Raw genomic sequence first — 286,344 nt, forward strand, 5'->3', positions numbered from 1 at the left:
TACATTTTTCTGACCAAACCAAGATCTCAATAGATCTGACACTCCACATGGGTGTTTAGCCATCAGCTTAAGCTCAGCATCGACTAAATACAACTCACCATCCTAAACCCTTTTCTCCATTTATAGAAAATACCATTTTCTGCCATCATCCCCTTACTGCAGTGTTCCTTTTTATTCAGGCAGATGTGAGGGACCTAGAGAAGTGACACAATTTAAAGCCTGAAAATGTTACCTGCATAGCACTTGCAAGATTCATCCTCTTCCCTCTGTGCACAGAACTGATACTCCTGTCCAGTTCATCCTCATCACTGTGTTCTGACTACTGCTCCGTCTCCAGCCTTGGCATGTTCCATCTCAATTCACCAATTTCCTTTTAAAATATAACACTAGAGATCACTTTAGTAGGATGTTTCAAAGACATGACCATTTTTCTGTTTATTCACTTATCTTTCCCCCCACTCCCTAGACAAACTGCTTGTCTTCACCTTCAAGGCCTTTTTGGTTTATTTCTGTCTTCATGTTAAATCAAAATATTGACTTTATTTCACATATCACACCGAGAGATTTTTCAAAATTCCTTTGTAAGCTCACTCAAAATGCCTGTTATGCATAGAAAAGCATAGTTTTTATTCAAAATTCCTCTTGAAGTTTTTGTTGAGAACAATGATTTGAGAAGTAGTTTGTTACGATGATTATTTTACAATTCTGACCAGTAATGTGCCATTATTTCTTTGCTGTCTTGTTCATGTGATGCCTACATTTTTAGTATGGCCTCAATAGACTTCACCTACCTAAATACTACTGTAATACAAATAATACATAATGGAAAAATATTAAATCTGATACACATAGAAATGGTTCTAAATCAGTGACCACAACAAAGTTGAATTACATATATTTACACACATGCATACATACAATGATCAAGTCATACCAAACTGAAATTGTTACGTACAGCAACATTTGTATTTTTCCTTTAGACACTCCATTACTACATACAATGAAATTCACATAAAATGAGAGAAAGGCATTTGTAGGTGTGCTTTAATTACTACTCTAGCTGTATCTTCAGCAGCACTATTGCAGCATTTTCCAGTACATGACACCTTGTAACAAAGCATCCCTCAAGCATAGCTGAACACTAATTAGTGTCTACGTGCAGGGCAAGTGTTTCCAGGACAGTAACAGGAAAGCTAGAGTTAGAGAAACAATGGATGGGAGGATGCCACCAAGCATGTACTTCACAAGAATACAGAATCAAAACTCATTCTTCTCTCTCAAAAATACACACATTTAATGTTGGTCTTTTAATTCTAAGAAAAAAGCAATTCCAAAAATACAAACTGAACATCAGAGTCAAGTCAACCACCTTAATAAAATGAAATAACATTCACAATAGTTAAGTCTATGGACAGCTTAAGTTTGACAAATATTTTCTCCACACACCCCCCCCCCCCCCCCAAGTACATTCCAATATTTATCTTTAAATGAAACTTTATGAAAAATACTGCTGGTGTTCAGTTAGAATTAAAGGACTTGGATAAAGTGAAACAATAAAGACAGATACAGATGGTACGAGTAAGGTTACAAAGGCTTTACATTTTGCATTATCCCAAGATATAAACATTCAAAAATTAACATGAAGTTGCTGTGTTATCAAAATATTGCAGCTATAGGCAAGGCAACATTAAATTAATAGCTGAGGGTGTGAGAAAAAAAAAACCCACACATTTTAGTGAAGGTAAACAGAAGTGGCAGTTTTTAATTAGCATTTTTATAAAGCTAATGTTACCCGGCCAGCCATAAACCAAGCACAGGATTAAAAAGCTTTCTCTGCTTCCTTTGGCTATAAGGTGACAGAAAAAAAAAAATAATTTTAAAAAAAAAAAAAATCACCTTTTCAAGTTGTTCAAGATGAGCAGAAAAAGTCAAATAATCAAGTAATGGAATAAATAAGTACTAACCCAGGCAGTACACTTTAAACCACTCTGTAATTTGTAAGTGTTACATAATTTTATTTTGGTGGTAAACTATAAGCATATAAGAAAACTAACCTTATGCAGTACAGTGAATAACCACCAAAGTAAAAATATTCTTCTGTTTACTCTTTGGCTAAAATCCCCTCAAAAGTAGCAGACAAAGAAAAAACGTCTAATACTGGCAAGAGACTTTTTTGACTTTTTTTTTTTTTAAAAAACAAGTAAAATAAACTTATCAATTTAAAAGTTGGTACATTTTATAAAAACAAAAGAGGTAATGTTGTAATAAAATCAGTAATGTTACTTCAAATGGCAACAAACCGTTTGTTGACCCTGTGCAATAATACACTTTGTTCATACTACATTTAACAAAATATGACTGTTTCTACAGATATGTAGGAATCCTGTGTGTGACTCCTGTCAACTTAGTTTATAACTGGGACACAAAATTTACAATCACTGTGCCACAATAACTTTCATATTGTTATTTCTAGTAGAGTTAACTTCCAAATGTTCAGATCCTGCATTAAATTTTAACAGTTAATTCACATGGAAAATAATGGAATATATTACCTAGAACATATGAACATCAATGACTGCACCCATTGCCAGAACACGCTGCACTGGTTTGACACTTTTCCTTAGTACACAGAAAGCAACAGCACCCAATAAGCCTGAGAAGAAATGCTGCTGTGTAAATACTGGCAACTATTCCTGAAAAAAGAATTATGGGATGTATTCTCAGAAGCTGCCCGATCCCATAATTTGTATTGCATAGGTCACAATCACACATATATACACACACAAGTATGTGTATGCATATATACATATGTATATACACACACACATGCGCACACACACACACACAAAGAATATATTAAGAAGACAATGAAGTCTGGTCACAGAGCAATTTACAGGCTCAATATATTTTTTTCCTTTTTTTTTTTTTTTTTTACACTTTGAAAGAAAACTTCAGTATTTTACAGTCTTCAGTAGGCATTATATACACTGCACTTATGAAATCTAGAAAGTATTGAAATAGAAATACATTTCTGCAAACATTTGGGTAAGAAAACAAACCAAAATTTTTCAAATATTTGTGCTATCTACATAATATTTTCTCTAAATCACAATAACTGTATCCATGGAATGTTCTCTAGAAAATGTCTTTTTTTTTTTTTTAAAACACCATGCACATTTTTAAGCAATTGTAACCCAAAATATCCCAACCTAAAACAATCTAACAACGTTCAGATTAAAAAATTTAAGTTTCAGATCAGGTTTTAAAAAGATAAGTCTTTATCACAAGAACTGTAATGATAACAATACATGTTAAGGCTAAACTGGTTTTGTTTTGTTTTTAGAAACACACTTAAAGACACATTTCTGTCGTGGCTCTGCATTATGAACTGTACTTACAGATGACAGTGCAGTGAACATAATGTTCAGTCCTACAGTCAGGATGCAGTTGCTCCTTCCCACTCCACAAGATACTGCACCTTTCCATCAAGTGTCACCCGACGAGCCAAAACACGGTATTTTTCCCCACAAGCTATTCTACCTGCTGCACCAAAATAACTAGTAATAGAGTTCTTTAGATGATTGAGCTGTAACTCCTGATCTGCTAAGTTGTTAAGTATCTCTGTATTGAGTTCATCATACTGGTAATCTTCTTTGCTCTCATCATCTTTTACAATTTCTGAATTTTGAGTCTGGAGTGCTTTTCGTGGAAAGCGACCTCTTCTTCTCAAATGTGGTATTGCAGCAGGCCAAGTTCTTCCTGTACGAGTCCTTTTTCTTGAGTCGGATAAACTATTAAAAAAAAAAAAAAAAAGCGGTAACTCCAAGAAACTTATTCAAAACATATGCTTTATCACCAGTTATTTCCTATCGTAACTTCTTTGTTCTGTTTTTCACTGAAAAATATTTGTTGCCTATAGATGACGATAAATATGGCACTTGCAAAATAAAGATTATTTACATAAGGAAAATTGTACTAATTTAACAAAATGTCAGAAAGGTTAGCTAAGTGATATTAACTTATGCCTAGATCTATTAAGAATACTATTTTGATACAGCTTAATCCCATTCTTCAGCAAATTAAAAAAAAATTGTTCAGAGAAGTCTGCCCCAAATGTACTTAAATTTGCAAATTAAAAATACAGCTTTATCGCACAGGTAGACCTCAATTACAAAAGCTATACTATAAAAGAGTTTGAGACTTGATGTTTGTTAAGACTGTAAATAAAAAATTAATTTATGCACAGTTATTTTTGTCAAGCTGAATTTATGTCAGTAAGTGAAAACTCTGAAATATGAAAAAAGATATTGCAAAAATCTATTCTACATCACCTCTTTCTACAGTAATACACATGACTTTATAAAGATTTATTGTATGTGGCCAGAAAAATACATATATCCAAAACTCACACAGATTTTTATCTAGTAATGAAAAAAGAAGCTTCTGACATTATCCAAGAATAAACCATCATCCAAATACGAAAAATGTCCAAGATACAATCCTTATGTAAAAACCTACATCTATAATTTGCACATACTAAAAAGTGTTTGATAAAGTCCTTAATTAAATGGTATGCAAAGTTCGATGTTCAAGACTCCTATGTAACATACCAAGGAAAAAAGCACATCTTTTTAACTTAAAAAAAAAAAAAAAAAAAAAAAAAAAAAGGAACAAAGGTCAGAAATACAAAACAGTGACTTAAGTGCTTAGGTAACAATTTCAGAAGTCTGTAAGTTAAATATGAGTTTTTGAAGACAGACTATTTGTAGCAGTAATGCACACAAAAATGACTCATGAAAGCACTTGATAGCATGAACCAGAAAGAGAGGAGACAAAATAAGTAGATTGAGGATCCATGTACTTCAATAAAAGAGAAATTTATGTTTGCTGAACTTGAGAGACAGAAAAGTTCAAACAACAATTTATCTGCAGAAAAGTCAACTGTAGTTAATAATTTATTAATGAAGACTGTGCCAAAAATTTTTTATGCTCTATTACCTGTAGAAAATCACCACATACTTAACTATTCTTTAACATGAATACAGAAACCTACAAAAACAAAAGCTGCTAAGATTAATTCAGGGTGCACATCAGCTCTTTTATGGCCTTTATTAGAAAACTAAGTTCAGGAAGTGTTTATGGAGTTTAATTCCCTCCAGTAAACGTAATTTAACTACATATTTTGCATCAACAAAGAACAGTAGTTAGTGAGCACAAAAAACTCTCACCCTGTCTGTTGTAAGCAGGACTAAGACATACTAGTTTTCTTTTGTCCTATTTCTTCAGATTTCCGCATGCAATTTATAGCTCTACGCTGAGTCTCAGTTGCTCATCACTCCAAATCCCAGTGAATTACTGTATCCTCAATGTTATACCCCTTCACAATATCCTCAGTTCTTCTCTATTTATTCTCCCACCAGTTCTGCAATACCCTTACCTCCATTTCACTTACCCTATGGCTGCCTAATAACTTAAGTCAACCTCCTACCTTATCCTCTACCTTTGTTTTGCCAAAGCTTCAACTGAAAAAATTAAAAAAAAAAAAAAAAAAAAAAAAAAAAAAAAAAAAAAAAAACACCAAAAAACACAAACCGAACAACAAAACAGCACTGGCAATGGACTAGGCCACAGATGATCACAGATGATTAGAAAATTGTCTGCCTTTCTGTAAGTGTGGGTTTCTGGTTTGGGTCTCTCTCATCCAAGCATTTATATTCATGAATCTTGTTAGACTAACTTCTTTGGAACTACCAGGATCAGATTTCATGGAAGTTAGCCAAAAGGTTCAGAACCAACTGGAAGTACAACAGAAACTCAGGTTTTCAGAGACTCCGAACATTACGTGTCATGCTTTGGCAAGATACCTCTTGTCAGATCCCTGCAACATCTGTTTATTAAGGGTGAATTATTGTTGAACCAATTGTTTCCTGTCCCCTCCCTTTCAGAAAATTTTATTAAAATGAGTATATTGCAAATCTTTATAGCAGATAGAGTAATTGAATAATTACCTATAATGTCTGGAAATGCTAGATGAGGTAGTTTCTTTCATACCGGCAGCACCTGTGGATTCCACATCTGAGGTATTGGATGAATGTGCAGTTCCATCAGATTTCCTGATATGCAAGGTAACAGGGTTGCCATGTAATGAAAATAATTTTATATTAAAAACAGAGCTGACATTTCAGAAGCAAACAGATAAATGACATAGTATTATAATGTTTTACAGGGTTTGGGGTTTTGGGGGTTTTTGGGGGTTTGTTGTTTTTTTTTTTTTTTTTTTTTTTTTTTAATTTACCCAACAGTGCAGGGTAATTCCAAGGCTGGGTTCTCTATCACTGGAACTGGTTCATTATCCTAAGAAGATAGGGAAAAAAAAGAAAAAAGAAAAAAAAAAAAAAAAGAGTACTTCAAATTAAGTTTTAATTGCTATATCAATTTTGTTTAAGGATGAATGGGGGAATATCACGATTCAGATTAACTGGTTATATTTTTCTTCAAAAATGATAATCCAGTTAGAGGGAAAAGGGTAGGGGAGTGGCAGGGAATATCAAAAACCTTACCAGAGGCGGCGACTCTGGAGTTTTGTGAATCATTTTTCTTGTATAGGGACCAGGTGGACGACCTACTGATTTTTTTTTCCCCTTTCTTTCTATACCATTACTTAATTCCCTAGAAAAAAATTTATATTTTGTTCTGTATTATTGAAGATAATTTTCATTGAATACATGTTTTCCTTTGACAACGAATACACAATTAGATGTGTATTGCTAAAACATTGTGCTAAATGAGGTTATTCTGGTAAATCAAAATTGTCAGATACAAAGCTACATATTTTTGCCTCTAGAATAACAGACACAATATCTTTCTAGTGACATTACCGATTCCCTAACATTGAAGAGGAATGAACAAGTGTTAAATGTTGTTTATTCATACGATCACACTGGTAAAAAACATGGCACATTTACTAATGTAAGTTACAACTTCACATCATGCTTCCTATTTAGAATTCTAGTTAGATTATTGCATAAGAGCTCCAGAAACGCAAGATTGTTTCCTAAATGGCAGCAAAGTTGGGATATTTTCCTGTTGTTCTTACTGCTAAATTTCATGTTGGGTTGGTTTGTTTTTTTTAGAAGGATCCTAATAGAAAGCCAATTAAATTCATTCAAAGACCTTGTTCTCACCAACAGTCCATCTTTACAGTTATTTAAAAAATACATTCTACAACGAAAATACCTTTTTTGTAGGTACCAAAAATATACCCAAAGTAGCCCCGATTCACCACAACATTGCTCGAATGACTGGGTTATTTTACCTCACATCAGGGATTGGTTTAGATGATTTTCTGCCTTTAATTTTGAACTCATGAGAAGTTCCTTCTGGTTCTTTCTCAGCCTTTAAAGCAGCATTTGGTGGCACAGGAGGAACACGAATTCTCAAGCCAAACAAATGCTTCTTTTTCTTTATTTCTTTTCCAGACATAAACCTAGATGATTTTAAATTAATTGTTAAAATTCTGATCCCAGGGAAAGCAACTTTTAAAATAGCAGTGTACATGCAAAACAAAACTATGCAAATTAGGATAGTCTAGTGGTATTTTATTCCCCTCTTTCCCCTAATGCAATCCTCACTCTCAAATACAGAATGCGAAGTGGAAAGAAGATGGAAATTCAAACAAATTTTTTCTCGTTATTTGGGTTCCACTCCAACAGTTATGTAATCTTATAGTTTGAAATAGTATTTAAAATTTAAATGTTATCTGCAGCCAAAGTGATTATCAGATAGACTGAGCAAAGGAGACTGAAGACTGTAACCTACAACAGATTAAACAGGCAAACAACATTTAAAACAAAAAGTACCAATAACTTACATGGTCTTGTAATCATTTAATGCCTCCAGTACATGCTCATATCTTTCAGATTTTGGTGTATCTGCCAGCTGTGAAGTATTAAGAAATCATTTAACCCGTCGAATTCTTTAGTAATAGAAAGATTCTAGTTACTTTGAGTCACTGTAACTACAGGTTTGGATGTGAAGTACATTTATGAAGTATTAGCTGTGGAAACTACCTAACCCCAAAGGACCTCAATCATTATCCCATATATTCTGTGATTTACATCAACAGAATTCATGCCAGGATCAAGCCCAGGCCAAAGAATTTGAGTTTCACTTGTAATAAGTGCAAGAAAAATATCTCAAAGAATTAATATACTCAAAGAACATAATACTAGCTTGCCCTCCCAAGACTGCTGAGAAGAATTCTTCTGCAGCATTATGTCCTCCCAGTAACTGAGATTGCAAGCGGGAAATAACTATATTGACACAAGAACTTAGTTATTTTATTGGTGATCATTTTAACCAAACAAAAACCTGCTGCAGGACCCAATTCCCATTTTTGCCAACATTACTCAACATGATACAAAAACTGGAAGAGGCCCAGAAAAGTTAAGAGTAAAAAAGGGGAAGGGGGTGGGGAAGTAAATCCATTTTCATGTCCCTTTTGCTAAGACCCAGTCTAACCTCCCTTCTTGCACCAAAGCCTGAAGCAGCTAGTCCCTATCAAGCTACCAAAACATGGAATCTTCTCTCTAAAAAATTTGCATACTTATGAATTAGAGACATAAAGCAGAATAAGTATGGTGGTGACTATAAAGAAGTGGACACTACATTTATATAATAGAATTTAGAATAAGATTATTTATTTTTATATTTAGACAGCTATTTTTAAATTCCAGTGAAGCTAGTATATTTCCAGTTGCCATGCCAAAATGATCCAGAATTTATATCCAATTGGCTCTGCAGAAAATTTATCTTTAATTATAGAGTTCACAAACAGTATAAGACTATTAGTATGAATACTACAGAGCAGACTGTACAACATTTGCATCTCAAAAAAACCCCACCAACCCCAAAAACCCAACCTTCAAATACTTTCTAAAGAATACAATTTTGACCAAACAGGACAGATAGAAATGATCAAAAGATTAAATGTGCTAACAGCTAAATAAATGAGCGAATATACTCAAAACCCAACCTTTTAACACAATTTTGGGCAAGCTTCACAGTCAGTCTACCTGACTACTAAAGTTCAGGGAGATATTCAAGCCATTTTAGCCAAAGAAAGTAACAACTGTTTTTATACATCTTTACCATACACATTCAGCACAGTTCATTGCTATCCAGAGGTCTTGCAACTCTGCAGCACTTAACTACAGAAAACTGCCATATATTTATTACATCCTAAATAATAACATGCTAAAAATTACTGGCTTGGGAGGTCTGATAATTCCACCATTTACTCCTACCTTACCTATGGCTAAAAAACTTTTCCTCTCATTCAGTTAAAAGCAGCTAGAGAAAGAAACCAAAGTGTCATTTCTAATAGTGGCCTTGTTCAGGCAGTGAACAGTGGCAAGCTAAGAATATTACAAAAACCCTAAAAACATTATATTGTAGATGTTATTCTTTCTGTGACTAATTTCTGTTTAATTAAGAAACCAGATTAACCAAAGTAGTAAAATACATTTGCCTCAAATTTTTCAAGACACAATTTTTCCCAGCTTAGTGAGAGACATTTAGAATCTTTTCAGAATAAAGTCTTGAAGACTTCCTCAACACAGCTTTTCGGCATTTATTCAAAATCTACCCCTTCAAAAACATAGTCTTCAGACTTATAAAAAGTAGCTTTCTTGAAGGTGTACAAATATTGATTAAGGAATTGAAAGTACCACTTAACAAAGAGGTGAGTTTCCTTATTTGGATCTCCCGACTCCTTCCTCCCCCTTAGTTACATGTTTATCACATAGATTGAGCAGGGATGGATTGAAAGTGGAAAGGGGGAAGAGCACAGTGAGGACTGTAGCCTTTCAGCTGCTTCAAAATGGTATGTGTGCTCCAAGTCAATGGCAGCTAGATAGCTCCACTCTTCTCATCCACACCACGGCTGCTCTGACCAGCCATTCTGACATGAAATTATGTTAAATCTAAAAGAAAGTTTTCTTTTGTGAAATAAACAATTTCCTCTATATTTCCCTCAATACCAAGAGAAGCAAAAGTCAAAATTAAACACCACTTATCTATTTGTTAAACTGCGCAGTAAGACAGCCAGAACATTTCATTCTATGGAAAAGATTGTGTGAGAATTACCACATTTTGTGCAGCATTTTTTTTTTTTTTTTAAATTAAAGCTTAAGACTTGATATGACAGAATTACTGACTTGGTATGACTTAGCTAAGAGATGCCATACATCCCAAAGTAAACCAGATATCTATTCATAACAACACTAATTGTAATTTTTTAGTAATGCTTGAGTGTTTGCTTGTCTTTCTAAGAAACTATCGATGCTCATAGCCTAAACATATGTATTTTAAACTGTTTTCCATTATTCATGAAAAGTGGTTACTCATTTAAACCAAGAACATACATTTGATTCTCAAATTGTGTCTGCTAGTAAAAATGGATTACACATGTAAGAATTTACTGAAAAGAAGTATGAAATTAGGATGTACTCATGATCAGAATATTTCAAAACAGTTATATGCCACCTGCATTAAAAAACTTCAAAACTCTAAACAATTTTCATGCATGAAAAAAGTGCATACTCTCTTACCAGTATGCCAATTTGAATTTAGACATAAATTTTACATCCAACCTTATGTGCGGAAACAAGTATTTACACTGCTCCTCTTAGTTAAATATGAAGTCAGTCTGCTTGGGGAAATGGATTTCCTTTAATGCTAAGATGACTGCCCAATAAATCAAATAGCTGGAAAAATAACTAGTATAGTAGTGAACTAAAAACAAGATGCCTTGACAAGTAGTAGAATCAGACTAGAAAAGGATCAAAACAATCTTTAGACCTGGACATGAACTGATCATCACCCATGTTTGCAAGAGGGAGGAAAGAGGAAATGTTTGTGTATAATAATTTGTTATATGTTACACCTTAGAGACTTTGCAGATGCCTTCATATGTAATAGACTCTGCATTCAGTTCTACATTTAGATTTTCTGGTCTGTGCACATGAATATATCCAAGTAGTATGAGAATTATAAAATTAAAAGAAAGGAAAAAAATATATATGCAACAGAATAAACAGCTGAATATAAAGAAAATTGCCATGCAAATAATAAAATAACAGATACATGGATCACTGGAAAAATTTTACAGCTCAGAACTTACACCACAAAAACCATTCTATTTCTGCAAGGAAATTAAATGATTTCATTATTTGGGATTACCAGATTTTAAGGTAATAAAGGATTTAACATCCAGAATAGAACAGTTCATAGGTCACTAACTTTCAGGACGTATGTACGCACTGTGAGGGAAAACAAGAAAGAGTATTTCAATTACTTACCTCACCAGGATGCAATCTATCCCAGTTTTCATTAATGTAGGCCATGAGTTCAAGCTCTGAATCAAAGTATTTCTTCTTATGAATAACACTTAGGTTGTAAAGGCATAGATGTGCTATATCTACCCTAGAATTCAGAAATATTTGAATAAAAAACAGAGGAAAAAAAAGTCATCTTTGTCTTCCAATTGCTTTTATTTGAAATTTTAGTAGGAAAGATATTAGCACGGTATAGTTAGAGGAACACAAAGCACAACTTAAAACACTCAATCCAGGGAACAACATTATGAAGTCTCCTGTCATTTCTTTTCCTCAAGATTCCTTCTGCTTTGAATCTTACTTTCATCTCTGCCTCATCTCATTGTCATGATGTTCTTTTAAATGCCAAAACTGGTCTAAACCATGGAATATTTAAGTAAGTCCAAATTCATACTTGAATGTATCAATTCGAATTCATGCAAGTATTTTGATGAATTAACATTTCACAAGATAATTTCCACCACATATTTGTTAGCACATATCCACTAAATTAGATATAATTTCTAATATGGGTTAGTTCAAAGATTTCAAACTACAACTAACCATTAAATCTCATCGGAAGCTGTTATAAAATGTGTCAAGATGCATACACTAGTACTCACTCCATTTGGCTTATCTAAAGGCTTCGTTTGAATATCTCAGTCTTCACATACACAAGTGAGTAGTTGCTTGCTACTGCACTGAACAAACCCAGGAATAAATTCTGAGAGCACATAGTTGCAATATATCTCTACATTTAAGGATAAACTTTGAAGGAAAAGTTGTCCCTGTTCATACAAGCAGTAAGAACAGCTCAGAAAACAAGACAGCAAGTAGATTTCCTTTTTTGCAAGGAGAATCAAAATACCAAAAAGAAAAGCAGAGCATGTATTCAACTCACCCCCTTTTTTTTTTTTTTTTTTAAATTCATACTTACCATCTCAAGGGTAAACGTTTGAGGTATTCTGGTCCAGAACTGCAAACTGAGCAAATGAACGTATAAAACCTAAAAATATATACATATGTATATGTACATGTGTCTGGGTGGTGGGTGTCTGTACACACACACACTCTCTTAATGTTTTAACACCCTAGTTATGAAAAAATGAAAGTTAAGCAGGCTAGAAAGCCAGCCATATGATATTTGAGAGTCCCTTTGTCCTTCACCTTCCTTTATCAGCCTCCACAGTCTGTGCTGGTACCTACCAGGTCAGATACAAGGTAATTCCTCAATTTTATCCTGGTACCATTTTTTCATACTGCTTGAGAAAGTCCCTCAACCTGTGACTGTATCAGTGATGGTGCTCTGTAATGTCCCCACTCCACTCTCTCCAATGCAGAAACCTGTGCACCAGTGTAAGCATGCATTTAAAAGACCCGTGCATTCCTGGGTCTTAACTCAGTTCCTTCATACAAACATTCCAACACAACCAACAGCTAAAAGAAAGTATAATAGATAACGAATGAGATAATACTTGATTCTCCTCCAGTTTTCTCTCTCATCTGCTCCAACTGCTCCAAGTTCCTCTTAACATGAAAACACAGACTAGCGCTCAAAATTTTTCATTTCCTTTTGTCCCGATTCATCACACATGAACAGAGGATGTACATAGTTCCCCCCAAACTATCCTTCCAGCTCTCTCCAGTTCCCTATATTGTTAGTACAGGCAACTACCACTGCATACACACACTGACAACCAACCTTGAAGCATGGTGCCTGTTGCATACCAGAGATTAGTCACCTACACAATGTGAACTTGAAAGCCCTTATCTAACTTACAGGCCCACTAAAGTGGTCTGCTTTAAAACTTCCAACCTCCCAATAGCCAGCACCTATAGTATAATGGACTTCCACACAAAGTGAAGTCAGTAACACTTTGAATTCAAATATCCATTGGTTACCCCACCACCACCCACCACCCCACCCTCCTTCATTAAACTGAGATGAAGAACTGTATTTTCCTGGCACCTGAACACATGCTTTATTTCATATAATCTACATAAAACTCACCCCATTTTTGGAAAATACTGTTGTATTACAGGTGCCTTAATAAAAGCTCATATGTGAGATTCCCTCCACATTTTAAATAAAGAGAACCATAAAGTACAGCTTCAGTTTCTTACCTGTCACCAAAAAGCATTGGCTTTTGGAGGCACTGCACGCAAGCCTCATGAAACCACTGCTTACATTTGCAGCACTGCAACATCTTTAGATACCAGCTTCACCAACAGAAAGAAAAACAAGATGTGTTAAAGTAGTATTGAATATTGTTCTTCATTACGTTTAAATTAACTAGCAAGGGATCTTCTGACCCAAACTTATTTTCATAGTTTATAAAACAGTCATCTGTATGGATATTCCAGTAATATTTAGTTCCATAATGAATCATTACTAGAAAAGAGTGACTAAGAACAATAAAAGATAGTCTAGTAAAAGGATGAATTAAATTTTTATTTTCTTCATTTAGTAATTTCCTCTGACAACCACCTTTTAATTCTTGATAATAAGTATTCAGTAACTCCATATAAGCTCCTTCTCACACAGATTAGCTCACACACCGGATTAGCTTCCTTGTTATTTTCCAAAGCACAACCCAGCCGCATTAAGTCACAAACAGTTGTTCTGAGGATTCAACTACTTGAATCCTCAAAATGAACCTCATAGTTTATACTTTTTTTTTTTCCTTTTCCTTTTTCAGCTTCTCCCTTGAGAAAAGGAACCATGCAAAATTGAAGGCAATGCTTGTCCAAGTCTGCAAAATTCTCAAACCAGAGCTCTGTCTGTGAATTTAAACTCAAAAGCTTCGCTTCTTTGTTGGACTCTTGACTTGCCTTGACTTCAAATCTTCAATGCTATTTTAGTCATTTACTCATTCATGCAGACACCAGAGTACTTATCTCTACCTGCTTAAGAAGTCCTCTTCTTGCCTTTCTTGTAAGAAAGAACCAGCAGAGGACTCTGTAATGCCATAAGAGGAAAAAAAGTCTTTACCCTGCCAATAATTGCAATCCAGGGTATGACACTATGGTAGAATCAGACAGCTGTCTATTCCAACAAAATTTAATGAACTAATCTCTAGATACATCCATATTTGTGACTAATAACAGAGCTGAGTTAACATCAGAAAAACACTGCCTAGAATTGCAAGAAGATCAACAAACAACTCCAATCTCAACACATTAACAGTAGCAATGCAAAAAAAAAAAAATTCTTGCTTGTTGTAGAATGGACTGTGATGTTATGTCATGGTCACATGACAATATTAGAACAAACCAAAAGATCTGATGGGAGAAAGAAAGCCATTAAAAATGTATTTCCCATGAGACATTTAAAAAAAAGTATATATAAATCAAAATTCCACTTTGCATTGAGTTTAATACCTACACACAATAGAAATAGAAACTAACAAGTTCACAAGTAAAAGTCTACAGGATCAGGGCCAAAGTCTGCAGCTGCATTATGGAGAAAAGTTCTTATATATTATCTGTTTACTTACTCTCCAGGTCCTCCACAATAGCAGTAACACTGCTGGACATTGGTTTTATGACCTGCATCCCACTCAAGGTCTGTTGCATTATACGGTAATGTTTGTTTCATGACTTGCAGTGCTTTGGCATTTGGTCCTTTCTTAAGCGCACCACCCCTCTGGGCCAGAACAAATACATTAGTTTACAAAAACAATAATATATTTTTTAAACTTTAAAATCCTTTAATTTGGAAGTTAAGAAAATTTGTCTAGAATCATGTAAAGTACTTCCACGTTTATGTTTTCATACTAACATATTTGTTTAAAAATAACTTGAAAGCCAAACCTCATCTAAATATTAATTCCCAACATATAAAACTTCCATTCAGATCAAAGTTAACAAAAAAGAAATCACTGAAAAAAAATGCTATTTCTTTTTTTTTTGTTGTTTCAACTTCAAAAACAAAGTATGCAAGCAATATGGGATGTATTAAGAAATGTTTTTCTAGAAACACACCTTTGTTGTTGTTGCAAAAACGCACTGTCGACAGAGCCATTTATCATCTGAATCAATCACGCTGGAATCAATATTTGGTGTGTGACACAGCTGATGATAACCTGTATAAAAATGATCAACCAAAGTGTTATTATAATTGCAAAAGAAGCTTACACAGAATTAACTATATATAATTTTAATGCAACTATAAGGCATTATCCATCATTAAGTGCCAAAAATATGATCAAAAAGATTGTTAACACATTCAAAACGGTATTTTAAATTTTCTTAGCAGAAAAAATAAACTTTACTTACAGAACAGGTGTTAGCCACTTTAACATGGATTATCATTATTCACTGAGCTTTTAATAGCCGCTAAGGGCTATAAAATTTAAGATCAGTTGAGCAGTCAGTCAGAGCCAGGCAAATATCCTCCTTCATAAAACAAATCAAAAAATCTTTTAAAATGCAGTAAATAGGAAAAAAAAAATCTAGTTACCTTGCCCACATTTATCACATATAACCATTTCATTCGGTGCTTCTGAATACTCTTCCTGACATATTGTACAGACCATTTCCCCACTTTCAGTGGCTCCTAAACAAAGATGAAAGTGTGATTTTTTTCAGATTACATCTGCAGTTGGAATGGTTACCACATGTATGACTTTTTTCCTAATTTCAGTTACAGATCCATGCATTGTAGAAACATTGTTACAGAGCCTAACTTCTCAACAAAAATTCAGACATTTTGTACAGACTGTATGTGTCACAAATATTTATATCACTTATCATAGGCTAACAGATATTTATAAGCTATATATTGCCTATTTACTATGCAGTCCATTGTTCCTTAATATCAACAATAAAAATTAAATAACTGAATGATGAATGTAAATGCAGGCTAAAAAATAGGTATAAACAAAACCTATCTGGACAACTGATAGATATGCTTCTTTTCCTGTAAATATATGCACAATTTGGTGCATATGTTTTTGACAGATCTGCCAAGGTGCTTTAATATCAAACTCCAACACTCTTAGGAAACATGTTATTACTTCTTACACATATCTGCAAGCATACAAAAGCACACAGTTAAAAAAAAGTTAGCTTGCAAACTGGAAACAAAACTACACCTTGCTCCAATTATACCATGTATCAATCTAAAAATCTGGATTAAAATACAAGTTTCTTAATCTACATGTTGTCATACTCATGCATTAAAGTTTGATAGTTACAATAAATGAATCAAAGATCATAACTAGTACTATATAGAAGCAGAACAGCAGTATCTTAAAAGCTTCTCAGAAATAAAGCCATTGATTTTTTGCTGTTATGAATACAAAGCTTCTCATGTTAACAGGTGAAGTGCTTAGTTTAAACATCAAAAATCAGCGACAGCCAGATCAGATTTCCATTGCCTTTATATAATGAGGAAATCAGATTTTCAGAAGACGTTGTCACTGAAATTGTCATCCTTGCTTCATTAGCATTAAATTATCAAAATACTAGCTACTCCCCAAATATCTGAAAAAAAAAAAAAAGTCAAAGCTAATATACAATAGATGTCTCACTTGATAATTGCACATTTCTTTATATCACATGAATACTCCAAAATCTGTAATGGTTTCTTATGTACAACAGTTATGGTGTTACTTTTAAATGTGAAAACTCCACTCAAATCTAGGATTTTTCCAGTCTTTGGTTTCTTTCCACGTCATGTTGTTTCAACTGAAAACAATAGGAGGACATAAACTCGGTGTAAATTAGGGCCTGGAGTTTTCTGTTAAGACAGAGTATTATACTCTATCCCCATCCAAATAAACTCAAATGGGATTATTTTTAGAAGTGTTCTCCCCTCCCTGCACATAGTTACGTGAAAACAAAACAAAACAAAAAAAGTAACTGCAATGATAGAGAGTTGTTTGAATTTTTTTTTTTTTTTTCCCTCATTTGCCTAATTCATGATCCTGGGTCACATTAAACCATATCACTCTTTAGGATGCAAGAATGTAATAATTTATTTTAACAGATATAGTAATCTAAACAAATAAAATACCAAAAATACCAAACAATGACTACTTCACTGAAGTTCTTGCCTGTTTGTATGTCCTTCCAGAGAACCCAGGATTTGGAACTGTCTTCAAATATAATGAAGCAGTTCTGTTTCAGTTTGTTTATCTGAAAAACAAAAATCCAGTGGAAGCCAGAGTAAAAGGACTAAACAGAAGAATGTATTTAATATTGAGACAATAATACTGTAATATTTAACCAACAGATGATACTGTAAGACTCCAGTGAAGTTAAAAAATTGTTTACCTTTTTGATAGTTCCAAGATAAAACAAGCCATCTGACCATCTAGCTAGGACATCCTGACCTTCTTCAAATTTACACAGTGGCTTTTTGGCTTTCTGTCCATCACGTAATGACAGCTTGGTCAGAGATGCTGAGGTCTTATGGCTTCGACGTAAAGGAGACCGCTTATGGACCAGTGAATTACCCACCGCTGTAGAGTCTCTAAAGAAAGGGAAGCAAGGGAAAAGGTAATCAGAATTAGGTTAAAGTAAGAAACCGTATATTTTAAATATTAATATGACTCACAGCTAGAACTTACTTCGCTAACTTCAGGTAATTAAAAACCTGGTTATGTTTTCAGACTCTACACACCTTTAGTAGCAGTGCCTCTGCTACTGTAAGAGTCCACAAAATTTGAAAGAGGCAAGTTTATATAAAGAAAAAATCTTCTATGAAATTAGCTAGTGTAAATGAGAATGGGGAGACACAAACTTTCCAGCTCAGAGACTCTTCATAAAGTCACCAGAAGCATCAAAGAATGCATCAAAAACATTCAATACAGGATTACTTATGACTAAAACATTAGTCACTCGAGTTGCTGACAGTTTTCTAAAATTTCAAGGTAGCTAAAAAGCCAATTCTAACTACGTTACCTTGGTAGGGAGGGTAGTAGTTGACAATTAACATGGTATTCGGCAGTTAGTTACTTAGAATTAAAATGAAAAAACAAAAGACCCAAAAGACAACACCACCAAAAACATAGGGAGGAAAAAAAAAAAGAAACAAACCAGGTTGAGCACTATGCTAACTCAAGGTCTATACTAACTCAGGTACTTCCAACACAGCATCATGCTTTGCAACTAAGCACAGCTGTAGAGGTTTCCAGCAAAAGAATTTCTACATGTTAAATTTCTAGTGTAAAGTAAGTTTCCTCTCTGTTAGAATCAGAGAGGAAAAACAAAAGATCTTGCAACCTTTCTTCACACATTAAACTCAAAATTATCAATTACTTGAATCAGTAATAATTTTTTCCTCACACAATTCCATAATATATAGCCTATTTATATATAAGTGTGAATATGCTTTTATGTCAGACTAGCTATCAAACACTAGACTCCAAGAGTAAGATACAGAAAATTCTAAAATAAGACCAGCTAATTCACAAGGAAGAATCTTCATAAGTAATAGGCAGAATTTGAGACTAATTTGAGACAAAGTTAGCATTCCTATATCCAAATGTATTTTCACTTTAGAAACTAAATGTATGTATAACTATGACAAACACAAGGGACAGATCAGGGAGTTAAATAGGATAGAGTCAATTGAAAGAGCAAAGTTTCACCTCACTCAAGATAGCTTTGGTGTATTATCAGCACCAGAAACATTTGAGTTAAATCACAAAGCACCAACAAAACCAGTAAATAAATCAGTGTCCTATATAGTTTCATGAGGATTGCTGTTCAGATATCAGAGAAGTTACTCTGAAGTTTCAAAGAGAAGGGAATCCCTTCTCCCTAAAAAGTTTACTATTTACATTCAATATGAAAATTAAACTGGAATTAGAATGGCTTAAAACATCAAAAATATGCAAAAATGCAAAAGTTAATATTCCAGAGAGCAATCAACAGGGTTTTGCATCAAACACTTTAAACCTAGAAGGTTAGACACAAGAAAATTAGACAGCTGTTTTAAGCATATTTATAATCAGTGTAAGCCTAAACAATGACATGACAGTAAAAGCAGCCATAATGGGCCAGATGAGTGTTCCAACTAGCCCAATAACTCTGGCACCCTCATGCACAACTGGGTCACCAGTTTAAGTCCTGCCTGATCCCAAATACAAAAATATTCAGACAGGTGACTAGGGAAGACCAGAGGAGCAGGGGAAAAACAAAACAAAACAAAACACACCAAACCAAAAAACTTAGAAGAGCACTCCTCTCCCAAATATTCTCTAGGTCTCTTACAGAGTGTGGATCCAAAGATCTCGAGCAGCAATATCTTTTTTTTTTTTTCTCCTTTTTCAGTCCTTAATGGAATTTTCTTCTGCAAGTTTTCCTACATGTTTTGCTGAACCTATAAAGCAGCACTTCTTTTTACTTGTTTCACAGCTGGTACCTTATCACTTCATTTGACACCTTTCATCACTGCATCAGAAAACTAAACTGTCATTTTTCCATCTTCTTGCTTTGTGCCCCAGTAACGATGTTCAGACCCACCCAGCCATATTTCCCAGCTAAAGAATCCTACCAATGCTGCTGCTTCTCACATAAAAGCTGTTTAAAGTTACCACTGCTTTTCCCCAGTTCTACTCTAACCTCTGATAAATGGGACAGGATGCATACAGCATTCGAAATAAGTTTACAATAACAGGGTAATAGCATGGCAGCCCAGGCCATTTTTCATTCTTTGCTCCTTTCCAACTAGTAACATTTGTAGCCTTTCACCCCCCTCCCCGCCACAATCCAGCATCAAGTTAAAAATGTCAAAGAATTATTAGAAACTGCAGGTTCTCATTCTAACTGCTCCCAGACTTGTTTCTCTTCCCACTGTGTGTTGATTGCTTCTGTTTGCACCAGATTTCACTTGCCACTTCATTATCCAGTCACTCAGTAGCCTGAAGTCCTTCTACACTCTCTACATTATTCTGAATAACCTCATACCCTTAGATTACTTCATCATTTAACCTTACCATCTTTTGTACATCACTGCAAGATTTTGCCCCTTATCTTGTACAGTAGCTTAAATTTTTGCAAGGGCCTCTGAAGCAGAACCACAGCCCTTAGCACTTGGTGCAACCCACGTTTGTTCTACTCTCTCTTTTGTATCTGTACAACCATTTACACAGCCAAGTACCAAACAGGCTCAGAAACAAATGAGTCTGAAGTCAGCCAGGCAAGAGAGCAAAAAAAGGTTTACCTTCATCAGTTCCCCAAACCTTTCTGACTACACACAGGTCCATCTCAGCACAAAGCAAGCAATGTTCAAAGCCTAGGCAAGGCTTGATCAAAACAGCCTAGAAATAGTTGTGAAACTATAACTTGGTCTCAGCCAATAATTCTTTCCCTGGAAAGGGCTCATCATTACAAAGTATTGTAGTATTTAGATACTTCAAATTACATCTATGAATTTGATTTAGCATATTGAACAGTTTAATAAGTTGTCATGTGTAGTCTGAAGCACTTAAATTCATTAGTGCACCTTGAAACTGTTTTACAAGTGTTTTGATGGGACTACTCACTTCTAGAGGTTCAAAGATTTTCTTTCCAGCTTTTTATCTGGTTTGATTTAAGAAACTAGAGAAAGCAGCTAAAAAGCAGGAACGGTGCTCCTCTTATCCAGTACTTGAAAAAAGGTGCGAAAGATCTTCCACAGAATAAGCAAAAAGACACAATCAATTAATTTATTATACACAATCTAGTACAGATTTACATTTGAAAATCAACAACTATTTTTGAGTTTTATATTTTAAAAAGTCTTCAAAAGCATGAGACTTTCTTTTAAATACAGCAGTTTGTCCCATAACTCCATTCAAATTCTAACAAAAATGTGTTGTGCATCATTTTCTGGCACAAAGCACTTAAATGAGTCTATACATTGACTTACACAACAGCCTAAATTCACAATAGCTACTTCAGACACTGAAGGATCTTGACACACAGTAAAGGTCTGAGCCAATAAAGCAGACACTTCTCCATTGTCCACATTGCTCTCCGTGGGAGACAGCACTGCTGAAGTGATGACTAAACAGCTCACGAAGTAGCTCCTGCTGTGGCAGTTTATGGTTTATCTAACACAGACTGAAAATAGGGTTAGTTATCACAATAGGCTGACACTAGCTTAACAGTTGCTTTCCACATGGATAAGAAGTTCCTCGAGTGAAACATTCCCTCAACGTTTTTGATGGAGATTAAGTGGGAAGAGCTACTGCTTTAACAAGATGACTTTAATTAGCAAGCCATAAGTTACTTAAAGTAGGTGTCTCTGAAGTGCCTTCTAGAAACATGGCACATATCACAAGAAATTCAGTGCAGACTGTAGTGGAGTACCAAGAAGTCACACGTACCATTAAAATAAAATTTCTGTTGGAAGTGAAAATGCAAACTGAGGTTAACTTCTTGCTTGCCAATTTTGAAATTGAAGGTTCCACATTTTCCAGAAACTTGCTTTCAAGTCCTCCATGAAGTCAGCTCCATAGCACCTTCCTGCTATACCATTTATAGTTACTAACAAAATGAGAAACCTTTAAGTAACAATTTCCCCACCATCTTAAAAACTTATTTCCAAGAACTTCTCATTGCAAAATATCCAACAGATGTCTTAAGTTTTTCTGAAACACTTATCCAATATAAAAATCTACTTGATCTCATTTCACTTGCACAGCTAAGCTACACTGCATGTCATACAGCATGTCCAACCTACCTTGGCTTTACATCCTTTACTCAATACTGGATATGTTTTTGCTGTATTCTTAGTCAAGCACTTAAAATGCAACGAAAGTACTTATGTGCCCATACAACCTTTCAGAAGTTAGTGGGGGAAGTCAGTAAAACGTCTCTGCATGTTGAAATACACTTCAAAATAGAAGTGCACTTCCACCATTTCTTGAGAAGTTGATCTCATGAACTAGCGAAAATGCTCATTGATTTTTCACCTTGGGGTCTAGGTCATAAACATAGATATTCAAGCAAGACAGGCAGAAGACCTTCTATTTATCTACTTAATGAATTAATTTATAATATGCTTCAGCAGCAGGAGATAGCCTGTCATTCTTTGTCAACAGGAATGGCAAACTCCCTCGGAAGGTAAGCTACCTAAATTAGTCTGATCTGTGAACCATGACAACTCACTATGCATAGCATTGTATTTATCCAAATTAGATTTGTTAGTTTTGACTTGTTTGTAACTCTTTCTAACCTCTTTATTAGAGGTTGGAAAACTTCAACGTTCATTTGATGCCTCTGACTTCTGTAACTCCACAGCAATGCTACAAAGGAAGAAGCAGAAAAGTTCGGGGAAAAGATGTGAAGAGGCTGGAGAATTAAAAAGGCTGAGCACTCTCCCTTTTGTTTCCAAGTGTCTTTTTCCTCAGCAGCAGTGCCAGGCTAAGGTCATTCATACTCCTGTACTCCTTCCGTTGTAACAACTGCTGTGAAACAACTCCTGTTAAGAAAAACTCCCTTGACAGAGTTATTTTTTCAGCCATCTCAGTTCACTGCTTTGTTTCACAGAATGGTTTGTCAGCACAACAGAACAAATGCAAACAAGCAACTCAGGACACACATTCCCTCAACTGGCACCTCCAGACCGCCTGACTGTACTATAGACAGTTTCATTGACAATCTATGCAATTTCGGTAAATTTCTTCCAGAAGGGCTGTATGATTCACAAATACTGCAACAGTTACAGATGATAGTTACCCTATGAGTCCAGATAGTTTTTGGAAGCCAATTTAAAGATACTAGATTTTAACAACTAAAAGCCCAAAGCATATTAAGAGAAAATTTTAATCCACTGAGACAACTCAAAAAAGTGGGACCTACAGCTAATTCATTTATTCCCAGTAAATACAAATCACACTGAAGGGAAGATGAGTTTAGAGAGCCCAGCAGATTTAGCAGAAGGGAATTCAGACCAGAAATCACACACACACACGCACACACACACACAGCGCATCCTACTAAGACAACTCACATAGATCCTAAACCTATCTCAGAACTGGAAAATGTGGTATCACATAGGAGAGGAAGATCTAGCGAAAGAACTTTAGAGATAATCAGTTTAAGTTCTGAAAGTGCGACATTACTGCTGATTAATTGCAATTGTTGTGTCTAAAGTTACAAACTAGACTTTTATTAAACTTTAAAGAAAATTTAATTATGAAGGGTTGTAAAATACCAGCAGTCTGTTCTGCTCTCCTTAAAACAGGACAGTTGACATCTCACAGGGAATGGGGGGGGGGCATGGAGGTCTAGCAAGGGCTCAGAACACACAAAACTGAGGGCCATTCACACACGGCTTATCCAATACAGCAGATTGCTCCCTTCCCACCAGCTCTGGAATGACAAGCTGACTTCTCCATAAGCTTTCTATTCAGTTTTCTTTCCCTGAATATGGATTGATTTTCTGATATTTTAAACAAATTAAGGCACCTCACAGAAAGGTCTGGTGACTAGACAAGCCAGGTAAGCAGCAAGCACTCACAGCCAGAAGGCAGCAGAAAAGGGAAACGAATCTTTTCCAAGAGCCACAATTTTAGCTGGTTTACCCAGCACCACATAACCAAGCCCAAGCCACGCTTCCAACGTAGCTGCTAACCTGTGACTGGGATCCAGTACCTCTATTAACAGCTGGAGAGGTGTTGGATCCCAGCCACATGTTTCTTCCCACCTTCCTTGCAGGTTCTCTGCCATTTATGAGATCTAATGCCAAACATTACTTGTTCACTTTGTCAACCATACCTACCTCCGCCCAAATAGCAAGATTCTGCTGGGCCAAGAAGACAGACAGACAGACTTAGCAGGATACTTCCTTTGCCCCATCCCGGGGCCCAAACTTAAGATCAGTCTGATTCAAAAAATAAAAAGGTCACTTTGGTTTTCATAACAGCAACTTTGTTGCAACAGTCACTGTTCCAGTTATACATGAACAATCTATTATATTAGTAAATTGCCATTCATTTCTTTCAAGCAGAGGATCCAGTACAAGTCTAGGTTATAGGCTATCCTTTTGTGCTACTTCACGTAGCCAAATTAATATTGAGCTTCCAGTGTGCCATGTCACAGAACATCTACAAGATACACTTTGAGCTCCTTCTCTTTACGCTATTTTGTATTCTGGTACAATCAAAAGCCTAACTTTGAGCTCCTTATCTTTAAACTATTTTGTATTCTTCTACAATCAAAAGCCTAAGCCACATCACCAACTGTACAGAATAAGGATAAAGGGACTCTAACCTGGGCATCCCTCAGTCTAGAAAAGCAAAGAGTAATGGTTGGGGGATAAGAAACACATTCTCAAAATTATTTTCAATTTTTACAGTTGTTTAGGATAATAGAATAATTCAGGTGAGAAGGGATCTCAGGAGTTCTCTCATCCTCCTCAGTGTAGCATCAGCCATGAGGCCAGACCAGCTGGCTTTATCCAGTCAGCCCTTGGCAGCCTCCAGTGTGGGGGGCCACACAACCACCCTGGGCCCCTGTTCCACTGCTGAACCCTCCTCACGGAGAGGGGCAAAAGTTCAGCCCTGGGAACCACAGGCTGGTTAGCCTCACTTTGGTCTCTAGGAAAGTCATGGAGTAAGTCCTCCTGAAGACATTTCTGGACACATGGAGAGGTGGTGACTAGAAAGTATCATCACATGTTTACCGAGGATAAATCACAGCCTGACCAACCTGAGCACCTTCTGTGTTAAAAATGGCAGGATTTGTGGACAAGGGGAGAGGAGTCGATGCCACTTAACTTCAGCAAGGCTGAAGGAAGTGCCTGACAGGAACCTAATGAAATTCAACAGAGACAAAAGCAAAGTCCTGCATCTGAAGGAAGAACCCCAGGCTAAGATTGTCTGGGGGTCTGACAGGCAGAAAGCAGAACACGACCCAGCAACATGTCCTGTGAGCAAAGGCAAATGATATCCTGGGCTATACTAACAGGAACAGAACCAGAAGATTGACAGGAAGCGATTATTTCCTTCTACACACAACTCGTTAGACAGCATCTAGAATACTGTGTTTTGGTTTTCCCAGTGCAAGAACATCAAACTAGACAAGTTTGGTGAAGAGCCACCAAGACAGTCAGGGACTGGAACACTTGCCCTATGAGAGGAGGCTGAGGGAACCAGGCTCATTCAGCCTGGAGATTAAAAGGCTTCAGGGAGGCATAACAGCAGCCTTCCAGCTCCTATGAGAAAATTAGAGAGATGGAATTATTTGCTTCACAGTTGTGTATGGCAGGAAAACAAGAGGTAACACGCATACACTGAAATAAGAGAGATTCTGATAGGTATGGGGCAGGGGGGAATGTTTCCCCCTCCTCCCCCCATGAGGAGGGTTCAGCAGTGGAACAGGGGCCCAGGGTGGTTGTGTGGCCTCCCGCACTGGAGGCTGCCAAGGGCTGACTGGATAAAGCCACCTGGTCTGGCCTCATGGCTGATGCTACGCTGAGCAGGACAAGAGAACTCCTGAGATCCCTTCTAATCCCAGTCATCTTTTGACCCTGTGAAGTATGACTGTCCTTAATAAGATTGACTCATGTTATTAAAAAGAGGTAGCCAGCAGGATAAGGGCATTCTCATGTCCACAATACTATAATCATTTGTGATTTTGGTTTTACTTTCTCACATTATCCCTCAAGAAATAATAAATAACTAGAAGTGGTTTAATTCTATTTGATATGCAAAGTGAAAGTATTAGTCTTTAAAAGATCATTACATAGTAACATATTCCCCTACATATTTAGTATGTAGGGAAATAAGGGTAGGGCAGTCCTGTACTATAAGAGCCATTTGTTTGGGATTGATCCTGTGTTTGTACACAAAGTGAAGAGGCAGAAGGTAGCATCAGGGAAAGAACAACGGTTATCAGGTAGCAACACACCTTTTCAGATCAGAACTTCCCTTAATTGCATACTTAGCACCTCCTCGAACACAGCAATTGCCTTTTGGGTTTCTACAGTATCCAAATACAGGATGTCCAGCAACGTAGGGGACATGGGAAAAGGGAATATGGTATGAGCATGCACCCAAGCAGTGAAAGAGATAACAGACAACATGCTGACTTGCACTGGGGGGAGCCAGGGGTGTTGGGGGTGGGGTGGAGAAGGATTTCAGAGGTGATCAAAACCCATAAAGATACATCTCCTTCTTTAAGGCTAGTCTCCAAGAACAGCAACCTTCATAAGCACTCCATAGAAAGAAATTAAAAATAAATCAATCTAAAAGATAAATAAAGTATTATAGTCCTCCAAGGTATTTAGTGAATGAAATATGTCCAGCTCATTAGGAATGTTCTCATCCTTGGCTCTCTTTCTCTCAAAGAAAATTAAGCCTCTTGATTTCACTCCTCCACAGAGATTATACCTTCTAGGAAGAGACCATCAGCTTGAAAGCTAGATTGTTCAAAGCGCAAATTCAACTAGTTTCAGCGCTTTCAGTAACAGGTATTGCCCTGCCCAAGGACCCTCCAGCAATACCTGTGGTTTCATAATTCTTCTCCTGTTGTGTTTTACTCAAAGACACACTTCCCCTCCATTTCCTGCAAGGAAGGCCTGTAAAGAAGGTGAAACCAACTCTGCAGCAAGCTCAGAGGTCAGTCACACAAAAAGCACTATCAATTCACAAACTAAGGGAAGATTCATGTTGAATTCTAGTCACACGTGTTTCTTCCCTCCAAGCTTTCTCCTCCACAACTAGCATGAGGAGCACAAAATATGCTTTAAAGCATTTTAGGTGCCTCTAGTACTATATTAATTCACATCTATCTCCAGAGAATACAGAAGTTCACTCTCTACTAGGAAATGAGCTGCAACTTATTTGTTACAGCTGCTCTTCTCAAAAATTTTACCTGATCTCCTAATGCAGGGAAGGACAAACGTGACTGTATCCAAGGCCACCCTTGATACTAACTACCAGTGCATATGTCTTTCACCTATTTAAAAAAAAAAAAATATATACCTCAACAACTGGTGACTAGCCATATTAAGCCAACTTTTAATAAGCATCTACATCTGATTTAAAATTCCTCCCAGAGTAGAAAAGACAAGATGTTGAGAAGCCACAGATCTCTATTTGACAGATTAAGAGTTAACTGTGGAAAACATTACTACATTATACTCTCAGTATAGATCCAACATTTTACTAGCTTGTAGCTCCTTGCAAAGATCCTTCTCGCTTTCACTACTTTATCGCGCACCTTCTTTCATATTTTTAATCTTTGCTCTCCCTTACTCTCCTTCCATTAAAAAGCTATGAACCTATTAACCTGTATTCTAGTACTACAGAAACTAAGTTTTTTTTCTTCTTTTAACCTCAAATGCTTTCAAATTAATTGTAATTTGAGCTCTCAATGAAAGGGACAAACATTAACACGTTAACTTTTACCAACCTGATTACAGACCAAAAGAAAAAACAACAGGGGAACTGTTTTCTTATTATCCTGTGCTTTTGACAGTTTAGTTATAAAGCATTGATTGATCACTTTCCCTTACACTAAGTCAGGAGAAAATCATGCTATTATCCATTACTACATTTGACCTTTTAAAGTCATGAGCAGGGCCTAACTAACAGAAAGAAATTCAAGAAACAAGCATGATGCTACACTGCTTTCCTGGCAGGCTCTTTAATTTAACTATGCAGGCCCTCTCCTTTAAATAGCACCCAGATACTTCATGGATGGATGATAAGCCCTAGTATTTCAACACTAGTGTCAGCGTCCAAAGCATCCAACACAGCACCATATTGTTCTCTTTGACTAACAAAAATATCAACCCATTCTCCCTACAGAATTCAAATACCAAAGAAAAGAAAAGACGTTATCGCGCATCCTTTCAGCCTGCAACAGTTACCATATTTTAGTGGACTAAAAAGGTAAGCTTCCAAGCACGTTCGAATAGTCTAGCTTGACAGAGACGAAAAGGTGAGGCGTTGCAAACAAAAAAAGAAACCAAAAACAAAGTTACCAGCGAACACCACCACCTCTTTTGTGCTGCTCTCTCCGCTCTCGAGCAAACGCAGCCTACTCAGACAACATCCTTCAACGAGAAGATAAAGATACAGCTGGCACAAGCCTAATCGCAGCCCCACCGCTGCGGCACCTCCACGGACCCCATTAGACGGCCTACCGCCTCCGCTCCCTTTGTTTTGGTCACTGAAGAGCACCGCTGACCCCTTACTTGCCTGCCAGCGTCCGCCGCGGAGGGAGCTTCCTCCCCCTCCCCCAAAGGCCTCCGGGCCCCCCCCCGCGCCGCAGCGGGGCCCCTCGCACCCCCCCCCCGACGGGCGGCGCGGCCGCCGCGGGGGGGGGGGGGGGGGGGGGGGGATGCGGCACCGGCGGCCCAAGCCGCGGGGCGCGCCCGCCCCCACCCCCCGTCCCCCGCGCGGGGCCCGGCCGCCACTCCCTCCACCCCCCCGCCGCCGCCGCGGCCCGCCCCCCCACCCCTCACCTCATTCGGTCTCTCCAGTGGTGCCAACCGCCTCATACAGGGAAATCAGCGAGCTCAGGAGCCTCCCCCCGGCGCCCCGGTACGGCCGGGCCCTCGGTGCGCGGAGGGACCCCCCCGAGCACGGACCCCGCGGCGCAGCGGAGGAAAGGCGGCGGGGGAGGGGTCAGACCCGCTTCACAGACAGCCCGGCTCCACCGTAGCCCCTCGCCATTTTTGTTTCCCGCGGAGGAGAAGCTGGTGCATTCTGGGAGCACAAAGGGCCTCGGCCCCGCCCCGGCGGGCCCCGCCTGCGCCGACAGGCAACTCCTGGGCCAGGGGGCGGGGAGGAAGAGCGCCGCGGCGGAAGGACACAGGTGAAGCCGAACCTTTGCCGCTGGTGAACAAAGAGGGACTACTTTAGGCGTGCTCGCCGAAGGAGAGATCCCTGCCCGCCGCCCGGGACTCGTTGTGGCAATGCTGAGGGGTGTGCGCTGCCCCGCCGGCCGCCGTCTATTGTTCCCGCCGCACCTGCGGGGAGGCGGCCCGGGCCCGGGCAGCGCCGCCCGCCCCGGCGCACCCGGCGGCCGTGGGGGTCCCCCGCCCGGGCTCGGGGCCGCGGCGCAACTCCCCGCCTCGGTGGGAGTCGCCCCTGGCATCTAGAATGATCCAGGGAGGGCAGGAGGGGACCCCGGCTTCGTGGCCGGCGAGGCCCGGCCCGGCCCGGCCCGGCCCAGGTACCGGAGGCTGCTGCCGCCAGTTCGTTGGTACCAAGGGCACGGGGCAGCGGGCTGAACAGAGTGCTCCTGTGCGGTGACAGTCACCAGGATACTGCCATTTTAGGAGATGAGCTAAACCTTGGTTTCTGTTTGTAGTGGTAGCTGTCTTAGTTAAGTGAAACAGGCTTTTCACTTTCTGTCACTGAGAATGGCTTGGTTTTGAGAATAGTTTCTTAGACTGTAGGATTGGACCAGTCCCGTAGCCCCCGTGATTAAAAGCAGCGATTGCCCAATACAGTGGTGGCATATGTTACAAAGCTTGCCCTAACCACATAAGGGCGGTTACTCGGCGCAATATTGAAATGCAAATACTTACTAGATCAGATCTCACCAACTGGTGTAACAGACAATTCAGGGAGTGGCTGAGTTCAGTGGAGTGGAGGGTGAATTTCCAATTCCCAGCTCTGTCCAGCTCGTGCTGCCCAAGGTCTCACAGACTTCTTCCCTCACAGGATAAGCCACTGAAAATAAGACGCTGGATCGGTTTGCCATCCCGGGGAGGGAAGCCTGGGCAGAGCAGCAGAGTACAGCCTTGTCTGGCCAACTCCTGGTTACATCAGAATAAAGCAATATTTATGATCAAAATCTCTTGTTCACAGTTCTTTTAAATACAAGTTTTAGGGGATAGTTCTCCCCTGTATGTGCTAACTAGACACTGTTCAGTAATCATGATGGTTTACTGCTAAAAACAGGTTTGCAAAACACAAGGGCCCCTGGCTGCTCTTGGCAGATTTTCACATACTGCGAACAGCAGTCAGGTACCGCTAGTGCTAAAGGCAAAGAAGGGTCACCAGCAGGAGGAAGAAAATGGCACTCAATCTGAGATATACCTGCATGCAGGTTTTTACTTTTTAATCACAACAGTCGTGCGAGAACCAGTGTTCAGCTAAGTTAAAAAGCAAACTTCCTAGTCAGCAACAGAATAAACATGATTGAACATCAGTAATTGGCTCCCTCACAACTTACTTTTTTTAGTGTCGTACTTGGAGGGTCTTACCAGCCTTGTCCTGCTGTATCTTTCAAACTACTTAAATCAAAACTTGTCTAAGTAGAATCACTCCCCTATAATGTAAACTTTTTCACCACCAGCACCAAAAAAAACCCACAAACCCAACACAAAAGCTCCTGACCAGCAAGACACATGCTAGCTTTACCCTCCTTGTCCTTAGAATATTGTTCCCAAAAGCAGTTTGCATAACCCCATTGCAGAATTGCAGAGCTGCGTGGCCACATCCTATCCATAAAGTACTACTTGTCACAAAGCTAGGAGTTCCTGCTGCACTAGCGTTATCTGAGGGCAGCACAAAAAGAAACTAGAAATCCCTACGTTATATAACAATAATTAGGGTTTGATAAACTGATTAGATTGCTGTTACAGGGATTGCACTAGTTAGGCCAGAATGCACCCCCCAAAGCATGTTACCATTAGCTTTATTATCACAAACAGCAGACTGTATCAGTATTATCCCACAAGCTAGATTCTACATAATATCTTTCTCCCATAATATCCGAGAAGTACAATATGACCTCATAGCCAAACAGCAAATAAAACCATTTAAAACCCTGTATCCTTTAAGGCCAGCTATTACTGATAGCTAGAAAAATTCCAAGCCATGTACCTCCCACATACACATCTCGCCCCCCACCACCTTAATTTAGTAACTGGTACTATAACATCCTTTTTTAATCAGTCTAGCAGGTAACTGAATCTCCATCTGACAGGAAGCCCCTTTCTAGAGCCATGACTGTGTGACTCCTACCCATCCGATCCATCTGCTAGACCAAGTCAGTCAAATGGCTGAGGTATATGTAGACACAGGGTGACTTAAGTTCAACAATTTGTACTCTAGGAGGAGAAATTTGCACTGGAAGAGTCACTTTCACTGTTCCTTTGCCCAACCCGACCAGATTATTACAGGATTGGGGATCTTACTGGAAATGTGCAAATGATTCTTTATAAATGGTTTTCAAGTCAAAATGCTCAAATCAGCAAACCTATATTTGCAGCAGAAGGAGGATCCTTGTTAATCACTGGCATATGTGGGGCAAAGAAATCAACAGCAATAGTAAAAAAGCTACTTTAAACACTCTTTCCATAATTCCCATTACTCTACTACGAGACATGTATGATTAATCTGATTTGGAGCAAGCTAGAGTCTTTGCTTTCTACTCAGTGCTCGTAGTAAACAACCAGTTATTTCCTCTGTTAACATATGGCAAGACTGTATGTCATGACTTTAGAATGAGCTTTCCCGCCTTACTTTCTTTTTTGTCTTCCGCTAATAACCTCAAAAGTATTTGAACATACAGTTTAACCAATCTCTCCTGTTGTGTTTTGAATTCCAGACATATTATGTATGTACTTCGAGGCACAGAGTGACCAAAGCCAAATTAAATTACTTTCCCTCCAATATCAGTAAGGGCTTTCTTGTATAGAAGTTTCAGGAAAAGAATAGTCTTTGATTATCTAACAGATTCTGCTTAATACTAGATATGTTCAGCTTTATTCCATGTCATCTCATAAATAGCTGATTTCAGAAAGGAGCTAAAGAATAACAGCCTAGCACTGTCTTTACCTCTGTTTATATTTGTCCACATAACATGAGACAAGCTCTTGCCATAAAGACATGCAAAAGCAAAGCCTTGGCTTTTTAAAATTGTATCTTGCCTTGCTGGCACAGCAGAGAAAAATTAAGTTTCATATTCAAAATATAAATTCCCTGATACCTGGTAGAGATGGATAAATTTGAAGAGTCAGAAACAGTGGCATTTCCCTTAGCCAAGGGCCCTTCTCTCAAATGTTAACATATTTTTTAAAGGCTGGTGTTATGTTTATATACTTTCCTTGCTACAATGGCCACATAAATATTAAACAAGCAAAGCAAAACACACAAAACCCAAAAGCATAAGTCAGCAGTATATGTAGACGAGAGCACCAACTGCTGCACAGTATTATTTTCCATTACCTTATTGTATCACACAACGTCAAAATGATACCCTTGAACAAGACAATACTGTAAAGCTTATCCTTGTACAGATGGTTGTCATGACCACAGTTCAGTAAGGAAGGAAAATTAGATCCCAGGCCATTTTCTGTGCATTGTTTAACCAGGGGAACAGTGAGGAAGCTCACCTGGGATCTTCCTATGTTAAATCAAGATAAATATGGTACATCTTTTTTTACATAAACATAATAATTAGTGAGACAATGCACATGTGCTGCATTTATTATGGCTCAACTTAGAAAAGAATCTTCAATTTCAAAATTTAAAAAATAGGTAAGTGGTGTTTTAAGATATAAAGAAATTTGTATTAATTGTCTTACAACTAGCTAACAGTTGTTATCATAAAATTACAGTAATTCTATCTGTATACTAAAGATATATACTAAAGATAGCACTGAAAACATTTTAAAATAGACATCTTTACATATTTTTATAGACAGACAGGAATATGAATAATTTTTCATTCTCATGTATCAACAATACCGAGGAAAATAATATTACTGGCTGTAAGGTACTCTGATACTGCTCTTCACACAGAAACCCTTTTTTTCTAGTACAAGAACTTTGCCATTCCCATCTTTTTTATCTTCTCAGAGTTCAGGAAATCCTGTAAAAACCTGTCCTGTACTCCATCATCTTCTTGTGAATGTCAGGATCTTGCTTGATGAATCTTAAACTGTAAATATCCTTTTAAATGTGTTCACTATCGTGGTCATTGTTGACCCAATTTAGCCAGTCAAATACTATTTTTTTCTGTTAAATTAAATGTACAGAAAAACAACGTATTTGCACCACTAATCCTAAGCAATTATTTCTTCATTCTTATCTCCTTAATATTAACAATCTACTGCTTGTAACTTTTGAAGATAGAATATTATGAGAGTATTGCAGTCCTATTTTTGACTGTTAAGTCTCTAAAGTGCTTCTGCAACACATGCATTAAACAGCAATTACTGAGTGGGTTAGTATATGATCTGTTTGTATCACAATCTTTATTAGCCTTTGAACTAAGCCACATTTAAACTTGAAAACCATTAGAAGGTTGTTTACCTTCTAAAAAGTAACAATTAGCAATCTAACTGTACTTTAAATCCTTCCCTGGCACTATTACTCATAGCACCAAAGACTAAAAAACCAAAAACTATGGGTGTTAGCTCTGCATCTAGTAACAGACACTTCAGATGCTTGAAAAAATGTCAAACAAGCTGCAACTTAAAAAGTCCTTAATACTTGATTCACTTAAAATTTTATTACAGATGTGTAACCTTTCTGAAATTACTTGTAAAACGTAAGTCAGGATTTTGTATGACTGAGTGGTCTTTGGTAGGTAGGTAGATAGTTCTTCAGGTGCTCTATAGTTCACAAAGCACTTACAAGCTATTAAATGTTCACATAATTCTAATATAAGACCTTAGTTATTCCTAATTCGCAGTTCATACCCTGCCATGGCTGAAATCTCTCTGTTTGCTGGAAGTGGCTGAACAAGAAGCAATCCCTCAATTCACATATGTATAACAGTGGGGAAAAAAAAACTTGTGATAGACTGAGATATTCAAGGACTTAAATAGTAAGAGCTTGAGACATAGTGTTTCTACATTATTTACAACATCTTTGAGTATGCTAGCTAGAGTGGGAAAGGCTTTTATTGTGAGAGTATGTGTCTATCTATCTCAGTTATACTAATGCTTTTTTTGTACCTGAAGACAGCGAGTGAGGTCCGAAGGAAAAAAAAAAAGTGCTTGGCTAGGTTTGGCCTTGTTCAGGATGCTTATGTATGAGTTACTGTGTTCTTACTGGGAATACTGTCTTTTCTATATTGAAGACTTATAAGCATATGTAGCATTATTTTAGCTCCAGAAAATAGCTGTGAGAGAACTGCAGCTTATTACTATTCTAGCTAGTGGGAATTTTGTGAAGGTATGCAAGTGTAGTCCTGAGTAATCTTTCTTCCTGTCTTTTTCTTGTGAGACCAGTGCATAAAAATATGAGCTTATTACTCAGAGTTGGAATTTCAGAGAGGTTTACTACTCTCTCTGCACTGTCATTGTGCTGCCATGGTCATATAATCACCTTCTTTCAGAAAACAAACAGCTGCCAAGACTTGAAATTTTGGTTAATTGCCTGGATCAGAAAGAGATTCTGGTTCCCAAACTCCCTGAGAATTCAGTCATGCACCGGTGTGATGCATTCCTTCCCCTACTCTCTAAGCACAGATCTGAAAGCAGTTACCGAAGCTCTAGTGACTAGAGTTAAAATGCATAGTCAGCATTTCAGAGTTAAAGCCTAAGCAAGCATTTTATTCGTTCATTTTAACTATGTTCTATGGATCTGCAGAACTAATTGCAGTCTCAAATATTCTACATTGTGATGGGTTGTATCATAACTGCTTGAAGGCTGTGGCACCATACAGTTTTATGGCAAGGTTTTGTCCGTCAGCATCTATGCTCCTTTGTGGACTGTAAAAATGTCTGCTAGAGCAGAATTTCCAGCTCTTGTGTGGTTAAATTTTGTAGCAGTACAGACCAGACTTACCTCTTAACTCTTAAACTGAAGTAAAGAAATGTTTAACGGCCCCTCAGGACACAGTTACATGGCGGAATATTGCCATTTCATCTGCGGTGAAAAATCTGTTCTGGACATCAGTCTGGCCGGAGGGAGAATTAGTACAGCATTCCTTCTGCTTTCCCACCACCTGGAATGCAGTATGGGCCTTCTCACAAGCTTTCAGCAGACCTGCCAAGTCCCACTCAGATGGAAAGTCCCTCACTTCTCTTATTTTTTTCCCTAATAGCATCTCTTTATCTGATGAAGATGGAGACAGAATACTTTTGAACAGTGCAGCATGACAGGATCCGGCTAACACTTACAGCAGTTTGCCGTCCGGTAAATTCTGACATTACAGTGACCTGCTTCATAACACTAAGTAGTATAGACTAACCCGACAACAGTAGTAAATGGTTTTCTGCTGGTTCAGTCCCCTGAGCCAGCTCCTCACAGAGGCAGGGGAGGCCTGGGCTGAAGGAGGGGGTGGGGAGGCGAGCCCCAGCGAGGGGCTGCGAGTCCGGCTCTTCTCTGCAGTTGTAGCCAAGGGTACAGTTTCCTGACCCAGCCAAACTTGTCCGGCAGCTGCTGCCATCTAAGGTTGCACTCACTTGTGCTCAGGGGCCTGCCGTGGTGGCTGTCTGCTATGCCAGGAGCCATGCAGATGTGGCAGGTCAGTCAACTGCTCCAGCTGAAAAACATTAATGCATAGATGTATATATAACACATACATGTACATATGAAAATGGCTTCATTTTCAGCCAGATCAGCTTGCAGTAACTTCATGAGTCTCGGAGCTGACAGTATGTATACATTGAGGAGGGTGTACAGAACCAAGGTAGCAGAAGAGGCGATAAAAATATTCATTTTAGAAAAGAGAAGAGGCTTATTTCTTCCTCTGTTCCAGTTATAGAATGAAATAGCTACAACAAGGCAACAGGGAAACATAAACTGACCTCCAGTTTGACCCCATGGACTGACATCTCTCTTTCAGACGGCCAAATGCATGTTCCATGGTCGTGGGCAGCTCATTAACTAGCAACTGAAATATTTCTGATTATGGGACAGATGAGCTGCTTTTTGAGTCGGGAAAGCAGAAGTTTGCCAGGCAGGACTGCCAAGTAGACATGCTGGCCCTGTGAATTCACTGACACTGAAAAGCGTTGTGTGATGGCCTCAGCCTGACTGGAATTGAGGACCACATGCTTTCCCAACCTGGGCAGCGCTGATGGCCGTACAGGGGTCCCAATGGCTGTGCTGTGCTCCATTACAGTGAATCAAAGTCCATTCTCCTGCCTATGAGGAATGCAAAGGGCAATAACCAGACCCACCATAAGCAGATGTGAAGACAACTTCAGGATAAGAAAGACCCCATTCAAAGGGCTTGCTCATATGAAAACACCCTAAAAAGCTGAGACAAACTAAACTTATGAAGACAATGCACAAAAGGGAAAGTGTATTAAGTATGTGTGAGGATTATCTAATTCAGAAGTCAGTTTGCTGTAGTTTAATTCTCCTTCAGGTTACAACAGTCTGTTGTCAGTTTGCCTCTCTCAGGGCCTTTACCACCGGTCTCAGATTTCTCAGGTAGGAACGATTCTAGAGCCATACTTGCCAAGGATAGGAGGAAATGCAGGCAAGCGTTAACCAGACACTGCACTAGCGTACAGGTGATTGCTAAAAGTAGAATTGGTTTTCTTTTGCGCTTCCTGGAATTCAGAAGACCAAGAGGTCAGGTAGCGATGGCCTCCAAGGACTTTTTAATTTACTGCAGGTTCTGGGATGTAAAACGTCTGTGACAGTGCTATCATACTAGTAAAGATATAATGCTGTATAAGATTACTGGTGTGATTTAATTACCAGTGGATACCCTGTGATGAAATGGGCATTCTTACTTGCTAGACCTGTAAATCGAGGTCTTATTTAAAAACATTTTTAATCAGAAACAGCAAATTTAGTACAAATTAATCACTGGCTGAATATGTAATTTTCTTCTGTTTAGAATCACTTTGAATCATACATGATGACTAGGAAGAGGGATGAGAAAAAAAAAAGAGATGGAAAAATTGTGTGGTTTCCACTTTGTTCTGATTTTAAATTAAAACAAATTGTAACCATCAGTTTCTGATGGGGAACAATAGTTGTGGTTAGAGTTTGACTTGAAGTAAAAGTGGACATAAACCTATATCCTCAGTTGTGTAAATGAGTCCAGGTTCAAACAATAGTGTACAGAAGGGGTTTTATGCGGGCAGTAGCAGGATATGAACAAGAAGCTGGGATAAAACATAGGTAAAAGAAGGTCAGCTTGGATGTCAGCACACAGTAAGTCTGTTTGTTAGTGTATATAGAGGCAGTCACAAAGTTGAATGAAAACTCTGCAAATCTCACATCAAAGTTGACCTAAACAATAACAAGTTATTTAGTACATATCAAGACAAAATAGAAAATAAATATCTGTAGTCATCTGAAATATTTTCAGAGAAATCGCACTACCTGTGCCAAATACGACTGCATTGACCAGCTACCAGTTAACCCTTATTAGAGGTGCAAAAGTCTAACAAAGACTCTCTATGTCTTCAAAGACCTGTTCAGTTTACCTCACCCACTACTAATTTTTTTTGCAGGTATAATCCCAAATCCCAAACCCAAATTGGTTTTGTAGGTTGGAAATGTGGGTTTGCAGATTAAATCTCCTTTTGTGCAACTACTTTGTAATATTAAAGATCTAGAAAGGGTCTGATTAGCTGCTTGGTCAAAAGAAAATGCTTTATCTGCTACAGCTTCTGTCCGGGTGTGATGGTGTTGTCATTTGAATACTCTGTTTGGAAAGAGTACAAAGAGAACTCAGTGCATGCACAACAGTTGCACTGTTCACCATAATAGCACTGAATATATTCAGTTTATCACAAAAGACATATTTTCAATGTGTTTCTTCTGAGCTAATAAATGCTTTAATTAACTGCAATAGTTTATTCTTTATATATTTAGACAAATTACAGCTATTTTTAATAGACTTAATGGTACATAAAATGCAGCCTTGGTTTCTTTTAAAGGAAAGGCAAAGAATCACATAGCATGATTTCTGATGTAGATTCATACAGAGCAATCTTAAAAGACATCTTTGAGGCCTATGTTCTTACAGATACCGTATTGTCAAATAACAAAATTACTTTAGCTGCAGTTCCACTATGCATTTTCTTTAGCAGTTGGGCTGGTTTAAGAAGTTCCTACAATAACATCCTTCTCAGGTGCTCTCTAAGCACCCTTAGTGCAGGCAAAAACTTTGTTCAGCTGTGCTGCGAATTTCACCACAGAAACTGTCTGGGTTAAAAATAACCTCTAATTAAAAAAAAAAATTAATAATATTGATTGTCTAGGTTATAAGACTGTCTCAAAACAGTTTTATCCAGATTGGGGGGTGTGGGAGCAGGGATGACTGTGATGCAGATATAAAATGAGCTGGGAGCAGGCAGGGGAAAAGTAACTTCTGTTCTGAACTTCAGTGTTGCTGAAAAAGCTTGTGGCAGAACCGGTCAGTGAGAGCTGCAGCACTGCACAGAGCCAGGCTTGCAGAGCATTGCAGGAACCAGGCATAAGACTAATTTGACAAGATACTTTTATAGTATATTGATATGATGTAGTCAATCCATGACTGCAGTGATACTTACCTCCCCAAAGTTAAATGAAGCTTATACATACATGTAATACTGTATGCTATATTAGCATAAGCTTGATCATTTACTTAAGGAGTTTTAAACTGTTACTGCTCCAAATTGCTTTTTGTCATTCAATTAGGGAAAAAAACACCTTTAGAAATGCTGTAACCTAGTAGTTGTTGCGTTGTCATTCATTTATTTTGTATAGATGGATCAAAAACATCTGTTGTTCAGAAATGTGTACTATTACATAGAGAAGAACTTGAAGAATATATTTTAGACTACTGAATTTATTCTGCTTGGGTATTTTTAATGATGTAAGAAAATTTGTGTGTGTATGCAGTTCCATACTTTGCCTAAAACAGCATTTTTAACTCTAAAATAATCATTCTAACTATAAAATAGTTTTACTTTATTCTAGTAATTCTAGTGAGAATTGCTGCTAAGTACTGTAGAAATTTAGAAGTTGATGAATTTAAAATAATCCAATTAATACCTTATGCCTACTGGGATATTTTCTATCAACAATCATACAGTACTTTATAGAAAGTAGGCTACAGGAATTAATTGATACACATTCAATAGACTGCCTACTCTAGGGATCAAAAAAAGGCATCTGCTCTGTGCCAGGAATATACTTAACTGTATGGCTGTTTGTTTTGTTGGTTATTTAAAGGGAAGTGAAAACTGTTTTATCTAGAAAAAACAATGGTGAATACTTCAGTAGATCAACTCTACATATAGTTAGTAAACAGCTTGGATTTTAAGCAATACATTGGTGCTTCCTTCATAAGGGGTGATAAGCTTTTTAAGAAAGTTCATTTATTACAAATTACCTCAGAATTACCAATTTTAATAAGATAATACCAAAAAGAAGAAAAAAAAAGGATTTAGACCTTACAAATTTATAATCCTTACAATTAGAGGTTTCCTAAAGGGGAATACTCATTTCCTAAAGATTTCTGCTAATTGTTACTGCTTTTCCAGGGTGCAGTCAGAATCCTCTAACAATTCAGTACAAAATTCTGCATTTCATGTATACAGGTTTTAAATGTAGCAAAACAAGTAAGACAAAGTGTTACATTTTGAGTAATTTTTTTGCCAATAACATGAAGACTGTTTGATAAGGCATGCCAGTACATTGTACTAATTCTTGCACACAGGACCGGATTCTCAGCTTCATTAAAGCCTGCAAACTGAAGCAGATTTACTTATGTATGATTTAAGGCCTGAAGGAATGATCAGTTCAAATTCCTACATAACACAATGATTCATTCACTCTGCCCAGCAAATCACTGGGCTGGAGTATATATTTTAAGAAGACATCAGTTTTAGGACAGATTTGCAGAGCTTTTCTTCTTAACCAATTTTAAGCTGTTCCTGTTTCTGCCACTTCTTCCAAATGCCAAGCTACTCCTGCATTTGTGAATGACAGTCCGCAGTGGCATGCGGAACCAAACCAGAGAACTGATGTGGCTTTTTTCTTTTTCCAGGTTATTTTTAATTTGGGTTCAGCAAACAGTTAAACATTCAGCTACACAAACAGTTGCATGGCAGAAGAGGGAGAACAGCATGAGAGTAAGTGTAAGTAGTAGAGAACAAGAGAGGGAAGGGCTTCACATAGCAGCTCCATTACCTGTAGTTGCTCTTCTGCCCATTTTCCTTCTCAGTACCATAGCTGGCAGAAGGCAGGGCATATCTGTACATCACTAGCTAAGGTTCACGGTCCAGCGTTCTAGCATGACCTGATGTACACAGGCAATTAAAGCAAATATGCTAGACTGTGAACTGAAGCAGTTCTGTTGTGGAAATGTCCTCCGGCAGAAGGGATGGCAGGACAGCTGGGGGTAGCAATGCATTAAACCATTGCAGCTGTTTTCCGCATTGCGCTTAAGTCAGAGCTCTTAATTAAGTACACCACGTGTTGAAAAACGTACTACCCTGCTAGGTAATTTGTTCCAATACTAAACTTCCTTAAGAGTTAAAAATGAACATCTTCTTTCTGAACTGAATTCTGCTGACATCTCCTCATCATTGACTTTCTTACGTCAGCACCTACTAGCTTCAGTACTGGAATCCAGTATTTAGAACCTAAGCAGGATTTTTGAAAGAGTGTGGGCTAGAACTTGGATGTTTCCTAGCTCTCTGAGCTACCTTATAAAGTAAGGAGGAAGGTGGAGGTGCTAACTAAGGGTAAGAAGTTTTGGGAAATGGCAGTAGGGCATTAAGAAAATGCCAGCTAGACTATATTTATCTTTATGGGAAAGTCCATAAGTAAGAATTAAGACTCCAACATTCCAATTATAAAAATGTTTGGGTTTTTTTAATAGATGACTACCATGAGCGTACGATAAACAGAACAAACAAGTATTTTACTCCAAGTAGTGTGAACAGAAGCTCATACTAGATTATAGCTTTATTTTGCCACTAATTCAAAGAAGGGAACAGCCTGCGTAATTTAGCAAAATAACCATGTTGAAAGCTGGGTACATTTGAAAAATCATTAGGCAAAAGTAAGTTGTCTGAAAATGATAAAATGATTTCAAAACCAGAAATAGATTAATGCTAGCAAGTGTATTTTGACCATGCATTTTAACATATAACCTCAATTAATCTTGCGTAAAATTCTTGAATCTCCTAACTCCAGCAATTAATAGAGGAAATAGAGTTGAAAGGACAAATACATACAAAGGAACTTAATTTTATTGGTTGATTGAATCTGAACTGTGTTGTCTTTGTAGACTTTGAAACAATGAGAACACAAATGTGAACTGTTGTTTAGCATTTGCTTACAATTGACCATTAATGAGGTAATAACTACCTTCAAATATTTTCTTCTGAGCAGAGTATTTTTGGAGTTTCCTCAGTCCTCTAACATATAAAGGACTGTAATATATAAAGCTTGCTATTCTGAATTTATGAAGACCTATTTACTCTCAACATGTTATGTTACTAAGACCTTTTAACTGTGATGTCTTCTAGTACATTTTGAATTTAAACAATATACCAGAAAAAACAGTAGACATTGTGTCTCTCAAAGCAAAGACTTGTACCCCAAGCATCTCTGAAGGTTTAATAATAGTTGGATCTAATCTCAGCCAAGAGCTACAAATGAGTCACATACATTTATGTCATTTATCTGACTGTATTAAAACATGATTTTTGATATAGATATGTTTAAATAAGATAAAAGTTTCAGTGGTTACAAACAGCCACTTCACTCTGGCATAAATACACGCTACTGATGAAATGAATTGGACTGCCTCTAACCTAACTCAGAGGAAAAAAGAATTAAGATTAGTTTTTAGTTCAGGTCATTGATCTAGTTCTTTATACAACAGAAATGGTTGTGCCAGCCCAAGGGAAAAGGTAGGTATCGACAGCAAGAGCAAGAGAAGAAGGTGACACCATCTGCTTCTGCAGCAGGGTGGATTTATGTGAGATTAGAGTGACCATGTAAATACAGCCTTAGAAATGAAACCTGCTGGCTGGAAGAGTCTGTTTCCTCAAATAGCTGAATGATTTGTTTATAACAAGTTAAGCCACAAGGGAATCCTTAACAGGCTTTGTCTGCTTTCTGGGTAAGAGATGGCTCCACCTATTCATGCACTACAAGCATTAGCATTTATAAGAATTTGAATGTGATAGGAAATAATCTATTAGGATAAAATTAAAGTAACATACTGATTAAATCAGAGTTCACAGAAATTTGCAGGAGGGGAAGGAAATAGAATCTCACTCTGAAGGGAACACAAGAGAAAGTTTAGGTCTAAAGGTTGGATGTGTCCCCAGATCTTCATTCTCTTCCAGAAAGACAGGCCTCCTAAGGAAGTAGGGTCTGTATAAAAACAGATTCCCAGACAGATCTCTGAGCAAGCACCTTGAGAGTGGGGTAATATTAAGAGAGAGAAACCTCTAAATATTTGTAGACTTTATTTTAGGAAATGCAGGTGGTTTTATTTTAAATCATTGCCATGTTGTATATTGTGTAAATATATTTCTTAAAAGTAGTTACAAACCACGGCAACTGGCAAATACTATGGCATTCCACTCCTACTGGTGCTGTAATACTTTAAAACTGCGGTACTGCCCAGGATCATAGAGTATTTCTTAGACACATCCAAAGAGTAAGAGCACTAATCCGGGAAGCCATGGTAGGCAGACTAGAAGTTAGTAAAGCTGCTGTGAGAAAGAGAAGTCTTGTGATTATGAACATTAGAAGTCTTGTGATTATTAACATTAGCCAGAGGCTCCCTGCATTTAATACGATGGTGGGGAGAGTGTGTGAACCCTGAAGATTTCCCATGAATTCTCTTGTGATGGCATTTGAGTTAGGTCGGTATGTGGGTGCTGCTGCTTCAGATAACTGCGTAAGAAGCAAGTCCAGCACCATTGCAATAAGTTAATGTTTAGCTTTTGTTTAATGTTAAAAAACCTGTATTACTTGCTCATGTAACACAGACTTTCCTTCAAAAGAAATTGGATAAAATTCTTTATTATATTTTTAAAGGTGCACATTATACTGAGTATCTTGAAGAATTCAGATTCTTCTCTGTAGTTTTCCATTCTCTTCATTAGTCTCATATTATCATTAATTATATGTCCAGAATTCCTGGACACTTCAGCACATGTAATCTCTCTTAGGTTTTTCTGAGTTATTCTTAGTATGCAGTAAGCTTCAAGTTGTCATAGAACTGAAGGTGAAGATAAGAAGGTATTGTAAAACCACATTTACCTTTTGACATTGTGAGTGACAAACACTGCACTTGTATAATCAGCCAGCTGATTTCTATCTTATACACAAACCCTGCACGCTAGAATAGCAACACTCAATGTTGATATAGCTGGATAGGAAGCTTAACAGGTAGTAATAAATCAACATAACTTTTACTGCTTAGGCATTAAGACATATGAAAGTTTTAGCATTGGCATACAAAAATGGATAATGTGTGAACTGCAGAATGGAAAGGCATGTGTGAATGGAAAGGCTGTACAGTAAATAATACATCAGTATGATTTATGTTTTACCTCTGTTGCTTTTCTGCATCTGCCTCCCAGTCTTTAGAATATTCCTTTGGTTTTGCACACCCACTGAATGCCAAGTCAGTGCATGTTACACCTTTTCTGTTACTGTTCTGTCTTACATGGCCTAGCTTTTCATGGGAGTTGCCTCTACTGAGGCTTAACTGGGAATTCTGTGTTTAACAGGTAGCTGAAAAGAGCTGAAATGGCCTTACTTTTTAGCATTTATCAGAGCCTGGGCACAAAAACTACTTGAAGAAGAACTAAACATTTCAGTGCTGGAATAAAGCACCTGATCTCACAGATGACAAAGATCTCATGTACTAAGTGAAAAATATATCCCCTAATGAACATATGCCAGGAACTGTTTCGATGCAGACATAACAGGAATGAAACATTTAGATCCTTGCCAGCCATGTGGGAGACCCACATTTCACAGTTATTTCCAGTCTGTTATTCCAAGGGTTGGCATAGAGCACTGGATGAAGTAATGGCTTGAGATTATTCAGCAAAACGTTTAAATGTTTGCTCTGGGGTCTCCTCTTCTGTTGCCTTTCTGTTGCGTGCCCGTAATCTAGCTAAACTTGTGCAAACCACTGAACTGTAGAGGGAGGTGATGCAGAAAGCGCAGCCATCTGGGCCTGCCTGAATAGGAAGAGAAGAAAACACCCTTACTGCGAGAGTCGTTGGCTGTTATTAAAGCCAGGATTGCTTTTACAGGAGTGCCAAATCTTACTAATTAATTTTCAGATTTATACTTCAGAGTGACTCTGGCAGTGATTATATTATTCAAAAAGCGGTCGCAGACTGTTCTTGAATCTTAAAGCACAAGTCTCTTCAAATTCTGCAGAGTTTTAATACTTTGTGAGCTCCTAACATTTGGTTTCCAGATACACATCTTTCCTTAAGAGTAAGCCCTGCCAGAAGAAGGTAACTTGTTCTTACAGCAGTATTTTTGTGACCCATGTTTTCAACAAAGCAGCCTTCCTTGTTAAGCGTACTGAATACCAAAAGCCGTAACACGCTACGTTCATCTCCTCATTATTTTTATCCGCACACTGTGGCATCATCTTTTTGCCCAAAGTCTCATAGACAAAAAGCATCTGAACAGGAGACTCCCAGCTTCTGACTTTGACTCTGCTGAACACATTGTGTTAAAAGAAGTCACATAAACACAAGAAGGCTGAACAAAAATAAAACTTTTTGTAAGAAAGGGCAATTTTACTTGAAGTTAACAGTGTTCCCACTGATTTCAATTGGACTGGAACTTCTCACAGTGTGCGAAGCGTTGAGAGATCCTCTGGTGAAGGAGCAATCAAGAATTTTTTCCCTGCTTTATGAGACTGATGCCCCCCATCTGTGTTAATATGGGGGCAGGCAAATGCTCCCTCCTTATTTTGGAGGAAATACTCTTTTTCTTAGACTGTAACAGGCCCGCAGCTGTTTTTAATACCCTGTCCAGTAAACGACAGGAGCCTGTTCGCAATCAATGAGACACGTTATTTATTAACTGACTTCTTCATAATTGTCCCCAGACAGGGCCCGAGCACTTTCTGGCAGACATGAGCGCGGAGGGGAACTCGGGGGTGGCTCTCGGCTCGACGAGCCCCACTCCTGCCCCTCACAGCCCGGGAGCGGGAAAACGCACGGTGACGGCCCCACCGGCTCGACGCGGCTGAGGGGCGAGGGGGCGGGGCCAGGGGAGGCCACGCCCCGCCGTGCCCGGCGGGCCGTGGCCTCCCCGGCCCCCGCCCCCTCGCCCCTCAGCCCCGCCCCGCTCCCTCACAGCTGCTGCCGTCCTTCCCTTTAAGCTGAGGGTGGCGGTGGGAGCGAGTTTCTGCGTCAGCAGGGGCGGCAGCTGCCCGCCCTTTTTGCCCGCTGACAGCTGCTGTCGTTCGGCGGCCGCCGGTGCCGGAGGGAGGGCGGCCGCCGCGCTCGCTGCCTCTTCCCTCGCCGCCGCGCGTGTGCCGAGCCGGCGGCGCGGCTGCAGCGGCAGGCGGGGAAGCGCTGCTCACCGCTCCGCCTCCGATCGCCGCCCGCTGCGGGGATGTGTGATTGCCATGGCGAGGCGGCTCTTCCCGGGGGCCTGGCTCAGGAAACCCCACTACGTGCAGGTAGGCCGGCAGCGGGCCGTCCCCCGCGGCGGCCGGGTCGGGCCGGCGCCAGCACCCTTCCTTCCCCGCTCCCCCCCTCGCGAAGTTACCTCAGGAGCGGGCGCCCCCCGTAGGGCTCGCCGCTTCCCCCGGCACGGCGCGGGCGCGGCCGTCGTTCCCTCCCGCCGGCGCCTGGCGGCGGACGGGGCTCGGCTGCGCGGCGCTGGTGCTCGGCGACTCGGCCGGCGGGAGGTTGCGGCGCCGGGGCTGAGGCGCTAGCCGCGGCCGGCGGGCCCCTTGGCGGCGGGTCTCGGGGCACGGGAGCAGGTGGCGGGCGGTCTCGGGGGCCGCGGTGCCTGTTGCCGCCTCTCCCGCCGGTCGGATCGGGCCTCTCTTGCCGTCTCCGGGGTGCAGCGAGCTCCGCGGAGCGCCCTCCCCGAGGGGCCCGCGCTGCTCGGCGGCACGACCTGTTACGCGGCAGCCTGCCCGCCGGCTCCCTCGGCCCCTTCGGACTCACGAGAGATTTTCAGTTGGGCAGGTACACCTGCGGCATTGGCAGGGCCCGGAGGAAGCCTTATGCTTATCTCCACATATCTCTCCTTTACACCTATCGCCGGTGCTGTGGACATTCATCCCATCAGAGGATGGACTATAGCTTGCAGACCTATTTTTTTTTTTCACGTGTCCTAAAAGAATTAATGTCGGGCACTTTTCTTTTGCTGTCCAGTAGTTAGTTGCTCCATGCGTTTGTGTATGCGTTCATAGACACACTTCTGTGTTTACATATACAGGTACACGTTTGTATTACTTGAGCTACCGGTGTAAGGATGTTTTGGTTGAAAGTACTGTAGCTATCATGTAGCGGGAATTTCTGTGAAATGTTAGTCAGTTGTGACCTTGTGTTACTTTGAGGCTTATTCTCTAGGATTCCTTTTTATCTGTTGCGTTATCTTTTAATTAAATTGTAACTAAAATGAGCATTTTTTTAGTTGGGGGGGTAAATACAACATTTACTTTTCTTACATGTTCATCATCTGTTGATACCTTATGAAATGCTTTATGATCATCGGATTAAAAAATATAAACATCCTGATGCGTTTTTAAGTCTGGAATATTTTAATTCCTCCTAGTCTGGAACCTCTTCAATCTTATTCTCATTTTGGAAGTACCTGAAATGGGATGTAACATTTAAGGAGAAGTGTACAGATACAGCTGTAATCTTACCCTCTTTAGTATTTGCTTTATGATATGTATCTGCAAATCAGGGTCAGTATCACTTGGTTTTTAGACCAGAAAAGATTACTCTTGATCTATTTACTTAAGTAGACACTTGTACAGCATTTGGATTCCCATAGGAGAAAGCCTCTGATACAAATAAAATTGAATTCATGATCTATATGCTACCTTTCAAATTAGGATTCTCCAAATTGATTGCCTCCTTTGCCTTGATGATAAGTCTCTCTGATCATTATATGGTGATGTCTGATAACATTGTTTTCCATTCTTCTCAACATTTACTTTAAGGCCTTTCAAGTAAAATATGTTATTTTAAAATCTGCTGAGAAACAGGAAGAGCGCAAAAGCTTTTATTAGAACAGCCAAAATAGTTAAATATATCTTTCTATTGCAGATTAAAAAAAAAAATTCTCACTGTGCTTTCTTATACTGGAAGCTGCATTTGAATATTCTACAGATTTGTTTTAGGAGATCTAATAGCGGCTTTGTGAACATTAACTTATTTTTCTGTGTTAAACAGTGAATGTATGTTGATATTTGGTGCATCCATAGAATGGCAGCAAGCTATTGATATATTGGCTTTTCTTGTCACTTTGGGTTACTGTTGGTACATGGCAAATGCAATCATAGTTTAACTATACTAATTGCAACTGCTTTATTGAGATTTGTCTCCAAAGAAGCCAATGCTCTCTAAGTAAATGCTAGACTGTAACTCACTGAGATGTAGCTACGAGCAGGATGGAAAGATTTGTGTAGTACTGCTATGCAATATTTCAAGTAGCATACCAGGGAAGATGGTTGTACAATGGGTGGTATTGCTGAGTGACTTCCAAATTTTGTTGGCTGGTGTTGCAGACTTTTTGAAAACTGTTGTGAAGTGAGTTGACAGAACATCACTTTCTGTGAGTCAGAACTTAATACCTGCTCTAGCTTTTCTGCTGTAATAGGTTTGCAACTGATACTCTATGACAAATGTTTTATTGTTGTTACTAATTTACATGTTCTTTATCTTTTATGCAGAATGTTAGATCCATAGGTGATCACTTCATGATCTTTCTAGCTAAGAAGGATGTACTGCCAAGTGTCAGCTCATGTAAAAGGAGCAGGGCTAACTCTTAGATATACCTCAGCCCAAAACCTAGTGGTTAGGGTCCCACAGAGGCAATGTTAAAGTTTTGTCACAAAGCAGTAACTCTGAAATACAAAATTTTCCTATTGCTTAGACTGCAAATCATGTAATTGTAAAACAAATAAACAAACAAAAAAACCTCAAACCTGACAAACTTTAAAATACTACTAAATACCACCAAAATAAGAAATATAATTGTATTTATAGGATCTTGCAGTTGGATTAATACTGTTGGGATTTTATGTTTTGCAAGGAGAGGTTAGTGTCCCAAATTTGGGAGAGACTGAGCCAACTTTACAGACTCTTTAGAGATGTCCTGTGGACTTCAGTAATGTACAAGAGACTGTCTTTGAAGGGCCAAAGAATAAACAAGTTTTAAAGCCCTACATAACAGAAATTTCCTATATCATCTCTTTCTTCTAAGATTTTAATTTTTTTGTTGTTTGGTTTTGTTTTTGTTTAACCTTTTAAGGAGAAATGTCCTGTTTTCCATCTTGGTCATTATTCTATTTTATTTCAAAAGATATCTCCAACTCTGTTTGCTCAGTTTGATTACTGAGGATACAAATAATTCGAGACACTAGCATAATCTTAAGCATGCACTGTCTGCTCTTAAAGATCTGAATGTGTCCAGTACATGGCATTCAAGGCGGTGTGGGCTAATAGTCTCAGACATCATGTCAGCCTACCTGAAATGCATCCTATGATCCATAAAGCAACCTGAACAGAGAACAAAACAGGATTTCTAACATGATCGACCTACAACTTTCTTTTAATCTGTTCTTTCCTATTGCTAGTATGTAAAACAAATGGAGTGACCAACTCAGATTTGGAGATTAGTGTGCTATGGTTATGTGGAATACTTTACAGAATTAAGCTCTCTGTACTATTAAAAAAAGAAACGCTTTCATACTCTTTAACAATAAACATGTTTTAAATAAAAAAGTACACTTACCGAAAAACTGGCAAGTTATGTTACATTTTGATCCGCTACTCTCCATGTGCTTTGGAGTGCATCCAGGCTTGAGTTTTGCCAGAAGTGGTTTTCCAGTTCTCTTCCAAGGGATGAATATCTAATTATTATTCAACGCACATGACTTTGTAGAATATACAAGTGATGGAAGAAGTCAACTCTGTAATATCCTTTTAAGCATTACAAGTGCTTTCCTTCATTCTTGCATTCCCTGTCTCATATTTAAAAGTCTTGATGGAAGAGTAGAGCAGAGAAGAGAAATTGTTTTTCCTGGTTTTGAACACTTTCTTCCTTTTTTGATAATTTTGGAACTCTCAATCCTTCTGTTGCCCTGAGTATGTTGTTATTAAAAGTTTCCTAGCAGTTTGTCATGATTCCAAATGAAGTCTGTCTATATGTATTGCTTCCTGATTTCTGTCTGGGACTTCTTGCTCGGAAATGTTCAAATGGTCTGCGTAGCATATGTGCGGTAAGTCCACTGTATTCAGGGTGCATTAGCACACATGTGACCTAACCAGGCTCAGTAAATCCATCTCCCTGCTGCATTAGTACAGCACGTGCACATCAGTTCTGACATTTCTAGATGAAGTGGGCTAAGTGTGTCTACACTCACAAGACCGATTCTGGGGAGGAAATGGAAATTTGATAGGGGGAATGTATGGGAAGAATGTATGGTTCAGCCTTTTGCTGAACATAAGGAAGTCCTTATTCAAAAAGTAATTCCCTTTGAATCAAAGAGAGTGGAACCTTGTGGTCTTCTGTAAACAGATGTATGCTCTTGTCCATGCTCTGAACTGGCAGGACTTAAGTCTTTCGCAAGTCAAAAGCTACGTGACTGGATTGGCACAGTGCTGAGACCAAAATAAATCTAGCTTCTCCGGAACTTCCTGCCAAGTATATGATGTAGTCAGATGGCATTTGGAGAGGATTTTCTGCCCAAACACATTCTCTTTCTGCCTGAGAAGGAGGACAAATTTAGATAAACCCATATATACAGTATTCTCTCCTGTACTATGAATATGGTCAATACTCTGCAGTGATCCTGAGGCCTGCAGACCACTGCTGGTCTCTGATATTGTACTAAATGGTACGCATTTAATACAAAATTGCATTAAATAGCACTTCGGTTTAAAGTTTAGTATTGTAAAGGTTGATGGAAGGGGTCAGCAAGAAACTTTGAGGAATTGAGAAGGTTTGTTGTCCCAGAAACTTTGGTTCTCAAGCAGTTTTTACACATGAAACAGCTTTGCCTAAAATTGTCAGATTTATTTCTATTTATCTTTTTCAGATTTTACCAGTACTTTTATGTGCTATATTATTAACGTTCTACAATATTAGGGTTACTAGAAATAGGTAAAAAAAACCAAAACAACAAAACCTGTCTCTAAAGTAAATAACTGTATCTTATCTTTCAAATAGATGAAAGAATCATTAGCACTTATTTGCTATGGTTCCTGATTCATAGGAGCTTCCTCTTAGGTATGTGTGGCAAAGTACTGAAGGAAGTTAATTTATTAGAGTTTTCAGACAGAAAACAGAAGACATTTTGTAGAGAAGAGTCTTGTGACAGGCTTTAGGAAGACCGTTGTCAGAATTGTCTGCAGAAATGAGGGTGTGATAAAATCATTTTTAGTTCTCCCTGTAGGTGTTCTGCAATATTTTAGTAAGGACTGGGTAATTAAATAGTAATGAAAGGTTCATGTTTAAAAACAAAAATCAAATTAAAAAAAGCAAATACTTTTTTCCTGTCTTTCCTATTCTAACTCTGCCCCAAGCATCCTGTTGTCTGCAGACTTATTTTCCAGACTGACTGCAGCTGTGGAACAGTAATCCTTCCTATATTTGCATTTAGTATCTGTAAATGACATTTGTGTCCTTCTTATGGTTGCTTGTTCATAATAATCTGCAACCTGTGGTTTTTTTGTTTTGTTTTTTTTTTTTAAAGTTTTATGAGCTTCTGTCTCACACAGATGTTGCTTGAATCGCTGAAAACTGCCTGCCGTTGTTTGGTATCCTTTCTTGTTTGTGGGTAGAATGTCACATAATAAAATAAGTTCTCATGTTACTTTGAATCTCTGGAAGTGTGTGTGATGGAGTTAGAGATCCAGGTTTTGCTTCTGTGAGCTAGAAAGCCCTGGAAGACATGCTGGTAAGTTGAAGTAAACATACCCAGAAACTCTGTACTGATGCAATTTTTGTCACGGATTGTTTTTACACATGGTGTTGGGTATCAAAGTGGAATGTATTTCAAATTGTGATAGTATCTGGCAAATCATATTTCTCTTTGGAGAAATAAAACTAAAAATTGCATTTAAGAGAAAGTACTTAAAGCTGCCAGAAGGCTTGGTGCTTATCAGAAGAAAGGAGGTATCTTGATATAGCTTCTGCCTTGATTTGATTACTTTGTTTTGGGGCAATGTCTATTTTATAGCAAAAAAAAAAAAGTATTTCCCCTTATGTTCCTTGTCTTCCAACTTGGATAATAGAACTTAAAGGAAATACTTGGAATACTATGTAGAATGCAATATGGGGTAAACTGGGACTTGGACCACATGAATAGGTCCCTTATACCCTGCCCCAAAGAAGCTAAGTAAATCTAACATTGAACGTTTATCAGCATGATTGTAAGTATTGATGTCCATGCATGTGTTTCTTTGGCACAGAATTTTAGCGTTGCTGAGATGTGAGTTAGGTTCTCTTATATTGCAAGAATAGATATTCTGGATGCAGTTTGTTTCCAGATAGCAGTCTTGAAGAGGAAAAAAGTAGGAAATGCTGTAACTGAATACACTTTGTGTTAACTTGATCCCCTCCCCCCAAGATCTACATAGTTGGTATTGCCCTTGTGTTACAGCCTGCCCTTTTGTGGCTAAAAGGAGAAAGCTGTGAACTTAAATGTTTTAAATTAATTAAATTATGCTGCTTAGATTGGTAACAGTTTTTTAGCTTATTTTTAACTGGTGCTTTTATTTACTTTCTGAAAGAAATAGTACCTAGACTTATCTGAAAAATGGGACTTGCAGAGAAAGTGTTTCCTTCAAGAATGTGCAGGGGGTATGTCAAGATATGAGATGACTTCTGGTAGGAATCAAAAAAGTTAATTTGAAGAAACATAATTAAACTTCATAAATGAAAGACACTTGAAATTTAAAGTACATGAGATGATAGAGAAAGCACCCAGCTTTGTCAATGAATTCTTAAATTATGATGCTTGTACTATAGTGTGGTTTATTAAAAAAAACCCCAAAAACAAAAAAAAACCACAAAAACCCAAACAGAAACCCTCGCAAAAACAAAACCCTAACACATTTCTGGAGAAAGCTTTTATGTGTAGGAATGTCACCTGTCAGCTTTTCCAGCTGCTGTAGGCCAAGTGCTAGATGGAGGATAGGAAACTACCATTCTTTCTTGCTCTATATAGTGTCATCTCAGCAGCTCTAGGCTGAGTAAGGAACATGGGAGGCTGGGTAGGAAAGAAGAGGATTTACCTGAAAATCCAAACAAGATCTTTTTTTTTTTTTTTTTTTTTCCTTTTTTTCTGGCAGCAAATTTGGGTAGAATACCATAAGCTGTTTAAAAACATACATCCTTTTCAGATTGGACACTCAAGAGTTTTGTTGCTCAAGTTCTGTGTGTGTGTGATGGTTGTGTTTGGGGTTTATTTACTTTATGAAATACATGATGAAATGTTGTCTGAGGTTAGGTTCACAACACTACACTGGTGGTATATATTTAGATGGAAAATAGAATTTCTTAACTCTGTGACAGTGTGCATGCAAGAAGTTAAGGATGGTTTGAGTCAGCCTTTGCCAGTGCAGCTATTCTCATTTCAGCCTGGCTCATCTTAATTGTACATAGTCAGTAAGGGGGCTAACAGCTGAGCTCTGTGGAGTTTTGTTGGAGTAGTCCAAGATGCTCCTCTGACCCCATGCTCTGTTAGTTTACTATATATACAGCTAAAGTGGCAGAGTGAGCATGCGCCCATACCTTAGCTACTCCAGCTCATTATCTGCTTGACTGCTGGAAACTTCCAGTGAAAATGTTTTTTTCATGAAGAGGATGATTCTCAAGAGTATGAGACCAAACTGTGCTTGCTTCTACAGAGTCTGCTCTGTGGTGGTAATCTTTGCCAGAGGATTTGCGCAAGGGAGTGGAAGTGGGAATAATGGGCAGCAGTTTGTTCAGTTGACTAGAAGTCAATCCTGACAAAAAGATGAGCAAAAAAACCCTAATGAACATGCCTTCATTGTGTAGTTATCAATAATTGAATATGATCTTATTTTATCAAAATACCATGCTTTAATTACAAATGGCTTTAGCACCTCTCTTCAGATGCTGCTGTATCTCATTGTGCTTGCAAAGGCAAAGAAGGTCATTCTTTCTGTTTGATGCTGTATCTAGTTACAGAAATGTTAGGCCAAAGTAAAAATAGAAGAATGACTCAACTAGTTAGATAATTTCAGGAACTATACTACAGAGCACTCATTGGTATTATTACTATGTTGAAACCAGTAAAAAAAATCAAACTCTACGTTATGAAACCATGAGTTTTTAGGTGGTATAAGAACAAATGAAAATAAGTAAATTATTACAGAAGACATTGAACCTGCATGACTATACTATAGTAGTCCTTACTTGTGAGTGCTAAAACAATTATGTATCATCTGTCCTTCAAACAGCAGAAAATATGAAGGGAGCAAAGAAAAAGCCCATTGTGTTCTCTAGATGGACTGAGAAAAATCTGGTTGTATGCTCAAAACTGATCTAGATTAGGTGATCCCTCAATCCTGAACCTTAAATGTTTTTGATCTACTGGTTTGGTTCAGCTCTCAGTTCAAAACTGTGTTTCAAGAGACCTCTGCTGGAGGGCTGCCTCAGAACTGGTAACCTGCTCTTCCTGGGACAGATCTGCTGGGGAAGAATAGATCTCTCTGGTTTTGTTTTGGTTTATTCTGTGTAGTGTGGGTGTAAGAACTAAACTATGCAAAGAATCCATCTGTCCTCCTTACACCTTTCTTTTGCTTCTGGAAGTGAGAACAGGGAGAGAGGCACTCTCCTAGTGCTTTGCCACACCACCTCTGCTGGCTTCCCAGAGCTGTGAAAGAAGGATGCTTGTGGATGATAAGCACATTTTGTACATGGGCAGTAGTTCAGGACAAGGATTCTGAAGTAGGAAAGTTGTGCTGGAGAAGTTGAAGAAGTGGATGAGGCACTGAGTAGTGATGGAAACTTACTTGAGAATGGAAGACAGTGGAGGAAGCCAGGAACTGAGGGCAGTGTTGCAGGATCAGATGGAAATAGACTGGAAGTAACTGGAAGATAAAGAATAGCAGATAATGTGTGGTTCAAGAGGGGGACACTAAGTCTGGCTGAGCAAACAGTTTGAGATGGGTACTAGAAAGAAAAAAAAAACTAGTAAGTGAACATTGTAAGTGACTAAATACAGAAAATGGTCTGGAAGAAAGAATAGATGAGGCTGAGTGCACCTGGGCTTGAGCTAAGATTTCAGTTCTCTTCTGTAGGGGGTGATGGTGGGGGAAGTATTTCTGAACCCATTGGTAAAGTATCAGTTCTCACTTACTGCTGGTTCCCATGTAGGATGACTTCTACTGCTTTTCATCAGTCTGTTAAAGTAGTGTGGTTTGCAAGAAAGTTTGTGATTATTCATGTTATAAGCATGTAGGTGTGGTATTTTTTTTTTTTTTTTTTTTTTTTTTTTTTTTTAGCTAGGAAATTGCACTGAAAGTCTTGCAATTCTGTCATTTTAGTAGTGTTCTTTCAGTGGGAAAGGCTTATGTATGGTATTTGTTTGTTTTGATGCTACCCAGCCCCTTGCTGTCAGTTTTGTTTTCTTGGCTATTCTGTCCTCCCTACCCCCAGCTTCCTCATACATTTTCTAAGCTGTTTCTAAATGTGCTGTAAACCACACAGCATTATTGTTGGTCTCCTGTTGTACTCCATCCAGTTTGTATCCATATTGTGAATACCATGCTTTAGAGGAAATTACATGTTACTCCAACTAAGGTCTTTGTGGCTCTGAGGAAAATAGCAGAAATTATTCCTGTCTTACAACACTCTCAATGAAATGTCATAAAAGAAGAGCTGGTTGAAGGAACTATCTGGTCAAGATTTATCACCAGAATAAAAGCAGTTGTATCCATCTTTTTTGACTAGGTAGTTTTAAGACCATGTCAAGTGAGTGTGTGTGAAGGAGCGAAGGAATAGGGATGCACAGCTGAGGCATGTGGCAGGACTGCAGCTGCATAGATTGGAATAACCTTTGGGTGTTTTGGAACTGAGCTTTCTTGAATTACTTCTAAGAGGAAAGGTTGTAATACATGCTGGTTGTTTGTCCTATTTTTGTAAGTACTCATAAATTATTGGAGTCTTTCAAGTTAAAAAAGCTGACTTATTTACATCTGCTGTTCTGTGTTGTCCTTCCATTTAAAAGCTAGTTAATATTGTTCATTGCGTTGCCATCTTCTGGAACCCACATCCTCTGTCCCCTCCCAGGTCTCCCTCCATAAGCTTTCCAAGCTTTCAGCTTGTGCCTGAGAGTTCACTCTGAAGTAGTATCAAGTTTTCAATTTTACTTTTCTCAGCTGAACTCTTGATTGTTCACAATAAAACATTTGCTTAGTTTCATGAAAGCTGAAAAAGATTTTGAAATTTTTAAACAGTTGAGGAGGTAGCTGTCCTGGAAACAGAAATCCTCTGCTTAAACATAGATCAGATACAAATTTATTAATTTTTCTGTTTAACACTGGCCCCTTGCTAACCTCAGCCCTGATTTGGAGGGACCAAGGGTATGAGGCATTTCAAGCTCCTGGTTACAGAAAGTTCACTTCTCCTAGGTGTGTCTGTCAGAGACTTCTAGCAGTGAAATAATGATGCACATGATGAGCTTTCAGTCACCTGTGGTTAAGAAAGCTTTTTATTTTGAAGAAAACGTGATCTGCATCAACAACTTGTGATGAAATATTTGATTATTTGGTCTCTAAATTTGCATTGATAATTCCTTGATGGGATTTTTTCTCCGCCCCCCCCCCCATTTTCTTCAAAGCATCTTTATTGGTGGACCATTAATGTAGACTAGCATGACAATCCTATGTTCCTGTACAGTGCTCTCCTACCTTTCCTTCTCTAGTTATGTATAAATAAGAGGGTACTCAAGCACTTCATTTATTAAAGTAGCCCAAATCTTTGAAAGTGTGTTTTTTTTTTTTTTTTTTTTTTAGTAAATGTGGGTTTGGGTGTTTGTATTCTATGTTCCTCTTAACCTATATGTAATATAAATATGTGTAGTTTCATTAAGCTATTAGACATCTACACTACCACGAGCCTTTCAAAATTCTGATAGTAGTTCTTAGACAGCATGAACAAACCCTTTACATTAAATAATAATAAACCCTAATATTTAGACTTATTCATGGATGTTTAAGAATTCTATAAACATGGTTTACTGTGGGTGGGTACGATGATTTGGTTTTTAAACGGCTTTTTGGTATATGAATATGCTATGTATATTACAGAAAGGAATATTCATTTTGCGCTCTCTCTTCAACAATCTAAACTATGAATGGTTAAAAAAAATTGCTTGCAGTATGTGGTGGTCTTTAAACTGGCTTCACTTGCAGCACAGACAGTGGAGGAACAAGGCTTAAAAATAAGGCAAATAGGTTTAAAATGTTAGCAAAATTACTTCAGAATATTTCTACTGGTCTTGCCAAGGTGCGCTATCCTGTGGTTGGGCTGACCCAACTATTTGCAGGCTTGTACTGTGAATCAGGTCAACTCCCTGATTTCATCTGTGGTATAGACTCACAAACAGTTCTTTGGGTGTAATTATGACAAAAATGGGCTTTGGTATAGAGATGCGAAGAAGTGGGGGCAAAGCAATTAGTACCATACTGAACAATTTGTATAGTGAAATTGCAGTCTAAGCAAGTCCAAAGATGTGATTGTTGTGTTTTGGTTCTGCTTTTGAAAATCAGAAAAACTTAGAATATGACACTAATGAGTTTTGATGATAACTACTTGCTTATCACTGAAGTTCCTGTGGCTGTATGACCAGATCATCTTGGGATATTTCAGCTGAAATACAGAAAATTATAGCTTGGTATATTGAAGAAAATAGAAATCACTTTCTTAAATCTCCAGATGCTGGGCTGTAACTACAGTATTTACTCAAAGGCAGAAGAACTGGTATTGAAGAAAGAAGTTTTGAGATGATAAAGTGGACAAGTGTAAATATATATGATCCTATGGAAAGTAAACATCCACTTTCAAGTCAGGCATCTTGTGTTAGACTTCTATACAAGCATGTTACAACTCTCATTTACTTCAATAAGATGTCTGAAGTTTAAGGTTGTTCCTAAATTAACATTAGCGATGCTCCTAATTTTTTACTGAAGCTTTTAAGTCTTGTGCTGAGCAAGGTGAAAAATGTGCAGATTCGAACAAGCTTCAGTAGATCACATAAGGACAACTTTAAAACATTTTTTTTTCTCCTGTAGAAGGAGAGAAATATGAAATTGTGGTTAGAGCAGTCGACTGACTTTTGAGATCTAGATTTAGGTATGAGTCATTACCTGTGAGGCCTTGGGTGGGTTGATCTGCTTCTGCTTGTCCTCAGGAGAAGCGTTCACCCATTTTGTATCTAAATTTATTTTCTTGGAGACTGTGGATGTGTATTTGTTAGCATCTTGGAACCACAAACACTATTTTGATACGGAATTTCATGGTACTTTGTGTTTTGAAGGGATGTAAAGCATCATGAGAAATACTTTTGCCAGAACTGTTTAAAGGCCATATCAGCATGCTCAGGCTTTTTGGTGTAACTTGTTGGGTTAACTTCTTGCATTATTCGGTTTGGGCCTTTTGGTGGTTTTGTTGGGGGGTGGGTGGAGGGTGAGGGGGTGGGGATTAAGATTTCCTTGGACTGAGGCCTTTGACTTTGGCAGCATTGTATCTTAGGATCGTCTGGGCATAAGGGGTGTCTACCCCTTCTTTCAAAATACAGCCAAAAGGCTCTCAGTCTTTCTCATAGAATGAATCACATAGCATTTGGGCCTGTTCTTTTACATTTGAAAGTGTTAAAATACCTTGTGTGCACCTTCCACTTGATTCACAATTACCCATTTATTTTTTTAAATCATTATGTTATAAAATGGAATGGTAATAGGATATAAAATTAAGGGCTGAGCCATATAGCATCATCTTTCCTAGCCGTTTTTCTGTGTTGTTTCTTGCATTCCTGCTTCTTTTTGAGACTTGCTGTTCTTTACGGACCTATATGGGGTCAAGATACACTTCTTTAGCCTTCGGATGAAGCAACAGCCTGTGTGAAAGTATACCCTGAATCACGAGATGAATCACAGTGGTAGAGTTGGAACCGCTCTAGGTTGAGAGTAGGACTCCTATACCTAGGGATTATACTTTTTTGTTAAGGTTTGAAATAGTCAGTTCTTGCAATAGGTGTTAAACCAAGCTACCATTCAACTGATTAGAACTGCTTCTTTGATCTTACTTTCCTTAAAAATAAATAAATTATATATTTAGAAGGGGAAGTGCATCTTTGAAGATCTTCCTATATCTATGGAAGATTATTTGCTTTAGTAACATTATTTTTTTCTAAAATATAAAATACTTAAAAGCTGAAGGCATGTATTCAATTTACTGTGATTTAAGATAATTACTACTGAATCGTAGTAATTTGGAATTAGTTCAGAGCTTTTTTGCCCGTGCAGGTGGAGCCATCTGACATTAGTATGTGTGTGAGAGGTTAATTTGGTATGTATGTATGTGATGGTAAAACTGCTCATCATTACTACCGTTCTTGGAACCTTTTCCAAACATATGGAATGGTTTCTTTATGAGGAACAGTTAAGTTAGGACCTGTCAATCTGGAAAAGAGATGACTTGGCCGGGAGGTGTGCGATAGAGGCTTACAAAATCATAACAGATGTGGAGAGAGTGGACAGAAATTGATAACTTAACTCTTCCAATACATGAACTAGGGGATCTCAAACAAAGCTAACATGAACCAGATTTAAGCAAAATTAAGTCCAGTCCCTGACCTCAGTACAGTGGATGGTAGACCTGTGGAATTAATTGCCAAAGGGTGTTGTGGATGCTAAAAGCTTATGTAGATTTTAAGGGAGCCTGGGTAAGTTCATAAAGGATAAATGGTTTGAGATTTACTAAATGTAGCAAATCACATCTGGCTTAGCAAGTTCTTCTAAAGGAAAATGGGAGCACATTTGGCATATACATTATATGTTCTCATTCTTTGATGGCATCCATTTATAGCTATTGCTGAAGATCAGGATACTAATAGAAATGGATCTCGTACTGACCTGATATAGCTGTTCTCATGCACTTTCCTTATATCCTGTTGCTAAAGCTGATAATGACTTTCTAATTATTTTTTAATCCTGATGTATGAAAATCAAACTGTTAGCACACCAGACTTAGAAGGGGGGAATGATCAAAATGTGCCTCCTCCCTTACAAGGCACTTAGCCCTCCCTCAACTCTTAATTATAAATACTTTTTTCCTCTGTCACTAGTGAAAAATTTAAATGTGGGGCCAAAGAAACAACAGGAAAGTCTTGCATACGGTTATGGGAATGACCACTGAAGGTGAGGCTAGTACAGAGCAATTTTACTTGCATAATTAAATGGTGTCATTTCAAGGAAGGAGTGGGAGACTTCAGCCCATGGAACCTGTCCCTGATACCCACCCTGCTCCTTGTTTATCTATCTTGCATATTTATACATTAACAGAGATTATTTTTTGACCAGATTCCTGGTCTGTTGGATTTGGTTTACCAGGAGTGGAACACAAGTGACTCGTCTCTGAGAAAAATGGAAGTAGTAGAGCTTTGACAGTTTATGATTTTGATCAAATTGGTTCTTGCAGCCTGGCTTGCCCTATGAGGGTCTGTCACCTTTTCTGCTGTTTATTTGTATCTTAATTTTTCTTCCACCTCCCCTGAAGGAAGTGAATGTTCCATGTAATGCAGTCCGCTTATTTTATCAGTGTGGAAGTCAAATTTTTAAAGGTGAAATAGTAAATCATGTTTGTTTCTATCATTCTGACTATAGCTGAATGAATTACAAAGAATATTTTCTCTTTGTGTCCTCTAGGTACGTTTCTCATACATGCGGATGAAGTATCTCTTCATTTCTTGGTTAGTAGTATTTATTGGCAGCTGGGTTATGTATGTTCAGTACTCCACCTACACAGAACTATGCAGAGGACATGACTGTAGGAAAATCATAGTAAGTATATTTACCATAGCTTTCTGAAGTGTTTGTCCTGACTAATTCCACAGCCAATTCAGTCAGTGCCACATGTAAATTAATCAAATTCTGATATTCCATCATGCTGAAGTAAGATTACATCTTCAGTTACAGATAAAACCAGTTATGTTTCTTAACATTGTTTTGGTATAGGGTTATTAAAATTATTTTCTTAAATTTTTCTTTCAAGAGTTGGGTGTTGGGAGAGATACAGTTGTTGCCTCCATTCTTGGGCAATTTGTTAAATATTTTTCTCCCTGTTTGTTTCAGTGTGATAAATACAAGACTGGAGTTATTGATGGGTCAGCATGTAGCAGTCTTTGTGCTAAAGAAACATTGTATTTTGGAAAATGTTTGTCAACAAAGCCCAGTAACCAGGTAAGGCTTTACTCATCCAACCTAGTTTTATTATTTCCCACTGAAATGTCATTGTCTGGAACATCAAGTAGACCTTAGTGTCAGCAAGCTGTATCTGTTTAATACAGATTATTTCAAACTTTTATTTGCTGTGACATGCAGAGCATGTTTTTATATATGTATATAATATACCTATATATGTAGAATATGTAGGTATAATAATATATTATTAATAATATACAATATGCACCAATATGTAATATACCTGTATATATTAATATATATCATTCCTATATGTAGAGGGGTATATTATTATTTTATAGTACATATATTTTAGAAACATATATATATGATATATACTGGATCCTTCCGTGTTTTGGCAGAATAACTATACTTTTGTACAGCGTACTACTTCTCTGCTATCCTGCTTCCCAAATAGAAGCAGCAGCCTCTTCACAACCTATGCAAAGGTGGTAGTAATGCCAATATACTATTTATCAAGCTGTCTTTGTATTTTGACAGTAGTGTCTCCTAAGTACCTGCAGTAGTGTATTGTATTTAAAGTTGCCATTGTTTGAATGTGCTCTGTGCATCGTCTGTACGCAGGACTCTGTTTTCTACTCTGTGTTTCCACCTGACTCTTGAAGTAGTGGTTGGAGTACAGGTGGTCTTTAGATGATGGACTTCTACAGTGTTTTTTACTTTTTTCCCTCTTTTCCTGCATAGATGTATTTAGGAATCTGGGGAAATCTGCAAGGTGTTATAAAATGCCAGATGGAAGAAGCTGCTCAACTTGATTTTGGTACTGACCCAGAACCAAGGAAGGAAATAGTCCTCTTTGATAAACCAACAAGAGGAACCACTGTTGAGAAATTCAAAGAAATGGTATATGGGCTTTTTAAAGTAAGTATATGCTTGCTTATTCTATTTTGACAGAAAGGCTTATTTTCCTGCAGCTGGAGAAAATGCCTTATTGTATGAGCCTTGTTCAAGTGCATGCTAGAAAAATAATCAGCACAAAACCAGTTTTTCCCGGAGATGCTTATCTCGAAGTTTGAAGTAACTAATTATCAGTTTTTTCCCTTATTTTTTAACAGAAGCTGGTATGCATCTTGCATGTCTACTGCTTTCACTTCTATTTGTATAGAAAATATGGTAAAAATATGTTTTTTTTTTTGTTGTTGCTTTTGGGGTTACTGTAACCAAGTACAAAGACTGAAAAACAACTTGAAAACTGTTCTTGCTTGGGAAGAGTTACTATGTTAACTGAGCAGCAGGAATCTCTCTAACTAGAATGACCAGCCATACTTCTCCCAGTTCTTTCTGTGTTACATTAATGGAATACTTATTTCTATTGCCTTAATGCTACCCCAGAATTTTCATAATATAATCACTTTGATGCTGTGTCAATACTGATTTTGGGTTTTCTTTCTTAAAAATCTTTTGCTATTGTCATAGCTCCTAAGTCCCCAGTGATGGAAATAATGCTGTTCTAGCTGAGTGAGCATGTGTGTGTACACACACACACACACGTAACATAATTATGTAAAGCTGGTAACAGTTGTCATGCATTACAGTAGCTTTGTCTCTAAGAATGGGTGAGCAGCAGGTGTTTTCGAGTATTTTTTAGGAGAATTTGGAGAAAGTTTATCTGACCTTCTGTGTGCATTGGTGGTCGTTGAAAATGTAACAATTCTGATACCAGCAATGGCTTCTTTCTCTGTGTTGATACAATGGAGGTGGTTATATCAAATAACAAAATCAAGTATTTCAGTACACTTGTTGTATGGGATTTGTACCCAGTGTGTCTTGGTACTTTTTATAGTTGGCCAAAATGTAGTTGTTGATATTGTAATTTCTCTACACCTGTAAGGTTTAATCAGCTGAAAACTAAACCTGATCTAAACATTTGAATTCTACATACTTTTTCTAAGAGAATTTTTACAAGCTACTTGACACGATTTTTCTAAAGACTGATCTGACCAAGAACAATGTTTGAATTTTAATATTTGCATTTTGAAATGCAAAGAACACTATTACTTTCAGAAGATCATATACTTGGTGCCTTTGTAAACAGAACAAAAAGGAAGCTCTTTGGGCATCTGATAGCAAGTCCTGTAACATCTATAACCAATGAAAACTAGAACATAACATACCCTACCATACTATCCACAGAAGGAGAATAACAGGAGGTAGAATGACAGGTGGATTGGTGGTAGTTAATGAACTAATACTTAATCGTTTTTGTTTGTTGCTTTTAGGCAAAATTGGGTGAACAAGGGAATCTTTCAGAACTGGTTAATCTCATCCTATCTTTTGCTGATGGAAACAAAGATGGTAGAGTGTCTTTGCCAGAGGCGAAATCTGCATGGGCACTTCTGCAGCTAGATGAGTTTCTGTTAATGGTGATCTTGCAGGATAAAGAACATACTCCCAAGCTAATGGGTTTTTGTGGGGATCTCTATGTGACTGAAAGAGTTGAATATACCTCTCTCTATGGAATCAGCCTTCCATGGATTATAGAACTTTTCATTCCCGCTGGCTTCAGAAGAAGCATGGACCAGTGGTTTACTCCATCATGGCCAAGAAAGGCAAAAATAGCTATAGGGCTTTTAGAATTTGTGGAAGATATTTTCCATGGACCTTATGGAAACTTTCTTATGTGTGATACAAGTGCCAAAAACTTGGGATATAATGATAAATATGATTTGAAAATGATGGACATGAGAAAAGTTGTGCCAGAAATGAATTTGAAGGAAATAATTAAAGATCGTCAGTGTGAATCGGATTTGGACTGTATTTATGGTACAGACTGTAGAACTCTATGTGACCAAAGCAAAATGAGATGTACCACAGAAGTAATTCAGCCAAACTTGGCAAAAGCCTGTCAGCTACTTAAAGACTATCTGCTTCGTGGTGCTCCTTCTGATATCCATGAAGAACTAGAAAAACAACTGTACTTGTGTATTGCCCTTAAAGTCACAGCAAGTCAGATGGAAATGGAGCATTCTTTAATACTCAATAACTTAAAAACTTTACTGTGGAAAAAAATTTCCCATACAAATGATTCTTAGCTTCTCCACCAGCAGAAGATAATATTGATGCCTGCCACAGGAGGTGGCCTACCACATTTGATAAAAATGATCTGCAGCATTTTTTAAAGATGTTTCTTTACTCAGATTTCATTAATGGCTCTAACTCTTGCCCTTCAGTCAGTACCTTATGACAGGGCTTCTCAAAGAATGAACATGCCACTGAATGATCAGGCGGAGGCCAGAAGCACTTCTGGTGTTCCAGTGCTGTTACAGAAACAAAAACCCTGCATGCTTGACAGTTCTGTGTACTTTGTCAGATCTTGAACAGGGTGAAAGTATTCACTGTGCTGCCGCATCAACTGATGGAACATCTTGCAACTCTGTGAAAATCATTGCTCACTTGTGAAATACCTGCAAGATTTTTATCCTAAGTAGTTTTATGAAGAACCACCACTACTGCAAATAATGTGTCTGAGTCCAAGCTGCTGTTGTGAATAAACTGAACTGTGAGATTGAAGTTTACTAATACCTTGGCATGGCAGAATTTGCACATTAATAATTTTTAAACTGTGGAAAATTAGAATTTTATTCTAGAACTGACAGGTTGTAATATGAGACCTAAATCAGATTCTGTTTACACCTTGTTACCTCATGCTTACATCTTGAATGTTTAAGTAGTTCAACACTTTTTAATTAAGTCCTTATACAGTGAACCATGTTGGGAGCCAAGAATTTTAGAATATGTTATTTCTTAAAATCATGTATATAGTCTAACAGCAATATCGACATCTGTTTCAAAAACTGTGGATTACTGTACTTCAGTTGAAACCTTTAACCCAAATTAAGCTGTAGCCAATATTGAAAAGTAAAGAGTTTGTGGACTAAGCTATTGTATAAGAACTGAATTACTTTTTAAAAATACTGGTAGTAGATATGTCCTAACAGTTAAAAAAGAAAGCTTGCATAGTGTAGGAATCTACTGTATGGACATGTAAAACAAGTAATAGTTGTGGATAAAGTCTTGACTCTTCACTGTCCCTCCAAATTTAGCTACAGCCTTGTACTTAAATCCTCTTGAACTACTGCAGGAAGTATGTAAGCCAGAGCTAGACCTGAACTGTAGGACAGAAGCTGGATCGTTCAGGATCATGGAATATTGCTTAAATGGGAGCCTGTGAGATCATAACAGCTAGGAATGAGGTGGAACATAAATGAGCTGTAGTGTGTTTCAATTCTTTTTTTCTAGTAGCATCTATGAGTCATTGTTAAGTCTCAAGTCATGAGTAAATAAACACCATCTGATCCTGGCACTCCACATGGCATGACCACTGTACCACCTTTAATCTGTGTCCCTGTTGTGAACATATATAAATGTGAGAAACAATTATGTGGAATTGGATGTCCACAAAACACCTTAATACTGTGCTCAACACTTATCTGTTAATGTTTAATTTACAAATGTTTTAGGAATGAAGTAGTTCAATCCATAATGATTTTAATGGCAGTCATCCATATATTTCTAAATCCTGGCCCCTTAATTAATTTTCACCATTGGTAAGAAGGACAAGCTTTATTTGAATATTTGACATTGGTAATTGCTTTAGGTATCCTGTATCAAATGCATTCCTTGAATGATTAAACCAAAATACAGATTGAGTATGAAGTAATTTCTCCATACCATATCTAATAGTATGCAGCTTGGGTTAAGAGTGTACTGTTCTGTAAACATCAGCTTTTTAGTTTAAGAATTACTATGCTAATGTGAATTATTGTCTCTAACTTGATAATGTCCTCCAACTATGAGCTAGTAAGTAGTTGTAGCTAGCACTGCATTCAGGTATGAAGTGGTCATGATCCTGATGGAAAAATCTGACTGTAATTGTTACTAGGTTTTGGGCAGAGAAGATTATTGAATCCAGAATGATGTTGGGTATTTTAAACAACTGGAAAATAAGTTTCATAGTGCAGTTTGTTGTATAGAACCTTCATTTTTATGACTGTTGCATTAAGTTGGAGTTTTCATTGGAAAAAAAAAACCCCACAGTTTTGTTTACAATAAATCACAGGCCTCCTTTTCTCTTTCATTAGCACTCCTTACCACCTGTCAGTACCTTAAAGCAAAACCTTCCTCCACGTAGCCTACTTGACTCATGTTTTAACTGTGCAAGCAACTTCAGTAAGTCTAATAGGAAATAAAGAAATTAAAAGTGCCTATGAAACCAAGATGTAGGAGAAAATAAGGGATAGGGGCAAGTCAAGGCATCTCTATGCAACTTAAGAACATTCACTTTTGTCTAATCACTAACTGTGAAGTACTCAGCTTAAGACAGTACTTGCTTCAGTACCAGCTACAGCCTAGACCTGACTGCTTACTTCAGTTACTGGGGGAAGCTTAAGTACTTCAATTAGACATGTATTCCTGTGTTAGGTACAGTTTAAATTAAGTAGTGTTGCCATTTGTGTTCCTGAAAGCCTAGGCTGCCTTTGGGCAGAGGCTTTAAAACCTACTGTGACTACTTCTGCTTTTTTCTTAAGCTCCATACAGATTTCCGCCCCCCCCCCCCCCCCCCCCCCCAACATTAAGTCTGCTAAAAAAAAAAAAGGTGAAGGACAGGTGAAGCCCTTCTTAGAAACTTGAAATCTTTTTTTAGTTAGAAGCAGCAAGTTCTTATATCTGGGGTCTGATAGTCACACCAAACATTAAAGTGATATTCCCTTATGGGAATAATTCTAATGCAGCAGCCTTGGTTTTCAAGTCTGTCACTTCTCTGTGAAGGAGGTCAAGTCATACAGTACTTTGACAGGGGAGAAAAAATCCTTAAGGCTGCAGAAGAACTGGATCATAAAAAATATTCTGCATCTTTAAGATATATTAATAAGCCAGTCTTACACAATTGCTTACTCAATAAATTTATTGCCACTTTTTCCAAAGCTTCATAGAAAATTGTGGAAGTTGTCTTAACTATCAGCTGCACGCTCCTGGGCCCTGAGAAAGCTAGCCTTCTTCTGAGCAACACGATCTTTCTTCTGGGCGAGGGACATCTTGGGACAGTTCCATCTGCAATGTAAGCACAGCGTATGTTACATCCAAGGCAGAAATAAGCAAAGAGGTGGTCAAGAAAGCTGCAGTGCACCAGAGCTGTGATTAAGAGTACTATGCTAGAACATACTCCCACTTCTGTAACATGCTTTATTTCCTCATGATTTAAGGCTGTAGTTGGGGCACCACAAAAAGACATGGTTAGACTGCAGCAGTTTAATTCCTCAAGCTCAGTATTCTTTTGTGACTGTAGACAATATTGAGCCCAATGCAATAGCTGTGCCTTAATTTCTTTTCTCTCAGACCCCTGAAAAATCAAAATAGTTTAGTCACAACAAATTAGTCAGCCTCCCCTCACATGAAGAGAAGCAGTGAAAACACTAAGACCTGATGATACACACTGAAGAGTTCCAGCTATGCAGGCCACAAGCATGTTCCACTTTTAAAATTTTAGATTCCTACTGCTAAAGTTAACTCCTCATTAAGTTATAGAGAAATGCTTGTCTCTTAATCTGATCTAAAACACAAGTGAGTTTTGAAAACTGCAAAGTGAATTACATTACTTGTTTTAATATAGCTAAACTATCTTCAACAGAAAAATCACATTCATGTTAAAGAGGATGAGAGTTTTACCTCTTTTTCTTGACTTCTCTCTTGGGCTTCTTTTCATGGACTGGATTATCCCGTATAGCAGCATGGGCTTTTTTATACATTTCTTCCATCTTAAAAAAAAAAAAAAAATTAAAAATTGTTAAATTCTCCATAGTAGTCCAGTTGTAGGATTGTATCAAAAATCCAAGATATCCTTACCAGAACATGCACTAGAAACTGGTATCATAACAATACAGCTTTTAATTTTGTGTTTACCTTTTTAAAACACTTTCTTCATACAGAAGATCACTGCCACAGTATACTGAGATTCCTATGATCACTATGATACAATTTAAATTACAAATGCAAAAAGTAATTTTATCCTTGTTTTACAGTTAGGGAACCACGGCCACAGAGCAACTACAGACTACTTACAAGTCTCATAAATACAGGCTAGCATCTTGCAGTTGAAATACTAATTTCCTCTGAAGCCTACGTCCAGTGCCATAGCTTCCCTACATTTAAATTAAAATGCAGTCTAGAAAGTTACTCTACTTCTACCTAGAATAAAATACTCATGTTTACTTATTGAACCAAAATTATTCCACACACAGTCTGTCATCAGACATGTAATCTTAACACTTACCAGACCCTACACATTACAAAGCTGCTTAGTAAGAGGGAGAAAAAGTCTAAGTTGTGAAAGCAGCTACACATTAACAAGTGTTGCAAGAACCATAACAGTCCCTGCATCATCCCCAAGGATGCAATAATGCTGCTGTCCCAAAGACAACTATGGCTCTGTAATGGAACCAATTTTAAGAATACCATTGCTGGTGGTTAATCAAGATTCCAGCTGTGAAAAATTTTCTAGATGTATAAAGAATAACTGTCTAGCTGTTGACGTAAGTCCTGGACTCGCTTCATTGCTCTACAAGCTATAAATATTGTTTAGTAAAATAGATGAAGTTGGCATTTACAATACAACATTACTTATTTTTTAGTAAAGACAAAGTTACAAAAAATTAGCAATTAGTTAAGTTTACAAAAAAAAACCCAAACCCCATAGCAATAAAGGGATAAAGGATGAAGATAAGTTTTCCACCACCTAAAAAGGGGACATGAGAACATTTGTTTCAAGCTTCACAACCAGTAAGTGGGGAAACCAAGCAAGAATATTACAGGCAGCAAGACGAGCCATCTGAAAGGAGTTCAACACTTGAAAGAAGCACCTTGGTAATCTCGCATATCTTCCAGTGTTTTGTAAGCAGTACTCTAAAAGTAGCACTACAATAAGATGTATTACACTCTCTCTAATCTCATGATATGCTAGTTTCTACAATAGAGCTATCTTGGGCTATTCTATATTCACCTGGGACCTAGAACTACCCATAGGGTCACACAAATCATGAAACAGTTTAGACATAGAGCACATCCTCACAGTTGCAGCCACCACAGCTGCAGAAATGACAGGCGTGGTGCAGGATTAGGATTGAGTGGAAAGCATGTATAGAAACTTCAAGTTAATTTCCGTATCAGGGGAAAAAAAAAAAGCAGCCCAGCTTAGAATGCAGTCCTCTAATCTTAGATTTATAGGCAGAATGTTAAGCTTCACAGCAAGAAAAAAGATCTCACTTTCAAAAGATCTACAAAGGAAAAAATACTTTCTTTGCATTGATAACATACAACATGAATCACATTATTTTACATATCAAGCTTATTTGCATTACTAGATAAGTCCCTACGCAAGACTTAGCAGCATCTCTATTAATGGACAAGAGCCAGCCAGGTAAATCTTACCCCATCGGGTGTTACGTTGTTCTTTATGTACTGGGAGAACTGTTTTTTGTAAGCATCTTCATCCTCCTCCATCAGATAACGCATATAATCTGCAACATTTTGGCCCATGATATGCTTGCGGTGAACCTCTGCATTGAATTCTTTGCTTTCCGAGTCATAACCAGGGAAACGTTTGGTACTGTGAAACAGCAGTTACAGTCAGATTAAGACATATTGCCAAACACTCTAATTCAGAGGCTAGGTTCCTCACAGAAACAACTGGTACATCAGATTTTTCTACAGATAACTGAGGGACAGGACCCTCTAATTAAAAATGAAGAGATAAAGCAAATTAAGAAATAGAAGTTTTAAGTTCATCTCAGCTGCCATCAGTCCCGTCTTGAAACAGTGCAGTACATCATATACACACCATGGACCAACTACAGAGTGTTCAGTCATTGGGAGTATCATCATGTAGCAGCCAAGTCAGAAAAACTGGACAATTAGTCAAGAACCACTAGGACAGCATGGGAGTGGGTAGGAAAATACACAACAGATTTTTTTCCCCACTGCTGCTAGCAGAAAGCAGCAGTCAACTGTAATATCAGTGAGATAACACTGCCAAAAATCTTCATTTGTTCATTCATAGCTTATGACAGGAATTGTCAAAACTTCCACATGGAAATTCTAAGTACAGGTGGACTGCTCAGACCTACCATCGTACTGACAACTGTAGCAAATGTCAATTGTTTTGTACCCGATATGTACAGATTTTCAGAATGAAATTAATACACACACAATTTGCTGAAGACTTAAAACAAGAGACTACTAACGGATATTTACTTAAATGCATTCAATCATTTGATGATTTTTAGTAAAAGAACAAGATGGCTCTTTAGTTTCTGAAGTTTAATAGCATTTCTTGATAGTTGCAAGATTCCCCAGCAGCACTATCAGAATTGCACTTGTGGATTAAAAAACAACCAACGAACCAACCAAAAAAACCCCACCCCAGAACCTAGGCTACGTAATCATTACCAGATCATAACAAAATTATTTCAACATAAAGTGACCCTGTCACATACAGAAGCATCTCAGGTTAATTCTAAAGGAATCCTTCCAAACAGACTAATTACCTATGAGGGATGGACAGACCACCATCCACTGCACCCTTCAGAGCACCAAAGACTTTGTTTCCAGTGGTAGTTCTGGCAAGACCTGCATCCAGGTAGCATGTGAAAGCGCCAGGCTTTCCATCCACGCTTTCCACATTGTATTCATCACCAGTCACTTCAACTTGGCCTTCATAGATCTTATCAAGGCCAAATTTATTCAGAAGCTGTGGGGAAGGAAAAAAAAAAAAAAGCAGCACTTCTCAAATTCATCCCATTTACTGACAAAATGAAAAATCACCACAACCTTAAAGCATGAATTTGCAGTAGAATCTTCATGTTTTTAACAAATTTCTTCACAAAAATTATGCACCCCATACTAATAACAAAGCTTTTAGCAACAACCACTGTAAGCACATCTGTTAAGTTTCAACTTTTTGTTCCAACAGGTACACCAGTGAGCTCAAGAGCTCGTATAGAAAATGGATGGATGGTGTTTACACGTTTTCAAACTCTGAAAGGTACATTTCTTACATTTTTATCCTGACTCCCTCCCTCCACTAAACTTAAGTGCTGAGACTTAAAAATGGGCTGCTGGAGTTGAAACTGCTGTCATACTTCTCACTGTGACTTGACAGTCACAAGAGGCCATCAAATCTATATGGTAAAGAGCAAAGTTATTATTTAGAGAGGCCCACAGAGTCAGGTATCTATTCTAACATGCCACTTAAGAAACTGGGCTTTCCCTTTTGTAAGAAAACCAGAAAAACAGAGCAGCAGCTTCCAGACAATCTGACAGATACCTACCCTGCGTGCCAACAGCAGACCTGTACAGTACGCTGCTGCGTAATTGGTCAGGCCAACCTTCACACCGTATTTTGGCAGCTCATGGGCATAAGCAGCACAGACAATCATGTCGCCTTCGATTCTGGCATAGGCAATCTGACAACAAAACAAATGTTAGTGTTCTCACAATAATTCTGGGCTTGATCTGTTGCTTCTTTGACATCTACTTAAGCTGATAGGAATTCTGTATAGAAATGTCCAGCAAACTACCAACCTTTGCATGTAAGCTCAAGGGGCTGTGTTAAAGGCACAATTAACTCAAGTACACACGCAAAGAATTCAAATCTGTATTAGGCCAGAGAAAGTGTATGCCAGCAACAGCTTTTATTTACCTCTCCACATACATCAAGAGGCCAGGAAACTGACTACAAAAGCAACCTTTCAAAGAATCATTATGGATGTGGATGGATTCTGTCCCACTTTCTGCACATAGTTCTCATACAACACAGTATAAAACACACCTCAGAAAAATGCAAAAAGCATCTGATACGGAGTTTGTGATAACATTGTTACTAACCTTATGGAATGATTTTATTAATGGGTCTGAGATTTTCATCATCTCAGAGGTCTCCTGTGAGACAGCAGTACTATCAGATGTGTTTCTACTGTTCCTTTCACATACAGAACCTTCTCCTTTTGACTCCCACACCTCCTTTCTACATCCAAAAGTTGTGCCCTTTTTGCAGGATTCCTACATACTGGAAAGGGACTATCAGTCAGATGGTAAGCGCCTGTCACCACTGATTTTTGAGTTTCAAAGATAAAATAACCTCGTCAAGGTCACAAAGCTTCGTCTGAACTGACTGTAAAACCAGCACTCTCCACTGTCCCCACAGATAATTACTCTATGAAAAAAGAAACGACAGTTAAACTTTCCTAGCTGCTTCTTTTTTGAGTTTAACAACACGTATTTATGATAGAACAAACATGCCTAAGTTTTTAACTTCAAAATTAGTCAAAACATGCTGAAAATGAAACAAGTGAACCACAGCGAGGAATGGCACATGATGCAACACACAACTGCATACTTAATAAGCATGAAAAAAATGCCTACTATTCTTATTTGCCAGTCTCCTTTAATCTCACAGGAAAGCCATCATAAAGCCTAGCTGCTTCATATGATCCATATAACATCATAGAAAAAAAAAAAACTCGAAAGAGATGGCACTTTTAGATACAGTGCAATAGTCAATGCAGGTTGACAGGTCACATAGTCAACTTTGTTGTCTTCAGTCAAGGAAAAAGGCCCTCTTTTCAAAGCACTTTAAATAAGGCAGAAAAAAATTGAAACATCTTCCCTCCCCTAAAATCTTCTACTTATCTCACCATCATTGAAACAGTACAATCTCACATTGTGAATAACCTTGCTGAAAAACGTCAACACTAGTAAAACTTATTCTGTATCATGAATACAGTTTATAACTGAAGTTGTGTCAACATTAAAGATTGTTCTGCTCTAAGAAACTATTTTACAATATAAAAACTGCGCAGATGAAGCCTAAAAAAACGCAGGTGCTTCCACCATCCCCCTTTCTGTTTATTTCACTCAGGGAAGGCCGGTAAGTAAGAAACAAGCACCACAGACCTTACCTGGCAAATGATGTCTCTGTTGGTAACACGCACAATCATCCTATATTTAGGGGTGTTGTACTTGTTTTTATCTTGAATTACCAAACGTTTGCGGGCATAGTAATCAGTTTTTCCCTCTGAAAAAGTGGAAAACACGTGTGAAAGAAGTAGGGATATTCACCAATGACATTTAATTATATGTTACAGGGAATTTAACACTACCTCTCCTTCTCCTGAATTTCACTTGGTATCTCTTGAAGTATGCCTTATTCTTGACAACTTTCACAAACCCCTTGAATAAGAAATATAACCAGATGTTATTAACATAAAAGCACATAAGCCAAGACCATTCTCACTAAATGTGCTATGATTAAAACCGCGGTGAAATCAGGAGCAAAACGACAGGTTTCCTTATACATGTAGATAAAAAAGCATCACAAAAAAAAAGGAAAAATCCCCAACGCATCAAACCCCAGAACTTCTATCCTTCCCGCAGGAACTAACACACGCTTCTCCTCATAACTTGACACGCTTTCAGGAAAAAAGCAGAAACCGTATTTGTTAAGCGGACGCCTCTCTGCAAGGGCCGGAGCAGTAACCGTGCTCACTCCCAGGCACTCTTCCACGGCCAGTTACTTATTTCTCCGGCGAGTTGTACCACGGAGCCGGTTTCTCCCGCAGCCCCCCCCGCCACTCGGCTCGGGCAACGAGCCCTGCTGACATCCCGACGGGACGGCCGCTGCCCAGCACCTGCCCGCGTTTCAGAGACGGAACGCCGCGGCAAGAAGGCGGGCGGGGGGTCAGGCACCCTCACGCCCCGACCCTGCCGCCAGGCGCCAGCTGCCCCCGGACAGCGGGGGCTCCGTCGGACCCGGCCCCGCCGCCCGCCGGCCCGCTCCTACGCCGGCCCGGCCGCCCACCTCCCGCTCCCTCCCACGCCGGCCCGCCGCCACGCGTCCGCGGCCCGGGCCCGACCCGGCCTGCCGGCAGGTCGCGACCCAGGGCGGCAGCGCGGACGGCGGCGGGGCCGGGCCGGGCCGAGCCGGAGCCCCGCCGAGCCGCCCCCGCGGCGCAGCCCCGGCGCTGACGGCAGCCATTGCCACGCTGGAGCCGCCGGCGGCGGCCCCCGGCCCGAGCCAATCGGGCTCCATCCGGGCGCGCAGAGCCGCGCGGCGGGCCCAAAGCGGCGGGCAGAGCTTCCCCCCCGCCGCGCGGGTCCCGCGGGGGCCGGTACTGACCATCGTGCCAGGTACTGTCCGGTCTAGGCCTAGGCCGGGGCCCGCTCCGCACAACGACTGCGCTCCGCAGCAGGGGGGGAAAAGGCCGCGCCCACCGCGCAGCCGCAGCTCCTAGGCTGGCCGGCGAGGCGGGGCGCCGCGACCGGCCTGTCCCCGGCGCCCGCCGTGCTGCCCCCTGCCGGCCTGGGGGAGCGCCTGCACGGCGCTGCCGCCGCCCCCCGGCCGGGGCGGGGCGGGGCGGGGGCGGGGGCGGGGGCGGGGCCCGGGCCGCTGTGGGGTGGGGTCGGCCGGCGCAGCGCGGGCGGGGCTTCCTTCATCCTGTCAGCAGGCAGCAGGTCGTCCCTCTGAACAGATCGGGGCAACACACTTCAGAGGGAAAATAACGCTGCCGTCATCTGATGCCTACGCGTAACGCGCCGTCGCTTCCAAGTCTTCCTTCGTTAACTGCCTAAGCAGGTATTTGCAAGGGATGTATCACGGCAGAGGGATGCTGACAACAGAAAAGTCAATAGATTTGATCCCCAAAATCACCAGCTATGGAAGTGTTATAGGATTTTAATTCCCATCGTTTTCTCAGGAAAATTCTCACGGTTGGTCGAACAGAAAATAACGAAAACATCCAACGAAACAAAACCCAGTCGAATGCTGTTCCTAAAATAAATTACAGATGCTTGGGATAGTTGATATTTGAGGAATTAAAGCAAGAATATATACTTGCACATATATATATATATATACACACACACGTATATATCCTGGGACAAACAGGTCAAGCGGCATCAGATTTCTTGACGTTGTCAGAGAAGAATGCACAAAGACAGCTTCTTTGTTCCTGACGCATTTGTCAGGTTATCCTCATTCACTTTACTTAAAAAACCCAACAACCTACGCTAATTGTTATACACATACCAGTCTTTTTTAAAGTTATTAATTTGATATAAATAACCACAAGAGAATGAAAGAAATAATAAATGTCTCCTACACCAGGCAAGTACCAGCATGGTTCCTACCAGGTAGGTACCTGCTAGCTTCAGAAATTATTTAACTAAGTCTGCATTTTAGAAAGTTCAGCATTCTACGTGCTTTTCAATTTTTACATAAAGTAACTCTAGGGGAGCACATTGTCTTAGCTACTCTCTAGCATATAAATGCGTGCTCTCCAATAAGGGCCTGCTGGCAACTGGTGGACAATTACTTTGATGAGAAATGCCTCACGGTCAATGGTATAAGCAAGACTCCATTAGTTTTGTTGTTAAACAAGAAACAATAAAATCAATTTGTTGGTCTTCTCCGTAAGAAGACTTTTTGCTCCTAAAATAGCTCACCATCCCAAAAACCAGCCTGTTATCCCCTCACACCTCCGCATGCTTTCCTGCTCGTTGTCACCCTGCAAAACAAGGAGGCTCCAGCTGAGCTTATTAGCCCCACCCCTGAATCACAAATTCAGGGCAAATCTCTCCTTTCACCTTCAGTGACAATGTTTGTGGAAAGGGTGACTGCTCTTCATAGAGCCTCTGAACTTGTTGAGGTAAAAGCTAGTATTTTCAATGCTTTAATAAAATACTTCTTACTGACAACACTTATTGATAAGAAAAAAGTATATTTGCATTTTTTTCTCTGATGCTATTTCTCAATTTCTGTTACATTGTATGTGGTGTTTTTACTTGAGTATGGTCTGGAGAGCAAGGTATCACGCAGGTCTTTTAGAGCAGTGTCTTGTATTTGGAAGAAGTCTCTTAGACTGATGAAACTGGTACTTCAGCGGCATCTCCTGTAAGCATCATTCCTTGTTTGTCTGCAGGGGACCCAAGGCAGTAAGGCTGTTGTCTGTGACTAGACTGACCTGTGTGATCACTTGTAGCAATTTTACTTTTTCTGCTGTCATTTGCAACAGTGATAGCCTTACTGAAGCAAAAAAATGTTATGCTGGAGGCCTGTCTATAACCTATTCCTGCCATTGCTGCTTGCTTCTTTTTTTAAGAGTGTGTTCTTTGCGTACTTGGCTATAAAGCAGTATGTAGAGTATTGTATGCGTTCTGGTAGCGTCTGATTTATTTTTTTTTAAGTAAGCTTTTATTAGAATCCTTAGAAATGAAAACTTCTGTGCGGTTTTGTCTAGCAGTCTCTATCCTTCATTGTAGAAGGACAATGGCAAATGGGCCCATTATTAGATGGGGAGCTGCTCCGGGCAGACAGTCTCTCAACTGTTTGTGTAACCTAACCGGCATCTGGCCGAAACGTGTCTAACACACGCTTGTCAGGAAGGGCCCGTCTGGCCTGAGGCTGTTCGGTGCTCCCGGAGAACGCGTTCTTACTTGCGACTTCCGACGCAGAGATGGCGTTGTGGCAATCCCTGGGCAGACCCTCCGTCTACGCCAAAAAAGCCTACCCTGAACGGAGCGGGTGCGACGCGCCCTCGCCTTGTGTCGAGGCGGTGCGGCGGCTTCTTCGCCCTGCCCTCGCTGTGAACGGCGAGGGCGGGGGCGCGGGGGGGCAAGGCGGGGGCTTGGCCCCCTGTTGGAGGGGGGGGGGGGGTTGTCCTTACAGTAGCGAAGACGTAACGGGGGGGACCCGCAAGAAGGCAGGACACGAGCGACCTGCGCGGCTGCGAGGGCACAGCTTGCCACCCGGCTCAACGGCACCGAGCCCGGACCCCGCCGTGAAGCAGGGGAGCCGTGGCTGCGCCCGGGAGCAGCGCCGGTACCTTCCCGCCGGCCGACCCCGCCCCCTGCTGCCCAAAGCGCTGCCGCGCCCGTTACCGGCGGCGAACCCGGTGAGGCGGAGCCGCCGCCCGCCCCTTCCCCCCCCCCCCCGTCTCGGGCCGGCGGGTCTCCCCGCGGCGGGCAGGGGGCGCGGGGCTGCCCCTCGCGGCGGCCGCGGTGGCGGCGGGCGGAGTGCGCCTGCGCGCGTCGCGGGCAGGGACGTGGCCCGCCTGCCGGGGCCGGCGGAGCGCGGCGAGCCGCCGGGGGGAGGGGGGAAGCTCCGTGGAGGCCGGCGGCGGGCGGCGGGGGACGCCGATGCTCGCACCTCCCTGCCGCGGGCAACGCTTCCAAGGTGAGGCGCGGCCGGCCCCGCGCCCCCGCCGCTGAGGGGCCGGGGGCGGCGCGCGGCCGGGCCTAGGCGGGGCGCGGCGACCCCGGCCGCGCCGTCCCGTCCCGTCCCCGCCCGTCGGGCCGCGGCGGGGCGTCGCCGCCCCGCGGCACCGCCGGCCGCCCCCGCCTAGCGCCCGCGGCCCGGGGCCCTCCCGCCGCGGTGGGCGGCGGAGCGGGCGGCGTCGTGCCGCTGCCGGGCGGGGAAAGCCCGCTCCCCTCCGGCGACCGGCGGGCTGGCGGTGACGGGAGGCCGCGGGGCCCGCGGCCCGGCCGCCGGCTCGGGGGCTGCGGGGCCGGCCTGCCTCAGCCCCTCCGTGCCCCAGGCCGCGGCGGCGGCGGTCGGGCTGCCGCGGGGACGCGGGCGGGTAGTTGGCAACTCGGTGATGGAAGTGCCGTGTGGTGCCGGCGGTGGGGAGGGGCCCTCGGCCCGCGGGAGGGAGACTTCGGCCGGCGTGTCTGCGGAGGGCGGTGTCTTCCGTGGTTGTATGGAAGTAACGTTCGGGCAGGAACCTATGGGTCTTGCGTTCTTGGGAGAGACAATTTTCAAGTGCTGCTTCGGAGATCTCATTTACTAGCACCTCCTGCTGCATCTGCACGAATGTGCTTATATAATAAGGGTAAAAAGTCGATATTGATGTTCCGCCTACTTGTTATGTATTCCAGCTTTAATTCCTGGTGTCGTTTTTCTGTAGTTCTGTATAATTCCCGCTAATTTTCAGCATTGCTCATCAGAGCAATTTTATAGCAAACGTGAAGTTGGCGTACCATTTTGAATTTCCAGCTTGAGCTAGCATTACCACTGACTGTATCAAAACATAGTCTTTCACGTCAGCCTGGGACAATTTTTTTTTTCCCCAAAGATCACATACAAAAGATGTAGAAAGGAGGCAGATTCATACAGAGAAGAACTGACAATATTCAATTATGCTTTACTTATCTCCAAAAGTATTTGTCAAAAAACTCAAAACTTTTTTCCTATTGTCTTTTAATTCACTTCACGTCATGTGCCTAAAGGAGTAGGTAACTGGATCTTGTTTGTTTTTCTGGTAGATAGTATTAAAAAGTGTTTTGCATAAGTGTGCCTGTTTATTTCTCTTCTTTCAGTGTGTGGTTTCTCCGTTGATCGTGACTGTACAGCTCTATATTTACACTTATAAAGATTTAAGGCTTACTTTGAAATCTATAGATATGAATTACTTTTTCAAGTAAGGATTAGGAGAGGAAACAGAGGTGGCCAGTGAAAGAGGGTCATGATCAGGAGGAAAGCACTCAGTATTATGAATCAGCATTGCCTGAATTTGATGAACTGGGATGAGAGCAGCTGTAGTGATTGTCACTGAATGTCTGCCCAGCCCAACTACCTCTGAGAGCAGCAGCTGTTTGGAGAAGAAAGTTTCAACGTAACAGCCCTACTTCCTCCCCATATCTCTTCCTAGCCTACTGCAGGCTGAGGCTTAGGGACTTCCTGAGCTACGGCTTGGTGGCTTGGATTTTTTTTTTATTCTTTTTTTCCATTGATCTCCATATGTTTGTCTTCTGTGGACTTGTTTGATTTTGAACAAGTAAGCAGGAGATGGTTGGAGAGTGGAATGGTTGAAATGGGCTTTGTGGAAAGATGGGAGAAAACCTTTCAAAGTTTACAAGAGAAGGGGTGGGGGAAGTGACGTGCCTAAACAGTTACTGTCAGTTTGTTCTCTGGGTAGGATTGGTAATGAATGGGGAAGTAATAAAAATTGGAAGAAAAGTCCTTTGTCAGTGAATTTTGGAAGACAAAATTGTTTATCTTGCTAATTCAGGGTTCTAATATCATGATTTAGAAGGGGGAAAACAACTAAGTTGGAGTATGCATACTTAATATTATGTTTACATTTTCTTATTCTTCCTGGTTTGTTTTCTTAACTTGTAGAAAAATAAGTAAATTTCTAATGCTTAAGGAAGAGACGTATTCTAATTTAATATTTTGGGTATTATAGGTGTCATTTTAAGTGTCGAATGCATAGTTTAAAAGAAAAATCTTTTCTGGTAGTCTGAGAAGAGGAAAAATGAAAACAAATCCTGACTTTATGAATGTTGTTTTCTCAAACAACTTATACTTGCCTTGATTACGTACTCTTAACTCACTTTTTTCTAAGACCCAATTAAAATAGTTACCGTTTAAAAAAACCCCACGCAAATAGTAAATATTATAGTAGCATGTAATTTTGAGTTGTTAGATATGTTCTCTGAAGCTCTTGAATATATGTCACTTAAGTTTGTAGATAGCATGCTGAATTAAAGCCTTGTGTCTTCCATATTTGTAACAACCAACATCATCTGTTGGTAATCGTTTGATTCCTTGAAATTGGGATTACTGTCTTGCTTTCATTGTAGTCTTGTCTGCTTAAGTGTCTGTAGTTGCCGCATGCCCTTTCCTTCTCCAGCAAGTGGCAATTGGAATAAATGGGTAGTGGGTTAGGAATAGTGCAGGGGCTCTTGTCTTGCTTTGCTCATTTTATACACAGTTGTGATGTGTTTTTGTTGTATGCGTGTACACAGGAACTATTCTCGCAAGGCAGCAGCAGAAGTGATTTAGTGAGTCGCAGCTTTTCCTTAATTACTTTTAATGTTGTTTAACTTCCTGTGAACTCTGGAAACTATTCACTTAGCCATGAAGTGGTGTTTTGGGGAGGGCCTAGGAAGTGTTGAGCCTGCTATAGGATTCAGGCAATGAAGAGTGGGATCTCCCTTCGGTCATGCTGACAGCGATCATCTTGTGGTCTTTGTGTTATTTAAGGCTGCATAACTGTCACCTTTGTTTGGTAATTGTGTGTAAAAGTAATCCTAAATCTCAGTGAGGCAGTTATTATATATTTGGGGTTGTAGTACAATCTGGGGTTGGGCTTTATTCTGCACAAAAAGTAAGGTGGTGTGACAGAATTACTGTGGACACTTAACCTTTTTTGTATTAGTTTCCAACCTGGGAAGCAGTCAAAAGCCGCTACCAAATATCTTTATTTTCTTTCATCTGAACAAATGTTACATATCTCTGATCGGTTTTGTTACCAGAATCTGTCATCTTGTCAGATCTGTATTGTTTTTACTTCCATAGTTTAATCCTTTAAAAAAAACCAAAGCCAACCCCAAACTTAATGTTTTGGTAGTAGGTTGTTATAATGTGTTCTGCTACATGGTAAGCTATTGAACTTTTCAAACTCCTGAGTTTCCTTATGCCTTACTGTCATGACTAAGTCTTAGTGATTCTTAGCATAGTATTAAATACCTGTTTGATGACATCATAACGTGTTCTTGATTTTTTTTTTAATTAAAAAAGTATAATTATATTGTGATGATACAGAATTCTGACTCACCAGTATCTTATACTGAATTAACTATGTATTTTTTTCTTTGGTTTCATCAGACTGGCAGATGGGGCCAGTCTTTTAGTAGTGGATTGTTGTTGCCACAAGTTGACCGTGCACTTGTAACTAAGACGATGTTAGAAGAGCTTACTGTTACTTTTGGTTATAGAAGGGTAAAACCATCTAATGTCACTTAAAATGGGTGTCAGAAACTAGTAGCTAGCCAAAACCTAACATTTTGGACATGTACTGTCCACATCACTATATAGAGTGACGCTGTATAGAAGTTAGTTTTACCTCTTTTGTTTTTCAGGTATTCTTGTTCATATATAGTTCAATTATAGTTCAAATGGTGAACTACTTTCAGGCATAATAAAAAATCCCAACTTCCATGCTCTCTGAAACAGCAGAGCTAAAAACCAGTATCCATTAAGCAAAGTAATTCCCCCCCCGCCTTGGAATGCATTAGTGGTGGAACTTTATGGGTCTGGCTGAAGCTTTAGTAAGTATTTCTCAGCCCTTTGGAAAAAGAATTGTGATCAGTCTTTCTAAAGACAAAATGACAAAGGCAAGTTAAAATTCTGTAATAAGACACTTACAAACCACGATAAAATGGGCTTGGGATTTTTACATAATCTTTTTGGTGTCAGACTGGCACTAAAAATCATCTGTGTTTCATTGATCTTCCTTGCAATTTTCCACTAGTAGGCTTTTTTGAAAGAAGAAAATAGGCCCTTATTTCCAAATAAAAGCATAAAAGTCAGTGGTCAACTAACCAGAAAATAACTGATTTCATTTGATGATGAGTAGTTACGTCATTTCTCTGAAGAGCCATCTCCCTTTTCTTTAGTCAATAACTGAGCAAAATTAGTTTTCTCTAAGTGCTGTGCTCAGAAAAAGCTGCAGAGGCACTGTTAAAGAATTCGATAGCATGGAGGAAGACCCTCCTACGGCCAAAAAAATATTCTTGCTTCAAGTTACACTGTAAGTGGTTGTGAAGACGTCATGGATATACTAAGTAAATTGGTGGGCAAAATTAAATATTGCTGCAAGACCACAGAGGTTGGTATGGATTGTGTTAAAAGAATTTACTATTGATGTATGCACCTGTGTTTAAATCTGCTATGTTTACTGAATAGTTTAGACAACTTTCCTGTGTGAAAATTACTAAATTGGTTACACTTCTCACTTCTAAAACTTCTATCTCTTATTTCTTGTTCTCTGTCAGCAGCTGCAGGTTGCAATGAATTTGTAGCTCGAAAGTAAAGCTGGTTATCAGTCAGTCATTTAGAAACTGGTTTACTCTTTTGAATTTGAGTGTAGTTGATAGAAAGTTGACCTTTTAGCTGGTCATTTAAAGGAAAGAAGAGTAATATCCTGAAGGTGGGATCTCACCAACTTCTGTCACCGGGTTTGTTTAAAATTCTAGTAAGTAATGAATAAAGTTTCGAGTATTACCATATTCCATAAGGCCATGCTCATGTTCTTTGGTTTCTCCATCAAGTCTTGTTTCGTACATCTATTTGGAAAGGGAACCATGCACAACTTGGTAAAAAGGAGATGAGCATTTTGTTCTAGCCTGTAGATTGTGTCTTAAGTTTATCTAATCTCTATAAACAAGGCGAATTACACCTAGAAAATACTTGGGCTGCCAGTACATAAAAACAAATGTTGCATGGAATGCTATGTTTTCATGTTGTCAGATATTGGATCCTTTTAAACTTACCAATTCAACTCCTTGCAAATTTTGTACAAACTTTTTTAATGAAGAGTTGTGTTAAAACCATTTATTTTAATTAAGGCTCAGTGAACATTTAAAAATATGACTTAGTTGTTTCTTGCTTCCAAAATATGGATCTAAGGCTTTTAGTAAATTTAACTGCATTTATATACTTTTGTTTATTTTTGCTCTAATGTAGTTCAGATGCTAGTCCTGGCTCCTTGCCAGGAGGAAGTTGGCTAAAGGCAACATTAAGGAAGCTAGGCATTGGGGAATGAGTGGGAAAGTAAAATTTGTAGAAAGGACCATTAATGATAAACATATGTGTCTTTCAATGTGTGTTATTTTTTTATAATGCCTGATGATACTTGAACTCCAGCAAAATGATTGAGTTGCATTTTATTGAAAAGAAAAAAAATAATGAAGTCTTCCCATCTAGTGCATAAACAAATTGACTTTGCAGTTGTTCTTTATTTTAGCTGATTAATCTGATTTTTCCCTCTGTTTTGTTAGCCAAGGGGATGGTCCTTCAAGTATATCTGCGTGTAACTTGGCATGCTGAACCTCAAATACAAAGATGTTTCCCAAACTGAGGTCTAAGAGAACAAAGAAACAAAGGAAGTTCCCTGTTAAAGGTTTTTACTGTAGTCCTTCAGTATTTTCTCATGCAGCTCTGAGGAGCTCTCAGCCATCTTTTGTACAAAAGCACTGTATCTAATTCTTTTCCCCTTGAAAGAAGGTCTCTATGGTTTCCTGAAGGTTGTTACATTCCTATGTCAGATTGGAAACTTGTTTGATAAAGGACCATCTTTAGACATACAGGAGATAGTGTCTGCAAAAGCACCGTGGTTTGTTTCCTCAGCTAGCATACTGGGACAATGCTTGACAGATTGTAAACCGCACTGGAGTTCAGAGGTAATTAAAAACCTGGAATTGTTCTTGGAATTAAATAGAATTCAATGCAGTTTGGTCAGTGATTGACATGTTACTCATGTGACTTTGAGCAATGTTTTCAACCTTTAGTGGATCACTACAACATTGCTAATGAAGTGTCTCCTTAAAACACCTTATGTATTAGATTGTTATGTTGTGTATGTGAACTTGCAGCTTCAAGTTTATTCTTTCACATTTTTTGGGACCATCAAAACCGCAACATGTTAGAGTCTGAAGATGACTTTTAAAGAATGTGTATTTACTAAATGATACTACAGAAAGCTTTCTGATAGCTTAGGAGTTACACAATATAAAATGTTAGACTGCTTTATTCTTTGTGTTAGGAAGACTTGGAGAGCTAGTGAATACCAAGTTAAATGGAAGCTGGTGAATGCTAGCCATGATACTCCTGACTATTGTTAGGTGATACTACAAGAAAAATCAGGACTATGGGAGTAAATTGGGACTTCTTCCTCAGACTTCAGCAGAAATAATTTATATGAATTTGTAGTGTAAAAGATTTAGATGAAGCTTATAGTGAAATCATGTTTGAGCTCTAAATCAGGATTTTATCTTGTCAGGAAGCGTGATAACAGGGTGATTCACCAGCTACCTCTCCTGCATATGTCATTGACTGAGTCAGTTTAATTTATTCTTCAGATATTAGAATGCTATTAACTTTTTGGAAGCAAGGAGGAGACTGGGTCCACGGAATGCTATATAACCGGCTTGAAAACCATGTACACAATTTCAGCCCCAAATATGTAAGACTTCTTTTTATATGTAGGATAGTATGAGGATTACTTCCTGTATTCTGGAAGTTCCCATTTCTTTCTCTTTCCAGGAAGAGAAGAAAGAGTAGAGAGCATATAATATATACAGTAGTGTTTGTGTACGGCTTGCAGTTATTTTTACTTTGTCATGTGGTAAGAATAGTTGAGACAGTATTTTGGTTAAACAGGATGTGTAACTTGGTAACTTGGAGCAGAATATAGGTATTAAGCTAATTCATTGTGTAAGTGAAATACCTTTTCTTAAAGATATCTAAATAGATTTTTTTTTTTTTTTTTTTTTTTTTTTTTTTTTTAGAAAAACAGATACTGTCTGTCTGGCAAATGCAAAAATATGTCGTGGTAACATTTTTGGGCTTACTGTAAGGTGCTACATAATACCTTGGGATTCTCAGGGAAGGGGATTTACATAATTGCATGTAATGTGGGATGCTGTGGTCTACCTTCAGCTAGCCTTACTTAAAATATTTTATATGCTGCCCCACTGCAGTATTCCTATGAGCAACTCAAAAATCTAAACACAGTATTGTACTTCCTCTTGGTAATAAAGCACTGTAATCAGCAGCTAATTAAAGATACTAAACATAAAGTTGAGTTACTGACTTTTATGTATTTTAATTGGCATATATAAATAGCACGTCATATGTATCTGTGTATAAGATCAACAGAAATATTTATTATCTTTGCAGTAGCTTAAAGTATGTAGCAGACAGGTCTGTGCCTTGTCTGATCACTGACCTGATGGGTGAGAATTGCTGGTAGTTCTGTTTTGCTCACTGGAAACTGCAGCAGAGTAGAAAGTCTTTAGTAGTTAAGTCTGGTCCCCCTTATCTTTTTAAAGATCAACATTTTCAAACTAAAAATTCACACATTTATTTAGGAGGTATCTACATGGTCTTAGGCAGGCAGGTGCAAATGAACTCTTTCTGTGCTCTTGGTCTGTTGGCAAACAGGGAGCAGTGTAGCTGTTAATATGGCTTGGAGCCTGAATGAATATACCTGATTTGGAGCTGGATGACGTCTGCTCAGTTCCCTGTGTCCTCCTGCAATGGGTAAAGAAGGTGTACCCCTGCCTACTTGTCTCCGGACCTGGCCATCTTCGGTGGAAAGTGTTGGTGTCCCTGGGAGTTGGCCGGGAGCAGCATTTTCGTTCAAAGTCTGATTAATTGGCAGGTTCTTGAGTGAGAGCCCTCTGGGGAAAAACCACATTTTTAAAATGGGTTGACTCTGGTTTTGGTCACACGTTAGTAATAATTAATAATGGCTTGATCATCCTGATGGTGCTCTGGATGATTTGGCATGCTTCCCAGGCAACATAGGTTGCCTTTTATACTCTTCAAATATAACTTGAATTTCGGCGTCTGAAAAAATGCTGGGAATAAAAAGGAAACCAAGTCTCTTTGCATAGCTGAAAAACTGGCTGAGGTGAGCTGAGCAAAGAGTACTGTTACCTGGGGGCTTCCAGCCTGAGCTGGTTAGCTGAAGGGATGGAGAGCTTGCATAGACCTGGTAAGTGTTGGGACTTCGGGAGCAGAGCCAGGGCTTGAGCTGTCTGCGTAGCTGCTGCCTGCGGTACCCGGTGTCGCACAGGAGGGCGCCAGGTAGAGCAGCTTCCCAAGTGGGAGTGCTCCAGCGGTGAGGTAAGGCAGAACGGAGTGGAAGAAGCATAGGTGTGTATATGCTTAGTGAGAGGGTGATGGCAAAGGCAAAAGTCCTATCTCGTGTGTAGTTAGATTTGTCACTGTGACTTAGCTAAGATTTTGGGATGGGCACTGTGGTGTATCTGGCTGTCCTTGTTACTGCTACAACCAGCTCAGCACGTGCCTATGATCTCTTTCCACAATAATGAAGAGTAGCAAAGGGAAGGACACTTCATAACTGAAGGGCAGAGTATCATTGCTGTAGCCAAAAGGGAGACACTGCAGCAGGCCTGCAGAAATATCACTCGTTAAATAATAACCAGTTTTTAAAAGAAACATTTTTTTAGGAAAGCCTTGAGGAGATTCCATCCAAAAATGCAAAGAAAAGACTAAAGGTTTAACAATACTGGCTTTTCTTTTAGTCTTTCCAGAATGCTGTGTTAAGCAAAATCACGTCTCTAAAGCAGGGAGGTGTTAAACCAAATGCTTATACAGATTTTTCCTGTGTTTCCTGGAGTTGGTGATACTTGGTGAAAGTGTCTGCCATCATTCATACTGAATTTATTCTCATTGGTGTAACTAAAGGCAGAAGGACTCATTTCAACAGCTTGATAGCTCTGTGATTTTTTATTGGGGGAGATCCAGTTTCTCTGAAGGGGCTAGAGTGAAACCTTTAGCTCTTTCCTTTGTGCTGTCAGTGGAAAGAGGTACGTATCTTCTGGGAGTCAGTAGGATTAATTTCTGTACTACATGTGTGTATTGCTGTAGTAGTGGGAGTCAGTAGGATTCACTTCTGTACTGTGTATGTATTGTCTTAGTAGTGGGACACAGATTTCTTGTTGGAGGGACTGTCAGTGGAAAGGCAGGAAGTAGCAGTGGTCTGTATTTAAGTGACGGCCAAGTACAACTACCCTGTTAGATGGAACGGTGTACGTAGAGTTGAAAAGCTTGTGACACATAGCAGGGATTTTCATTCTTTATTAAGAGAAGGGGGAAGAGTTTGAAGGGCAGGTGTAGGAGCACTGTGTGTGTGTTCATAGGAGTAGTGGTGTGACCTGTTTTCTGGAAGGCCTTAAGTCACTTGTCAAAGAATAACTCTGTGAAATCTTCTGTCACTGAATATAAATTTTGAAATTAACATAGGTGAAATGATGAAATATAAAAATCCTGTTACTCTATCCTATTTAGGGAAGTGGATAATGAACTGATAGCTAAATGCCTTCATGTCTAGGTCCAGGAGTCTTCACTGATGCTGACAATTTAAGAGAGCTGACTTTAGATTTTTAGGAAACCCTGGAAAAGCCTGGCAAAAGGGGTGTAGGCTTGACTATTAGTTAGCTATTAAATCAGATTTTTTTTTTTTTTTTCCTGAATTTAGCTGGGCCCTGGGTGACTGCCGGAGCTGTTTTTCCTCGGATGAATTCTTTTTGATACAAACTTCACTGTCAGCCTTCAAACATCTGCTCTTCGCAGCTGTGCATTTTGCTTGCTGTGTGTGTTAATGCTTTCAGATAGTTGACTTAAGAATATTTTTTGGGTACTAATGCTCTGAATACATTTTAATGAAACTCTGAGCTGCTTTTAGAAATAGTAGTATTGTTAGACCCATTGTTCTGACTTAACTGCTGTCTTGCATGGTTTTCTTGACCATACTTTTTCTTGGTATTCTTCACATAATTGGCTTCTACAAACCTTGGCATTAATTTTTTAATGCCTAGTGATGTGTTGGTGAATGAATGTTAGTAAGATTCTTGTTTTCTGTCCCCCACCCACCTCCTGCTTCAGTTATCTTAATGTGACATATAAGCTTCAAAATGTTTAAGCCAGACTCAGCTTGGATTTACTTTTTCACCTTAAGTCTTCCTAGTTATTTTACTTTGTAAAGAGATAAAAATTGGTTGTATACTTTCTCTTCCTGTTTCTGTCACATAGGGTATTACTCAAAATCACTGCTTTTCTAATATTTTATGTAAGATTCTTAGAATGGATGACTCTCGAAACCTGCTGCGTATGGCAGTCATGTTTGCTGTGGTGTTAAGATTGGCCCTGTTTCTGCCAGCATTTATTTTTGCAATAGTTGCATTACTTGTCATATTTTAAGCAGCTTAAAGCCTTTGAGAAAATAATCTTGTGAGATGTATGAGTTACCTTTATCATAATGCTATTTTATTCAGAGTGAAACAGCAATAATTTATCCTTTCATAGCAATAGAGAATAAAGGATATTGACTGAGTGAAATATTAATGCATGTATTAAACTTAAGATTTTGAAATCTCCAGCAATTTTTATTCATTTCTTGTGTAAGAAATGGTGTCAGTTGCTAGTATTTGAAGCAATTTATCAAAGATTATCTTTAAAAGATCATGTGTTGTTTTGTTTTATTTAAAAAAAACCCCAACATACTGATATACCTGAGCTTTCCTGTCCAACAGTGACATAAGAACCAACTGGAACCTTTTGGATGCTTACACTGGGACCTTACTATTCCCACCTGGGGTTTGTATCCCTGCATCTGAAGATTTCTAGCAAAATCTGTTACCGTTTCCAGAATGAATGTTAAGCATATGGAAATGGGAAACCTCTTCGCAGTCTTCTAGGAGAGCTCTGAAGTCTCATGTTGCTGGTGGAGAGAAAGCAGTGAGAATGAGTAGTGCTGTTTTGTATTTGGCCTGTAGTGTTCCTCTTGTTTTCTGAAGGCATTCAGTGTGTCTTGCTTTTGATACGATGTGAAAATAAAATAGTGCTGGATTTGATTCACAAAAAAGTTCATTGTAGTATTGTATCTATATAAAAGCTTCTGCTTTAGCAACCAGTCAGTCTATATACTGTGCTTCAGATAAATGCAGTGTGCTGAGATGGAGTTTTTCCAGCTGAAATTCTGCATTAATTAGATTCTATTAGAGGATCTCGGGAAGGGATTTTTTCCTGTAGCTCAGTGTCTTTAATATCTTAGCAATTATTGTATAGGCTGTACTGCAGACAGGTTGTTCGTGACAACCACTGAGCGATTCAGTGTTTTGAAGAAGTAAGCAAAGGTCAAAATAAATAGTTGCCAGTAGCACCACTTCAAAGGAAGTTCCTCCTCAACCTTGATTTTGAGAAGTTTTAACCTTTTGCTAGTTAGCTAGCTCTTCCTTTAAGGTGCATCTAGATTTTCTCCAAGCTTGGCCAGGGAAGAATTGAACTCTGTTGTCAATCACTGTAGGTCAAAGCCTCTTACATTTTCAGTTGCTGAAGGAAGCTCTAGGGAGGGGTTCATCAGAAAATACCCCCAGGGGCTGCTGTTGGTTCTTCTGTAGTGACCAGTGAATCTGTTAGGCTGCATTACCCCGTAACACTGGTCAAGAAGTAGCAGCAGAGTATGATCAGCCCCAGTTAACCTCCTCATTCCTGGACCTGCAGTTTCCCCGACTGTCTGGTTAGAGCTCCCTTCTGCTCTAGTAGCACCTCTCGCTTTTCCTCCAGGACGCTTCTCAAACCCCAGGTGCTCGTAGTGGGATAAGGGGTCAAGGACACTAGGTGTAGGGGTGACCTGAAGAGAAAGTGAGGAAGGAGAAGAGCTGGCAGCATGAGGCCTTAATGTAAGACATTCAGGAGCTGTTGTAGATTCATGGGCATAAATTCTTTGGGACTGTTTTCTGCACGCTGGCAGATGCTAGAGGATCTTTGGCTTTGGTGTGGATTAGAAATGTGGTGCCTCTGCTCCTGTGTCCTGGTCTGGAGTGTTTACACTGATATACTTGTACGGGTCCAGTGTGCATCAGTAAAATAGTTGTCTGTTTCTGTATCTATTTTTCTAGTTTCTGTGCCATTGTTAGTTTATGAAGATGTTTTAAAATAAGCTTTTATTTCTATTTATTTTTGTAATGGGATGTCTGAGCTGATCCTGGATCCTGTGGTATTTCTGTACTGCAGAAATGAGCTCTGTGAGTATACATCAGGAATTCCTTCGAGTCTTTCTCTGTGGATTAGCAGCATACTTGCATGTTACTACTTCTATAATATTGTGTTGCTATTGATGCTTGTGTTGCTTCTGACAGCCTTGGGTGTTCTGGAGAAACAAATAATCTTGATGTCACTTCGTGCATAATGTATATTTTTTTCCTTTGTTCAGTGCAGCAGGTTTACTGAAAAAAAGGTATTAAAAAAAGACAACTACTGCATCCTTTTCTCTTTGTCATCACAGGTGGCGACAGACAAGGTTGCAGGAAAGCTGAGCTCTACTCTCTCATGGGTGAAGAACACTGTATCGCACACCGTCAGTCAAATGGCCAGTCAGGTGGCAAGTCCATCTGCCTCATTACACACTACATCCTCCTCTACCACTCTGTCTACGCCTGCGTTATCACCATCCTCACCAACACAGCTGAGTCCAGACGACTTAGAATTACTCGCAAAACTTGAGGAACAGAACAGGTGGGTGGAAAACTTTTTGGTCTTCAAAGTATAGTAATGAGACTGAAATTGGCTTATTGCAATTTCATCATATAGACTGTTAAAGGGGCATTAGGTAAAACTTTGTGGCACAACATTTCAATTCCAAGGCCCCAAGGTTTAAGAACTTGTGTTCTTGTGCTATATTTTTACAAGTTTATTTTTTGTGGAACTCTACAAGGTGTTTTTCTCTCCTGGTTTTACAGGACTGTTTATAGCTGCCTCTAATCCTAAGAAATTACGCTGGACCCATGTGATTTTCAGCATCCAATTTAAAATAGAGTACCTCAGGGATGAGACTTTCATATAACCTCCTCACCTTCTTAGATCAAAACTAACCCCAACTGGCAACTAAGCACCACGCAGCCACTTGCTCACTCCTTCCCCCCGCAGTGGGATGGGGAGGAGAATTAGGAAAAACAGGTAAACTTGTGGGTTGAGATAAGAACAGTTTAATAATTGAAATAAAATAATAATAACAATTGTAATGAAAAATAATATAACAAAAAGAGAGAGAGGTAAAACCTAAGAGAAGACAAGTGATGCACAATGCAATTGCTCACCACCCACTGAGTGATGCCCGAGCAGTGATCTGCCCCTCCCAGCCAGCTCCCCCCAGTTTATATACTGAGCATGACGGTCTATGGTATGGAATATGCCTTTGGCTAGTTCGGGTCAGCTGTCCTGGCTGTGCTCCCTCCCAGCTTCTTGTGCACCTGCTTGCTGGCAGAGCATGGGAAACTTGGGAAATCCTTAACTTAGGATAAGCACTACTTAGCAACAACTAAAACATCCGTGTGTTATCAACATTGTTCTCGCGCTAAATCCAGAATACAGCACTGTACCAGCTACTAGGAGGAAAATTAACTGTCCCAGCTGAAACCAGGACAAATTTCTGTTAGCTTTTTGAAATCTTAAAGATTTCTGAATTCCATTGTCTGTATTTTTTTTCATTTTTAGCCAGTTCTTGCTTTCTACTATATAACCTGCTATGTTTAGAGATAGAACAGCCATCTTCCTGCTGTTACACTAATGGTGGCAGATGCATAATCTCTTAATTTCATGGAAAGTAAATTCCTAATCAGTCCTTTCTGTTCATCCTGGCTTTTTTTTTTTTTTCATATAGTAAGCAACATGAGTGTGTATTTATCTGCACCATCTACAGTTCAGGACACAACATTCAGTTGGATCAGTTGCTCTTGACGTGCACAGTGGTTGCAAATTGGCGATCTCACTAAGAAATAAAATTGGACTGTATGATTTCTCATTTCTAGAACCCATACTTATTTGCACTTTTGAGGTGGGACTTTTAAGTCATCTGGCCTCTTGCAAAATTTGGTTATACTTGGCAAGTATGTTTCAGTAGTTCATGAGAAATTGACTCTAAAGGAGAACTTGAGCTCCAAATAGGTTTTAGACTTAGTGGATAGCTGCAAGGCTGTGATACCTACTGAAGATTGCTATCCCTTGTGCTGTAGTTAAGTGCAGAGTTTGAAAGTTTGGCTCAATCTAGCTTCTGTTCCAGCTTCTGCTAGTGTGCTGGACTTTGCACTGAGGCAGCTGAGGTACTCCGTGGTTTTTTGGGGTTTTTTTGGTTGTTTTTGTTGGTTTTTTTTTGTTTGTTTTTTTACACTGCTGATTCAGTTATGAGGGTAGTAACTTTCAGTAGAGGAGAAGAGTAACTGGGAGAAGGAGGGGCTAATGCCATTGTGTCACCTGGCATGTCTTCTTTCATGTTTGTTTTCTGCAGCCTAATAGCAATACAGCTTGCAGGGAATTTGTTGTATCTGTCTAGTTCTTGACTGAGATGGAAGGCAGCTTTTAGAACCACCTCATCCTCTTCTCCTTGTGGTTTATGAGATTGTCTCCCTCAAAGATGATCTATATGTAATTTTTGCTGTGCAAATGAAAATTTATCAAAAGAAGAAAAAAATGAGTTAGAGTGCTTTTAAGAAAGTTAATTTGCATTTGATCTCAGGCATTCCACTCTGTTCAAGACTAAATGACTAACTTTTATTTGAAAAGCAGTTATACCTGTTCTTTGGACCGCTTATCTGTGTTGGAGCATAATGTCTTTACATCCAGAATCATCTCATTAAACCCCGCAGTTAGACTAGCTTGCTTGTTGAAAGAAGAATGAGAGCTTGGGCTTGCTAGGCTTTCTTTTTCAAGCCAGCTTTCTTAATTTAGTAAATAAGCTAGCAGATCTTGTCTGATTTTATTTAATTTTAGTCAGACCTGTTGTTCAATCCCACATTAGTCTTGTGTATGAATTATAATTAGAGGCTATCCTATCAAGTGTACCTCTTCTTGTGAGATACTACGCTTTAATACAGAAATTTGGTGCTCTTATGCTGGGTGCACTGTAGTCTCAGAACAGTTTGAATCTGCATTTTAACACAGTGGCACTTTGTTGACAAGCAATTGTACTCTGAACACAGGGAACTATTCTTGTTTCTGCTTGCTGGAAGAATTGCTGGTGATGGATGTTTTTAAAGGTTTCCTTTTCATTGTTGGCTTTTATGTCAATAAGGAGAGTATTAATTAGTTAAATAGCTAGAAAGGGAAAGAACTCAAATTGTATCAAGCTATGTCTTGTAGCATTCTGTAATCCAATTATACTGAAAGTTCCCTCAGAATAACGAGGTAGCTCGGTCCAGAGTCCTGGTGGAGCTGTTTGGCATTAGTAAATCATTTATAAAGTTTATGTGAAAGAAAACAGTGACTAAACGCGACAGAACTTGCTACTTACTGTAAAAAGAACTTCCCATTTTCAAATCTAAGGACAATGAGTTTATCCAGGTAAGGTCAAATTACAGAAACTTAGTGTAACTTTTATAGAAGGCTGTGAAAACTGAAAGTGACTAGTTAGAACCTTGTTTTTATAATTCTAATGTTTATTCTGTGCTTGGTTTTCCTCTGTGACTACTTTGAATTTGATCTTTAGGCACTATCTCAGGTGGACAGGAGGAGCTCCAAACTGTAAATTTTCATTATGGATCAGTATAGGCCAGGTTTCTAAACATTAAAAATGGATTTTTTTATTTTTTCCTCAAAAGAAGATTTTTCTGCATTCCATTAATATGGACTAACTTAAAATTGTTCTTGAAAAATATTGTGTTTTTTTTTTTTTTTTCCAAAGGCATTACTCTTTAACCCTTTTCCAGACAAAATACTACTGCAGAGACTGTATTTGTTGTCTTCATGAATTAACTTACTTTTTTCCCTAACTTCCATAAACACCAGCAGGGAAAGCTGGGAACAGGGCAGGGAGAGCTAGTATAAATATCTCTATCGTAGTAGACAGCTTAAAAACTGTAGGTGTGCTGAGATTTGTGTACATTCTCAGGTACAGTATAACTCAGGTTATAATTTATTAAATATCTAAAACCTAACCTGACCCTGCTGAAATGCTGGGGGTGTGTGTGTGGGGGGTGTGTTAGCTTTTCTGCAGGTGCATTGAAAAATTATTCAACTGGATCACTCGGATTTACAGATGTTGGAATTCTTGGAAGTTAAAGCACAAATGAAACTCTTGGTTTAGCAAAACACTTTTTCAAGTTAGTCTGAATTCTTGCTCTTACCTAACATGTCGTCTAAAAAATTTCCCCCTGCTTACGGGGCTCAATATTAGTTGAGGATAACCAAAGCATGCCTTTTTGCCCGGAGTCCCCAGCTCCTTGGAAAATTGATGACCATAGCAACAAGCTAACAGGGAAATCTCTTCAGCAGCTTGTCTAGCACTTGGCACATCTTTATGTATACCTTGCTGCCTGATAACCCCAGAAGTTCTTGCGTCTGAACTCCACACTTCAATTACGTGTTCATAGGCTATACTAACCACTTTTGTTGCCTGGTCCTCATTCTTTAGGTCTGAGATTTTTCCCATGCATTTATAAAACACCATGTTGATTTGTGAACAGTTGTCAGCAAATGTCAGGTGTTTTAAAATTGCTCCAGGTTTTAATTATTCTGTCTGCGGTTACATTGTCAGGTAGACTTTTAGGAGGCTAATTTTTTGTCTTTTCTTTAAAATTACTGTCTCCTTTGCAGTACTTTGACATTTGACACTTGACACTATTGTTGAGGACATTTAACTTCCTTATGTTCCTTTTGTCAGTCTGATCCACAACAGCTGTGGTTTTTATGTTGCTAGTAAAATCAAAGCCCTCTTGCTGGCACTTACGCCTCAAAACAAAACTTGTGCATCTTCCCTGTAGGGCTATTAATCTCCAGTTGAGGAATGTGTAAAAGAGCACTGGGCTTGCAATGCTTCTGTACTTTCTCTGATTTGGTATTATGTATTAAGATCTAGATCATGAGACCACAAAACACTTGTATTAAAATCTCACTTCCCTTAGTGTTGTTGATGCATGATGTGACATTTTTATCCATTTCTAAAAACGCTGCAATGTGAGCTGTTCTTCTGTCTGCAGAATTACTTGAGATCTCAAGAAGAAACAGTAACATTGACCAGTTCTTTTCAAATTTAGTACAAATGGATGTTGGAAAAACTGTTCCACTGAACCTTTGGGTGCATCCTTTGTAAAGAATTTGGAAGAATTGACTTCTAAACAAACAATTAATAGTGTGGTTCTGTGATTAGAACTTGAATTTGATTTTTGTGTGCTGTCTTTGCAGACTCTTGGAAACAGATAGCAAATCCTTGCGATCAGTAAATGGGTCGAGAAGAAATAGTGGATCTTCTCTTGTGTCTAGTTCATCAGCTTCTAGCAATCTGAGCCATCTTGAAGAAGACTCATGGATCCTGTGGGGGAGGATTGTGAATGAATGGGAAGATGTACGGAAAAAGAAAGAAAAGCAAGTTAAGGTAGTAGTTGGACACTATTTTTTAGGATATATTTGTAGTATGATATAAGTGATACTGTTTTATCTTCCTGTTGGTCTTTTACATATTTATTTTAAAAAATATTAGAAGCTTCCAGTTGAATCTGTTCCATCCCTAAGCCTTAGTGCTTCCTCGGTAACTGTTACCAGACCTTGGTAACAATTTTGCCCAGCAAATGTCTCTTAGTGAAAACTAGATGCATTTACTGTATCTTGAATACTAAAGCTTTCAGTCTACCTCTAATGAGAGATTCCTGTGAATATAGGGAAGATTTGCTTCATGTTTCCAAAATGGAATTACTGAAAAACCACATAAGGGCATCTGATAGCTGGATGCTGTGATTATTTTCCCACTGAGCAGCTGTCTTTTTAAAGCATTCTTATTAGAAGAGCTGATAATTCTACTGTGTGAGGCTCTGATGAGTTTAGGTTTTTTGTGCATGCCAAGTGTTTTGACCCCAGGGACGACCTTAAGCAGAAGAACACATTGTTTCTAAATTGAGTGGATCGAACAAACTTTGACCAGTGTGTGTCCAGTCTGGGTTAGTTGTGGACATGTGCAAAACTGGAATTCAGTTACACTTTAAATTCAAACTAAAAAGCATCTAGGGCATTTGAACATATCCATGTTTCAGAGGCAGCAAGTAACAGCAGCGTGGGATTTTTTGTTCGTAGGCAAGTCTGTTCTGCTTTGGTTCTTTATTGGCTCTAGTCTGTAGTTTTATGTGCAGAATACAAATTTCAGGGTCTTTTGAGCAGTTTGAAATGTGTGTCTATGAATAGGTTGTGGGAAGGCAGAACAATGGGCTAAAGTAAAGTATCTTTTATGTGAAGCAGTTGTGAAGAGAGAACATGACTTGAGAGAGGAAACAAGGGAAGAAAATGAATTCAAGACTTCCTGCTTGCATAGGGAAAACGGTTTCTGGAAAGGTGTTCCCAAAAGGCCATGAAAAGAAGACCACATGAACCTGGCAAGAGCAAGGAGAAATGAGATGTAATAAGTAGATCTGGTTGGATAGAATTAATTTGAACTGCCTCCATTTGAACATTTTGAAGTGTCACAAGTATCACTTGTTTTTACAGCTGGCCAAGTATAATTTGGGGAGTATGTGACTAACTTTCAGTAAACATTTAATTACATTGCTAGTGAGTTTTCATTTGCTGGTTAAATAAGTCTCAATATTTTTTTGTTATTGTTTTGTTTGCATAAAGTCAGCCTAAACTGTGTCACTCTGCATTTACAATGGAATACCAGAACATCCATACTTCCTGATTGCGCCAGTAGGTATGACTTAAGTAGCATAGGTATCTTTTTGTCTTGGCTGTAAAAACTGGTCTTAAGTTATTAGATATCTGGCAAGTATTTTAAGTTTTAGATGTAGGTGTGTATACCTTCCTGCAGAAGTGATATGTTCCATCCTTGTATCTTTTGATCCACTTCAGAACTTGTATCTTCTTGATCCACTTGCTAATGCTTTGCTATTAGTAGCCCTTGAGGCTTTAGATGACTGATCTACAATCTGATAGTGTGTTGTTGACAAATGATAGCTGGAGACAGATGTGGAAAGCCAATGTGTTAGGGTGGTTGTCTTGGAGTTGGAAATCTTTTAGGAAATAACACAAGGTGTCACAGTTGTGTTGTAGACAGGACAAATAGTTGGACTGACATCTCGAGGATGGTTCTGAAGCAGGCTGGAGATCTTGGGGATATTAGAAAATTGAGGTCAGTGAAGCAAAACTTCTGCAGTAGTGTTCAAGCTTAACAAAACCAAAACTTGAAAGCAAGAGTCTCTTTCAAAGTTATCACTGTTGCATTAATTAATCTTAATGTTTGGTGAAGTAGGAGAAATATTTGGAACAAACAAGAAAGAGGAAGCTTTGCAGAATAGGAGATTACTCTGGCTTCAGAATGAATACTAGTGAAAGAAACTATCCTTTAGGAGACAGAATACTTGATAGCAGTTTTTAAGGTACAAAAAATTATTAAAGGAACCCTCTTGTCTTGAAGATACAATCTTCTAGGTCAGATTGATACTAGTTGGAGAAGTACCACTAAGAAAGTCTGTAAACTTCTGAATCATACTTTTTTCTCAGTTTTCAGATCAAGCAACAAGACTACTTTCTGCTTGTGCTTTCTGAAAAGCCATGTATCAGGTTCTTAGATCTACTGATCTGGGAAGGTTTGAATTGTATACTACCTAGCCTGGTGGGGGTTTTTTTGGGGTTTTTTTTTTGTTTGTTTGTTTGTTTTTCAGGGAAGATGAAGTAAATTTAGTTAATTCAGTAGATGTAAACTTAATGTTTTCTTGGTCCAGTGTCTGAAACTACATTTAAATACTTTCTTAAAAGAACTTGGAAATACTGGCACACCAGAGAAATTAGACACAACTTGTCAAGTTTGTCAAATGACTTCTGATAGTAGTACTGTGCAATTTTTCTGTTGCAGTTGGCTGTGCTACAGTTAGTTTCACTTTTTATCATTTACCTGTCTTGGAAATAATTTTTAATTGGTGATTTCTTATATCTCAATCACTGCAAATATAAAGGGTGTTATCTTCAGTTATCATTTGTGAAATATAAAAATAACTGTATTAAATTCTGGCTAATGGGAGCTCTTGTTTAAAATTACTCGAAAATTCAGTTTTTCAAGTAGCTTACTATGAATAGGGGACTACTTTCATTAGCTAATTGAGCCACTAAAAATGATTCAGTGTCTCCTTAGTTTTGTTAGATAACAATCTATTACACTAAAATTGAGGTTTACACATTATAAACTGTATGATTGGTTTGTGACACGATGTAAACATTTTCTGAAGTTGTGAGGAGCGTAATATGTTGAAGTGTTTTGTTCTGTAGGCTTATGTTTATATTTTCAGGAAATATAAATGAATTTGTGTCTTTTTGTGCTTTAGGAGCTTGTTCGAAAAGGGATACCTCATCATTTCAGAGCAATTGTTTGGCAACTTCTATGCAGTGCTCAAAGCATGCCAATTAAGGATCAGTATTCAGAGCTTTTGAAAATGACATCTCCTTGTGAGAAATTAATAAGAAGGGACATTGCTAGAACATACCCTGAACATGATTTTTTTAAAGAAAAAGACAGCCTTGGACAGGAGGTCTTGTTCAACGTAATGAAGGTAAGTCAGTATTTCAGCCCTTGAAAATACATTAGCAAGAACGTGCACAAAAGTTTGGAAAATAATTTGCCTTGTATATAGTGAACTTGCATCAGTTTCGTGTGTTTACATTTTTTAAACTTACTCTACTTGACACTGGAATGGTTTAACAAATTACATGCCAGTTTCAAAGATAGCTTTCGAATATGGTATTCCTATAGTTGTTTTACTTTATAAGAGATTTAAAAAACTTACTAAGTTTGCATTAAAACAAAGTCACATACTAACTGCTCACAGTATAATGGAATAAAGCGTGCCGTGAAGTAGAGTAAACAATGTTGACCAAGACAAGAACACTGTAAATCAGAACTAGCATTCAGTTTTCAAGTGTTTGTGAACCTGCGAGTGGTAGCAGCAAATGGCAGGTACAAGCTAATGTGCAGTTGTTAACAGTGCCCAAGCACAAAATGAGAATGCTACCATAAAATTAAGTTTGCGTTATTTTTTCTTCATTGTATAAAGAGCTTAAATTTTTAAAGACAGACTTCTCCATGCACCATAGTTTCAACAGAAAAGTTGGCAGATTTCCAAATCATAGTGACTTCCATAACTCTAAAATGAAGATGCAATATGTATGGAAGTCACTGCATTTCCTCCCCCTGTAAATAAAACTGCAGCACATAATTTTTCTGAAAAAGAACTGTTGTTTGTCTGGTCTGTCTCCTATAAAAGTAGTAACGTTGTGCAGTTTGTATGCCAGCTGTCTCTGTTATCTTTTGGCAAATTCCTGTAGTTGAAAACTGTATGCATTTTTTTTTAGCTATGCCTTAGTTTTAGATTTGTAGGCTATCAGAGAGCAGAGTTCATACCCCTTTGTAGCAGCAGGTAGCAACTAGAATATCTGACTAAAACTTCTGAATAGAATGTCTGTCCTCACTGGATTTGGGAGAGGAAGAGTAAGTTATTAGCAAAATAACAGCATGAACTATGTTTACTTTTTATTGGTAATGAGGTTTTAATTGTTGAGAGTCTTAAAACTTTATTTCCCAGGCTTATTCTTTGGTGGATCGAGAAGTTGGATACTGTCAAGGAAGCGCTTTTATAGTTGGATTACTGCTTATGCAGGTAAACATGATACTAAAAATATGTGAACCTTTAAAATCCCTGCTTGAATGCATAATATATTGTGGTGGTTTACTGCGAATTTTTATAATAGTTTTCCTTCGTCATTTTGTTACAATGGAATTGTCAAGGGCAGCTGTTTACTCTGTGAATCAAATGAGATTTATTCTCTGTGGTTCTGTTTGCCAAGAAGATACTGTCTTTGAGTGGGAGAATACATTTATTTCTTGGAGCTAAGGTAGGACTGCAGACTTGCAAGCCATTTTGGTGAATATTGTTTCAACTGTTAACAAACTTCTCATTTCAATTCTGTTATATTGGATCTCCTCAGTTCAAATGGAATTTCACAGTTGATTTGATAATCTCGAAGCTGCCTTTGTATTACTGCCTTTTGTTTTATGACAATGTAGGGTATATTATAAGAAACTTGCAGACCTCCATTTCAGTTTTCAAATCACTTGATAGAATTGAATATATACAAAAGTTCATTATAGTAATTGTACAAAAAAACAACCAAAAAAAACCCCAGAAAAACAAAACCACAAAAACCCCACTGCATGCACAAATAACAAAAAAACCCCTAAACCTTCCCAGGCACTTACTCTGATATATCCTTACATTTGTCCAGAGTTTTTACTGTGCTTTTTTATTTTTAATATAGATGCCAGAAGAAGAGGCATTCTGTGTGTTTGTTAAATTAATGCAAGATTACAGACTACGAGAACTCTTTAAACCAAGCATGGCTGAACTGGGCCTTTGTATGTACCAGTTTGAATGCATGATACAGGTACATACAAAATCTATCAAACTTTCTATTCAGTAACTATTAATAAGGACTTGGGAATTACAGTTCAAGAGCAGGCATGTCTGTTGGCTAGTAGGCTGTTCTCTTGACAGTAGTTAGTCTCAGAACTTCAGAAATAAATGCATGTGGCTGTGTGGTCTGCTTTTTTAACCTTTGGCAGACAGTGACTGGCTTTAAACACTGAAGCATGAGGATTTGTATTGCTACTGTTTAAGCCTATGAATGTTTAATTCTGTTTGAATTGAAGATTGTGAAAGTCAATATCTTCATAGTCAATTTATAGCTATTTTAAAAGATGGAAGCTGGGAGACACCCTCATACACAGAATTAAAATTGTGTTCAGATTTGGGACACAGAACACTTTTTCTTCCTGGTCAGGCTGATAGAGACAAATAGGTTTGTGTTTTGTGATCCAGTTCCTAACACGATGATCAGCGGCGGGATCTTACGTAGCAAAATAAGATATAGGTCTCTGGCCATACCCTGGATCTTTCCAGCTCTTTTTTGTAGCCCACTCTAGACATGACTTAGGAAGTCACAAGCTTGTAAATACCTACTAAGATCGGGAAGTGTTTTTGTAATCTGTGCTTTGTGGGGTAGAAGTGCTGTAGGGCATTCTATACTGGGACTTCCGTTGCATGGTTCTTGATAATGATGAGTAGTATCTTTCCTAGTCCTGTGTTACAAAGCTGCTGTCTGTACTAAATATCAATTCTTTTCTTCTTTTATTCAAAATTTGTCAAAAACATGGACACACTAAAACTACCAGCAGTAGCTTAACATATATTTTTTTCTTCCTCTTCTTTTCCAGGAGCATCTTCCAGAGCTTTATGTGCACTTTCAGTCTCAGAGTTTCCACACTTCTATGTATGCCTCGTCATGGTTTTTAACTATATTCCTCACAACTTTTCCACTACCAATTGCAACGAGAATATTTGATATCTTTATGTCTGAGGTAACTACCCAATACTCAGATGTTCTATTTCAAGAGTAGCTGTTCAAAGTAGTTACTTAGGCAGTGGTATAAATTCTGTTATGATGAGCAAATCTCAAATAGTCTTGCTTTTTAGTCCTTATCAGATTATTTTGTAGGGGAAGATGTCTGTGTATGTAGTTTGTCAAGGAAGAGCAACTAAATCTTTGAATGTAGATCCTGTATGCAACTTTGTACTCTAAGCCTGTTGAAGAGCTACCAAATCTGGCAGTTCTGGATGCGATGCAATAGCATTGCATACAACAGGGACATCAGTTTCTCGGTATTATAGTGAGTTTGGGGTAGAAAGTAATGCTGCTTTCAGGCCAAAGTTAAAGCTCCATGGGGATAGGCAGACCAAGAAGAGGGAGTGTTGGCATCTCTTACTGTCCAGATGATGAACAGTAGCCAAAGAAATTTATGGAATTATCCAGTGTCACTGGCACGGAGACACCCAAGTTTTATTTAGGATTAGAGCTTTGCGTGGTTGTGACTGGTAACAAACCAAAGTTTATGGTCCATTTATGCTCTTTCTCTGCAATCATCTTTTAGGAAATAGTAAGTCAAAGGTGGATCCTTTCAGCTTACACTCAAGAATGTCCAAGATGTAGTGTACATGAGCAAGACATTCCCTTGTATCTGTTTAAATAGTTTAACTGATTGTACCATGTCTGAAATTAAAATGGCTTTTTTGAGAAGTACCTGGGGCTTTTTGTACTAGATACATTTAAAATGTTTGATAAAGCTGACATAGAGAACACTTGTCACTCAAGAGTTTTTACCTCAGCACTAGGCTCTCTGAGGGGAGTGTGTGGCATCAGGACAAATAGCCAGACTACTTGTCCTTGGGACAAAATAAGAAACCCAGAACCAATTTGTTGGGAGATTTTTCAGTAGCCCTTTTGCTTGTTTGGGAAACTGGGTGAGATTTCCTACATTAGTAAATAGAATCTGTCTGTACTGTTGACAATGCCGTGAATAATTGTTGGATATTTCTTAACTTCTGTTTTTAGGGTTTAGAGATAGTATTTCGAGTAGGTTTAGCAGTACTTCAGATGAACCAAGCAGAATTACTGCAACTTGACATGGAAGGAATGTTACAGGTAAATTAAGGCTACAATAAGTGTAAGAGATGTCTGAAATGTGTAATGTGCGTGTATGTGTATTTCCTTGCAGCTATTAATTATATGTAATCTTGTGCTCTGATTGCTTTTAGCACTTTCAAAAGGTCATTCCACATCAGTTTGACAGTGGTCCAGACAAATTAATCCAAGCATCTTACCAAGTCAAATACAATGCAAAAAAGATGAAAAAGTAGGTATAACATTTTGAGAAAATAGATTGTACTGTTGCTAAGAGCTACTGTTTGTTTATCTTTAAAACTAATTAATCAGTATTTAATTTTGAATTTTCCATTTTTAAATTTTTTGGTGTTTTATACTATAAACAGTTAAAACTGAAGTTCTGTCTGCAAGAAAATTCTTCCAGTGTTTGCTATTTTTCTTAAATATGATAAAGCTGTATCTCATTTACAAAAATAACCTAAAAAGCTTTTGAGGAAAGCTGCAAGTTATGGGGAATTACAGCACTTCAGTAAACAGGATCTGAATAGAAAAAGCAGTGTTTGGGGGTATGTGTGGTTTTTGGGGGTGAAGAGGGGGAGATTGTTTGGTTTTTTCAGGGTGAAGTAGGGAAAGGAGGTTAAACTTTATGATCTGGCCTAAATTCTTAAGACTAGTTCTCAGGAGCTGGAAAAGTATTCACAGTGCTAAAGAGTGCATGTATGGTCAAGATTAGTGCTGTTTAAAATATAAATTGATGAAACTTTGTAATACCGTTGATAATTTTAAAATAACTTTCATTTGGGGTTTGAAATCCTGAGCATAATACTACTATTTTTTTTTAAGGTTAGTTGCATGTCTTGTCTTTTTGCCTTTGGTAAATTATGTTTTGATAAGCCAAGCTGCACATATTGTGCTTCTCCAGGGTTAACTTTGGTGATTCCCCGGTTGGTTGTAATGTATTGTACATTCACTGTTCTTACACTGCTGATTGTGCTAGGGTCTTTCAAGTTGAATTTGCCAATCCTTCTGTCAGCAGCCTATGGTCAATGCTGTAGAGTGACCAGTCTTCTCTAAAACAGAAGTAGTAATAAAGCTCTCAGGAAAAACATTTTCTCTGAAAGCCAATATAAGTGCATGTAGTTTAAAATCCTACCATTCTGAGTCTAAACTTCCTTGGTTGCCTTCTGTAGAGGCATTGTTTATCTGAGCTTGTTTCTTCTTGTTGCTGCTGTTTTCAGTTGGGACAATTTTGTGTTTGCTGGAGAGGGGCCACAATTATTTTATATGTTTAAGATATTTGTCTCAAATCTCTTTGCATCTTTCTGTCTTCCAGGCTTTCCAAGTTCTGGTTTTTTGGCTGAATCTATTGAATTGATTATTGTATAATTACATTGAGTGGTTATTATGGAGTAGCTCCAATCATTACCACTGTAAATATATACAAGCAAGCACCTGCACTTCAGAAGTGCTGGTTCAGAGTCTGTTCATATCTATACAAGTCTTTGTGTTTAAATCTAATGTCCAGTCTAAATATATACAGGTGTGCATTTCAAGTGGCCACTTTGAGGAAATATCAATAATCTGTATCTCTGTTCTGCTGTTGTTTGTTAGGTACTACACCAACAAGTAAGTTATCTGCAACTTTTGTAATCATAATTTACTATTTCTAATTTTTAGGTTAGAAAAGGAATACACTACAATAAAGACAAAAGAAATGGAAGAACAAGTTGAAATTAAAGTAAGAGAGCCTCAAAAAATTTATGGATCAGTTTAATTCCTAGATGTGGAGTTACATATTTGATCTGTATATGTAGCCAAATATGCTGGTTTAGATGTAGGTGTCCCACACAAGAGGTTTGTAAGACACATGTTAAGGTAGAATTTATCCAAATGCTCTTCAGTGGTTTATCATTGATTTTTGAGGTCTAGATTTTTCTTATGCACTGGGCCCAAGAATCTTCTGCCTGCAGTCACTCTTTCTTCTGGAGCTTCTGCAATTGATACATAACGTGGAAAAAACCACCCTGCAAGTGCAGTTTGTTTCCCTTTTACTAACTGACCTACTTCCTGTATGTACTTAATCACGGCATCTTTTTGCTTTTGTGACATAAATAGGCTTTTGCCACTTTTCTTCCTTTTTCACATTTTTTTCACAGCATGGTGTTTGATCTGGATTTGCTTCCTTGTGTCATGTTTTTAGCCAGTTCCATGAGAAAAGGCAGTGGGAGAAATGATGGGCAAGTATAGTATATAAAGCTTAGTAGAGGGAGTGAGGTACAGCCTTCCTTCTTCCTGTCCACTGCTAGTAATTTTGCCTTTCAGTATCAGTTTCTAAGGCATCAGTTCATCAGAAAAATTCAGTGGCATGCACCTGGGAGCACAAAGGTGTTCCAAGCTTTTTTAGGCAGTTTGTTATTGTTGTAACAGGCAGCTAGGCAGTTAGCAGCATTAGGACCTGCTGTAATGGCATCTGAAACCAGAAGATTTGCAGGACTCAAATGACAGCTCTCTCCAGAATAGGATGGAATAAAATAATTTGAAAGACAACTGTATCTTTAGATTCCAGTATTTTAACTTATTTCAAATCCTTCCCTGCTCCCCCCCCCCCCCCCCCCCCAAAAAAAAACCCCAAACACCCCAACAAAAACAAACCAACAAAAATGAACAAAAACCCCCTCCAACCAAACCCAACAACCCAGAGTTGTCTGTTTCTAGGCCCTGCTTTGGGACCTTATATAAACCATTTCTGACTTACTCTCTTTTGCTAAGAAGCTCTGCTATTTTAGGGAGATGGAAAAAGCAGCACATTGAGTCTGCCTCAGCCTGGCAGGGTAAAGCATTACTGAACTGATATCCATGGCTCTATTCGTAGGGATACGGATCCCTTCATCTGAATGCTGACTGCTAAAATTTACGGGAAATGCACTGGTAAAATATGTAATTTGGTACAAGTCTTTCTCACTTCTGGGGCATCCGAGGTAAATAATTCTCAGTATAACCTTACAGATTAAATACCCTTTATTATATAATTTAACATAAACTATTGCGAGGAAAAGGAAGGAAACCTTGTAGCTATCTCATTAGCCTGCCATAGTGTAGGGAGTGCACTTTCATGTCCCTTAACCATGAAGACTGTGTCCGGCTCTGTTTATGAAGAGGAAGCTGTCAAGTCTCATGTGTGGTTAAGCCCTGTGGTTCACCTGCAGACAAACTGCTTTCATCTAATGCAACACAGATGCTTTTGTGTAACACAAGACTTCTCATCTTCACTGTATCAAGCTGTTTAAACTCATCTTTTGAGTTAGTACATCATATAAAAGGATGTTAAAGGGGTCACTAATTATTTTTGTATTTATAGTGATTTCCATACATGTGATGAGATAAAAACATTGTTAGCTTGCTTGGCTTTTATCAGACTTCTAATTCATAACTTGAGAAATACAATTCTGAACTGTTTACCTTCCAGAGGTTACGAACTGAAAATAGACTCCTAAAACAGCGCATTGAAACATTAGAAAAAGTAAGTATGTTGGTGATTAGATTTAATCTGTGTTAATTTATACTTAAATTGATGGCAATTTTATTATATGAAGTGGAAATCTCAGAATTATAGCTTACTCTTTTTCCTGCTAATCTATGGTGTTTACTAACAGTGCTTAGCCAAATAGCATGGCAATAACAAAGCAATTAGGGTCAGTGCTTGTAAGTGTGTAAGGTTGTTGTCTGGCTCTTAGGGAATATGAAATCAAACATTTTGACATACCCAACTTTTGTTGTACTGTTTTCTTTCTGAATTAGAAGCATCTGCTCAAAGTCCAGAAGACTACATGAAATAGTGGACTGCTTGGGTGGAAAAGAGGTTATTGTGAGAGATCCTCAATTTTGAAAATCTGAAGTTGCTGGGTGTTTTTACGTAGGAGCAAAATGACAGACCTACCAATGACCAGAGAGAGATGGAGATGAAAGCAGATTACTTCATCGCTAGCAAATACAGCAGTAGAGGGGTGTTGTTGCAGCATTCGTATTCAGTACAGGAAGTCTGCTGCCATTAATTTGTTTTATGTAGTTTTGAATTTTTGTAGCAATTTTGCGTACATGGTGGGAGGATATCTTTTAAGACTTATTTCTCACAGGTTTAGTCTGGAATAGAGTTTTGTTAGGCTTCTTTGTAACTGGATATAACTTTAAAATTATGCATGATAACTGTTGCTGATACACTGCCAACATGCAGGCATTGTTCTCCAATGGCCTCTCCTATATTCTGGTATCATGCTTCCTATGAGAGATTGCATCTGAGCTGGTCTGCTCTAGAATGAGAACATTCTTGTCCATCTTAACCATGAATGGCAACTATCTTTCAATAAATGCAATTGAATGCTCTTGTGAGTTGCAAACAGTTGTTTGTGTTTCACAGGGAAGAAAATGGTAACGATTCGATTTAGAGTGACATAGTTGAAAGATGTCACACTTCAGATGTTAAATCTGTTACAGTTTCTTGGAAAAACAGTCAATCTATGTCAAATTCTAATTAATTGATTTCTGAATTTAGTTTGGAAAAATGCACATAATGAGGACATATTGTGGAAGTTGTGACAAAAAATACAATTTTGTAAACATCTTTGTTTCTAATATTGAAGTGCTGATAAAATTAACCGAAAAGAGCAGACTTTTTAAGAAGTTAAAGCTGTAGTGAATCACTTCAATGCTCTTGGCAAATTTATAATAGTAAATATCCCTGTTTTATACTTAACTTGCAGAGGCTTGAAATCAGATTTTTTTTTTTTTTTTTTTTTTTTTAATTAGGAAGTCCTTGATGAACTGCCAGATGCTACTGCTTTTGCAAATTCTGTACTTAAAATTTCAGAATTCACTTTCAGAGTATCCCATTCTGACTGGAATTAGAACATTTCAAAATGGGAAAATATTACCTATTATTAAGAATTTCTGAAGATCATTATCATCACAGCATCTGAAAAACAGATCGTGAAGTGTGAACAAACACATTCAGTTTTTCTGTTGTAAACTTATTTTTATTTTAAAATATTTTTTTCTTATCCTAACCTACATGATTTAGTTGTGATTTCCTTAGTGTATCTTAAGGACAAACATCTTACCTTAACTGCTAAGTAATAGCTCTTATCAACCAGTTTGAACTTTTAATTTTGATAAATGTTCCAAGGGCAAAGATGGTCTGCAAATAGATCTGTTATCTGTTGTAGCATCTGCAAAAATTGCACTGCTTTCAAGGGTGATAGAGTAGAAATTAATTAAATGTGCAGCTGGGTGGGGGGGAATATAGTGCTTGTCAGTGTGCATAAATGAAAATTTCTTTCTTGCAAAACTTTGGCAAGGAAAGAGAATCTATGAACTGCTCAAGTGAGTTACTGCAAGAGTTCAGTAAAACAAAATATTAGCTGTCATAGTTGAAATTTTCTACTTGTGTCTGTCAGTTTGCACCATTTAACTTTCCTCTTTCATCTTTTTGGAAGCTTTAGTTCTGCATGAATGAATGCCTCAGTGCTTAGTGGAGTTTCCTTTGTGCTCAAATTATGCCTTCCTTTTGTGTTGTGGATGGACCATAGACCATGTCTTGCATCTGTCTACTAGTTTGTATCAGATAATGTCTCAGTAACTTTTGTTAATTAGGGAAGCAAGCCATTGGGATAAAAATACCTAGTCTCCTGTAGGTGAATTTTAAGTGTTATGGAAATCTGGCTTTGAGGCCTTCTTGTATCAAAGATGGACTGTGTTAAATCTATTGCAGAGAAGGCTGCTTCCTGGGACTTTCAGGCTGAGTTGCCTTAATTTATATGAAGAGTTGTTAATTTTGCAAAAAGAGTTTGTACAGAAAATGGGTAGAATTTGGGCATTTTCTTTCTCTCAGCTCTTGTCTTTTTTGTCACTATTATCACTCCTTTGTTTTTTGGTTTTTCTTTTCCTTATTCCTATCTGAATTTTTCCTTTGTAGGAAAGTGCTTCCTTGGCAGATAGATTGATACAGGTATAGTCTTTCAGTCTTTTACTGTATGACTCTCTTCCTACTCTCAAAAAACCCCAGACTGCTTTAATGCATGCATATTTGCATGCTGTACTCTGTCCCTGCTTTGCTGATTTGGAATAAATATAGAGCTAATCTCTTGCTAGAAACTTGTTTAATTTTGTTTACTAAAAATATATAAACCCAATACCTGCACGTTATAATAATTTTCCTAACCTAATGTAAAATTTTGGTACAAATTTCTGTGACAAATGGATTCTAAGACACTGTATTAACACTGAAATTGAATATTGCGAACTTAAATCTGTGCATGTACAACTGAATAATATTGCATGAAAGGAATTTTATTGAATGCAAGTACGCAATTGTGCTTGCTAAACAGATGCTAAACTTTGTAATAAAGTACTAAAGCAGCTGTTTAGTACTACCTTGTCCTAAAATTTCTACCAATTGTACTCTATGCTCTTTGCAAAACCAATCTGATGAAATAAGCAGCTAAGCATCACAAAGGCAGTCTTTCTTGGGTTTGTCCTCAACTGCTTAAAAAAAAAAAATTATGTCCTAAGGGACAAGTGACAAGGGCCCAGGAGGCTGAGGAAAACTACCTCATAAAACGGGAGCTGGCCACCATCAAACAGCAGAGTGATGAGGCCATTACTAAACTGGAGCAAGCTGAGAATACCATCAGGGAGCTCCAACAGCAGCAGCAATGGGTAAGGAGCTTGGCAGCACATCATCTCATCTTTTTCACTCACTTGTGTTTATTTTTCCTCATCATGACATGGTCTCTGTGCTGTCCTTGTCAATGCTTGTTCATTGTCATTTGCATTCTTAAAATTACACAAATTGGACTAAGTGATATTTTGGTCTCTTCTTACTGATAGATGAGATTCATAACCCTGGATAGATGTAAGTTATTAGTTTAAAATAAAAAAACACAAACCACAACAAAACGCACCGAGCCAAAAACTCAACAACAACAAAAAAACAACCCAAAACCCCACCACCACTGAAGAAATACTAACAAACCCCCCACCCCAAAACCTTTGGTAGCTCCTAATGCTAAGAATCTAGCCACTGCAAATTGCGTCCCTCTAAATACTCAAATTTGAGATTCATAATGCCTTTACCTAGCTTCTCATTTAAGTCAGTCTCTTCCATGTTAATGTTTCTTCTGTGTACCTATATTTTTTTTTCCTAGCTTGCTTAAATTTGCTGCTTGCAAAAATAGGAGGGCCTTGTCCCCGAGTTTGGAACTACAGGACTGTATTAAAAGGTGGGGGTTTATATGCATATAGAGCAGAAAATAACTTTTAGCAGCTGTATGTAGTACTATGTTTGTATGTACTATGTGTTTTAGGTAGTATTATGTGCAAGACTTCAGACTGTTACTGTAAGACTGAAGTTACTTTCTCTAAGCCACTTACAAAGTGCTCAGTATCTTCTCTTGAGAGAGGGAGGGAAAGAGTTTCAGCAGTCTTCGCTTGCTGAATAAACTGCACTAGCAGTGTTGATGTGAATATGTTCATATTGTTTTAAGTAAGTGGTATCCAAGTACTTGTCTGAAGCCCTGGGCATTTCAGGTGTATGAAATACAATTTTCTAGAACTACAGTATACTGCAGCTGCTTACCAGATCCCTTACAGGCAATGTAGCAGTTTGTTTTACACATCTTCCACCAAAGCTCTGGAAATACTTGTATCTCGTCTTGGAAGGTGGAGATGAGATTTACTGTTAGACTGAAAAGAAATCATAACTTAAATGCAACATTACAGAAATAGTTTATTATGTCTGTTTAATGCATTTCAGTGTAAAAAAGGTACCTCTTTTAGAATAGTTGCAAGTAATTATTAATGAGCTGTTACTCTGTAATGTGTAGTGCTGCTTTTTATTTAACTTCAGCAATTTCTTTAAGGAAAAAAACATGGAGAAATTATGATTAGGGAGATGGGGATGTTCTAGTGATGCTTTCCAAAATTTTAGATATGTTGTAATCTTTTAAGTGAAATAAAATGAGAAATGTTTATAGACATGGGTAGCCAGCTGTTTACTGTCTGATTACAATAGTACATGTGCTTTTGGAATGTGTTTCTGGAGCCATCCATGTTAATTATCTGTGCTCAATTGAAAGTTATTAGAAGAGACTAAAATGCTATATTTATCTATTGGTTAATTGATAGGTAATGTGACTTTTAAAGGTAATGCTTTTAATTATGCTGGGGACCTTATTAAGTAGCAATGATGGGAAAGCCTGGCAGGTTGGTTAGGCATGGGAATTGGTCCTGAGCAAAACTATAGGTAACTGTGGATTGCAAAATTGGCTGGATTGGAGCTGTGAGGGCAGAAGATTGGACAGGTACTGGAGGAGTGATGAATAAGTGAAATGCAAGAATGGGCAGTTAATTTAAGAGCCTGCATGCTTGCAGCCTTGTTTTCCTCCACTTAAATCTGAACATGACTGTAGGAAATAGTCTGACTATGCGTGGAACTGAAGCTGTAAAATCCATGTGGTTATAGAGGGATTTGCGCCTAGTAGCTGACTAATTTTGAAGTGTAAGGAATAGTACTGTGGTTTTGAGTCTGAATTAACTTAGACAACGTGGTGAAGGTGTTAATATGTTTTCAATTAGTAGTTCCCTAGATTCTGCTGCATTAGTAAGATTTGTAATCGAACGGGCTTTTAACATTGTTTCTGAGCATGGATGTAGGAGCAGCAAATGTCAATGGCTGTGTGTGCTTAGGCCACCACCTAGTGGAAATCCATGAGTTTCTTTTGAATTTTGGCATTTCACTTTGAGTACACTGATAAATCTTTTTGCCACTTCCTAGTGCTGGTAGCTTTGCTCTTGGCAATACTCTTCTTCGGTATTGTCTTACGAATATTTGCTTTAATGTGTTTTTTTTCCTCCAATTATTTCAGTTTTGAGTATGATTAGCAAAAATGATTGCACAGTGAACTTATAAATGGCTGCATAGTTTATCTGTACTTATTTAAAGGTACAGCATCTATCCTACATATTTTATAATCTACATCTTTTCAAATCTTGAGTTGTCCGTTTCGGCATGATAGAAACTGTAAAGTTTGGGTATGAATTTCTGAATAGGAATGTATGAAAAGAACTGCCTAAAGATACCTGTGGCTGCCTCTTTTGAACAACACTATGGGAATTAAAAAAAAAGAAAACAAAACACAGCCCACTTTTACTTGTAAATCATGAGGCAGGAGAAATAAGAGTAGGGTTTTTTGTTTTGTTGGTAGCAAAACAATTATCTAAACCGTATTATTTCTAAGAGGGCTAACATATCCCTTGTAAAATGGTTATGCATTTGTATTTAAGTGTTATCTAGGGTTTATTCTATCTGTTCTATGAGATTTGATGGCATAAGTTGGATGCCTTAAAGGTAAGTATTGAAAGTGCCTACAGGACGTGTGTGTGTATGAAGAGATTCTTCATTGCAGCATTTCGTTGTAAGGCTGAATGCAGAGATGGGTAGAGGAGTTTTCTTTTGACTGAAGTCCAACACCAGAAGCTCTAATTATGTGCAACTTAAATTTTTCCTGTGCTGAAGTATTTAGAGGGAGTTTTTAGTTGAACCAGAATGACTTCATTACAAAGTGTTGAGTCTGCTTAGAGAGGTGGTTCTTACCATTGTTTCTTAGTGAAAGGAAGTGAAGTTCTGCTGTAGTACTTCTCCCAGACAACCTGAAAAAGTACTAATGATCATATAATAAATCACATATTAACTGTCACACTTAATTTTACTTTGGATGCGAACTTTTACATCTTGGTAGAGAGCAACTCTGTCAGTGTAAGGTTTTTAAAAAGAGTGTATAACATGTACAATCTTTTATATTGATAACTAGGAAAAAATAACTGTAAAGCTAACAATATTCTGAAGTGCTCTTGGAGTCAGTACTTCAGCTACCTAAATATTTGCCTGACTGGTTTTGAAGAGAGTGGTACTACTCTGTCTTGGGCATGTCTAATCTTTAAATATAGAAACTTGCCAAAGACTTCTAGACGTGGTGGGTAACCAAAAGATTAAGAGGAAGGTGGTTTCTTCCTCATACTGCTAGTAAATCAAGAACTGCATAGGGGAAGTTGTGCCTGACTTCAACAGAATACAGAAGGTTTTCTTTTGAGGCATGCTAAGAACGATGGTATTTGAGGAGTTAGGGGTGAGAGTAATCAGACTGTTCTAACTTCGTCCTGATAATCATGTGCTGAAGTTTTTTTTCCTCTGTTCTTTTTCTCCTGTTGTTTCTAAATGAAAAAGGTAGCTTCTGCTGGATGTATAAAAATGAATAATCTAACAATTTCTGCCAGTTAAATACACCTCCAGAACACAAATCTCAGTCTTTCCCAGTGATACTCTAATTTTCAATGATTACTCAGTTCATCAGTCTGAATGTTTGAAAATTGAATCTGAGAAATGACAGGCAGTTCAAGCTAAAATTGCTTCACATCTTATTTTTAAATAGGCTCTTCAAGTGTATTATGTGAAGATAGAATTTTAATTGACTAAACATTCAGATGGAAGCATATGCATTTTGCAAGGTAATTTATAGCCATGTATTTGGTTATTGTTACAGCAACTCAATAATACGTAGTTTCTTTTTGGGAACTCATGCTAAAATGACTGATAATAATTAAGAGCATAATAATTGATATAGGGAATATATGCTTGTAAATGAGTGTTGCAACCTTATGGAAGGCTTCACTTTATTTTACGGTATACTTTTTTATACTACATTCTCATTTGCAACCAAAAAGCAGAAAATAAAAATACTGTAGTGAAGTACTACAGTTAGTGCTTATATGTGTAAACAAAGTTAGCTGGGCAAGCATTCTGTAATTACATGTAATAGTCTGTCATTGGCCAAGATAATATTAGGAATGGTTGTGTCAGTCTGTGAGATCTTACTATTTCTGAGATTTTAAAAGAAGTTGGGGGAAAATAAATCCAGTTGTGTGAAGCCAAGGAAGGACTTGTTTCTTTCAGAAGTAAATGGCTGTAGAACTACTTTTTTAGTGCTTTATATTACAGACATCTTTTCAACACAGCCAAGAAAAACAGTGTTACTGTGGTTAAAATGTTTGGCTGGTGCCTGGAAATCTGGATTCACATTGTAGTTTTTGTCACAAATTCTAGCGCTTAAGGCAAATATATAAAAGCAGATCTTTTGCTAAAGACGTCACTCTTAAAGTAGTTTTCAAACATTGTTTTGTCTATAAACTTGTGTTACCTCTATATACTAAATTATTGAAATTGTGTGTTGTTTTTTTTAAGGAGCAAAAATCACGACTTTGAACTTGTGAATATTGTCTTTTAAATCTGTTTTGATCTTGGCTGTATTTTTTTCCAGTCTGTCAGGACTAGATTTGAAGTTTGCTGGGGCTAAATAGATAAGTACTTCTAACATATTCCTTAAGCAGGTGAAATCTGAAGGCATGACTTGTGCCTGAAACTGGATAAGTAACTTTTCTTACACTCTCCATTGCTTATTATTTGACAAACATTAGTTAGTTTTTTGTAGTCCAAAATGATTTAGAGTACACTTGCTTATTGTTGGAAAATCAGGATGTATGCAGCTCTTCAAATCTGCTGTTTTTTCTCAATTTCTTGGAAAGTACAAGAGGACTTCTTACCTGAAGAAAGAACGCTGCATTTGTTCTTGTTCCGTATGTATCATAAGCAGAATCTGGAACAAGAACTGTAGAGTCCATTTAAGTTTCTGTGTGTATCACCTGATGAACTTGTACAAACAGCCAGGGAATAAGAAAGAGCTGTTGCCTGTTCTCTGCGTCTGCATGTTGTTACATATGCTACTCATGCTCCCATATCACATGAAGCAATTGTAGAAATGCATCAGCATTGTCCACCCATCCTCTCCTTACACTCAAATCAGGGCTACCTCCACTGCTTGCTGAGGCAAAGACACTATGTGGGTTGAAAAGAATATTAATTAAATTAGTATTGTATAAGGGAAAATTAATATTAAATATACTATGATCTTTGTACGTCGTTTCGTGTTTATTCAACTGCACAGTTAAGTAGGACGAGCGCTTAAATGGGTAGTCTCAGTGACACTAAAGACTGCCTGCATGAGCTATATTTCCCTCTTAATGCTTTGTATATATCCCCTCCATTATAGTTCCCTGTAGACATACATATATGAAATACTACAAATTGTAACACTGAGGTTAGTTAGTGTAGATTTTGAATTTGCATTGTACTTTAAGTCATGATGAAAGGCTTAGTTGGCACGCAGAAGTATAAAAATAAATGAAAACCCATTTCCTTGACCTTGTAGTTACATGTTGTAAATGTTTTTTTTTTGTCCTGTTTGCCTTTGGTTTGTGCATTAAAGGTCAGAGAATGTCATACCCTAACAGAAGCATATGGTACTGAAGACTTTTCTGTTAATTTTGTCAACTGTTTTTATATGCAGAAATCTAAATTGTTTGATGCAAACATAAAATAAAGTAAGAAATAGTTGTATCTTTAGTATACTGAAGACTATATGGATTTTAAAGTTGCATTGTTAATTGCATAAAACTTCATCTATGAATCCAAGTATAGTAGTTATTCTTCACAGTCTAGTTAATGGCACCAAAGATGTATTAAATGATTTCCCTTTAAACTTAATTTTCAGGGTAGCTATGCATACTCAGCAACTAGGCAACAGTGCTTTGGGGATTTGAACGCCCTTTTTTTTTTTTTCCCTAAACCAGAAATTTAAATGCTGATTATGGCATGGCCTGTCAAGCAAGCCTGACAATCTGTGGTGAATCTCAAGTCATTTTAAAGTGACCCAAGAAAGAAATAAAATTTATTTTGTAACTATTGACTGGAGGAAAAAGTTAAGTGGGGCTTTTGAATACAAATGCTTAGTATGACTTCAGTTGGATGCATCTGTTGAAAGATGCAGTTTCATAAAATTGTGCTTTAGCAAGTGAAAGGATAGATCTTATTTTTAATTCCAGCTAATCAACAGTCAAGAAATAAGTTAATGGTGAATTAACTTACTTGAGCAGAACTGTGGCTTTTTCCCTTCCTCCTGAAGTTTGGAAAGGGTGACCTTAAGTTCTGAACTGCTCTGTTATTACTGAGGGAATGTGTTTGGGTGTGCAAAGCTGTCTGGGGATAGTCTTGGAGTAAGTCCTGTATGGAAAGAACCAAGTTTCTTTGTAGCTTGGGCCTATGCTGTCTGTCTAGAAGGGGCTATACTGCTACTTGTGCCTGGACTTTTCTTCTAAATCCAGAGGGCTTGCTGTAGAAGAGAATCTCAGAAGGAATATGTATAGTGTGAGCAAACGAGAGCCAAGGGTTGGGGTGGAAGAAAGAGGCAAGCCAAAGTGGTTGTGCATTGAAGCATACATGGCTTTATTTTAAATCCAAGATTATGGAAGGCTTCTGTTGAACTGGAGTTTAAGTGAGTAGGTATCAAGAGAGATACTTGTATTAACTTTGTAATTAGCTGGTCTTTCCTAAGCATCTTTTTTCCGCATATCACAAAATAATCACAGATCCTTTAAGAATTTTTCAGTTTGGGTAACAGTGAGACAAAAGTGTGAGTTGCTGCTCATCAGTACTAATAGGGGTCTTGGTTTGGTCTCACACATTTGGCTGTGTGGAGGTGCAGTTGTTCGAGAGGCATAGCATTAGGGTTCTTAATGTTAGCAGTCTGGATGGACATGTTAATAGACTTGTATAAGGTAAGCGCTTTTGTTGATCTTAAGCTAGTGTTCCCAATGTTAAGCATTTGAATGTACTTTTCACTCCAAATTTGGCATATAAAACCCCTTTCAAACCATCCGTGCTTCTTACTAAACATATTTCTGCAAACTTTGTAGCATAAATGCAGTTCACGATACAGTGAAGACTTTGTGCTACAGCTGGAAAAAGAGCTGGTCCAAGCCAGGCTGAGTGAAGCAGAATCCCATTGTGCCCTGAAGGAGATGCAAGATAAAGTTCTAGAGATGGAAAAGGTAAATCAAACCAGCACCCTCTGTATAAAATAGCACTAGAAACAGAATACAGGTCCCTGTAATTCTTTGCATAACTGTGCTCTATAATCTTCTCTTCTATGTTTTCATGATTGCAAGATGCTTTTTAAACCTGAAGTTAATATAGCAAAAAAACTAAGATCTGTTTGCACTGGGAAAGGTTTGTGAAGAACAGATCACTTTTCTCCTGGTCCTGAAGCCACTGCAGTGGAAAACTTGGGATTCTGGTGGAGTCTTTACAGTAAACATCAATTGTTTCAAAATTATATTGTGCAACAAGAGCAGTAGGCTTAGGGTGAGCATTGAGGTGATTTAAAACTAAATAGTCTGGGAGGGGAGGAGGAAAGAATGTTACCATTCCAAGGTCTTGAGTTCCTGAGTGCCTCCTGCTTTGTCCCATTATGGACAGGGGAAGAATACCTCCACTGTTTAGTATCAAAATCTCTACTGTTTTTTGGGTGTCATCGCAGCTTGTAACTTACTGATGACAGAGTTCAAGCTGTACTCAAACCAACTGTCAAACATTTACCTTTCTTTGAAGAAAAACTTAACTGCACAGTAAAATAGGAAAAAAAGGAAAGAAAAAACCCACTAACTGACCTAACATAAAGCACACTTTTCAGATCCTGTTGTATTGGCTTTGGAAAATGTTTCCTCATGGAAATTTTAAAGAGCTGTATACTCAAGAATGTGGCCAAAACTTACTAGCTAATTAGATTAACCCACTGGAGTTGAGATTTTTCTTTTTTAATTATCTGAGGGGCTTGATGGAAGTCTGACAGGCTAGTAGTGTGGTAGTTTTCACAGTACTGAACATTGGTAAGAATTCAGGATCTAAGGTATTTTTCAAAGTTCAAAAAGAGACTGTTTCTTTATCTAACCTTCATCAGCATGAAGATAGCATTCACTGAAAACTTAAATGTGAAAAAACTGGAGTAGTGGGGGAAATTCCAGTGTACCAAACTCAGATGTACAGTAGTATTTCAGTCTGTCATAATGAACTTAAGCATATGAGAAAGTGACTGAAGTTAACTCCCTCAAATTCCTACAAATACACCTCTTTACTGCTGTTAGTGATGTGTCATGTAATCTGGGAAAATTCTGCTCAATAACCCAAGACTTGCATGGCTATACTGACAGTGATGTAAATGTTCAGAAACACACCCTATCATTTCCTATATTTGCCAGTAATTGGATCCCATGATTTTGAAACATGGAGATGCTAATAAATGGCTATTGTGCTCTGTTCTGTTAATGTTAATAATGTACTTTACTCTCAACTCTCAAGAAAACCTGGCAACTGTCACAGTATTACACATCTACAAAAATACTTGATTTTGCTGAAAATTACTACTGCAAAATAAAGTAGAAAGTGATGAAGCGCAGTTCAACTTCAAGTATTTGGTGACCAATGATTTGATGTAGGGATATTGTAGTTAGGCAGACTGTCCTTTTTTTTCCCATCTGTTTTTTCCCAGACTTCCATTATTATGCTTTCATCACTATTTTACTTTCCCCAGGTCACTCCTGCCATGTGTGTTCCTGTTTTCTGTTTAGCTTTCTCTAGTCTTTCTACTTTTTCTTCATGTGTTTTTGTAAACATTCATGCGCTTTCATCTGTAAGACCTTTTCTTGACTGGTTGTTGTTTATAAATATTAATGGATGGTTCCTTTATCAACATATCTTTTCTCCTTTTCCAAGGCAGATGACCTACTTCCCCAAAAATAAATTTCCATTTATTATTTCTCCTGTAAGTCTAAACAAAATTTATAATTCTAAAGGTGTAATTTCAGTTCCTTGTTTGCTTTGCTTTTATCAACTAGCTCAAAATCTTTCAGATTTATCTCCATATTTTTGATGATGTCTGCAAAACAGTGTAAACAATGCTTTGTTATGGATACCATCTGGGGAAGTCTGGAAGTCCAAATGCCTAAAACTACCTTGTAAATTTTTTTCTGTAGTTGGCAGTTGGAAGATATTTATCCACGCTTGCTATATCCAGGGACTTAGATTTTTGAGGGATTTTATTTTGCAAGGGATGTGTAATTGAGAATGTTTGCTTAGTAGTAAGAGTTATCATTCCATGTCTGTATTCTTGGAGTGGGTCTCACTAAGCACAGTTTTGTTCAAATACATATTTAAGAGGATGGTCCTTGTTGCAGAGGAACAGCTCTCTCCCTGATGAGGAAAATGTTGCTAGACTACAAGAAGAACTGATTGCGGTAAAATTAAGAGAAGCAGAAGCTCTGATGGGTCTCAAAGAACTAAGGCAACAAGTCAAAGATTTGGAGGAACACTGGCAGGTATGGGTGGCAATACACTTCTAGCAATTTTTATTTGCAATGAATGATGATAAAGCAAAAGACTAAGAAATTGTGAGATGTAGAGATCACGTGGAAACCAGTGATTGTGGATCAAGCCGCTGAGGTGAGAAAATCTGTAAATGCAGCTGCCACAAGAAATACGACTTCAAAAGTATGTTATAAATTGGTCCCTAGTTGTTATAGATGGTAGAGAGCCTGTGCTACCAGCTAACCATTCTGGTAGAAAGGAAGTACCTGATCAGTACTACTTCACTAAATGTTACTAAGAGCTAGAAACAGGCAAAAGTCTCAGGATATACTTGCAATTCACTGATTTACTGTAGTTGGGAATGGCTGTCTTCAGCTTTTTAATTGTCTGTTCTTAAAATTAGTAAGTTTCCATAGGTTTCTAGTTTTTAGGACAAACAGGACCACTATAGCAACTTGTCCCCCATATAACTCTGAGACCTTAAATGACATAAGAGAACACCAGGAAAGATCAGGCATTATCAGCAATGCCATGGTATATTTTTTTTAGCGTCATCTAGCTCGTACCACTGGAAGATGGAAAGACCCTCCCAGAAAAAACACAGTGAATGAGCTACAGGATGAGCTGATGACAGTCCGATTGAGAGAAGCGGAAACTCAGGCTGAACTGAAAGAGACCAAACAAAGAATGATGGAGATGGAAACGCAGGTATGTTATTGAACACTAGCATGTATGAATTGAGCTGAATGATGGAAAATTGGTGTCAGATGTCCGATGATGATCTCTACCATCTACAGGCATAACTTTAGTTCCAAAATGCACTTTTTTAATGTTGTTAGACTAGGAGGGAAAATCTAGTGCATACAGTCCAACTTAGTTTAACGTCTCTTCTTTAGTCTTTTTCAGGACTAAGCTTTCTGAATTTCTCATTTGGACTAACTGGTAGACTCTGAATGTGTGTGAATCTTGATTAATTAAATTGTAACTGATGTAACAACAAAAGTATGTTAAAGGTGTTTTAAATTTCATAAACCTAATTGATGATTCTGGTAATAGTAGTTCTAATTCTTTAAATGGCAGTGTTTTCTTTCTTCTGGTGAAACTGCCTATATTAGACTACCTAGTGAGGTCATGAGTCCGGTTACTGAATGGTGGACTTTCAGCAAAACAGCTGCATGTTGTCAGGTTTTTTTAGCAGAAGCTTTACCTTTCATGTGCCAGAAAAGAAAAGCATGATTCACCATTGCTGAGATTTGTGCAGAAAAGACAAAAATAACTTGTCTGCCAAGATCTTTTTTGTGTAACTAGGGAATAAGTTACTAAGCAAACAAATCTGAAATGAAAGTGCACTCAAGTTGGTGAGTTTGTATTATATTAGTGAACTTTCAACTGAACCAATAAGCACAATTTGCTGTTGATTGAGAAGTATTTGTAACAGGCTTTTGAGAAATCTTCCAATGAAATACGTGCTAAATGTAACTGTTACTTGGAGACCTGTGTCCAAAAGGCTAAACAAAAACACTTTACTTGACAAGCTTCAGCAATCCCAGAAACCAGGGGAGCATGTAAGGATGTGCTACTGAAGTGAGATGAGCTCACTGCAAGGCACATGGTGGCTTATTTCTGACAGAGGCACCACTTCTTCTATACCAACTGAATAAAAGTTTCCTCTTGCCTTAACTTTTAAAATTTTCATTGAAGTGTTAATACTGTTTCACTACAGTTAAGGTGTGCTTTTGTTTTGTCGCTTTTTCCCCATCTGTGTATTTATTTTAGTCAGTAGGGGGCATAGGTATCCTGCTGTTTGGATTACATGTATTAAAGTCACAAGATCTTTAGGTCCTTCTCATTTCAGTGTTAAGCATCTTTGTATACGCGTATGCTGTTTAGCTATCATTTGACAGAAATGCATTGGTTCTTGTGTTATGTACTGGTCTATGCACAGCTTCATATAAAAATGGTGTGACTTGTACTAATGCACTGATCTTAAGGTGCCATCTTACTTTCAGCAATTCACTGGACGGAGAAACGTGCATGTATTATTTCTGACATATCTGATGTTTCTTGGATGCATCAGCTCGTTGTTGTAGTTGGGATACAGGTTCACAAAATCTTTGCCTTACCTAAGCAAGAGATTGGGAAAAACAGATGTACTGGAGCTTTGCAATAATGTTCTTACAGTGAGTCATCTGTTGTTTAAGAACAATTTGAATATCCTGGTCATAAACCAAATGTCATGCAAACTTTTCTGATTACACTTAGAAAATTCTGAATGCTTTTTCATCAGAAGTTTTTTTTATAGTAAATGATCTATAAGTCTTTCTTGTCAGACTTTGGGGAGTTAAATTAATATGAAAGATCTTCCCTTAACATGCATTTTCTTTCCTTTTTTTTTGTCATAAATTTCAGAATCAGATCAATAGTAACCATTTACGAAGGGCAGAGCAAGAGCTTACCAACCTACAGGGGAAGGTACAGTATCTTTCTGCACAGAACAAAGGACTTCTTTCTCAGCTGAATGAAGCAAAACGTAGACAAGCAGAGATTGAATGCAAGGTAAACAACATTGTGAATAAACTATTTGTGTGCTAATGTATATGTACTTTTAGTCTTGTCTGCTATTGTTGCATAGAATTGTGTCTTAATTGAGAAGTAGAAATCACAAAACCAAAACTTTCTTTTACTGATTTGACAGTATCATCTTGAATTTCCCATCTAACAAAAATCACTTGAGGTTTTGACAGAGCTGCTTCTTTGTGGTCCCACAAAGATAAACTTTTCTTTAAAGTGTGGTTCTACTCAGAAAAGCGTCTGTGTATAATATATAAAAAAACACTCTTACACAACAGATTCTGATCACTGTGTACTCCAAGTGTCTTTAGTGACAGAAGAGGTTCATTACTTCAATACCAACTATTCCTGCAGAATTAGTTTAGGTTCAAAAAAAGGGAGTAAAAGTACTATTTGAATGGGGAGGCCTACAGAAAGGAGTTTTAGAGTAGTCATTGCCTAATAGTAATCAGACCTTAAGGGGACAGCCCAAAAACACTGGGCAGAAGAGTTGTTTTTATTACTGTTGATGCACAAAAGAGAGCCCTATCTGAAGTTTGAATCTCAGATTTAATTAGTTAATTTTGTAACTAAATCCACAACCATTTACTAATAACTTATGTCTTTAACTTGCACATGCATAATAGGGACAAGAAATAAAGGATAAGTCTTACAAGCTTTTTTTTCTATTAACTTCATGAAAATTTTCCTGAAATTGCTACTGAGATTTACTTCAAAAAAGGGCACTATTAGTTGACAAATCACTATAGTTAAGACATTATTTGCTAGAGACAGGAAAACAACTTTTTACTTAAATCTTATTTCTAGAAGATGTATGAATAGCCTTTTATGAAATCAGCTAGTGCTGAACAGTCAGTAATTTCTAAATACTTACTAGTATGTTAAAAAAAGTACTGTAATGAGATGAATAATCAGAATACTATTTATTAAACTGTGGTTGTGAATTGGCAACTTGAGAGGAGATGCTGTTACATAATTTGTTCATGATCACATCTTAGTTTTGCCTTTAATGTAACTGAACCTTTTTTATGTGCACTACTTGTTTCTATTCTCATTCATGCAGAACGCTGTTAGTGGTTGAGTGTTTGTTTTTCAATTTTATCCAATATATGTACATTTTGCTTGTAACACCATACGTACCCCAAAGACTGCATTAGCTGCAATTCCATCAAAGGCTTCCACGGACAGTATGAATCAAGAATGTAGCTTGAGTGGTTTATCATTGTCACTTAGCCTGGAGATGAAACGACATTCTTATTAATATGCATAGTTTTGCTATAATATCACACTTCCCAGTTTTTACAGATTTTCATTTCTTCTTGTAATTTCATTAACCTAGGTGATTTAGTTGTGTAGTAAACGCTAATCTTGTGTTCATTACTCAAAGGCACAGTATGTAATTTGTAATTGGCAATTTCTTGCTAGTTTTGCCTTAGTTATAGTTCTTTCAGCAAAATGAATCTGATTTTTATTGTTGTTCAGTTCCATTTTAAAGAAATTTAAAAACAGTAAATAATTGAGATGTACTCCAGGTATTTCAGGCTTTTTTAGGTTTTCATTTTACTTGCTGTCTTACCAGTTCGATTTGTTTCCAATGGAACCTGAATCTAAAGTGCAGTGAAGATGTAACTTATACTGACTCATCAACTCCATCACAAGCTTTTAGGAAACAAGAGACTGAATCTTAACTAGAAGAAATTGCTTCTGCTGACTTTTTTTTGTTCACCATAATCACTGGTTTCCTAAATGCTATTTTTTTAATGATGAGATTATTCTTATTGATTTTTTTTTTAATATTCACGATCTTGGTGACATGTCTCTTCATATAACCCATAACTTTTTTGTTTGATTGGGTTTTGATACTGAAGCTCCTCATTAATCCTTAAGAGACTGAGAGGGTGTAGTCAATATTCTGAAGTTTTTGTTGACTATAAAAAGAGTAATATGTCTATAACCTGACTAATGAGTTAATATACATGACTATTCTCACTGGGATGATGTGCTTGGAAAGTTATGTTCTAACATGGGTTAGAGAAAAGTGTGATAGTAATAGACAAAGCACCAGTCATATTTTTTAGATATTCTCTGAAAGTAGCAGTGGTCAATAGCGAGTGCAGTACTGACATACACTAACATTAGATCCTGAAGTCACTGGTAGGAAAAAGATCACAGTTTACATTGTACTATGTTTTCCAAGTTGACATTTATGATATAAAATGAAGTATTACCAATTTGATGCATATACATTCCTTGGAGTTCCACTGTTTAACTGTGAACTAGAGTGTGACCTCTTGGGATGAGGGTTAGTATAACACCATATAGGCTTCTGTACTGTTTAAATATACAAGGTTTTTTTGCTAACTGTATTGAAAGATGCTGAAATTTAACTTGTTGGAAACTACCTTTCTTTCATGTAGTTTCCCCTCATATTCCCTTTTCCCTCTGCCTCTGACATTTGTTGTGAACTGTCATTGTGACTTTAATAATTTATATAAACAATTCAGCAATGTTTTACAGATTTAATAAGAATGCTGTGTCATCAACAAAATTAAGCCATGTTAAACAATATACACAAGTTTAAGTGTTCTCCTCTCCTTAAATGGGGCATAACTTGGTATTGAACTTCCTATTGCTGTTTCAAACTTAAGAAAAACTTGGCAATTTCAAACTCTATAATATACAGCTAAGTGAAAAACGAGAGGATATAAAAAGCCATTGTCCTTTGACAATTGATTTGTAAGGATTGTCATTCTGTTTCCAGTCCCTTGCTCTCCACGCTCAAACTACTGAAAGTATGATTTTTTTAGCTTAATCTAAGATTAATGTGAAATGCTTTCACTTTTTGTTGTTACAGAAGAGACTGTATTAGGTACCTGTCTCCCCAACTCTGTACTGCAATAAATGAAGGAAATTCCTGCTTGGGATTGCTTAAGGTTATCTCACTGTGTGAGGAAAATGAGATTTTAATGTTAAAGTGAATTAAAAGAAAAAAAACAACAGCTGAAGTTTTAAGTTGAAAGAGAAACATTGTTATGCTTGTCAAACCAAAACCTTGAAACATTACTGGGGTTTTTTTATACTAACTACCTGTACAAGAAACCAGTGTGTCCTATAGCTACTATGTAAGACATATGTTACAAGTGTGAAGGGCTACCCTCCAGCAGTAACAACAGACTTGTCATAGCTATAGTCCTTCCAGAAGTAGGTTTGGTATCTGTAATTTTACCAGATAGTGTTTCTACCAACTTAGATTTGGCTTGAAATGCAGATGATAATAGGCAGGTTGAACTGAAAAGACAGTACTGCTGTGTAAATTCCTGAAATAAAGCTATTTAACATGCTACTGATATAACAACTTCGTATTCAAAACTGATGAAGAAAGTTTCAGTCATCTTTCGGGTAATGTCATGGAGCAATACAGACAAATATTACGGTGGTGTTTGGTTTTTTTTTTTCCTTCCTATTGTTCAAGTCATCTGAAATTATGGTCTAGTTTTATTTCTGTCACTACATCTTGGCTACGTAGCAATATTTCTACTTGAAGAGGTGTATCAAAAAAAGATATATTTGGATTTTCAACTCCCCAATTGTTTTTCTATGCAGAACAAACTGGCACATTGTTTCTGGAGCTTGTATTTTTCTTTAAAGGATAGCTTAAAATACGTAAGCAGAAATTAAAATTTTTGTAGCAAGTTGCATCTTGTACCACCTATACAGCAACTGTTTTCTGTCACTGGTGTGTACTGTTATGTTTTCCCCTTTTTATCTGACTATTGCTTCTACAGCAAGGACTTAATTTCAGATTATTTCTTGAACCACAGCACTGATCTTTCTAATCAGTTTTGCTAAAGAATTTACAACGTAAGATTTGTGCCCCCAACCCAATCTTGTCTTTCCTACTATATCAACTTTTGTGGTAATTATTGAGAACATGCTCTGTTTCAGAGATAAAGCATCAGTGCCATCTCGAGCAACACTACTGACTCATCTCAACTTAAACCAAGCCAGTCTGTCCTTCAGCTTTCAGTTAAATGCATGCAATCCTGTGGACTTGTGGGTTTGGCTTCATTCAAGCAATCAAGCAGCAGAATTTAGCAATAATGGCTAAACTTTGGCTAGCACATGATGGATTCCTCTGAAATGGACTCCACTGATTACAAATGCTGTTAATTGGATCCTGTAGATGATCTATCTTCATTACAGGAATCCTCTTCAAAACAAACAGCATGTTATCAAGTAGCTACTATAGATAAGCTTTGGCATGTTCAATTCAGTCTCAGCCAAACTGTCTAATGAAGAGTGGTTAAGTACTGTCAGTTTGAAGCAGACATTAAAATAACTGAAATACTGGAACTGATTTACAGTAACTACAGTTTGCAGTTATACCAGTCTGCCATAAAAGTAGGTATACCTGAGCCTACTTTGTCTCTTCCCCAGAATTACTTGCACTCCAGCTGGAAGTATTGCTCACTCACTATCTATACTTCTTTCTCTCTGTGGTTGTGCCAAGCTGCTGACGATACAATATTAATTGTTTTGTGCTGAAGTCTTGAGAACTTGCCCCATCAAACAGAAATAAGGAAATTTCCTTCTCTCTTGTCCAAACTCAAATTGCCTATCATTTATAGGCAAATTTACAGGTTATACTTACACCAGGAGTCTGATTGTAGGTTACTGGCATTAGCATTTTATTCTAAACTGTCTTGCAAATCTTTATTGTGTACTGAGACTAAGATAGCTGGACTTAAATAAGGTTGAGAATATCTGGGTTTGTGTTTGGCTTTTTTAAAATTTTTTTTTTAAAGAGAATGATGAAATAACTTTTGTGCAGCTTTGCTGTTCATACATACAGTCAAAAGTTGAAGCATGAGCTGGTTTTTTGTTGATACTCTTTCTTAATTTACAATATAACATTTCTGGAACACAAGACAGCTGTTTTCTGGACTTGGAAATTGATAACAGCATGTTTTCAAAACTACACTGATTTTTTTTAGATTATTATAGTTTAGAATTTATATTAGATGACTACACAGTTCTATGGGTTAAAATTTAATTTGTGTTCTTTAGAATATGCCTTATCAATAGGTATGATATTTCACACAGCAGTGTATTAAGTTTTCTTTACTTACATGATTTTTGGGTAAAAGCAGTGCACAGTCTTTAATCAACTGAAACTGATATTATTTGTTAGCTTCAATCTATTACTACTTTCAGAGTAAAGAAGAAGTGATGGCAGTACGGCTCCGTGAGGCAGACCGCATTGCAGCTGTGGCTGAACTCCAACAGCATATTGCTGAATTAGAAATCCAGGTAACAAGTGATGGCATTAAATGTGTAACTTGATACTGATTACTTTTTGTACTTTGTGGGTTTTTTCTTCCTCCACTTTTTTTCCCTATTAACCTACTGTGAATACAAGGCATTGCTTTGCAAAGTGGGATAATGCTATATTGCTGAATGTGCCTCCTTTATAAGCCAAGGCTTTAAATCTATCTTACGGGGTTTAAATCTATCTTATCTACTTGTGCACTGGTAATAATTGCTTCTGTACAAGCACCCAGCTACAGGCTTTTAAACTCAGACTTCTGTATTTGTTTTTTGTCCTGTAATTAGTAATTTTTACTTATTAATAGATTGAAAACATCCTCTGTCCAAAAAAATGCACACATTTTGATTCCAGCAACCATTCTTTTCTGTACTTACTGCTATGACCAGTATTGGAGGATTTGTTGTAAAACTCTTTCTCCCTTTATGTGAATCTTGAAACCAGAAAAGTTATTTACTGCTACCATGTCACTGTAGGATCTGAAGATGTATCCTTTGGCCTCTGTGTTGTTCCTTATGCTTTCAGTTCCTTTTGCAGCTTTCACAGTCCCATGAACTCACGGCTCCCTTGATGAGAGAACCAGAAATGACTGTTCTTTATATTTTCTTGGCTTTGAGAAATCATGGTGTCTTACTGTAGTCTGTCCTTTCTATACTTGTATACTTTGTCCTGTCTGAATTCTGCTGCACCTATCTGCAAAGGTTTTGTTGGTTATTATTGCTAAGTTACAAGCTAGTTACTCTCTAGTTTTTTGTTTTTTTTTTTAAACTGGTATTGCTAGTGTCTGTCTTCCCTCTGAAATCTTTCCTTCAAGGTGATGATTTTACTGTATTGTGTCAAAGCCACCTTTTCCCTGTGATTTCTCGACTACTTGCATCTTTTTCATCTCTTCATATATGGAATGTACAAATAAATTTAATGGAACTTGCATAAAGAATTTGCACGTTGAATATTTTTCTAGTGCAGCAGGTGCTAAATTTATTAAAAGATAAAGCAATCATTTATTTTAATCACATAATGCTTATATAATGCTGTGATCAGTACATTAGAAATACTTAGATAAGTATAGTAAGCATTGCATACAAATCATTTATCATCTAGTAAGATAACAAGAGAGTAGCTGAGTTTAGGTCAATCTTCTACTCGTGTTAGCATTCTACTGAAAAAAAAAAAAAACACCAAACCAAAAAACTTTAAAGGTTACTTCAAACAATGTGATTTTGTAGGTGAGGAGCCAGTACTCATTTTGCATTATTTTTACTTTAACATAGCCTTTAAATGCCATCCTGCTTCCATTGTTTGACTGGTATCGGTCTCCTAAAAAGTACTCTAGTCTTGATTTTATGAAATGAAGAAATGGTGAATCCCATAATGATCAGTTGTTTTTTCTGATAGCTTTCGCCCAATTAGTATTATGTTCATTTTTTAACATAAATATATCTGACTTGGTTTTCTGTTGTTTGATCAAATCATCAGTGCTCAATCACTTCATAGCTCTCTCCTATTCCCTTTCCATATATCTGCTTAAGCTATGAGTATCAGAATTGCATGCAGATTTTTATAATGTCTTGTCATGAGACAGGTAAAGTTAAGTGCAGGAACGTAATCTATTTCATGACTCTGGCTAATACATCCAAAGTTTACACTGTCCCTGTTTTTTCATGATATTGCACTGTCTCATGTTCGGTTGTTTATCCACATCATCTCTCCTTCCTTTTCACTATTACTACTTTGCATGATGCAATCTTTAGTTATGTTTTTCCGTTTTTCTCATATTCTATGTAGCCTTGTTTTTCTGTTTCCTACTAAAGTGCATTTCAAGTTCCAGTCTTTTTGGTGTTCTTAGATGATCACCTGTTAATGATTTCTTGGTCTGTAGTCTCTTAATAAGATTCTTCATCTTCTGAGCAAATAAGAACGGCTGTGCTTGCTTTGTATATAGTCTGGAGTATGAAGTCATTCTGTGGCTGTTGTTCATGTTTCTAATTTAACGAGTTTGCCCTGTTAGGCTTTTGGCGAACTATTGATCTCAAACTTATACTAGCTTCAAATACAACTTCTTCAGTTGTGAAATACAGGTTTTGAGTGTTAACTGTATAAAGACATTTAAAATAAAAGTGATTTAGTAGAAATAAGTTCCTCTAATGTCAGTTTACTTATTTTTGACACTGTAGATGTGATTTGAAATGCTTTTTTTGGGCTGTGACAGATTTTTTTTTTTTTTTTGTAAGATTCTGTAAGCAAATAGATATTTTTGAACAGTGTGTTTTGCCAGCAAATACGAAACTTATGATCAAAACTTCCTTTTTGGGTACTCATGCTCAAAGGCCTCTGAAACACCTGCACCAAAAAAAAGTAATAATGGAGTTGGAAAGCCTTAACTCCCAAAGCTTGTAAACTATAAAACATGCAACTGATAATAGAGCTTAAAGAAAAGCTGCTTTTTAAGGAAACTGAAAATCTAGATAACTTCTTCCTCATTGGAGAAAGAGCTGCCTCCTCTTCCATTCAGCTTGTCACTGGAATTACTGTGAACTGATGTGGGGAGCAGAGGGCCTTTTAATCTGGACTTGCCTAATGACTGGCAATGAAATATTTAATACTATAAATACAATTAGCCAGTCTTGGAGCGTAGGTGTCCATCTCAAAGTTAATTGTGCTTTTAACATGGAGCATCACAAATAGGTCTGCTTGTCATATTGTTTCAAAGCTGATAAAGATGAAGGGAGGAAGTTAACTTACCACATAACCTTTTTTTTTTGAGGGGGATGGTGCTTTTCTAAGAAGCTGTAGGGATTCAGTGCCAGGTCCACATGGTCCATAGCAATGCTTAACCTAAATTGTGCAGTTTTCTTTTAAATGTTCATGTAGGTGTAGGTGCAAGACACTGGTGTTAAATTTGTAACGCAGAGTATCGCTACTCCCACAGAAGAACTGATCTGACGTTACACACACAAATGCTAGATTTAAATCACAGTTTCTAGGTCACTCTTAGTTTTGGTTAGTAATAATGACAGAGAGGGAGAAGGAGATAGAACTCTATCATTTAATGGTAGATGTAATTCTGCAGCAAGATGTCAGTTTATTATGATGTTAGGCAGTTATTTTTTACATGTTCTGAATGTCATCTTATCTTGGTCAAGCATTCAGTTCTTGATGCTAAGCTTTTGAACTTTTCTGTAAGCATATTGAAGTGTAAGGAATAGTCCAATACATGATGGATATTCTAAAAACAAAAGAAATGTGTGAGTCGTTCCATAGCAAAAGTAACACAAAATTGAAGTGTAACTGAAGTTTATGTTGCATATACCTAAGCCCCAGAAGTGACAAAGAAATACCCTGAAGTTAGGTATAAATAAAGGCTTACTTTGTCAGCCTTTTTCTCCTCTATCCTCTCCTTATTTTTCTCTCACTTGCCAGTTTAGCTTATAAAACCCTTGGGAAGCAAACATGACTTGGAAGTATTTAGCAGGCTTCTGGGCTTTGAGCAGGACATCTGAGCAAATTATTAACAAATGATGGATGGATTTTTGGATGGCTGGGCTGCTATTTTTTTGTACCTCCACATTGGAGAGAAGCTGTTCTCTCTAATATGATATGTTCTGCTTTCTCACAAAGGTTAGAAGTTCACATCCTATAACTAAATGACTTGTTTTGGCCAAGCTACATGCACTCTCTGATCCCTTTTGTCCCATCCTTTTGTAAGATGTAGAGAGGCAGGGCTAAGGAATGGATATTGTCTCCCTCTATATCTATAGTCAATCAGCAAAACCTCAGGTTTGTTTCCTCAGGGAATGAATCTTTCTTGTTTTCAGCTGAACTGGTCTGATAGCTTCAAACTGCAACAAGCAAATGCTTTTAACTTCTTGATATCAGCCTTTAAAATGCTGTTGCTTTTAGCTTGTGTGTGGTTTCCTAAAGCTGCCAAGAAAAGTCTACCAAGCTTCGCTATGCTTCTGGCCTAATAGTAAGTGTTCCTTCTGATTGCATATGGGCAGTCCTGTTAGTCCCTTGGTGGTGTTTTTGTTTTTTTCCTTGCAGTAGTTGAAGGAAGGACAGACTAAATGAGAGAAGAGGCTACAGAGAAATTCAGGCAAGGTCAAGTCAGTTACAAGCTAGAGTCAATCAGCTGGCTAGGGTAAGGAGCACTAGGCCAGTGAAAGTGTAGGCAGACTGGGGAAGCAGAGCTGGGGCAGCTGCAGTCTCTGCTCTGTAGCTTAATCCCTCTCCCTCCATTTCTATTCAGGCTGGTGACTTGTAGCATCCTCTTAAAATTATCCATGGCTGGCTTCGGTTGCGGAGTTACAGAGCTCACTGGTAGTACAGAAAACTGGTTTTAGGTCTGAGTAATCTTAAAGCAAAAACTATCTATAAGAATTCATTCTTCTCTTTGTTAGGTTGATCTGGACAGGGGGTAACATCACTTCCTCCTGATGTGTTTCCTGGTAGATTCAGAGAATTTTGTCACATTTACCCTATCTCTAACCATGTCAAAGCTACTTTGAGAAAAAACTGTAAAGGAAATCCATGATTGTGCTAGTTCTCTCCCCCACAATTTAAACTTTCAGCACTATTTCGTTAGAATGAAGCCTTTCTATGACCTCTGTTTAATAACTTTTCCAAGTACTGACTGTTGAGTAAAGAAATTGTTTCCATCTTTTCAAATTACAGGAAACTTTTTTTTTTCACTCTTATCAATAGTGGTGTGTGATGTTAGTGATGTGTTTTTTGAAAGTCTAGAATGAGTCACTGTAAAGTCACTGAAAGGACACTAGTTACCACATTTACCCTTCTGAATAAACTTCATTTACATTTTTAATGCAGTGTCTTTTAACACAGAGTAAGAATTTTATAGCCTCCCCTGAAAAGAGGCTGAGGCAGATTGTTACCAAGTAAATATTTCTAAGTCAGAAAAGATCAAACTAAGGGTGGTAGGGAAATGTCCTACCCTCTAGACATTTTTAGTAAAGATGGTACACTGTTTTCTGAGGAACAGCAACTGGTGTGCCTGGATTTTGACTGCCTATAAAACCATTGGTTTTGTTTTTCTCTGTTTTTAAGTTTGTAGTTATTAAAGTGAAAACAACCTTAGATGCTTTCTTATTATTTAAAACGGCTTATTTTCTTGTTGATGTGTATTTCTTTCCCTGCTCTGATACGTTCATTAAGAGTGTTTTAGAAAACTTTGTGCTTGTGCTGCTCTTGGGATGAAACACCTGCAACTGAAATTTGATTACATTGATCTTCTGTATCTTAGACCTTGGTTGAGCAGCAAAAGCAGGCTTAAGGCTTCCAGTGTCTTCCAGGTGGTTTCCAGTGATTGATTTATTTATTTGTTTTTAAACTTTGTTTTATCATGACTACTATATTTGATTTTGGGGGGTACTATGCAGTAACGGTTTCAGGTATTTAAGATCAGCATGCTTTGAAGCAGTCTGTCCCTGCACTCTTGTGTTGCCAGCTGTGCATCCTGGTCCTATGCTGATTGAGTTTGGAAGGTCTCCACATGCTCAGTAGTTCTCAGTAGCCATCGGGTGTGTTTCTTGAGACTAGCTGCTACTGCTGCTTTTTAAGGTACAGAAAAGTTGTTTTTCTCTTAGAAAGCCAGACAAAGGAGGATTTAAGTATGATACTACAACCATGAATCTCAACTGATAATTTTTGGTGGGCAGAATTTTTCCTCATTCTAAGAAGCAAATTTTTGGGGAACAGATTTTTCTTCTCAGGAGCTCTCAGTGTAACTCTTGGTATGCATGCAAGTACAGTCACTCTAGTACTTCAGAGCAGGCTGAGAGAGATGAGAGCTTCCAAAACTGAAGGGGCCTAAGTGAGTTCTGTTTTCGCAGCTGATTTTCTTGATCTGTAGGGCTCATTTCCTGCTTCACTGCCCGTGCTACTCCCTTTCTATACATAACCTCTGAGGCAGTGCTTACACTGTTACAAGAACCTTTTCCTTGAGCAGAGGTGATACCTGGCCACTAGGGTGTTTGCTTCCCTGATAGAGGGTTTTCTAACCCTGCCAGTCCCGGTGGAGCTGGTCTGTTGGAAGAGATAAGACTGGGGGGAGTTACTAATCTTCAAAAGCAGTGAAATCGAAATCATGGATCTCTAATTACAATGTAACACCAACTGGCATTACTTTTCTAAAAACCCTTTCGGGAAAAGGAGGTAGGCACTGCAGTGGTGCTAATATGTAGAAGCAGTACTCCAGGGAAATGGATGTAGAGATCACTCACATATGACCGCAGGGTGCTTTTAAACAAAATTCCTAAATTCCAGAATTGGCTAGCTTTCATTATTTTGCTATTCTGATAATACTCACACTTTGCTTATTGATATGTTATCCAGCTTTTTCACTGTATGTTAATTTTAAACTTAAAATGGCTATTATTTGCCTAGAGACCAGCTATTCTTCTTTGTGTTGTGACCTCCCCTAATACCACAGATTTTCTGTAATAGTGCTCCCCCTCAAAAAAAACAAAAAAAACCCAAAAAAAACAAAACCCAAAAACCCACATCCTATGTGTATAATCTTAGATTTAAAAAAAAAAAACACGAAGAGAGAGATTACTAATTGCTTATGCTATTTCCTTCTAAAAGGTGCGATGTTCATACCTTAAAGACTTTAAATTGTAAGTGGAGTCTTAACATTCACTTTTGAACCAGTACAGTTGATCTGAGTGTTTTCTTCAGAAGTACAAAACTACTCAAGCACAGTAGGACAAAACTGTTCAAGCACAGTATAAAACCAATGCTGAGTGAAATGCCTGGTTCCTACTGAAGTAAATGCTACAATAGGAAGCATTCAATTAAATTAACTCAAGCTACATTAAAGTAATTTAATTTTTCTTATGTCAGTGGGGCTGTTCAGTAACTTATGGTGTGCTCTCACCTTGAATAGTGTGCAGTTCTGGGCCCCATGATTTAAGAATGTTAAGGTCCTTGAGGGCAACAGGGCTGGTGAAAGGGCTGGAAGGAAAGTCCTATGAGGAGGACTGAAGGACTTTGGGCTTGTCTAGTTTGGAGAAAAGAAGGCTGAGGGGTGACCTCATTGCTCTCTGAGGAGACAGAAGTGGAGAGGGTACCCTGGTACCCAGTGATAGGACGTGTGGGAATGGTTTAAAGCTGTGCCAGGGGAGGTTTAGTCTGGACATTAGGAAGCATTTCTTTACCAAGAGGGTGGTCAAACACTGGAATAGGCTTCCTAGAGAGATGGTCGATGCCCCAAGCTTGTCAGTGTTTAAGAGTCATTTGGACAATTCCCTTAATAACATGCTTTAACTTGGACAGCCCTGAATTGGTCAGGCTGTTGGCCTAGATGTTCGCTCTAGATCCCTTCCAACTGAAATAGTCTATTCTATTCTATTATGAGGAAGCTGGACAAGTTTACAGCCAGAGCATATGAAAATGTGATTTAATGGAAACAGGAACCCTTAGATTTTAGGTATTTTAAAAAATTGAAAGTTAAAGCCAGATTCAGAATATAAAAGGGCCTTGAGCAGGGCAGTCAGCTCCCTTTTTTCCTTGGTGGTTTTACAGAAGATAGTTTTTATGTCCTTTGCCCTTGAGCACCCTTACCATTTAAGAGAGTTGAGATGAATTTGGTTTAGCTGTGAAAGACTGGCCAAATCAATCCATCCTAACAGTGTGTTTTCCAGCACATCTGCATGGCTCAACATTTGAAGCAAGAAGCTGGCAATAACAATAATATTAGGATTGACAGGAAAGAAAGGTATCAAGAATGTCCTGAATGTGGGCTCCAGCCTCCCTGGCTGCTGGGGTTGGACCATGGAGAGTTCAGGCTTCTGTCCTTTGGGCAAGTAGCCCTCTGTTCGCCAGCTCAAGTTACCCTTGGAAGCTCAACTACTGAGATCAATCTGCCATAGCTGGTTCTTAGGCTTAGGTGACTGAGGCCAGACAAGACTTAATACATACATACATACTAACTTCTTCCTGCCTGAGCCTAGAAACCTTTTCAACATATACTATTGGACCTTAGGAGGAGAAATGAATTAATCTGTTCTTTAGAGGGTTATGATACCTGGAAGCAAAATGAAGGATGGCATCAATAGAACAGGAAGAATGGAAAACATGCATCTCCAGAGAAGCAAATGAATGATAGAGGGCTAGTAGTTTTTCCTGGAAGATTATTATCTTCAGTTGCCCTGCAGTACATCAACTAACTAAATAAACACAACAGCCATATCCTGCAGATAGTGGGCTGAAGATGAAATCTGCAAGAATCCATCAGTGTTATTGTCTAAGGTTCTTACCTTTGTTTCAGTTCCATTCAGTACTTGTTGTATCTTTACTTCTCAGTTTTTGTCTCACTTTCATGTCACTTGCAACCTAGCTAATTCCCTGTCCCTCTATTTCTTGGCCAAGTTTAATTCAGATTCTGAACTAAGACCTAATAGTAACTCTGATATTAATCTCAGTTGCCTCATGACTAGACATCCGTCCCAAGAGTTAGAAATTATATCTATATAATATAGTTATTATATTTGAAACAGAAAAATCCAAGCTGAAGCTGCTCAAGCTTTCTTAATTAAGGTACTAAATGAAATATGAACATAAAATCCTTTGTGCAGTTTCTATGTGTATTCATAAATGTTTGGAGCCTGAGTGTGCTTGCTGTTTCGGGCTTTCACCAATCACAGTGGCATATAGCTGTGCTTTGGCGCTGATCTACTGTCATCTGGAATTATGATGTACAAGTGGGAATCTAACCTGCATGGGGGAAGCATATAGGGTTTGTTTTGCAGTGGTGGAGGTTTTCACTATCTCAAGTTGGATGCACCCTGACAATACTCCTTAAAAGAGACTCTAAGATGATATTAAGATCACTTAATTAAAAACAGTAAGAAATAGGTTTTTAAGATAATCAGGAAGTAATAGATAAAGTGTCGTATAATATAGGGTAGGTTGAGAAGCAAATCTAGAACTACACAATTTTTGGGAGAAAGTATTCTGTCTTTGTCACAGATACCAACAGATAGTAGGGAAAGCTCTTAATACTGCTTTCTGTCATGTTAAAAGGAACTGGCAGTTGACATTTTTCCCACCAACAATTTTTCCTTGACTTCTGTCAAGCTGCCCTAATGAAAAACTAGTGTTAAAGAATATTACTACAAAATTTAAGTTGCTCACATTAAAATTTGCCTTTGATTAACAAATGCACTTCAGAAGCTGGAAATGGCAAGTAATCTGAAATTAATGCAAATATGAAATGTGACTGGAAAGTGAAACAATTTTGCAGATTATAGTAATATTTTGTACTTGTATGAAAATAAATATATGTATTGATGAGAGATACCAATCTCTTCTCACAGTTTTAAAGAATGTTGGGTAACTTAAAGATCATAATCTGACATATAAAACTACTTTTTATAAAATAAATGTTTTGGTTCATTTGAAACATGTAAACTTTCAGCTGTCTCCTCATTTTTTATTCTCTAAATTAGATTATTTTGGTAAGAATTAAAAAATATTTTAATGTTATAGTGTCTGACCCCTGCATGTTTTCCAGTGGTTTGTTACTGCACCTGCATGAGTGTCTTTTAAATAACTAAATTAATGGCATGATGCACTTAGCTTATTTAAAAAAAAAAGTAGACTATATCTTTGCTGTTGTTCAGAAAGATGAACAGCAGCTGTGAAGAAGACTCTGATACCTTGTCCTAAAATTTCTCCTATTTTGTCCTTCCAATTTACCCACTGTAGAGAGACTTTGTAGCTTAAAGAACATAGGCTTATTTAGTTAGCTAGAAATATCTGATTTCTGTTGCACCCAGTTAAAAGGATCAGCTTCTGACTTAGTGTTTTGAATGTTGCAAGAGGAAGTTACAGCATGACTTTTCTTTGAAAAGTATGTTTGTAGAAAGTGACATTGCAGGGTTCCTTTTTTGTGCTAAATACGTTTTTGTGAATTGTCAGCTCTACAAAATCTGTAGTTCTGAAAGGAAAACTGAAACTTGCCCTTCACTAATAATGAGGACCTTGCAAGCCACACTGAAGCCTGACATTCAGCTCTAACTGATTGGAGCTAGAGTCCGTTCTTCCATGAGCAAATATACATGTCAAATTATTCTGTGACATCTGCATTAACTTTACGGTGTTATTTATAGAATAAAAAGTAACAATAAAACCACTTAAATATAACGAAAGTGTGTAACTCCCAATATGGTATACTCTACATAGTATACACTAACAGCTTTCAGCTATTTGTGCAGCACCAAACTTAAGCTAGTAAATGTTATTGCTTCTGCTGTTAGTTTATACTGACTTAACTTGGGAATGCCTGTTTCATGTCCTCTTGTGCACCCAGTTTGAATGTAAGCTCAGCTATTTATTACACTTTCATTTTAAAAGGGCTATGGCACCTATCTTCTATTTATGATAAACCTTGCTTTAATCTTGCTTTTTTTATACTATACTGTATGGTTACATAGTAACCGTCTAAGGAACCCAAAGCTGCACAAGTCCATGGGACCTGATGAGATGCATCCGCAGGTCCTGAGGGAACTGGCAGATGAAGTGGCTAAGCCACTAGCCATCATATTTGAGAAGTCATGGCAGTCTGGGGAATTTCCCACTGACTGGAAAAGGGGAAATATAACCTCCATTTTTAAAAAGGGGAAAAAAGGAAGACCTGCAGAACTGCAGGCCAGTCAGTCTCACCTCTGTGCCCGGCAAGATCATGGAACAGATCCTCCTGGAAACTGTGCTAAGGCACATGGAAAATAAGGAGGTGATTGGTGACGGCCAACATGGCTTCACTAAGGGCAAATCATGCCTGACAAATTTGGTGGCCTTCTGTGATGGGGTTACACTGTTGGTGGATAAGGGATGAGCAACTGACATCATCTACCTGGACTTGTCCAAAGCATTTGACACTGTCCTGCATTACATCCTTGTCTCTAATTGGAGAGACATGGATCTGATGGATGGACTACTTGGTGGATAAGGAATTGGCTGGATGGTTGCACTCAAAGTGTTGCAGTCAACAGCTCCATGTCCAAGTGGAGAGCAGTGATGAGTGGCACCCCTCAGGGGTTGGTATTGGGACTGGTGCTGTTTAACTTCTTTGTTGGTGACGCAGACAGTGGGATTGAGGGCACCCTCAGCAAGTCTGCCGATGACATGAAGCTGTGTGGTGCGGTCAATACGCTGAAGGGAAGGGATGCCATCCAGAGGGACCTTGACAGGCTTGAGAGGTGGGCCTGTGTGAACTTCATGGAGTTCAACAAGGCCAAGTGCAAGGTCCTGCACATGGGTTGGGGCAATCCCAAGCACAGATACAGGCTGGGTGATGAGTGGATTCAGAGCAGCCCTGTGGCGAAGGACTTGGGGGTGTTGGTTGATGAGAAGCTCAGCATGACCTGACAATGTGCACTCACAGCCCAGAAAGCCAATTGTATGCTGGGATGCATCAAAAGAAGTGTGACCAGCAGGTTGAGGGAGGTGATTCTTCCCCTCTACTCCGCTCTTGCAAGACCCCACCTGGAGTACTGCGTTCAGCTCTGGGGCCCTCAGCATAAGGAGGACATGGACCTGTTGGAGCGAGTCCAGAGGGGGGCCACAAAGATGATCAGGGGGCTGGAGCACCTCTCCTATGAAGAGAGGCTGAGAGAGTTGGGGTTGTTCAGCCTGGAGAAGAGAAGGTTCCAGGGAGACATTATAGCAGCCTCCCTGTACCTAAAGGGGACCTACAAGAAAGCTGGAGAGGGACTTTTTACAAGGGCATGTAGTGATAGGAGAGGGAGTAATGGCTTTAAACTGAAAGAAGGTGAATTTAGATTAGATGTAGGGAAGAAGTTCCTCACTGTGAGGGTGGTGAGGCACTGGAACAGGTTGCCCAGAGAGGTGGTAGATGCCCATCCCTGGAAGTGTTCAAGGCCAGGTTGGATGGGGCTTTGAGCAACCTGGTGAGTGGAAAGTGTCCCTGCCCACAGCAGGGGGGTTGGAACTAGATGATCTTTAAGGTCCCTTCCAACCCAAACCATTCTATGAATTTGGAGTCCACAGAACAAGAGGCTTAAATGGAAAAGTCAGGGCTTCAAACAGAGGGAAAGGACTTAGACAAGCATTTCTCCCATATATTCCTGCTACCACGAGAGATAAGGTCATTGTCATTGACTGGAATCTTAGTTTCTGACAGCAATGAAGCGTTTTCTATATACAGATGTAAACAGCATTATTTTTAATCTGCAGGTTATGTTGCTTCTGTTTTGGTTTCTCCAATACCAGTAGTCATCATTGTAAAGAGAGATGATGGGTTTATGTTTTTGGGGGGTTTTTTAACCTATTTAGGACAGGAACAATTAGTAAGGTTGTTAATAATTTTTTTGTGAATTTGAGCCATAGGTTGCCTTGGAAACTAGGTTCAACGTGGAATTATGCATTAAAGGATCTTGTGCCTCCTTGTTGCAGATTCTGTGAATTAATAGTGAATATGACAAAGTTATTTTTCGAATAACATTGTAATGCATACCTTGTTGCAAGAAAAACAGTCTCAAATTAGAGAAATTGCTTTGAGATTGCCAACACTGTCAGTGCTCAAGGTTGTTCTCTTCATGCAGCAAAAGTATTTGGAAGGTGGTATATTGTCCCTTCCCCTAACATCCTGGTACTCGTTCTGTCCTGGTGTTGGTATTTCAGAGGGATGTTTTAAAAGAACCTCTCCATTAAAGCTTTTTGTCTTGTATTTTGAGGAATAGTTGACACCTTTCATTCTGAAAGGTATTAAATTCTGTTTGCAAATGACTTTGACCTTGCCGCTTATTGAAATTAACTGTTTGCTTTCCCAAAGTATAATTAAAACTTCAGCAAAATGAGCTACAGGTAGAAAAAACAGATATTCCTATTATATTTGTATTTCTGTAATATATTGGTTGTATGTGATTTACAGTCAAGGTAAAGATTTATATAAAATCAAGGTGCTTCTGTTCTCTAAAGCTGGTGGCTGCTTCAGAAATTACTCAGCTAGGAAAAAAACCAAAACCTGCTGCTCTTGACTTACTAGTAGCAAACTGAAGACATGGGCTGCCTTCTGCATCAAGGGTGGTTATTTATCTCGGATCTGCCAAGTTTGGTTCAGTCACATTAGGATTCCCTTCAGAGACAAGCTGAAAGTTAGTGTTGCAGGCATTCAAGTGCAGATGACACCTTCCTGAGCATCTTGAAACTTAGGAGCTGCATTTGGTTGACAAACGAGGGAAATCTCACATTCCTCTGGCTTTTTTTACTTGAGAATTTACCTCTCACAGCATTGGTGCTAGGGGATGTACCTCTTTTCACCTACACTCTCTGGAACTCCTGTACGATAAATACCACCATATTTTCTATGTTACAACTTTTTTTTTAGGGTAGAAAAAAAGCTTGTCATATGTAGTGTTTCCCAGCACATGTCCTACAATGCAAGGAAAGAACATGTTTTGTTTACTTGCCACTTGGAGGCAAAGGGAAATTCCTTGTTACTAAATGGAAGCTTTACATTAGTGAAAATAATGTACACTAAGATACATTCCATATATTGATAATATTCTGTAGGATGCTTTACTAAATTGCCCATGCAACCTCATGTACGTTGGATGTGAATTCCGCCTGTGAAGCTTTGTTAATTCTTTATGCTCCTCCATAGAATCCTGCCTGTACTATGGTTGGTATTGAGAGGGTCAACTTGGTCTGAGCTGTTGACACCCCTACATACCTGCTGTAACTTCAACCAAATGAAAATTGCTGGATGGTGTCTGTGAATAGCTTCTCTTCGTGACAAAAATATGCAGACAGTTAAAATAAGATTTTTAATATAGTATATCCCTGAATAACTTGAACAAGATTCTTTTTTTAACCAAAACAGAAAGAAGAAGGAAAAATTCAAGGGCAGCTTAATAAATCTGATTCTAACCAGTACATCAGAGAACTGAAAGATCAGATAGCTGAGCTGCATCATGAGGTAAGTGATAAAATGCTACTGTCTCTGATCACTTGCATCTTTTGTCCTATCTTTCATTTGTAGCAGGTTTTGCTTATCTAATAGTTATTACAGCTTCAGTACCTGATTTTGCCAACATACGTTGTTTTAAACGAATGCAATAAAACTAACTCTTATATGTGAATCTTGCTCTTATCCTGGGATGTAAGAGAACAAAAAATTGCTTAGTTATGTAATTTGACATTAAATGAGATCAGCATTTATGTTCCATCTTGGTTTTTTCCTTCATCTCATGAGTTGATCATATTTTACTGTTGCATTTGCTGCATTTGGGGCTACGTGCATGAAAATAAGCCCCTTTATGTCTTTATTTGCTACAACTTTAAAGGTTAATTTGGTTAGAAACTAAATTGCATTTGTGCAAGTAGAAGAGTCCATGTGTAGATTTTTCTTGGCTCTTGCTGTTGTGAGGATGAATTTTATGTGGTAGTGTACTGAGATTGCTTAAAAAGAAAAAGGATGCTTGCTTAATATCAGTTAACAGATTTTTAAGTTCTAAACTGCCAAAACCTTCAACCTATGAAATTTCTGTCTTCAAACTTCCTTGCTCTAGTAGTTGTAGTAACTTTCTGTTAGTTAAAAAGATCAGAAGGTCCTGAAACCAAAATGGCTTATGTAACTACTGTGCTCGCTGGCTCATTTCAGTTCATCCTGCATTGTGAAGAAATGTCTCTACCTAATACTACACTGTGTGCAAAATGCCCAGTCATCTTTGCATTGTAGTCTGCTTCTGTTTCCATATGCCTTCTAACGCACAGCTCTGATAGTGTTGCTTAAAACCGTAGTATCATACAGCAATACAACCCAATTTTTTTTTTGCTGGCTTTTTGCTTTTGTTAAATACACACATCCTTTCTTTATTTAAGTGTAGGTAGTGTTTTCATAACAATCTTACTGGATTCAACCTTTTAGGACCAATCCCTTGAGAGTTATAACATAGTGGAGGATCTTGGAATGCTGTCTATGGTATAGATTGAGGATAGTCTCTAGGGCCATCAGTCCAGCACCTTTACCAATCACTAAGCTTAGTTAAAAACAAATTTAAAAATCAATAACCTGGCTTTTTCCAGTAGAGGACTATGACTAGCTTGCTTTGTTTCTTATGAGAAAGTAAGTTGCTTGTAGAAATCCCAGAAAGCCAGCTATTTTACATATTTTGCATGATGAATAAATAAGGCACTGTACTGACTTTTTCCTCCACTCAGTGTAGGTTTAAAAGGTAAGAAACCACTACTTTGGAGGAAAAGTAGAATTACTGTTGGAAAACTGTTGCATAATTTTCTCTATACAAGCATTTGTCATATGCCTGGCTGGCCAACTCAGTTGTCATAAAGGCATACAATTGTGTACATGTTTAATGTCTATAAGTTAACGTAAACAGGTTGGAATGAAGATGAGTTTTGTTAGCTCACGGAACAGTGATAATTCTGAGTAGTACCAGTGATTCCTAAACAGTTAAGTCTCCACAAATCTTTATTAGCACTTCAATTTGACTGAAAGAAAATACCAGCTAGGGAGAATATGAATTTCAAAAATAGCAGAGTTTGAGTAATTCCATGTAGAAGAGCAGTCTTCTTCCAGCTGTGTGCTTTCTTGTGGCTTAATTTTTAATTTCCAAACTAGGTAAACACTATAGGAACAAAGTATCTTATTCTAGGATAAATAGAAACAGTAGGAGGAAACTCTGTATGTAGTAGACATTTTCTACCTAGGCAGCATTTCTGAATGCTTCCTTATACAAAGTTTCTTAAAGCCTGGAAGTCCTTGTTTACTAATGACTCTTTTTTTTTTTTTTTTTCCTTTTCCTTACTATTACATATCTATTTGTCTAGTTTTTATTCAAAAACTTTGGAGGGAAAGTAATACTTCATGCACAATCCTTTATTTTGAGCATAACCCACTGGGCTGATTTTGAGAAAACGTAAGGTTAAGTCTGAAATGTATGTAGTATTTATAGGTAAGTTGCTGCTAATAAATAATAATAAAGTCTTGGATTAACGTAGCTGCGAAGTAAAGAACTTTGCTTGCAGTTCTTCCTGAAACAGCAAAATCTGAATAAAATGGCAATAGAAAGAGGCAAAAATGTTTGCCCTCAATTGTTAAATGTTAGGATTAGTATAATTTAGTCAATACCAATTAAATAAACCAACTTTTTTAGATCTGCACTGAAGTGTCTTCAGGTGTCGATCCATTAATGACCGTGTTCTTTGCTTTTTGGCTAGCTGCTTTTTGATTCTACTTCTGCAAAAGCTAAAAGAAACGTTACCAATTTGCAAATTCATCTTCCTGAAGATAGGCTGATGGTATACGTGACATGCTGACCACAACCTCCCAACTGGTTAACATGTAGAAGGCACTGGTAAAGGAACAGAGTTCTTGGTGACTGCATGGTTACCACCTAATATATTGTAAACTGGACATAAATTAATGCAAAAGTTATAGTTTAAGGTCGGGGTGGGATGGGGGTGTGTGAAACAAGATTAAATGTCTTGGCACGGCAGTGTTGATTCCACTTATTGAACTTCTTTTTTCTTCTTGTCTCCATTACTGCATTTTTAGAGAAGTTTACATCAGAAGACTTGCAGGTTCTCCATCTGAAGGATGGAACAAAATAATGAACAAATCCTATATTGAATATAAGTAACTGCAAACTAAGTCCATATTCTGGCCTTCTGATAAACACTATTTCATGTCTTTGGCCAGCAATCTGAATGCATATGTCCCTGTATGAGTGGAACCTGGAGGAGCTAGATACTTCAATTCTATCTTGTGATATGATCCATCAGATGGTGGTGGTACCAAGATGTGTCAACAGCATGATCCATCCGAATTGCAGAGTTCCAGGGAAAGGTCTACTGTTCCATCAGTGTTTGCAAGCCAGGCTAGTAGCCAGGGACAGGGCAAACCTAGAATACCAGTGAGGAACACCAATAAGGAACACCAGAGAATGGCAAAGAGAGGGTTACTATTACTGCCCAGGATCTAAAGCTGAATCCTCCCCACTAAAAGAGGGCAGGGGGAAGAGGGGTTTACTACAGCACAGGTGCAACAGGCTGCTGCTGTGACCTCTCTTGACTTTGTAGTGGAGGAAAGTTTGACCCTCAGATTTCAGCTCACTCACCCGTTCCAGCATGGTAACCTAAATCAGCTACATGTGAGAATGCTGCATATAACTTCAGATTATTAATTTTATTTTTAAAAAGTTTTGTCTGTACTTTTAAAAACTTTGAACCAATTGCCCTTTGTTGTAATCTGAGTCCATTGATTAATTTTGGTCTTCCTTTTCCAAGCTCAAAATTTTGCATGCCTCTTAAATATGGTGCAGCTCGCTGCCTAAAGGATAAATTGCAGCTGCTTTTATTACTCATCTAGGAATAGTAATGCTACAGTCAGTCTTCAAATCATATTATAAGAAGACTTATTTGTAGTAAATTCAAGTAGTTGTGTTCTTGTTACTGAGTAAAACTGCATATACTGGAAATTGGTAGTATGGCATCCAAAACTGAACCAATGAGGCACACTGCTATTAAATGTACAAGGTAAATTAAATAGAAAAAGATTATGCCTTTTTTCTTACCTTTCAAATAAAGTAAAATAACTAACTATAAATGGAATTACTATATTGGATTTTTGGTTTGCTCTAACAAGATACCTGTCTGATTCCTTTTATAGTAATCAGTGGACTTCTGTAGCATGGTAAGGTGAATTGTATATTGACTACTTCACAGTAGCTCTTAAACTTGTATTTGATGAACACTTCAGGAGAGCAAACACACAAAATCTAGAGCTTTGAGAACATTGTAACAAGACTTGTGGTGTAGACTTGTACTCTATGCACACCATCTGAGATCTGCTCACATGCAGCTCTTTGCACTAACTTGAGTAACCAAATATGGGTTAGAATCAAAATACTGAACATAATTTATATTAATATGTAAAATGCTGAATTCATACTTAAATTCCTCAGTGCAGCCGTAACTTCACTCAGAGTTCACATACATGTAGATCAATTATAAACTTGCAATTTTAACTTTAGTAAATACATCAGTCATTTTTATGTTCATTCCCTAGAAAGTTACTGACAGCTATGCTTTAATCTTTTACACAACCTATCAACATTCGAAGATCAGCTGGCACATAATGAAAGGACACTCAGAGACTGCAGTATTTCTAGTTAGCCAACAGCTAATCCTGTGAAAAGTCGTGTATATTTAGTGTCATGTGCTGCACTTCCTTTCCTCCTTACTGGCTGAGTTGCTTTATTGGGCACAAAGCTGTTAGATGCTTATGCCTTAGGGCTTTGTTGTTAAAGGCTGAAACTAGTGTGAAAACCTGAAATTTTGAGGATTGTCACAAACAGGAAGTTATGATGTAAACTTCTTTCAGAGCTTTTAATATGCACTAGACTTAGGCACTTTGCTTACCTTTCCAGAAATTTGTGTCCCATTGCCATTTTTTCTTTTCATTAATTGAAGTCTTTCTACCTAGCATTTCCTTTCTTCCTCCATTTTCCTTCCATTCTTAAAGCTATCTCTACAGCATTGTTGACTTCCAACTTAGTAGGATTTTAACCTGAAAGGCTTTTCCCTTGTGTAGACCCAACAGGCTGCAGCTGCTGTGAAGCAACTTTGTTACTCTTGTCAGTAAGTACACAAGGTTGCTTGCCCTGTCTTGTGACACAAGAGAAAAAAGGTCTGCTGAGCACCATACTCTGTCACTTGACCTTACAGTTAATGTGCTTTAACTGATGTAACATAAATGGCATGAGTATACAGGCACTGTAAGATCTGTACTGTGGGTTACATACTCGGGCTGCACAAGGAGTGCTAGTACTTCACAGAAGTTGCCTTTGATTAGACACTGAAATCTTAAGTGAAAGCAGCTTTTGTGAAACATTTTTAATATTCAAGAGAGTATCCCACTTCAGTAGGTAGTACTGCAGTAAAGCAGTTACTGTATGTGGAAAAGAATATGTAGAAAGTTTGGACTGTTATGAGTTTCCATTAAGTTGAAGGCTTAAGAAAAACTGACTAAGATAAATCTTGAACTAGTTGTTATTCATTTCAACATAAATCACTGGGGAAAAAAGGAGGAGGTCCTTTCTAGTTTGCCACTTTTTACTTTTAATTCAAACTGAATGGAATTTAATGATTTATAAACTGCTGAAGTTCTGCATTTCATGCACTACCCCTCTGTACATGCAGTCACTTTATATATATTACACAGCAGCTGTCTGCTTCCTGTTGGATGTTGCAAGGCTTGTATGTGTTACCTAGATTACAGGAGTGGTACAAAAGATTAGAATTGACGTGCTTACCCACAAACTACACTGGCAGACCACAAGACACCTTTGGAGACAAAAGCAAGTGGTTTCCAGTCTTACATACATTGTGATTTAGGACTGAATTGCTTAAGTTTAAATTGTATTTCAAAAACTTTGTAAAGTTTGTGTTTGCCATACTGCTAGCTGATTTTTGTGTCTCTTGGAATGCATTAATGAGTTTGTTTTGCTGAAAAATTTCAGTCTTATTTATATTACTACAGTATTTCAAATGTAGGTTTGTTTTAATCTTATGACAGTTTTCATATTAAAATGTATTCAAGCCCACAAAAGCAAGTAGCCTCTACAATTTGGGATTGCGGAGTATTATTCCATGAGACTATGATTCTACTATGTGCATTAAGGGACAGCTTTATGAAGGGGAGCAGCAACATACAGAAACTTAGTGCTTCCTTCGCTTAGCATGCATTTTTTTCCTTAGAAAGCAGGAATATGGATGCTGAAGATAGCTCTTTAAAATCCATTCTTAATAACATTTTCCTGTACTTGAGGGATCCAGTGTTGGGGTCTTTTTTTTTAGCTTGGAAGCAGTTGAAGAATACTCAGAGCTTAATGATGTGTTTTTGTTTTGGGTTTTTTTTGACAAATTATTTGGCATTTTTTTCATACAAAATATTCTTAATAATCCTGGTAACTTTTGCTCTTGATCTATATTCTTAGGTTAAAAAAAAAAGATTTCCAGATAAAAGGTTTCAGACCTCTATAGAGTCAAGGAGACTGGTGGAGGAGAGAAGGAGGTTTCTGGGAATTTATCTGCAATTTTTGTCTTAGATTTGAGTAGAGCTTTCAAAAGATATTGGGATGTTTCTTTCCTTTATCTCTTGCCATTCCCAGGGGATAAAAAACTGACTGAATAAAAGGACTTGACTGAACTAATGCTAAAAGCATAATAAACACAAAGTTACCCGGGAAGATAACTGAAGCAAAATAGAAAGTTTTGAAATTAACTGACTTGTTTCGTTGTGCCATTTCTTTTGCTTCTCATAATGTTCTAGCTGTTTAGTCACCTTCAGCAGCCAGTGCAACTTGTGACCCTAAGGAGGAGGATCAGCTAATTCCTACTCACCTACTTTTGGTGTCTAGACAACATTAGTAAATTGAGATGGCTGGGGATTTTTTCATCCAAGGAATTTGAATGGGGGGTATAAAATATTCAAACTGTAAGTGGCGTGAAGAAGATGGGTAGGGAGCATTTGTTCACTTCTCTTCCAGTGCAAGGATTAGGATCTTCAAATGAAACTGGAGGTGTGTTGAAAAAACACTAGAGCATATGATTTTTGCAAATTTAAAAGATTAAATTCTTTTAGATCCAAAATCATTCCACATACTAAAATCCATGTTAATACAGATTGGAAAAAATAATGGCCTAAGTTCATGGGGGAAAAAAAAATAATCCCCAGAGATGCACAGATATCACATGTATATTTGAAAAATGGGCTACTTGCCCCAGTTTGGGAAGAACATTCTGGAAAAGTATACTTGCCTATTGTTACATTCTTTCCCAGGCATCTGCTATTGACCAATGTCAGAGACAGAATATGGAGCTAGTTTTCTCCTACCTGTTCCTCTGCAATGAGGTATACTCTTAACAAATAGTTGAAATATTTTGAGAGGAGGCAAGGATGAGATTGTTTTCTACTGTGCAAATCTTATGCATGTGGTTTTGGTATTTGAATGAAAAACAAAATCCTGATGTTAGTGTGGCACACTGTTCCAACAGTTAGAAAACCCTCTGCAAAATGCCCATGTTAACAATATTTAAGGATGGCTGATGGAAAAGAACAAGATGACAGGTGACTGGAGCATTATTATTTCACCAAAATAATTTTTTGAGGCTTTCAAAAGGCTTTATAATAGTAACTTTAAGTGAAATTCTGGTGATTAAATTCTTGAATACTGACAATGCAGAAAAGGGGGGATTTTTCTGAAGTATTTCACATTTTCAGTATCTGAAAACTTGATGGCTATTCAAAGAAGTAGTGACCACTAGTTTACTACTCTTCCATTCCCACATACATATAGTTTATCTAGGAATGGATCTGATATTATGTTTTAAGAACCTAATGCAGTCAGTAAGATTCTGATATAGGTGTTATCTCATGGTCTGATCTTGCTCCTGGTGAGCTAACATTTTAAGATTGGCTTAATGAAAAGAGATATAAAAGTTGGAGATTAAATACTATGCTTTTAAAAGATTTTGCTTGTGTAAATAAAATTCAAGACACTTTAAGTAATTACTTTGAGGATAAATAATGTATAAGTTATGACCAAAGGAGTAATTGGTAATATGGCTGAATTAAGGATACATTTTGCAACTTCGGTTAGCTTTCTATGCTTTCACTGCTGAAACTAAAATGGAGAAGGGAAAGTAAACTGTAGCCATCAGTGTGAAGAATTAAGAAACCCCACTTATACAGGCCACATAATACAAGACCTGAATAAAATTCAGTCCACTGTAGTACACTGGAGAAAAGTTTAAACCACATTAAAGTTCCTTTAGTCTTAAATACCAAAAACTTTTATGGTAGGTAAGCTGTGTTTTAAAGCTGCCAAATTATTTCTTCCTTGGTTTTTTATTATTAGTTAATAATCTTAAATCAGTATGGTACAGTGAGCAGTTATGGTCCGCAGCACAGTTTAGTCCAGGTTGTCCCCTGAGAATATGAGGGAATATCTTTACGAGCAGCTAAATGATGACTCCTGCATCAGACACAGATAAGCACAAAATTAGGATGCTGCTGGTGGCACACCGGAGTAGCAAAAGATGGGTTGACCACTTCTAGCAGCATTCCTAGCTCCTGTTTCTCTCACAATAATAGCATCTGGGCTTGATCATGGAATACCAGCAGGAAGCATTATTCCTTTCCTCTGTTAATTTTGTTACTAGGCTTCCTTTGAGTCAAATTCAGTGCTTACCAAATCAAATGTTCTCTTATCTGAAGCACCCCTAGACTACATTCAGAAGCAGGGTAGATAACTCTGAGCATCGTCCTGCTTACTCAGACTGCTGGTGTCCAGCTGCTTAGTTTGGATGTGCCTATGCTATGTCGCAGTCATGACTGCAGTGTGGGCACATCTTTAACTTTTAAAGCTATGAATAAGTTGTACATATCTTTGCATGATGGAGATAGGATTAACTATGGAAAGTGAATTCTAGTTAAAGTTCAACCTACTAGAACTTTTTTTAAAGTTCTCCTCTGAAGACATTTATAGGGTGATGGCTAGCAGTGGATCAGATCAATGGGCAAATGAGAATGAGGGAAGACCAGATTTATCAGCATTTGGGTATCTTGGAAACAGAAATAGGTAACATTTCTTTCATGAGAACTAAAGAGAGAACAGCAAATCCAAAAAGGCCTAGTACTCTTCCTATAAAATTAGATATAATGCTCTTCCACTCAGTCTCTTGCCAACTTATTTTTCCTCTCTTTCATCTGGAAGGAGTGTACTACTTGCTTTCCATGTAGTACAGGCAGATGTATATTTATCTCTTGGCAATTGTCATTTTACTTGCTTTCATAAAACCAGCTGATCTTTGTGGGATTTATTTCAGTCAATTTTTACATTGTTTTCACTTCATAGTTCTCACTAAAACTGTAATATTTGTTAAAAGTACTGTATTAACTGTTGCAAAGCACCTGTTTCTCAATACTGACTAGAATCACATTAACACCTTCTAATAGTTTGTTTTACTAGACAAATGCTTTCAAAGTATGTGGCTCTCTATAAATGTTTTCTTACTTGATAAGAAATGTTGTCCCTGAAAGGAAATATGCTAGCTCTCAGATTTACAAAGTATGCGTTTCAACTTGTGGTGGAAGTTTATAGCACAATAAATCATGTGCTTTTCTTTTACCGTATCTTACAAGCACAGTTGGACAAGAGACCATCAGATTTTTCCCTCCCCACAAGTAAAGTTCTTGCAAGGCTGCTGGACAGCTAAAAATGTAATTGCTTTACTAGTATGTGTCAAAGTTACAGAGCCTCTGTGCTGGCAGAGTCTGATTTAAGTGGTTGTGGTCAGTCTGAGGAACCTGTGATGTGATAAGATAGCGTTTGTGAAGTCATGTGGTTTGCAAACACCCAATCTAATGTAGCAGCTTTGTCTACACAGGATAGTTAAATATATACTGTATGCTTTAGAAAAGTGAATTGCTTTGTTCCTTTAATTTAGCTTGTCCTTGAGAGTCAAAGATGTTACACTGGCTTGGTAATACCAAGATTGTTACAGAAGTGTGAGACTGAACAGATTAGGAGTCTTAATTCTCCAATAACTGTCTTCAGTTTAGTTACCCTGCCCTTAATAAAACAACCAGCTTTAGAAACTGTCTGGCTTAACTGAGCAATCAACAGGCAGAAGCATTATTGCACAATGGAATCCCTGTATATTTTATGAACATCAGTTGTTCAATTAATTTTGAATGGGTGTTCATAGTGTAATTAACACAGACATGTTACACTTGCCCAAAAAGGTAGGATTGATTCCATAATGATGGTACTCTACTCCACAAATCTCTTGCCACAAACTCATCTTCATCTTTGCATCAGGTAAAGTTGATTCCTCTCCCTTCCCCCCAGTAACACCATCATCAACAAAATATCTTCCATATCTCATGAGTGAAAGAAACCTCTAAATGTGAACAGTGTAATCAGGACAGTGATGTAGCCTGTCCTCAAACGGAATAGGTATGACTTTATTCACTTCAATAAGGGCAACAGTTTTAGGTATGAATCTTAACTGTTTCACTGCCACTACCGACATTCAGTGATAAAATAAATGAAGATTGGTGATTGTTCTCTTTACAAGCATTCCCCCCCCGCTTTTTTTCCTGACTGTATCCTACTGTGTCAAAGCTCCAGATCTGTCTTGCTGAGCAATATACTAGTTCTTGATTGCAGCATTAGAGATGAATAAAGTTAGCTATACTTAACTATACTAAGTCTCTGTTTAGAGTTTGTCTGGATTGCCAAAGCAAGTAAACTGATTATAGATAAAATTAGTTCATTATCATGGCAATAATGCTCTTCTCTTGAGTGTTGAAGCTGCGTGACCTGTCTGCTGTACTAATTAGAGCTATGTCAAGGTCTATCCTGTGTTTCTGCCTATAAATCAAGTTTTGGGGATAGAAAAGTGGAGAGATTGAGGTTCAACTGATTTGAATTTATCTGAGTAGTTGTTCCTTGCAAAAAAATTTGTTAGCAACCATACACAGGTGCCATCTATGTGAGAAACAAGCTCAGAAGAGCTATGTATTAGCTTGTAATATGTCTCTGTAAATTTACCTGAATATAAGTGGAGCAAACAGTGGAAATGTGGTGGAAACCCCTCCTAAAATTCTTTTATCACTCTCAGAATGGCAGCAAACACAGATGGAAGGAATTTCTGCAGTCAGAGGCAAAAACAAATGTTACTTAGTCCATTTAAAAATGCTGAGTTTAACTCCTGCTTTAAAAGGACAGAGTAAAAGTGCGAAATGATCATTTCCTGTAACTGTTGCCCATAATGGGTACGTTTTCAGTCTCTGTATCAGCCAGTACATTCTAGTTAATGCTTGAGGTTTCAGTAACTTTTGTATTTATAGATGCATGCTCTAGGGAGAAGGAGCATTGAAATTTAGGTAGTTCCTTGGCTATAATAATTGCAGTACATTCAGTGTGATCATGCTGCTGTTTTAAAATATTTTTGTTGCTGTGTCCTCACTCCGAATAAACACTTTCATTAGAACTTCTTGTAGGAAGAGTTTCTGGGAACTTTCCTTCCACCTACTAACTAGCTATTTATAGAAACTTCCCAGGGCTAAGCCATCTTAGAACTTTTTTTGGAATTGCATACAATCTCACTACAACAAACTTGTCAGATCTCAGAAAAATTCCCTCAATAGATAAAATCTGACTTATAGTTACCAAAGACTGATTTCTTTTGAAAATAGTTTAAAAGTTGGGTACTTCCTTAGCACTGTTTCTATTTCAATTGCATATTTGATACAGAACTTCAAAGTTTAATTTGATTACACGGCACTAGATCAAAACCAGATTCTTTAACCATACAGAGCAGTGATCAAAAAGTCATGACCTCCCATTGATCGCTTTATTGGTTTCCTGTTCTGATTCACTGGAAACCTTCTGGTCTGAACACTTGTTGCTAGTTTTAATCTTTGTCACGTTTACAATACGGCAGACTCATCTATGGTAAAACTGATATACAACATACATTTAACATCGTATTTCCTTTTGGCTCAAGTGCTCTTTAACTGATAATGTTGAAAAAACACTTTTTATAAAAACTTGTCAGGAAATCTAAGAGTACATTCAGAGCAATATGAAATAAATAGCAGGACAACTGGAGATAAGCTTGCTTTTAATGCATTAAAATTATTTCATAGATTTTATTTAAACTTCCTGACATCTATGGGGATTTTTGTAAAGAATTTTCTGTTACTGTGAGACTGAATATGACTTATAGAAGCTGGCAGTTTAAAACAGAGGCCAAATATTTAAGTGCTATTAAAAAAACCAGAAGCCTGAAATGACTCAGTCTTGGAAATTTCTTGCTGCTCTTTTGCTTTTCACTTGTGACACACTGCAGTGGTTTGAACTCTGTCTAGTGATACGGTCAGCAAAGTTCATTTAAGATAAATCTTTCAGGTTGTATACCAGTGTATACCAGTTACTCTGGGTCATCCTTTTAAAAGTATGAGTTTCAAAAACAAAGGTAATTCTTTCCTTAAACAGGAGAATTCAGTAGTTAGTCACATACATGAGCTTGGATTCCAAAGAGTTAATAATAGTGAGTGGGCAGATTCATCTAATGTAGTACCTCATGACTGTTGCTTTTAATCCCCCTATAGATGACCAAAAAAAAAAAAAAAATCTTAGTCCGGAGGCTCTTTGGGTTTTTATCTTTTAACAATAGCAGCCATATTGGTACAACCAAAAAAGCAGCCTAGATCTCTTTGGGTATATAATATTGTCATTCACTGCTCTTCTGGTTTGGGCCCACAATAGGCTTACCATGCCTGGAGTTTAATCCCTGCTCTGACTTCTGATCAGCTTCTCTTGTTGCCAGTTTCAAGGTATTTTGCTGCAATTGCTATAACAAGTGGATAGAGCATACTGCAACTATATTAGATTGAATTCAATTTATGAACTCCAGAAACAGTTGTACTGTTTTGAGATAAGTGTGGATCAAAAAGTTCAGCCACATAGGAGACCCTGGAGACAACTGGATATGGACAGATGCGGTCTTCCTACCATTAAGTTATACTGCAAATCAGCCTTCTTTAAGCCCTTCTGCCATACTGAAAGTAATATAAAATTAATATTCTCTATGTACGTCTTTCTGTTTGTCCTAAAAACCCTAACAAATCAAATCAACTTTTTTCCAAGATTCATTTTATTACACTTGAAAATAAGGAGCCAAATACTCCACCAAGTCCTCTAAGAATTTTTGTCAACTGATTTTTATCTTGGTATAAGCATTATAAAATTGTTTGGGGAGCATACGAGGTAATGCTAGGAGGAAGCAAATACAGCTTGGAACTCATCCATACAAAGCATAGTTAATTTTCTTTAGGAAACTATTTTATAGTTTATATTCTTTAAAATACTATTTTATAGAAACCACTAAACTTGCACTATTCTAGAATCATTAACTCTTACCAGGGTTTGTTGTTGATTGTGCAGGTTTCCCATTTTAGTCATGCTAAACTCAGTCCCAAATAAATGGCCAAATGTGCTAAGGTGGGTCCCAGACAGTCTTGAGTATGCTGGAGGGCAGCTTGGCTCCTCCTACAGGGATCCTATAGGGACTGGATAACAACTTCATTTCAGAGGTCATTGCTAGACTCCCTAAAAGTTGACATGTTGTTTATCTGACTGGAACTTCTTCTGGGTGAAAATTTTTAGATGAGGAAATGAATTTCCACATTTAAAGGATACCAAAGACAAAACTAAGTCTTAAAAATAAATAAGCCTTTGTGATAAATTAAATGTTTCATAGTGATTTATTAACTACTAAGCAAAGGAAGCAATTTTGCAAACAGATTTTGAAATGCTCTCACTGCATGTTATTTGTAAGCATGATCAAGACATTTCCTGCTTTCTTAAGTCACAGTACTTAATGCACTGGATTTTTTTAAACAGCAATTTCAGTTTGCTTGATTTTGCTTAACTAGTCTAATTTCTTAAATTAGACTCTGATTAGAATCTTGAGTACTGCCTTTCAAACATTGCTTTTGGTGGTGGGGGGAAGGCAAAAGCAAAGACAAATCATAAAGCAATGTAATGGTGATTCCAATCTGCTAAACCCCAAATTTATGTCAAACCCCCACCCTGAACACTTCAAGCTAACTTTAATATTTGTGGATTAGGTGAACTACAAGGGAGAAAAGTATTTTTGTCCATGTTAGCGTTGTAGTAAAACTTCCCTGAAACAGTTTTCCAGAGTTTTTAATGTATTCACTTTCCTACTTATGTCCATTACTCTTCAACAACCCATTAGAATGTGTTGAACAACTTGATTTCAATAAAATCTTGCTAAGTTGCTGGGTTTTTTTCAATTTTGACACAAAATTAAATCTCAGGGAAAGGAGCAGTAAAGAGAACAGCATAGTAACACTTCCTATTTGAGAATATGATTGTCTATTGTATCAATTTCAAAATTAGTTAGATCTTAAGCTGAAGCGGAACATCTTTAGGAAATCTGAGAAGACTCGAAGTTGTGCTGGTAGAGTTTTAATCTTAATATTTTTAAATTAAAAAGAAAAAAAAAACCCGACAACTATGTGAAAGCAATAAATTAAAATGTAACTTATTTCCTGAATTTCTCTACTAAGGATGTCTCTGATTGTTGCAGATATCTTACATGTCTGCCTCACAGTGAAAGGAAAAGAAGGCTCATTGTGATTTTTCTCCTCCCCGTCCCCCCTTCTTTCTTTCTTTTTTTTTTTTTTTTTTTTTTAACATATTCCTTGCATATCTTTTGAGGTCTACAAGATGTATTCTAATTCAGTTTTTAAAACTCTAGATTTTTAAAATCTTTTTTAAATCTCTAGATACCTCATATCTCTAGAGGTAGATATGGCATGGGAGAATCCCAAATGGCTTTGGTAAGAGATGTGGGGATGGCCATCTCTGCAGCTTTTCATATGGATTTCAGGGAGGAGAAGCCCATGCAGTCCCTCTCGACTGTTACCTTTCAAACAGTGAGTCCATGGTATTAGGGCCTCTTCCTCAAGAGGGAAAACAGTGATCAGGTAATGGGAGCAAGCAGAGTAAATGGGAGTTCCTGGATTCAGCATCTGGTTGGTTTGGGCTTCTTGAATCATCAGCAATTTCCAGGAATGACATTTGTCTGGCATTGCTCATGTCTGTTACTCACAAGTTAATAATCCTAATTATGGCTGCATTTATAGCTATGGCTTTAGAAAAAAAACCTTAATGTTAACTGAAGTGAAACAGGAAATTCGCTGACACTGAAATAAAAGCCACAGCTTTAAGCTTTGTCCTAATACAGTTACAATGATAACACATTTCTAATTAAACATATCTTTTTCAAATTTATTTTTAAATTTGTTAGAGAATGTGTCGCTGTTTCTAAACAAAGAATGCTGTAGTATTATATGCAGTATGTGTTGTGGAGTTATTTTACACATAATCTTATTTTACGTGTAATCTTGAGAGCTATACAAGTTGTCAGGAAGCTCTCAAAAGACTATCCTCTGTCTTTTGCATATGATCCACATGTTTGGGTAAAAACTGTCTCATGCTTGAGGAAAATGAAGAATGTCTAAAGTTGGTTTGGTTTAGCATTAAACTTCTTTATTGCAGGATATATTAAACCATACTTAAGTTTTTTTTAAATCTCAAGACTTTTCAAAGATCAATAAGCAATGGCTTGCAGTTCTGTCACAATGTATACCTAGCAGCCCCTTTCATATAAAGAAGCTGATTCTGTTGGGGAACTTCAGAAACCCGATTTGCATTGTAGCTGTACAGCCATTAAACTTGCTAAGAATTCTTTTAGATGATGGATTGCTAATATTAGTTTCTGCAACTATTTGTTTAGCTCATGATGTCTTCATTTGTGCAGTATTCATGTTGCGATGGTTTCAGTATGAATGTGGCTCACTGTGGAAGTACAACCATATATTTAAAAATGGGCTTCAGAGAGCTTAAGATATCTAAGGAGTTGCTTGTGTTCATGGAAGTGATGAAGTAGCATGAAAAGGCCTGCAACCTTAACGTTGTTCATTCTTTTTGTGTGCATGTGCAGAAATGCTTCTGCGTTGTAGTACCTACTGGATATAATATTTGTCTGGACTGATATTTGTCTCCCAAATGACAACGTATTTTCCATTAATTCAGTCTGAGATGCTGCAGCTACTTCATTTTCTGAGATAAATGTTTTTCCAAAAGAAGTTATGGGGAGCTTTTTTAAAGAAGTGACAGTGTACTAGTATATGCCTTAAACTGGAGTCATCTCATCACAATGGGAGAGAGTCAGCAGTAAGTAGCAGTCAGCTGTTGACTGCTGTATGATGAGGGATCTCATTAGATGCTGTGGACCATTGGTCTCAGGAATTTTTAAGAACTCCAATTAAATTGCTTTTATTCATGTTAAATGTTATTATAATTTAATAGATAATAACTGATATTTTTAATTGGCTTGTAATTAGATTTTGACTTCTAAATCTCTCTTTTTCATGTTGCCAAGTTGACAATATTTTTCTGAATTATAGGATGGGTATTTGAAAATGTTTGAGTTGCTTCTCTTCAGCTAAACGTGGTTAGATCATACTTTCAGCAGCATTCTAGTTTTCTTTTGAATCATGTTTGGTTTTTAAGCAGGAAATCTTACAAAGACTTCCTACTGTTACTCAGGTGGAGACAAATAAAGAGGGAACTCTGATTTTTAGATTCCTCTTGCTATAAGTACTGAGAATTCAGTATCTTTATTCTTTAAATAAAAATTTAACATACTGCCTTCTGCCAAAACCAATTTCATTCACCCAAGGCAGTGGTCATATTTTTATCATATTTTGATCTCACTTGCGTATTGGTTGCTTATCCTACTGTGAGTAGATTGAATGTTTATTGGCAACCTTTTTAAAGCTCTTGTTTACTACTTCAGAATTGAGTAAATTTCAAGAATCAGTTACTGAAGCCTTTTAAAGGGAGCAGAAAGTAGCATTTTTTACTTCTTTCCACCACTGAATTCCTAGCTTAAAAAAAAAAACTCACAGGTTACAACATAAAAATGCCTCCCAGAGCTTAAGTAGAACTCTCTTTCAGGAAGTCGCACTTGAAAATTTGACCTATGTTCCCTATTTAAAAAACAAAGGGGCTTAGAAATATAAATTGCTTGGAACTGACTAGCTCCCTTCAAACTATTCTATGATTCTATGATTTAACATGGAAGAACTTTTGAAATGTACTGAAACTTCTCAATTTCTCTTTACTGTCTCTCCTTCATGCCTGGCTTGATGAGGCAGTCAGCATCAGGTAAGAAAGTTTATTCTGAGGATGTGATTGTTAGACTTTTTTCAGCTCTTCTGAATTTGTGAAAGTACGCTGTTACCTGTTAAGAGTATGTACAATTAAAGTCTTTTCATGTGTTGACTAGTAGGATATACAGTTTGTTTTTAAAATGCTGAATTCTTTAGGTACAAGAAGGTACATAAATGCAAACATTATTATTAAGATTCTGTTCTTGATTCAGCTGGCTTTTGAAGGGATAATGATGATGTACATTTTGGTCATATAATGTTATTAACCCTTTGAAATGTCTTAAAGATCACATGAGTGTGCTGTGGTGAAAACTGGGTTGAAGCTGCAGTCATCTAGACAATACGACCTGGATTTGAGAATTAAAAGCAAAACATGTGGGTTTACCAGACTGGGTTTTTTTACAGATGTGATCAGACTTGAGATTCTTGCAAAACTGAAGCAGTAAGAAACAGCCAAGGTTCATTTGAATGTCACTTGTTGGGGTGACAGAGGTCTAGTTCCCCTCACATGAAGGAGGGCCAGACCCAAAACTGAAAGGCTTTAACCAATACTGGCTCTTTGTACAAAAGAGAACAGAAGTGACAGACCTTGGGGTTTAAGTCCATACTCTGCTCAACATGGCTGCAAGAAAAAAGGCTGTTCTTTTTCCTTCAGGTGGACTGATAAGGGTAGAGTAGAACTAGGGTTTAGGGGGAGGGTGGGGAGGTGTTTGGGTTGGGTCAGCGTGCCCCCCCCCCCGCTCCAAGTCCTTAGTCAGATTTCCCATTATCTTGATATGCTTGGCTACATGAATGACAAGATCTTGGCATAATGCTTTACTTCCTACTTCAAGCTCTTTTTCCATGTTCAAATAAAACACTGATGGCAAGAATCTCAAGAAGTCCCTCTTAAAAAGGTGACAGATAAGCTTCAGTATGAATAAGGTAATTAATCAACTGCAAAATCTAAGCCATACCTACATGATGGCAAACACAGAATTGGTAGTTACAAATCAGGGAAGATATTTCTGAGTTGTTGCTGAGAGTCCTCTGACATCATTGGCTTAGTGTGCAGCCGCAGCCAAAACAGACAAGACAACGTTGGGCCTCAATAGGAAGTAAACCAAAATAAAGTGGTTTATATTGCCACTACAAAACCTTGGTGCAGAGCTGGTCTCTACACCTCAAGATGGATGTAGAGAGTTTAAAGAAGGGTCTGTAGGGAGGTTAAAGGGCAACTAAAATGATCAGTGGTCTTGAGCACTGCCTGTTCATGAGAGGCTAAAAAGGCTTGGGACTGGTTTGTTTTAGAGAGAAGGCTGAGGGAGGTGGTGTTATGTAAGTTTCAGAATCATGACTGCAGAACTGCTTTTCACCACTTGTTCCTGCATTACTAGAATTTGGGAGCAATTCCTGAAACAAGTAGGAGGTTAGTTTAAAACAAAAGAATTTCTGGAACTTACTGCCACAGGAAGCTGCGGAGGTAGACAGCAAATAAATCATCAGTCATGGACAACTGATCTATAAATGGATGCTGAAACAGCTAGGAAGAGATGTACTCTCATATCTGCTACAACAGTTTCTGGACAAGTGAGTGGGGGCTTGGGAATATGAAGGGAATGGACTGCAATAATTGGTCATATTCACGCTTTCCCTTAAAAACAAAACAACATGAAAGTCCTGTTGTCACCATTGGAGACAGAATATTAGGCTGATGGACCACTGCCCTGAGCCAGTAGGATAGTTCTTATGTTCCCATCTTGAAAAAAAGATACTGCTTTTCTATTAGAAGTGCAGAGCCTCACTTGCTAGACTGTAAAGTTATGTGAGAGTACAAAACTTTTCATTTTAAGAAACCTCTGTTTTAGAGCCTTAAGCTGGCATTAGCCACTGGTATCTAATTGTATTGGAGCACATGCTGTCTACAAGTTGTTCCAAATGCTTTGAGAAGCCTTGCAAAGCCTTTCTGCTGCAACAGAAATGGCAGATAATAAGGCTCCTTCAGAAATGCTCCTGAACAAATATTAGATTGGGGTGCCCCTGAAGTATCTTCAGCTCTGAAAATATACAAAACTGAAAATAGTGCACAGCTGTTACCAACCTATTCTGCTGGATACTTTTAATTTCTTGAAGATTAGTTGCTTTCATCAACGTTCATGTTTAAAAAAAAATTTAAGGTGCAAATCGGGTTCTGCCTTCAATTGAAAAACAACTTGTTTTAAGTATTTTCAAGATTAAAGTGACAGATTTCTAATTGTAAAATAAAAGTAACATGCTGTTGAATACTAGGTTTTGTGATAAATTAATGTACTGACATTTAATGTAAAGGCATTTGGATTCAAATGACAGCATTTACATTTTTAAATACAGTAATTTTGGCGGGTACAAAGTATTTCAATTTCTTAAACTCAAAATGGCTGCCATAAGAACCGTAAGATGCATCCCACTGCCCATGCTTTTCACACATCTCACTGAATTGTAAGCTATCTTTCAGGTTGGAGGGGACCTTGGGAGGCCTCTAGTCCAACTGCCTGCTCAAAACAGGATCAATGCTGAATTCAAAGCAGGTTGCTTAGGGCTTTCTCAGTCGGGTGTTGAAACCCACTGAGGATGGAGAGTCCCCAGTCTCTGAACAACCTGTTCTAATTCTTAACTAGCCTTGTAGCAATTATTTTCCCTTCGTAGTCAAACACAACCTTGTGTTTTGTGTTATGATCAATGTCTCTTCTCCCACCATGCACTTCAGTAAAAAACCAGTTTTCTGCTATCTTAAGGCATAAGCTCCTGCCCCTTAACTGTCTTGGTGCCTCTCCACTAAACCTATGCATTAATATCTTGTACTGAGGAAGGAGTGAGGTAGCAAGTGCAGAATAGGACAGATGCAGTCTAACAAGTGCCGGATAAGAATTGGTTCCCATGATGTACTGGCTATGCCCTTGTCAATACAGCCTAGTATGCTGTTAGCCTTCGTCACTGTTTGGGGACGCTGCTGATTAATGTTTAGCCTCCTGTGTGTCAGGACCCCCATGTCCTCTTCATCAGTGTTGCTATCCAGCCTGTCAATCCCCATAATACAAATTCTATGCTACGGTGTTTGTCTGTGCTTCTGGCTGAGACGGCCATTTTTCAAGCAGACAGAGAAGTTATGGAACTATATGACCATCGATAGACTTGTGGCATATATTCTCTACGGTACATTCATGTTTCTTCCTACCAGTCTGGTCCCCTTGGATGTGAGGAGTACTTGAGAAAAAGGGAAGGCAAGTGTAAAGCTGCAGAGTTTCTGGAAGGTCGCAGATTGTGCATCCTTTCACTAGAATAACAAAAAATAACACACTTTTTTTCTCAGACTCACTTTAGGAATTGGCAAAGGCTCTGTCTATTCATGACTTTTTCACTAACAGCATTTTCCACAGACTCATTTGGTGTTTGGAAAGGCTACTGACTAAAACCATGAAGCCATGATTTTTGTCATGTTACCTAAATACATTCATGTAAAGGTATCATCTTGGAAGTCTTCAGGAAAGCAGTTGAGGTCATTGGCTTGGCTTTCTGAATGTTCAAAACAACTAACATTGAGTATCAGCTTTATAATTCCAGGTGAACCAATGGCTTAACTGTGCAGACCTAAAAGCATATTTCTTACTCTAATATGAAATTTGTAGTCACTTGTACAGCAGAGCTTTTTTTTTTTTTTGTGGTGAGGGTGGAGAGAAATTGTTGGGTTTCATTTTGTTTTTCTGTGTTTTATTTTCTTAGTGACTAAAATTGATAGCTGTTTTGGAAACTTCATGTGGTAGCTAATCTGACTGTATTGCAGGATATTTTTAGGGATAATATTTCTAAATACAAGAATCTCTGTATGAGGTTTTCTGTATCTATGTATATAAGCTAGTAAAAATTATTTATTCCAGATACATGTTACTGTCCAGTATTAAATATCTGGCATAAGCTGCTTTTGCTTACATCATGAATTATGCTGTGAAAGTATAGAACTTTTAGTTTTGCTTGCCTTTACACAAGCAAGTTTCACATGAAACAACTGCAGCCTATGTGTATGTGAAGAAAATGCAAAAAACTAACATTACTATGTGTAGTTATAAGCAAGGCTTAGATCTCCAGCACATACCCATATTCCTAACAGAGATGTTTTGATATACATTAAAAGCTGGAGCTTTTACATGCTGTTAACATCTGATTTGATGGCTTCTAGCATGATTATGACTTGTGATCTTTTTTCCAACCCCTTTTTTATTCTCATCTTTTGCACAAGCCCATGGAAAGTACAGAGATTCCTTCTTCCCCAAATGGACACGTAAAGTCTTCTGTTGGTGTCAACAGCAAGAACGTACATGCACCTTTTATTTATCAAAGTGAATATTGCTTCAGATTTCTGAAATGTCTCTGTTACTGTGAAAAGTGGCTTACAAAATAGCACTTGGTGCATCTTCCTTTTTAAGCTTCCAGAGTGACATTAGGAAGTTTCTGTAATGCATTTTTAATGTTTTTCTGCATCCTTAGGATTTATCTTAATACTCTTCGACTGTCAAACTGATCCTGAGGTAGTTGCTACTAAAAGCTAGCAAAAGTGAAATTCTAAAAAAAATAACCTTGGGAATGTCTTCCATGAGTTGCAGTTATTTTCACTAAATTAACAGGGGACTTGCCAGACTTCAGAGCTTTAGGTTTTACTTTTGAATAACTTGAATGCATGGTTGTAATAGTTTATCACTCCACAGTGCATTTTGAGTTAAAATGTTGTCGTATCTGTCCATGGTCTGAAAATCATTTTTGTCTTGTTTGATTTTCTCTTAAAATTGAAACTGCAATCTATTTATGCCATACAAAGAGAAGCTTCTCTCATACTTCTTCATCTGAAATCTCATTGGTTCTAAACTAGATAATGAAAAGACACTTGATCTTGCAGTGTAGACAGAACTAAGAATATTCTCTGGTTTTTAATGTGGCTGTGTGAAACTGGCAATATTCACTTGGGAGCCTGCTCTTTGGGATTGGGGAGAGCTTTTCTCAAGTGAGAAGTTAGGTGATAAGGGAAAGAATGGAGCTGTAAAAGTAAGATGTGAAGGCCAAAAGTGCTGTCAAAACAAATAAGCCACTCTAGAAAACTAACCATAAACCATCCTCATGGGGATATTAAAGATGCAGTAAATAGCCTGGAGGAATCTGTCATTAGTGATTCTATGTACCTTGATTATTAAGCCTTAAAACTGAAATACTCTGGGGGTGTGTCATGGTTTAACCCCAGCCGGCAACTAAGCACCACACAGCCACTTGCTCACTCCCCCCACAGCGGGATAGGGGAGAGAATTGGAAGAGTAAAAGTGAGAAAACTCGTGGGTTGAGATAAAGACAGTTTAATAGGGAAAGCAGAAGCCACACACACAAGCAAAGCAAAGCAAGTAATTCATTTACCACTTCCCATTGGCAGGCAGGTGTTCAGCCATCTCCAGCAAAGCAGGCCCTGGGCTCCATCATGTGTAACGGTTACTTGGGAAGATAAACACCCTAACTCCAAATGTCCCCCTGCCTCTTTCTTCTTCCCCCAGCTTTATATGCTGAGCATGACATCATATGATATGGAATATCCCTTTGGTCAGTTGGGATCAGCTGTCTCAACTGTGTCCCCTCCCAATATTTTGTGCACCACCAGGCTACTCACTGGTGGGGCGGTGTGAGAAGCAGAAAAGGCCCTGACTCTGTGTAAGCACTGCTCAGCAATAATTAACACATCCCTGTATTATCAACACTGTTTTCATCACAAATCCAAAACGTAGGCCCGTGCTAGCTACTATGAAGAAAATTAACTCTAAACCAGCACAGGGTGTAAGGAGAATTTTGAAAAATTCCAAGTACTATTTCAGATGTTCTTTCAAGGTCTCTGCTTGGGCAGCCAGAAGTGAGAATTCGCTTTGTTCTGATTCCATCTGAGTTTTGAAGTGATCATCAAATGTGCTACTTCTAGATCTAGCATTTAATTTAATTCAGTAGGAGTTCAATGAGACATTTCTTGGAAACGTGGGGTTTTTTACTGCTGGACTCTTCAGGTCTGATTAATTGTTAATTTCTGCTTTTTCTAACAGATCAAATGTCTAAAAGGCCAGAGAGACTTCTCAGACCAACCCACTTTTGATGGGATTCACATTGTCAACCATTTCACAGGAGATGATGAATCATTTCATTCTTCTGATGAAGATTTTATAACTAACTCCATACAGGAGAGTGGGGTGAACTTTCATCTACACAGGAGGACTGGTCAGATGGCTTTGGATCACACAGTTGTAGACAGCAGTGACAGTGATACCGAGGAAAGTGCCCTTCAGACCGGGAATTCAGACAAGATGGTTTCCAAGCAGAGAAGAATGGAATCTTACTCTACTACTGTGTGATTATCACTGTGACTAGCATTGAAGACTTTTGTATTTCTTTAAGGGTGAAACTGTCAGGTAACTGAAACTATCCAGCAGTTGGTTTAGGTTACTATTGGATCTGGTCTGGCCTGTGACAAATACACACATGTACTGTCTATCTTCCTTCTCTCTTTGCCAAATCTTGCTGATGACATACCGTTGCCATAAAACAGGCTGGGAAGAAGTTGATGGATGACAGTTGTGACAGTATTACTGAATGTTCCTTGGTTTAGAAACTGCAAATATCTAATTTCTTTAATGCATAAGAACCATTTTTGCCATTCACAAACACAGGAATTATTTTCCTCAAAAGAAATTGCTCTTGTGCAATATTTTACGCTCTGAACAAATGTGTATGTTTTACATTGTTGTCCATTTGTGATCAAGATGGAACCTAGTAAACCATCTGATCATGACACATATATATATATATATAATTATCTTATACTTCTCAATTACTTTTGTTTTTACTGAAGTTATTGGATGCCCACAGAAGGCTTGAAAGAGGAGCCTTTATCTGTACTACTTTATATATACAAATAATGGTCACTAATGTCATAAAGGTGTTTTTCACCATTTTCACTTAAATCTATGTGCATCTGCTTTAATGTTGCTAAGTAATACCTGGTCTGAATATATTAATTACAATAATGTTTATTTTGTACATATTTATATATCTACACCAAGCTGAAAATGTACATGACACCATTTTATATGAGGAATGTAAATGTTGCAATATTACTGTCTCTGGTATTCTAACAGGAAAATGAATTCTGTATATACACACTAGAAATGAACTACTAAAAGGCAAAACACTAACTTTACATTAAGTTTCAGCCTAGCTACACTAACAGGTTCATGTCGGAAGCGCTTGTTCAAAACACTATTGACTGAAATCTTTTACCTTCATATATATGTAATGAAAATAAATTTTTCATGATTTAACAAGGTTGCAGCATTTACTGTTTAGTCACTTCTAAGCTACAGCCCTTGGTTACTGCATCGTTGTTACTGCATAGTTACTTGCTGGCTCTAGATTAGAGTGGTAGTTCAAATAAGGTGAAAAATTATTCATGTCTTACAGTTAGTTCTAATGAAAGCATGGTCAGTGCAGTAAAAATATGTAAGCTCAGTCTTCTTACAGTTTTATATTGCAGAGCTATCTAGGAAATAAGCTATTGGTCCTGTCGCCAAATAGCTGTGATTCACCACAGCAGTAAGAGCTGAGCTGAGCATTCTGCTTTCACACTCTCCTGAAAATTGAGATCCAGTAAAATGGCCCTAGCTTCTTGAACAGAGCAAGATACTCTATTATTGTCACGTGAACACTCGCTTGCCCTCTCAGACACATTCTAGTCAAGAATATTAATAGCTGCTATTATTGCCATCTTACATAATTAAACAATCCTTAAGACTTCTTTTCTAGCAATGTTTGCAGCTGTTCTATTAATAAAAAAAGAAGCCATGCATAAGTTGGTACTGATAGTCAGCACATGTGTTAACCATCTTGCTACCCATGAGAGGCAGTGTAGTTGTTTAAAATTGCAAAAGTGGGGAAGCATACCACTGAATGCATCTGCTAGACCTGTTAGGCATTTCCTTTACTTTTATTTTGAATGTGTCCTCGGAAAGAAACGGCACAACTGAGGACATGAACAAATGTTCAAAGAACGATAGGGAAGGCTGCATGGAAGCAGCACATTCTGGGCCTCTCAACAGCATTATCTGCCCAGGTGCAATCTAATTTAAATCTTAAAGCAGGTGGGTGACAAATTCCAAGTTACTCATTTCTGCAGCTCCTAACTTGCTTCAGTATTTCTACAAAATTTCCCCACATCTTATCAGCGCATACGTAGCTCCCAGTGTAGCCTGTTGAGATTGCCATCTCTGAGGCAGATTAGCTGATTCTGATCCCTGTTGGAAATTTCATATATGCAAAACCAAATCAGGAGGACTTTTATTCACTAACAAGTAAGAGTTACCTTTTTTTCCTTCCAATGAGCATCTGGTAACTTACGTTTGCACCTGGATAATTGTTGCCCAAGAGGATAGGTGACAAATGTTGTCTTGTCTGTCATCAATACCAGCTGCAAGTCTCTCTTAAAGGTAACGTTTTGCAGTAAGTGGCAGGAGCAAAATTCAGTTGGAGAGTCATAAAAATCCTGTCTGTTTGAACAGTGAAGTGTTATGATTTTGCAATAACTGCCTTACTGTTCAAGTGATAGCAAATGAGATTAGTTGGCAAGGGTTATTTCCTGAACTTTTGTGGTTTTAAAGTATAATAATAGAATAAATACTGATACAGAATAACAGCATAAATAAAAATATCAAGGGAAAAGCAAAAGTCCTTATCCAACTAACTGCGTCTCTTCTAGTGATGAAGGTGAATCACTGGACATGCTGTAGTTTCAGAAGACTTAGTTACACACAGAATATCCTAGGAAGACAACCCAAGAGAGGCTGTTCAGAATCATCCTGCTTTTTCTGCAACTATTCTGCCAAAAAAAATGACACTAAGCTCTTTGCATATGTGTATTATAATTTGAATATGCACCAGAATAATGTCACATCATCATCAGCATAGATAATATATTTACTAATGCGTCAATAAATAAAGCATATTAATTACACTACACACCATGACCTTGCTTGCGTGACCTTCTAACAAACATTGCTGTTCTCTTAGATTTGCTCTTACATACAGGCTGTAAGAGCTCAGTGTGAATGCTAAAAGCATGAGGTAAAAAAAGCACGTAAACATGAAAACTTAAGATTCTTGAATATGCAAGTGCTGCAGCCAAGAAGACGGGTGAAATAGGGAAGGGGCATGCCCTGCTATATACGGAGTTTCCATGTAAATTATGTTTTATGTTTGGTAGTGAAAATGGTTCTGCTTTCCCTATCTGATAATCAAATGTCTTCACTAGCTAGAGAAGCCTCAATATTTACATTTTCTTATTTCTCCAGGCTAAGGGAATGAGTATATTAGTTCCTAATAACATTTATGGTTAGACCTCTTTTTACTTCAGTCATTTCATTTCACGTATTAGAGGTTTGTAACATTTGTGAAAAATTGGGAATATGACTAGCTGGGAGAAAGTACTTCTGTGAAGTTAAGAAGCATTTATTACATTCATGGCTCAACAACTGTTTGTTCATGTTCATTTTTTTGACAAAATGCAGGCCTCATCTACACACACATTCACGAAGTAGGTTTTTTTCTACTAAATTTTCAACTGTATGTGCAATTTTCTATATTATTTTAACTAAAATAGATTGCTATGAAAGTGATTAAAAGAAGTATCCGCGTAGGGGTTTGCATAAATTTAACAAAACCACTTCGTAAATCTTGTATTATTGAACTTAATCTTTTGTGGAACTGCAACACAGAAGGAATTGTGTGTTTCTCTGGGGTTTTTAATGTAATCACTGTTCTATATCAGAGACTATGCTAGTGACTTAGTGAAAGTTGATGCTCATACAACATTTATATTTTAAGCTAGAATGGCCTAAAGATACGTTAGCATAAAAATATCCACACTTCAGACTGGATGTGCTGCTAATTCCCTTATCTGTAGAGGCTCCAAATAATGTAACTCATTCTGGGGGAAGGTAGAGGGTAATATAAATCCCCCAGGAAAGCCATTAGGCTAGTCCTGGAGACTAAAATTAAAAAATCAACCTATAAAATAGAGGTTAGTACAATCTAAGTGGAAACTACAGTGTTATGTTTAATTATGCACCAGCTACTGACTCTGTGTATTGAGAGGGAAGAGGAAAGCTATGTATTAACTAACAATCCGTTAGTTCTGGATTTAATGAAGTTCATTTTTGTTCTGTGAAATACTTTTACCAATATAATTGTACCAATATATATTTTTTTGTAATTCTCTGATAGGTTTGGTCGGTTGTTGGTTTGGGTTTTTTTTACAGACTAGCTCAAGACATAAGAAAAATCAGTGAAATACATTTACACAGTAGCCCATAAAACTAGAGATTCTGAATGATGGACTGAAAAGCACAGGGTAAATTGACTTTCAACATAACCTCTATATAGCATGAAGTTTCACCTTGAGAGTGGAGATAACACGCTAACAGATGCATGCCTATGCATACATGGACACGGATTGACTAAGATACAACAGCTTAACACCCTCCCTTTCCAGGAATTAATACCTCATTTCACAATTATGAAAAAAAAAAGCAATGTGGCATGCTCTTAGAATTGTATACTGTTGCATAAGTGACTGAAATTTCTAGCATTCTGCTACGAGAACTAAAATTCCTGAGACCATTTTGCATAGTCTACATTCTGTAACGCATTGGTTCAACTTTCTTCTATTCATAATGGAGGTTAAGTTCTGGGTCCACTCCTTACCAAAGTTGGAATCCCTCTTTTCATCCCAGCCTTCAACACCACAGTGTACCGTCACCTTCCCTCTCCAGCTCGTGCTCACAGTGATCACTACTTTTCTAATCTGCTTTGAGAGCAGCAGAAGTTACTTTGGTTTCCCCAGCAATCAAAAAAATTGCTACCTAAATCACTGACTAATGTCTCACATATTTACAGCACATGTTTATGCCACAAGGAGAAACATGAAGAAGGTAGTGACAAGATGCTGAGGGAAAAAAAATAAACAATAAGCAGGATATGTTAAAAATAATTCAATATTTACACACACACACAAAAAAAAGACACACTTCCCAACAGAATGCACAGTGCTACAAGTTCTAGCAGCTTCTCATAGTGAAAGTGTTCTGGATAACTGTGGTCTCAGGTTTTATCACTTTAAAGTGTGTATGTTACTCACGAGTTCCCCACAGAATCACCCTCTTTGCTGCCTTCTCCCAGTCCTGACTTCCACACACAACAAATTGCTCCTCCTCCCCTACATACCAAGCAGCTAACCTGTCAAATCCTGTTCTTCAAATCCTTCCTCCTGTTACAAAGCGTCTCATCACTTCTGAACATGAAGATCTCCTCTGCACCCAATCACCTTTGGTGCCTTATCTGATGTCGTCTTAGCTCTAATGGTGACATCAGGCAGCTGCTGTGAACAGTGCAGTAAATTACATTGAGTAGCTCTTCAGTCTGAAGCACGACTGTAATGTAATTCCACCCTAGTTTAAAAGCCTCCTTTTATTTCTTCCCCTCTTTTGTCACTATGGGGTAACGATCATTTACTCACCATCGCATTCAACTGTATCTTACCAAGTTTTTGTTTTTTGAGTACCACACTCCTTTTGGGGGAAGCATTAGACCAGCTCTATTAAAACCCATCCCCAGTCCCTACGCTTGACATGAATTACATGCCTCTGCCAACTCGGGATCGTTGGCTTTTGGTTTCTTCACACTGGGATACAGAATACTTGGTACTGTCACATAGCTCTTGCAGTGTCACATGACGACCACTGCATACACAAGACCATCCTTTTAAAGGTTGCTGAACTGCGCCACATAGGTCACACCATAAACCAAGAATAAGAGCTTAGTCCCTTCGCCTCTCTTCAGCGTGCTGTTACGACAGGTAACAAGCTCCTCTGGGGGGTGGAAAGAGCCCCGGGACAACGGCTGTCGGAGGCTAAGGAGTGGAATCGCCTTCGGGCCCTACCTACGGATTGCAGCAGCTGCAGCGCTTTTCCTTCAGTCCCGTGTTCCGTAGAGATAGCAACCCAGCGGTATTTCTGGGTTGCAAGGTAAAACGCGAGGGGCGAGTTCCAGATAGAAAGGGCTGGAAGTCCACGAGATGAGAAAAGCTCACGCGTTGCAGCGCGAGCCGGGGCCGGCAAAGCCCCGGGAGCAGCACCGCCCGCCGGCTCCCCGCGCCGAGGCACTCGCGGGTGCAGAGCAGCCGGCAAAGGGCCGCAGCGGGCAGGCCGCGGGCGGCGGGGCAGCTCTGGGCCGCCCCCGCTCCCCGGCGGGACGCGCGGCGGACGCTCCCCTGACGGCTCCCCTCAGGGGCGCCGAGGCAGCAGGGGCCGCTTCCCGCCTCTCCCCGGCCTCTCTCCTCCGCCCTCCTCACGTTTCTCTCCTCTCCGGCTCGCTCCGATTCGGTGCGTTGGCCCCCCCCCCCCGCCGCCAGCCTGTGCCAGTACCCGGAGCCGGCCAGTCCCGGCGGGAGGCTGCTGGCCGCGCACCTTCCGGGGACAGAGCTAAGCCGGCACACGGCTCCCGTGGGGGCCTCGGGTCGTCCTCCGCACGGCTCGGTGGGCAGCGCCCGCGTTCCGCTTTCCCCGTCCTCAGCGGCCGGCGTAAAGCAAATCGTCCGTCCTGACGAAACCCTGGGAAGGCAGGGTGCATTTCAGGCAGGAGTTGGTTTTGCAAATCACGAAACAAAGCCGTTTTCGTACCCTTTCTCCTCTAGTCGTTTGAGAAAGCTGACGCCCCAGGAGCCGGATGTCTGTTCCTGGTGCCCGTGCAGCATCCACCCTTACATGAGAGATTACGCGCTGAATTAAGCATTCCCTTGATTCACTCATTCGACTTCCTTATTTTTGCTGAAGGCTTGTAGACAGTTGAGGAAGCGGTAGGTGAGAAAGTGCCGACTGCAGGTGGGCTAAGCATAAGGGGGCTCGGCGCGGTGGCTCCCGCAGGAGAGCCCCGAGCGGAGCCGCCCGGCGCGGGCTCCCCGCCGCCCGGCAGCGCATCCAGCTCCTCGGCAGGCAGCGAGCGCCTTCCGCACGGAAACGCCCCAAAGCACCTGTATAAATTTTGAACTTCGATGTATGAAGACGAATATGTATTTCACTGTAACCAGGACTGAATTGTTAATGAGCGCTAATAGTGATTTACAGTAATGTTTTCTGTTGCTTTCATGACACAGTCAAAGCGCTGTTTAGCAAGGTCATCGATGAGTTTATAATCCCGCTTCAGAGCCAAACGATAAAGATTGTTCCGCAAAAAGTCACTAACAGTGAGTCAACGAAGACGCACACATGAAATTACACGGAATTGTTCTAACCCGGTTATTTCTACTGATTCCAGCATTTATTTTTTAAGCCGACGGCGTGAATGATTTTCAGAGCAATCAACCAAAGGCGCAGCAAGGAGACCGCGGGTCACAGATGCCGTAAGTAAAACTGCTGTCCCCAGCACCAGGAACTTTCCGGTAACAATGAAGGTGTTAAGGGCGATGTGTCAAGTCGTGTTCTTCAACTTCCTTTTGTGTCACTACTAAAGCATCACGCCAAAGGCTGGACAGTTTTTCTCGTGGCGGCGTTTGCTCGCTTAGTTAGATTTTGGGAAGTCTGCTTAATCCTATGTTCCACACGAGCTCACAGGCACAAAGTGACTAATTTTTCTGTGAATACTTCGGGGGTGGGGTGGTGGTGAAGAAAAGCACCTGTTCGCAAAGCCAGCACGCTCCTGGGCGTGAGGGAGGCTGAAGCTTGCTTGCTCCTGCCTTGTCCGACTTCAGTTGCGGTCGTTTCTGACCGGGAAATGGTGGCAAACCTCGATTCGCTCACTGCAGAGCCGTACTTCGGGCGGCCCTACAGTCATCGAAAGGAAGTTGCAGGTGGCCTGAGATGTCTGACGGCGAAGCCGAGAACCACCCCAGAAAGTTACCGGAGACCCGAGCCGGATTTCCTGGCTGCATCAGGAATCCGAGGCTAGACCTGGAAATCTGTGTTTTGGGGTCGGGGTGTGTGTGTAAAGCAAGGCGAGCCTTCTTTCTCTTTGCAGAAGGGAGCGGGCTTCCTGGCTGCGCAGCCCGGGGGTCCCCGCGGGTGCGGGTGGTGCGGGGCGCTGCCTGCCGCGGACCCCCGTCACCGTGCTCACCGCCGCTGCCTGCCCTACGGATCCTCCCCCGATTAGCAGCCTGAGGACCGGCACGCTTCCCTCTCGCCTCCGTGTTTGAATCGCTCTCAAGCGACAGTACCCACCGTGCGCCCGGGAGGGGGGGGGGGAATCTCGCCTACCCCTTCCATATTTAACCATTACCTAAATCCGAAGGGAAATGAGCAAACCTCTAGGCTTGGGTCTTAAGGTATTTTCAGCGCCGTTGGGCGTATTTATCCCAAAAGAGTTTTCCACAACAAGTTATTTCTAGTCTAGGGGAGGTCTCCGTCGCCCAGGGCCCTGCCTTAGCCCCGATTATAACGCCACGCACGGCTCGATGGCGGCGGGAGGCGCGTCCCCCCGCTGCCGGGCCGGGGCCAGGGATGCTGCGCGGAGCGGGCTCGGCAGGGCGGGCGCCGGCTCCTCCGTCCCCTGCCCTCTGCCTCTGCCCGCCTTGAGTCAATCTGTGTTTTGAATCTGTGACTTGTTCTCGTTGCGGAAGTTGAAGGGGATCCAAGAATAGTTCAGATAGATGTGTGTAATTTCTAGAGCAGAACCCCGAGAGAAATGAAACGCCCGATTCCAGAATGACACTTTGATGTCACTTCAGCGAGCCCTGTGAGGTGGAATACGGTAAGACATTTTCATTTAAGGAAAAATGAGAGAGAAAGAGAGGAGGGGGAACAGTGCTGATTTGTGAGGCCCTGGCTTTTTTTTTTAAAAGCTTTTTTTTTTTTTTTTTGTTCTTGCAGAAGCTCCTAACGCTCAGGAAGTGGAATTTGTGGTTTAGGGGGCCGAGCTCTGAAGGAGTTGAGAGAGACAGAAAAGAAAAAAAAAAAGCCAACTCAAGCACCATTGCTCCTTAAAGGGAGGCTAAATTTAAAGTCACCCAAACTAGCAGGCTGCGGCGCAAACCCCGTCTGCAGCCCAGCTTCCTTCTCCCCTCCAAATGGGTAAGCGCTCTTGCTTTTCTCGCCTCGCGTAGGCAGCTGCCGGCGGCCGGGCCGGGGTGTCAGCGACTCCTCGCCTCTCCTCTCCTCGCCGCCGGCCCCCCGCGCCGCTCCGGCCCTGCCTCAGCCGTGGCGCCTGGAGGAGGCGCCGGCCTCGCGCCCCCACAGTGGCGGCCGTTGGCGTGCGCGAGCCCCGCGTGCCGCCAGGCGCCAGCGGCGGCCGCGCGCGGCCCTCGGGCCAACGGCCGGCGGGAGGCGAGCGGGGGCAGGTGCCCGCGGCGGAGCGGCGGCCAGGTGGGCAGCGGGACTCGCCTTCCCACGGGCCCGGGCCCAGCCCCAGCCCCAGCCCCAGCCCCAGCCTGGCAAGGCTCCGGCCTTGGGCGGCGGAGCGGGGGGGGAGTGCGGCCGCGCCTCCGCGGCGTGGCTTTTGGAGGGAAAAGCGCCGCGCCGGGACGAAAACACGCGGCAGAAGCGGCGCCGGCGCCCGCAGCCCCCCCCCTAGGGCTGCGGCTGCCGTTGCTGTCGGGGAGGGCAACGCGTTATCGGGCCGCTTTGATTTTTCGCCCCCCTTCTGCGCGGGCCCGCTAGCTGCCAGCCCCCGCTCAAGGATGAACTGAGGCGCAGGTGGGCCTGGGCAGCAACGCTCCCACCCGCCCGCCGCCGTGCCCGGGGGCGGTGCCTCCCCCGGCGGCGCGGAGCGGCCCTGCCCCCGCCGGGCGCGGGCGAGCTGGTGCTTCGCCGCGAAGCCAGGGTCGCCACCTGCGGGGTAGCTCCCCCGGCCCCACTAACGGGCTCCGCTCCGGCCGGGGCAGGCGGGGCCGGGCCCATTCCCTCTTTTCCCCTTTCGCAAACCCGAGGCCACTGACGGGAGGGAAATTAAAAAAAAATAAATTTAAAAAAGCAACTCCCCTAAGTCCCCCAAAAGAACCAAACAAACGTGGTTTAAACTCGCTTTTGGCAAAGTGTCAAGTGTAACGACAGGGGCGGCCCGGCGCTGGACGGGTTCGAGTGAACCTCGCCCGCCTTCCGTCGAGGAGCCCGCTCGGGGCAGCTCTGGTTAACGCCGTCCCTGTCTCCCTCGGCTCCCCGCAGGGCCCCCCCAGGAGGTTTCCCACCTCGCCTCTCTCCCCGCCCCGGCTTTCGGTGCCCGCAGCTGCAAGGTGCCGCGGCGCCAACAGCTGCGGGCTGCAGGAGAGATTCCGTTTTGTTCGTTTTCGCGTTATCGTGGTTCGGGCTGGATGGGTGAATCAGTCCCTCCGACAGCAACAGCCTCTCAGGCGTCTGGTTTAGGCTGTCGGGTTTCTAACGACTCTCCCGCCCGTCTCGTCGGCAGCCCTGCGCCGTCCAGCCCGTTCTGGGTGGCGGGGAGTGATAAGCCGTTTCGGGGTGCGTTCTGCTGGCGCCGCTTCTGCCGCGGCTGGCGGCGCGGACGCCAACATGGAGGCGCGGTGCGCCCACTCCGCCGAGTGCGGCCGGGCTCCCGCGGAGGGACGGGGCTGCACATGACCGCCCCCCCCCGGCTCCCTCAGGCCCCGCTCGTCCGAGGAACGGTGCCCGGCCGCTGCTGTGGCCTGTTCCCCGCGATCCGGCAGCCGCCGTCGGGCCGGCACCCCTCCTCCGACGGGCCGGGCACCGCTTACCGTCGGGCCGCCGGTGCGTGGCCGGGGCGGCCCCAGGGGCACCCGGGGGAGGGGGGAGGGCAGCGTTGGCCGCGGGCGGCGGGAGGCTGAGTAGCTGCGCTCCGAGAAGGGGGGCGGGGGGGGAGCGAGGCGAGCGGGGCCGGGGGCGGCGGCCGGAGCCACCTGCGCGCCGCCACCTGGCGCGCCGCCCCCGGCGAGCGGCCCCTCCCGGCCGGCGCCCCCGGCCCTCACCGGCGGGCTCGGCGCCTCCCCGCAGGTCGCCTCCCCGCCGCCGCCCCGCGGGAGAGTCGGGGGTGACGCTCGCCGCCGCCGTGCCCGGCTTTTGGAGAGGGAGTGCGGCCGCGCCGGCCGTGGCAGCACCCCACCATGCCGAGGTCCTTCCTAGTGAAGAGCAAGAAAGCGCACAGCTACCACCAGCCCCGCTCCGCCGACGAGGACTACAGCCTGCGGCTGGAGACGGTGCTAGCCCAGATCTGTGCAGGTAGGAGTCCGTCGGTCGCAGCCTCGCTTGCGGCGGACACAGCCCACCCGCCCGTATTGCCCCGCTGCCAGCGGCACCGGCACCGGCACCGGCCGGTAGCTGTGCAGCCCTCCGGCACCGCAGCCCCCGCGGGACGCCGGAGGGGCCGGTACGGGGCTGGAGCGGGTCCGGCAGCGCACCTTGGTGGGAGCGGGGCCGCCGCGGGAGGTGGCTGGCTCCCACCGCGGACCCGAACTGAGGAGCCCCCTCCCCCCCTTTACCCTGCAGACAGCAAGATCCCCGAGGACGCGGGGCTGTGCCGCACCGTCCTGCCCGATCCGGAGCCTTCCCAGGGGCGCTTCTCCCCGGAATCCCACCTTACCGAGGCTGCCGATGGCACCTCCGAGTCGGCGCCCAGCTGCGAGGGCAGCGTGTGTGACAGGGTGTCCGAGTTTGAGGATTTCTGGAGACCTCCCTCGCCCTCCGTCTCGCCAGGTAGGACCGGGGTGAGCAGTGCTGGGCGAGGGTCCGACTGCGTGTCTGTGTCGGTGCCGTGGGGCAATGTCTTACGGCTGGGCGCTGCCGTCGAAAACGAGTGGAAGGGACAGATTTGCCTTTTCCCACGCAGATTTGCCTTTTCCACTCGTTTTCAGGTTATCTCTTTTGGGTTGCTTTTCCAGCCCGTCTCCCACTGCTGAGGGAGCAGCAGGTGACAGGCTGTAGGAAAGTTGTGATGCCATCGGGCGTTGATTTTTTGGTTTCTGATTAATTGCTAGAGGCAAGCCGGTTATGTTTTAAAGGGCCCAGCATTTTCCTACAGGGTCCTGCTACCCAGCGCTCAGAAGTTTTTTAAGACAGTAAAAATTTCTACAAGGCTATCTATATACCTGTAGTGAACAGCATTGACTTTGTGTTTTGTACTACCTACTAGACGTTTTCCCGAACTCCCCTTTCAGGTTATTTCTTGCCTCTTGCCTATGAAAAGGATCTCTCCCTCTCCCTCCCTCCCTCCCCCCCTTCTCTCTCTCGCTCTTTCGCTCTTTTTTTTTTTTTCCGCTTTTCTAAAAATGCATTCGTAAAAAACAGAGGAAAATAATGATGGTCAGATTTAAACACCCCAAATCCAGGAAACTCACACTTATGGCTGCAGCGCCTGTCTCTAGCTCCCTCGTCCTGCCTTTGATGTGGTTGGAGCAGTGGGAGATGCTGTCCCCAGCCTGGCGCGAACACTTATCTCGTTTAAAAATACAATGGTGTCATTTTATAACAAAAATATGTATATATAAAACCCACTTTTTATTGCCTCGGTTAAAAAGTGACAGCTGGAAAAAAGAACAATTTCTGTTTTAGTGAAGGAAAAATTGTCTCAGCTTTACCAACTGACAGCAGATGCCAGCAAACGAATACTCCCGTTTCCCCACCGATCTTCTCACTTTGTCTTTATAGTGTCCTTGCATATCAGCGGCTGATTGTAATGACGCGGGTTTGCATTTTTAAACCCTCTCCCTCCTTTAAGAGTCCTAAAGCCCTTTGAGGGGCCATTCAAAATGCTGCCCAGTATCATCACAGCCAGCCACGGGACAGTTTCAGTCTGTGCAAATGACAGACTGGACCAAATGCAGCAATGCAGCAGTCTCTCTTTTGCTAATATTTCTGCACAAAATGTAGCAATGTGTGTAATTTTGGTTCTCACGAATTTGTCCTGCTCCTGCTTCCCCAAATAATTACAATTTCTGTAGGGGAAACAGACCGTTTTCACAAGGTGTCTAAAAGATGTAAAATGGAGCAGGTATTTACCAGGGCTGCTCTGCCTTTTCATCCTCCCCACTTATTTCTTCCTCTGCTGTGGGATTCATTAGCTCCCAGCCAACCATCCAGCTACCCAGGGAAGGTATTTTTGCAAAATGAGGGTTATGTCCCCAGACCAAGATTTTTCAGGGGCGGTGGGGGAGGGTGGTACTGGGACTATCTGATCCCATTCACAGGAGGAACGGGAAGGTCAGGGACTGCCAAGTACTGTAAGGAAAGAGCTTTGTTAAATGAACCTCGGTGCTTTGAGAGAGGTGCTGTTACGTTAATGATGAAGGCAGTGGCCAGGATTAGATACTCGGCCTTCCTCCCACAGCTGCCCCCCTAAAGCAGCCTTCCAGCTGCTTTGTCAGATTCAGCACAAAGCTGGAATCTGTGCCTAGGTCACTTCTGCAAGACACACTGGTGAGAGACTGGATTTCTATGATTGTGTTTGTCTGGGTGGGGCACAGTTTCTGTGCTTTGACAGGCAGGGCAGATGAGAAATTTATGTTTCTAAATCATGCTCAGGGCAGGTGCAGGGAGTAGTACTATCACCCCCTTATCCCTAGAAGTGAACATAGGTGCAGGTTGCAATTCAATATGCAGTGAAATCCAGATTTCAGGTTTGTCTTTGAGTGCTGTGCTGCTGATCCAGGCGGGCGTGCACAGACACAATACCTGTTAACACTAATACGTTGTTGACTCCATCAGTGCAAATCACTTTGTTATTTAACCTCACTTTCTACGTGTGTCTGTAATCACATGCGTTTGCATATACAGGTGCCTGATAGCTCAGTGCAGCAGTATATTAGCATCTCCTCATGAGCCTGTTGATGCTGCAGTCTTGGAGGCTTTTAGTGGGTATGATGGAGTTGTGCAGAAGCATGGTGTTTTGTGGTCTGTGGACGACACTTGAATCTTTCTTTGTTGTGCATATCAATCTGTTCCCAACCATTTCAGGTTGAGTTTGCCTTGCCTTCAAAAAAGTACATTAATGTTTTTTCTCCCAGAAGTGGTCTATATAAAGGCAGCACAGAATTGCTAGGAAGAGGAGTGAGAATCTGTCTCTCCCTCCCTGCTCAACCCTTTGAAGCCTAGATGCTGTGGAGCCGAGGAGAGGCAGAGAGACGTGCCCTGCAGTGTGGCAGAGCAGGGTTTGCAGGTCGCCTTGACACTGGGTACAGGTCTCGGATGGCTTGAGCTTGCCCCTGAGAAGTATAGCATGAGTGGCTCCCCTGCACTTGTGCTTGAGAGGTCTCCAAAGCATGTGAGGTGATGGAAGGAACATTGCATGCAAACTGATCTGTGGTGCAGTGTTTACCGTGTCTGGTGTTGCCAATTCCAAGGGCTCAAAAATCAGGTCAGTCTTCCCTCTCCTCTCACTCAACGGACTGGCTTAGGAATCAAGATTGTAAGTAATACCTTATGGATATTCAGTTCTAGTGTTGAAATATTGAGGGTTTACGTTTTCATGCTTTTCTTTACAGTCTGGGCTAGAAGTTGACTTTAAGAGGAAAAAAAAAAAGTTAAAATGAGAACAAGCAAACAAAAGGAAAGCTGAGGACCTGATGAAATCATGCAGTTTCAGGAGCTGGGGCTTTAAGATAGTTTTGAATCTTGTGATAAAATCGTGAGAGATGGCAACACTGAAACTGGTTGCAAAGACACAAAATAGATGATGTGACGCTGACCACAACTTTGCAGTCAGTGCAGAACAGGAAAAATCATGCTCAGCACCATGTCAGCTAATTTGATTTCATCGCTCTGTTCAAATGTCCCATTTGGTACGTGCGCATATATTTCCAACCAAAAGACCACTAATTTCACTGGAAGAATTTGAGACTGTTAACATCTGAAATTATGTAAAAGATAGGAAACAGTCAAGTCATTCAAAGCTCAATTTTCACCTCATTTCCCACTCCGTTCCGTAACCCTCAGCGACCACCTGCCTATCCAAATGGATAGCCTAACACATCATGCCTTCCTTCCCAAGCCCACCCCTGGTCATTTTGGTTTGCCGAAGGCTGAGAAAGCCATGGGAACTGTGAAGCTGGCAGGAATGAGAAAAAGCAAAAGAGAAATTGTGGGTGGACGAGTTTTTGGGTAAGGGAGGTTATTCTGGAAGCCTAAGTTGTAAGGGGTGTCAATATCTCTATGAAGGCATCGGCACTTCAGCAGTTAATTGGTTCACCTTTTCCTTGGTTCAGTAAAACACTTGTCCGGTGGAGACATTTGTCTCTCCCAGCGCTGCTGGCTGTTGTGATGAAGAGTGAAAGCAGAGCATCTCGGGCATTAATCAGCATCTCTGACAGACACAGTTGGGGTCTGGTCCCTCATGTTCCCTGCCCAACTGTGCTTTCCTCTATGTGAGGCTCCCTGAGCGTTTGTGCCTTTAGACACTGATCTCAAAGGCTGTGTTCCTGCCATTGCATCAGACTCCACTGTGGGCCCTCATCTTGTGATTCATCTTGTGGTGCCCACTGCCTTGGTCAGATGCCATTGCCAAACGTGAGCCTGTCAGAGCCAACTCAAGCCATCTGAGCTTGTCCTGGTGAAAGATCGCTTTGATTATGACTGCTAGGAAAATCTTTTTGTGTCTTCAATTTTTAAGGCGGTCCATACCGATGGTTTTGCGAAGCTCTATGTTTTAGGTGGGCTCACTTTCTTTACGTGGAGAAACTCGGAGCAATCTGAAACAACCGTGATTTTCTTTCAGATGAGGACTGATTTTAGTTTATCTTTTTTTCTGAAAAAGTGAGACATGATATTCAAGCACCTCAGAAGCCGTTCTTTATTTCAATTATGCTGTAGTACAGTTACAGACAGTTGTGGCATGAAGTTGAGAGACTAGATTTGGGCATTAAATTGTGCAACAAGCAGTTTTTAGTTTTGTTGAACAGGTAAATCTCAGCACGCTTGCTCCTTCTGGCACCTCTGTAATATCATATTTTCTATATCGATATGTGGGATCTACATCAGAGCTTAAACATGGACTGTAAGCTTTGATGCCCATCTTGGGACAAAGTAAGATACGCTTTTCTGGGGAGCTGCAGATAAAACCAAAGGAAGTTGCAGACTGAGTTGTTTAGTGTCTCAACTGTCAGATCAGTGTGAACACACCTGGGCACCCAGAGATGGAGGCAGACAAAATCGGTGGCTGCTTTAAATAGTTTGGCTGTGACAGCAGGTGAGTATGTAGTACTGGATGCATAGACCCTACTGTGCAATATAAAATGTCCTCCCATTAGAAATGAAAGGGCAGCCTTAATGTGCAGTACAGGGTTCCGGGCACAAGTTGAGTGCTGAGATGATTCTGCCCCACGATAGTGGCTGGACTGTGAGGCACACTAATTCCTATGCCCTTGTGTTTCTGCAGCCTCAGAGCGATCTGTGTGTCCGTCCCTAGATGAAGCACCCCCCTTCTCGGTGCCCTTCAAACCGTACATGTGGAACAGCCTGGGTGGCTCTGAGCTGAGGCACCTTGTGCAAAGTTACAGACCCTGCCCGACGCTGGAGCGAACCTCAGCCCTGGGGCTCTTCTGCGAGCGAGGCTCCGAGCCTGCCCTCTACAGTGCAGAGTGTAGCTCTTCCCTCGGACTTTATGGTGACTTCGGCTCCCCAGGCCCAGGGCTGTTTGAGCGGCCGCCGGCAGCAGCACCCGGACTCTATGCTGAGACGCAGCCCGGGCTGCAGCAAGAGAAGGGGCGAGGTGGCATCAAAGTGGAGTCGGACCTCTTGTGCCGCCCATTGCTCATCAGCACTGGCTCTTACAAGTGTGTCAAGTGCAGCAAGGTAGGGATCCCTTTCTCCTGCACTGGTTATGACTCTTCCCCAGCCCCTTCTCCCTGGCATGCCTGACCCTGTGTGCTCTCTCCCCTCAGGTCTTCTCCACGCCGCATGGCCTTGAGGTACATGTGCGCCGCTCACACAGTGGCACGAGGCCCTTTGCCTGTGACATGTGTGGCAAGACCTTCGGCCATGCAGTCAGCCTGGAGCAGCACAAGGCCGTGCACTCACAGGTGAGAGCGGGGCGGACTGCCAGGATGAAGGTCAAAGGGCCAGGGCCAGCTGCTTGCTTCAGCTGGCTCTGGGGAAGCTATGAAGGCAGTCACAGGGCTGTAGGTGGGCATCTAAACTGAGGAGAGGAAAAGGACATGGTAGGGCTGCAGTGGGCAGTTGTGGGTGAAGAATATGGTGGCAGGCAGAGGAAATGGTGGGCAGCTAGTGAGCAAAGGAGCAAATCAATGAATTAAAGAACACAGGCTTTGTTTCCATTTCCCAGACCTTGCGTGCATCTGTATTAAGCAATGGGCACTTTTGGCACTCCAGAAGTAACAGATAATAAATAATAAATTTTCACTCTCAGAGCTGGAAGTTGTAATGAGGATGTAGACTTTTTTTAACAGCTAAAGCAATGCACTGTGCTTTCTTTTGACGCAGCTCTCCTCATTCTTTCTCCTCCCCTCCCCCAAAGAAGTGAGTCCTCCCTTGTTTGTAGTCATTGTGTCTGTGCAGGGAACATCTGAACGACCAGTCAGGTATAGAGCACAGACTTCACCCGTCTCGACACACTCTGAGTCACACACCAAAAGAATATGGTAGTTAATTTTGGTAGGAGGACTTGTAACATTTTCCACCTGCTGATATTGTGCCATATTTCCCCTTCACCCACCCACTTGATTTGGCAAATCTTCCTTCTTCACATTGGCTTTTAGAGGATAGAGTTACAGCACTGTTTTTTTGCTAACTGTTTTATTTACAATGTCATGAGTGTGCAACAGCAGAGCACACAATGAGGGGAAATACCTCATCACCCATTAAATAATGGTGGAAAGAGCAGCACTGCGTATTGCATCCATGGAGGGGATGGCACTTCAGGGAGAGTGCGTTAAAAGCCAAATAAACTAAGGTGATTGTATGAAAGCATAGCAGGAAGAGGAAGGTGTGATGGCAGTTAAGGGATGGAAAGAAGAGATGATTTATGGTGGAAGAAAGTGGTGGAGAGGAGTGTGGGGAGCAAGGAGAGAGACAGCAAGGTCTTAATGCATTTGTTTTGATATGTTAAAGTGGTAAGCCAAAAAGCTGTTATCCTCAGGTGGTCTAGGTACCTTTCACTTGAATTTCAATGGAACTACAAATAAGCAGTTAATTGTTACCCTGCCAGCAGAAGTCAGCCTGCTGCAGAGATTTCCCAGGAGAGCCAAGTAGACCTCAGCACCCACTTCCCTGTGTACAGTGGAGAGGTGGCCTCTGAACAGTGCTGCAGCTGTTGGGCTTCCCAGTGGAGTGATCATGTCTTGGCCCCCGTTGAAATGTGCAGGCAGAGTCTGCCCAGTCAGGGCTGCTCCCACCTGGCCATTCCTGCCAGCAGGAAGAGCTGTTCAATTAAATTTCTGTGAGGAGTGGTGCACAGCACTGGGAGAGGGTGCATTATCTTTTTTATCATGTGGTGCTATCATGCTAGTGTTAGTGTCTCTGCAGGCCAGTCCAGCCCTCTGGAGAAGTGGAAGTGCTTGCTAAGGCAGAAGGGGCAACACTGATGTGTTGCTGGGCAGTTTGTTGCTGGTGGGATCACTGGTGTGGTGTAACGTGTGTTTGGGCTCCTCTCTCTGCAGGAACGCAGCTTTGATTGTAAGATTTGTGGCAAGAGTTTCAAGAGATCTTCTACTCTGTCCACCCACCTGCTCATCCACTCGGACACCCGGCCCTATCCGTGCCAGTACTGTGGGAAGCGGTTCCACCAGAAATCCGATATGAAGAAACACACCTTCATTCACACAGGTCAGCCCTGCAGCTGCTGGTGTTCAGCCCCAACCATAATGGCAGATCTCTGAAGAGGTCTCTCTGCAGCAGTCCATTCCTCCTCAGCTGGGACAATACATGCATCTCCCCGTGCTTCTCACTGCCCTGCTGCTATTCATGCTATCTGAGCTCTACTCTTGCAAAGAAGGGTGATTTGAATGTGGTTTTATGAACAGCAGCTGCAAAATAACCCAAAACCTCACAATCCAATCAGTGTTCCCTTAATGGGATCCACCAATGTTTATTCAAAGGGCTTTTGTGTAAGACGATTTGTAGAGTATTATATTCGTGTAGCCTTGATTTACAGCTGAGGTCCCTGGAAAATGACAGGTGAATTTGATTGCAGCATTTTTTTTTGCAGGATCTACCAATTTACAATAGGAACAACAGGAGTCTCCTCCTCTAGACCAAACACTAAACTGGAGGGCCTAGGGTCCAACTCTTAGTCTAAATATTTGTTCAGAGATTGTCTGCACTTCCACCCGGACTTTCTGAGAAATGGCTGCAGTTTGATACAGAATGGAAGGAGAGGTGCAGAGTTCTCAAGTTTCACTGTTAGTAACAAACATGGAAACTAATAAAGTGCAGGTGAATCACCAAAGGAAATTGTTTTAAAAATACCATTCAGTGAGAAGGCAGGTTTGTCAGAAATCTTTAAAAGAAAATCTTGCCTTTCAGACCTGCACCATTCACTTAAAGTAGAGGGAAATGAATGATGCGTGAGATGCAGAAGCATTTGTAGACACAAAATAACAGCTGTACTGGCCAAACCCAAGGTTCAGATGACCAAAATCCTGTTTTCTGATAGTGACCACTAGCAGATATCACGGGTGAAGCCTAAAAATGGCAAATATGTAGAAAGATGGCATTATATGTAGCACTGCTTGGTTGTGACTTTTTTAGATGACGAGCAGTGAACAATAAATGTTACTTAGAAAGATTTTCCACCAGATGTTTGCTGGATGAAAATGAAGTATTTAGGAAGCAACATAAAAAGTATTTCCATAGTAACTTTTTCAAATGAGGCTTGTTTAAGTAGAATTTCAGCCAAATTCTGAATCAGTCAAAACCATTATTTTGTTGTGAGATCAGAAACTGTGCCTGGGCTTTTAAATTGCTAATATAAAACCAGGTCCTTAACTGAATCAGGAATCCCTTTCATATGCAGCATACACTTGTGAACTGAGCCTCCAGCACACTTTGTATTATTTTATGTTTCTAACAATCTGATCTTCAAACTTGCAAAGAGTTTGTTGCTCCAGTTGAAGTCACTGGGCTCTGCAGGTGCAAAGCCACTCTGAAAATCAGGCTTGGTTTTGTGGTTGGGTTCCCTTTTATGTGTTATTTGATAATAAACACTATGAAAATGCACTGAGATCCTGCTCCCATGGAGGCCAGTGGAGTTTTGCCACCGACCCCTCTGTAGGAGAAGTTCCAGAGGCTGGATTTATTCCCATTTACATTACTTGCCTGCAGGAGAACTTCAGGGCTGGTTCGGGTGACTGCTAGCATTTCAGTGTGGGTAACAGAAAAGAGCAGATGTCTGGATGAACCCTGCCCTTCAGGGTTCACTTAAGGGCCCTCATACCTTCTTTGGGGACAGACCCCAGCTCACTGGGTTTGGCTTAACAACCTCCATCTATCTATTCCACCTGCCCCCATGCTGATGCTATAATTGATGTCAGGGATTCACCATGACCTGGGGGTCTTTCCAGGAGTTCCTCATGTTTCTAGGACACAAAGCCAGTTTAAATCACACAGAGCCCATGCAGCCAAATGTGTTCACAAGTTACAGTGTCCTTGGAGCACTCTGTGCTTCAGGCTGCTCCCAAGACTATACTGGGCCGATGGAGGTGCAGCCAAGTCCAGGCCTGCTCAGCTGCAGTGCACGCTCAGCTAATGCTTTGGGGCTCCCAATTGCATGTTTTTTATAAGGATGACTTCTTTGGTAATCACACAGGAATCCCCTTGATTAGCTTTAGGCCCAGTGTGCGTTTCCTGTTTGCTCTGGTCCGGCATAAGCAGCATGTTGCCTCTTTCACACCCTTTCTCTCCTGCCTTCTGCTTGCAGGTGAGAAGCCTCACAAGTGCCAGGTGTGTGGAAAAGCCTTTAGTCAGAGCTCCAACCTCATCACCCACAGTCGGAAGCACACAGGCTTCAAGCCCTTTGGCTGTGATCTGTGTGGCAAAGGCTTCCAACGAAAGGTGGATTTACGGAGACACCGGGAGACACAGCACGGCCTGAAATGACTCACATCTGCAATATGGAAAGCACCTACAACACTATGAGAACAGACTCCCTTGGCTTCCCTGCTGGACCCAAGCCCTGTCCTGAGCGCAGACCCTGGCATTACCTTTCTGACCAGGAGCTCGGAGAGGAAAGAAGAGGACAGGGCCATGCATTGATAGCTCAACTCGAATGACTGTGAAAGCGGAAATTAAAGGCTGGGGTTTCTCTCTTTCTCTTCCCCTCTCTGTTTCTGAAATAACACTGGAAAATAAGCCTATTAGATATGAAGCCTGATACTCCAAAGACGGATAAGCTACCAAATATCTGTAAGCTGGAAAATATTTCTCCCATGGCCAAGATGAACCAACCCCCTGAAGTTTTCAGTAGCTTGAATCACCTTGCAGGGAAACATGGGTATAACAGTGTTTACATGGTAATGACAGAGAGCCATCAGCATGTGGTGTAGGGAGCGCTTGCCTTGGTTGAGTTGCAGTGCTGAATGGCTTCACTCTTGGTTTCCTGTCAGGAAAACCTGGAGGATCAGGACTGAACCGTGCAATTTCACGTCTTGCTGGTTTTTAAGCAAGGGTACCAGCTTGAGCCTGATCCTGCTCTCACTTGTTCTGGTGCAAATCAGGAGCTGCATTAACAGTTACAGAGAGGCCCTTTCTATCCTCCCAGAGCCATCTCTCTGTGCAAGGCCTGGCTGTGTGCGTGTGTGTTTGAGGCATGAGGGGTTACTTCTTGCTGCATCCACTGGGGAGAAGGAAGCTTGTGAAAGACAAGTGGAAGGGCCAAAGCACAGAGTTACGCCTTGTAACCGGAAACCCATCCAACAAGTGATCCTGACTGAGGAGGGCAGGAGCACCAGGGAGGCACAGACTTTCTGTCCAGAACCATTACTGGCTTCTGCACTCTGGGCTTGTTCTAATAACTGGAAAATAGCTACTCAATAGCATCATTTGTATATTTGGTTTTGTTTTTTAATTTTTAAAGGGAAACTCAGCTGAGGTGGGCAGGAATCATTATAAAAGTATAACTGAATTTGCCTTAAATGACCCTGCATGTACCTCAGTTTAAAAAAAATGCTGTTTTTACTCTTGACAGGTTTGTAAATGTCCTTATTTAGATTTTATGGAGTGTCTTATGTTTATTGGTACATATTTATTGGAACAATGTTTTAAGTTAATAAAGTATTGAGGATGGTCCAGAGTGATTTTTATTTAATATGTAACTTCAGCACATTTGTGAATGTCAGCTGTTACAACAATATACCACAGTGATGGCCAGGGATATGGCATTGAAGGAGGGAATGCAGGCACAGCAGAATTTGCACAAGTGCTCTGGTGATTAAAGAACACAGCCATATTTATTTGTCCAACTCCCACTGATTTCAGTTAAAACACTTCACACTTTTGAAGACTGGGGTATACTGTGCTTAGAACTATCACCATAAAAGGGTTTAGAGGGGAAACAGCAGTTTTAAGTGTCTGCTTTGAAAACGTAGACTGGCAGAATTCCCCACTTAGCCCAGGAGGCACTTGAATGTCCTCCCGCAAGATTAAATGTCTGTGCCCAAGAGTTTGTAGGGACACCTGAGCAGCAGGTGTGTCATTTATACTTAAGCCTGTTAGGACTCACAGAATTGCCTTTTGCTTGCCTGCCTTGTCAGCAGGGCTTGCTCCATCTGGCAGTCGCCGCCCATACAAAAGAGAAGCAAGAGGATGACGGAGGGGTCCCTTGTCCTTTTCCCAGCAGAGGACAGCATGGCAGCCTGGGCTTTTACATGTGCACGTAACCTTGTGTGCCCACATGGATGTATACTCTCGTTTCCAGCTTTGTACTTTTATTCTGGATAAAACCTGTGAGCAGAGGCCCCCGCTGGGCTGGCCCAGCCTTTGGGGCACCCTGCCCACCTGAGGGCTGTGGCACTCCACCTGCCTGGTGCCACCCAGGTCCCCCTGTGCTTCTGCTTTCTGCCACCTCTGACAACTTCAGCTGCAGGCCCTTCCTCACAGGGTTGCCCTTGCAGGCTGTGGCGGAACTGTAGCTCTGCAGGGCTAACCCAGCATGTGCCACTTGGGCAGGGGTCGGCTCTTCCACACACAGTTGCCCACACCAAGGCTTCACAGGCAGGACTTTTATTAAACAGAAATGTGGCGCACAATCGCAGTGATCAGGGTGAGAGGCTGTGGCACAGGCACCGCAGGAGGTGCCAGGTGTTCTGAAGACCACATTAGGCCCATTATGCTGGGTTAATTAATGCAGAAGATCCCTGTAGAAGACTAAGTGGTAATGGGGAAGGCCTGGTGATGCCCTGGGCCCTGCGCAGACCAAGGGAGGCTCTGAGGAGCAGCTCAGCGGGCACGCAGGTAGGCTTGGGGCTGCCCCGGGGCGATGCTCGATGTTTATTTTACAGGGAAGCTGCTGTTGTAGGTGGAGCGAGTGCTGGCCGGGTGTACCCGGCACAGGGTGGCCAGGCCGCAGGAGCTGGCCCCAGCCCCTCTGCCCTCAGGAGGGCCTCTTCCTGCCAGGCACAGCCTCCCTCCCGGCAGGCAGGCCTTATACTCCAGCAGGGCCTGAGCAGGCTCCGTTACCGGTACTTACCTTTAAACCTGCGATAGCAATGTGTGCCTGCCCCCCGAGTGTCTCATTTTCAAACAGGACAACTAGTGTGGTTTGAGCCTAGTGCTGACCTGCTGGCTGGGGGTGGGCAGCCAGGGGAGGCAGCGGCCGGCGGGGTGGGAGGGCTCCGCAGCACGGACGCAGCCTGGGTGGCAAGCCCGTTCTTCAAGGGAAGAAAGTCAGCAGGTGTTTTTATTGGTTTAAGTGTGTGTTCCCGCAGAGTGTCTTGCAACTTACTGGTATACCTCGGGGCACCAGTGTTGAGCCGTTGCTCAGGCCCAAACCCCTTTGAACGGGCCCTGCGTGGCTGCGTGGGAGGGTGTTCCCCGCCTTGCCAGCCCTGCTTGCAACAGGCGCCAGCTCAGCTGCTGATTTGGGTGAAATGTGGCTACCTCTGGGAAAAACTTATGGCTTTAAGGTGGGGAATTTAAAATGAAGAGGAGGAAAAGAAGATCTGTCTGGGGAGAATCAGAACAGGCTACTGAGAGGCCGTGGTGCAAGTCTGAAGATTGGAAATATCTCTCTCGATGTTATTACTGCGTACCATTAAAAATGCATTATGCATATTACATGACTCATTATTCATGAAGCAGGTTCCATACCTTTTGTCTGCCAGAGTAACAGTAGAAAGGGTAAGGAGAGATGCTGGAGCGCACCTTTGTTTCTTTCTGTAAATTTTTAATGACACCTCTAGCTAACCAGTTGGTGAAGCTCAGTTCCTGCATAAAAGTGGAAAGGCAGAGCTATCTACAGGACGACTAAGCCTTTCAGAAGCTAATTTGAGCTTGTGTTCATCCACACCAATGATGATTAAATTACCTATCAAGTGTGCAGAGCTATCAGGATTCAGGGCATTGAAAAACAAGGTGAATTTATCTGATTGATTTAGAAGACATGGGTGGAACAAGTGGGTTAGAAAAAGAAAAAGTCTATTCCTTATATGTATTATAAAAGTACTTCTCCTGGCAAGCAGACGAACTTGTTACTTTGCCTCCAAAAGTTGTTTTGCCTGCCCAGAAGACAAATTTATTACTTGGAATCAAAATGCTTTATCCAAATCAGTTAGCAGGCTGAATTAATTCATGAGGCAGAAACAAAGCAACTTATTAGGTTTCATCCTTATGCCGAGCAGAGATGTTTAAAATTAAAATATGCAAACATCATCTGTGTTTTCTATACAGTCAGTTTCCAAAAGCTGATAGTAACACTCAGATTGGATATTGCAACATGAGGGAGAGAGCAGCTCTTCTGGGCCTTGCTCCTTCCTCAACCAAAACTTTTGTTGCAGTTGATGGGGGTGAGGGAGGAAGAGGTTTCTAGAATAAGCCCTGGGTGAAAGATTGCGAGACTCGTGCAACTGCATTTGCAAGCTGTGCTGTTGTTGCACGTTGACAAAGGACTGCTCCTCAAGTCTCTGCGTTTTCCTTCCATAAGAGAGAAAAACCAAACAGGTCAGTTGTGTCAAATTCATCTCCAGCGTAACCCCAGTTCACATCAGGAACGGATTTTGCCTTTATTTATGATTTGGGTCTCACTCTAAACTTAATAGTGAAATATTGCTCAGCATACAGCCCTTTGAGGGAATTCTGATTTAGAAAAGCACTGAAATATGCATGTAAGTCAATGAAGTGCTTCTCTAGCAGGGACCTTATGAGATGCCTGCTCAGAGTTAAAATACCAGAGATTTTCCCTGCTGAATCCTAGACCTCACTCCATTGCCAAGCCACATCCTGTCTGTCTCCTCTGTTTTCACCTGCAGTGGAGGTGGCTTCTGAGAATGCCAAGGGTAATTCTTCTCCGCCCCCCCCCCCCCCCCCCCCCAATTGTCAACAGGATAGTGGTAGTTTTCAGTATGTTTTTTCTTCTGAGTAATAAAGCAGTCTAAATTGATTTAAGGCATGTAAACATCTGTAATGCATTATAAGGCACATAAAGTGATGGAAACAGATTTGAAAAGCTATTTGCACATCGAAAGCTGCAGATGCGTCTGCATATGCACTGGGTATGGGTATCTAGTTGTGTCTATGACTTCTTTACTGGGGGAAGAAAAAAGAAAAAGAACCCAACATGAGTCTCAGAAAATTTCCTGAGTCTTTTTCACACAAGTTTGTAATATACACAACGTATGGACTATAAATAGAGGGAGAACATAAATCTCGAAGAAAATGTTTCATACATTATAAAAATGCTGGCCACACCTTGTTAGAATAACGTTGCCTAATGGCAACCTGGAGCATGTGATAAATCTTTCAAATAAGATGAAAGCAAACCATTTTTGTGTGCTTGTTCCAACATGCTTCTTCTCATCTGGATTTTTTTTTTTTTTTTTAGTAGAGATGACACAACAAAAGAATACTGAATAAGACAAACCTAGAAAGAAAATAATGTGACAGGTAATGAAATTATTTCCTTCTTTTAATACCATCCAGCCAGGTTTCTAACACGTGTGTGACCTCCCAGCCAGCTGGATACTACTGTGCATGGGGCACATCTACCCCCAGGTTGCCCAGGCCCAGGTTGCCAAGTCACTGGCAGCAGTTGCTGCAGTGGTGACGGGACTCCTCTCAAGCAGCCCGGAAGGCACCTTGGCTGCTGGCTCGTCCTGCCAGCTCCCTCCTTGGTGTACAGGACAGAGGTGGCTGGTCAGCCAAGGGCACTGGCAGGAGGGCAGCGCAGCATGCATTTAAAATGGCCAATATATTCCATTGATTTAGTTACTGCAATGTAGCCAGCTGGCATTAAAGGGAAATTGTAATCCTCTGAGGTGACCGACAGTTCCGTGTGATATACGTGATGTTTTACACTTTTTTTTTTTTCCCTGTGAATAATAAATTTCTAAAACTCACTGATAGACTCAATGGGCAAGTTCAAAGGGGAAAAAGAGGTATCAGTGCCAGAGACAGGAAGCTGAACTCCTGCGGTTCAAAAGAATACACTCATCTGACAAGAGGCAAAACAGATGTTTTCAGTGTTTCTATAGGAAAGTTTTAAGTATTGCAGTGAAAAGCCACAACAGATTAATTGTATTTCATTAAGTGATCAGCCAGAAGAGATTAGACATTTACTTGGTCTAAATTGCTTGCAGTGGCTGCTTCTAGTGATTAATTTACCCTGATTTAGGACAAAGGATCTTATGTTATCTGTTAAACCTGCTAAATTCCCAATTTCACAAACTGTCAGCTCTGCCTCTACTGTTGCCTTTTGCCTCTCTGAAACACAGCAACACGCATAGGTGGGCAGGAGGGCGAAACCAGCTCCTGAAGAGGGAATAGGTGAAAAATGGTCTTGATCCTCTTTATGCAGCTGTTCCAACTCTTTGAGCTGGTGCAGGAGAGTCAGTTGCAGGTGTAGACATCCCTTACATTGCAAACCTGGTGGTCGGGTAGCTGGGACCTGCTGGACCAGGATGCTCTTCCTTGCACTAATAGCGTGTGCGAGTCAGGGCACCGGTGCCTTGAGCTCTGAGAGCAGAGAGCTGGATCTTCCTGTGTGCTTGTGCTAGGCTTTGTGCTGCAGGGGCCTGACCTTTGCTGAGCTCTGCCGTGTACTCTATGTATCTGCTGTCAGTCAGTTTTGGAATTATTTGTGTTTTCAGTAGCTTAAATTAACATTAATGGCAATTGAGAAGAGTCTCCTTCCTGTGTGATATTTCCACCGCGGCTGAGGTGTTTTGCTTGTGAGCTCTGCTGCCCCGGGAGCTGGGTAGCCTCGCTCCCTCCCTGCCGTTTGTCAAGCTGGGCCTGGCTCTGGTGGGGCTTGCTGCTGTTGTTTCCTACAGGGATTTGGCAATCTCTGGACTGATTTCTGTGGCCAGTTGAGGTGGCGAGGCCGTTTGCCATCTCTCCCTTCATCCCAGGCGAGGGGGGCGATGTTCCAGCGGGCGCTTCCGTCCCAGTTTCCCCAGCCCAAGTTGCGTCACAGACCCTTGCAGGGATGGAAAAGAACGGTTGCATTTATGGGAGGAAGGGGTTTTATGCAAGTGGAGTGAGCTCCATCCTCTCTTACTCTTCCCTAAATTCTAAATACCTCTGTCTGAAACCTTTCTCGCTGCTCACAGTGGGACTCCAGCCAGATGTGGGGCCATGGAGGAGCATGTGCCTGCTTAAGTGTGAAGTGCTTCAAACTGCTAGGCACCACATAATTTCAGAGGGGGAGATGTTTGACTGTTACTTCTCTCTTTTGAGACTGCTGTGGTTTGGTTTTAACTGTGGCTCTTTCTACTTGCCATTTGGATGTCCGTTTTGTTCCTCTGCATGTTCGGTTGCTGAAATCTCATGTTTGAGCAATTTTTTCTGTGGGCCTCCACATGATGGAGAAGGCTGCCGCAGCCTTTGTACTGATGCTCTGGTAAGGTTAAGGATCTTGTTCTCTTTGCTGGTGTTTTAGATCTCAGTAGTGGCTGGAGACCCAAGGAGCTCTCCGCAAAACGCAGGCATAAGGAGACATGGTTCTCAACCCAGGAAGTGTGTTGGATCCTAAGGATCCCATACAGTGAAGAGTAACACAAAAGGACAACTGCACCGGCTTGTTGGGTTCTGCCGCTGTTCATCCAAATCGGGGGAAATGCTACAATTAAGCAGTGTGACTAGATGTGTTGTATGTGTTTACAGAGAGGGTGTCTGTTGTTGCTGGTAGTGAGAGTCTCCTGGGTAAATGTTATTACCCTCTGTCTGATCCTCCTCCTTGTTAGCTGTGTGGTGGGAATTCAGCCGATAATCAGTGAAGCTCCCTGAGGGCACAAGTCTTGGCGGGTAAATCGAGTCTCCAATGGTGGTACCACTGCCTCTTGACCAGAGTGGCCTGGCGATGCTGGAGGTCTGGTGGGCTTGGTTTTGCACGGGGGGATAAAAGGTAAAACAACTCCAACAACAACCCCCCCCCCTTGTTTCCTTGCGCTTTATTTTCCTGAATGCTGTAGAAGCCAACAAATACCGACCCTCACTTCCTACCCAAAAAGCTGCTGCTTATCTTTCTCCTAGCTGGGCTGTGGGTGTTGCTGTGCCTGTTCTCTGCTGCTGCTGTGGGGTGATTCAGTGCCATGTGTTTTCCCTGACCCCCCATGCTGTGAGAGTGGAGGGTCACGTCTATGTGAGAGCTGGTGGCAGATGCCCTTGCTAAGAGCTGGGTCCCACATGTGGGCTCCCAGCCAGGCCAATGCATGGCAGGGACAGGCCTGTGACCGTGCAGCCCTGTTCATGGCCTGCCACACATCTGGCCTGTGTTTTGAGTGCTCTCTTCCCTATTATTTCAGTCCCTTTACTCCAAAAGGATGCTCTTATGTTTATTGTAAATAAAGGGTGGTGACTGAAATCAGGTGTATGGGCTAAAGGAGCTAAAGTACCTCTTTAGCACAGCCCCGCAGTAGCCAGGGGACACAGCATAATCTCTGACAGCATTGACACTGCAGCTGCCCCAGCCGTGCTTCTGGGAGGTTTCATGTTCTTCACAGCATAACAAAGTATTTTGTCAACTTAAACAAGTGTGAAATGGGCCTAATTCCTCATCTGGCAGTAAAAGGGCTTTTCAAATGTCCTTTTTATTGTTAGCTCTGTACAAAGCTGTCTTCGGCTGACTGAGAATCTGACTTAACAGCTTTATATGATGCCCTGAGGACTGAAATTCACTCCTGTAGGACAAAAACAAACTAAAATGACCCTTTGTGTAAAGGCTGGTCAGGGCAGAGGAGCAGGGGGAGTGGGGGAGTAGGGAAGATGCCATCAGTATGAGAAAGCTGTGGGCCAGGGGAGATCGTGTTTAACTCTACCAGTCCACAGCATACAGAGGCCTGCTAGGAACTCCTTGTGTGTTTGCAGTCCTATAAACTTGGCAGAGAAATTTCAAATAGGGTAATTGCACATCTTGCTAACAGTGGCGTTCAGTTGTATGTTGTAACAGTGGTTGACAAAGAGGTGGAGGAAACTCCACCACAGTACCTGAGAGAAAATGTGTGTGCAGCAAGTGCCTCTGGCACGTCCAGGCTCTGGGCAGCTGTAGCCAGAAATGTCAGGCTAATGATTTGTGAGGTGGTGCTGGAGCAATTTGATTTCTCCACGGCAATGCGTCAAACGCCTTGAAGGGGGAGTATGACCTGAATGTGACTTGGGAGATGGAGTACTCAAATACGTGCTGCGATTCTGAGGAAGGAAAACCTAGGCTGAACTCGCTTGGACACACAGAGCTAAGAGCTGCTGGACCATCAATAATTAGCTGGGGAGGGGGGTGTGCATAGCATTACTGGTGGGGATGATGGCTCAGGAACTTCCAGGTATGAGGCATATTGACTGTAACATATCTCAAGAGTTTCCTTGGCAGGGGGAAACTTCAAAGTGGCCTTTCTGGATTTACAGCTGCATTAGGAGGCTCTGCATGCTGCTGTGACACTGTGGCCTGAGCTTTACTACCTTACCATGAGTACAGAAAAGTGTCTTTCTAGGGGCTCCTCTAAAATAACCTTAGTTCCTGAACGCGTGGTATATTACTACGAAGTGTCTTGGCCTCTGGTAGTGAACTTGTGGCACAAGGGAATCTTTTAAAGGGAATCTTTTAAAGGAAACATACGGCCAAAGTTTCAGTCTCTTTTCTAGTGCTGGTTTAACTGATCATCATGTTGAAACCAATCTGTAATTCCCTTTTGGGGGTGTGTGATGTTCCTGCAGCTCCCAAGTGTTATCAGATGGATTTCAATGCAAGCTTAGTGTCCGAGTGAAGTTTTCAGGGTTAGTTTCCTGCAGGGATTCACAGGGAGCATGTAGGTAAGCTGTCTGGAGGGAGGGGTTGGCTGCTGTGATGGTCCTTCATGAACAGGAAAGCACCAACACCCCTGAATTTCCAGTGGGGTTGAGCAGCAGTCCATTAGAGGTAGGTGTATGTGTGGATCAGTGTGTGGCTTGCTCATTTTTGTTGCTCTGGGCATTATCTGTTGACTGTTCAGAGGGCACAAGAGCCCCAGGTGTCAGGTGTGTTGTATATCTGATGAAGAGATTCACTTGTGGAAAAAGGCTCAGCAAACGTTACTCTTGTACTTCTCAAGTGCTGCCTGGGATGTGTTGCAGGCTCAAAGAGGATTGTTTTAAGAGAGGTGGTCTACGAGCATTGTTATGAATTTACAGTCCAACAGCCCCAAATAATAATTCTGTTCTGTACAAACTTCTACCTATTGAGTTTGGCCCTAAGTTGTCCAGAAAACAAATCATTTCACTAGGATTCTTCCTGTGAATATACCAAACACAATTCTATGTGTTTTCTTTTCTTTTATGCTTATTTGGTAAATATGGAAAAGAACCTCTTTTCATGCTCCTGTTCGTTCTGAAAGGCCCCCAAAATGAATGCCCATCGACTCCCCAAATTAAACTATCAGAAGGAATATCCATAGGTTACTGAATGGCGCTGAAGTGCTTTTGCTCTAGTTCCCATGTTGCTTTCCCTCCCTCCCCCAGTTCCCATAATGCAAGCTCTGCAACTGCCACAGCCACACCTGACTGAAGATTTTTAGCAGGAGACAGTAGACGCACACGGGGAATTGACACCTGGGGCAAGGACGGAGCTAAGAATTGAAAACTGAAGCAACTTAAACCACTCAAACTACCTCTCTGTTGCTTTCAACCTTCTGACAAAAGCTGTTTCTCTGCTTAGATATGCGCTTTTTACTTGAACTCTTTCTAATTAGCTGGGGCAAGAGAAATGGAAGGGGAAGGGTCAGTTACTTTCCCTTCCCTTGGAACAGTGTCCGCATTTCCAAAAGCTGCTGTCAGTTGGGAGCCAGGGAAATGGTGCTCAAGTTCTTGCAAAAAGCAGACCCAGCATTAGATGCCAATTACTTTGGAGGATGTGTCCTGAAGTGATGAGCTCTATAATTTCTTCTTCACCTGACAGACCTTTTTGGGTCTCTTCAGGGCAGGAACGTATGGACTCATTAATGTACTCCTCAGTGATCCTCAGCCCTTCAACTATCATGTGGGTGAGCCGCAGATGCAGGAATGCACGTGCGTGCACAGTTTTACTGTGCATTGTGGCACTTACAGCTGGCTTTCTTCCTGTGGTTAAAACCTTCACGCATGCTTCTGGGATCTGAGCACAACACAAACAACCTTGCACAGTAAACACATCCACCTAGAATTTTTATTTTCCCAAATCACTCCTTTAGCTAATGTTTCAAAGATATATACGCACCACATCTGGTGCAAACCAAATATTTTCAGTCTGTTGAGTCAATATTTGCCTAAGGTATTACAAAGACGGTCATGAAGTTCTGACTAAAGGGAAAAGTGCCCTCGTTGAGGATTGGTCTTGGACTTATGCGTGAGCAAAGGGACACAGAGCTTTGTGGCAGAGTGTCTCTGACACCCCTGGTCCTGCACTGCTGGTGCTAATAATAGTTTCAGATGGCCCCCTTGATGACTGGCCCCTGTGCACTTGAGCAGATAGGGCCTGACTCATCCCTGGTACTGCTGGGGGACTGGCACTGCTTGCGCACCTTCTCTGACCTGCCGGGCATTCCCCTGGGGCAGCCAGACGTGGTGGAGATGTTTGCAGCAGAGGGCTTCTCACTGGAGTGAAGGCAGTGAATAAATCAGTGCATTCTGGTGTGTTGGTTGTGCTCCTGTTCCAGATTTCTGCACCAAACTGATTACTTTGTGTGACTTGCGGGTTCCTGGTGCCACTGCAGTCTCTGCGTAGCCTTTCTGCTGACAGACGTGCTGTACTTGAAGCTGAGCTGTGGAAGTTGGCCTAATTCAGAGCTGAATCAATCCTAGAAATGGTATTAAAATCTGACTTGCCTTTTGGTCAATTGAGACTCACTTGGGTAAACAAAGGTCAAATCTTTAGTTTCCTTTTTAGTATTTACATAGTTCTGTATATAGGCAAACTCCCATTGCCCCGAGAACATTTAGGAGCTGACTCACATGTGACAGATTTGTCTTAGTCTAACTGAAATCAAAGAGCAAGAACCTGACTGTAGGATGACCTACATCTAATCTGTCATATTTAGGGTAAATCTGAGTGGTCTGTGCTCTACACTGAAGTGAACCTGTTGGTAGCTCCGTAACCCAGTCAATAATACATGGACTGCATCTAACTGGTATAGCAAGAGTCTCACTGGTGCTGGCGGGTGTTTCTGCAGGCTAAACCCAGCAATGATCGGTCTACTGGGGGAAAACGGTTGTTTCCTGGTCACTGCTGACTATTGGAAATGCCAGGTCAGTAGGCGTTACTCTTATCTCCAGTGCTTCCGCTGCAATTCTGTGTGGCTCAGCACATTTTGGGGTTTGTGCTTATGGCAGCATCTGTTTTTCACTCTGCTCTTCCTCAAGGCTGGGAACTAACGTAACACTAAGGGCTACTCTTAAACCTTCCTGGAGAAAGAACTTGGGCTCAGTAGCTGCACACCAGATTGTGGTCAGCCTGAAATTCATTGCATTAAACTGGAAGTGGCATATCCAATGCTACCACAAAACAGTTAATCCTCAGAAGCCAGGGCGAAGGATGAACCCACTCCTGGTCAGAAACCAACCTCAGCAGAGAGGGGAGGTTACTGTATGACAGGAGCCTCCTTGCAGTGGGATTACACCCTGCCTAAATGCTTTGTGGTTTGGGGTGCGGGTTGTTCCAACTTACTTATTTCAAATGCCTTTTTTTGGATCTCTCTGTTGCATTTAAAAAGCAGAATTGTTCAGTGCCTTTTATTTTTTTTTTTCCTTGTGGGTGACTTAGCAGTCATTACATGTGAAGAGAAGTTACTCCTGGTGATTGCTGTATGTTATGACTATACACCGCATGTTTAAAAGTTGCCTAACAGTTGGTGTTATGGTCCCTGTTCTCATTTGCCTGTAACTGTCAGACTAACGAAGTAGGTTGAACTCTCTTATGTCAGTGCTTGAACTTTTATGTTGCTGTCTGCTTGGGTTACATGCAGTCGCTGTGGTTCAGCAATCTCTGAGAACAAGGTCTTGGGGAAATGTCACTCTGGCTCTGTGCCCTTCTCTTTATGAAGCTGCAGTTCCCTCTCGTGGCATGTTGGGTGGGATGTCTTCCCTTCTCTCCACACTCCTGTTTGGAGAGTTCCTGCAGAACTGCTTTGTGCCAAGGGGGTAAAAGCACCTGAAAGAGTTCATCCCTCTCAAGCTGCTGTTCTGAGATGGGCACTTTGTTCCTTCAAGGTGTATGACAGGGAAATGGGACCTAGACCTGGGGAGACTAGGGAGTATGGACTTTCCTTAATGACCCTGCCAATTACCTCTACATCATGCTTATACCTGCATGCCTGTGAGTGGTGTCTGGATGAGACCACTGGGTTTGCTGCAGTCCCTTCCTAGAGCAAAGCAGCGACTCTCAGCTATGTAGCAGGAAATCACTGTGCAGCTGGCTTCAGCTACTGACTTGACACTGCCACACAGACCAGAGGTCTTTTGACTCCTGCAGTGTTGGTGATGAGTAACAGTTTGGTGCGTCTGTTGCTCTTTCATTGTTCCAGGACATTGGGATCAAGGCTGTAGCAAAGATCTTGGGTTTAGTATCAGAGTTCTACCTCTGTCCAACCTGTAAGACCTACTGCAAGCTGGGAACCCACAATTCATACAGGTTTGGTGGAGACTTTCAAGGTTTCTGCAGCTAAATTCCCTCAAGATAGTTCCTTGCATCCAGGATGCAGAGGTGAGAACAGGCAGACTACCTCCAGGGTCCCCCTCCTCTTCCCACAGCCTCAGGACACCAAATGCCAGGGTGAGAAGGGTGGGACAAACCACCTAATACAGGTGGAAGACTTCTGGAGCATAGGGGATTTTGCAGGGTACCACCTCCTTCATGCGTGCAGTGGAAAGCTTAACTAGCAGTCATGCTGCTAATGGGCAGCACCAAGCCATGGAGGCTTTGTAGTAGCTGGTGTGATGCAGAGCCTGGTCTGACTCTCGGTTTGGAGGGGCTGCGTGGTTTGTTACGGTCAGGTTGGACTTCTGCTCTGTCACAGTGACTGTGTCACCACCGTGGGCAATGTGTGGTCTGTGCCCCCAGCTCTGAAAACTGAGAATATCCCTAACAGCCAAATACATGACACCCATTTGTGAGCATTAAGTGAGGACAAGAAAACTTGCAGTGAAATGTGGTGGAAGCCATTTCGGAAGACAACAGTTTACCCCTAAGCATATTATGATGGAGGATGCATGTCTTTTGGTGGTAAAATTGTCCAATTGAAGGATGTCTGTTTTAGGTGTTAGGAGTGAATTATTGCACCAATTCTGTTAGAACTGAAAAGTTCTGATTAAGAAGTGGTGCAGACACCTACAGATATGGTGTTTCTGTGATGGTAATAACACTGAAGGTGTGCTGTATCTACCCTCTACTGCAGAAATAACAGATGTGCAGCAGCAATAAATTAGCTAAACACATAATTAGGGATTTGTAGAACTGAGTGTTTCAGGGAGAATACTGCTTTCTAGAAGTAAGCATCTCTAAACTGATACCTAAATCTAAAGAGAGAAGTGATTTCTGAGTGCAGTCATGAATTAGGCTGCTGTGAACAAGGCGTTATGCCCTGTCTCAATCCATTTCATTCTTAGAGGCATGCTTTGCATAAACTAACACAGAAGTCACACCAGTTAAAAGAAATCCTAATGCACTAAATGACAACCCTTTATGTAGGATCTCATCACAACCTTACATATTGATAGAAATATCATTCTGTTAGTCCATTAGAAGTTTGAGGATGTTTTCTTATGCCTGCACTCACAAGTACACCTACCTGTGGTTTCAGGAAGCCTAATGTAACAGTCAGATTAAGTGCTTTCTTGCCTATGGCTATTTTACTGGAAATCCTGGTAATGAAGACCTCAGAATAAGCATTTGTGTCAAAAAAAGCATGTTTCCAGTGCTTCCACCCTGGAAAGGGATGAAGTAAGGGTCTCTGTTTCTCTTCTATTATTGATTATTTATTGTAGCTCTCACTACAGGATAGAGGACTAAGCTATTGTGTCTCAAAATGTCAAACCTTAACCTTTGTGCAAACTTTCTTAAGTTCGGCAAGCTATGTGAAAATGGGCCACTGTGATTGAATAACGTTAATGCGGAAATAGTTAACTCCCACGCAACACTGTGTTTCACCATCTGCAGCATGGCTTGGCTCTGCAATGGTTTCACAGGTCTACGATGCTTGTGCTGATTTTGTGGTGGTTCTCCTATTTATAATTACAACTGTACTTAAAGAAACATCTGTACAGAGATAAGTAGTACATAACATTGATATGTAGATACAGATGCTAAAAACACAATTATGCTTTTGTGCTGAGCATTTAGTTGTCCAGGCTGACTTCATACAGTAGTATCCATCATTGCTTTCAGAGGCAGATTGTTATCCTACCACAGGAGCTTGCATTCTTTTCTCCCAGGTGGGTTCTCTTGCATCTGGTTGTATTAAAACACATTTTCTGACTGTGCAATTCAGATCACTCTGTAACACTGACCTACCCTCCTTATCACCCTATGGCTCCACATGCTCTAATGTTCTCTGTCAATTCTACTGTTACAGATTTCTAGCATTGCAGCTTCTTCCCCACACCTCTTTCTCCTCACTGCGAGTTCATCTGCTGTGCCCTCCTTATCTACCAAACCTCTGTTGTCATCCTCCTTCTCTTCCCTAAGCCTCTGCTGCTGTCTTCTCTCCTCTTACGCTCATGTGGCTGAAGTTTCCACACGGCACCTGGTGCTGGCACTTCCTTATCCCTCTCTCTGAACAAGTGCTAGTCAGGGGCTCTAAGCTGGGAAGTTCGGCAAAAGCTGTTGGTCTGCTGTCACACACTGTATATACCTTGCCTGTTGTGCTGATGCAATTCACTGAATGAAAAATGCCTCCATACTGATGGTCTGGATTTAAAAAAAAGTAAAATATGCCCCCCAACAGACCCCACAAAACAACCCACCTACTGAGAAGCATTTTCACCAAGAACTAATACTTACAATCTTTGCTCATATTCAGCCCCATTTACTACTGGATTCCGCTCTGAGGTTCATCAGCAAGCCAATTTTCAATACACTTAATGTGTCCCTCTTATTTTTTTTTTGTTCTCCCTAATAGAAGGGTTTATTTTTAACAAGTATGCCTGGTAGAAGAAACTCAAGATTTGCAATCTTACTAGTTTCTAAGAAGAGCTTCTACCTACGCCCAACCCTCATGCATCTATTTCTTCCTTCGTGGTCCCAAATTAACCCAGAACTACTACTATCAGACCACCTGGCTTAGGATTCCTTGGACCGTCTCTCATATCCTCTTTCATCTTTTACTACTGGAAACATACTGAAGTTCGTTGCTGGTTTCAAACGTACTCCAGTTTTGCAAGACTCTTAAAAACTAACATTAGTTGGTCTAGTCCATCCACAGTGTCACAGAAAAGGACAACATCCTCCCGGTTTCTTTCTCAGATAGCCTAGAACAGTCCACTGTATCACAGTGGCCACATTATCTTCTCCCCACGGTCTGTTTAAAGCCCCTGGGCTAACCCAGTGAGTTTATTGTTAGGTGGCTGCAATAAGCAGCACTGAGCCAGAGGATCTCAAGCTCTCTGTCCCCACAGTGCTCCTGTCCTGTGCTTTCCAAACATCTCCCATGTAGCTCTCTCCCAGCCATCGGCTCCCTCTTACATCTGTAGCCTCATCTCGTCTTCTTCAATGGGCAGGAAGGTTATAAACAGACAAGAAGATGAACAAAGTGGCCCGGATTCCTCAAAGACCTCAGCATTCACAATTGAGGCCAGAGCTAATGGCCTGCTTGTAGTCTCTTTTTATTTTAAAGTGCCTGGCCTCAACATACTTAATCATGTTCAAAATTGAGTCTAAAGGTTGCAGTGGGTGTATCTACAGATATGACCCAAATCTGGTGGCGAATACTTACAAAAATCTGACCCAATTCAGCTGTAATGTTTCTGTTTGGTGTGGAGCCAAGTTTATAGTATCAGCAACATCAAGGCAAAGCAACTGATACAGAAAAATATGCTCAATGAACTTCTATTTTTCTTTCAGCTCCGAGTACGTAAGGTTAGGCAAAAGAGTAAGGGAGGTATTACAGCATGTATCACCAAGAAGAAAGCAAAGTATGTTTTGAATTTCAAATGCATGTTCTACCAGAAAGGGATGTTCCTTTGCAAAATGGTGGGATGCCTGCTATCAGTTTCGGTGAAAGCCATGTTAGTCCCCAGGCCATGAGTGTGGGTACCAGGAGCTCAGAATCTATTTCTGGCTCTGTGTCTGACATAGTCCACGTGCCTGGATGAGTCACTCCACTCCCCTTTCACTTTCCTTTTCTGTGAAAAGGGGTTACCTATCTTTGGAAAATGCTTTGAAATTGATGATGAAACTGCTAATTGATAATCCTCTTAAAAGAGTCCTCATGGTAAAGAGCTCACCTCAATACATGTAAATGTACCATAAGAAGACCATTAGCTCAGTCAAAAAAAACTAGCAACTAAAAATAAGCACAGTCCTGTGTAATCACTGATCAGTTTGATCCATCTTCAGTGATGAATTTGTAATCTTGGTCAAAGTTCTGAAACTAGACAATTTCTTTCAGTAAGTTAAAAGTAGGAATGCATCTCTTCTTTCAGCAATAAAATCTTCCCTGAGGTTGCATTATGAAAGATAATGGCTTTCGATAGGTAACAGCCTATAGAGATACAGGGGCTGTTATCTGGGGATTCCTATATAGCAAGAAATTCTGAACAAAGCTGCTATTGCTCCTCATCACATTTAGTTTTATAAATAAGTACTGTACTTCTACTAAGGAAAAATACATTTGAGTGTTCACATAGTCTAGCCTACAATAAAGAATTTGGGAAGACAAGTGAAAATGTAAATTTTTGCAAACAAAAAATTAATGGTGTAAAGTATGTTAAAATGGCTGGATACCAGTTGATCAGAATGAAATTTAACCCATCTTAAAATGAGAAGTGACTTTAAACTTAATTTTTCTCCCCCCCCGCTTTTCTCTGTGTTTAGAAATGTTGAAGTGAAACACACTGACAATTTGGATGCTTTTTCAGGTTGAGAAATTAATCAAAACCAACCTTTTCCTGCAGAGGTTTCATTTTCAACCAAGTAGGCCTCTTCTGATTAAAGAAGTTGCATAAAAATTCTTAATCATCTCTGCACAGGAACACTGCTGTAGCTGTTGGGTGATTCTTATCTGTTTTAGAGACAAGTTTCATAATCATCTATAGATGCTGTTGTAAGAATCATTATATGAGTATCTTTGTCTGTCCAGCAACAGTCGTGTGGCCCCAGGGCAGCATCCTCCCAGCTTTAAAGAAGCTGCCTGTGTAAATGGGCATCAAACCAATGACACACGTGAGCCTCTTCCAAGGAGCAAGGGGAGAGATGGCCCGTTCACCACCCTGTGCTGAAAAAATGAGCCCTGCAGCAGGTTCCCCACAGTAGCTCGGTGTGCAGATGGGAGGGTGGGAGGCCCGAGGCAGCCCTCGCCGGGCAGCGCTGTCCCTTCCTCTTCCCCTTGTGGGGTGTAGGGAGCCAGCGTGAGGGGTGAGAAGCCCGGGGGTCTCCTGCTGTGGAAACTGACTGTTGGACGGGATCTTTACAGCGGCAGACAGGGAGCAGGCAGGAGGATGAGTGCCAGCTGCTGGAATTAGTGAAGGGGTAAAGTGGAGAGGAATGGCCAGGCACTGGGATGGGAAGAATAGGAAAGATTTGGAAGAAGAGGGAAGAGACAGGAACAGAGTAGAGATATGAAACAGGGTGGGGTGTCTGTAACTCTGATGGATGTGATACCCAGTTGAATTTTTAGTAAAAGGCTTTCAGTAGCACTAGGTATAGAAAAATATCGATGGAGTATTATGTGTGAAATACTGAATTCAGTATTTTTTAAAACCCTGTGGCTCTTGGAAATTGTACTTTGCTACCTCTCAGGCTGTAAGAGCAAATGCTCTTGGGCTAACCTGCAAGGAACTTCCTTCCTCCATTTGTAAAGGAAATAAGGATGTGAAGATATATATCTATGCTGTTGTGCTTCCCCCCCAAACACACATGCTTCTTAGTACTGGTGACTTTATCAGCTTTGCTTCAGGCATCATCTCTCTTGTAGTCAAGGTTATCAGATAGAGATGAACTAGGAAAAAAGAAATCCAGCTTTTGACTCACACCCTTAAAATATAAATGATGTAACTCAGAATCCAGCATTACTCTTACGCAGATCTTTACAGAAGATCAGCAATCAAGTACCAAAACTGAAGGTCAGTGTTTTACCTTTGAATCACCAGATTAAAAAAAGGATGTTTCTTTCAGTGAAACATGCACAACAGCATTAACTTACAGCTGCATATTGACAGAGAGCCTTCAAAGCAGCCAAATACACATTTATAGCTATGCTTTTAAATTTTAACTTTTTTTTTTTTTAATGCTATGACAAATTTGAACTGTAGAGTGACAGTGTGCTGCAAAGTGCGAAGTGTGCTTGACAGTTTAATTAAGAAACCAGCTAGCTGGTCTTATATATTTTTTCAGTATGAAAATGACACCTTCTACTGCTTCTACATGCCATCGTTTGCAGAATAGTATCATGAGGCCTTTTAGATAACTCATAGCATTACTGCCAAGCTGAATTATAAATATTTGGCACCTTAGCACTAGAGCATTGTGGACCAAATCTTGTCCCACATCAGCCCCTGCAGTGGGAGGAGGGATGGCTTGCAGACAGGCACTACAGCTGAAAGAGCTGTGGGTCCTGCTATAGCCTGTCCATGAAGACCTGGACAAATCACTTCACTCCCTTGTGCTCAAATAGCCTTCTGTAATATAGGGACTTGCTACAGCAAACTGGTAGCTGTGGGGATGCTTGCTCAGGACAGGAGCTTTGCTCAGCTCCTGTCCAGCTCTCTGGTGTGCTCTTGGTGAACAACACATGGGGGGTCTGATGCAGAGAGGCTCCGTGGCGCACGCAAACCACACGTTCCCAGTGAAGAGGCCTCACTTACCCTAGTGTGTAACTCAGCTAGCACAGGAACACCCATGCTGCTTTTTGGCAAACAAGGTGACCCATCTTGGTCCCATAGCAAGGCTCCAGTTTAGCTCAGAGAGAGATAAAGCTCATCTTAACACAAATACATAAAGCATTGTTCAAATTAATCTCTTCTTTCTGAGAGCAGCCTCTGCTTATACAGTAAGTGAGGATAAAACCGAAAAGCATCAAATGGCATTTGGATTCTTAAGAAACAATGCTTGCACTGAGTTGAAAATGTTTCAGATTCATTCTTTGGAAACAATTTGTGTGATTTCTTCTGTTTTTCTTCAAGCGTGATTCTGTTTTTCTTCAGCACTGCTTGCTGCTTGGGGTGTGTGGTTTGACACTCAGCTTGTCAGTTTAGTATTTTGAGATTGTGAGTTTTTGAAGAGGGCACATCTGTGGTTATAGAAGAAAAACAAGAAGCATCAGATGTTCGGTGTACAAAAAAGCAGAGCTTGGGAGGATCTTAGAAATGAATAGTTAGCAGAGATGACACGTATTTGACCCAGAGCTGTTGAGGGCTAATGTAGTATCTGTAAAACCACTTATTTTCCAAGTTTTCAAATGCCCTCTGGAGAAATTATCTTAATAAGGAAGAAACACTTTAACTACACTTCTAGTTGTGAAATTCTATAATAAGCCAAGGATCTTAAGCAGCAAAAATACCTACTTTGCTTTTTATTTTATTTAATGAGAGCCTACAGTTCAGAAAAAAAGAATGTATTCAAAAAAGCTTTTAAGTGAAGGCATTCTCTTCTAAAAATGAAAGATTGTGATTCCTAAACAAGGTATGGGATTACCAAGAAAACAGTTTGCTCTCATTTGCGTCAACAGGAGCTTTGTCATCAGAGCTTTAAGCAGTAAAACTACTGCCCTTTTGAGAACAGAAGGGAGTGTCGGGACTGCAGCTTCATCCTCCATATTACTCCTTTAGACCACGCAGATACTGCAGCAAGAGCCTAGGAATAGTTAAGGCTGATGAACATTGAACCAGTCTTTGTGCAAGGAGGACTCAAGTCAGACTGCGGAGGAGTGTAGGCTTAGGCAGGTTTCTGTGTAAAAGTGAACTGGATGTAAAACTTGCTGAAAAATCAACAGCCAGTGGGGTTTACAACAGTGTCTGCCTTTGTTAAAATGCAATGATTATTCTAGCTTAACCAACTGCATTGTTATCAAAAGACCTTAATATTTTCAAACTTAATTTTAAATTTTTCTCTCTGGTACTGATATGAATTCACCCTCTCTTTTCTGGCTATGCAGGTGAATATACTATACCAATAACTTTGCTTGCACCGTCTCAGTGAAGTATTTTTAATGTATCGCATGTTTGTTCCTGCTTCTAGACAGTGTCTTCAATTTGAAACACCTGGGTTTTTTTGCATAAGAAGTGCAGGTATTCTGAAATTACCTTCTCACACAGAATTCCTAGGTGATGTTTTAACACGTCAACTGTCAAAGTAACATACCTATACTTTGAACTACAGCCAGCCTTGCTGCATCAGTACTAGCCACAGATTTGTAGCCATTTATTCTGTTAAAATAACAAATCGGAAGTCTCTGCAAAAGGCTTTCTCCTAGCTGTGGATAGTGCTTGCAATACTGAGATGTTTATGGAAAATCCTGCTCAGTGGCAAATCCTGATTAGGAAACGTTATCATTTTTTTGCATAATAGGGGAGATAGACATGCCTAACATATGGTTGCTATAAAATACCTTAGATGAGTCAGATCTTAGCTGGCAGTTGTAAGCAGGGTTGTTCTGGCTCTTAGATAATACTACCAATAGTGATCTTTTTTGTTACTTAACTACTGTACTGTTAAATTATATTAACCTGATTTGTAGACACTCCCATTTGAGTACAAAAAAAAGGCAAGATTTATGATGTAAATCCTGATCTAAGTGTTTGCAGCTTATTAAAGCTGTATCCAAAGTCTTTCAAACTCTCTGTGGTGATGACTAATTCTAACCAAATTGTAGGACTCTCCAGGAAGCTGCTGCTGTCCCATTATGTGTTCAATTCAGTTACATACCCCATGAAATTTAAGAGGTGAAAAAGTGCCAGAAATGGCATTGATTTGATGTGGCTTGCAATGATGCAGGATGTACCTGTCAGTAGCCACACTGGCTTTGTTCTCTGATCTTTACATGCAGCTCCTGCAGGTAATCACAGCATGCAAAAACGTACTGAAGACTTTGCCTTTAAAGTATAGGCTACCAAAGCATTCTGGGGACTGACTTCTACGGGGCGGGGGGGGGGGGGGGGGGGGGGGGGAGTTTTCATAGTGGTGAGGTGTGACTGCCTTATGATCACCCATGTGTCAGCTCTAGTCTGTTCTTGGAGAAGGGACTCATTAGGGAGCCGTTGTCTTGGGTAACCACAGGATAGCACAGTAAAACTAAGAAACAGGTGGACATCTGAAGTGTTACAGGGGCCACACTTACTGTATTATTCTGATAAGCCTTCCTAAGTCTAGGACTTAAGTCTACACATTCAACTACAGTGGCAAATTCAGTGGGAAGATAAACCTGGCTCACAGATCTCAGAAACAGTGGTCAGAAAGCTGGTGGCCTTTGTTGCTGGCCTTTCTAGCCTTACCACTACTGTTAATGCTGCCCCAAATGTGATGCTATACTGAAGAGAGTATTTTGAGGAGGATGCCCAAAAGGTATCTCACAATATTGCCTGTTTTCCACAGCAAGAACAGTTTAAAAAAGCTTGTGCTTGTTTCACCTTTCTTCTTGCTAATTATTACTCTTTTTGGCTAGTCTTGTCTATTTTTTCAGAACTCCAGGTTGCCTTGTTCCTTGCTCTACAGCTGCAAGCAACCAAGGGGGAATGACTAACATTTATCACACACATCCAGATCAGCCACTGAGGCAATGTATGCTTTCACTTGCTTTTTGAAACCAGAGTGCTCAAATAAGAGCTACTTGAAGACATAGGTTTCTAGCTCTCTCCCCCCACCTCACCAAATCCTGTTTAGCACCACGCCACAGTTCACATTCTGCAGCGTCTTTCAGGCAGCTTGTCTCCCAAAGCACTGTCTGCAGCCTGTGCGGAGAAGTGGTTCTAAGATGAAAAGTCACAAAAAGAAAGCTCACAAGAGGAAAAGTCTCTAGCAATATTACTTTGTCTTTGCTAATGGCAGGCACACCCACTTCCTCTGACTCTAATCAGAGGACGGCTGGCTGTCAGGTGGTAGAGATATGCAGTTGAGAAACAGAGGTCTTTATAGGTGCCTAGCCCTGCCTTGTATACCATCTGCTGCTTATGGAAACTTAAGACTTGCCAAAGAGAGGATGATTTTGTGTTTTCAATATTTAATGCTCATTGGAAATGACAGTTCAGCCTTACCTGCTACCCCAGTGAGATCAAGCTAAACCCCACCCACAGTACTGGGTGTTCCTAAGCAAGTGCAGAAATAAACAGCAAGTATGGAAAGCTTAGAGGCAAATTGCAGAACTAGAGTGTAACCTCCTGGATGTAACTTTCAACACAGTGGCATTATTTTTTTTCCTTAAGACTGCCACTCACTTTAATTCTTTTGGTTTTAACTCTTACAAGTTAAGAAAAAATTCTGCGTGAAGTAGTAGCCATCAAAACAACCGAACAAACGATCAGATTGCTTAGAAACTTCCTACTTTGCAGGGCCAGGTCCCCATTCAGTTTTGTGCCACACTATTACTAAAGAAATTACTCCAGGGAGAACCAGTCTACTATGGTCAAAGTTCTCAGCTGACTTTTCTGCTTTCTTTCTGCCACCAGGGAACAGGGGCAGAGGCATTAACACCACCAACTTCATGCACTGCACTAAGATGTGATTTGGAAAACCTAAATTTAAGAGCATCAGTTCTCTCTGAAGTAAATGGAGACAGGCAGGTACCTAAGGTTGGATGCCTAAATTTAGAAGGTGTGAATACTGCTTTCCCCTTCTCTCTTCCTTTTTTTTCCCCTCTGATGTGTTAGTCCTTTTCCCCTCCAGCAGGTAAAGGTCAGCTGAGACTTAATGTCCAGCTGAGCTGCTCATCCCTCTTGCATTCTGTAGGCTCCACATTCTCTCAAACTAGGGAGAGAAGGGTAGGACATGCAGGTTCTACACCAAGATTTGCAGGATCGTTATCCCCCCCCCCCCCCCCCCCCCCCCCCCGCCAAAACCACAACAGATGCCTCACTGTTAAACTACTCACTGAGACTGAGGAGTCAAAATATAGGTGAATCTTCTATGTGTTGTGTGGACACAGCCTTTGAGGCCCCAGATGTCTCTCATGTTATGTACCATGCTCTTAGTTGCTCCCTGCTTTAAAGACAGGGTAGGTGTAACTTTCCAGTCTTGGGTTTAGACAGCAGCACAGCCTTGTCAGTTATGCTGCTCTAGATCTACTAAGGCACTTTTTTGTTTTAATAGTCTTCAGTGAAATATATCAAGCTCTCTTCTGCTTGTTTTAATGCAGAATTTTGCATTACCATATATAAGCATAACATGATTTGCAAACTTTACAAAGATGCAAGGTAATCTCTTTGAATACCTGATAATTTACAGGTTATGCTATGACTTGCCCACTTTCCTGAAATAGTGACTATCAAGTGAACCACTCTGAATCCCCTTCTTCCTTCCAAAACCCAAGAAAAATCAGCAAGCTTGGTCAGTGGGCACAAAGAATTGAACAGCAGCAGTGAAGGGCTCTGCACTAGGAAATCCAGTATTACAGAGTGCAGTACTTACACTGACAGTATTTACAGGACTGTGAACTGAACTTTGGTGTGAAAATAGACACAAAAGCTTCTCCTCCATCCTCTTTAGCCAGCACAAAGGCTGCTTTGAATGACTTCGAACAATTTGACTTTGTCTGTATATGTGGTTTTATTAACAACACTGCTCTCTTCCTGAGATTAATTTATTACATCTATAGAAAACTCAGTAAGAAATCCGTGTCTGCAGTATTCAGGTATGTCACACATTCCTCCTTTGATGCTGAGAAGCTTGCAACAGCATGAAGTGGGCTTTGCTTTAAGCTTTAAACTAAAGTGTTTTCCTATTCTTTATTATATCCTTTATATATGTCAGAAAAAAAAAAATCACAGTAGAAGTCTGGTTTCCCCCCTGCTATTAAGAAACACATCATACCGTATTTGCCTTGCTACAGGTCCACTGCCAGATAGGCTTGGATGCTTTACATGGTCACGGCAACAGACTTCTGTGACTTTATGATCCTTATGTTCTAACTAGCTGATGGCTTTCCCAAGCTCATGCCCCTTTCATAGAGCTGTTCAGAAGCAGAGGCTTATGTCCTATCTACCCTAAGCCCCAGATCCATAATGTCCCCACAGGCCTACAGCTCACAAGTCACTAAAATTTAGCATATCTGAGATAAGGCTCAAACCCACCACTGAACCGAGTGTCAACTGTTCTCATCTGCTCAACTAACATAGGAAGGAAAAACAGTAAGCACAGCAGCAAGGCCACAAGGAAACAATCTGCCTGCAAACATAACCAAAATATGAAGGGTGGGGGGAAAGTGAGCTGAGAAAGAGTAAAGTCTGTTAAAGGACAGATAGTTGTGGCAGAAATTAGCTTTAAGCTCATAAATGAGGTGTAGATTTGAACATTTCTAAGCAGTTAAGCTGTTATAAAACATGCTCATAAGAAAACTACACAGATGAATTTAATTTTTGGTGCTTGAGTTGTGCTCTTTGTGCCACAAGATAAGGTTGATAGTATGAAAGATCCTTTTGAGATGAGTCTACAGCCTTTCTCCTACTCAAAAGTAATGGGTATATGTATACTTTCTGCATTTTTTTTTTTACACGTGTTTTAGTCATGTCTAAGGGAGATGAAATCATTAAAGGTAAGTGAAGAATATCCCTTCAGGGCATTTCCAGCATATTATGGAAGTCTGTCTTCTGGACTGGTGAAGGTGGTCATGGAAGGAGAAAGGTTATTCCGTTCTTAGGGCAAGGAAAAGAATGAGTGAGCTTACTACACAGCAGCCGAGGAGATGCAAAAATCCTGGAAGCTTACTTTTTTGAGTTGCTAAGGCAGACATTAAAGCAGATACAGTGAACCCTAATAAAGAGGTCTTTGGGCCTGTGACCTATTCACTCTTATACAAGAACATACGTTTCCTACACAGTAAGTGCTGAATACCTAGCCTAAAAATAACTAACAAAAAAATGACACCACTAAACTGACAGGAAATGTAAAAACTTTCCAAATGAGAGCCATCAAACCTGATGAAACACAGTCATGTTCCTGGTATGATGTGCATTTGTAATGCCTTCTAGGTGTACGCAGTATAGCAGCATTGTCATGGGGTAGTTGTAATCTTTATGCCCCAAGGTAAACGTACATGGAACAGAACAATAGCTTGCTCAGAATCTACAGTGAAGTACTAGCTAAAAATAGAAATATATTTAACTTCCACAATCAGAAGCAGATAGATATAAATTCAAGGTTTAAGTTTTGCTCAGAGTATCATACCTATTACTCAGTCTTCTATAAGCTTATCTTTTAGTAAGGTCTTGTCCCTTCTTTGCATATGTATCAAGTAAAAAGTTTTCCATCATGGTACAACATCAATGTACCTTCTATCCAGATTACATCATGCATTCTTACGAATTTGATATCAGACACGGTCTGGTCATGATGGGTATTTTTTTCCTATTGCATACTTAGAAAAATGCATAGCTTTAACTCTGCATTAAAGCTTTTCCTCATTCTAAATTGTTGCTTTTACGAGTTGTACTGAACATAACTTCCCATTACAAGGTAAGTTAGGAAAAGTGAAGCATCACCTAAATAAACTCTACTGCACAATGAAGCTTCCAGGGAAAAGCTGCATGGGCTTCTGTGTGTTGGGGGCAATCAACATATTTATCCTGATTATCATGAAGGAACTACACAGCAATAAACTGACTGCAGAGTTCCCTTTTGGTGTCTAATTACAGAAACAAAACAAAAGGAATAAACTCTGTTTTTTTGAATGGAGTTGCTATGTGGCAGCCCTGGTAAGTCTTGCTTCAGCCTTAACTAGTGCTGGCATTTGCTGCAGACTGAGCACTGTCAGTTACAACTTTCTTCTGAAGTCTGTCAAAGGACAGTGGCCTATGAAGTGAGAACTATGCAATAAACTATATTATGGAATCATTAAGAATTACTAGTGGATTAGTTTTAAATTGCATTTTATGATCAGTTAGTGACAGAAGCAAGCCTAAACACACTCAGTCTAAACAACACAACTCTTAAATCAAATGACTACTGAAAGAAAAAATTAAGTTTTTAGTTATTAAAATATATTTTAAAGTCCAAATTAGTAACAGTTAGAGGCTGTTTAAAAATAACTTTTACACAAGTTCAAAAACCAACCCTTTTCTTAGAAGTAGCAAGATAAACAGGCTTTAGATCAGACATCTTTGTGTACTGTCGCCATCATTCTTAAGGATCATTGCTCCATGCATTGGGTCAACTGGAAAAATGTCAGCAGCAGTGTTCTTAACACACCAGTCTAATATGCTCCCCGCCCCCCCTTCCCTAATTCCTGTAGACAAATTTTGGCTGAAAATTTCCAAAGCAAGAAAAAAACAAACCAATCCAAATTCCTTTCTACTGCTTTTAAACAGACAGTTTTCAGATGACCTATATTTTAACTAGTCTTCATGCATACCTTGAAACAACTGCTGTTATGGTCAACTTCTCCACAAGACTTCAAAATTCTTATTTATAGGAAGGAAATGAAAAAGCAGAAGTACAAGCAGTACAATTAATACTAAATTTCATTTTTCATCTTAAAAAAAGTTCCAACAATTGAAGGTGTTCTTTTGTTCTCTGTGCCACTGTTTCAGGTAGTAGGAGATGTTAAGACGATCACCTTATTCTGTGGGGAACAAAGGAGTAAGATCAGTAATGTTAATACACTAATTACTTAATTAAATACTATAATGCTATATTCATCGAATCTGTTGAATACGATCAACATAAATAAAGTACTTGCTCTTAAATTTTTCAGCCTACCTAGAATGCAAAATCTAATCTCAGTAGTATGCAAAAAATACATGGCTTTTAGCTCAATTTCATATCACAAAGACTGAACACAACAATTTCATTTTAATAATTAAGAAACCCCGCTGAGACTTAGCCATTGTAGCCACACAGAAATTTTTTTTAATAAATTGTAGTAGAAGTTGAGTAAAAATTCCTCCCAAAATTGCAGTAAACCAACTGTATATAAACCAGCTATATATTCGCAAAAGATTAAAGTGATAAGTAAGCAGCTGGCATTTACTGTAAGTGACAAAATGATGACACTCATTTCCATACCATATATATTTCTTTACTTTAAAATGTACTTTACACATTTTCTACTCTGGCTGATATGATCTGCAGTTACTGTGCACAATTACAAAATGCTGAAAATTAAAACCGTTGTTAACTGGCTTAGTTTTATGACATGCAAGATAGCTTAAAATTGACTGACCATTCAAAGTAGGCAGTCCTTTCTAAATATTCTTGTTAAACTTTCCAGATCTTCATTTTTGAAATGCAGTTCTTCCAGCAATGTAGTCAGGAACTGTGTGTGCATTGGGCTCGTCTGAGTATTCTTGAAAAGTGGAGTAACCTGTGACAATCTGGCAAAAAAACCCCAAAACATACTTGATACAGAAAAGTGACTTTTCAGTGTCAGATGTAAAAAAAGCAAAGCTTGTGAATTCGAACAACTGTATTGAAGAAAGGCAGTTTATAATGCCACACTTGATTCATTACAGTACATAAGATTGTATGTATTATATACAGTATGACCTGTACCAAAATATGAATTTCTGTTAAGATGTAGTGAAACTAAAAAAAAAATCCAATTAGAAAAAAAAAAGAGCTAGTAGTTTGTATGCCTCTAATCAGTTGTATAATGTTATATAATGTAGACAAACAAAATTCAAAGTGTAAAATGTTACATAATTACACATAAGAAAGGAAAGATATCCGTCATTATTTTCTTCTTTACCAAAAAGCTTTTAAATATTCACACTGTAAAAGTTTTATATTTTACTCGTACAAAGAACTATACAAGAGCTATAAAATTCTATCTTAAAGTAACCAAGAAGAATATTTTAACTACAAATTATTAACAAGGTTCCTTGACAGAAGTTGTACTTAATTGGTAAGTCGTACACTGTCAAACTTCATAAAGACATTCAAGAGGGTTGGTCACTTGGACAATTCTCCCCCTGTTCTGCATGCCATAAAACACAAAGTATGTCAAACCAGCAAATGTATTTTGCTTTAATCTGAGATTTCTCCAAACACATAGAAGCCTCTCATAGAGGCATTCTGGATTATTATTAATTTTACTTGATGCACACAGGTACAAGACATCAATTAAATTCTCAAACTGAGGGGCAATTGGAATAATCAGAGCAATTTGATTTCTTAGTTTTGACAGTCTATACCTTAAAGCAGTTTAAATTATACTTCTTGCACACTGAACTGTTTAAAAAATAGGCTTTAAGAAAGCCAGACAAAACTAGAACAAAGCTCATTTAATCTTGAGAAGTTTTTATACGGGATACTAATCTTCAGTTTTAAAGCTGATACTATAGCAAAGATTTGCTATAGTGAAACTATTTTCTGTTTTGGTAACAAAATTAAGTGCCTAAAGTCTCAAAGTGGCTGCAGTCTTAAGAGTGCTTCAGAAAAATAAGGGAATCAAAGGGGGAGTGAGGGGGAAGAAACTGTATTTCTGAATTCAGCTTATGAAGTTTAGCTTTAAAATTCAAACAATACTGGACTTTTCAAAATTTGCTATTTAGCACCAACATTTTACAGAAAATCTTCCATTTGGGTCTGATTTTCTGAACTGCTGAGTAGATGGAGTTCATCCAGTTTCCACTGATTTTAAAAATAACAATGAATGGAAAGCTGAAAGTAGTTGCCAACTAGGAGAATAAAGTATATACATGAGAACAGACAATGGAAATAAATAGGGCATTAGTGCACATCGTGAAAGAGAATGTTATTCATCAGCTGAAATAATGGAAACTGCAAGGCATGCATTACTGTATATTGCATTTAGTTCCAGAATCAACAAGAACAGCAACGGAAGGCATAATCTTCAAAGGATCCAAACCCAAACATGCATAGTGCTGCTGCTAAAATGCATTCCCCAGTTTGGAAGGAGCTATCACCATGCAGATCGTCTACATATATAGTATCTGTATGGACATGAGGTGAAAAGTTGAGCTGTCCGTTTTCATTTGTGCTTTAATTTTATCTGAATCTATTTTTATCCTAAAGTCCTTTCTTTTTCTCATAATTCTATTGCAAAATATTGCAAAGGTAGTAATAGCTGAATCTACTTCCTAAGCATAAATATATTAAAAAAATCTTTAATGAACAAAATCAAGTATTAAAACTTAAGCTGAATGTTAAGTAACTTCAACACCAAACATTACTGACAAGATCGCTTAACAAGAACTCAAATCGCAACAACAGTTACTTCATCTTGAATACTGTATTTAGATAAATAGTGCCATTGACACCTTATACAAAAGAGTTATTTTAGACTATGTTTGTGAAATGATGTACTTTTAATAAGAAACTCAAGGTGGTCTACAGCTTCCCAAAAACTTCCCAGCTCAGAAAGCCTTTACGTGAGTTACAAGTGAGATCAATCACCCTGCAGTCATTGGTATTAAGACCGTCTCCACTTATAGCTGCATATAAAAGAATATTTTAAATTAAGCAAAAATAGTGATAGAACACAAACAAAGGATCTTACAAGACATAGTAAATAGAGTCCCTTAATACAAAAATAAATTTACAAAAAAGTTTGATTAATAGACTTCTAATGAGTTAAATTATTTTCCATTTCTTTTGGGATTCCATTTCAGCGTGTACATTTAGCTAATATTTCAGCTATGAAACACTGACGCTTGGTGAGAAGGACTTTAAAAGATGCTCCAAGTAAGGACATAGTGTGGAAAGAAACAGACTTATGCACAAACTCTGCTATATAAACCCTCCCACAAAAGAGAAGGCTTCACAGTTGGATTTGTGATTTTTGGACTGAGGCCGCTAGGTTTTGTAATGTACTTCATGACAGACAGGACTGAGTTGTTTCTTTCCCGGTGAGAAGTATAGCAGTTACTATTTAAACTGGGAAAACTGAGTGCTTCTGCCCAGGGTTGACAATCTGGAGGTTGATTTTTGCATTATGACGCTTTTATCAGCAGGGGAGCAGAGGAAGTGCTGATAGAGGATCAGAGTAACCATTTCAGAGTGTTAGTCTGGAGACAAGGATAGTGGGAGAAAGACCTGGAGATGCATTATTACCAGTCCTCAATTCGCCTTTCTCAGGATTAAGTAGGTTATATATGAAAAAAGACTGGTGGCATAAGCAGTCATGACTTCCTGAGTGCTGGTGCCAGGCGGCTGTAACACTTGAAACACCCTCTCGGCAATGTTGTAGGTTTACATACGTTTTTTTGAATTTTCTTCCTCCTGCCTTGGGCTTAAGAGAACATTAATAAGAACATTATTTTTCAAAAAGAGCAGAAGACTTGTGCAGTTTTAAGTAATATTCTAAATCTAAAATCTTTATGCCATAAAGCTCACATTTCAAGCAATCTGGTTTTTTAAATTTTTTTTTTTTTGGAATTGCAGTCTGTGATATTACATAGTTTCATGAATTACAAACATGTCCTAACTATCAGACCCTATTTAAGACACTCTGTTTAAAGAGTAGCTATTATAGCCCACACTAAGAAAGAAAAAGGTATTGCTATTGTCAGAGAAACGGCCAGGCACGTTTTAGCTGGGGATCAATTTTTTTCCTTATCTGAATTTTGTTTAAAAACTGGTTAAGCTACTAATTATCCGATAAGCAGAAGACTAAATCAAAAAGTAATTTCAGAGAGGCATGTGTAAGTTTCTAGCAATTAGTTAAAATCTGTGTCCAGATGTGAAATATTTACAAATATACGTACAAACACTTTAATCTTGGAAAACTGTGTCCTTTCAGCATTTAAATGATGCTTTAACTTGTCGTTTGAAAAGCAGTTATCATTGAGTACTTTTCTACTTTTAAGTGCTGTTGGAACAGAAGCAGCAGCTTTTGTCTGCAAAAGGAGCAAGCGCAAGTTGCTAGTCTGCACCGAGTGGTAAGTTCCATGCTCTAAGTAACACTGGCCCAATGTATATTTGAGGTACTGGACAACAGAGCTTTAAGGGCTGTGCTCTCATCCTTGCATGAAATGCTAACTGAATTAAACCACAATGGTATGCAAATAAGCCAGAACAGTATTCAGAATCAGTATCTTCAAGTCACTGAAAGCTGCAATGACCCTATCTCTGAAGAAACTATTGTGACTAATTCAATTTAATGATACACAGGATTTCAGTTCAAGGATCATGGAATTGCCTTGACACTCTGCAGCATCTTCAAAAGGCATAGAATATAAATAGGAAATAGGATACTTGGGACCACAATCATAGCAACTGGCTACTGCAACAATGAAAAGAAAAATATAAATTCTGCTTTTCTGTTACTTCTTTCACATGTTGCAGCATTAGTATGGAACAAACTTTTGTGAATAAAGTCAAATAAAAATAAGAAAAGTGAAAGGATTACGTGATTTTAAAACAATCACCTACAGAAGCACACAAACATAAATGTTACTGTCCAAAGTTAAACACCCGTGCTTCAAAGGGCTGCCTTCAGCACACCCGTTAAAAGGAAACGTTCATGCTCAGTTCATGGAAAAGTAGTACAGCAAGTATCAGACTTCATGAAACAGTGCCGTTTCCTGCACACCCACTTACACCATATGGTAAACATGTCTTTTTTTTAAACTTTACAAAGTGTTAAAAATGTCAAGCTATATCTGATTGATAAAATTAATATTTGCTGGCTATTCCACATGTGTTACACGTTCAAGGAAAAAAAAAAAAAGTGAAATTCAGGTGAAGACCAAGCTATTAAATGACATCTGGCTATTGCAAAATGTTTACATAGTTTCAGTCCTTCAACTCAAAACCCAATCTTTCTATGAAATAGTTGCCTTACAAAAACATTTGACAAGTATATTTAGGAGTTTAACCTAAATTAAAATATTTTTAGAAGTCAGTCACATTATGTGGAGTAAATTTCATTAATTGGTATGGTAGTGTGCACAACTTGGTTACGGTATGCATAGATCTAAGAACAAGACAGCTGAATACATTCAGAAAAAATGATGGTGGAGTAATATTTTTATGTAGTTAAAAGCACTAATTGGCACTTCCTATCCAAAGGTGTGAATATCCTTTCTAAAAAAACCCCTAATTGTACAGTACCATCCTCCCCTCAGATACTGGACTTCAGGAAAACCTTTCTGGACTTTTTGTTTAAGATTAATTCTGTGATCCCCGTTGAAAAAAGTTAAATTTTCAAAGCCACCACTGTGATGTCAGCCAGCTACAACTCTTTGAAATAGACGCCTGAAAACAGGGGTAGGAACACAACCACCTAAGAGTTGGGTTCCCTTCCATTCCCCAAACTTAGTCACTTAAAATTACATGAAAAATGTTGAGAATTTGAGTGCACATAAATTTACCCAATATCATGCAAAGCACTTGTATACTCATGAAGAAAAGCAGTGTGCTTATTCTCAAAAGAGTAATAATAAGCTCCTCCTAGAAAAAGGTAAGTATTGCCACTCTTCCTAACTTTTTCTAATGGCAGAAGCTTAACAAAATAAAAGTCACTGATCGTGGCAGAAGCCATGGATATGAACACAATTATTGCCTTGTTCGGCATGCTTGAAACTTGAACAAGAACAGAATTACAAAGCAGAATGATGGAACAGGCAAGCACCACCTGTCCTTCCATAGAAAGCTTTGGAAAATAGAATATAAACATTTTTGCCAGATATAGGCATTTGAGCACTGTGAATAAGACTCTTAACATAATCATCACAACATAAGATTTTTTTCTTTTTAATTCTCTCAGTTTCTTTCTACCTTTTGTTTTAGGCTCTTAAGACTGAATTTTTTTTTAAGAGCATCATAACCAGGATGACTGATACCTATTCTTCTATCAGAATGACAGAGTTGCACTAATGATCACAAAAGTTTCTTGATCACTCATTTCAATACATGGAAGTGAAGCAAGAGCTGGCAGCATCTATAGGCAGTACTTTTTATTTTTCTTTCCCCACCAAAAACACAGACAGACTACCACATATGTGTGCTATAGGGAGGGTGCCAACAAGCCTCTGAACAAGGTGCCATCAACGGACTCTTGCTAAGGGTCCCTACCTGCAAGTAAGTCCAATGCATTTTTTGCTGTCTTTGGACAGTCACAAATTGGACTATGATCAATTTAGTCCTCTCATCCCACAAGCAGTTTAGCTGAAGGTCTGGTAACATGCACTATGTACACTTAACAAAGAATAAAAATGCTTACAAGCCTCTAACATCAGTTCGGGTGATTATAACATAGCTATTAAAGGTTCCAAGAGATCAATCAGCCATTCCAGCAGTGTGCTGTTAGCACTATGCTTAAGTATATTTGCTCCATTGCTATGACATAAAGTCATGTCACATTGTTAACAAGGACTGATTTAAGGAGAAACAATGCTAAAAAACATGAGGAAACATAACCATGCAGGAGACACTCTGTGGAGTGCCAACAATCATTATCTGTCAACTACTACAATAAAGCATTAAGTAGAACCCTATCTGAATAGAAAAAAAAAAATCCTTTATACTAAAAGTCTTCCAGGGTATTGCCAATATTCAGACACAAATGAAAAATATTTTAATGGAAACTCTCCATTGAAGTGTGTTGCTGGGATTTGGCAAGGACTGGTTAGTGATCCAGTGCTCTTTTTGTGTGTGTGATCAAATGGCTCTGAAAGCAGAACAGCTTATCGATGTCTAAGTCTTTAATTCAAAAGCAGGGAATACCACCATTGTGTGGGTCACAGAAAATGGAAATTAATTTGGAAGTCTGTCAAATTTCCATTCAAAACTCACACTTGCAGGACTATTACGAGTCAATTCCAGATTTGGAAAATCGAAGTCATGAATGCAAGACAGCCCATCTTTGTGTACTTTCGAAGAATTAAGTTACAAGGCCATAAAACCACAAGACTTTCAGCTTTCACCACCCTCCACATATTTTTTTGTAAACATTTGGGACAGTATACCTAAATATCAAGTGTTTTTGAGATTTCTGAAGAGTATTAACATACTCTTCTTCCCAGCTCTGTTGCTACCATTTTGAGGTGAAATCATGAGGGAAATCATCTCTGATTGATTGCTTCTACAAGGTATAAGGGATTGGAATGGTACTGCATGGATCAAAACAAGCCGTATGCAGCAATGTCAGCTGACAAGTGGTAGGATAGGGACTGTTTTTCACACAGACCCTGTAGAAGACGCTGTGGAAAGGCGCTCCACTGGGGAGCCCAGAGCAAGCCCTTCTGCACTGGACAGCTAAGCTGAGCATATTGTACCACCTCTTGGACCAAAGGCAGGCTATAAGGCAGTACCAAAGAGGATGCCATTACTTAGACAGGAGCCCCTAAAGTTGTTTCAGTAATACAAGGTACTTTTTGAATTCATCAATAGCCCAAGACTCCTTCAGCAGCTATCTGCAGTAAACTTCCTACTCCTTGCATTTCAAGTAGAAGAGCGAGCACAAAACCTCATCCGCAGATTTAAATAAACTTTTGAACAGATTTATAAAAACTAAGTATCAGTATGATACTGCAGGTCATTCTCAGTAATAGTTCAACTCATTTAGTGTTAAAAATCCTCTAGAAATACACAAAGCCATGTTGAATGAATGAATGGGGACAACCAGGCCATTATAATGTGTTCTACTTGTGTCAACGCACAAGGACTGGGGTGTTTTGGTTTTATGTTTTTTTGTTTTGTTTTGTTTTGGTTTTTTTCTTTTTTTTTTTTTTTTTTAATACTTCAAATATATTTGCACTACTCTTATGTTACAGATTTGATAGGCTGAGCAATGCAATAAAATGTTATTAATCAGAAATGCCATTCTTTTAATATAGCAGTTTTATAGAATACAGTCTTAGATTCCATTTTAATTATGTTCCTATGAAGGAAGTCTCCAACACAACTGATTAAACAAAAGTAATTGTTTTGTTTAAGACAAATGGCTAGACTGAGTCAATACAACAAATGTTACAGATCAGCAATAAAACTCATTGAAATAGATGTACGTACAGGCAGATGGTCTATGGGCTGCAATGCACTACTGGAGTGTTGCCAATGTATCAATCACTTAATAACAGTGCCTCAGTTGATGGGGTGAACTGAAACTCTTGCTGCATTTATCTATTTCATGAACTCCTACATTTTGACAGAGTAAGTCAAAGCATCACTGTAATTCTGAATGTTCTTCACAATATATTGACTGCTTGCTTATTTGAGGTAGAGTCCCCTCACTTACCAGTATATCACTGGATACAGTACACTTGTCTAAGGACAGCAATTTTGTTAGTAAAGTATCTTAAATCACAGCAGAGATTTCCACAGACCTTAAAGCATAATGCATCCATCAGGCAAAAGTCAGTATCAGACAGAAAGCTAATTTGAAGCACAACGTGAGTGTAGTTCTAAGTTAAAGAAAGATGCAACACCAGGGAGCTTAAAAAAATTATAACCTTTGGTATAATTAAGTGGTTACACAATCATACTGTTTTAACATACAGTCAGAAATTAGAAAACATCACAGCCTCAACTTAGCTAATTTAGCTGTTATGCTCACAGTTTTGGTTAAAAAACCCACTTGTTTCTTATAACTTCAGTTTGAGCACAATTTAAAAAGCTCAACATTTAAAAAAGAACCTTAAAAGCAAAAGACTGTCTCTAGAGTGAGCATTTACCATTAGAACACATTAATATTTGACAGACGATCTTGAACTGGAAGCATCTAACTTAAAAAGAAGATGCAGAAGTATTTAACTATATCTCTGGAATTAACTCTTCTTTTAAATTAAACAATACTAGTGCTGAAAAAAAAGTAATAATGATCAGTGTAATTTGCAACTGAAATTAAAGCAACCTCTAATTTGGGGCCCTTTGTTAGCATACCCTATTGGTCAGAGAGGGAAGTAGGTATTCAGCGGCAGTTTTCTTTAATCTCCCCGAATTTATTCCTATATTCTGCTTTCTTAATGAAAGATAAAACACTCTAAAGCCCACAGTGTTGAATTGTAACAACTGACAGAAATAAACAGGCAATTTTCTTACTGAGGGAAAAAAGCTACTTCTGGTCTAGTTTCAAATACAGCCTGAAGATCCTGTTCTCATCATAAAGACAAGAATTTTGTAGCTAAAGTGCAACTTATGTTTTATTTATTTAACTTCCTTTCATTATTGTGTACTGACTTGTCCACAGAATCCAGCACAGACACTTTAATCCTCTGATGGCAACAGAAACTAAATTATTCATAATTTAAAATTTTTGTCCACTACATTTAAATCAATGCTACAAACACTGATTCAAAATCAATGACTGAAATTCCTACATAATCCAAGTATACAGCAAAACTTAAGGTTCATTCAAAAGTTAACTCTGTTAGTTGTTTCCACTTACCTTCATTTGTTCCTATGCAGCTTCTACAAGTCTGTTCAAGAGAAATGTTCTCTTTGATACATGTTTATGTATATACTTAAACAAAATACGTATTTTTCTCCCTTTAAGTTCACCTTCCACACACACTCTTCATATAGTTGGTGTCCAGACATAAGTCACCTTCCATTCCCTTTTAATGGGGCCAAAATTTCACTTGTGGTGCAGCCAGATGGATACAACTAACAGTAAAAGGAAAGCATTCCTACAGTAACAAGAGTTTATCTAACCATTTGATAAAAGTGCTTACTAACAACTGAAAAAGAGACAACGGATTTGCTTACTCCTTCCTTCCCCCCACCCCCCCAATCAGTTATTTGTATCCAAATAGGGAACTGGCAATTCAGAAAACAATCTGAGGCGCACCTAAAGCTGTACCAGCCCGAACACCACTGCTTTCAAGGGCAGTGGTCAGGGAGTTGGGTCAGGCCTTTAGGAGCAGGCTGTGCAGCAGAGTTCCCTCGTGTCATACCATGCTCTCCTCGCATGGGCTTTGGAGGCCACGTGAGCATTTGCAAAATACTTTACTGGTTCTACTCTAACGTACCATATGAGAGTTCACGTTTTGTTTTTCTGTCAAGCTGCATAAGGAATTTTTTTGAAAAGCACCCCTGTGTTTTAACTGTACTATGCAGGGGAGACACGTTGAGGCAACAGGCTTATAGCTACCTTATCAGGTACAGAAACTGTTTATTTAAAATGGATTTAATAAAATGCAAATGTTCTGGATCTTTGTATTTTTTTAAACCTAACGAAAAACTATTTGCATGAACAGCAGGATGTGTTGTTTATGCCACTTTCTTCCTCTCCCCTGAAAGTAAAGGATCGCTCCATCAGCTGCCAGCTGTTACTTCTAACAGCCAGCTGTATAACTTCAAAGGTCCTGCAACGAAAAGGTTTTATAATAATGTTGCACTGATACAACAAGATACAGAAAAGGAAAAAAACTCAAGTAAATGCAGACTGTCCTCAAAATATTAACTTCTGGTAAGATAGATGACCTTTGACTTTTGATGAAGGACAAGTAAAACACTTTCGTATATATAAAAACATTCCATTTGCATCATTAGGTCAGTAATTAATTTTACAGGCAAAGTAAAAGTCTAATGCAAAGGACCACCCAAAATAAGTCTGAAAATACATAATGTGTTCAAAGAAACTATGGTGAGACATTTCATCAAATGGTGTAACAATTTAGTATAGCCATTTATTGCTATTTGTGTCAGTTCTGAACATTATATACTTGAAGACAACATACCTTAGAATGTACACTGTATATACGAATAACTGAAAAAAATTAAATTAAAAATGCCTCAAAAATTAGATAAGCATCTGAAACTCTCAGTTCATGTAACATACTATTTTACCACAACATATATAATACAAATCTTCTCAGCAAGTAACTAGAAAACGGCATTTCTCACTATTCCCATTTTTCAGCTCCCTGTGAGCGACCAGTAGCATATAAGCATGATAGCAACAATTTCTATTCAGCAGAGAGAAAATTTACAAGTCTATTGCTTTGTACAATTATCTTAACCTTTGCAATGCAAACATCAACACTGTTTCTTCTCACACAGTATCACTCCTATAATGTTCCTTCTGAGCAAGTTTCCTGACCTTGTATATGCACACATAAAACAAAATCAGTTCCCTCAGCAATTGTCCAGGAAAGGAACTACACGTCTCAGAACATTGAGCAGGTGCAAAATGACATCAACACTCTCTGCAAGCATTTGCTAGCATTATGCTGATCCTGTACCACTAAGCAGTTGGCTTCATTAAGTACTCGGGGATCACTGTTTTTAACCCAGGCTTAGCCTGTCTAATGAGACAAGACGGCCAACACTCTGGAAATACTTTGATGTTACAATGCCAGTGACAAAAATTCAGGGACCCATGACTCCTTTAAAGCTATAGTAATAGTACATAATGGTTCTATTTGCCTCCTGTTATAGTGATATTTAGGAACCCTATTTTCAAACACTTACTTATTTTAAAATGACTACCAAGACTGTCATCAACACAAATACCATATAGGTCTGGCAAAAAACAATTACTTCAGCAATCATATGCAAAACAGTTTCCAGATTTCTTTAACAGGAGATTAGAAAAACCTCTAGCCAGACAAGATCACCAAAAGAAGCAGCAAAACCAGCTCAACAACATCTATGGTTTCTTATCCAGAGTACTCTTCATACAAAGTTTAGCTGGATCAGAGATTGTATTTCACCATTTTGTATTAATAGATATGACTGCAGGATGATTTTTTAAAAACCAAATGGAGTATGGTACTCACCTTTACATCACCATATTCCAAGTTATTAATACAACATTAGTTCACAGACATGAAGCATCAGAACTTCTGTAATACTGTGCGCCATTTAAAGCACTTATATTCATACAGGGATTTGTTCCAAAATGTTTCAATTTAGCTTACTTATCTGCATAAAGCCAAGGCAAAAAAAAGTTTACAATATAAACCCAGAAGAAATCACTATCAGCTGTTTCTCTCTAACAAATAGAAGTTTCTTAGGTACACATTTCAAGGACCGGCCTTGTTTAAAAAGCTCCATTTATTTGAAGTCTGTTTCCTGCTAACCAGCTGACAGATCAAAGGTACTTCTCAGTCCTACCATTTGTTCCCATTTTCCCCTCTTTTTCAACTTAGTCAAAATTTTAAATTTAATAAATTAAAAATTTATTTTAAAATTGATCCTTTCATCCTTCTCAGTCTTCTATTCCTTACTTTTTATGTTCCACAAAGTTTTCTTGTGACACTCTCAAATACTGGAATCTATGCCATTGAAGTCTTTGGGTTACTTAGCTAAATGAAATTAAGCACAGGTATAAGTCTCTGTAAGATTAAAAAATGCTAAGATGTAAGCTTTTGAGAGCCTGAACCTTTTAAGTACTTTGTAAAATATACATTGTTGTATAAATTATTGTGCACATACAGTGGGACAACTTAGTATCTAAAAGATGCTTTTATATGCAAACCTGGTACATTTTATGAATTAAACATTGTTTAATCCATTTTTTGCAACTGATGGATTTTTTTGTTGCCACATACTGGTAATCTATTCCTGTCAATTCATTATCTCAGTGACATGCAAAAAAAAATTCAGTAAAGATTAAATAAAATATACTGTCTTACAGTTAAAACAACTACAATGTAATATGCTTAGGTAAATAATTTGTCAATACTTGACTTTATAAAATGTACTCAACTGTACTCAGTTACTATGGAAACAATGATCATAAAATTGATCATAGTTTAGTTTCACAACTTTCTAACATTGTAACTTGATTGGCTTTTCAGTCCAATATACGGATCAAACACCTCGAATAATGCAGCTGAGTAAAGAGACCTGCTAGGAATAGACTGGCTTCAACTGTGTCCGAATTTTTTTTCTTCAGAAGTTAAACATAAGGACCTCAGCAGTTTTCTACTTGCCTTTCCCAGTTTTGAAAACAAATGCCAGTGCAGTTTTGGACCCCTCAAAATGAAGTTCTTAAAAATCCCCCAAAACACCTTTTCCCAGTCATGCCAGCTCACAGTAGGTTTAAAAAAAACCAACAAAAAACCAAAACCCAACCCCAAACCCTTTTCCTGTTTATTTCCAGGTCTATTACTGACTTGATGATCTCCAGTAAATCACTTTTCTACTCTTAATCTCAACTTTACCGTAACAGAAGAACACTATTAACACTGATTTGTGAAAGTATACTGACCTAAAAAAAGCAGCAATATGTGATGAGGTTTGAAACAAATACGAAGAGCCACATGAATCTCAACTATTCTTTATGCTTTTAAAAAATTGAATACCTCATCTCAGAAGTACTGAGTTTTATGATGAATAAGTCTAGATCTATGCAGTGTCTTCCTAAAACGTTCAGATGGATAGAGATGGACAGAGAGGGCGAAAGAGAGATGCATTTCTGTGGAACATAGGTTATAAGCATGGTATACCTCAGAATGAAATGAAACATACTGAGATCCCAGTAACAACTGAGCATCTGTACAGTTTTTCCATCAGTGCTGGTTTTGCACCTAGTAGTACGTAATTATACATACACACTTTGCAGTTTCTGGACTAAGCTCCCATATACTGGTTAGCTATGTTTGCTACCAGCCAATTAAAGCACACTTTTGCTTTTGGGAGGAATGGGAAGAGAAGAACATGTGCTGTTACGGACACAAGTGTTCCAGTTTCTTTGTATTATGCCATGCAAAATTTTATGAATATATAGTTATTTTATGTTTATATATACAACATTCTGGTTAACTGTTGGTTGCCATCTTAGCCCAAGTATTTATTTTAATTATATGCTTCATATCAAAAGAGCCACCTGCACCCTGATGCTCTATCTGCTAGCTTCGATTGTCTGTAAATTCCAAGAGCTTCATCATACCCCATCACCTAACGATACACTTTATACATCATCTGCTTGTCAGTGACATGTATTTCCTTCCTTCCTTCCCCAAAGAGGCTGTATTTTCTGTTTTCATAAATATGAAAGGAACACATTTCAGAAAATACTGTACATTTTTTGCCTTCACTGTTAACATCCCACATCAGGATCAGAACTTAATTGCCAGACATGATGAGACCAGTGGGTGTCAAAATGTTTTTGTATCTCAAGAAGTAACAAGCTAACAAGAAGTACAAACTTCCTCTGCACTGGATTCATACAGTATTAGGAAATGAAAACAAGTCTCCCGTTCATCAGTGTACTGCCTACTATCAATCATTACATAAAAAATAATTTGCCTCCTTTCTGAATTAATTAGTTGTAATCTTCTCCTCTCCCCTCCATATTTTTCATGCCTATGAGTCATTTTTAGTTTATCCCTGGTCACTGTAGAATATTACAGGAACACCAACATTCTCCAACATAACATTATCAATATGAAAGCTAATAAAATGCATGTCTCTATTTCCCCCTAACTGACATAGATCTTTGATGCATGGGTCTTTAAGTAGGTCTGTGGACCACTTAAACTGTTCTGATCCAAGCAAACTATAACTTAGCTCAGTTATTCAATTAATTTTGTTTTCTAAGACATAATTCATTCATAAAGCAAGATTTTTAAGATCTTCATAGTTTTTAATCACTTTCAGGATTCTTCCTCCTTAAAAACCATTATACACTTCATAGCAAAAATATTGTCTGCCATGTCAGGTCTGACACTTTCAACTGCAATATGACAAAGCAAACTAGGACCACCAAAATGAAGTATTGTCTTTCTAGACAGCATGTCTTACTGTCTAGCATTACAAGGCTTTATATTCCATAATCTGCATCAAGCACTCTAAGGAGAGGAATGATTAGATCTTCAAAAGATAATGCTCTTTCAGGGATTTTCTACAATCAACGTTTTTCTGTTATAGTGGTTCCAGAAGAGTTAAGGAATACAATATTTCTACTTTGGGCACAATTTATTTAAGTGCCAATTTATTTAAGTGCCAGAGAAGACAATGACACACCACTTAGCCTAGTAGAGGTACCATTATGACTGCACAGAAGCAAACCAATTAATCCAAAACCCATGCTAAAAACTCTGCTGGTACAAAATGCCTGGGGATCACGTGCTAGGAAGCCGTAGTAACCTTTCCAGTGATGTGTACCTCTACATTTTTTTTGGTTCAGAAACAGCAAGCCAAATCAACACTGATTTTCATCTGACGATGAAGTTTCCTGTAAGTCAAAAACACTGCCTATGTGTCATGTCCCTATTAATGTAGGCTGTTCTTTAGAAAGTTTACTAAGATAAAACTCTGAAAATAAAAGATGCAAGTGTGTGTCAAAGTCATGTTTTTCTTTTAACAGATGGGTAATGTTTCATGATAAAAAAATATTTGCATTGAATGTATTAAGATTAATTATTAATAAGGAAGCAAGTATATTTTCATAGGTCTACAGCTTCAGGATTCAGTTGCAAAATTAACAGTTCAGTTTGCTCAGTGGATGAAGTTAAAATACATTTAGTTTAAAACTAAGTTTAGGGCAGCTGTTAACAGTGTGGATTACTTATGTCTTACTTGCAGCATTAGTTCAGAACTGTCTATATTACCATGTAACTGTACAATTTACTCTGTGCTGTGACATGACTTCCAATAAGCAAAGCTGTATGCAGCAATTATGGAATGAGGAAAAACATGACATTACAAAAGAAATCTTCTAAATATATACCTTCTCAAGAAACATAAATTTTAAATGGTTCTCTCTCTAATAGGGCTGGGCAATTTTTCCATGTGCTTGATCAGCACATAGTTGTGGTGTAGAGTTCAACAGGACATCAACTTCACTGACTGAGTTCGCTCCCCAAAGAGTCAACATGATAAAGCAGTCTTCTGAAATCTAGCATGCTATCTTTCACAGGGTTGAAACAGAAGTTGCAACAAAAATCTCTTGTTTACTCACACAAAAGGCGGAGGAAAGTACTTTCCCTACTACCATATTCTTAATTCACAAGTACATTTGGAATATAAAGTTCCCAGGGTGACTAAAGCAGAAGATCCAAAATTATGTTCAACATAAAAGTATTTCTAGATTCTAACAAAAAGATTAGTCAGAAGAACACCACCATGAAGGACAATTTAATACTGGTGATGGACTTTGCACACCAGCTTTGCACAGTTGGGCATGACTTCAGTCTGAATGCCCACACATACAGCTGCTGGGAACATGAAGATTTCTTTCTCTTGGAGGGATTTCCAAGACATTTGGGAGAAAGCCATGACCCTGCTCTTCCCTTGCGCCGGGCAGCAAAACTGGCAGGTGCAGAGAAGACAGCTTTCTGAGCCAATCCCCCTAACTCCATGCAACAGAAGTCCAGGAGACAGCGTGTGCTAAGGCTCCACTCCTGCTGATGAGGTCAAGGACCAGAACTGTAAAGGGGAACTAATTATCCTGGACTCACCTCAGAGAGTTTGTGCTGGGCATGCATGAAAGTTACACAGCACATCCAAATCTCCCATTCAGAAGGCGATTTCTCATCCATGAGAGATACTAGAATGGAAAGAGACTGCAGCTGTGTGTGCTGCAATGAAATCCACAGTGTCACTTTCCTGCGTAACAGCACTACAGCAACACAGCGTGGGTTTTTTGTATAAGGAAAAACACCTGCTTTGAAGCTGCTAAGGTTTCTTCTTCTATTTTCTCCCTTATGAATGATGAAGATATTTTAAAGTTGGCACTGATTAATGTCCCGATTAACAACACTGCAAATCCCTCAAAATACTGTTCTGTATATGTTTCCTAAGTAATACTGGAACATGCTAGGAGGAAGTAAAGTAATACTGATCTCCTCCACAATATGCCAAACAAACAGATTTGAGTTTGCTCAGAAAGTGCTGATAAGTAAGAACTGCTTAACAGAAAACCTATTTGAGTTCACACTCACCAAATGACAACCTAAAATTATTAAGAGAGAAAAAGGGAAGAATATACTTTTTAATTTTCTAACGTGTTAAGACAAACTTACCTTTTCTCTATTTCACACAATAATATAACTCTACAGATATCTCTATAGATACAGAGACCAAGAGTAGAGACAATACTATGACCACATTCAAACACTTTTATAAAATAAAGACTTTTTGGATTTTTGGTCCTGCAAACTCTGTTTCAAAATGGGAAATAATTATATTTCTAGGTTAATGATAAATGATTTTTCTCAGCTGAAACCTGGAACCAATCTTCTGTCATCAGACTTGCTAAATAAACAACCATCCAGCTGACTTGTATGTGGTTTCTGTAGGAAAAAGAGTCACTCTGCAAGTCTGATTCATACCCAATATGTATTTATACATTAGATTTGTACATTTCAAGCATTCAGACATTTTCAGACAAGAACACAGTAGTGATACTGCAGACATCTGAATTCCTCTTAAACTAATTTAGAAATGTCAGTGTTGAGCAATAGATGTGCTCTCGTGTGCAAAGAAGTAAAAACGTCTACTTGAACCCAAGATTCTCCAGTTCCTGAACTGTTATCTCCAAGAGAGTAAACCTCTAGAGTACATCTCCACATGACACATTTATCTAAAGTGGCTGCACACATATAATGATGGCTTTTGTTTAGTGATCATGGTCATTTTGAGTTTGTTTAAATACTGCAGCCGAATGCTTATAAACTAATCCCAGAACATTTTGAAATGCTTCAAAGCTTTTAGTGGGGGAACCTCTTGCACAGGCTTTGTAAATGAAGCTGACCACAGTTCACTGGAACCAGCCAGCTCAGATAAGTAAGATGAAAGCAGACATTTCCTGAAAATATCTTGAAAGCTTTCCATTAGACTGTACCAGGGGTATACACTAAAAACAGCAAGTGCCCATGCTTGTATAGCAACCAATCTTCCCACTGCTTTCTCCATTCTTTCTTGAACTACTGTATTTGTTATCTGTCTATCCGCTTCATTTGATATCTTGCAAAGTTCTTTGGGGGAAAAAGATGCAACTTCTGTATTCTGTTTTACAGTACATTATAAAGCGGCTATTACTATAATAAAAAAGTCTGCTTAACATAGTAAACATCGCAACAGGAAGACACAGAAACCTACCACTGCCAAAATTATTACAAATGGCAAATAAATAAGAAATTTGATCTACAGATCATTTTAACCACTCCATGATAGGCATGAATGCAATTATTTGAACATAATTCTCTGGCTGTCAAAGTGTACTCTAAGAAGGTCGATACGGCATTGCTGAATGTGCTGGTCGTAAAGACCGGAGTGCCTCAGGCTAGATTTTCAATAAAGGCTGAGTCTGGCTGTTCACACTTTATATGCTAATTTGATTGAATAAATCCAGCTGTTCACTAGGAAGAGGAAATGCTCCACTATTGCGATCTCCAACATTTTATACTTTGAGAAAGACAGTCACACTGTCTAGTTTCAGGCACTTTATTTCAGAGCAATGAATTAGAAGCCCAGGTTTCTTTGTCAATAGACTCAAGGACACTTAAGTACTTTTAATAGCTTCTCAAGGACCAGCAGACTATAAAGGGAGCCTAGGTCTAATTTAAGCACCAAAATTAGGTATTATGACTATCCAACATGCTGTATCCTACAGAGTTAATATGGACACTCCAATGAAGAGAGGATAGTATTATCACAACATAATACAAAGTATTAAGCAGTGATGACACTTGAATTCAATACAGCAGTAATGATAATAGTTATTCTGCCCAGTAGCGTATCACAAAAAGGGTCAGGGCACTCTGAAAGTGCACTGTGAAGTTAGGTACACTGTTTGAGTCCTCAACACACACTAGCCATATATGAGAAGGAAGTGGTGAGCCACAATATCGATGCACAAAATGGGGTACAAGCGAAGTCCAACAGTTGCTACTTTAAACAAAACAACCCTGCCCCCTTCCAAACAAAACAAAAAATACTTGAGGTCTTACTAGGTTTTTTTGAGGTATACGCTGAAATCCCATGCTCACTCTGCCTTCTGTAGTCTCTGTTTTTATACCTCTTGCACCCCGAGGTACCTGTAATATGGTCTTTCATCCTCCTGGAAAGAGGAAGTATTATCATCTTCCAGGGTGTTGCTTATGCTACTTCACTGTTTAGTGTTAGGAGTAAAATGGCCATCCTGTGTCTGGGACCAGGTCAAGACCTGTGAATACTTATTCTGAAAACGTTCTCCTCTTTCAGTGACAGAAGATAGTAAAGAGCCACTCTGACTCAGGCCCCATACAACTCTGCAGTCAGTGACAGAAGCTAGTAAAGAGTCACTCTAACTCAGGCCCCATACAACTCTGCGATCTAAATGACACTGCACGTGCTGCAACATGCATCATCTCTCAGTATAGCTAAGGGGAAGCCGGAGGAGACTTTAATAGACTGTAATTCTTTTTATGAGCAATATTAGTAAGATATGACAGACTCCTTGGCAGACTGCAGAAGGTGAGAAAGGGCCACAATCTGAGGACCTGTCTGCGAGGGGTTGCCCAGGTCCTCAGTAGCCTTTCCTTGCACACTTCTGGCTTCCACTAAATATTCAAGTTTGATTAGAATTTCCAAATAATTAAATGTTCTGTTTTAATCTTTCTGGAAATGATGCAACACTCGATCATCATCTTAGAGCAATCTTAACACTCATTCTACCCCATCTACGTTCTTCCACATCCTCTCCTAAGAGGGGGCTGAGAGAAGTTGTTCAAAATCTGAATATCATGAGCTTGCAAGAACCTTACAATAAACTGAAGTCAACAGGAGTTTTATTCATGATTTCACTAGAATAATATTAGAAATAAAATCTACTCTATTTTAGGATCAAATATAATTCATTTGCTTAGGGATGGACCCTTAGAAAGCAGAAGTAAAGAGACTTATACTCGCCTTATATTGATGGCTACCAAGACTGCCTGCTACTTGTATAACATTTTAAAGCAATTGTAAAACCATCATTAGGTATGTAAACGTTTAGAGCTCATCATACGCGGAGAGACCAGCAACATATTTTAACTTCTGATCAAAAGAGTCACCATTTCCTTAAATGTACAGAAACTACTTGAAAAATTCATAAGATCTGTTTCACAAATTACCAATTCAACCATAAGAATATATAGTAAAAATGACAAAAGATTTGTTCTTATAGTTGATAAAAGATTCATGCCAAGGCATTCAAGTAAAGTTACTTTCTGTGTTCTGATTTAATGAATCATTTGAGCGGTATCTGGCTGGGTGACACAGATGTAAGGCTCGCTGAAGCCTACTCTAATGCCTGCTGGTATAGTCTTCCTTGGGACAGGAAAGCCAGAACAATGTGTCAGACTGAAGTAATATCAAGGAAAGTAAGTGCAGTACTGGGGATGCTATGAGGTTGGCCCACAACACTTCTTGACCTGTGAATGTCTGTAAGTACTCCTCTGTCCTACAGGCTCCAGTGACCCAGGAAGCCCAAAAGAAACAGCAGCAGTGCGGTAATAAACAGTCTCTGGAATAAGATTTTTGCAGTCTTGTAATTCAAGCTGAAAGACATACAAAGACTGCTTGATGGTTTAACCCTACTGAAAGGCAGGGCCTGACACTGTGTGAAACCACCAGTGATTTCTTAAAAGGTGAACTAATGTTAAATGTTTAATATGAATTTGTGAGAACTGTTTTATGCAGTACAAAGTTTATATCTTTAACTTCAGAAATGTACACGAATTTGGAAAATATAAATTAAGGAAGTTACTTGAGGCATATGACTACACCTTTTATAGATCATGCCGCTGTGTAGAAGTTTACTGAAAGACACTATAATAAAATCAGACTTCCCATCAGGAAAACCCTTGGAAAGAATTTAATTCCACAGTAAGTACAAAACAGCTAACAAGGACTGTAGGCACTGTAGTATCATAATCTTAAGCAATAAAGCTAATCCTCATAAAAATAAAATACTGGGTCCCAGTATTCCTTTGAGAAATTTGGGAGCTGCTAAGAAAGCTTTCCCCTCTCAAAGTTAAGTTTGCTAGAATATTCAAACGAACATATTTAGAAGCACACCATATCTTTATGGAAATAATTTGACTTTAATAATGAAAATGAAACCTTTTAAGAAATTAGAAATAAAATGAGAAATTAAAAGTGTGACAGTTATGCCAAATCCAAATAATACAATACAAATGCCATTTTGTCCTACTGTCAGAGAGGGGAAGAATGTCTGTTAGCAGCAAATGGAAGAGAGTGAAGTATACTCCTCCTTCACCCCACCAGCCCTCTTTAAAAACCCCTAAAGCTTAACTTTTCTTTTTTTTTTAACATAACATTAAGTTTGTCCATTGTTAACATGTTGTTGTAAGTGGGACAATACTGTTTTGTCAAGAGAATTTAGTTAATTTACATGAAAAAAATATTTCTGTTGATTCCCCAGTTAAAGAAATCTTTCCCTCCTTTTATCTGAAAATTAAATCTTGTCTCGATAGGCTTGTTAAGACAGTTGTGTATGAGAATATTTGACATTAAAGGGTACTTACACAGATAACAAAACAATAGCAATTAGAGTCCATTCAGGCATTTTGTGAATAATATTTCTGTTTGTTAACCTGAAAAATAATAATAAAAAAAATCAGAACATTTCTGAGTAAAATTAAACAGATTTTAACTGTGGAATTTTGATTTAAGTCTACCACTGAAAGACTTAATACACTGAGTTACAATGTAGCAGTTACAGCTGTATCTAAGCGATTCACCAACTTGCAGGCTTCTCTCTCATCTTATCCTGTAATGGACTAATTGCATAATTCCCAATATGTCTCTTTTTTCTATATGAAAGTGGGATGGGGAAGACTGAACAGAAGCTAATTTTTTGAATTATCTCACAAATAGTCCTGGCTGCTGTGAGGGCTCAGCTCTCACTCATATCCACTGGGAAATTCCCAGAAACTGCACATGCGTTTCTGAAAAGACAGGCTTTCTTACACTTAGTTTCCCCCCTGTTGGCTTCAGATCCAGATTTGCTGTAAAAGCTAATGTTGCAGAAACAGACTGGATTTTATAAGATACTGGAGACAATCCTCTGATGATTCTTGTTTTTAAAATGGAAACTTGGAATTCTAATTTATGCCATGGGACCCAGTGCAGGTATCAGAGCAAGAAAATGAGGTGTGAACCAAGAACCACATCGGTGCTCAACAAAAGTGCTGCTGCATTTTATACCCACTGACCCATTTGGCTGAACTTTGTAATAAGCCAGATCTGCTTTAAGGCACATGTTAATCTGACTTAAAACAATTCATATATGAATTGCTATGGCTGAATTTAGGCATGACCCGTGGTGTTGAAGACAAGCAATTTCATGGAAAAGCCAGAGCTAAAAACAAAGCTGTGGCTATACAGGCACCCAAAAAAGCTAGCAGAATTAATTTTATTCAGACAGACAGCACCATCCAACAGAAATACTGAGGGGCAAGTGCCTCCCTATGTTTGGGGGGATGATTCCTTCTTGCTCTCAGCTTCCATTCTATGCAGACTTGTATAAATTCAGATCCAGAATGAAGCTACCCTGTCATTCATACCCACTTCTACACACACTGGTGAAGATGGGAGGTTGCTTAAAATTAAATACCTGGCAACAAATTCAAATCTAGGGTTTTCTTCCTCAGTAAGATTTTTTTTTTTTTTTAATTTCTTTGGGCAAGTATACAGAAGTATTTGTATTTGTACTTGCAATTGTTAAAAGTAAAATTCTGTTAACTAATTGCCCCAAATTATATTCAAAATGTTCACTAAGAATGCAGTTATAAGATGTTTTATAGGATCATTTTGCATTTCCCTATTTCAGAAAGATATTAAAAATTAATAAAATTAAATTTTATTTAAGGATAGTAATGATTAAAGCAATATTATCCTATTTTTCTCCTCGAATATCCAAGTCTTCCAACCAAAATAAGATTTTGAAGCAATGATTACTCAAATAGTGTCTCCACAGCCTGAGTTTTGTTAAACGATGAAAGGAAAAGCAATGTTTTGTACTACACGTACAGGAATTGTCATGTCAAACTAGAAACAATAGTTCCAGCAAATACAGGTTATTTTTGTTATTAAAAGATTCATGTTTACCAATTACTATTTGAAATAGCTGGCAACAAAGCTCGTACCTGGTAAACTGTTACATTTTTCTAGAACAAGAGACAAAACAAAGACTGAACGTCTTGACTCAACACTGATGACAGTGGTAAATACTACCAACAAATGCCTGATGGAATCATCTTGACAGGCAATTCATATGTAACATTCCAGTTAATCTGCTATGATGAGACACAATGGAAGAGACAGCTCTAAGCCACCTGGGAAAACTCTGTCAAATAGAGAAAGCAGCTTTATTTCAATGGTCTACATGGAGTTATTATTGATTAGAGCACAGGAAGGTGTCATTCTTGTACACAAACTGAGAGATGCAGTTATTTGTGTCAATTAACTCTTATTCAATGTTAGTATTGATTGGCAAGGTCTGAACACTAGTCATTGCCATCAATATGCTATTTATGAAGGAGGTAGTCAAAAGACACAGATAACCAGCAGGATACAGCAATATGGATCTGCTGATGTACTACTGTCACTGGACTGGATGAACAGTCAAGCTTCCACAATGAGTAACCTTTCAGTACAACACCTGTCCTAAAACACTTGCGCAGCTGAAAAAAAAACCGTTTCAGGCAGATCAGACTAAGGCTAGCAACCTACAGGTGTGAAGCCTTAAATAATAAGGTGCAGTGGAAGGGCAGTCACTTTCAAAAACAAGCTGTGTGTCAACACCAAGGCCTCTGAAGAGCAAAGCTTTCAGAAACAGGGAAGTGCAAGTCCTCTGTAAAAATGGTTCATTAATTCTTTGTCTTGCCTCTAGCCAAAACTGTAACTTCAGAACAATCCATGAGAGAGGTCACTAGATTTCTGTCATAAACATATAATGTGGAAACGTTAAAACTGTACAAAACTTCATATACATGATTTGAGTTTTAGAGTGAAATATTTTCTGTTAAAGAGTTTGGATAAATTCTCCCTCACCTACCCAAAGGAAAAAAAAAAACAAACAATATGCAACTTTCCAAAACAGAACATCTCCACTTTCTTGGCCTCTGTGGGGCAGGATAGGTAAGCCAAGAAAGTTGGATGATCGCAAACAGCTGCGTGGGTTGCTTAGTTGCTAGTTTGTGCATGTTGTGGTTCAACCCAGCAAGATGCACTGCAGCTGGACTGGACTGCTTCCACCATCTAGTAGGCAGCAGGAGTTTTAGTACTCTATGAAGGAGCTCAGACTGAGCAGATGGATCCAAGCAGCAGAAGCTGACAGGATAAAGGACTAAAGAGTAAGATGCATAAAAATTCCATCCCAGATGACCCCCCAATAACTGACTAGTGCCCAGCCTGCAAAGAAAGTGAACTCTGATAGTGAAGTTGTAGGAATACAGGGGAGTCCAAGGTTAAAGTAACCAGTAAATAAAAAAAGTAAACCCAAAAATGACAGCAAAAGAGCATACACAGTTGGTTCTACTTCTTTTCCTCTAGTTATCTTACCATTTAATTACCATCAGCTGTGAATTTTGCTAGCAGAACTCCATTAGCAAATGATGGCCTGATTTGTAAACAGTGCCTGCTGTGGCAGCCGATTTAAGCACATCCCTTAGGTACCTGTGCAAGAACTGGGACAGGGACTGCAACAGACTTGAAGTTATAGGAAAGAAACTCAGCAATGCAGGAGCTCACCACCCTTTCCTCAGCAGGATTACATTTCCTGGGATTTCTAGGAAACAATTTGATAAAATAACACTGTCCAACAGGGAATGGCAGATGGACACCAGGATTATTATGCTAAATAGTAATCCCCTAATAGACCCCTAGCATCGGATACTATGAACAAGATGCAAGTAATGTAACTGGTTAATATAAAACAATCTTTTAAAAGTATATTTTTCTTTATACCTATTGATAAATTATAGTCTTGAGTGTTATTTCCTTTTCTAGAAGTTTGTTTATCCTTACAATGAGAATATACTTGTCATCTATGAGCTCAATTTTTAACATGTTGCTATGAATTTGACTAATAACTAGTAGCTATGAGTTATTGGTACTAAATGTACATTTGGTGAAAAAACATTCCTTTGAACAGGTCCATGCTTGCTGTCTTTCAGTTTTACCTAGTATGTCCATGTTCTTACACTGGGAGAAAAAGAAAAAAATGTGCCCCAAATGGAGAAGATTTTCTTTCTTTTTTTCATTTTACAATTTATCTTTGTTGCAAAGTGAAGTCATTAGCATCTTTGCAAATGAAGCAGCTTTTTTGTTCACACATTGAGATTCCCAGGTGTAGGCATATGTAACTTCAGTTCAAGAATCTGACCTGTTAAGTTTGGCCATTTGCCTATTCTGTAATGCAGAAAGCTGACTTCATGGGATTAGGACATAAAGTTGTGGCTTTAGGGGACCTCAGCTATCTACAGTTTTTCCAAAACTTGCACTAAGATGAGCAAAGTTTAACTAACCCAGGTCAGCACAGGCAAATACTAAAGCATAGATCATTTTTCTTCAGGTTTCAATGAGACCAATTTAACCATAAAAGACAGCTTCTCTATCCCCTGAAAAAGAGCAACATATTTATGTACTGTAGTATAATTTAGTTTGATGAGTTACTATTATAACTTTAGGGTCTCTTCAAGAGAAGCCCATTTACTTGAGAAAAGGTCATTAACATTCTGGTACTTTCACATTTCTGTACATAACCTTGTCTATGACAAAGTATTGCTGACTGACTTGAAATCCAGAACCTAAAATTCCACTTAACAAGGGTAATAGGTAAAAGCTTATTAGCGAGCACATACACTAGATAACATACACTCACGATACATATTTAAAAGCTAAAATATTCTTGGAAACAAGGTAAGACAAACCTGTAAGAAAAAGTCTTGAACACATCTTTAGGAAACAACTGTGTCATATTCAATGACAGAGTTCAATGTCAACGATAAGCTCCATAAAAGGAATTAAAATACTTGCAACCACAACATTCAGATGAAATTCTATATTCAGTATGGAATATTATGCTTAAAAAACCCCACAACCATACATTCACAAACTTAATCATTTAGCCTCGATTTATATATAAATAGCTAATTTTCTCTTTTCTTTTAACAAAGTGCCCTTACACACTCTGGAGAATTATCTGACATCTCAGTTTTCGTAACAAAAGCTTACAGGCACTGAGGGACTTTGTTTGGGAAGAGCTCTAACCATTCTAAAATGTCTCTTGAGATCCCTCTAGTGCGTTTCCCAGCAGTGGTGATTGAATAAAATGCTGCCCAAAGGGGGCTGAACTGCAAGCGTTCCTTTAAAAACCAATGGAGCTGAAAATCGTTGTTGCTTAGTTCACCACATGCTCTTTTACCCTTCTCCAGCTAAGCTCTACTACAGCCATATGTTTTATCTCCTACCCTCTTTGGCAAGTTCTTCAGCCTGAAATATTTCCAGTACAGGAAAAGCAGGAAAGAGCACTAGCATTTGTCAGTGCTCCCTCCATAGTCATTAAGCATTTTAACCACATTAACAAAGAAAGTAACGTTTAAATTTCTATACCCTGCAAACATAAATACCGCTTAAAATTTATCCCAGGTCCCCCTGCCAAAGCATCTAACCTAAAATCAGACAGACCACTCGTATTAAGTGAATTCAAACCTACGTACAGAACTGGAGATTCAAACCTACGCCTTCATCTTAATATCCATGAGCTAGCTTTTGTGTATCAACAGACCCTTCCGTATCAGAAATGCAAGAAGGAGTAAGGGCCCAAAGGTTTTTACTGCTTCCCTATCTCCTGTATTTTTGTATTGTTTTACTATCAGTGACAATAAAACTCCATTTATTTTGATATATACATATACAGATATATATAAAGGTACTTATAAATTCTTGTGTAGTGCCCATAATTGTCTTCAACCATCCTCCGCCCCAAATACTGAATTTCAAAGCAATTTATCTGGAATCTTCACACTAAGAGAGCCCCAAGAACTTGCTACCATTACCTTCAACTTACTTCCTAACAAAAAAGACTTAAAAGTAAACTCATGAAGTGTTACCTGAGGCATCAGAAATAGATCAGGGGAGACTTTTAAAATATTGCTACAGGAGCCAGGTATTGGGATCAAAGTCCAAGTTAATTAGACTTGGTTCCATTCTGTAAATCCACAGATGTATACATATATATGTTTTCAGAAGTCCATTTTGGCTTCAAGGCTCCTTTGCTATAAACCACTTTTAAAACTTCATATTCAAGCCACATTGTTTTTGAATAGCAAAAATGATTTAAAATAGAAGTTCTGCTTTTGAGAACCTCCAGGACTTCTTACATAATCAACCATACAAAAGTAGATTGAAAGAGACCAAATGTAGTTTTTCCAGTTCTATCAATCCAAAAGCTAAACTGACTATTAGGCATTTAGACTGCAGAGCAACAAAACTGTTTTAAGGCACAAAGATCTTTTTTAATAGTAGCTACACATACAGCATATACCTGCTGCTCCAACATAACCAAAAACATCTTCCCTGGTTTCATTGTTGTTGTTAAAATAAAAGATTAATCACAACTTAAAAGACTGCAACTACAGAATCATGTTCAAACACTAATAATTCTGTTAAATAAAAAAGATCATGCACAGAGTCACCAGAAAGGAAGAGTATCTTTTGTAGTAAGAAATCCTGCTTATAGAGATCTGTGTTTTGGTGGTGTCCTTCCAGGCATGAGATAAATCATAAGCAATCAGGTAGAGCTGGGTTTCTATTCACCAGAGCCTAGATTCCTTGTGGCAAACGCCACATAAATGAAATTTGGAAAATTTATATGTAAACCTCATGCAGGTTGGGGATGGGGGGGGGAATTTCAAGAGCGAAAATGTACACAGAGCTAGAAACTGTTGATGCTCCTTTTCCTGACAATACTTCAAGATGCAGGACATGACTAGGTCCAAGTTATGAGAGTTGTGTCCCAAAGAAAAGCTAAAAATATTCAGAGTTACAACCATTCTGTTTTCCCTTCTTCTTTATCCTAGTGTTTCCAAATACTGCCTTTAGTGCTTCTGACTGAAGCAGAAGCTTCATTTGTGGGGATGAAGTGTCCGCTAGATCTACTTGCCCTTGAAATTGGGAACAAGACAGGTCAAACTGGACCTTCTTCCTGGCTCTAGAAGTTAGTGGTAACAACTATTAATCACATTAAAACCATTTAGCCTGGCTGTAAGGAGCCAGAGCAAAAGAAAGTGACAGATCTCAGAAACTCAGGCTTAATAGGAGGTGACGAGGTAGCAGAACCTTTAAAAGACTCACCATCCTCCTCCAGAGACCACTGGCCTAGTTTTTAAAAATCTACAAATACTCCTGGTGACCTAGCCACTGTCAGGAGCAGGGAAAGGGTTGACTTGTTAGTCCACAGGGAATGTGACATTACCTACATGAACACACAGCTAGAAAAGGGCAAATCTGCAATGGGGCACTCTCTGTGCCCAAACCGCAAATCATTCAACAGCATTGATTAATTACTCAATCAAGAAGAATCTCTAAGTAAAGACCAATACTCACTGGAAAGTTTTGACCAGTTTTTTTAGCTCTGTGTAAACATCACCTGGAGTAATCTGAAGAGGGCCCAAAACTGCAGGTAATCTAGAAGACAAAAGACACTGGTCAATATACATTTTCCTCTCTTTCTCATCTCAAGTAGGGCTTCCACCAAAGCTCATGGAAGTTAATAAAAAGAGATTGATTTTTGTGTAGCAGATCAGGCCAGCAGTTTACATTTCAGATTCCTCTGAGTGGTGTTTGGGCAACACCTTCACTTTACGACAGCTTGTTTTTAAAAATAAGCAGCTGTAGTTCAGTGTGAAGAAGAAATGAAATGTAGTTTTACATGCATACTCTTATCAACTTCACATTTCAGTTCTGACAAGACATTCATCATCAAAGTGTTTACATTATGAGGATTAGAATTCCAGGCCTCATAAATGTTTCAAATATTTCTATTTACCTGGTTCAAAAATAACAATATAAAAGGAAACTACATGTCTAAATGAGGTTTGCACAGAGAATGTATCTGCTAACCTCAGACTCACATAGATGCAACAGAAATAACATTCCACTGCAAGCCTGATAGTTGGAATTAAGATGATAGTAGGGTAATTAGAAAATTTCAAAAGAGAAAAAAAAAAAAAAAAAAAAGACAGATTTCCTCCCTACTTGACTGCGTAAAAATTGAAGCACACAACAAACCACACATACTGTTTAACTAGTTGTCAGTATCCGCAAAATGCTGGAAATAACATGCATTGTTTTTCACATTTGGGATTTAACTTTTGCCTCTATTTACTGGTTTAATCGTTAATATCCTCTTGCATTTGAATATCCAGTTATTTACATGTATATGCATGGTGCATCAATATTGCTGGAAAAATCAAGATTTCTATTCTCCTTTACATCGCTGCATGTTTTACAAAAACTGAACACAGGACTCTTATGACGTTGGGCATACTCATATTCCTGCTGACTTCATGTGAACACACTAAGAAGTCATTGCTTTATCAAAATGAAAATTGTCTCTCTTACTTAAGTGCGACAGGACTACTGCATCACCTCATGAAATTTAAAATGATCAACTAAAGAAGGGGATAGTCCAGAACAAAACCTTTGAAGAAACAAAGAAAAAAAAAATCAGTCTTTCTTATCCTCTATTCATGGAGTGCCTGACTTTTAAGTTCAACAGAAATTTTGCTAGAAGCTGAAAATGACTGACAAACTTGTGGAAAAATTCAACGAAGCAGAGAAACTGCTTTACCATATAGTAGTATTCCTTGGACTCTGTGCAACGTTGACACTTACAGAAAGATCAGAGATAGCCACCTTTCTTGCAGCATGGTTTGATTCCATGTTTGTGGCCTGTCTCAGGCCTGTTGCAGGTAGAGAGAAGCAGAACGGAGTGGGTTTTTTTTGGTTTTTGGGGGAGTTTCAGTTGTGGGTTTTTTTAGTTAAAAAAGAAAAAGATTCTGCAAAAACTAGTTCGGCTAGGTAAAACAAACTACAACCATGTAAAAGCAAAATACCTCTAACAAAACCACCACAGTCATGGCCTTCAAACCCTCATTTATCTGCACTGCCTTGACAACAGGAGTATTTTCAAGGTCCTCTCAACTTTGACAATTTAATAATTTTAACAGGTACAGCAGAGATGCCTTAATCTCTTTTCTGGGACTCCAAAGCCCTTTTATGTATGTGAAAAAGGTCTGGTGTTTGTAAAGTTTTAAGATTCAATTCTGAAGGCCTTATATGGTTGTAGCTAGAGGCATACTGATACCAGCCATCCAAACATGGACTAGAAACTCTTTTAATAAGACCTTTGCTTAAACTGTTAAGAGGTCTGAAAGCACAGCTTCCTTCTGTGTAATTTGTTTACCAGGAGCAGTATGCTTAATGTACAGGACAGATATTTGCACTTCTCCCAATCAACTTCAAGTTTTTCAGTTTAGACTTGAGAAGTTGGTATATACAGCTAGTTAAATATTTCATATTTTATGTACATCAGAATCTGCTTTTAGACAACTTAATCTAAGCTATTTGGATTCTTGTATTTCCAGATAACTGAGGGAAAGGATGATGATAATTAAAGAGTTTGCTGTGGAATTTTTTTTTTTTTTTAAGCACATATTCTCATTTTAAGCTCCATGTGTTATACCAACATTTAGATCCAAAAACCATAGAAATTTTCAGTGTAATGGCACAATTGTGTTGACTTCTGCCAACTACTGAAGAGTGGGAACATGCTGCCACGCCAGCCTGGAATGTTGTCAACTACAAGCTTCAATGCTTGTAGGAAGGGACAGGTTTCTTCTAGAGAAGATCTTAGTAGTGAGATTCTGACATCTACCTCAGCCGGCTGTGCAAACTGACATCTGCAACTGGACTGCAGATGACTGTCTCAGGAATAAGTAAGTTCTTTAGGGCAGTAAAACGGGTGTAAGTTATGAATAAGGCCACCTAGAAAAAGCCAGAATGTCCTTGGACAGTGTGTTACTTAAAATAATAATGAATGAGCATCAACTTCAGCTTCACTTTTACCAAAGTAAAGGATACTTACGCTTTTCTCAGTTTTTCAAGGACAATTCGCTTTCTAATCTGCATTTGTGCATTTGAATCAACAAGTGGGAAGGTGAGATCTTCCTGTTGATCATCCTGTATTAGACAAAAAACTTTAACAGCTATCACCTAGTATTTAATTAAAAGTCAATGCATCAAAACAGTCACAGCTCATCAATAAATGTTTAAACATAAGAAAACTCTCCTCTCTGAATAGAAAAAAAACCCCAACCAGTAATTTCTTAATGGACAGAAGCTTGCTCAATCTGACCCAACATACAGTGTGCAGCTAACCTACTTTTCCCCTTCCCTATGCTAGATACTTATTCACTTATGATGACAGAAACAAAGAGCTTGTAAAAATTCTCTGAAGGCAGGCTTTATACAGCCTCAACACTATTCCAATGGACACTTACTTTGTCTTTGTTTGGATGTTCCTCTGCTTGCGCATGTGTCACCACCTCTTCAGCCAAGATACACTTTCCTTTATAGAACTCTTTTACTCGGAGTTCTAGGAACTCTGTTTCTTCTTTTAACTTTTCATAGCTAGGCACAGGCTTAACTATTCCACCTGGGCCTGTGAAAGGTAAAGAATAGTTCAAACTGTTTTCAGACTCCCCTATAGCAACAGTGTTAAGATCATCAGCTGTATCTACGTCATCCTCATCAAGTTCTTCATTCTCCTGGTTGGCAGATGATATGCACTCTGATGAACACAAAGAAGTATAGTTTGGGCCATAGAGAAATTTTAAAGTTTCCTCAGTTCTCCATTCCGTAAGTGTTTTCTTAAGCACTTCTAACAAACTGCCTTTGGAATTAACTGGATGCCTCAGTTCAGGTTTTTGATGTTCTTTTGAGTTAGCTAGTGTTCTTTTAAGATGTTCTGCGCCTCTTTTGCTCACACCTAGAAAAACTATTTGTGAACCACAGGTATTTTCATAGTTTTCTGGAGCACTTGATTTCCCTTCAGTAGTATTTTTTGAAGGTTGTGCAGTTATTTTATTATGAACAGAGCAAGCATGCATTTCTTCCTGAGCATCTAATGTACAATTAGACAGTCGTTCAGTGGCTTCTACCACATCTGAGTCTTCAGTTTTAGGGCTGGAATAGACTTTCTGAGCATGCTTCTTTTTGAGGGTGATGCTTCTGTGCAATTGCTGTGCAAAATTGGCTGAACTTGACTGACTTCCTGGTAGGACAGAAGAAACAAATTCTTGTTCAGTATCACTACTGCTGTCAGTGGCTGTGTCATGAGAACCAGATTCACATGGATTTGAAGATGTCCTAGGATTTTCAATGTCAGATGTTTTAATTACTTCATCACGTAGTTTCACCTCTTCTCCAGACTGTCCACTGTAACAGAAAACACAAGCCATCAATGAAATAAGAAATGGGCCTTACCTGTAATAGCTTTTCATTCTCGTGTAAGAAAGATAAATAAAGCATTTTTCCCTTATAGTAGAAGTGTACTTTTTTGCTAAAGAATCATAGCTGCTCTTCTAAAAGCCTTCTTGAACTCAGAGAGTTGTAATGTTCTGCAGTCAAAATGACAAGTACAGACACTATTTACAGAAGTGAGTTTTCAGTTGCTTATTGGCAGTTAGAAAAGAATAGTAAACAAGATATTATTAAAGACAACAGAATAATGTCAGACTTGGCATGATGAATAGTGCAATTTTAAAATTAAGATAGGCATCTTAACATATATGGGAATATTGTACCCTAAAATCAGGGGGACAGCAGAGCTGTTTTTAGCATATGTAAGTTTGCCACCTAATGGCCACGTGTTGCAAAAGAAAACAAACAAAAAGTCACAATACACAGCACGGTACAGAGAGATGACAGAGTAGCATTTCATTTTAGCTGATATAGATGTTTTAGATTAAGAAGTACAGAAGCTTTCATCACATATAATTGGTACTATTTTCTTTATAAAGAATAGATGGTATAAAATATGCAAAGTACAAACAGTGTATTTGTTTCAGATTTCAACAGGCTCAATTAAGACATACAGGCCAAGAGCAGCTGTACACTAAATCATACAGATCAAATATGCTGGTTTAGAATCACAAAGGACAAAACTAAACAAGACAAATAACCTTTTGTGTAGGTTCTAATAAGGTCTTTTCTATAACACAGGAAATCAAAGATTCCCCTTTCACCTGATATGATGTTAATATTTCTAACTATAAGTGCATGTAACAAAAAAAATTATTGTTCAGTGTACCTCTGTCCCTCCTTCAGCAGCTCTATGTCTGGTGGTCTGCAAAAAGAAGACACAGAATGAAGATTTTCCTGCTAAATCAATGCTCTTGAAATACACATTAATACAGAAGATACATACTTGAGGTTAGAAGGGACATCTGAGGATCTTCTAGTCCAAACCCCCCTGTTCAAAGCAGGATTAGCGAAAGCAGGTTTATACATACATGTTCACAGAGTGTGACTCGTGCCTCCAGCACGATGCTGTTATGTTGAACAAAATTTAACAGAATCAACAGGTCACACAAATGTTAAGTCAGAAAGGACCTCCAGAAGTCTCTAGTCTCACCTCCTGCTTGTAATGCAATTGTCACCAGTGCTAGATCAGGTCAGCCACAAATTCATGAAGTTTAAATCTTGAAAACCTCCAAAAATGGAGATTTCAAAACATTGTTGAGTATCCTGTTTCATTCCACCATAACCCTAGTTCAATTTTTTTTCCTAATGTCCAACCTGAAGCATCCATGTGATAATTTGTGGCCATCACCTCTTGTTAAGTTTTCTGCCATCAACCATGAATAGTTTGGCTCTGTAATCTTTGTAACTTTTTTCAAGTAGTTGTAGACTGTTTTCAGATCACCCTTTGGTTTCTTCTTCAACAAAGTAAACATGCCAAGATCCTCATAGGTCACAAAGTTCCAATAGTAAAAAAAAATCCTGAGCTGTTTATAGGAAAATGTTCCAAATTGATGCAAAAAAAAAAAAAAAAAAAGAATATTCAGGATATCTTTACTTATTTAAAATTTTACTTTGTTAAAAATTAGGCTTAAGTTATACTGCTTTAAGAAAATGGAGTTCAAAGGTTTCCAGCAACAATAAGAAACATTACTGAACAAATTCTGTTGGGTTTCTTGCCAAAGCTCTGCTTGGACTTAATCTGCTTCAATTCAGTTATGAGACAGCACCACAATGCTATTCATTTTATCCAATGCTAAATGTTGAAATCCTCACCCACCTGTCCTATGAATGAAAGAAAACCTTTTAAGCATGCACTAAATCCAAGTCAATGCACTAACACCTCTCAGTGTATAAAAAAACCCACAGGTTTAAAAAGATGAAAGCTGCACCACTTGTATGAATGAATTGAGTCTGGGAACTAAAGGTGATAACATACAATGATTTAAATTATTAACTCCATAGAACTCTTCTTCAGAGTTTTAAGTGAAGGTTGTACTCTTTTGTTTCAAAAGAATTTCAGATAGCCTAATGTGTAAACGTGTATCAGTGTGTACACATGTATGTGGTTGTGCAAACAGATATACCTAGCCATAAACTATCTGGGGTTTTGTTTGGTTTTTTTTGAAAATACCGCCTCTCCACCACCACACAGCATAAATAATTAACTACGTCAGGCATATCAGAACTATACACTTTCGATGTTAAGAATAAAGGGAGAATTTATAAATACTTTCTTTAAAGACAGCAAAACAATAGCACAAAAATACTGGTAAACGTACTTAAACATTTAATGGAGAGACTAGTTTTACCTACTAGAATCCCTCAGACCAGATCAGGCTGCTCTAAATCTCTTCTCTCATTGACCAGGTATTTCATATGGCTGATCTGAACTGTGAAAATGAGTTCACACGTGTAATTTCAGCTAGTTCCTTTTGTTGAAAACCAGAAGACTATAAAAAGTAGTGTCTTAGAGAACAAAAGCTGAATAAATTCAGCTGAACAGTCTCTAGGCAAGTATTTATTGTTAAACAGTGACACCCATTGACTCAATTCGTTATTTGCAAGCCTATGTTTCCTAAGCTAGGAACATGGACTGCATCACACAGTTCCAAAATGTGTATTGCAGTAACAACAGGAAATGGGCAATCTGAAATTTAGACAGGATAAAGAATCTCTTCATGTTATAGTCAGTATAGTTCAGGTGCAAACATTCACAGTCTAACCTTAAGACCAATGCCAAGTGCTGTGCTAAAATTAGCAAATCTCTTGTAACAGGATGAATTCATCCTGTACATTATATGGCTTGTAAAAATCCAGTCCTAATAAGTACATTTTAAAGTTAATAGGAGTTGACTATTATTTATGAATAGTCTGCCCCCTAAATTATCATGGTCATGTCTACTAAGTAGTCATGAGTAGTACTGACTCATGTCAATTTATTGTAATCAATATGGCAAGAACACTTTTTAAAACGAACACCATGCTAAGCTAACATGTTAACATCAGTTACCTTTGCTTCAGCTGAATGATTTTGATGTACTGCAGCTAATTAATTAGCATTGCAGCTTGGATAGAGAAAATAATATTCTCAAAAGGAGCAATGAATGTATAAGATTATACTTACTTTTCTTCTTCTCGCATCCATACTGGACTTTTGGAAATTTGAGCTTCAAAGTATTTAGATGCTCTATAGCAAAAGTTGCTGCAAAAGCACTGGAAATGAGATAGAAAGCAAGAAAATATGACTAAAGACAACTTTAATACTCACAGAAAGGTACAAAAGTCATTGTTTTTTATGCCCGTTAAATTAAGTACCAATTCATTTTTCTTTTTAAGCCTATGACCAGGTTTTTAATTCACCTGAGAAACCAAACCTATCAAATAGGTCTATCCCATTCCCCACAAGCCACTTTTAGCTGCTTCTTTTTTCCCCACTTTTCTGCTTTTTGCACTTTTATTACATACTAAGAAGTAAACCAGTGTTGGATTCTACTTAACAATAATTAAAAAAAAAAAACAAAAACAACAAAACCCAGAACTGTTCAAAGAGCAATCCCTAACCCAACAAGATGGTCATACAGTTTAAAAGACATGCAATAAAATTCAGTTATTTAATAATGAAAATTTTTGTTAGCAACAGAACTTGGATATTTTGCAATACTCAGAACACCACCTAAAATTCTGTAGCATCTTGAAAAAATAACTTGCACACTTGCATCACGGAACAAGACAAAACATCCCACTTCTTCTTGGAGTCTTACCTGGTAAAAGCAATTCCCAGAATTTTGTGTATCCCAGAGTTGTAACCAGAGGAAAGGAATGTATACTAGCATTGAAGTAATTTGTTGAAGAAATTTGTTCTGGAACTACAAACATTTATCCTACAATTTAGCGTTTAAGCACCTGTAGGTGATTGCATATACTGTGATCAGGCAAAGACGACTTTTACGCAACCACACTCATGAATATGCTTCAAGAAAGAAACAGACTTTGTGAAGAGATAGGTTTTATGTTGAAAAGTCCTCAAAGAAGAACCCTAAAGGTAGTCACACTAAGGAATGCATAAGATGCAACTTGTATTACAGTACTGCAAACTTCAGTGAATGAAAAGGATGTGCACTTTGACCCTAAAGCTCACTGACTATACTGCAGCAAAATAGAGAACACTTCTTCACAAATGTCTTTAATGGATCAGCTGTACCACATTCAAACTGCTATCCAAGTAAAACTTTCCATGTTATGTTTAAATTTAGAAAAGAAAATAAGTGGTTTTTTATCTTTCCGAAGAGCATCTAGAAACTGAAATGCACAAAAACCTTCATATTCTAATAGTTCACAAAAATTATTTTCATAAGAACCAAACATCCTGGCTCTGAATCAAGCCACTATATGAATGCTGTTACAAAATGCATTTCTGATGTTGAGATAATATTAAACACATTTTAGAAATAATTTGTTACTATACCTTTCTTTCAGTGATATCATAAACTCTGTTCGTTTTTGTTGAAATTCTGTACTTCTGTTTTGGCACCTAAAACAATATGCTTTCATCAGCAAGACTGTTACTTCCATCATGACTTTACATAAAACTTCATTCTTAATTCACATATTTTAATTGGTGTAATATGTTCTGTTTTAAATGAATTGCATACTACAACCACCTTTTCTCTCAGTTCTTTTGATATTGTACCTTCTCAGATGTAAGAATGCCAATTTATCTTTAATCATTTACATCTCACTATCAGTAGAGGACAACTTCAGATCTACAAGAAAGCCAGTGCTGAACATAAAACAATGGAGTTGCCATGGTAGAAACTCCTCCATGTATAAGTACAGACAGGTCCTTCTTTAATCTGTATCTATTTATATGCATGTGAGACCGTACTGTCAGAGACCCCCACCACTACCCAGACAAACCCAGAGAGGAACTTACATAAAATATAATACAGTTTCTGTGTGAACTTCTGTGGGGACATATGAAGTTCAAAACAGTAAAATTTTTTGTACTCGAGTAGATTTTTTGCAGATAATCAGGTGTACCACAACTGGTATTACATCACAGGTTATCTAACTTAAGGTTATCTGCTTAAGGTCTGACATAACATACCTAAATAAGTGTGACTATGACTTTGAAGCAGGTAACATCCATTTTTAGAGAAGATGCATATGCATTCACATAGTAATATCCCTGCATTGTATTATTTTTTCACTTCAATCCTTCTCAGAGATATGTGGTTACACTGAAGAGGGAACAAAATCAGAAAGCTTCTGAATGCACAAAGGAAGGCCATGAAGCCATACTTCATTCATCTTTATTACTGTCAAAGTAGATGCTAACTGATTCTGTCATACAGTAATGGTTGTCAACCGATCAAATTTTACCTTTTACTTCAGAAGGATTATACTGAAATGGAATGATATGATGCCTGGCCCATTACTTGACAGTATTTTAATCTATGTTTAATATTGTAAGTTTAAAATTAAAAAGAAAATGCAAGAGAATAAAAATTGTGAAGAGATTCTTATGGTAACAGCATTAATGAAAAGCAACTTACATTTTCCAGTTTATTTGGACATAGAGGATAACCACATAGTTTGATGATAGACCGTTCATCAACAATGTCTTTATAGTGAGATGGAGTAATAAATTTTCCCTAAAATGACAAGAAAATAGTTCAATAACTGGATAGTGGAAACTCTGTCATTTGTCGTACTCAAAACATCTCATAAGCAAACAAATATTTTTAATTTTGTAACAGTTATCTAGTAAGTTTAATAAACACCATTTAGAACCTACACAGTAAAAATGGTAAAAGGGTAAACAGAGAAAGAAGAAAGACATGGGCATTTCTTTTTACATATACAAGAGCTTCATAATTTTGCCTCTAGCGTGGCACCGATTTTCATAATCTTCCTCTATTTACATGATTAGTACACCTATTTACCAGCCTATTTATAACCTTAAGAGGAGTAATCATCACACTGTTCCAGCAGAACTGTGTTGCCAGATAAACTGTGGTGCATTATAGAGGCTTTGTCTAAATTCAGAGATGACGTGATGTAGACCTAAATTTTTATACTTCATCTATCAGTCCAGAACCACAGAGGCATAAACAAAGCCTGTGGTAATAATGTGAGGATTCATAATGCATACGGTCCAAAACTAGGGCATGTTTTCACCGCAGAACCCTTGAAAATACGGCAATCATCAGGAGAGCTGATGAGAGAGGGAATAAATGGTTTGTCTACTTTAAACTACAACAAATTGTTCCAAGAACTTTTAAAAAAAAGTTGAACACTAAGATACAAAGTAGTATAAAAACTTGCAACACCTACAGAATTCAGAAGGAACTCTTCAGTAATGTTCTCTTCCAGGAGTTGCTCAACAATACACAATGCTTTTTTCTCAAATTCAATCTTCTTCCTCATAGCAGCTTCCAGAGCTGCTTTCCTGTAACAGAACAGACACAGAGGGCAGATTTCCACAAAGAACTCTCCAACTGTATCTTTATCTTTTTTCTGAAATACAGTAGTTTACATTTTTCTGCATCACACCATGTTGGCCAAACAAAGTAACAAGTAACTGGACTAGTAATTCTGTAATAACCACAAAGGAGTTTCCAACCTTGGTTTGCTTTAATTCCACCCCGGTCTCGAAAAGTATTGACTCTTATTGCATTGCAATACTTCCATACAAGGTTACCCAACTCTTCTTGCAAGAGAGGAAAACCCAGAACTGGCTGGACAAACAGCCTGTGACAAACAATTTATTGAGTGTTGCCAGGAGAATGGGAGCTGGATGAGACATGAAGAGGAGGAAGAAAAAAGGACTGGGACAAGACTGAGTGTGAGGCTACAAAGTAAAGGAAGGAATAAATCAAATAAATCCCACTACAGTATATTTCCTGAGTGTTCCTGAGTCTCGCCACTATTCTATTGTCAGCAAATACCCAGAGAGCAACCATCTAGGTGTCTCTAATCTCCATTTGGCAACGCTTCCCACAGAGGCTGTCAATGTACAGTCATTCTGCTGTCTTAACTTATAGAGGTCTACGCTATTCACCTGGAAGTCTAGCTCTGCTACAGAATCAAATGAATATTCAGGTAATTGTCCGTGGCAGAAAGTGTTTTTTCCTCTCAAGTTTGGTTTTTAAAGTGAATAAAGAAAAATGGCAGGTATGGAAAGAAATTAAGATGGCAAAAAGCAAGCACTATAGAGTAAGGAAATACAGCTGCGGAGGTTAGATTCATAAACTTTTTGCATATTATACAATGTGCATATATACATGCTGTTAGAAGTTACACAGCATCACTCCAAATAAGCCTGCATCATGTTGCTGCTGGCAATCTCCTCTGAGAAAGCAAAAAAACATGAGAGGCAGAGAATGCGATTTGAAAGTGAGACAAAACAACACGAATGCCACATAGTGTTAGTTAGAAATTATACCTTTGAGCAACATCTTCATTCTTCAGAGAAGCTGAATGCTTATTTCCTAGAAATCAAGCATACAAATGTAGAAATACAGAAATTACTGTACTTTCTTCCTTTAACAGTGGAAAATATTGGAAACAGAAATATTAAAACCTCTAAACTGTAAACACAATCAAGAGAAATGCTTAGAAACTTGCTTTTGGTGCCTGAGAGTGACTTCAGTAAGCCAGTAACCATTCAGCAACTAGTTAGACATGCTTTTTCTAAGTACGAGGACAGACAGGCCCAAATCTCTTCATAATCTCGTTCATCGTGTTTTGTATAGTTAGAAAGCTAATGGAAAAATAATTCTGACAATAATTTTGTGCCAACCACACTCACCCTGGTTCTCCAGCCCAGCTTTACCCCTGCACATCGCACTGCTGGACTGGCCCAGGTCTCCGCCCGCCCTGACCCAGCTACCAACATAGAGGACTCGGGCAGCCGCTCCCTTAAGACAAGGACGACAGGGAGGGAACATAATGGACTGTTATACTTAACACATGAGGACGCGGTTTTCTGACCAGCTGCACGATCGCTGTCACGCGCGGCGCGCCTGACGCTCAGAGCCGGGCGGGCTGCCGGCGATACGGAAGCTAGGCGCGCAGCCCCCGCGCAGCCTGAGGGGACAGCGGGGCGCCCGGCACCGCCTCGTCCGAGCCGCCGCCGCCGCCAGCCGCCGCTCGCCGGCCCCGAACACACAGCCAGCCCAGCCCGGCCCGGCCCGGCCCGGCCGAGGCCCACCGAGCTCGCGGCTGCGTGCCCGCCCCGCCGACCGCGGCCGGCCCGCCGCTCCCCCCGGTATAGCGAGTTGGGCGAGTCCGCTGTGCAGGCCTGAGGGCACAGGGAGAGCCCAAAGCGCCGGGCGGGGGGACCGGCGCGCGGAGCCTGGAGCCTACCTGCGCGCCGCCGGCTGGGCTTCCCCGGTGCGCCGCCCTCCGGCTTCCCGGCCGCCATCATCGTGGCCACCTGCTCCCTCCCCCTGACCTCTCACCCGGGAGGCGGAGCCGCCGGCGCGGCGTAGCCCGGGCCGGGAGCGGAGAGAGGGTGGTGGCGGCGTGGCGGTCGTGTCGAGCGGCGGGCACGGAGGGGTACGGCTGGTCGGGGCTGCGGCGGGGGAGCGGCTCTACTGACGGCCCGCTGAGGTGGGGCGGGGTGTGGGGTGGCCTGTGGTTTTTTTTAATTCAGCCGTGCGTTAAGGGCTCGCGTTGGCAGCCTCTTCGTACTGGCTTGCGTGTTGTACCCCGCCTAGGGAAGGGGCTGAGGTAGATGTTTGTTAGAGAGGAGGGAGTTTGGTGAGTGCTAATAGTAGAAAGTTTCACATGATTCAGCCGCTGCCCACCTGCCGCTGAAACCTCTGAAAAGATTTAATTAGAAACTGGATTAAGTATTAAGGCCTGAGATCGTCTGTGAGCTCAGCTGGTAAATCCCTGGAATGGCTCATGGCATGTTTCAAGGCTGTAAGTACATTGTAAAGTTACTGAGGGCTGAAAATGCAAGAACGTTAGCGTTCAAAAGTGTATTTAAACTGTTTTGGGAGGATTACTAACATCCTGTAAAATGAAGAGCTCAAATAGTACAACGTGTGGTAATAAAGTGTATGATAATGACCAAATTAAAATGACAGGCTGGATACATTGGTAGATTGCAGTGACGTAAAAATATTAAAATAGGCCTTTGAGAATAGAAAGTGAGTTGTTTATTATTTGAATAATAAAATTCATACACAGATGCTTTTTAAGCTTCTGTGAGTTGCCTGTTTTTTGTAAACATCCAGGTAGCTTAGTTATCGAGATGTTGTGTGCTGTAGCCGAGGTCAAACATAAGAGGAATGATTGAGGATGTTACACTGAGATGTCTGTATAAATATGGAACTTGGGTCTTTTGATGAATAGTTAGCTAATTATCCAGGTGTAGAGGTAATTGACTCTCATAGTGATCATATAACCAGGTTTAGGCACATGGCATTACTTAAAACTAAAGGTTTTGACTGCTGCTCTGATATATCACATGGGATAACCAAGCTTGACTTTATTTGTAATTCACGGTCCTGATCCTGACTGTGTAAAACTTTGTATGTACTTAACATTAGTCAAATGTTTAACTTGTTTATAGCAAGAAAGTTTTAAATTATAGTATCTAGAAGTAAAAGGCCACTGAACTAGCCTAACCTAGACGCTAGAATGAAATAAATGATAGTGCATATGTAATCTTGATTGGACTGTCGATATAAACTGGCATGGTGGTTGGATCAGCTGTGCACATCCCAGGCATCAGGTTAGAGTGCTCCAGTCAAGGCTGAGCAGGAGCTCCTCTGGTGAGAATAGTCACAGAAAATGTAGTATATCATGGGCATCTGCGCTTGGTACGCAAGGAATCCAGACTTACTCTGTATTTGCTGCAGTTTTCAATGTATGTACCCAAGCAGTAGCTGAGGCCTCCTGACTTCTTAAGATGACCTTGATACTACTTGAAAAATTGCTTCCTTATACATAAAATGCAGGTTGTTTCTTGTCTGTAATACTGTTTCTTGCAAATATGGGGAGTAGAATAATACAGTGTACACTTCCTAAAAATGCATTTTTCCTGTTTTTTTATCACGTGGTCTTCATAATATCTGTCTGTTTAGGTTATTCTCATTCCTCTATTGGTGTTTTTTTGGATAGTGTGATTATTTTTCTATCTTTGTTTTTACTTCATGTGTTTTAATAGTGCACTCTTTAATTTATAATAGTTTTCAATGCCAGAACAAAGTCAAACTATAATGGCAGTTGATGAACTTCAAGCAATAATACAAAGATGTGTAAGTAGTTTTCTTTCCGTAAAAGTAACAAGTGTAAGTAGTGTGTGTTTCTCTTCATATATTATAATTAAAACCAAAATGACCCCGAAACACAAGACAGTTAGTTGTTAGCAGAACTCCTCATTGGGCAGCTAAGTTCAGCCTCCATCTTTCATTGAATTCTCTATGGAGAATTCTGGTACTGAACAGTACTTGTCTGAAGGAACAAAACCCTAGCAGGTTGTTGTAGAAAATGTACCTTCCAAACAGTGTGCTGTAGTCTAGACTTAGAAAGTGCTATTGAAATACCGCTGTGTCTTCTGTAGTAGCTCTTGGTAGCTTTTTTAATATGTGAAAGATGTATGTAAGAAGAGGTAAGTTACAATGACACTACGTTTAATTTTGAAATGAAAGCTTGGATTTTCTCATTTGCCTTTTGTAAGTATGGAGTTAAACATGCATATTTTCTTTCTAGCAAATTCTGGAAGAAGCTGATTTCAAAGGAGAAGATTTTAGTCTGTTTCAGGTAGCAGGTCAGAAATGTTTAGAAGATGGGTATGCAGCTCAGTTATTAGAAGTAATTCAAAATGAGAAAAATAAGGTGAGTTTAAGTTTGCACTATGTATTAGTTGTGCGCTAACACCGTTAAATAGATAAAACTGCTTATTAAAAAGGGAAAGCCACTTTCACTGTGGAGCAAGGCTGTGCATATGAACAGTTAATAAGTTGCTCTGTGTAAAGTGCGTGTATTTGTGTAACTTCGGGTAGCTCACAGAAACCAAGTCATGGTAATCTTAACAAAACCATTAATAACTGTTTTTCAGTGAGTTAAGCAAAGAGAAAAGAGAAGACAAAAGCATAATTAAGAGAAAGTGACAGTGTCCCTCTTTTGCAGGACAGGATTTCAGATAGGGGACTGGGTCTGGCTGGCATGGAGTTGATTTTCTTCATGGCAGCCTATATGGTGCTGTGTTTCAGATTGGTGACTAAAACAGTGTTGGTAATATGCCAGTGTTTCAGCTATTGCTGATCAGTGCTTGTACAGTGTCAAGGACTTCTCCGTTTCTCCCTCAGCCTCCTCAGTAAGCAGGGAAGTTGGGAGGGAACACAGCTGGGACAGCTGACCTCAACTGATGAAAGAGAGGTACCATACCATATAACGTCATACTCAGCAATCAAAACAGATGGAGATGGGGACGGGGACCCATTCCAAAGTAGTTGTTGCTTGGAGACTGATTGGGCATTGGTCTGCCAGTGGGAGTTGGTTTGTGTCATTCCCTCCCCTGCCCCCTGCTCTCTTTTGTCCTTCACTTATTAAATTTTCCTTATTTTGACCCATGAGTTACTCTGTTTTGCTCTTCTGATTCTCTCCCCCATCCCACTGGGAGAGGAGAGTGAGCAAGCAGCTGGTGGGTGCTTAGTTGCTGTCTGGGGTCAACCCACCACAGATGGATATAATAATATTGGCCAAAACTGTAAAAGCCAACTAAGCTGATGCTAATGTAAGAGATGTTAACGTCTGTAGGCACTTTGGGGATCTGGGAGTATATACTAAATTGTACACAGATAAATAGGAAGTTCAGAAAGAAAGTGAAGGGTGGAATGTTTTGGCAATGTTACATGGGGTTCACAGTCTGGTTTTGAATTTTGTGAGTTTGGAGTAACAACTGAAGATCTCAATCCCCTCGGGTTAAACATAATTTGTCTAAGCATTCTTTCTTTCAGCAAAACTCCTCTACTCAGTCCTGTTTTAAATGTATTGTTATATAAATTCTTAGAAAAATATATTGACACATTAGAATTAATCCATTGAAGAAAGCTATGCAATGTATGCAGCTGTGTTTATAGGTATAGGGAGAGAATACAATGAATGTCAAATACAAAACTTTATGGTAATAGTTGTTAAATTTTCAATTATATCATTGTGGTGTTGGTTACAACCAGGACATGGACCTGTTGTCTTTTTTCGCCTTCATATATACAATCTTTCTGGGTTTAGAAGATGTCCAGTGTTGATTTATTCTCTGAAAATCTGTTTTTTAGGTTATCATCAAGAATATGGGTTGGAATCTCATCTCTCCTCTTGTTAGATGTATTTTCATGTATAAGCAGGAAGATGATAAGCGAGAACACTGCCTGAAGATACTAGATCAGTTGGCACAGGTATTTTTTTTTTTTAAATATATGGTTATAATACAATAATTGTAGGGAAGGGAGAGGTCCTAATTTTCCCTGATTTCCAAAGAAAACAAGTCATGAATACTTCTGGGTTCTTCTGTCCATTTCCTGTAACTTTTAAACTCACAAGCCAATTTCATCTGAAGTTGAGACAGGCTTAATGTTCTCAGAGATAATTGACCTCTTACGAATTTTGTGGAATTAGTAACTGGGCAAAACAAAGAGACAGCATTACACAGCAGAAAAAGGCAGATAGAACTCATGAAATTTTTGATAGCCAGCTGCTGCAGTCAGAGCAGCCACAACAATACTGCCTCTTGTCTACTGCAGATACAGTGTGACAATGATTACCTGATGATTCTGATGGAGTAGTAGGGGAAAAGTCTTAATCTGTAGACAGCTAGTTCCCTTTCATTCATGTACTTAAAAAACAACTTGTAAACTCTATAGCTTGAATTAAATTCGCACTGAAGTTTTTCTTTTCTCTCTACTCCTAAGGATTACTTTGCTAAGGTACTGTGAGGTTTTTATAGACCATAGAAATCAAGTTTAGTGTTGTTATTTATTGTTATATTTTTTCAGCTTATATAGAAGTGTACACACATATACGCTCTACAGAAGACATTAATTATAGGGAAGTACTTACTGTTTCATATTTGTTTTCTTATAGATTGTCTTGGATGTTCAGGTCTGCTTTCTTGATGTTCAGGAACTTCTGTGTTGAAGTTTGCTTGTGAAGAGTTTTTTAGCTTATGACCATGGTTATTAAAAAATATGCATTGTTCCTCTCTGGCAGCTATGCAATCCGAAGGAACTTTTTTTGGGTTTACTTGAGCAGATTGAGCAGGCGTCTGGAGAGCAAGCGTGCCAAACTGTCATGTTATTGCTTCGGCCTTTGCAGACAGGTAAGATTCAGTTTCTCATGTGATTTCTGCATTAAATTATTTTCTTACTTATTTATCAATTTAATTTAGCCTTTGCTGGAATAGCTTCAGAATACATCTGTCTTGACAGGCTTTACAGTCTATTACATTCTGCAAAATAACATAAGGTATAACTTTCATGCTTATATTGGCCTGTTAGAAAAAGATTTTAGATGGGATTAATAGCATCAGTTGAAAAAGCAATACTCAGCTATTTTTCATCATTTACAAGAGAATGTGGTCCTGTGACATTATAGTTAGAGATGTAAACAATTCATACTGTTATAGAGAATTACATGGATTTGTGAAATTCTTCATTATTTAACTTTTAAAACATACAATTCCATATTTTCATACTATAAAACGTTTACTTCAGATTGAAGCAGGTTGAAATATTTGATTGGTGAGGGGGAAGCATTCTTTTGGCTTACATATAAAAACTAAAAATGTTGGTTTTGGACACCCACTAAGTAGGTAACAAGTAGTAGTTTCTGGTTTGATATGCGAGATGAAATCAACTGTTGTCTATCAAGTTTAAGTCTGATTGTAGCAGTCTCTGAGATGTGTTATGTTAGAATTTAACAAGAGAAGCATTTTGGTAATTAGAAGTATGTGTTTTTTTGGATAGCCAATCTGCAGTTAGCCTGCACTGAGTGCAGTTTAAGTGGAGAGCCACTTGTGCTGCTTCCTCAGTCTGGGAGCCCCTCTGTTGGTTCTGCCGTGGGGTATGGAACAGTTCTGAGCTGCTTCAGGTAGAGTCAGGTCTCAGGAGAAAAGTTGGGCCATGGTCTCTGATTTTGCCAAGTGCAGAAGGAGTCAAGCAATAGGTGAGTTCTCCAGGTCAGATAAATGAGTATTACCTCACTTAGACTACTTCTAGAAAGATTTTTTTCAGTACTCAACCATGGTGCTACAGAGAAAGGAAAAATGTGTTGAAATGCATGACTGGTTTAATATTTGTCATTCTCAAATATATGGTCATCTTAACTACAGCATATTAAACTAGCTGATGACATTTAGTCTTGCTGGATTTGCTCATGTGATTTCAGGTGTCAGTCCCTCCCCTTCTCTGAAACTAAAGGCTTTCTTATGTAGTTACATTGTTTTTCTTCGCATTTTCCTCTACTGAGTAAGTAATAACTTAATGTCTCAAAATGTTATTTCTCTCCTTTTTTTTTCCTTTTTTTTTTTTTTTTTTTTTTTCCCCCAGTGCTTTTGAAACTTCAGAACAAGAAGGCCTACTCATTGGGTTTATCTTTGGCCATGATTATGAATCAGCTTACTCCCTTACCTGTACCTTATACAAAACAACAAATACAGGAAGATAAACTTGGTCTCTGTCAATGTTGTAATGCAGTGGTGGACTTTACTAAACCTTTTGTGAATGAAGTTATTAAAAACATGGAAAAGTCATCAGAATACAATGACATGGAGCTGAAAGAAGAATTATTAAAATTGTGAGCATTTTATGTCAGTGTAATATATTCATGTAACTTAACAAAATGAACTGTAGGCTTTTATTGCATAGGCAGTAAATAAATCATCTTAGTGTTTTATAATGCTGCCAACTTATATTAACTAATGTGGTATTTCAAAAAAGAAAAAAAAAACTAAATATGCCTTACATATTTATGAAGTGAGAGAAGAAAGGTAAAAATAATTTTTTTTTTTTAGTACAGGGAAATGGTAAAGAAATCTTGGTCTCTGTGCTGTGAAGCTGATTTGATATTCCTCTGCTCCTTCTCAAATTACAACAGTGAGGATAATCATATTCTGGAAGTGAAGTCTAAGGAATGCTTCTACAGGAGATGGTCTTTTTTTTATTCTCCCTGGAATATCAGGAATAGCAGCAGCTAATACGAGTATAGACTTTATTCTTGGTTATCAGTGACACTATTATAGTCTGTATTTGTGACCATATTGGTGATTTAGTTTCATCCCATTTTTATTTCAGCTGTATGAAATGCCTGAAATACCCATTATTGACAGCTCAGCTTGAACAACTCGAAGGCATTGAAGAACATCCCTTTCGGCATTTTGCAACTGAAATTATAGTAAGTGCAGTCAAAATTAATTACAGTGTTTGCAAAACCAGTGGTCTAGTTCAGAATTACCTATAATTCGCTCTAGAGCTCATTGTGCTTCCTTTATTGATTAGTGGGATGACTTCCTGGGCTTTGTAAGATAATGCAGGTAGATAAGGGTCTAGAACAGTTCCAGGTCCCATCTCTGGAAATTACAAATCTTGCAGACACAGTTTTGCTCCTTGATAAACCAGTTTGGACTGCTGTCTGAATCAGTAGCTGTTACTTTGCTGTAACTGCTTATTTTTCTTGGTGATGTGTGAATTTATTAGAATATCTAAAGGATTGTCTTTGCTGCAGTATTATGTCAAGGTAAGATCTACATGCCTAATGCAGTGCCAGCTGACTATTAAAGAATATAAATTGATGTTTGACTGCTGCTGATGCTATAGCTGGAAATTCAGTGGGAACATGTCCACTCCATGCTAGCAATGCTGTTACTCTGGTTTTGAATGTTTTACGTAGAAGCTGTGTTTTATTAGAGCAAGATTATTGTGGGTATAGATAATTTTATTTAAATTTGCAGCAAAACCAAGCCTTATAAGGAGCTGCGTGTTCCAGCCTGTGCATGGACTGCACCTAATACGTGTATGTTTTCAGAAATAGGACTAGGTGTGATTAATAAAATTACAGAAAGTAGAGCTGTGCTTTGTTCATGTTTTGAATGTGGTAAAGAGTATTTCCTCTCCTGCACATATTCAGATGTACTGGCTTGACCCCACCTGGCAGCTAAGCCCCCACCCAGTCACTCACTTAGGCCCCCCTAGCAGAATGGGGAAGAGAATCCGAAGGGCAAAAGCAAGGAAAACTCATGGGTAGAGAAAAAGACAATTTAGTAAGTGAAGGAAAAAAACCCAAGTGATGCAATAGCAGTCACTCACCACCTCCTACCAGCAGACTGATGCCTAGCTAGTCTCTGAACAGCAGTTAATCTGAAAAATACTGCTTCATCCTCCCCCTGCCCACCTCCAGTTTGTTGCTGAACATGATGTTATATGGTATGGAATATCAATTTCATCGGCTTGGGTCGGCTGTCCCAGCTGTGTTCCCTCCCAGCTTCTCACCCGCCCTCTGCTGGCTTGCTGAGGGGCAGGGTAAGAAACAGAAGGCCTTGATGCTGTGCAACCACTGTTCAGCAATAGCTGAAGCACTGGCATTATCAATGCTGTTTTGGTCACAAATCTAAAACACAGCACCATATGGGCTGCCATGAAGAAAATCAACTCCATGCCAGCCAAACCCAGTACACCAAATTTAAAGTATTTGTAAACAGCAATTTTCTCTAATTTTCAAGTGCATGGTTATACAATGATTTGTGCTGGGCTGTTGAAATGAAGGAACCTTCTGGACAACCAGGTGCTGGATTATTTTATAACAGTTTATTCAGAAGCAGGCTGGTAAATCTTGTAATGAAATGTAAGAGTGGAAAATATTGTCAGTACTAAATGGAGTCTTCCCTCAGGATAGCCAACGGGTCACTAGTTGGGTAACACTGAATAGACAGTCACAGCTCATTTGTATCAAGATTGCAGCTAATGTCTTCAACTCTTATAAAACAAGCTGACCTTTTTAGAAGTATAGGAGAACTAAGCATTAAATGACTATTAACTGGTTATTAATATTTACCTTTAACAAAAATACAATTCTACTTTTGATAACTGGCCATTACAATTCTTTTCTGTAAATTGTTTTCTTAACTATGAATACACTTGTTTCTCATGTTAATGTTGACTGTATGAAAGAAGAGTTAAGTTTGAGCTTTGGACTTTGTTCTACCTTATTATCCCTGGTTAGAGGAGAAAAATTCACAAGTCAAATACAGAAAGACAAAAGTCAAAGAATGTCTGGAGCTATGTAAGAGGGAAATGGAAGTTACAGAGAAGGTAGAGTTGGGGTGAAGCTGGCTGAGGAAATCCAGCTATCGGAGGAAGATGGCTGAAATGGCTGTGAACGATGAACTAGGGAGTTAGAAGACAGACAGCTTTTTATATGATATAGTGGAGGAATTAGTCCTAGAAGAACGGAGGGACTGGGTCAGGGTGTCATTTTTGGGGAGGGAACGGCACACTAAGAATTGATGAGTTGCAAAAGGAAGACTTGGAGCCATCTGGGGTGAGGAAAGTACATGTAAATGTACTGTATGTGTGCAAATGTGCATGCGTGCAGAGGAAGTCTGGAAGTTGCCATGTGATGCAACTCTTCTCCAATTTGTGTTTAAAAATCTAAGCATTTTTGCATGCAGAATTCTACATCCAAATGTTAAGATTGTAAAGTAAAACACACTAGAGCAGTTAGCAGAACAAAACTTTTGGTTGTTTTTCAACAATAATTAGGTTTTCTGTCATGATCACATCCATTTTTTTCCACAGCATGTCTCAGCATAGGATGGAACTGGTATATGGATCAATCAGGAGTTGTGCAATAAAAGAGAATCTTGTCTCTGAGACCTTTACTTCATTTATTGCAGGACTTTCAGGGTGTGCAGTTAAGGAGGCAGGGCTTACCAGAAGATGATCTCATGGTTAAGATAGTTGAAGGGTGCTCTGAAAAACTGGCTTTTTATTCTGCCTTTCCTGTTAGGCACAGTCTGAAACCATGTTTTTTATGCTAATTGTGAATTACATTTTCTTCATTTTCTCAAGAAATTCACTTCCGCTGTTTGTGGAATTGGGTAATGAGAGCTGCAGCTAAGGTCAGTAAAGTCATGCTCTGACTATATGACTTCTTCTGTAATCCTAGTTTTCCAAAACGTGAGATCGTGGATGTTCAGTTTGGACAACCCCAGAATAGGGAGTTAACCTTGATCTCACTGTTTCTTCGTAGTATGTACAATAGGAGTTATACTACCTCCTAATTCATGTGAATGGCGGGGCGACACACCACACTAGTATTTGTGAAGTTCTCGGGTGTCATTGTGTTGTGCACTGGAAAGAAGGGCCATACAGAGTGATTCTAACTTCAAAGCGGGGCTTGCCTTTAGCAGATAAACATTATGTTGCATATTGAGTGAGCAGAAAACAAAATACCGATCGTTCTGTGATCTGAAAAACACAGGGGTCCTGTGGCATAATGTGATCATGAAGCTGTTGTTATTCATAGCATTGTGGATAAGGGAGCCAAACTAGGGGTTTGCAGGGTGACTTCGTCTTTTGCTAACTTTTGAATGCTTGACTTTGCTATCTTAGTAACGTTCTTCTAACAGTAGTTATTTTTCCTGCAGGGTCTTTTTTGTGTATGTGTATATATCATAAATACTCACAAAATAGTTATATTAATTTATGCTATGTAAGAGAGTATACTGTAAATACAGTTAAAGCTTTGAAACTTAATGGGTGTACAGGCCTTTTAAAGGCAACTATAGGCAATCTATCTTTTTTTTTGTTGTTTTTTTTTTTTTTTTAGGACATTTTGTGGGATATAAAAGAATTAATACCACTAGTGTTTTTACATCATAAAAGCATAAGTTCACACTGGAAGAATCAAGAGTTTGCAGACATAGAACGAAAGAATTCTGCAGATTCTTTGGCATGTCTGTCATATCTGATGTTTGTTCAGCATTTTGGTATTGATTGCTTTCCAATGGTATTTAGGTAAGAACTATTCTTCCTCATTTATCCTAAGTCTGTACTTCGAAGATTCTTTCTGAGCAGAAGAAAACTTTTTATTTGTCGAGTTATGAGTGAAAACTGTATTTCACTAGTATTTGTTTTATGTCAACCTTTATGTATTTATATTTTGTGTAGCTTATATTATATCCATAAGAACATACTCCAGTCCTGCAGATTACTTTATTATGGTTTAATTTTAGATGAGCTGCCTTTTTAAAGAAACGGGTAGAATTAGTCACATGCTGAAAATTAACATGTATTAAATTTTCAGTTGCATTTATAGACAGTTTCCACGTAACAGTTCTTAAGAGCAATTTGACTTAATATTTTGTGTCTATTTCAAAATTACTGATTTTATAAAGATATTTTTATATATTTTTTAAAAAAGATGAATCCTGTAAAATATATAAACTATGTGCAAATGTATATGGCTTATGCAGTTTAATGTAAACCTAATTTTTCTCTTTTAGTCCATCATACCTTCTGCAATGCAATATGACACATATTGAAGTGCTACTGAAAAGGTAGGGTTTATGCCATTTAGAGTTCTAGATAGCGGGTGTGATCTTTTATAGTATTTCATAGAATAAAATTTTGAATATACCAGATAAGTTCAGAGGAGGTTTTTAAACCTGAGAGTTAAAATGGCAAGTTCCACAACAAGATGGTTTCTTTTACTAGGAAGTATGAAAAGTTGTCTAAAACATTTATTTACTGTTTTCAGCTTGTATTGTGATACCATTTTTAGAAACTTTATTCTGAAAATGCAAAATTAAGATCTTTTAAACGCATGCAGAATAATTAGATTGTGTATTTACTTGTACTTCTGTAACAATTAGTTTACTACTAGAGAAGACTATCATGATAGTATTTATTTGAATGTATTCTGATACAGTATGTAATCTGATTAAAGGTCAGGCTTTTCTATATATTGTGATTATTTTACCTTCCATAAGCAGAAGTGTTGACCAAATAATTTCTAGTACTGCTATAGAAGGGAAGTTTCCCATTATGACTGGTTACCATTTCCTGGTAAAATTTAAACAAAGCTTCCTGGTCTCTTCAGTTTAGGATCTGCTCTGTTTTTCTTAGGCTTGCAGAACTATGCAAATGGAATCATCTGGAAAAAGTTTCATTTTCTTTGTTAATCCATGTCTTGATACCTGTGAGATATGAGATGCTGCTTCTGAGCATTTATAAAAATTGAGGGGAAAAAAAAGTAATTTTGACCCTGAAGAGAGGAGTCTAATTTTCAACTTTTCCATCAGCCAGCTTATCCTAAAAATCTTTGAGAGGAATAACAAAGATACTATATTTAGAAAATAGAATGAAAATTGTTGAGGGACAAGTTCTTTTTGATCTCCGTTCTAGTGTTTCTTCTGAAATATCAACAGTGTCTTTTTAATCAACAACTTAAATTTGATAATGTTTCTTTTTTTTCTAGAACAGAAGAATCTATGTTATCTAAAGGACTTGTAAGTTTTCTTCTGATGAAATTTTCAATGTTAGAATGTTTATTTTTTCCAAATTAAGTAATGGTAAAACTTTAGTTTCCCTTTCTAAGAAAGGTGCAAATGATAGTTCAGATAACAGTTTCAGAAATATTTTGAGACTTAATTAGGTATTCTTCAGTGTTACAAACACTTATATTTATTGAACTTTACACACATGCATAAATGTTTAAATTACCATTATCACTTACATTCGTATCTCCTAGGAACTTTGGATATCTGAATGAGAATTTATAGTGAAGGCAATTTTAGCCATGAAATGTTAGGCATATAGATTAATGTTTTAGATATGTGCAAAATGTTGGCAGCTTTTTTTTTTTTTTTTTTTCCCCTCCCACCTGCAGGATCTGTTTGAGAGCTGTTTATTGAGAATGGAAGATAATAGCCTTCTCCATCAGTATTTAGAACTCAGAGATTTTATTAATGTACCTCAGGTAATAAGAAGCAACATACAGATGTCTTTAACGTTTGATTATAAATAATGTCTAGCTGTCTTCTAGGTGTTGGAGAGAGGACATACTACTGAACCTTTATACACTTGTGTCGTTAAATTGAAACCTTCAGTGTCTTGCTGTACAGAATTGATTGTCTTTTCTACCTGCTACAGCATGAAGTTTCAGTGACAATTAAAATACACTTAGTGTATGTACAGGCCGCTGAAGCAGGTGGGCATTGATCTCAGCTGAAAGATGATGCTTTTGTATATCAGCCCTGGGATTTCAACCACTGAAGCTAATGTGAATTTCTCTGATGAGAATCTTCGCATAAGCATGGTTTTGTGGTCTGTGGGTTTTTTTGTTTTGGTTTGGTTTTTTTTAACATCTTGAGTAGATTTTAGCCAGAGTAATGTAATGTAATAATCTGTATGCTATTAGAAATCATGTTTTCTTTGTCCAACTGCAGGATTTGGTGAAAGTTATGACCCTTTGTCCCATAGAGCATCTGGTATGTAATGTGACCTACAGAATCAGTTAAGTGCTGAATTTATTTAATTAGAATTAATCTGGTAACATCTTTTTTTTTTTCTTTAGAGAAAGAAGAGTTTACATATTTTGCAGTTGTTCATAGACAAGTTTGACACAGAGGGAAAATATGCATTATTCAGGTATGCATCCAAATTACTGTAGGCTGTGTAATATCAGCCTTATTGCAGCTTAATTGTGTACACAATGATTTCTGTCAGAGTTTCTATCTGGTAAACCACATTAATTTTACTATGTTAATTTTTGGATAAATAATTAATTTCAGTTGTGTCACATAAAATCAGCTGTCTTACGTAAGCTAGTGTTTAAAGGTTACATAGTCATCTTATTTTTCTGTGGTAAAACTCCCACTTAGTGAATAAGGTCATAATGTCATCTAAGTTTTGAGCTATCTATATAGGCAGCTTTGAAGAGATAATATCTTTTTTTTGTTTGTTTGAAGGTGTTTACTGAAGACAAGCAACCATGCTGGTGTGGAAGGATACATTATTAAAAATATAAAAGATCAGATTCACTTATCATTAACGGTGAGGCTATTACCACTAAAAACCAAGTTGCCATCTAAAAATTCTATGAGTATTATGTTGAGAAAATGTGGACAGCTTAAGCTTTGAGTGATGCATTAAAAAAATCCACTTTGAAACAAAACCTAAGATTGGGAAGTTGTATAATTAAAAATATTAATTTGGCTTTTTTCTGCATATGTATTTTTACATTATAATTTTACAATTGTATTCTTTAATTGCAAAATTTTACTCTATTTTTCTAAGAAGTTATTATTACCTTTTCTGTGCTTGAAAATACCTGCTACTTTATTAAAGAGGAACTATTCAGTATTTTGTTTTATCCTCACAGTCCTCACTTCTTGAATATAATTCAAATGCTCCAGTTCAGACAGACTTATTAATTTTTTCTTGGTTTTTATGATCATAGAATCATCTAGGTTGGAAAAGACGTTTAAGATCATCGACTCCAACTGTCAACCCAACACCACCATGCCCACTAAACCATGTCCTGAAGTGCCACATCTATGCATCTTTTAAACACCTCCAGGGATGGTGATTCCACCACTTCCCTGGACGGAGCCTGTTGCAATGCCTGACAACCCTTTCAGTAAAGAAATTTTTCCTAATACCCAATCTAAACCTCCCCTGGCGCAACTTGAGGCCATTTCCTCTCGTCCTATCACTAGTTACTTGATAGAAGAGACCAGTACCCACCTCACTACAACCTCCTTTCAGGGAGTTGTAGAGAGCAATAAGGTCTCCCCTCAGCGTCCTTTTCTCCAGACTAAACAACCCTAGTTGATGACAGTCAGCATTATGTTATGATGACAGTCAGCATTATATTATGAGTGCTTCACAAACATTAAATTCATCAGAAAGGGTTGAGCTAGATCAAAGCCATTTAAATACCATATTTTATAATCATTTATACCAGGAAGTTGGAAAAATTAATTGAAAATAAATGATTAACTTTTTCTCTCTCTTTTTTTTTTTTTTTTTTTATTTTTTTAACTGCTTAGGGCCTTTTCCAAACCAAATTTGATTCTCAAGGATACTGCCTTTCGTCAATTAGGACAATATAGTAAACTTATGCATATTTTATGCTAGCATAATTATGTTAGAAAACATACTATTTATTAGATCATAGTCTGTCCTCTATATTGAATCAGCAGGGGTGGAGAAGATGGTAATATGAAGACTGTTCCAAAAGGGGCTTGCATTAAAATTGAATAGGTGAAAGTATATTCTGAAATTTCCTTACTAATTAATTTTTTGACTATGCAGCTTCAGAATTCTCTTAACACATTACTTCTGTGTAGAGTTCTCTGGCTGTCAAAAAGACAAATAATTTTAAGATTTCGTCATGGATTTTAATATTCTAAGTTTAATGCAAAGAATTGTATTATAAACATAATGATAATAATTTCCGATTGCTATCAATTTATTTCATCTTAGTTTTTGTGCCCAGGTAGTCTTAGTCTTTCCAGGTCCATCATCTGATCTGACTTAACAGACAGTTACACTTCTTATCTCCTTATCTAATCTCAGTTTTCCTTCCAGTCCATTTCTAGGTTTAGAAATATGCAAAGAAAACTTAAAGCACCTGATCATCTTTTAAAAAAAAAAAATTTGTGACGCTGCTATTATGAAATGAATAGAGTCTCTGGTAAAGATAGCTAATTGTTTCATACCTCCATATAAAAAAAAAAAGAGAGTGCCTGCTACAGTTTACTAAGTTTATGTAAACAAATATTAACTATATTGATGGTGGTATTCTGAAGAGGTGGAGAATCTATTCTGATTAAATTGAAAAGAACAGCTTGGCATGGAGAGACAAAGTAGGGAGGATTATGAAAAGACTAGTTTGTATACTTCAATCATATGTAGTAATTAGAAAATATTGCTTCCAGTGTTTGATTTTTTTTTTTCTTTTCTGTTTTCCCAAAATTATTGTTAAATTATTTAAGATTTATTTAAGATCCCTTTAAGATTTAAATTTGTACTCAGCTAAACTTTTTATATCATTTTTTTCAGAGGACATGTGACAACATTTGGTTTACAGGACATCACCTGATCTCCCTTCTAGATTTAGTGCTTTTGCTTCCAGAAGGTGCTGAGACAGATCTTCTGCAAAACTCAGATAGGTGAGTTGTAATTGCAGTTAGGGACTTTTTTCCTTGTTTAAGAATTTAAAAAGACTTCAAACTATCTTACTGCAATGGGGGGTATGCCCTCATGTAATTAATGAGGTGACAACATCAATGTATTTTAAATTTTTGGAACTAGAAATGGAAATGATCACTTATTTCAACCATCTTTCCAACTAATTCTGTATAGAAGAATGTCACAATGCTTTTACATTGATTTTAACAATAAGAAAGGAATTCCTCCTCCATTCCCTGAGGATATAAGGTCTTAGATGTCAAATTATAGAACTAATTGGTAAAGCATTATTTATTCAGGAATATATGGTTTGTCAGCTTTCTGCAGAAGCAATTGGAGGAACAAAAGAAATGTGGTATGTTGTCTTAGGTGATACAGGGGAATAATAATTATCAGATACAACTTATAGCACACAGCCTTTTTGAGACTGTTTCACAGATTGCTGCTGGGAATCGAGTATGTCGTGAGTGGGAATAGAAAGCTACCTGAACAGCAAATATGTGTATTGAGTAATATAAAAATAACTGAAATGTCTCTGAAAATCTCCTGTATAGGACTAGTCTTTTCCTATATAACGAGTAATCATTGGGCTTGTAAATCAGTAGGGTGATAGTGTCCAGATGGACACATAACTACTTAAAAACCCAGATGTATGATCTGTAATTGTACTGTTTATCTGAAAAAAGCAATAAATAGTTTCTGCTAAGATGTATGGTAAAACAAAAGCAAAAAGCGTATTTTAAAAAGCACTCAAAAGTAAAAATTCAATACAGTAATAAAGAAAACTGTCACACTAGTTTCAAATCAACTTTGGATCACCAGTGATATGTGTTACAAATTCTGTAATAAGGTTCCATCTCTTCAGAGAACTTCCTCTCACAATCACCAGCCTACTCCAATCTGCTGACAGTTTTAATTGCAAAGTGTCAACCATTGTAACATGGATGTTTCTGCACACTCGTGCTCTAGACTAAGCTATATTGCTCAACAGATGGGTGGTTGCATTTTGTACAAATGGGTATTTTTAGGATGTCTGGCTAATGGGCAATTTAAATTATTATCCCTGTGATATAAATCTGCACTCTAAGTGATAAATAGTACATTTTTAATTCACAGGATTATGGCGTCACTAAATCTACTGAGATACTTAGTCATTAAGGATTGTGAAAGTGATAATCAAGTAAGTACTAATTGATTTGAAAATGATTGATTAGCTGAGGGGAGAGCTGGATTCATGTGAGCACTGTTATCCTTGATCATGGTTTTTGCATTTTTCTTTGCAATGGTCAATAATCCGGAAGTGATGCTTTTATTAACTACATTAGGAGATACGTGATGTGTTATTTTATTCTGATGAGATTTGATTGCATTCATGCTTAACTGTTACTGTAAACAAGCTAATCCTTTTACTCTGCCTGATGAACTGGGGTCCATAATTTTACAGTATGTCACCATAAAGTCACATCTCTATCAAATATTCCCATGAGAAAAAAATATTTGTTACTCTTGCTTATTTATTCGCTGGTACCCCTTAAGCCTCCAGGTGGATTTCTTTATAATAATAATAATAATAATACAAAACTTTGCAGTTCAAGAGATCCATTTTATTCATCTTTAGGCAAAATACTTTTTGTGCAATATGCTAAAAGTTGTTAGTATTAGGATTTCTCAGAAAGTATTTAATTATATTTAAATAGTTTTTAGCTGTGCAAAACAATATATTTACAGCAACTGTGCAGGTGCATGATAGGTACATGTTAAAAGCTTCTCTAGGTATTAGCATCAAAAAAATTCTTGTCTGCAAGATCCATCTGCTTAAGTAACAAAAGGAGTGGCCAGACCCATCCAATTTTCTGCTACATTGCTTTACTGGAAACAGCCTAGAATGTTTTATACAAAGGTAATTTGCCAGCCTAAACTGCCCACCACTGCAGTTTACCTATGTTTTTATTACAGGTATATCTCTTCACCTTCATTCTCCTGTGTGTGGATGTTTGAATGTAGATATTTCAGAAATACTCTGCATATTTAAACTTTGCAGTATATTTAAAAAATTGAAACTGCCCTTATGTATTTTACCCATATAATATTATGCTACCTCAGTTTAAAGCAGGATTTTATAGCTTTAGTTGTAATCCCCACCTCTTTCTTCTCTGTTTTGTTTAGCTCTTTTCTGTCTGACACATTTGTTACTGGTAGATCAGTGCAAAGTGTATTTGTTATTCAACTGCTGTATGGCTATTCGATGTATTATATTATGATGGATCTGCTGGTTTTGTATACAGTCAGTCCTGTCCACCTGCAGTTGATGGAAATGTGTTCCTGGATACTCAAGGGGAAACTTGTTTGAATTTCACAACTGGATCGATACATGGATTCCATATTCTAACAGCTGATTTATAAGTGCTCTGACTTGTATTGTGTCGCTACAGCATTGAAGAGCTGGTGGAATTATTTGTGTTTAGTTTTCCAGTTACATTCCCCTACCAAATGGCTACTTATTCTAATAGTAAATGCAACTTCTGTTGACTCTTGGAAATCATTATGTTCCACCATTCCTCTAATTTATGTGACTCAGGAACTTTTTATCCACTATATCATGTAGCGAACAAGTATCATCTATCTCCTTAGTACTAAATGTTTTGATTTTTGCTTTAAAATACTTGTTTAAATTAGTGACAATTTAAAGAAAAATTGCTTTTCAGTTTTAAAGTACCATAAAGCCTTTCTTCACTTGAATAAGCAATATTATAGTCAGATTAATATTGGAACCTTCTTCTAGCAGGTAAGTATCATAAGGTTTTTGTTGGTCTCCTCCAGTTCCTTGATTTTATGATTTGGAGTAATGGATTTCAGCACATAATTTTCTGTTTTCTAAAATACAGGAAAAATTCTGATCTACTTTTAGAGCACTTTAAGATCTATGAATACAAGTTTTATAAGTGCCTAATGATGTTATTAGTCTAGGTAGAAAAATAATAATATAGCTTGCACTGATTACCAAAACCATAATGAAAACGAATAGCAAAAATAGCTTTTATTTGGTGCATTTCTAATTTACTATTTATGTAATTAGTTAGTATTGATAGACTATATCTGTTTCTCAGATTTAAGGAGTTATTACTATTTAAGTGCTCATTACGGTCTGCTCAGTTTCATGTAAATGCATAGCTTTGTAAGAAAAGAGAGAATTCCTCTTTTATTGTTATTAAAAATTTATAAATAGTAGCACAGAATTGCTGTAATAGTACTGTCTAGTACCTGGCATAAAGACTGTCCCTACAGTTTGAGGAGAAAATAGCATCACGTCTTCTGAAGTTTTCCCTTAAATTTAAGCCCTGCCAGTTCTTTTTGACTTCCTCCCTGTCTCCCTTCATAATAGTGCAAGTGGGGCAGAAATAAAATGCCTCCTTTCAGGTCAGTGCAGGTGTTCTGATTGCTGTGTAACAAGCACTTTCATTAATCAAGTTTAAAAATCATTATTTTTCTGGAAAGTTATTTCTTCATTTTTAACCCCATTCTGGTGGAAGTAATTACCATTTTTCTTATTTGACTAGTTAACTTTGTATCATTTAACATTAAAATTTGGTGAATTTTCCACTGTAATCAACAATACTATTTAACATTGAGAATTCTTATTTTTATCATCCTTAATGTGGCCTTTGAGGACACTGCCTGAAGAAGGGAGTCATATAAATGGCTCCTATATCTAAAGACACAAAGACTGCTTAGTATTTGTTTCCTTCTTCAGCAGTTTTGTAACTACAAGCTTATAAGGTGCCAAGGCAGAGAAGTTTTCCTCTTGTGCTGTATAACCTTGAACAGCCTGGCTTTTGAGCATCTTTTCCTTGTATCTCTTCCTGATATGTTGTCCTGATACTCTTCCTGAGTGCCATTATTGTAAACTCCTTGCACCCATGCCAAACTGGGGAGAAGTTCATGGTCACTTTGGCTAATGTGCCTAAGGATGGGATAGCAGCATATCCAGTAACATTCCTACAATGCTTTTTAAACTGAATGCAATATAGACAAAACCCTTATATATTTGGGGAGCATGACATTCATCAGAGTTTTCATTTGGCATCGCAATACAGTGTTAATTCAGGAACATGAATTTAAATATTTGTGCTGTTTTGCTGCTAAATTATCTTAGAGGACTCTACAACCGCTGTTCACTCACTGTAGACATTCTAGCCTGAGAAAGTGGCTAGTACCCACCTCCAACATCCCAAGATCCTTTCAGCTTTGCTTACAAGAACAAGTTGAAAATTTGTGTTTCCACTGCTGTAGTTATCAGCCTACATACTAAGTTTGTTGTGTGTCCCCCCTTTATTTTTTTTGACTACTTCATCTTCCAGTTTTTGACAAATAATATGAGAGAGAGGGAGAGGAGCTTAAATATCCATCATGATGCTGTTCATGCCTAAATGCATGAATCTACTTTTTTTTTTCTCCCAGCACAGAAGTGTATGTTATAAAGACTACTCTGAAAACTTGAGCTCGAAAACTTAGCATTGCAGTGCTTCATTCAAACTAATTTGTAACCCTCTCTGTTCTGTTTGAATAGACTGGTGTATGGACCACACTTGCCAAGATTGAGCAGAATTTTTTAAAACCACTGCATGTGGGACTCAATATGTCAAAAGCACACTACGAAGCAGAAATAAAGAATAAGAAAGAAAACAGAAGAGGTTAGTTGTTCTCTTTTTTTCTTAGCTTTGTTCATATTTAGAAACTTTGGAAATCCTTTGGAAGCAAAGAATTGGTGGGTGCTATATAGACCGTGTTTTATTTAACTATTGACACTATTCCAAATTACAAATAATAATTAAGTAGTTGCTATATTTGATATTAATAATTTTAATAATTGGTCAGAAAAATCTCAACTTGTTTATCTCTCATCACGTTTTTAAACCTTATGGAAACCTGATAGAAATGTCACATGAAGACCTTCAAAACTTGTTCTGCATTTATACTTTTGATTTTAAGGTTAGACAGGAGCATCCAAGTATCTCTGAATCTATAGCCCTTAGGTTTCATACTATGTGTGGGGAGGTTAACAAGAGAAGAAATAATTCACACAGCAAATAGGTGCTCTCTTAAAGACTGAAGGATTACATTCTGGATTTTCTTTTTTTTTTAATTTTTTTTTAATCTGACACAAAGAATCAGATTCTGCTCTGGGTTAAGCAGACAAATTCCACAGGGCATAAGAGCTGTAGCTGCTTTAGGCGATCCCTGTGTATGTCAGATCTTTTGTTCCTTTGTGGTCTCCATTATAATTACGACAGCCCAAGGAACTTGCTTCTGCTACCAAAAATGTCAGTACAGCTTTTTGCTGCTAGTCTTATCCTCTTCTGTTGTTGTAAACTATGTAAGCATGAGGCAGAGAAGGGGAATTTTTTTGAAGGTAACCTGTGGATATCTTTCTAAAGGGAATCCTTTACAATTAATCCAGAAGCTTTTTCTTGAAGTCCCTCCTACGTTTCTCTAGCCTTTGACAAAGCATAAAGAGATTTGAGTTTGGGAGAGAACATCTAACTCGTAACAGTAAATGGTTTAGCCTTTTTCCCCAATGTATAATCTTTGTAAGCATTATGCTGAATTTCAAATATGTGGTCTGAATGTAAGAGGTTTTCCCCTTAGTTTTCAGACTTGTCCTTGTAGTTTTGCCTGCTGCAAGTAATCTGCCTGGAACAGAGAAGCCTGCAGCCTTTTCTTAATAAAATAAGTATTTCATGTCTGGATTCATTAAGTCAAGCTAAAGAACCTCCTACTATCTCTCTGGATGTGGAAATATTAAAAATGTGTCAAAAAAAGACCAGATTTAATAACTTTTTTTTTTCCTTTTAAGGAGCATTTTAGCTATATAAAATTGTTCTGAGTTGCAGATATTGCCTGTTTAGTAATGTAGTCATATGTGTTATAGAAAGTGTAGAGAGAGCATCCAGCTCAAACCGTCTTCCTCTTAAGGTTCAGCACTTTCTGTCCTGTGTTTGGTCAGTCCCTACATTTGTCTTTTTTAACAATTACTGTCTAGAAATGCTAATACATTAAATACTCTTTTCATTCCAAAAGTTATGTGAAACAGCAGCCTGATCTCTGGTTGGTTATTTTCTTCTACAGAGGCACACAGTTCTAACACAGTTTGTTCTGTAACTGTTAGTGGGGAAAAGATGCCTGCTATGACTACTGAAATGCAGCTTCAGGTGAGTTTGCATTTCCTTCAAAGTTATTCAGAAGTACTGAAATTTTCTTTTCAATCTGGAGACAAACATACATGTACAGTGGGTAAAAAAAAACAAACAAAAAAACCAACTAATTTCTTTTGTCATTTCAGGTTTTACACTCGGCCCTCTTCACATTTGATTTAATAGAAAGTGTTCTAGCTCGAGTAGAAGAACTCATTGAAGTGAAAATAAAAGCTGTAATGGATGAAAATAGTTAGGTCAGCTGAAGTATTTGAGTTAGTGTACTTCCTACAAGATCATTTTGACTATGAGACCTTGGTTGAAAAGGAGGCTACTAACCCTTAAGGAAGAGCAATTTAGAGTGGCCTCTAGAAGAATTGCAAATGCTGCTCTTCATAAGTCTTGTTGCTGTTTTGTTTTTTTTTTATTTTGCTATTGTTGTATGCGATTCACAGAAATGGCGTATTTACTAAAGTATTCATCTTCAGAATTCGATGCTCTTTAAGTTTAGAAACTAAAAACAAGGGGGGTTTTTTGTTCTTATGCTGTGGCAAGGAGGTATGGTTATGCATTTATTTTTCTGTTAATTTTCAAAATTTGTTAGATAATAGTTGCTGACTGGTATTGTGAATTGCAAAGATTTTTATAAAGTGACTGGAGAACCATTAATTAAAAAGCACTGTTTAAGCACAAGGCATTTTTATTAGCACTTTTTAATGTTGACAAACAAGCTTCTATATTTACAAACAGGACTGTAAGTTCCTATGGCAAAGGAGACCAGGTTTAAAGAAAAACACATCAGCTTGGAGCCAAGTAAGATGTTAAAACTTAGTAACACAACAGATAACACTTGTGTTTAAAAAAAACACACCATATAAGATTTAATACATATACCCGTTTATGCATGGGAAACCTATATTTTGGAATTGTTTTGATCATCCTTATCTTTAATGATAGAGTTTTCCTTAAGATATATTAAATATTTTGGGAAATTATTATAAACAGATGAGCTTATAAGTTCAGAATCAGGTTAAAAATAAGGATGGCTTTTCTATAGTGCAGTTAAGCAACTTTTTTTTTTTTTTCTTAGAATGCACATTTGATATAATGTATGCTACTTTTCACTGTATAGTTATTTAATATAAATTTCCATTCCAAATGCATAAGTTGTATATAGTCTTTTGAAATGTAACTATATTTTTAAGAACATTCAGTATTTTGTTTAAAATGTAGCCACTCTATTTATGAATAAAAACCCCAAATACTAAATTAATTACAATGCAACTGGTAGTCCTGAAGCATCTTCCAAACTGGACTGTTTTCTATTATTTGGGATTTTGCCATTGCTATTTTGTAACGAGTATCATCTGCTTGTGGCTTAGAAGCTACCTTAGAGGAAAGAAAAATGTTATGAGTAGGACACAGTAACTCTTAGGTAACAAAATATTCAACATCTTATTTTTCAAATAGTACAAATGTAAAATTATTCAGCAGTGAAATCTGAATCATGTTTCCTGATTATCTACTTCAGAAATGATGTACACAGAGGTGATGTGATGTATCCCTTTAGGTGCAAGACCAGTCCTAAAATAACCAGTCCTGTCAGCATTGCATCTGATTATCTGGATAGTATTTCAACGGCAGTTGGGTATGGTAGCCCAGGACTGGTTGGATGGTATTGCTCCCTTGGCCATGTCTGTTAACCTGGGGCAAAAAAGTTCATTTTTTAGGCCCTATACCAGTTAAGGGATTGTCTGGCAAAAGATGAGCTCATTAAACTGGCTCTGTACTGTATCAGTAAGAAATAATGTAATGGCAACCAATAGATTTGTGGTATATACTATCATCACTTCTTATGGGGCTCTCCTGTTGAAATTTGGTGTAAACATTCTGAACAAGTAGAAAAGCAAATTCAAGTTTATATGATCAGCAGTAATCTTAAAAGTGTTTAGATTAAGAGATGGGGCCAGACATCAGTAGATTCCATAAAAAGTTTAAGTACAGTGTTCAACATTGTAATAAGTATTTAACAACTTTTGCCATATATAATAAGCGAGATGTAGCTTACACATTTAAAAAATGATAAATACTCTGAATAGGTTAATGCTTATTATTTCGAGATGCCCATTTCAGAAAAGGATAAAATGTAAATTCATATTTGATTCCTAACATGTAATTCAACCTGCTCTTCTTATTTTTTGTACATGGGATGCTGCTAGTACTATTATAGTTAGTATCTAAGTTAGAATTTTCATGGAAAAATGTTCTTTAAAGAGGTTCAGTAAATAGATTTAATTAATAATGTGTTGATGCATGCAGGATATGTCGCAGAAACACAGAAAAATTACACTCATTAAGCTGTAGAAATAATATACTAGTATGTGCATCATTAAAAATACATAAGTAACTAGAGTTTTCAGATTGGCATTTTTACTTTAAGTTGAAGTCATTACATATTTAGATCTCATGCTGGTTCTGCACTAGTAAATGAAGTGAAGACATCCTAACTTAACAGTGGTAAATAAGAGCTGAATTAGCTCTTAAATATCTAATTTGTCTTCATAGATGCTATTAAGAGCCTTTAAAGTTACTTTAACAATAAAGACTCAGCTAAAGCATCAGAGTAACAGTCCAACCTCAATGTATTGCATGGATTGTGGTCAATATGACCCAAAAAGTTCCATTAAGGAAAAATAAATATTTTATGATTCTTGGCTTTTTCTGGATCTAATATACTCAGAACTAATATTTTTAATTATATGCAACCAGACTTACCTTAGCTATAGTTAGCATTAACTTAACAGTTTCAGCAGTATTATGAACTGGTATTACACGTAAATTACTGCCCAGGAATCTGCACATCAAAATATATTAAGGTTAAGGTTACTTTTAGAATGCACATTTAATTTGTTAAGCCATAAAACTCAAAAAGCATTCCCACATGATGTGAACAACTTCTTACTGTGCCTTCACCACAAGGACATGGAAGATTGCTTTTATCCTTAAAGGCAACTGGAGAGTTCATGCTGTTTGTATAGCCATCTGTCCCATTTAGGTGGGATTTGGAAGGGCTCATTTCTTTTTCTAGGGCTCTTTGACAATCAGTCAACACTTCTTAAGCATGTGTACATTCAGAGGACTAAACCCTCTTCTGCTATATTGTTGAAGACTGTCCATTCTCAGTGCCAGTAAAAAAATGTTAGGGTTTTCTTTATGGCTTTGAAAGTATCTAAAAAACCACTGTGCTAAAAATACTTCAGAATTTGAACTAAATCTTTGTCATGTACTATCTAAATATAGCAATCTGTACATCAGATGTGATTAAGATAATGGGATAATTCTCATAAGAATTTCATGTAAAGACTTGTTCATTCAAATAATTTACCCTGAAATTCCTTCTCTTTCTATAAATAATGTTATTCATATGCATTCATTCTTGAGAATGAAATCTGAAGATTTAAAACACTAGCATCAGTTGTCATTCAGTGCAGTCATGGAAGAGAGAGAGATCAAAGCTTAAGCAAGCAGAGAGACTCTCCTTAACACTTGCATCTTAAGTGTGTTGTAGCAATGACAACAAAGGTAATGTTGCCGTTTTTTGTTGTAGAGCTAAAACATGATAGGGACTTAACAACAAAGAATGAGGAGTATTAAATAATCAAAAATTTAATCCAAACAAAGTGCCCAGCTGCTCAATTGTATACTCCCCTGTGATCTCCCCTAGTGACTACCACCTGTTTGTCCCCTCAATCTGTTTTATGACTTGGACTCATTCACATTAAGACCCATGCTGGTTAAGTATCTGATCTGAACTTGGCTGCTCGTTCTTCTAATTAGCAAAAATAAATGTTATAGGCAGGTGCTGAGTAGTTACTCTGGTCACTGTTGAGTTTTGCTAAAATCTGATGCAGAAGCTGGTTTGATTTACATCTAGGGATTAGGGAAATAAATGGATGCAACTTCACTAATACAAGCAATGGGCTAAGCAAAGCATGAATGAATGAAGTGCAACAAAGAAACAACTACATGTACTTACTTAGATCCATGAAAATCCATTTCTATCAATAGTTTTGCGTCCAATTACTGCAAGTCTAAACTTAGTTTGTATTTTATTAATTTGATCAATGGGCAGAACACTGGCCATTAGCTGGTCTTTACTCCAAGGTGTTTAAAAGTTAACATAGAGATTTACCGCGGATATTAGTGGAATGCTCGTTTGAGCTGTGATGATAAAGATTGCTTTTCTCCCACTTCCCCCATGATACACACAACCCTACATAAAGTGTTTATGCTGTTGAACAACAATCCTATAAGCTTCTTGTTAATAATAATAAAAAAATAAACCTTCCACAATTGCAACAAAACCATAGATAAGCAGAAAGAAACAGTAATACAGAAAGACCTGAAAATACCAGGGGACTTTGTTTTTTAAGAAATCCGATAGCTGACTTGTAGTTTGAGAGAATATGGCACAAGTTTCAACCCCACCAGTGCAAAAGCTCAGTCAGTGATTTACATACAATAGCAGAACTCCAAGCTGCCAGGTAGTGGGAAAGCACATGCATATAGAATATAATTGTGCCTTGTCAACATCAATTTGGTATGGCCTGCAATGACAAAACTATTATTTTTATTTTAATAAAATTACTGACTTGCCAAATGGAATACAGTTTCAAAACATCGCATTTGTTAGTGATCAACACATCCGTTGTACGTTAACCACAAAGTAGATATTGACAATTTGCATTGCCATCAGCTGAATAACATGTCTTGCTGAATGGTGGCAGAGCTTTTAAGACCTTTCATGAAAATTTATGGAATTTTCACAAATGGGTAATAGATTTCCTACATTTCATCCCATACACTCTGCTACTTATCAGCATTTGGCAGTTTGCCCAGGATTTAACGAAACTGGTGCTAATTTCAAGGAGGTAAAAATCAAAGACTGCACTAGTCTTGAGCAAAAATCAGCTGCAGTCAGGACTACCATACCTACCAGAAAATAGTTTTGACTACAAGTATGGAGCACAATCTGATAACTGTTGTCAGCAGGTACGTACTGAAACATGCAAGTTTTCAGGATTCATTAGAAATCACAAAGTTTTAAACAAACCAGTTTTAATGTCCAGTTTTATACTTTTGATGTAAAATAACATTAATTATTTCAATTGTTCTAGCTCTGTATAACAGACACTGTTCCAAGTAAACAGATTTAAAAGCTGGTAAAGAATCTGCGCTTTACAATGAAGCCTTTTCTCATGAAGGAAACTTGCCTGTTCTGTTTTGAAAATTACTATGAAAAGATGCTGACAGAGCTAAGAAAACTGCCTACTTTTCCAGGTCAAGAGAAGACTTTAAAAAGAATTATATTACGTAGCCCTAAAATGATTGAAAGGGATGTTATTTGCTATGTTTTGAGGAACGTCCTCTTTGGTTACCTACGACATGTCAGATTAATTCACTTCATATTCTTTTCATTTGCCATTCATAAACATATGCTTTAAATAATTTTGCAGTGCATTAGCAAAATAAAATTCACATTCCTGAAAATAATTCCTAAAATAATATCCCCGAATCTAGGACTGCTACTTCATTTCTTCCTAGCAATAAAAAATCTGGTTTGATGTTGAAATCATACCTTCTTTGAATCCTAAACATGACATTCCATTCTTCTGGTCCATGAAGAGCAGCTGACAAAACCAAAAAACTGTTCCGATGAATGTTTATGAACTTCTGAATTCTTTTGGAAAACTGTTCTTCCCCTGTCATAAGCAATTCTTGAGTGTCTGACAGTATAAATGCAACACCTACTGAAGAAACTGATGTAAATGTACACATCATGGCAGTAATGTGATTAAGTTCTCACCACAAACCAGGAAGCAGAATTCTTATTCAACCATTAGTTTAAAAGGCGATGGAACAAAAGATGTGAATGAATTTACACATCTTGACAGGGAAATGCAATCATGAGATTTGGCCAGTGATGACTAGTAATTTTAAGATAAAACTACAAATAACTCGGAGGTTAGTTTCTACCATAACATCAAAAAAACCCCCAACTGTTCAATCCACTCAAAGTACAGACATGTGAATGCCTTTGAAAGTACATGCTTCAGGAACAAGCAACTGCTATAAAGGAATTAATTTAGGACAAATGCAAAGATTGATTGAAGAGCTCAGGAAGTCCCATTTCTAAATGAGATAAACACACCTGTAACATCTTAAAAGTTAGCTAAACTGTCTACCGTGAAAAATGGAATCATAACCCTGTCAACTAAGTTATTCTGAAAGGGAAAGTTAGGAAGGCTGAAGTTTAGGAGTCTTAACAATCAAGGATGCAAAAGATGAGGCCAATGCATGCCTTTTTAATCCTCATAGTTCAGAGAAAGGATCTTGTCTACCTGTCTAAAGCATCTTCTGCTCTAAAAAGGAAGGATAGGTATTTCATGTTTGCAGTTTCAGTGATTTCCTAATCAAACCTCCTCAAAGAATCCTTTCCCTAACTCCTCTGCTACCACCAGATCTGCAACTTGGAAGATGAAAGCCAAGGGTCTTGGTTCACTCTTCTGTTTGTAGCTATGAATACTAAAGATCTTGATGGCTGTCTTACACATAGTGGCACTCAATATGTTTGCTCAGTTATAACAAGAATTTACTAAACAGTTCGGCTGATGATCACCAAATCTAATGTAGCTGTTCTACAATAAGTCCAAAAAAAGTAAAAACCAATTAAAATGTTTAACCCCCAAAGTTCTCTGCTCCGTCCTCTGATTTACAGGCTATCACAGCACAGCTCCTCCCACTATTGCATGACATTCCAACAAGGCAGCTTTATTCAGTTCAGTGTAGCCTACAACAGGGCCTGATCATGTACCTCATTAGAGTTCAGGAGTTTAAAAGCATAAACTTCAAAGTACTGTACCAGAAACAGAAAAAATCACGGATCCCATTTCCACTGATTCTGAATATCGAACTCGGTGTTGTTGCCTCTGTAGAATTGTAGAAATTTCATGATTCTAAATAAATTTTAAAAGGTTATTTTTAAAGTATGTTTTCAGCCAACAAGTTAGATGATAGAAATAGTCTTAAAGCATCGTCTGAACCATTATAGACAGAACTTTAGTGTCATTGTTTAAAAAATATTTTTTCTTCCACTTGCATTAAAAAAGTAGTAAAATGTTAATCAAACTTTTTCAGTTAATGAAATTTTGAAATATTTGCATTGGAAGTTATCAAACATTGAATGACAATTTTGTATGCATACATTCAGTTTGCCTCAGGAAACTCTTGCATAATACATAAAGAAGCTCAAACATTTTACAGTCTATTTTTGTGAGATGTGCTAAAGGAGGATTTGCAGAAGTGAGGAACATACAGTAGTGTGTTTCTATGACTCCAGTTAATTAGACTGCATTATTTTCACAGATGTCAGCATTTCATTTGGAAGATAGTTCAGAAAATCTGCATGAGACATGATTTTCTTTAAAGCTTTTTGACAGAATGCAATCCACTCAGGAAAACTAGAACATTGCACTATGCAATATAATCATCTACAGAATGGTGGGTTTGGATATATTTTTCAGCCTGCAAAAAGCATTTCTGCAGTATGTTCTACTGAATCTGCTCAAACACACACATTTTAAAGATTAAATCACCGAATCCTTTTTAGCTAATAACATGTTCTTCAACCTACCCATTTAAATGTAGCCAACCTGCCTATATAGGGAAGTGTTGTGATTTAGTGGAAGAGTACAAAGTAAAGTCAGGACAGCAAGCGAACCCTGAAGGAGACAGTAACCAGAAATGTTATGCTTTCAATTGGTCTGGAAAGGGGGAACACTCAATTACAGCTGCTTATGAGGTCTAACTACAATTTTGGAAAAACCTTCTGCTTCAAAGCCACTGCTGATAGTGAATTATTTAATGTACAAATATAAATAACAGGTATAAGATATATAATAGCTGCACAGGGAAAAGAGAAAGCTCATAACCAAAACTGATACAAAGCACTACCTTTATAAAAGAAAAGCCATCTTAGATTTGTATTCAGCTATTTCCATATCTTTGCTCACTAGGAGTCCTTACTAACAGCAGTAGTTTTGAGTAGAGCTGGGGCTCTTATTAATAGGAGTGAGTTATGCTGGTAGAGCTGATGAGATCACCGCCCTCCGATGCCTCTCACCATATTAAAGATTAAGTTGGTCTTGAAGCAGTTCCCAGACTGGAACAGCTTACAGGCTGTCATTCCAAGACAAGCAGGCAAATAAGAACAGGCTTTAAACTGAGATGATTCAGGAATTACTTCAACACCATTCACCCATTTATACAGCAGAGATGGGGTGATAACCTTGTCAGCCAAGCTAGCATAAGATATCCTTGCTTGTGAATCAAAGCCCTCTTGCCTCTAAATTCTCTCCAGCTGGCATGAAATTGGCCTCAGCTGCAGAAACTAATTACCAGCTTCTTGACATACCCTTTCACTTTACTGGGGAACACAGTCTAGGCTTCTGATATTAACAGATATAAATATACATCAATATCTGTAAGACTCAACATTTTAAACTGAATTGCACACTTACTGAGTAATAGTCTACCCCAATGTTGACACTGTGTAATAGAAAATAAAGTGTTTAGGGAGAAATTCAGAAAATTAAAAACGTTTCTGATGAAATTATTTATAGTGCTAATTGAAAGCAGCATCAGTGCAGTGCAAAAGTGATGAGTCAGGAGGACAATCCTAGAGCGGTGTAACTCAGAATAGCACATGGTAAGAATACTAAATAGGTACAGAAGTAGCTAGGACTAAAACCACACACACACAAGAAAGAACCAGTACTATAGTAGAAGTAACTTCAGACTATTATCACTGTTTTATCCTCAAAAAACTATATTAATTGACATTGCATATAATATTTCCACATATAGAATATAGGAAATGCTTCTTTCAGCATTTCTTAGTGAGTCAGATGCTGCTCTTGACAAGTGGTATTGTACCTGCAGAGCTGTGCTCATAATAACTGTTGTTATCCATCTTGACTGTTCCTGCCCACCACTTTCTGTCATTTTTTTCAAGGGTTTAATGGCTCTGCAGTGAAATCTCAGGTGCCACCTTCTGAAAAGCTTGGAAAAAGGAAGATGACAAATGTTACCTGCCAATTAAAGAGGTAAAATGTTTAAGGCACACGGATCCATTAAAAATCTGATTAAAAACCAGGGCACTACCCAATTCTCCAAAAGGTATGCAGGTGCCCACTACCACTCAACTAATTTAACATGGCAATTAGGTATCTAAATGGCTTTAAAAGAACTGCATCTGAGAGGGCTTCCTTTATAAGGCATAGCAGCGTAACAAATAAAGGACTTCAGAAAAACATTCCTAAAAGCACTTAAAACGACTAAGGAACATTTGCCCTATTTTCAAAGGGCACGTCTGTCACTGTGCACGTTTCACACTAAGATGCTTTTGGGAAGACTGCCCCGGGCCTCCTGCCCGGCCTGGAGCGGCCCACCATGCCGCAGGCCTGAGCACTAGCTCTTTTCACGTACGTTTGCATTTCACTCTTCTGAAAATATTCCTGTGTATCTAGCTTGGCAGGCGCTTCTAACGCTCATGTGGTGCAGTCGGGGAAACTGAAGCTCCCTGGCAAGAGCGTGAGGCAGCCTGGGGGCTGGGCTGGGCCTGGCCTCGCCTCACATCCCCGAGGCACCCGCCTGAGGCGCGGTGGCACTGGGCACCGCGCCGGGGCGGGTCGGGAGAGCTGGTTTCTACGAAACCCTCGTGCCAGGTGGTTCCCACTGTCAGTTTTAAGCGGGCCTCTCTCCTCGTCTTAAAAACCTGGTAAGGCACTAAAATGAAATCCCCGCGGCCCGGCGGCGGGCAGGGACCGCCCGCCCCGCGCTTCCCGCCCTCCGGGCAGACCGCCGCCGTGCCGCGCGGGCGGCCGTCCCGCCTCAGGTGCCGCGGTGTCTCTCGGCCTCGCAGCTGGGTGCGGAGCCCTTCGGCATCAAGCGTGCCGCAGCGCTTGGAGCAGGTCGGTCCTCGGCGGGGGGGGGGTGGCCGGGCCCCTGCGGGGGGCCCGTCTCCTTCCCGCAGCCCTCAGGAAGAGCCCCGGTTGCTCCTTACCGGGGACGTGCGGCAGCTGAAACCAACCTTACCTCACAGGTCTGAGGAATTAAGAGACGGCAAACAAAAGGTCTCAACAACTAAATGAAGCGCACATAACTTGCCGTTAGGAAAGTAACTCGGGCCTTGGTAGGAAGCGAAGAAGCGCCGAAGCCGCTTGCCTTTCCTCTGGTCCGCTCGACTCCTGTCTGCTGCTCCGTGTTGCCCTGCAGCATACGGGGACTGGCTTCTGCTGGGATGCTGCTGAAAACCCTGTCATCTTGTGAGTGTCCCCATAAAAGTCTTCCAGAAACTCGGTGTCGGTCTGAGAGACTGCTACTGTGCAAGTACAGGTTGTGTGACATTTTTAGATGATAAAAAGGACTGAACGGACGAGAACGTGGAAGGACACAAGGCAGAACAAGTGGGTGTTATAAACAATGATGGTAATAAGTCTACTTTTGCATAGGAAAAAATCGTGAGGGAATGTTTCTAATGGACAGCTAATTCTGCAGCTGTTTCTGGGGAACAATATTCCAAATGATTTTCTGTGATACTCTAAATATAGAAGCTACACAGTACAAAAATGTGAAAGCAAGAAACAGCACCACTTTCAGTGAAAGAGAAGTACTGAGAATGTTGGAGCTTCTTTTTTCATCATATGAGAGGGAACAGTACTTCTTTTACATTGTAAAGAAGAGCTGGAGTGCAGAGTCGTTAAAAGTTCTGATAAAGAGCACTGATTTCCAGCTCTGCTCTTCAGCCAGTATGTGAATCTAGACTCAGGCCTATCTACTGAAACCGGTATTTTTACTGAAAATCTGCGATTGTAGTAAAAGCTTTTCCCTTTTAAACTCTTTTTAGAGCATTTTGAATTGAAGAAAGTGACCTCATTTATATATTAAAAATGATACATTTAAATAGCAAGTTGTCTGGCTAGCTTAGAAAGAATTAGACATCTTAGTGATTTAAAAATGACTCTTCTCCTTTTTGTTTCAGACAAGTGGATTCATATCTGATTTCCTGCTTCTGTTAGTCAAATGCACCTGAGTTACAGTTACCCCTCACTGCAAGGATATGGAAATGTCATGCTACTTTGATAGTAAGTCAAATATTTCTAATACTGAGTTTTTAAATTTCTGTGGACTATAAATGTGAAAGTCAGCAAATTAAAGGAAAATAGCGTATGTATGAGGTATCCCGACTGCAGTGTTCTGGAGAGCTGGGACAGGACCAACAAACTGTGAAGCCATTTCCTGTAACACAGTGGAGCCACATGCTTTGACTGCATACAAAAATCAGGGAGTTAAGAACATCAGGAGTTATTTTAAAATACAATTATAAAATAATAAGGCAGTTTTATGATGAGGTTTGATGATCCCACTGACATCTGCCAACGTGAAGTTTGAATTCATACACACTATAAATGAATTTGTGTGTCAGTACTAGTGAAATACCAGGGGTAGAGAGTAGGAACTGTTTTGT

At 39.1% G+C, this 286,344-nt stretch overlaps 8 protein-coding genes and 1 non-coding gene across 34 annotated transcripts; 4 read left to right on the forward strand and 5 right to left on the reverse strand.

Annotated features, from left to right (window-relative positions):
• Positions 1–2,194: 2,194 nt before the first annotated feature.
• On the reverse strand, positions 2,195–29,070 carry MTF2 (metal response element binding transcription factor 2). 4 transcript variants are annotated; one of them, XM_030033167.2, is made up of 15 exons: positions 28,789–29,070; positions 17,655–17,853; positions 17,435–17,516; positions 15,838–15,933; positions 15,360–15,460; positions 14,873–15,021; positions 13,500–13,595; positions 12,313–12,381; positions 11,361–11,484; positions 7,871–7,938; positions 7,316–7,486; positions 6,561–6,669; positions 6,296–6,354; positions 6,009–6,113; positions 2,195–3,791 (listed from the first exon to the last, which is right to left on the reverse strand). In XM_030033167.2, the coding sequence occupies exons 1-15, from the start codon at positions 28,791–28,793 to the stop codon at positions 3,437–3,439; spliced, it is 1,788 nt and encodes a 595-aa protein (XP_029889027.1). In that variant the 5' UTR covers positions 28,794–29,070; the 3' UTR covers positions 2,195–3,436. The 4 variants fall into 4 exon arrangements, with proteins under 4 accessions (XP_029889027.1, XP_029889029.1, XP_040984029.1 ...); XM_030033169.2 differs by lacking the exons at positions 17,655–17,853; positions 28,789–29,070 and having other exon boundaries at positions 17,404–17,483; XM_041128095.1 differs by lacking the exons at positions 17,435–17,516; positions 17,655–17,853; positions 28,789–29,070 and adding an exon at positions 16,992–17,172.
• A 16,480-nt stretch (positions 29,071–45,550) lies between these two features.
• DIPK1A (divergent protein kinase domain 1A) lies at positions 45,551–64,781 on the forward strand. Of its 2 annotated transcripts, none has more exons than XM_030033618.2 (5): positions 45,551–45,881; positions 60,349–60,483; positions 60,775–60,882; positions 61,588–61,764; positions 63,123–64,781. In XM_030033618.2, exons 1-5 carry the CDS (start codon positions 45,828–45,830, stop codon positions 63,933–63,935), a joined length of 1,287 nt encoding a protein of 428 aa, XP_029889478.1. In that variant the 5' UTR covers positions 45,551–45,827; the 3' UTR covers positions 63,936–64,781. The 2 variants fall into 2 exon arrangements, with proteins under 2 accessions (XP_029889478.1, XP_029889479.1); XM_030033619.2 differs by lacking the exon at positions 45,551–45,881 and adding an exon at positions 59,531–59,841.
• Positions 64,782–66,790: 2,009 nt separating this feature from the next.
• Positions 66,791–74,204, reverse strand: RPL5 (ribosomal protein L5). Its single transcript, XM_030033626.2, has 8 exons — positions 74,072–74,204; positions 73,056–73,125; positions 72,855–72,970; positions 71,226–71,360; positions 70,443–70,645; positions 69,328–69,505; positions 67,570–67,658; positions 66,791–66,954 (listed from the first exon to the last, which is right to left on the reverse strand). The coding sequence occupies exons 1-8, from the start codon at positions 74,072–74,074 to the stop codon at positions 66,855–66,857; spliced, it is 894 nt and encodes a 297-aa protein (XP_029889486.1). The 5' UTR covers positions 74,075–74,204; the 3' UTR covers positions 66,791–66,854.
• On the reverse strand, positions 69,689–69,785 carry LOC115349707. Its single transcript, XR_003926203.1, has one exon. It is a non-coding gene; the product is annotated as a small nucleolar RNA SNORD21 (small nucleolar RNA).
• A 2,790-nt stretch (positions 74,205–76,994) lies between the features above and the next one.
• On the forward strand, positions 76,995–164,343 carry EVI5 (ecotropic viral integration site 5). 9 transcript variants are annotated; one of them, XM_030033615.2, is made up of 21 exons: positions 88,071–89,511; positions 89,772–90,001; positions 94,661–94,850; positions 97,780–98,004; positions 99,034–99,108; positions 99,767–99,892; positions 100,722–100,865; positions 101,897–101,986; positions 102,100–102,197; positions 103,625–103,685; positions 105,414–105,467; positions 107,916–107,948; positions 108,512–108,658; positions 115,805–115,939; positions 118,121–118,261; positions 118,800–118,958; positions 120,660–120,806; positions 126,036–126,131; positions 140,009–140,104; positions 156,977–156,986; positions 163,072–164,343. In XM_030033615.2, the coding sequence occupies exons 1-21, from the start codon at positions 89,503–89,505 to the stop codon at positions 163,119–163,121; spliced, it is 2,316 nt and encodes a 771-aa protein (XP_029889475.1). In that variant the 5' UTR covers positions 88,071–89,502; the 3' UTR covers positions 163,122–164,343. The 9 variants fall into 9 exon arrangements, with proteins under 9 accessions (XP_029889476.1, XP_029889469.1, XP_029889471.1 ...); XM_030033616.2 differs by lacking the exons at positions 88,071–89,511; positions 156,977–156,986 and adding an exon at positions 76,995–77,125; XM_030033609.2 differs by lacking the exons at positions 88,071–89,511; positions 156,977–156,986 and adding an exon at positions 77,593–77,780.
• A 7,315-nt stretch (positions 164,344–171,658) lies between these two features.
• Positions 171,659–185,263, forward strand: GFI1 (growth factor independent 1 transcriptional repressor). Of its 3 annotated transcripts, XM_030033622.2 has the most exons (8): positions 171,665–171,811; positions 171,931–172,131; positions 174,025–174,249; positions 174,517–174,723; positions 179,396–179,811; positions 179,901–180,038; positions 181,635–181,800; positions 183,893–185,263. In XM_030033622.2, exons 3-8 carry the CDS (start codon positions 174,135–174,137, stop codon positions 184,069–184,071), a joined length of 1,221 nt encoding a protein of 406 aa, XP_029889482.1. In that variant the 5' UTR covers positions 171,665–171,811; positions 171,931–172,131; positions 174,025–174,134; the 3' UTR covers positions 184,072–185,263. The 3 variants fall into 3 exon arrangements, with proteins under 3 accessions (XP_029889481.1, XP_029889482.1, XP_029889484.1); XM_030033621.2 differs by having other exon boundaries at positions 171,659–172,131; XM_030033624.2 differs by lacking the exons at positions 171,665–171,811; positions 171,931–172,131 and adding an exon at positions 173,177–173,514.
• A 25,675-nt stretch (positions 185,264–210,938) lies between these two features.
• Positions 210,939–252,829, reverse strand: RPAP2 (RNA polymerase II associated protein 2). Of its 9 annotated transcripts, none has more exons than XM_030032875.2 (14): positions 252,728–252,786; positions 251,987–252,122; positions 251,805–251,850; positions 250,694–250,808; positions 249,913–250,011; positions 248,823–248,888; positions 247,482–247,570; positions 245,145–245,180; positions 243,334–244,270; positions 242,919–243,013; positions 240,377–240,457; positions 233,290–233,358; positions 212,142–212,292; positions 210,939–211,541 (listed from the first exon to the last, which is right to left on the reverse strand). In XM_030032875.2, the coding sequence occupies exons 2-13, from the start codon at positions 252,024–252,026 to the stop codon at positions 212,145–212,147; spliced, it is 1,821 nt and encodes a 606-aa protein (XP_029888735.1). In that variant the 5' UTR covers positions 252,027–252,122; positions 252,728–252,786; the 3' UTR covers positions 210,939–211,541; positions 212,142–212,144. The 9 variants fall into 9 exon arrangements, 8 of the variants coding, with proteins under 8 accessions (XP_029888735.1, XP_029888737.1, XP_029888734.1 ...); XM_030032877.2 differs by lacking the exon at positions 251,987–252,122 and adding an exon at positions 251,644–251,710 and having other exon boundaries at positions 251,773–251,850; positions 252,728–252,770; XM_030032874.2 differs by lacking the exon at positions 251,987–252,122 and having other exon boundaries at positions 252,728–252,829.
• Positions 252,830–252,857: 28 nt separating this feature from the next.
• On the forward strand, positions 252,858–275,450 carry GLMN (glomulin, FKBP associated protein). Of its 4 annotated transcripts, none has more exons than XM_030032881.2 (19): positions 252,858–252,973; positions 254,563–254,631; positions 255,086–255,211; positions 256,654–256,773; positions 257,585–257,693; positions 258,922–259,168; positions 259,666–259,765; positions 263,198–263,385; positions 263,874–263,927; positions 264,848–264,878; positions 265,259–265,348; positions 265,818–265,859; positions 265,946–266,019; positions 266,340–266,424; positions 268,438–268,547; positions 269,683–269,746; positions 273,134–273,257; positions 274,693–274,775; positions 274,907–275,450. In XM_030032881.2, exons 2-19 carry the CDS (start codon positions 254,569–254,571, stop codon positions 275,012–275,014), a joined length of 1,818 nt encoding a protein of 605 aa, XP_029888741.1. In that variant the 5' UTR covers positions 252,858–252,973; positions 254,563–254,568; the 3' UTR covers positions 275,015–275,450. The 4 variants fall into 4 exon arrangements, with proteins under 4 accessions (XP_029888741.1, XP_029888742.1, XP_029888740.1 ...); XM_030032882.2 differs by having other exon boundaries at positions 252,882–252,978; XM_030032880.2 differs by lacking the exon at positions 252,858–252,973 and adding an exon at positions 253,016–253,288.
• Positions 275,451–276,026: 576 nt separating this feature from the next.
• C12H1orf146 (chromosome 12 C1orf146 homolog) lies at positions 276,027–283,988 on the reverse strand. Its single transcript, XM_030032883.2, has 5 exons — positions 283,752–283,988; positions 281,680–281,773; positions 280,396–280,564; positions 277,529–277,611; positions 276,027–276,142 (listed from the first exon to the last, which is right to left on the reverse strand). The coding sequence occupies exons 1-5, from the start codon at positions 283,818–283,820 to the stop codon at positions 276,027–276,029; spliced, it is 531 nt and encodes a 176-aa protein (XP_029888743.1). The 5' UTR covers positions 283,821–283,988.
• Between the last annotated feature and the right edge of the window lie 2,356 nt (positions 283,989–286,344).

The sequence above is a fragment of the Aquila chrysaetos genome, chromosome 12 (genome assembly GCF_900496995.4).
Source record: "Aquila chrysaetos chrysaetos chromosome 12, bAquChr1.4, whole genome shotgun sequence".
Lineage (NCBI taxonomy): Eukaryota > Metazoa > Chordata > Aves > Accipitriformes > Accipitridae > Aquila > Aquila chrysaetos.

Bases quoted from the DNA above. Each gene is read 5' to 3' on its own strand.
- MTF2 (XM_030033167.2), bottom strand. The intron at 15,461-15,837 runs GTAACTAGATTT...ATTTTTATACAG, and splicing joins ATGTGATAAATGTGGGCAAG to GTTATCATCAGCTGTGTCAC. The intron at 6,670-7,315 runs GTAAAATAACCC...ATTTTTTTCTAG, and splicing joins AAACCAATCCCTGATGTGAG to GGAATTAAGTAATGGTATAG.
- DIPK1A (XM_030033618.2), top strand. From the start codon at position 45,828: ATGGCGAGGCGGCTCTTCCCGGGGGCCTGGCTCAGGAAACCCCACTAC. The intron at 60,484-60,774 runs GTAAGTATATTT...TGTTTGTTTCAG, and splicing joins ATGACTGTAGGAAAATCATA to TGTGATAAATACAAGACTGG. The intron at 60,883-61,587 runs GTAAGGCTTTAC...TTTCCTGCATAG, and splicing joins CAACAAAGCCCAGTAACCAG to ATGTATTTAGGAATCTGGGG.
- RPL5 (XM_030033626.2), bottom strand. The intron at 72,971-73,055 runs GTAGTGTTAAAT...CCACTTTTTCAG, and splicing joins GAAATTCAGGAGAAGGAGAG to AGGGAAAAACTGATTACTAT. The intron at 71,361-72,854 runs GTAAGGTCTGTG...TTTTGTTGTCAG, and splicing joins ACAGAGACATCATTTGCCAG to ATTGCCTATGCCAGAATCGA.
- EVI5 (XM_030033608.2), top strand. The intron at 99,109-99,766 runs GTAAACATGATA...TTTTTAATATAG, and splicing joins TTGGATTACTGCTTATGCAG to ATGCCAGAAGAAGAGGCATT. The intron at 101,987-102,099 runs GTAAATTAAGGC...GATTGCTTTTAG, and splicing joins ACATGGAAGGAATGTTACAG to CACTTTCAAAAGGTCATTCC.
- GFI1 (XM_030033621.2), top strand. From the start codon at position 174,135: ATGCCGAGGTCCTTCCTAGTGAAGAGCAAGAAAGCGCACAGCTACCAC. The intron at 174,724-179,395 runs GTAGGACCGGGG...GTGTTTCTGCAG, and splicing joins CTCGCCCTCCGTCTCGCCAG to CCTCAGAGCGATCTGTGTGT. The intron at 179,812-179,900 runs GTAGGGATCCCT...CTCTCCCCTCAG, and splicing joins AGTGTGTCAAGTGCAGCAAG to GTCTTCTCCACGCCGCATGG.
- RPAP2 (XM_030032871.2), bottom strand. From the start codon at position 252,309: ATGTTCCCTCCCTGTCGTCCTTGTCTTAAGGGAGCGGCTGCCCGAGTC. The intron at 250,809-251,804 runs GTATAATTTCTA...GTTCTGTTACAG, and splicing joins AATGAAGATGTTGCTCAAAG to GAAAGCAGCTCTGGAAGCTG. The intron at 248,889-249,912 runs GTAAGTTGCTTT...ATATTGTTTTAG, and splicing joins GTCCAAATAAACTGGAAAAT to GTGCCAAAACAGAAGTACAG.
- GLMN (XM_030032880.2), top strand. The intron at 265,349-265,817 runs GTAATAAGAAGC...GTCCAACTGCAG, and splicing joins ATTTTATTAATGTACCTCAG to GATTTGGTGAAAGTTATGAC. The intron at 274,776-274,906 runs GTGAGTTTGCAT...TTGTCATTTCAG, and splicing joins CTACTGAAATGCAGCTTCAG to GTTTTACACTCGGCCCTCTT.
- C12H1orf146 (XM_030032883.2), bottom strand. From the start codon at position 283,820: ATGACAGAAAGTGGTGGGCAGGAACAGTCAAGATGGATAACAACAGTT. The intron at 281,774-283,751 runs GTACAATACCAC...AAATTTATTTAG, and splicing joins TTATGAGCACAGCTCTGCAG to AATCATGAAATTTCTACAAT. The intron at 280,565-281,679 runs GTACAGTACTTT...TTTCTTCAGTAG, and splicing joins CGTGATTTTTTCTGTTTCTG to GTGTTGCATTTATACTGTCA.